The 288,358-nt window shown below is 45.0% G+C and overlaps 2 protein-coding genes across 2 annotated transcripts; both read left to right on the forward strand.

The window, feature by feature from the left end:
- The first annotated feature begins 14,775 nt into the window (after window positions 1-14,775).
- Window positions 14,776-132,644, forward strand: PRPS2 (phosphoribosyl pyrophosphate synthetase 2). The gene is made up of 7 exons (XM_069757668.1): window positions 14,776-15,352; window positions 58,076-58,259; window positions 112,606-112,704; window positions 120,619-120,743; window positions 121,620-121,793; window positions 122,866-123,025; window positions 129,690-132,644. Exons 1-7 carry the CDS (start codon window positions 15,231-15,233, stop codon window positions 129,780-129,782), a joined length of 957 nt encoding a protein of 318 aa, XP_069613769.1. The 5' UTR covers window positions 14,776-15,230; the 3' UTR covers window positions 129,783-132,644.
- Window positions 132,645-221,251: 88,607 nt separating this feature from the next.
- Window positions 221,252-275,601, forward strand: LOC138670395 (toll-like receptor 8). The gene is made up of 3 exons (XM_069757669.1): window positions 221,252-221,389; window positions 269,555-269,799; window positions 271,815-275,601. Exon 3 carries the CDS (start codon window positions 271,821-271,823, stop codon window positions 274,950-274,952), a length of 3,132 nt encoding a protein of 1,043 aa, XP_069613770.1. The 5' UTR covers window positions 221,252-221,389; window positions 269,555-269,799; window positions 271,815-271,820; the 3' UTR covers window positions 274,953-275,601.
- The last annotated feature ends 12,757 nt before the right edge of the window (window positions 275,602-288,358 follow it).

The following is a 288,358-nucleotide window of genomic DNA, read 5'->3' on the forward strand; positions in this document are numbered from 1 at the left end:
GATGTGGAGTTTTTTTATGAGTGGGCAGTGGGACTGAGGAAGGTTCAAGGGTTGGAGGCAGAGCTGGAGTGGAGCCTCAAAGGGGAAAGAAAATGTTGCCAGTTTGGGGCCCCCGAAATTCCTGGTGGCAGTCCTAAACGTAGCCTTCATCAGCCTTTGCTGCTTTGGGTTCTCGGACATTGATTCTTTAGCGGGAAATGGAGGGGGGTAGGGTTGTGCGCTGCTTGTGGTACATGGCACTTTTCTCAATATAAACGGAGCAGGGAAGAGGGGTGTCATTACTATTGTGTACAAGTCAAATTCCAGTAATCCAATGTTATGTGCCCATGTCAGCCATACTGGGAAGCAGCAAAATATACTGGGGTAAACGTCAAATGTTAACGTATAACAGCTGTGGTGAAGTATTGTAGAGAAGCATTCTGCAGCACATGTGGTGCGGTGAGGAGGCTACATGTCCGATTCCTCACACACAGTGCTCCATGACGCTGTTACCACCAGTCAGACAGAGACAGGTGGGAGATGGGAGGTCGACCCTGCACCGGAGCAAAATATGAGGCCGGCCCTGTACAGGAGCAGAGTTTGAGGATGGCCCTGTACCGAAGCAAAGTATGAGGAGGCCGGCCCTGCACCAGAGCAGAGTATGAGGGCGGCCCTGCATCGGAGCAGAGTAGGAGGAGGCCGGCCCTGCACCGAAGCAAAGTATGAGGAGGCCGGCCCTGCACCAGAGCAGAGTATGAGGGCGGCCCTGCACCGGAGCAGAGTAGGAGGAGGCCGGCCCTGCACCGAAGCAAAGTATGAGGAGGCCGGCTCTGCACCGGAGCAGAGCATGAACAGACCAGCCCTGTACCGGAGCAGTCAGGTGAATTGTGGTGGGATCTCCCTTTGTCTCATGGGTAAGCATGCACAATATAAAAAATTATTTTGCGCTTTATGGTCACTTTTCCGGGAATAGGGTAATGTGTTATTGATACTCTGCTGAGCTCTTTGCTATTCTCGGGACCTAATGATTTATGTATATTGTGTGCATTCTTTAGGGATGAATTCCTGCTAAAACCACATGTAACCTGATGTACCGTCATGTCTCCTTTGTCCCATCATCCTGTTTGATTTATACTGCATATAGCAGATATAAGTACATATGTCTTTGGTATTTATTTGTATTTGTATAATAAATTTTGGATTTGCTTTTTAAATTTGTTGTTTGGGACTGGTTTACTCCATTCCTTTCTGTTTCTGTACCGGAGCAGAGTATGAGGAGGTTGGCCCTATACTGGAGCAGAGTATGAGGAGGCCGGCACTGCACCGGAACGGAGTATGAGGAGGCCGGCCCTGCACCGGAGAAGAGTATGAGGAGGCCGCCCTGCAACGAAGCACAGTATGAGGAGGCCGCCCTGCAAAGAAGCACAGTATGAGGATGCTGGCCCTGAAACGAAGCAAAGTATGAAGAGGCCGGCCCTGCACCGGAGCAGAGTATGAGGAGGCCGGTCCTGCACCGGAGCAGAGTATGAGGAGGCCGGCCCTGCACCGAAACAAAGTATGAGGAGGCAGGCCCTACAACGAAGCACAGTATGAGGAGGCTGACCCTGCAATGAAGCAAAGTATGAGGAGGTTGGCCCTGCACCGGAGCAGAGTATAAGGAGGCCAGCCCTGCATTGAAGCAAAGTATGAGGAGGCCAGCCCTGCACCGGAGCAGAGCATGAAGGGGCCGGCCCTGTACCGGAGCAGGAGTATGAGGAGGTTGGCCCTGCACCAAAGCAAAGTATGAGGAGGCAGCCCTGCACTGGAGCAGAGTATGAGGAGGCCGGCCCTGCAACGAAGCAAAGTATAAGGTCGGACCTGCACCAAAGCAAAGTATGAGGAGGCCGGCCCTGCACCGAAACAGAGTATGAGGAGGCTGGCACTGTACTGGAGCAGAGTATGACGAGCAGTACTGGAGCAGTTATAACATAAATCTGATACAGGCAAACCATGTCGACAGATCCAGGAGTACGTAAAATAACAGTATCAGCAGCACTGACTCAAACACATGGGCTCTATAACCCCTTAAGGCCGGTTTCACACTGTTCTGACTATTTCTCGCCTCCCGCTGCCAGAGAAATTTTCTGGAGATAGCAAATCTTGTAGGGGTTTTGTGAGCCAGTGCTCTATACATCTCGAGCTTCTGTCCGCACGCTTCCCCATAGAGCAGACAAAGGTGGGATTCATAGTGTCTCTCCTGTCGGACAGGGCGTTGGAGTGAGCACTCTGAAACAGGTCTTTTTAGGACCTAGAGTCACCCATGATACGGCACTCCAACTGTTGGCATTGACTCAGGGCTCGTCCTCGGTCAGCCATTTTGCCGTCCACTTCCGTACTCTAGCATCTGAGTTGGAGTGGTCAGATAAAGCCCTTAGCCCAATATTTTGGAGGGGGCTGGCTGACCACGTGAAGGACGTTCTGGCCACTAGGGAGATTCCCGCCTCACTGGAGGAGTTAATAGCTGTGTCCACTCGTATTGACCTCTGTTTTTATGAGCGGAGGTTAGAACGAGCCCAGTGTAGGCAGAGGTTTCGTCTGGCTCCCACCTTCGCCAAACCTTTGGAATCTCCGGTCCTGGTCCCTGAGTCACATGAGGTGTCACGAGTGTGATCTAAGTCCCGGACCGCTCGTACACTCAAGGTCTGTCATGTTTGCCAGCAGTCAGGACATCTTGCCACCAGAGGTTGAGGAAACGCCAGCGTCTAGTGGTAGTAGGTGGAGGTACATTAGACACGGCAATGTTTGCCTCCAAATTGTCCTTTAAGGGGACAATTACTATAGGCTCATTCTTCCACTCGGTAGAGCTCTGAGTGGATTCTGAGGCGGAGGGCAATTTTATGTCTTCTGCCTTTGCCCAACGTCACGCAATATCCCTGGTAATGCTAGCTCAACCAGTTACGAGTGGTGAATGGGTCGACACTGCCCTCACAGATTACACACAAGACCATCCCTTTCACTCTGTCCATGTCGCCATCTCATCAGGAGATTATATCTCTGCTCGTCTGTCACGCTGTGACTGTCCTGGTGTGACACGACCTGACTGGTGGTCGGTCACAAAACGATGCAACACACAAGGGTACACCGGGGACACTTTAACAACGGTGGGCCCTGTCGGTAGGGAATGGGGAATGGGCACCTCCTGCACTCACCTGAGGCTGTGCCCTGATCTTGCTACCGTCCCTATACGGGTTCTTTCAACCCGTCGCCGACCAGGATACCTAGTCCCTCACTTGCCCTGCTCTAATCCCTATGTAGGGAACTGGCAGGTGAGAGCACTGGTCCCATCGCTGCACTAATACAACACTGGGAAAGTTACAAACAACAAAGGGACAAAGAAACCATAACACCACACTTAGCTTTCTCTGCTGCAATGCACCGCACAGCAGAGTAAGGCACCAGGAATAAGTATTCAGCTGTAGAACAACAGCACTCAGCAAGCTCCTATTCCAGCAAGGTTGGTATCCAAAAGACCTGTATAACCAACAGTCAGCTGATGAACCAGGTGACCTTTTAAAGGAAGGTGGGAGTGGTCACCACCCACATCAGCAGAACAAGCTGCAAATCAATTACACCAGCGGCCACCCGGGAAAAACTGCATTAACCCCCGATGACCTGAAAGGAAAAAAGGTTTTAATCTGAAGGAAACCAGATTTGCCACAGATCCAAACATGGATCGTGACATCGTCATTCCTGAGGGAATTGATGAGGTCCTGTTAGGGATACCTTGGCTACGGTACAATACTCCTCATACTGAGTGGTCCACAGGCCGAATTTTGGGATGGGGTGAATCTTGTGGGGGTAGATGTCAGAGGCAATGCGTTCAGGTTGCTACTACTGAGGTACCCGCAGATCTATCCTCTCTCCCCAAGCAATATTGGCCCTATACGGACGTGTTCTCCAAAAGGGCTGCGGAGACTCTTCCGCCTCACCACCTATATGACTGTCCTATTGACCTCTTGCCTGATGCTGAGCCTCCCCGGGGTCAAGTCTATCCGTTATCTCTCCCGGAGACAGAGGCAATGTCACAGTACATCCAGGAAAATCTGGCAAGGGGATTCATTAAGAAGTCAGTGTCACCAGCAGGGGCCGGGTTCTTCTTCGTTCAGAAGAACGGGGGAACTACGTCCATGTATAGACTATAAGGATCTTAACGCCATCACCGTTAAGAATAAATATCCCCTGCCCCTGATATCTGAGCTCTTTGATAGGCTTCGGGGAGCAAGGGTATTTACTAAATTAGATCTGTGGAGTGCTTACAACCTGATTTGCATTCGTGAGGGGGACGAATGGAAGACGGCTTTTAACACCAGGGATGGGCACTATGAATATCTAGTGATGCCCTTTGGGCTCTGTAATGTCCCAGCCCGTTTTCCAAGACTTTGTAAATGATATCTTCCGGGATATGCTCTCCACCTCGGTTGTAGTCTATCTGGATGATATTCTCATCTACTCTCCAGATATTGAGGCCCACCGGAGAGATGTTTGCAAGTCTTCGACCTCTTACGAGCTAATTCCCTCTACGCCAAGTTGGAGAAATGTGTGTTTGAGCAGGAGTCCTTACCTTTCCTGGTCTATATCATCCCCGCCCAGGGATTGGCTGTGGATCCTGCCAAACTACAGGCTGTGATGGACTGGCAAGAACCCCATTCTCTTAAAGCGGTGCAGCGCTTTATGGTGTTCATTAACTATTATCGCCAGTTCATTCCTCATTTCTCAACTTTGGTAGCTCCCTTGGTAGCCCTTGCCAAGAAGGGAGCAAACCCAAATTGTGGTCTGAGGAGGTCTCCAAGGTCTTCATTTCTATTAAGTCCCATTTTGCTAGCGCTCCCATCCTACATCTTCCCGATGTACATAAGCCGTTTATCATGGACGTGGATGCCTCTTCTGTTGGTGCTGGAGCAGTCCTCTTTCAAAAGGATGCTCAAGGTCGGAAGCATCCTTGCTGCTTCTTTTCCAAGACCTTCACACCAGCGGAGAGGAATTATTCCATCAGGGACAGGGAGTTGCTAGCAATGAAGATGGCCTTCTCTGAGTGGAGACATCTTTTGGAGGGGGCTCGCTTTCCTTTCCAAGTATTCACAGACCACAAGAATTTTGTTTACCTACAGACCGCCCAGCGGTTAAATTCTCACCAGGCCAGATGGTCCTTGTTCTTCTCCCGGTTCCATTTCACCCTCCATTTCCTTTCCGGGGAGAAGAACATTCGTGCCGACGCTCTCTCTCGCTTCGTTGTATCATCTGAGGAGGAAGAGCCTCGGCTTATTGTCCCTACCGAGAGTCTGAGAACTGTAGCCCTTGTTTCGCTAGAGTCTGTACTTCCGGGCAAGACTTTTGTACCATCCAGTCTGCGTCCGGAGGTTCTCTCTTGGGCTCCAAAAGGACATCTGAGCTACTGGCGAGGACATACTGGTGGCCGCATATGGTCGTGACATCCCAGACTATGTTTGGGCGTGTCTCCTGCACCAAGAACGAGCCTCCTCGTCAACGGCCAGTTGAGTTACTTTACTCCCTGCCGGTGGCGGACAGGCCCTGGGAGATGGTCGGGATGGATTTTGTGGTGGGCTTACCCAAGTCTCGTAGCTGCAAAATTATTTGGGTGATCACCAACCATTTTTCCAAAATGGTGCACTTGGTGCCTCTTCCACGGCTACCTTCTGAACGGGAGCTGGCAGCGTTATTTATCAACGATATATTTCGCTTACACAGTATGCCAGACAAAATTGTCAGTGACTGGGGTCCCCAGTTTGTTTCTCGATTCTGGAGATAGCTTTGTCGTCTGCTCAGCATTGAGTTGAATCTTTCCTCGGCATATCGTCTCAAGACGAATGGGTTGGTAGAGAGGGCCAACCAGACTCTGGTCACATATCTTCGTCATTTTGTTTCTGCCAGGTAGGATGACTGGGCATCCTTGCTACCATAAGCGGAGTTTGCGCTTAACAACGCCGTAGCCGACTCCAGCGGTCAGACTCCATTCCTCCTTAATTAAGGCCAGCGTGTCTCTGTGCCCATTCCCGTGTCTTCCGCCGACTCCAGGGTGGCAGACTGGGCTGTGGAGGCATGGGACATTTGGGACCGCACTCAGGATGACATTCGGGCCTCCAAGGAGAGAATGAGGTCCTCCGGCCCCGCCCCTTGCTCCTGGTGACTTAGTGTGGCTCTCCACCCGTAACATCAGGCTGCATGTTGAGTCCACTAAGTTTGCACCTCGCTACTTGGGTCCCTTCAAGGTCCTCGAACAGGTTAACCCTGTGGTCTACCATCTGGCCCTTCCTCCGCGCCTAGGTATCACTGACACCTTTCATGCGTCCCTCTTGAAGCCTGTATACATGTCCCGGTTTTCCAAGTCATCTGCCGGCCAGGACATCGGGTTCGTTTACGGACGATTAAGAGGTGAATGCTATTTTGGGGTGCAAGGTGGTACGTGGCAAGAAATTTTATTTGGTGGACTGGAAGGGTTATGGCCCAGAGGACAGGTCTTGGGAGCATGCTGAGCACATTCGAGCTCCGCAGCTCATTGCGGCCTTCCAGCGTAGCGAGGTCCAAAGAGGGGGTAATGTTAGGGGTCGAGTTCCCACCTCTGCACAGGGGGAATCTCGAGCCATCTCTGCTGCGGTCTCCCATTCTTCTCCAGCCGCAGTGGAGCCTGCTCAGTGGAGACGTTGGTCCCAGCGTCTGGCTCGGCCTGATACGGTGCGGATGGTTACTGCTGCCTTTCCGGGCTCAGCCATTGTAGCCAGTACTGGTCAGCGGCGAGCAGACATCTCTGGGACTAAGTCCTGCTTTTCCCCTTCTGAGCATGCCCAGGTTAAGGCCTCTCATTTGATGTTGGGGGTCACATGCTCAGGTACTGCAGCAGCTGCCATTGGTTCTCTAGGAAGGTCCTTAGTTTGCTTAGATACTGTAGCAGCTCCCATTGGTCCTCTAGGAAGGTCCTGAAGTTGCTGCAGCTATAAAAGGTTCGCATGGCCATGCGCTAGTATCAACTAAGTTGTGTGTTCAGCGCCAGTGTGGTCTTATGTATGTGGTTTCAGGGTTTGGATGAAATAATCCCCTAGAACAGGGGTCCCCAACTCCAGTCCTCAAGGCCCACCAACAGGTCATGTTTTCAGGATTTCCTTTGCATTGCACAGGTGATGCAATTATTACCTGGGCAAGACTAAGGAAATCCTGAAAACATGACATGTTGGTGGGCCTTGAGGACTGGAGTTGGGGACCCCTGCCCTAGAATACCGGCACCTCCGGTGAGTTTTGTGTGATTCGGAGCCCTGAAATAAGCCCCTAGAATACCAGCACCTCCGCTGAGTTTTGCGTGTGCTATTCTGACTGCATGACCACTGTTCGCTCTTTATGGTAGCTGTGTTCCTCTGTGAGGTTAAAGGGAACCTGTCACCCCGTTTTTTCAGTAGGAGATAAAAATACTGTTAAATAGGGCCTGAGCTGTGCTTTACAATAGGGTATTTTTGGTCCCCTGATTCCCTACCTATGCTGCTGAAATACCTTACAAAAGTGGCCTTTTTCGCCTGTCAATCAGGCTGGTCTGGTCAGATCGGCGTGGTCACAGCGCTGTTTCTCCCCCACATCTTGCTCATGTTCCCGTTGGTGGCGTAGTGCTTCTCGCATGCGCAAGTGCCGAATGCACTGCACAGCTGTAGAAAAAGAGCGCGCTCGCCGCTATTCAGCGGTTTCTCGGTGGGCGCGGCCATCTTCCTGAGGCCCCGCGTGCGCAGATGGAGTCTCCTGCTTCCCGGGGCTTTAGGAAAAAGGGCCGCGGGATGCCGCGCGTGCGCAGATGGACATCGCGGCGGCCATTTTCCTGAAGCCGAGATTCGAACTCGGCTTCAGGAAAATGTCCGCCGCGATGTCCATCTGTGCATGCGCGGCATCCCGCGGCCATTTTCCTGAAGCCCCGGGAAGCAGGAGACTCCATCTGCGCACGCGGGGCCTCAGGAAGATGGCCGCGCCCACCGAGAAACCGCTGAATAGCAGCGAGCGCGCTCTTTTTCTACAGCTGCGCAGTGCATTCGGCACTTGCGCATGCGAGAAGCACTACGCCACCAACGGGAACATGAGCAAGATGTGGGGGAGAAACAGCGCTGTGACCACGCCCATCTGACCAGACCAGCCTGATTGACAGGCGAAAAAGGCCACTTTTGTAAGGTATTTCGGCAGCATAGGTAGGGAATCAGGGGACCAAAAATACCCTATTGTAAAGCACAGCTCAGGCCCTATTTAACCCCTTCATGACCCAGCCTATTTTGACCTTAAAGACCTTACCGTTTTTTGCAATTCTGACCAGTGTCCCTTTATGAGGTAATAACTCAGGAACGCTTCAATGGATCCTAGCGGTTCTGAGATTGTTTTTTCGTGACATATTGGGATTCATGTTAGTGGTAAATTTAGGTCAATAAATTCTGTGTTTATTTGTGATAAAAACGGAAATTTGGCGAAAATTTTGAAAATTTCGCAATTTTCACATTTTGAATTTTTATTCTGTTAAACCAGAGAGTTATGTGACACAAAATAGTTGATAAATAACATTTCCCACATGTCTACTTTACATCAGCACAATTTTGGAAACAAAATTTTTTTTTGCTAGGAAGTTATAAGGGTTAAAATTTGACCAGCGATTTCTCATTTTTACAACGAAATTTACAAAACCATTTGTTTTAGGGACCACCTCACATTTGAAGTCAGTTTGAGGGGTCTATATGGCTGAAAATACCCAAAAGTGACACCATTCTAAAAACTGCACCCCTCAAGGTGCACAAAACCACATTCAAGAAGTTTATTAACCCTTCAGGTGCTTCACAGCAGCAGAAGCAACATGGAAGGAAAAAATGAACATTTAACTTTTTAGTCACAAAAATGATTTTTCAGCAACAATTTTTTTATTTTCCCAATGGTAAAAGGAGAAACTGAACCACGAAAGTTGTTGTCCAATTTGTCCTGAGTACGCTGATAACTCATATGTGGGGGTAAACCACTGTTTGGGCGCACGGCAGGGCTTGGAAGGGAAGGAGCGCCATTTGACTTTTTGAATGAAAAATTGGCTGCACTCTTTAGCGGACACCATGTCACGTTTGGAGAGCCCCCGTGTGCCTAAAAATTGGAGCTCCCCCACAAGTGACCCCATTTTGGAAACTAGACGCCCCAAGGAACTTATCTACATGCATAGTGAGCCCTTTAAACCCCCAGGTGCTTCACAAATTGATCCGTAAAAATGAAAAAGTACTTTTTTTTCACAAAAAAATTCTTTTAGCCTCAATTTTTTCATTTTCACATGGACAACAGGATAAAATGGATCCTAAAATTTGTTGGGCAATTTCTCCTGAGTACATTGATACCTCACATGTGGAGGTAAACCACTGTTTGGGCACATGGTAAGGCTCGGAAGGGAAGGAGCGCCATTTGACTTTTTGAATGAAAAATTATCTCCATCGTTAGCGGACACCATGTCGCATTTGGAGAGACCCTGTGTGCCTAAACATTGGAGCTCCCCCACAAGTGACCCCATTTTGGAAACTGGACCCCCCAAGGAACTTATGTAGATGCCTAGTGAGCACTTTAAACCCTCAGGTGCTTCACAAATTGATCCGTAAAAATGAAAAAGTACTTTTTTTTCACAAAAAATTTATTTTCGCCTCAATTTTTTTATTTTCACATGGGCAATAGGATAAAATGGATCCTAAAATTTGTTGAGCAATTTCTCCCGAGTACGCCGATACCTCATATGTGGGGGTAAACCACTGTTTGGGCACACGGCAGAGCTCGGAAGGGAAGGCGCGCCTTTTGACTTTTTGAATGGAAAATTAGCTCTAATTGTTAGCGGACACCATGTCGCGTTTGGAGAGCCCATGTGTGCCTAAACATTGGAGATCCCCCACAAATGACCCCATTTTGGAAACTAGACCCCCAAAGGAACTTATCTAGATGCATACTGAGCACTTTAAACCCCCAGGTGCTTCACAGAAGTTAATAATGCAGAGCCATGAAAATAAAAAATAATTTTTCTTTTCTCAAAAATAATTTTTTAGCCTGGAATTTCCTATTTTGCCAATGGTAATAGGAGAAATTGGACCACAAATGTTGTTGTCCAGTTTGTCCTGAGTACGCAGATACCCCATATGTGGGGGTAAACCACTGTTTGGGCGCACGGCAGGGCTCAGAAGGGAAGGCACGCCATTTGGCTTTTTAAATGGAAAATTAGCTCCAATCATTAGCGGACACCATGTCGCGTTTGGAGAGCCCCTGTGTGCCTAAACATTGGAGATCCCCCACAAATGACCCCATTTTGGAAACTAGACCCCCAAAGGAACTAATCTAGATGTGTGGTGAGCACTTTGAACCCTCAAGTGCTTCACACAAGTTTATAACGCAGAGCCATGAAAATTTAAAAAAAAAATTCTTTTCTCAAAAATGATTTTTTAGCCCGCTATTTTTTATTTTCCCAAGGGTAACAGGAGAAATTTGACCCCAAAAGCTGTTGTCCAGTTTCTCCTGAGTACGCTGATACCCCATATGTGGGGGTAAATCACTGTTTAGGCACATGCTGGGGCTCGGAAGTGAAGTAATGACGTTTTGAAATGCAGACTTTGATGGAATGCTCTGCGGGCGTCACGTTGCGTTTGCAGAGCCCCTGATGTGGCTAAACAGTAGAAACCCCCCACAAATGACCCCATTTTGGAAATTAGACCCCGAAAGGAACTTATCTAGATGTGAGGTGAGCACTTTAAACCCCCAAGTGCTTCACAGAAGTTTATAACAAAGAGCCGTGAAAATAATAAATACGTTTTCTTTCCTCAAAAATAATTTTTTAGCCCAGAATTTTTTATTTTCCCAAGGGTTACAGGAGAAATTGGACCACAAAAGTTGTTGTCCAGTTTGTCCTGAGTACGCTGATACCCCATGTGTGGGGGTAAACCACTGTTTGGGCACACGTCGGGGCTCCGAAGGGAAGTAGTGACTTTTGAAATGCAGACTTTGATGGAATGGTCTGCGGGCGTCACGTTGCGTTTGCAGAGCCCCTGGTGTGCCTAAACAGTAGAAACCCCCCACAAGTGACCCCATTTTGGAAACTAGACCCCGCAAGGAACTTATCTAGATATGTGGTGAGCACTTTCAACCCCCAAGTGCTTTACAGAAGTTTATAACACAGAGCAGTGAAAATAATAAATACGTTTTCTTTCCTCAAAAATAATTATTTAGCCCAGAATTTTTTATTTTCCCAAGGGTTACAGGAGAAATTGGACCACAAAAGTTGTTGTCCAGTTTCTCCTGAGTACGCTGATACCCCATGTGTGGGGGTAAACCACTGTTTGGGCACACGTCGGGGCTCAGAAGGGAAGTAGTGACTTTTGAAATGCAGACTTTGATGGAATGGTCTGCGGACGTCACGTTGCGTTTGCAGAGCCCCTGGTGTGCCTAAACAGTAGAAACCCCCCACAAGTGACCCCATTTTAGAAACTAGACCCCGCAAGGAACTTATCTAGATATGTGGTGAGCACTTTGAACTCCCAAGTGTTTCACAGACGTTTACAACGCAGAGCCGTGAAAATAAAAAATAATTTTTCTTTCCTCAAAAATGATGTTTTAGCAAGCATTTTTTTATTTTCACAAGGGTAACAGGAGAAATTGGACCCCAGTAATTGTTGCGCAGTTTGTCCTGAGTATGCCGGTACCCCATATGTGGGGGTAAACCACTGTTTGGGCACACGTCGGGGCTCGGAATTGAGGGAGCACCATTTGACTTTATGAATACAAGATTGGCTGGAATCAATGGTGGCGCCATGTTGCGTTTGGAGACCCCTGATGTGCCTAAACAGTGGAAACCCCTCAATTCTAACTCCAACACTAACCCCAACACACCCCTAACCCTAATCCCAACTGTAGCCATAACCCTAATCACACCCCTAACCACAACCCTAATTCCAACCCTAACCCTAAGGCTATGTGCCCACATTGCGGATTCGTGTGAGATTTTTCAGCATCATTTTTGAAAAATCCGCGGGTAAAGGGCACTGCGTTTTACCTGCGGATTTACCGTGGATTTCCAGTGTTTTTTGTGCGGATTTCACCTGTGGATTCCTATTGAGGAACAGGTGTAAAAAAAAGAATTGACATGCTGCGGAAAATACAACGCAGCATTTCCGCGTGGTATTTTCCGCACCATGGGCACAGCGGATTTGGTTTTCCATATGTTTACATGGAACTGCAAACCTGATGGAACACTGCTGCGGATCCGCAGCAAAATCCGCACCGTGTGCACATAGCCTAATTCTAAAGGTATGTGCACACGCTGCGGAAAACGCTGCAGATCCGCAGCAGTTTCCCATGAGTTTACAGTTCAATGTAAACCTATGGGAAACAAAAATCGCTGTGCACATGCTGCGGAAAAACTGCACGGAAACGCAGCGGTTTACATTCCATAGCATGTCACTTCTTTCTGGGGATTCCGCAGCGGTTTTACAACTGCTCCAATAGAAAATCGCAGTTGTAAAACCGCAGTGAAATGCGCAGAAAAACCGCGATAAATCCACAGCACAGCGGTTTAGCACTGCGGATTTATCAAATCCGCAGCGGAAAAATCCGCAGAGGAACAGAATACGTGTGCACATACCGAAACCCTAACCCTACCCCTAACCCTAGCCCTACCCCTACCCCTAACCCTACCCCTACCCCTAACCCTATTCTAACCTTAGTGTAAAAAAAAAAAAATTCTTTATTTTTTTATTGTCCCTACCTATGGGGGTGACAAAGGGGGGGGGGGTCATTTACTGTTTTTTTTTTATTTTGATCACTGAGAGGTTATATCTCAGTGATCAAAACTCACTTTGGAACGAATCTGCCGGCTGGCAGATTCGGCGGGCGCACTGCACATGCGCCCGCCATTTTTGAAGATGGCGGCGCCCAGGAAAGAAGACGGACGGATCCCGGGAGGTAAGTATAAGGGGGGGGGGGGAGATCAGGGCACGGGGGGAGCGTCGGAGCACGGGGGGGTGGATCGGAGCATGTGGGGGTGGATCGGAACACGGGGGGGGTGGATTGGAGCACGGGGTGGGGGATCGCTGTGCAGGGGGGTGGATCGGAGCACGGGGGGGGGGGGAATCGGAGCACGGGGGGGTGGGATCGCTGTGCGGGGGGGGTGATCGGAGTTCGGGGGGGTTTGATTGGAGCACGGGGGGTGTGATTGGAGCACGGGGGGAGCGGACAGGAGGACGGGGGAGCGGAGCACAGGACGGAGGGGAGCGGACCACAGATCGGGGGGCGATCGGTGGGGTGGGGTGGGTGCACATAAGTGTTTCCAGCCATGGCCGATGATATTGCAGCATCGGCCATGGCTGGATTGTAATATTTCACCAGTTTTTTAGGTGAAATATTACAAATCGCTCTGATTGGCAGTTTCACTTTCAACAGCCAATCAGAGCGATCGTAGCCACGGGGGGGGGGGGGGGGGGGTGAAGCCACCCCCCCTGGACTAAACTACCACTCCCCCTGTCCCTGCAGGCCGGGTGAAATTGGAGTTAACCCTTTCACCCGGCCTGCAGGGACGCAATCTTTCTGTGACACAGCATATGCGTCACAGGTCGGATTGGCACCGACTTTCATGACGCATACGCTGTGTCACAGGTCGGGAAGGGGTTAACAGTATTTTTATCTCCTACTGAAAAAACGGGGTGACAGGTTTCCTTTTAGGCTATATTCACACTTTGCGGATTTTGCTGCGGATCCGCAGCGGATTTGACCGCTGCGGATCCGCAGCAGTTTCCCATGAATTTACATTTCAATGTAAACCTATGGGAAACAAAAAACGCTGTGCACATGCTGCAGAAAAATCCGCGCGGAAACGCTGCGGATTACATTCCGCAGCATGTCACTTCTTTTCTGCGGATTTTCAGCTGCTCCAATAGAAAACTGCAGTTGAAAATCCGCAGAAGAAAACGCAGTAAAAACCGCGATAAATCCGCAGTAAAAACCGCGATGGGTTTTCACTGCGGATTTTGCAATTCCGCTGCGGAAAAATCCGCAGTGGAATCTGCAAAGTGTGCACATAGCATAACAGGGCACAGCGTTCTCTTGTCTTAAGTGCCTCTGTGAAGTAACAGACTTCACTTATACCGTCATATTGTACCGTCAGTCACTAGCAGCAGGTTTTACTCCTGCACGGTGGACCCCGGGTTGTGAACGCACCTATTACTTCATAAATATTTGGTGCGTTCCGCCAAACCCTAACACCCAGCTCTGCTGCAAGAGCAGTCGAGAGCATTACAGGGGGGACAATTAGAACAGGCGAGTATATGGATTTTAGAAAATACCACAAGTCAGCACCACAGACTAGAAGTGAGGTCCTGGTCCCAGGGCTACAGTCTGAAAACATGGCAATGCTAAAAAGCCTTCACTAGACTCCTGCACGGCTGTATAATGAGGCGCAGGCTTTATAGCTGAGGGACTGGAGTGATATAGGTAGAAAAGGTAGCACTATGTGCTGGAAGGGCCGTTTTAGAGCCAAAAAAGCGGAGCCGAGTGAGGAGGCCGGCACTATACCGGAGCAGGCAGGAGCAGAGCACGTGGAGGCCGACCCTGTACGGTAATAGGAGGGAGATGAAGTTACCAGAGGAGGAGGCCGGCCCTGCAAGGGAACAGGCGGGAGAAGGAGGGCCCTGCAAGGGAACAGGCGGGAGAAGGAGGGCCCTGCAAGGGAACAGGCGGGAGAAGGAGGGCCCTGCAAGGGAACAGGCGGGAGAAGGAGGGCCCTGCAAGGGAACAGGCGGGAGAAGGAGGGCCCTGCAAGGGAACAGGCGGGAGAAGGAGGGCCCTGCAAGGGAACAGGCGGGAGAAGGAGGGCCCTGCAAGGGAACAGGCGGGAGAAGGAGGGCCCTGCAAGGGAACAGGCGGGAGAAGGAGGGCCCTGCAAGGGAACAGGCGGGAGAAGGAGGGCCCTGCAAGGGAACAGGCGGGAGAAGGAGGGCCCTGCAAGGGAACAGGCGGGAGAGGTGCGGGAGGAGGCCGGCCCTGCACGGGAGGACGCACCGCCATCACTTCCTCTCCGGCTCCCCTCCCCCTGCTTCCACAGTAGCCACATGACACCGAGCCCTGCACCCTGGTAGCAGAGGGGTAGAGCGGACACCTCAGTGCGAGCCCCGCGTTCAGCCGCAGCCTCGTCCCTTCTGCTGTGGCTCGGCATTCATCTTGCAGTGTCTCTGCGCACAAGTACCATGCCGAACATCGTACTGTTCAGCGGCAGCTCTCACCAGGATCTCTCCCAGAAAGTGGCAGACCGGCTGGGGCTGGAGCTGGGCAAGGTGGTCACCAAGAAGTTCAGCAACCAGGAGACCAGGTGAGCGGGGTCCCCACAGCCGTGATAGCATGGCCGTGCTGAGCCCGGGAGTCCCGGTGTCCGGCCCAGGCTCATTCATTACTGCTGTGCTGCTGCTGCACACCACACTGCCCTCCATGGAGACCTGCCGATCGGTCACCGATCTGATGAGTTAGCATCGGCCATCTGAGTGCTGGTGGTAAGGTGCCCCATGCTGGTAAGGTGCCCCATGCTGGTAAGGTGCCCCATGCTGGTAAGGTGCCCCATGCTGGTAAGGCGCATCCATGCTGGTAAGGCGCATCCATGCTGGTAAGGCGCATCCATGCTGGTAAGGCGCATCCATGCTGGTAAGGCGCATCCATGCTGGTAAGGTGCCCCATGCTGGTAAGGCGCCTCCATGCTGGTAAGGCGCATCCATGGTGGTAAGGCGCATCCATGGTGGTAAGGCGCATCCATGGTGGTAAGGCGCATCCATGGTGGTAAGGCGCATCCATGGTGGTAAGGCGCATCCATGGTGGTAAGGCGCATCCATGGTGGTAAGGCGCATCCATGGTGGTAAGGCGCATCCATGGTGGTAAGGCGCATCCATGGTGGTAAGGCGCATCCATGGTGGTAAGGCGCATCCATGGTGGTAAGGTGCATCCCTGGTGGTAAGGTGCACACCATGCGTCCTATGTTTGGCTCCTGATTAGCGCTGGCTAATGCCGGAATCTGGTCACCTCCCCCAAGGGGATACAGAAGGAGATGCTGCACTATTATAGGGTAACTGCTGGGGAACGCAAGTCACCTGTCCAGCCACAAGTGAACACATACTGTGTGTGTATATTTCTATTATGGTAAAAAGGAAAAACCTAACTAACGAGTGCTGTGAGATAATACAATCTGTGCTGTATGCAGAATCCGCACAAGTAGGTAAGTAGAAGGAATTTCGGCACATCCACCTGTAGATAAAGAATCCTTTACTTTATTAGTGGTCCATTCAAAATACAAAATAAAAAAACAAACTAAGCAATAACCAATAATCCGTCCTTAGTCATAGGCTAATGAAAATGGCACCAGCAGAAGGTTTAAATAGAAACCTAGGTCCAGTTGTAAACATATTTATATAAAGTTCTTATCAACAAAAACAGATCCATCAAAAATATTGAATGTATATAAATCTACTGAAAACTGAGTAAATCAACAGATTGATGTGCCGAAATTCCTTGCACTTACCTATGAAGAGGGACACTTGTCGCCTGCACTGTAAAATAATTTGTCACCCACATCCATAGTGAAGCTGTCTGTGTTTTCTCAGTGTAATTTCTCATTAATTATTGGCCTCCATACAGTACGATGCGCACATAGTGTGATGGTGGCATAGTGCCCTGTACCCGGTGCAGCAGGTGCAATGTAGTCACATCAGCGTGGAGTAGAGCGAATGTTCTACCACTATATTAAACAGGCTATATACTGTACTTGTCCTCTTGGTTATGTTGTCCTGTCTGAGCCCAGCATGGAGTAGTGACGCACACCCTGATTTTTAGAGATTTTCAAAGTCTGTAGTTTGAGACAATACTTTTTTAAATTGTTTTTTTGAGTTTTAAGGTGGTTGTCCAGGAATAACATTTGTGACCTATCCAGTGGTTAATTCATCAAAATGTGTTTCTATCAATGGTACCCCCTCCTATCAGTTGTTCTTTGCTCAGTGTCCATTCCTGGGTATTGTAACGTAATGCCCATTCACCTCAGTGAGACTAGTCAATATACAGGTCCTTCTCAAAAAATTAGCATATAGTGTTAAATTTCATTATTTACCATAATGTAATGATTACAATTAAACTTTCATATATTATAGATTCATTATCCACCAACTGAAATTTGTCAGGTCTTTTATTGTTTTAATACTGATGATTTTGGCATACAACTCCTGATAATCCAAAAAACCTGTCTCAATAAATTAGCATATTTCACCCATCCAATCAAATAAAAGTGTTTTTTAATAACAAACAAAAAAACCAACAAATAATAATGTTCAGTTATGCACTCAATACTTGGTCGGGAATCCTTTGGCAGAAATGACTGCTTCAATGCGGCGTGGCATGGAGGCAATCAGCCTGTGACACTGCTGAGATGTTATGGAGGCCCAGGATGCTTCAATAGCGGCCTTAAGCTCATCCAGAGTGTTGGGTCTTGCGTCTCTCAACTTTCTCTTCACAATATCCCACAGATTCTCTATGGGGTTCAGGTCAGGAGAGTTGGCAGGCCAATTGAGCACAGTAATACCATGGTCAGTAAACCATTTACCAGTGGTTTTGGCACTGTGAGCAGGTGCCAGGTCGTGCTGAAAAATGAAATCTTCATCTCCATAAAGCATTTCAGCCGATGGAAGCATGAAGTGCTCCAAAATCTCCTGATAGCTAGCTGCATTGACCCTGCCCTTGATGAAACACAGTGGACCAACACCAGCAGCTGACATGGCACCCCACACCATCACTGACTGTCGGTACTTGACACTGGACTTCAGGCATTTTGGCATTTCCTTCTCCCCAGTCTTCCTCCAGACTCTGGCACCTTGATTTCCGAATGACATGCAAAATTTGCTTTCATCAGAAAAAAGTACTTGGGACCACTTAGCAACAGTCCAGTGCTGCTTCTCTGTAGCTCAAAAGTGGCTTTACCTGGGGAATGCGGCACCTGTAGCCCATTTCCTGCACACGCCTGTGCACGGTGGCTCTGGATGTTTCCACATCAGACTCAGTCCACTGCTTCCTCAGGTTCCCCAAGGTCTGGAATCGGTCCTTCTCCACAATCTTCCTCAGGGTCCGGTCTCCTCTTCTCGTTGTACAGCGTTTTCTGCCACATTGTTTCCTTCCAACAGACTTACCATTGAGGTGCCTTGATACAGCACTCTGGGAACAGCCTATTTGTTGAGAAATTTCTTTCTGGGTCTTACCCTCTTGCTTGAGGGTGTCAATGATGGCCTTCTTGACATCTGTCAGGTCGCTAGTCTTACCCATGATGGGGGTTTTGAGTAATGAACCAGGCAGGGAGTTTATAAAAGCCTCAGGTATCTTTTGCGTGTGTTTAGAGTTAATTAGTTGATTCAGAAGATTAGGGTAATAGGTCGTTTAGAGAACCTTTTCTTGATATGCTAATTTATTGAGACAGGTTTTTTGGGTTATCAGGAGTTGTATGCCAAAATCATCATTATTAAAACAATAAAAGACCTGACCAATTTCAGTTGGTGGATAATGAATCTATAATATATGAAAGTTTAATTGTAATCATTACATTATGGTAAATAATGAAATTTAACACTATATGCTAATTTTTTGAGAAGGACCTGTACAGTGTACAGATCTGCGGTGTTCAGCTCTGGCCACCAGATTCAGTAGGAGTCCTTAGCAAGCCCTAAATATTTGCAGAGTGTGACTATCACTGGAGACTGCAGTGAAGACAGGTGTATTCCTGACCCATGGGCTTCCCTCTTCCTACAGCTGCTGATTGGCAGCTCTCCATCCCTATATCAGTGCATAGTGAGAGAGCTGACAGGTTCTCTTAAAGGGAACCTTCCAGCTGGATTTTGCTCCATAAATTACAGTGTGGGTATGTTCCGCGGTCAGGAATTGGCCGCGCTGTGGTTGCAGCACATGTCCGCTGCCGTCTATTGAACTTTGGTGATTCCATATGTGTTCACTGAACCGTGCGGAATCACCGCGTCCCAATACATCGTACGGGTGAAATTTATCTTGCAGGGACTCGCATCTCCACAAGATAAATAGACATGCTGGGATCTGAAAAGACGCACCTCATGTCCATCTCCGCAGGTGAGCCGCACACGTCAGTGCATACAAAGTGGGCATGGGACTTCTTGAAATCCCATCCACTATGGTGTAACAGTTGGACACTGAGCAAGTACGCAGCGTCCCACCCGCAGCGTTTTCTGATCGGGTGCACATACCCTGTCAAGTTGGTGCCCTTATACTGATTCAAATGATACCTGGTTGACGAACTCTGTCTTGTGGTTGTTGTTTAATCTTTATTTGTAGTTTTCAGTTAATGATATGCTCGTGTTTCGGGGTGGCCTGTGGGGGTGTTCATGTGGTGCTCTGATTACATATTTGTCAGTATGGCTTCTGAGAGGTCACTGATCCCTCATTGTCCTGCCCAATATTTTACATACTGCTTTGTTTAAATAAAAAAAATCATTGATCAGGTAGGTGCATGCATGATACAATGTATAGTATGCAAGTATTCATTTTATTTAGACATATAGTTTTGTTTTATTTTTTTTTTCCCATCTTAATCAAAATGTTGCCTGCGCAGTAGCATCTATCACATTCCAATAGATGCTACTGCGCAGGCGCCATTGCCATTTTGCAAGAAAAAAAAATGAGGCTCCATCAAGATGCAAAGTAGCATCTATTGGAACGCGATGAATTCTACTGCACAGGCGCCGCTTCCATCGCCATTTTAATTAAGATGAAGAAAAAAAACTATATGAATATTTGCATATTGTACATTGTCATGCTACGGCAGAGATGCCGGCGCCTGCCTGATGAATGTGAATTTTTTTTTTTTTAAAGGGAATCTGTCACCTAATTATTCGTATGTAAGCTGCGGCCACCGCTATTAGGGGCTTATCTTCATCATTCTGTAATGCTGTAGATAAGCCCCCCCCCCCCCCCCCCCCCCGATGTATCCTGAAAGATAAGAAAAACAAGTTAGATTATACTCACCCAGGGGCGGTCTGGGTCCGTCGCCTCCTATCTTCATGCGATGACGTTCTCTTCTTTGATTCTGTCACAGCTCCTGCGCAGGCGTACTGATTTGCCCTATTGAGGGCAGCGTAAAGTACAGCAGTGCGCAGGCGTGGGCCTCTCTGACCTTTCCTGGCGCCTGTGCACCACAGTACTTTGCTCTGCCCTCAACAGGGCAAATCAGTACGCCTGCGCAGGAGCCGTGACAGAAGCAAAGAGGAGAGCATCATCGTATGAAGAGGAGGCTCCGGACCACGACACCCCTTTATCGGACCGCATTGGACCGCCCCTGGGTGAGTATAATCTAACTTGTTTTTCTTATCTTTCAGGTTACAGCGGGCGGGGGGGGAATAACGCGGGCGGTTTATCTACAGCATTACAGAATCCTGTAGATAAGCCCCTGATGGTGGTGGCCGCAGTTTATAGGGACAAAATGAGGTGACAGATTCCCTTTAAAAAGTATTCAAAGCAGTATGTAACAAAGGGGGCAGATCACTGAGGGATCACTGATCTGCAATAAGGATTAATATCTAAGCCAAGCACCACATAAAGCCGCCCCCGAAGCATGAGAATCTCATTATCTGAAAACTGCGGAATATGTTAGCGCTATATAAAAAATAAAGATTAACTGCCAATAAAGATCAAACAACCACAAGATGGATTTTATCAACCAAGGTATAATTTTAATCAGTATAATGGTGCTGACCTGACACTGTCTGTAGGTTACTGTGCACAATCCTGCCGACAGGTTGCTTTTAACCCCTTACCGGCATCGGACGTACTATACCGTCCGATGCCGGCTCCCCTGCTTTGATGCAGGGCTCCGCGGTGAGCCCGCACCAAAGCCGGGACATGTCAGCTGTTTTGAACAGCTGACATGTGCCCGTAATAGGCGCGGGCAGAATCGCGATCTGCCCGCACCTATTAACTAGTTAAATGCCGCTGTCAAATGCAGACAGCGGCATTTAACTACCGCTTCCGGCCGGGCGGCCGGAAATGACGTCATCGCCGACCCCCGTCACATGATCGGGGGTCGGCGATGCTTGTGAATGGTAACCATAGAGGTCCTTGAGACCTCCTATGGTTACTGATTGCCCGTCGCTGTGAGCGCCACCCTCTGGTCGGCGCTCACAGCACACGTGCAATTCTGCTACATAGCAGCGATCAGCAGATCGCTGCTATGTAGCAGAGCCGATCGTGCTGTGCCTGCTTCTTGCCTCTCATGGAGGCTATTGAAGCATGGCAAAAGTTTAAAAAAAAAGTTTAAAAAAATGTGAAAAAAATAAAAAAAACATAAGTTTAAATCACCCCCCTTTCGCCCCAATCAAAATAAATCAATAAAAAAAATATCAAATCTACGCATATTTGGTATCGCCGCGCTCAGAACCCCGCTCTATCAATTAAAAAAAAGTATTAACCTGATCGCTAAACAGCGTAGCGGGAAAAAAATTCGAAACGCCAGAATTACGTTTTTTTGGTCGCCGCGACATTGCATTAAAATGCAATAACGGGCGATCAAAAGAACGTATCTGCACCTAAATGCTATCATTAAAAACGTCATCTCGGCACGCAAAAAATAAGCCCTCAACCGACCCCAGATGATAAAAAATGGAGACGCTACGAGTATCGGAAAATGGCGCAATCTTTTTTTTTTTTTTTTTTTTTTTTTTAGCAAAGTTTGGAATTTTTTTTCACCACTTAGATAAAAAATAACCTAGTCATGTTTGGTGTCTATGAACTCGTAATGACCTGGAGAATCATAATGGCTGGTCATTTTTAGCATTTAGTGAACCTAGCAAAAAAGCCAAACAAAAAACAAGTGTGGGATTGCACTTTTTTTGCAATTTCACCGCACTTGGAATTTTTTTCCCGTTTTCTAGTACACGACATGCTAAAACCAATGATGTCGTTCAAAAGTACAACTCGTCCCGCAAAAAATAAGCCCTCACATGGCCAAATTGACGGAAAAATAAAAAAGTTATGGCTCTGGGAAGGAGGGGAGCGAAAAACGAACACGGAAAAACGAAAAATCCCCCGGTCATGAAGGGGTTAAGTCTATCAAACAGCATACGGGAGGACCTTTAATTTGATGTAGATGTCATGCATACTGTGAATGAGAAAATGGATGTTCCAACACCTATAATGCTGAAAGTGCAGTTGGGGACCATCCAACTTAAAAAGAATGGATCCCATGTTTTGAATTATGAGAATTGACTGTTCCTGGACATAATAGATGAGCTGTGTTGCCAAGCTCCCATTACCCCCAGCCACAACACCACTGATTTTTGGCAAAACCAAATTTTACAACTTTTCCATGTTTTTTAAGCCAGTTTTCTGGCTTAATCTTTGGCGCCGATTCATCAAAGCTTTTATCAGTCAGTGATGGACGCCCATTACGACTGTACAGTACAGTTTTCTGAAGTGCCATCGTAAAAAGGCAGCAATTGGAAGAAGTCCCTAGAACAGTTCCTGTTAAAGTCCTTTACTTTGATTATAAAGGGGTTAGCTTTCCTACTAAGTTTTGTGCTTACCAACTTCTAGCATTATAATTTCTCTAGATTTGTACTATCTTACTGGTGGAGTAGAGGGTTCCAGAATTGAGCGCAGTGCTCCAGATGATCTCTACAAAGTGGTAAAATTTCCTTCATACAGATTAGGCCTCTTTCACACTTCCGTTTTTTGCAATCAGTAATTTTGGTAAAAAAAAAACGGATCCTGCAAATGTGCCCGCAGGATGCATTTTTTTGCCATAGACTCTTATTGACGACGGATTACGACGGATGGCCATACGTCGCATCCGTCCTGCAACGGATGCGTCGTGTTTTTGCAGACTGTCGTGATAAAAACGTTCAAGGGAACGTTTTTTTCGTCCGTTGGATCCGCCATTTCCGACCGCGCATGTGCGGCCGGAACTCCGCCCCCTCCTCCCCGGACTTCAGAATGGGTAGCGGATGCGTCGGAAAACTTCATCCGCTGCCCACCTTGTGCACAATTTTGCACAACGTCCGTCGGGCCGACTGTTTGCGACGGCCCCGCACCGACGGAAATGTGAAAGAGGCCTTAGACGGGTAGTGTGGCGAGCACGCTTGCTGAGATCCGAGGTGCTGTTGGCAGAGTTCACTGAACGTTGTAAAGGATATCCTGCTTGCAAAAGGACACCTGGGTAATGGGTAGGTCCGGCGCACCTGCGCCTTGGATTGTAGGCTGCAATGTCCTTTTGCAAGCAGGATATCCTTTAGGGTATGTGCACACGTTGCAGATTTGGCTGTGGAATTTTCTGTGCGTATTCTGCATCTCTTCGCTGAAAACGCAGGTTAAAATCTGCTTTTTTTTTGTTTGTTTGTTTGTTTGTTGCGGATTTGCTGCGGATTTTGTGCAGATTTCATTCGTTATTACCCCTGCGGATTTCTATTATGCAATGGGTGCAGAAACGCTGCAGATCCGCACAAAGAATTGTCATGCTCCTGCTTTTAATCGGCTGCAGATTCCGTCCGGAATTTTCTGCACCATTAGCATTATTTTTTTGCCATTGATTTACATTGTACTGTAAATCACTTGTGTTTCTGCACGGAAAAAAACCACTGCGGATCTGCAGGAAATCTGCAACGTGTACACACATCCTTACACCGCTCAGTGAACTTTGCCAACAGTGCCTATGAATAAGACCCTATGAGGGTCGAAATGTTATACTCTTGTCGCCTCACCATTTTCTCTATCCCTGCACCAATTCTTTATTCATGAATTGTTATCGCTGCATCTACATCTATATAATGTCTTCACAATCATCTATTGAGTGTGCGGTGATTGAAAATTACTCTTCATACAGATTATTTTGCAAGCGATACATATTATTCTACCAAATAACCGGATTGTTGCCATGTACATGGATAACTCAAAGCTACTTGATTATGGTCTCCTTTTACAGAGCAACTCCGCTTACTGGTCTGAGGGGTCCTGACTGAGTTCCATGTGTCCATAAGGGTATGTGTCCACGTTCAGGATTGCATCAGGATTTGGTCAGGATTTTTCATCAGTATTTGTAAGCCAAAACCAGGAGTGGAACAATTAGCGGAAAAGTATAATAGAAACATATGCACCAGTTCTGTATTTATCACCCACTCCTGGTTTGGGCTTACAAAAACTGATGGAAAATCCTGACCAAATCCTGATGCAATCCTGAACGTGGACACATACCCTAAGGGTTGTTGTCTTTAGGAGACAACCCACTTCTAAAAGTTATTCTGATCTTTCGAGACGTTTGGCATAGTATACGCCATAAATGTGTCTCGTAGATGTGGGTGCATAGTTCCTGACTTCTGTCATGGGCAGTGAGATGGTGGGTGGCTTTTGCATCCAGGAGAAGAATCAGGGTATGTGCACATGTAAATGGAACCTCTGCGGATTTTTCCTCACCTGTTTTGAGAAATCCGCAGGTAAAAAGCACTGCGTTTTACCTGTGGATTTACCGTGGATTTCCTGCGGTTTTTGTGCAGAATAAACGCTATGTTTCCGCGCGGTATTTTCCGCAGCATGTGCACTGCGGATTTTGTTTTTCATAGGTTTACATGGTACTGTCAACTCATGGAAAACAGCTGCGAATCCGCAGCGTCAAAACCGCTGCGGATCCGCAGCAAAATCTGCAATGTGTGCACATAGCCTCAATGGAAGAGGGCTGAAGAAGAGTGCTCAGCTGTCCCTGGGAATGGGACACGTGTACCACCCCATTATATTCTCCGCCTGGATGCTGCAGCCAGGGTTTGCCTCATCAGGCGTGGTGGGTTCACCTCCTGGATTTCCACTGTGTATATGTTGGAGGCCTCTTCTCAGAATAGCCTTTTAAATGAGATGATTACTTTTAGTATTTTTTTTTCCAGTAGCAAGTCAATAAGTACTTCCTTGGGTTTGTCCTTTTTCAACCATAGCCCTAGGCCACAAATCTCTGTGGTTATTGCAGTTGAAGTGGATGAAAACACACCCACGCATAATATACGACACAATTATTCTCTATGCCCCTGCTCCTATCTGCCGTATTTTACTGATCAGTATTATACGGCTTTCTACGGCCGTAGAAAATCGCAGCATGCTGCGTTTGTCACCGTACTGCGCAAGAAATACGCCAATGAAAGTCTATGGAAGCCCCAAAAATACGGATTACACACGGACCAGCAGTGTGACTTGCGAGGAATACGCAGCGGTGTTAGAGAGAAAAGCCGGCAATTCAGTGCGGTGTACAGTAAAATCACACTGACGGCTTACAGTAGAATACGTAGAATAAATGTGTACACATAGAGAATATATATATATATATATATATATATATATATATATATATATATATATATATATATATATATATATATAGTCAGTGAGACACATATATGTATATATATTAATATTTCATCCAGCGCGATATAGCAGAAAGCCGGTAATTCAATTGCCGGCTTTTGCTTTCTCCTTCCTAAACCCGACATGATATGAGCCCTGGTTTACATACAGTAAACCACCTCATATCACCATTTTTTTTGCATATTCCACACTACTAATGTTAGTAGTGTGTCTATGCAAAATTTGGCCGTTCTAGCTATTAAATTAAAGGGTTAAATTGCGGGAAAAATTGGCGTGGGCTCCCGCACAATTTTCTCCGCCAGAGTAGTAAAGCCAGTGACTGAGGGCAGATATTAATAGCCTGGAGAGGGTCCACGGTTATTGGCCCCCCCCTGGCTAAAAACACCTGCCCCCAGCCACCCCAGAAAAGGCACATCTGGAAGATGCGCCTATTCTGGCACTTGGCCACTCTCTTCCCATTCCCGTGTAGCGGTGGGATATGGGGTAATGAAGGGTTAATGCCACCTTGCTATTGTAAGGTGACATTAAGCCAAATTAATAATGGAGAGGCGTCAATTATGACACCTATCCATTATTAATCCAATAGTAGTAAAGGGTTAAAAAATACACATTATTAAAAATTATTTTAATGAAATAAAAACAAAGGTTGTTGTAGTAATTTATTCTACGCTCAATCCAATCACTGAAGACCCTCGATCTGTACCAAAAAAAAACAACAATATCCTTACCTTCCGAAGATCTGTAAAGTCCAACGATGTAAATCCATCTGAAGGGGTTAAAATATTTTGCAGCAAGGAGTTCTGCTAATGCAGCGCAGCTCCTTGCTGCAAACCCCCGGAGAATGAAGGTAAAGTAGGTCAATGACCTACAGTATATTTACCTTCATTTGCCGTGAGGCGCCCTCTGCTGGCTGTTCCTAGATCGTGGGAACTATCCTAGAAAGCTCCCAGGCTCGAGTTCATAAGATGTGTCCTCTGCTGGTTGTCTTCATATGAACTCGAGCCTGGGAGCTTTCTAGGAAAGTTCCCACCATCTAGGAACAGCCAGCAGAGGGCGCCTCACCGCAAATGAAGGTAAATGTAGGTCATTGACCTACTTTACCTTCATTCCCCCAGGGTTTTGCAGCAAGGAGCTGCGCTGCATTAGCAGAACTCCTTGCTGCAAAATATTTTAACCCCTTCAGATGGATTTACATCGTTGGACTTTACAGATCTTCGGAAGGTAAGGATATTGTTGGGTTTTTTTTTTGTTACAGATCGAGGGTCTTCAGTGATTGGATTGAGCGTAGAATAAATTATTACAACAACCTTTGTTTTTATTTCATTATAATAATTTTTAATAATGTTTGTGTATTTTTTAACCCTTTACTACTATTGGATTAATAATGGATAGGTGTCATAATTGACGCCTCTCCATTATTAATTTGGCTTAATGTCACTTTACAATAGCAAGGTGGCATTAACCCTTCATTACCCCATATCCCACCGCTACACGGGAATGGGAAGAGTGGCCAAGTGCCAGAATAGGCGCATCTTCCAGATGTGCCTTTTCTGGGGTGGCTGGGGGCAGGTGTTTTTAGCCAGGGGGGGGGCAATAACCGTGGACCCTCTCCAGGCTATTAATATCTGCCCTCAGTCACTGGCTTTACTACTCTGGCGGAGAAAATTATGCGGGAGCCCACGCCAATTTTTTCCGCAATTTAACCCTTTAATTTACTAGCTAGAACGGCCAAATTTTGCATATACACACTACTAACATTAGTAGTGTGGAATATGCAAAAAAAATGGTGATATGAGATGGTTTACTGTATGTAAACCATGCCTCATATGTCGGGTTTAGGAAGGAGATAGCAAAAGCCGGTAATTGAATTACCGGCTTTAAAGCTATCTAGCGCTGTATGAAGTAATAATATATATACATATATGTGTCTAATGAGGTAGAGATATATATATATATATCTATCTATCTATTTATTTATTTATTTATTTTATTTTTTTTACACATGGGTCCCTTGTATAGCCGTATGTCGGTTTTGCAAGCCTGCGAGAAAAACACACAGTACGGATGCCAAACGGATTACATACGGAGGATGCAATGCGCAAAAAACGCTGACACACCCTGCCTACGGAGGAGCTACGGACCACTATTTTGGGGACTTTTCAGCGTATTACGGCCGTAAAAAACGGACCGTATTTTCATACGCTGAGTGTGAAGCCGGCCTTAATGTGAGGGTACCTTTACAGATACTGAGGTAAAATACTGACCAAATACTGCTAGTGTGACAGCAGCCTAATTGGTGTGGTTTTGTTCACAATTAGCCAATTTAAACTTATGTTAAATAGTTGTCAGTACACAGATGCCATCATTTAAAGTGATTCTGACCAACACTATAATGTTTAAGAACAAATGAGGGCACTCACCGATCTTCATAGGATTCAAAACTTTATTACATCTTCACATAAAATGCATGACCGGAGCTGGCAGCGCCGCTGATGATGTGAGCAGGGGAGCAACTGAGACGACGGCCGTTTCGCGCTGTGCTAGCGCTTCTACGGGTCCACAAACTGGTCAGGTGAGACAGCGGAAATATAGTGCCGAATCAACTGCACCTCCCCTATTCAGCTGCCTGACCCTCCCGGTCGTTAAAGCAATACAGATAAAAAGCACAATTAAAAACATATTAGCACACTAAATATCCGACATTGCCCTGGCTGTGCTATACTATTGGCTCATTACAGATGTTACGAACTGTCTTAACCCATATAATTAATGAACCCACTGCCATTAATATACCACGAGATGTTAAGTTCTATATATACCTCATTATAAAAACACCGCCATATCTACCCTACCATTGAAGCCCAAGGGGCCCATGGCATTACTCCGCAAAATCCACCTTGCCTCACATTTCAACAGAAAACCGCCAAGGTCTCCCCCTCCGATAGGTAAATTAACCTTTTCAAGCCCAGCAAAAGTCATTAAATCTGCTCTTCCTTCATGATGTTCCTTCATATGGGTGATTAACCGTGGTACCCCCTTACCAGTTACCAAAGATCTACAGTGCTCACGAAAACGTATGTAGAGTGGTCTTATTGTTTTCCCCACATAGAAATATCTACATGGACACCAGATCACATACACTACATGATCTGTCCGGCATGTAATCAACTCATTGACCACCTGTTTCAATGCTCCTATTTGCAATACCCGATCCACAATATGCTGAGCGCAAAATGAGCAGTGTCCGCACTTATAATTCCCCTTCGGGGCTGTTGACATTAACCAATTGTGGCTCGGTTTCCTAATACGATTCTGGACTAACCTGTCTCTCAACCTTACACTCCATCTGTTCGCTATCAACGGACCTCTAGCCACTATGTCACTCAAATCCTTGTCTCTTCCTAAAATATGCCAATTCTTTTTGATCGCTAGTCTTATCTGTTGGTCCATATTATTAAAGGAAAAGCAAAAAGTGAATCTTTTTTCTGCTTTCTCCCTCTGTCTTTTTTGACGGGATAACGTATGAGTGACATCTGTCCTCCTCTCTTCTATCACTTGTTCCCTGGCTGATTGTAATAATTTATGTGGATAACCTCTCTGTTTAAATCTATGCAACATCTCATCAGATTGCCGTAAAAATCCTTCCTCCGTATTATTTACTTTGCTCACCCTCAAAAACTGACTGCGAGGCAATGCTCTTTTCACATGTCCCGGGTGAAAGCTCTCAAAATGCATCATGGTATTGGCAGCCACTGGCCTCCGATACAGAGAAGTACAGATTAAGTAAAACTTAATATGTCGTCGGGAATTTTTGTGTAAAGATTTTCTACATCAATCGAAGCTAGGGAGAAATTCTCCTGCCATTCAAAATTTTGGATACTCTCTAAAAAAGAATTCGTATCTTTCAGGTATGCCGGGACGTCCTGCAATAAAGGACGTAATAACCAATCCATATACTGGGAAAGGGGCTCAGTAACCGATCCTATCCCAGCAACGATCGGTCTACCCGGAGGATGGAGAACAGATTTGTGCACTTTAGGGATGTGGTACCATCTCTCAGCTTTCTTACGGGTGATAACTCCCTCTTCAACGTATTTCCTCAGAAATGATCTCAACTCCGTCTTAAATTTAACTAACGGATTACCAGTTAAATGCACGTATGTTTCTCGATTTGATAATTGTCTTTACACAAAAATTCCCCAGAAAATGGGTGTGGAGGCTATTGAACAGATTTTGTGCACAACCAATAAAGGGGATAAATTTAGGGAATTCGTATGTGGGAGTTTGAATTTCATCCTCACGCATAATGCATTTATGTTTATGGACGATTGGTATTTACAGAAGGTGGGTACCGCGATGGGTACTCCGGTAGCATGCACTTTCGCCAACTTGTTTTTGGCTTTGTTCGAAGAAAAGTATATTGATGCAGATAACAACAATTTCCGACGACATATTAAGTTTTACCAGAGGTACATTGATGATATAGTGGTGATCTGGGACGGGACAGAAGAGTCGTTCAATGCATTTGTACAGTATCTCAACGAGACCAATGAGATGAATATGACGTTCACGTCAGTATTTGGCGGTCATAAATTGGAATTTTTGGACGTATTGGTCGAGATCAGGAATGACACAATCTGTACTTCTCTGTATCGGAGGCCAGTGGCTGCCAATACCATGATGCATTTTGAGAGCTTTCACCCGGGACATGTGAAAAGAGCATTGCCTCGCAGTCAGTTTTTGAGGGTGAGCAAAGTAAATAATACGGAGGAAGGATTTTTACGGCAATCTGATGAGATGTTGCATAGATTTAAACAGAGAGGTTATCCACATAAATTATTACAATCAGCCAGGGAACAAGTGATAGAAGAGAGGAGGACAGATGTCACTCATACGTTATCCCGTCAAAAAAGACAGAGGGAGAAAGCAGAAAAAAGATTCACTTTTTGCTTTTCCTTTAATAATATGGACCAACAGATAAGACTAGCGATCAAAAAGAATTGGCATATTTTAGGAAGAGACAAGGATTTGAGTGACATAGTGGCTAGAGGTCCGTTGATAGCGAACAGACGGAGTGTAAGGTTGAGAGACAGGTTAGTCCAGAATCGTATTAGGAAACCGAGCCACAATTGGTTAATGTCAACAGCCCCGAAGGGGAATTATAAGTGCGGACACTGCTCATTTTGCGCTCAGCATATTGTGGATCGGGTATTGCAAATAGGAGCATTGAAACAGGTGGTCAATGAGTTGATTACATGCCGGACAGATCATGTAGTGTATGTGATCTGGTGTCCATGTAGATATTTCTATGTGGGGAAAACAATAAGACCACTCTACATACGTTTTCGTGAGCACTGTAGATCTTTGGTAACTGGTAAGGGGGTACCACGGTTAATCACCCATATGAAGGAACATCATGAAGGAAGAGCAGATTTAATGACTTTTGCTGGGCTTGAATAGGTTAATTTACCTATCGGAGGGGGAGACCTTGGCGGTTTTCTGTTGAAATGTGAGGCAAGGTGGATTTTGCGGAGTAATGCCATGGGCCCCTTGGGCTTCAATGGTAGGGTAGATATGGCGGTGTTTTTATAATGAGGTATATATAGAACTTAACATCTCGTGGTATATTAATGGCAGTGGGTTCATTAATTATATGGGTTAAGACAGTTCGTAACATCTGTAATGAGCCAATAGTATAGCACAGCCAGGGCAATGTCGGATATTTAGTGTGCTAATATGTTTTTAATTGTGCTTTTTATCTGTATTGCTTTAACGACCGGGAGGGTCAGGCAGCTGAATAGGGGAGGTGCAGTTGATTCGGCACTATATTTCCGCTGTCTCACCTGACCAGTTTGTGGACCCGTAGAAGCGCTAGCACAGCGCGAAACGGCCGTCGTCTCAGTTGCTCCCCTGCTCACATCATCAGCGGCGCTGCCAGCTCCGGTCATGCATTTTATGTGAAGATGTAATAAAGTTTTGAATCCTATGAAGATCGGTGAGTGCCCTCATTTGTTCTTACCTATGGACTCTAGTGTTTTCTGTTAAAGAGGTGCACCCGGGTCAGGATTCTCACAGCTGCAATTTCTATATCTGATATACACACAATTGAGACCTGTGGACATATCACTGGTTACCGTTTATGAGCAGTGCCACCCTTCTTTTTCTTTATATTTGGACTATAATGTTTAACTATTCTAAATGGATTTTCCTGACATTTTAATTGCTTTTTACAGCATGGTCCACAAACTGCTTGCAACACAGCAAAGGGATCTAATTTTTGAAAGTTCTCAGACGGGTACAAAAAAAATTTCAAGTCATTAGTTATAACAGGGAACCCTGTGATGATGGTCATCAGGAAGTGGCTTAAATTTGGTACAACATTGACATTACCTACTGGATGTCATGCTACATGCTAAAATAAAAGCATGTTAGAAAATGTATTATGGGCTGAGACTTAAGGTTGAAATTTTTGGACATAATCTCTAAAGGTATGTTTGGTTAAAGCCAACACTGCATATTGTGAAAAGAACACCATACCCACAGGTAAGCTTGATGGAGACAGCATTATGCTTTGGGGCTACTAGTTGGCCGCTGAAACAGTGGCTTCAGTCAAGATGGAAGGAATTTATAATCCGTTCCAAATATCAGCCACTTTTACAACAAGGCATGTGTGCTAAAAGGCGTAAGAAGAATTTTAGCATGACAACAACTTTAAGCATACCTCAGAGTCACTACTACAATGGCTTCACAAGATCAACGTTTTGAAATCAGCCAGATTTTAATATACCGTAATTGAAGTTCTGTGGGTTGGCCTGAAGATGACTATACACAGGAGATGAGGCATCTTTTAGATGCCATACTGATACTGATACTGCTACCCAAAAAGACTGAATGCTGTCACAAACTCAAAGGGTACTTCAACAAAGTATTATTGAAAGGATGGTTGTGATATTCTCTATCACGCACGCGACCTGACATTTTAACAGATGAGACAACCCCTTTAACCTGATAAACTTGCAAAGCTTAGCCCAATCTGCTGCTACACCGCACATTGATCCCCAGTAGAGTGACTGTAGACATGACAAAGCAGAATTCTGCACAGGATTGCCCCAGAGGCGAACGGAGTACTCGGCACTCTTCTAAACTGATAGTTATGTTGGCTCTTCTACTAACAGTAGCTGTTCTATTATGTCCCTCTGTTCTTCAACCACATTAAAAACCAATCCCTGACCTCAACACCTTGCTGGGGCTTCCACTCGCCCCAATAGTAGCTCCGCCTCTTGGGAACGGACGGATATACAGCACAGCACTCTACCCTCTTAAGAAGCTTTGCTCTGTACATAAAACATCCAATGGAGCATGAAGTAAGGAGACTGTATTATGTAGTTTCCAGGAGTATACTTGAGACTCTGTAAGTGTTATTATGCCAGCTTTTAATAATAGGAGAGAAGAAATTTGGTATAATGGTACCAGTCTCCAATAGACTTGTGTAGTTGTAAAACAGAGCAAATATTTAAGGGGTTGTCCTGTCCAAATCGATAAGCCTGCAGGAGGTTATGTATGTGTTATGCATACTCGCGGCCAGTGGGCGCGGCATCGCTCCCATACACTTATATGGTGCGAGGCCGTGCCCTCTAGTCGGTCACGTCCACTGGCGAGCTACGTCATTGGCCTCGCTCCATACAAGTGTATGGTAGCAAGGCTGTGCCCACTGGCCTTAGACATAACTCATACATACCCTCCAGTCCCAGGTCAGAACCCAGCGAATACCCATAGCGCCCAGCACGGGAGGGTGGGGGGAAATTCAACAGTCTGCAGTCACACTGGACCACCCCTTTTAATGGCTGCGATTTTTATTTATTTATTTTTTTTTCCCATTTTGATGCATTCTAATAAACTGATGATTTCAAAACAAAACTAATTTTCTAGTGAAAACTTTTAGCAGCGGTGGCTATAACCGTACCCCCGGCGCTGACTGATATCCGGCTCATCATGAGAGCGGTGTCTTAGCGCGATTAGCTTGCACATTGACCGCATATCTGCAGGTTAATAGTGTTATTTTACTTGGCAGGTTTCCTTTAAACTGTCATCAGGGCCCTCTGATACAGCAGACACATACCTTTCATTGCTGTAACAGCTATGTTATGGTTCCTGGAAAGCGGGAAGATGAAAACAAAAGCAGAAAAATAAAAACCCCTGTGCTTTCAATCATACCACCAGTTTGTGTATTAAGTTAGTTTCACAAATCCATGTTGGTAGTGTGCGCTTGGACTGCAATGCTTAAATTGGCCGCAAGACTCCTGATATGCACTCAGCAGTGTCATACCCTCCTCAAGGGTGAGGTCGCAAGGCCAAGAAGTCATGGAATTATGGAAATCACAGGATCAATAGACATGGTAATGATATGCAAATTATTTCTGTGAATGTTGCTCATACTTGATAATGAATTGATAGCTTTTGAAAACCTTGTTGCCATTTTGTATTTTTTTCTTTTTTTATAATTTGCATATCACGAACATGTCCATCCTGTGATTTCCATAATTCAATTGTTTTTCCATTCTGTGCAATCTTAGTGCTGAGGAGTGTATGCCTATGAGGCTGTAGAGTTTGGGGCCAGTCCATGCTTTGTTGGATGGACGTCGAAACCAAAGTGAACCCAACTTTACTCTGCTTTTCTAGTATACTGTTTGCAATCTTCACTTCGTATTGTTGTCATAACCAATGAACATGAAGTACATTTTCTAAAAGTGTCAGCTCTATGGTAATGACATAATACATGCTCATGTGCGTCCTAAAAATTGTCAAAGCCACCCATACCCAAATACCAAGATGGGCCGTGCAGTAATACAGTGATAAGCTATATCAGTGCCTTTCTTTGAAGCAAATTAATGGTATATGTGAACATGCATGTTACACTGTGCGGAAATAAATCTCTGTGGCTTCTACCAAAAAAAATGTATTATGATGCAAGAAAAACTCTGAAGCAAATCCGATATATTTTGATTACCGTATGTTGGGATATGTGCAGGCAATCTGGAATTGGCAGCGCTTTGGGCCCAGCACATGTTTACTGCATCCAAAGCACTGCCATCTATTGATTTCAGATGAATCCACATGTGTTCACTGACCCATGCAGATTCACTGTGTCCAATACATTCTATGGGTGACATTTTTCTCTGTCGCCCATGACGGCACCACGGAGAGAGAGGGGATCTGCCCACCAAGGACAGGAAACCTACAGATAAAAAGGCGGTACCACTCTCCCGCATCAGTTGGTTTCCTGTCCTTGATGGGAGACCTACGGACTTACCAAGATCAACGTGGAATTCCGGGGCCAGCCAGTCTGACTCGGGAAGCTGGGGTCCCTCTGCCTCGGCTGGGGTGGTTACCCGAAGCGCCACCGCTGGGGGCTAGTGGGCCTCTAGGGTGTGCGGGGGAGGTGACAAGGAGTTCGCGGTCACCTCCCCGGTAAGATGCAGCAGCGGCAACATCCAGGGGGGTCCCTCTGTGGTTGCAAGAGGAGCGGCGCGGCCCTCCCAGGAAATGCGTCAGACTGCACCGCCACCCGGCGTGCAGAGCCGTGCGTTAGGGGGCTGCATAGGACCGGGAGTCCCGGTGAGCGGCGCCATATCTGCATTCCCGGGCGCCATCTTGGAAGCACGGCGCAGGCCTGGGACTTGCTGGTCTCGCGATGCAGCGGGGTGCTTCAGCGCAGGCGCCGGCGGTAGGCAGCCGCGCGGGCGCCGAAGTTCAAGCATCTGCGCAGGCGCCGCCGAGGAGCTTGTCTGAGCAGGCATCGGCGTACGGCGCTCCTCGCCGTCGCTGGGAGGCTACTGCGCAGGCTCCAGTTCAAAAGGCGGCGGGAAATCCTTTAAATGAGGGTAGTTACAAACTCCCAGTGGCTCTGCAGTATTATCGCAGCAGGAGTCTCAGGCCGCAGCACCAGTCGCCCCAGCGCAGTGCGCATTATCAGGGCAGCAAACGACCGCAGACCAGCCGCAGTATGAGCAACCGGGCATCACACTTGCCAGAATCAACACCACCTATAGCATCACCGCAGCAGCAAAAACGGCAACAACAGAAAGGATACCAGGACACCACTGGTAGAGAACGCCAAAGGTCCCAACACAGTAAGGAGTCCAGTACGGCGTCAGGGAAAAAGCCAGAGGCAGAGCTTTCCCAACCGGTATTTATGGGTCCTTGAGGTGGTAAGTGATCTTCGTGAAAGTCAGACAGTAAGATTATTATTTGTCTCTTTTATAGGGGAGGAAAAGCTTAGGTAAAACTAAGCATAAAATCTGTGCCATTTGTAGAGAAGATCTTCCACCTGCCTGGGAGAAGAGACTATGTAATACTTGCGTACAGCAGACAGTATCTGAAAGTCTTCCCGGGTTTGCAGCCGATCTAGAAAACTTGGTTAAGGAGCAAGTGGAAGACACCTTTAGATCCCTAAAAAGTGGAAAAAAACGGAGAAAGACCAGACATAGGTCCCCGTCTCTGGCATCAAAAACTGACAGTGATAGTGCGAGTTCAGTATCCTCTAACTCCTCCTCCTCATCTTCATCATCCTCTTCTTCCTCGGGGGGGCACAACTGTTTCCCCTTAGAAGACACCGATGGCCTCATAAAAGCAGTGAGAAGTACTATGGGGCTGGTAGACTCCCACCCCAAAAAATCGGTGCAGGATATCATGTTCGGGGGTCTAGAACAAAAAAAGAGAAGGGCTTTTCCACTTAATGACGCGATAGCAGCACTAATTAAAAAAAAATGGAAAAAACCCATGAAAAAGACTCTGTTAACTCCAAAAAGAAAATACCCCTTCGAGGATGAGTCCTGCTTCTTTTGGGAGAAAGCCCCCAAGTTAGATGTCGCCATAGCTAAGGCATCAAAGAAATTCGCCCTCCCTTTTGAAGATATGGGGGTCCTAAAGGACCCTATGGACAAGAAGGCGGACGCCTTCCTCAAAGGCTCCTGGGAAGCAGCGGGAGGAGGTCTAAAACCGGCAGTGGCAGCCGCGTGTACATCCCGCTCCCTAATGATTTGGTTAAATCAACTAGAGGGTCAATTAAAAGGAAAATCTTCCCGGGACTCAATACTGAACACCTTACCAGTAATGAGGGGGGCAGCGGCTTTTCTGGCTGATGCTTCGGCTGACTCCATCAGATTAGCCGCTAGATCAGCAGTGTTCGCTAATGCGGCCAGGCGCGCCGTCTGGCTTAAAAACTGGCCAGGCGACTTGCAAACAAAAACAAAATTGTGTACCATCCCCTGCGAAGGAGAATTTTTGTTCGGGTCTACCTTAGACGACATCCTGGAAAAAGCAGGGGACAGCAAAAAGTCCTTTCCCTCCCTGGGTCTCCCCTCTTATCGGAAGCCCTTTCGGAAAGATTCCCTCATCCCTCTTTTACGATGACATCTACAAGGTCTTCAGCGGAAGAACAATTGGCACTAGAAAACGAAGTCATCGGGTTAGTAGAGAAGGGAGTACTCCTGGAAGTTCCCCCACAAGAAAGAGGGCAGGGGTACTATTCCCCTCTGTTCATGAGGAAAAAACCAGACTGTTCCTTCAGGACCATCATAAACTTGAAAAACCTAAACGATTACTTAGAGGTTCAAGCATTCAAGATGGAAACAATAAAGTCATCTATCAAAATGCTGTTTCCTCGATGCTTCATGGTGATCCTAGACTTGAAGGACGCGTATTATCACGTCCCAATACACAAGGATCACCAGAGATTCCTCAGGATGGCGGTTCACATCAGGGGAGTTTTAAGCCACTTCCAGTTCTTAGCTCTACCATTTGGTCTAACCATAGCCCCGAGAGTTTTCACAAAACTGATTGCGGAGGTAATGGCTCACCTCAGGGAAGAAAACACCATGATTGTACCATATCTGGACGACTTTTTGGTGATAGGCTCCTCCCCGCAACATTGCGAGAATCAGCTGGCAATAGTGATACATTCCTTAAAGGAGTTGGGTTGGCTAATAAACCTAAAAAAAATCCAGGCTAGTGCCTTCTCAGGTCCAGGAGTACCTAGGTCTCACCCTAGACTCCATTAAAATGGAATGTCGGCTCCCAGGGGACAAAATACAAAAACTAAAAAGTCTAGTATCGAGAATTCAATCTCTCCCCTCCATAACTCTCCGCCAAGCCATGTCCCTCTTAGGCTCCATGACTTCATGCATCCCCGCAGTCCAGTGGGCCCAGCTACATTCAAGAGATCTCCAATGGCAGATCTTGTCAGAACAGATCCATCTAGGGGGGTATTTAGAAGGGCGGTTAACACTATCTCCTCGCACCAATCACTCTCTAATATGGTGGACATCGCAGGAAAATCTTTCCCAGGGAGTTCCGTGGGTAATCCAAATCTCAAAGGTCCTGACTACGGACGCAAGTCCCACTGGGTGGAGGGCCCATCTGGGCGATCTAGTAGCCCAGGGTACTTGGTCTCCAACGCTAGCAAACAAAGCTAGCAAACAAATCTTCCAATATGAAGGAACTTCTTGCGGTCAAGTTTGCCCTTCAGGAGTTCTTGGGGGTCCTTCACTCTCACCACGTAAGGGTGATGTCGGACAACCGGGTGGTGGTATCTTACCTAAATCACCAAGGGGGTACTCGTTCAAAAAACCTAATGGAAGTGACCAAGTCAATCCTACAAGTAGCCGAGAGCAACCTTCTATCCCTGTCAAGCTTGCACATAAAGGGAGTAGACAATTACAAAGCAGACTTCCTCAGTTGTTCCAGCCTAAAACAGGGAGAATGGAAACTAAATCAGGCGATATTTACCCAGATCACAGAAAAATGGGGCGTACCCAAAATAGATCTCTTTGCAAGCCACCTAAACAAAAAAGTAGACTCCTTTTGCTCCCTATCTCCCCTGGGGAACCCAGTAGTAGTGGATGCATTCCTGATTTCTTGGGGGCACCAGCTGGTCTATGCCTTCCCTCCTCTTATTCTGATTCCGGCAGTGCTGAGGAAGATTCGGGAGGACGGGGCGCTTGTCATCTTAATAGCCCCGTTCTGGCTTGACCTTGGTTCTCTTGGATGAGGAAAATGTCAATATCCGACCCATGGGTATTGCCAGACCTCCAAGATCTACTGTCGCAGGGCACAGTTCATCATCCGCAGGTCAAGAACTTGCACTTGACAGCTTGGCTCTTGAAAGGAAACTATTAGAAAGCAGAGGGTTCTCTCCAGGGTTAATTTCAACTTTATTACAAAGTAGAAAGCCGGTTACAACGAAACAGTACGGAAATTTCTATCATCGTCAGGTGCGAAAATAGGGAAAGAAATTCCCCTTAATTCCATATTAGAATTTTTGCAAAACGGGTTGGAGATGGGTTTGGCCACAAGTACCCTAAGGCTATGTTCACACTTTGCGGATTTTGCTGCGGATCCGCAGCGGATTTGACCGCTGCGGATCCGCAGCAGTTTCCCATGAGTTTACATTACAATGTAAACCTATGGGAAACAAAAAACGCTGTGCACATGCTGCAGAAAAATCCGCGCGGAAACGCTGCGGATTACATTCCGCAGCATGTCACTTCTTTTCTGCGGATTTTCACCTGCTCCAATAGAAAACTGCAGATGAAAATCCGCAGAAGAAAACGCAGTAAAAACCGCGATAAATCCGCAGTAAAAACCGCGATGGGTTTTCACTGCGGATTTTGGAATTCTGCTGCGGAAAAATCCGCAGTGGAATCTGCAAAGTGTGAACATAGCCTAAAAGTTCACGTGGCAGCTTTGGGAGCCCTATTTAATTTTGATTTAGCTTCAAATAGGTGGGTTTCCAGGTTTATAAGAGCAGCGGGGAGATCAAGACCTCTTCCAGTAAAAGCTGTTCCTCAATGGGATTTAAACTTGGTCCTTAAAGCCCTTTCTAAACCTCCCTTTGAACCATTACACGAAATTTCAATAAAAAAACCTGTCTCTCAAAACCGCCCTGTTGATCGCCCTTACATCTGCCCGTAGGGTTAGTGACATACAGGCTCTTTCGGCTAACCCCCCTTATACACAGTTCTTAGAGGATAGGGTCATTTTAAAGATAGACCCAGCATATCTCCCGAAAGTGGCTTCCAAGTTTCACAGATCTCAAGAGATATCACTCCCCTCCTTCTGTCTCAATCCTAAAAATGAGGAACAAACATTACATACACTAGATGTCAGAAGATGCCTCTTACAATACTTAGAAGTCACTAGAGAGAGTAGGGAGGATCCCTCTCTGTTTGTGTGTTTCCAGGGTCCCCGGAAGGGGAAAAAAGCATCCAAGGCCACTATAGCAAGATAGATTACGGACGCCATCAGCCTGTGATACTCGGCAAGTGGGATATCCGTTCCGGGGGAGGTCAAGGCTCACTCGACAAGGGCAGTGGCAACTTCTTGGGTGGAGAAGGCTGGAGCTTCTATTGACCAGATATGTAGAGCTGCTACCTGGTCCTCACCATCCACATTCTATAGGCACTATAGAGTGGACCTAATCTCCTCTTCAGACCTTTCCTTCGGTAAAAGGGTTCTGGAGGCGGTGGTCCCTCCCTGAATGTACTGTCTATGCAAATCTCTCCGTGGTGCCGTCATGGGCGACAGAGAAAAATATAGTTCTTACTGATAACGGTATTTCTCTGAGCCCATGATGGCACCCGTACATTCCCTCCCTTCACTTGTGGGTGCACACATCAACATAGTGCCATAGTCTATTCATAGTATTTTTTTATATCAAGTCACGCGGTATCTTGTTTATGCTAAATAGTTAAAACTAACAAATGTTTTTAGTAGTCTCCCATCATTCTCTATGTAAAACAACTGATGCGGGAGAGTGGTACCGCCTTTTTATCTGTAGGTTTCCTGTCCTTGGTGGGCGGATTCCCTCTCTCTCCGTGGTGCCGTCATGGGCTCAGAGAAATACCGTTATCGGTAAGAACTATATTTTTCTTGCGGAGACTCTCTTCAAGAGAAACTGACAGTGCGGTCTGGAGCGCCACGGCGCACGTCCGTCTCCATGGGTGATCTGCAGGCGACTGGACGCATAGTGGGCATGTGATTTCTTAAAACCCCATCCACTATGCTGTAACAGCTGGACGCTGCGGGTTGGATGCACATACCCTTAAAGGGAACCTGTCAGCAGGATTGTGCTCAGTAACCTACAGTGTCAGGTCAGCGCCATTATACTGATTACAATGATGCCTTGGTATCATCCGTCTTGTGGTTGGCGTTTAATCTGTATTTGTAGTTTTCAGTTAATGATCTGCTCATGCCCCAGGGCGGCCTTTGGGGGTCTCAATGTGGTGCTCTGATTAGGTATTCATATTACAGACTGCCAGATCACTGATCCCCCAGTGACCTGCCTCCTATTTTACATACTGAATATAATATGTATTTAAAAAAAAAAATCACATTCAGCAGGCAGCGGATTCTGCGCTGCAGCATGATCACTTATATAATACGCATTTAATTATTTTATTTGCTAATCTACATTTATTCAGGAAAATAAAACAAAATCTCTCTCAAAATGACGCCGGTGGCGACAGAGCAGTAGCATTTATCGACGATCTTTGTGGATATTTTTTTTTTTTTTTTTGTTCTCTAGCAAGATGGCGCCTGACTTTCAACCTTTGTAGAGTAGAATACTACAGTTAGGCTGTGTGCACACGTTGCTGTTTTTTCGCGGTTTTTCTCGATTAAAAACGCTACAAAACCACAAAAAAACCCGCATCCCGTCATTTAGAATGAATTCTGCATGTTTTGTGCACATGATGCGCGGTAAAAAAGGCAGCATGTTCATTAATTTTGCGTTGTTTTTTTTTTTTTGCGGATTTCCCACTACAAAATGCATTGAGAAATGTCTGGAAAAAAACGCACCAAAAACGTGGCAAAAACGCATGCAGATTTCTTGCAGAAAATTTCAGGTTTTTCTCAGGAATTTTCTGCGAGAAATCCTGAACGTGTGCACATAGCCTAAAGGTACCTTCACACACAGCGACACTGCCCGGCGCTCACAGCCAGAGCAGAGAAGCAGAGCGCCGAGGGACAGACAGCGGAGGGTAAGTATGAAGTGTTTGTTTTTTTAACTTTTACGATGGTATCCAGGGTAAACATCGGGTTGCTAAGCGCGGCCCTGCGCTTAGTAACCCGATGTTTACACTGGTTACCAGCGAAGACATCGCTGAATCGGCGTCACAGACGCCGATTCAGCGATGTCAGCGGGAGAGCCAGCGACCAAATAAAGTTCTGGCCTTCTAGCCCCAACCAACGACATCACAGCAGGATCCTGATCGCTGCTGCGTGTCACACTGAACGATCTTGCTAGCCAGGACGCTGCAACGTTACGGATCGCTAGCGATATCGTTTAGTGTGAAGGTACCTTAACACCACTGAGCACTATATGGAGGCCCACGGCTCTGTAGTGAGGAGCTGCAGCGGAGCGTGTGCCTCAGTACAGGCGTCATGCACTCGGCTCGTCTACAATAGATGATGATGCTGAATACTTTCCTTGTATTTCAGCCTGTAAAATTATTGAAGTACACCCCTCTTCAGTTTGGAGTCTGCACACTGATCACTTATTACATATTTTGGCTACACCTACTCTCCAAATAATGATTTCGGCTAACTTGGTTTTAAAAATCTACATTCTGCTCCTTCACTGGTTGTTATTTTTAGGTCCTAAAACGGTTAGAAACGGCAGTTCTGGGCAAGTACACTCCAGCTCCTCCAAAGTAAAAGAAACCAAAATGAGTGCTCACATTTAAATGCATTGGTAATGAAAATGCGAAGGAATAATTTTGCCTCACAAAAAGTGAAGGAATGTGCAATCCCTGATTGTTGTGGGTCCAGCTGCTAGGTAGTACCCTACTGAGCTTGGAAATAAAAGGGCTTCATTACTTAAAGGTTATTTTGCACAGTAGTTCCACATGCTACAGTGCAGGTTAAAAAAAGTAAAGGGGTTATAGCATTAAACTGCTGTGGATTGGTGGAGTCGGAAGAAATATGCCGACCCCAGCTTTAAAAAATGAATTTATGTAATATATGGTGTTACTTATACCTTCTCGTATTTGGACATGTAAACTCCTGACCAAGACATTATGTACAGGCATGTAGCCTTGCAGCGCTAGGAACATGGGTAGAACGCTCAACAAATCTCACATCTCCAAAGAGTTTGTATTGTCTCCCCATGTTTGCACCATTTTTTTTTTTTTTTTTGGATACTCTGGTTCCCCCCCTCCCCCCACCCCTTTTTTTTTTTTTTTTTTTTTTTCTTTTCGAAGTCAGACTGATGGGGAATTTGAGTGTAAGCTCCAATGGGGACAATGATGATGTCTGTAACATCCAGTGGAAATAATGTAGCTATGTAAGCGAGTAAAATAAAAATAGATAGTATTTGTCTTCGTAAGCCTTTGCTGGACATAACCTCCGGCTGTGGCTGTAAAAGGAAAAAAAATGAACAGTAGTTTTTTCCCCCACCCCCACCTTTCTAAAATAAAATGCAATTAAAAGCAATCAAAACATTGCATATACCCCAGGCTGGTGTCAAGGTAAACACAAAAACACAAGCTTTCATTCTATAAATGGAATAATACAAGTGTTGTGGGTCTTTGAAAATGGCAACACAAAACAATATATTTTTATCCCATTTTTTTTTTAATCATTTTAAATGGCAAAAATACTTTTTGATATAGCCACATTTGTACGCACCTGGAGAATTCCGTTTCCAGGTAATTTTTACAGCACAGTGAAAGCCTTAACAGCAAAACTCCAAAACAATTGGAGAGTTGTATTTTTTTTTTCACGCACTTTGATCTTTTTCCCCATGGTGTCATTCAGAAGTACAACTTGTCCAACAGAAAAACATTCCCTCGAACATCTTTGCTTATCTATATACATAATTGTCTAAGGGTCACTTCCGTCTGTCTGTCCTTCTGTCACGGTTATTCGTTTGCTGATTGGTCTCGGCAGCTGCCTGTCATGGCTGCCGCGACCAATCAGCGACGCGCAGAGTCCGGAAGAAAATGGCCGCTCCTTACTTCCCGCACTGACTGCCTGGCGCCTGCATACACCCCTCCACTCACCGCTCACACAGGGTTAATGCCCGCGGTAACGGACCGTGTTATGCCACGGGTAACGCACTCCGTTACCGCTGCTATTAACCCTGTGTGACCAAGTTTTTTTTACTATTGACGCGGCCTATGCTGCGCCAATAGTAAAAAAATCTAATGTTAAAAATAATAATAAAAAAAAACGATTACATACTCACCTACGCTGCCTTTCCCGCTCCGCGCGATACAACCGCCACGTTCCGTTGCCACAGATCGTCTGTCAGAAGGACCTGCCATGATGTCACGGTCATGTGACCGCGACGTCATCACAGGCCCTGCGCGAGCAGGACCTGCTGTGACGTCACGGTCATGTGACTGCGATGTCATCATAGGCCCCGCGCGCCTGTACCTCGCACAGGCGGCAGAACTACAAGGGGCCTTCGGATCGGAAGGTGAGTTTGTGTATTTTTATTTATTTTTTTTTAACCGCTGACATACCTGGCTAGGCAATATCCTACGTGGCTCTGTGCTGTATACTACGTGGCTCTGTGCTGTATACTACGTGGCTCTGTGCTGTACACTACGTGGCTCTGTGCTGTATACTACGTGGACGTGCATATTCTAGAATACCCGATGCGTTAGAATCGGGCAACCATCTAGTCTACTATATAATTGACTAAGGGGTACTTCCGTCTTTCTGTCTGCAACTTCCGTCACGGAAATCCCACGTCGCTGATTGGTCTCGCCAGCTGCCTGTCCTGGCTGCCGCGACAAATCAGCGATGGGCACAGTCCGGCCGAGAATTAGTCCCTCCCTTCTCCCATCCAGTCAGCGCTCACACAGGGTTAATGGCTGCGTAACACCGCGGGTAGCGCACTCCGTTAACGCTGCTATTAACCCTGTGTGACCAACTTTTTACTATTGCTGTTGCCTATGCAGCATCAATAGTAAAAAGATCTAATGTTAAAAATAATAAAAAAATAAAAAAACCTGCTATTCTCACCATCCGTCGTTCGCGAAGGCGCGTTCGGCTGCCACCAGCTTCCGTTCCCAGAGATGCATTGCGAAATTACCCAATCGCACAATGATGGCCTATCCGAAGGGCAGATCATCCATGATATGGTAGTGGACAACCTCATCAGCTCATGTATTTTAGGTAAGATTTCATGCTTCTTCATCACAACAGGTATGTTTGTGCAATGTGCAAGCTCTTAACTGATGACTGTATATCAAGGTCATACCAACTGGAACGTTGCTGCAGAAAGTCTAGACTCGTTTTACAACATAGCGACCTGTGACTTTATTGCGTTGTGAGTTTACAATAGTACTGCGTTATGTAGACTTCATGGAAAGTGTATGTTTGACTTTCCTATGCTTTGTAAATAAACTGTATTTCATGTGTTAGCTTCACGTTTATGATTTACTTGCGCCGATGGGTGTACTTGCTGATTATGTACTGTATATAAAAAAACAAAAAGCAACGTTACATTTGTAGTATTTTAAGTGTTCTGTTTTCGTTAGGAGCTGTCTTCTCACATGATTGTTTGTTTAGGGAAAACTTGTATTTCCTATGAAATCACCATACTGAAGGAGCTACAATTGCATTTTGCAATGTGTAAAGATGGTGTCTGAAACGACTCTGTGGTTTTTACTAGGTGTTGGATTAGATTTTGTATGGCTTGTCCATATATATATACTATTTTTTTTTTTAAGAATCCATTTTGCTGGATTATACAGTACTTATAGAATTATTATACACTACTTCAAACAGATGCAATTGATACATGTAATGAGTGCAGAGTAGGAGGGCTTCTTAAAGGGACAAGAAAGAATATATGCGGTTAATCTGCAGTTTAATATCGTTAATATGCTGTCTGGTTCCCTTTAAAGGTAAACTAACAGGTCTGTGAGAGCCAGAATTCTTGCTGGTTGGTAGGTGATCAAATACGGTACTTACTTTATGCAATAAAATGCAATTTATTTAAAAATCAATTTTTTTTTTTTTTTTTTAAGATTCTGTCTCTCACAGTTGAAGTGTACCTACTATAAAAATTACAGACCTCTCCATTCTTTGTAGGTGGGAAAACTTGCAAAATTGTCACAATATGAAATACAACTTTTCCCCCACTGTATGTACTGTATGTCCTGTCAAATTTGCGTGTAGCCATTATAAGTAGGCTCCGTGCTCCTCTGACTTGTATTTCTTGTTTTGTTTCCCCACATTATTAGATCTGTGTTTGTGAACAGGTTTTGGGGTCTTTTTGTAGAACCTGTATGGCCATATTTACAGCAGCTTATCTACAATGGGCTGTATGTAATGCTCTGTTAGTAAGATGTAATGGTTAAAGTGCTTTACTGCGTGGATGAGGGTAATTTATTGTTATCTTGCAATGTTCTCTGCACATATTTGTACAGGCATATTACTGTAACATAGGGAGTCCAGTCCATAAGATCAGACTTAGAACATACTGTACTGATGCAATTAAGAGCTGTTGTGCCAGGGCCTATTCTATAGTATCAGAAGGTTTTTCTTTGACAAAATAATACCTCTGCAATTATTCTACTGTTTATGAAACGGGAAATAAAATCCCAAGCTAATAAAATAGATCCCTAACATTTCTCATAATAGTTCTTTGTTATATTACCTGTGTATTCTCCATATTGGCAATCACAACAATTGGACCAGAGATGAAAATGAAGTGGATCTGAGTGTGTGGGATCACGCAAGGACCTCATGCAGGACTGCAATGCAACATTTTCATTCGGGTTATTATACTTGGCTTTCACGATTGATTGCTTCTACTTTTTTCACAGGGAAAACGGTTATATTTCCTTCTCTTAGCACGTATACATATTCTAAAGTTATATTTTTGCTGAGTATTTGCAGCAAATGTTTCTGCACCAAAAGCCCAGAGTTGGCCTGGAAAATGCCACATAGAATATGCTCGTTTTTACATGTTAGATGTGTTTTTATCTCATTCGTTTGAGTTGGTGAATGACACTGCAAAAACTCTGAAAAAAATTAACATGCTTCTGATTTAAAAATAAAAAAGCTTTTAGTTCAAATCCATAAGGAAGAAAAAGGCAGCATATGCATGCGATTTCGGAAATCCCATTCAGTTTGCTGCTACGGTCATACGCTGCATTTTTTACTTTTGCAAATATACCATCTGAACAAACCCTTATACTTAAATTTCTTTTTTTTTTCTATTTATTTTCTTTAACCCCTTTCTGACATTAGACGTACTATCCCGTCGAGGTAGGGTGGGCCCCTATGACCACTGACGGGATAGTACGTCATATGCGATCAGCCGCGCTCACGGGGGGAGCGCGGCCGATCGCGGTCAGGTGTCAGCTGCCTATCGCAGCTGACATCCGGCACTATGTGCCAGGAGTGGTCACGGACCGCTCCCGGCACATTAACCCCCGGCACACCGCGATCAAACATGATCGCGATGTGCCGGCGGTATAGGGAAGCTTCCCGCAGGGAGAGGGCTCCCTGCGGGCTTCCCTGAGCCCCCCGCAGCAACGCGATGTGATCGCGTTGCTGCGAGGGTCTGCCTACCTCCCTCCCTGCTCCAGGCCCGGATCCAAGATGGCCACGGCATCCGGGTCCTGCGGGGAGGGAGGTGGCTTCACAGAGCCTGCTCAGAGCAGATCGGTGATCTGACAGAGTGCTGTGCAAACTGTCAGATCATCGATCTGTGATGTCCCCCCCCCCCCTGGGGCAAAGTAAAAAAGTAAAAAAAATAATAATTTCCAAATGTGTAAAAAAAAAAAAAAAAAAAATCCAATAAATACACTTCTTTATCTAAATACCGTAATAAAAAAAACAATAAAAGTACACATAATAATCTTTATTTTTATATAGCGCTAACATATTCCGCAGCGCTTTACAGTTTTGCACACATTATCATCACTGTCCCTGTGGGGGCTCACAATCTAGAATGCCTATCAGTATGTCTTTGGAATGTGGGAGGAAACCGGAGTGCCCGGAGGAAACCCATGCAAACATGGAGAGAACATACAAACTCTTTGCAGATGTTGTCCTGGGTGGGATTAGAACCCAGGACCCCAGCGCTGCAAGGCTGCAGTGCTAACCACTGCGCCACCGTGCTGCCCCCACATATTTAGTATCCGTAATGGCCCACTAGTTAACCCCTTCAGTAAACACCGTAAGGGAAAAAAAAAAAAAGCAAAAAACGCTTTATCATACCGCCGAACAAAAAGTGGAATAACAAGCGATCAAAAAGACGGATATAAATAACCATGGTACCACTGAAGACGTCATCTTGTCCCGCAAGAAACGAGCCGCCATACAGCATCATCAGCAAAAAAATAATAGTTATAGTCCTGAGAATAAAGCAATGCAAAAATAATTATTTTTTCTATAAAATAGTTTTTATCGTATAAAAGCGCCAAAACATAAAAAAAGATATAAATGAGGTATCGCTGTAATCGTACTGACCCGAAGAATAAAACTGCTTTATCAATTTTACCAAACGCGGAACTGTATAAATGCCTCCCCCAAAAGAAATTCATGAATAGCTGGTTTTTGGTCATTCTGCCTCACAAAAATCGGAATAAAAAGCGATCAAAAAATGTCACGTGCCCGAAAATGTTACCAATAAAAACGTCAACTCGTCCCGCAAAAAACAAGACTTTACATGACTCTGTGGACCAAAATATGGAAAAATTATAGCTCTCAAAATGTGGTAACGCAAAAAATATTTTTTTGCAATAAAAAGCGTCTTTCAGTGTGTGACGGCTGCCAATCATAAAAATCCGCTAAAAAACCCGCTATAAAAGTAAATGAAACCCCCCTTCATCACCCCCTTAGTTAGGGAAAAATTAGAAAAATGTATTTATTTCCATTTTCGGGTTAGGGCTGGGACTAGGGTTAAGGCTACAGTTAGGGTTGGGGCTAAAGTTAGGGTTAGGATTACATTTACAGTTGGGAATAGGGTTGGGATTAGGGTTAGAGGTGTGTCAGGGTTAGAGGTGTGGTTAGGGTTACCGTTGGGATTAGGGTTAAGGGGTGTTTGGATTAGGGTTTCAGTTATAATTGGGGGGTTTCCACTGTTTAGGCACATCAGGGGTCTCCAAACGCGACATGGCGTCCGATCTCAATTCCAGCCAATTCTGCGTTGAAAAAGTAAAACAGTGCTCCTTCCCTTCTGAGCTCTCCCGTGTGCCCAAACAGGGGTTTACCCCAACATATGGGGTATCAGCATACTCAGGACAAATAGGACAACAACCTTTGGGGTCGAATTTCTCCTGTTACCCATGGAAAAATACAAAACTGGGGGCTAAAAAATAATTTTTGTGGGAAAAAAAAGATTTTTTATTTTTACGGCTCTGTGTTATAAACTGTAGTGAAACACTTGGGGGTTCAAAGTTCTCACAACACATCTAGATAAGTTCCTTAGGGGGTCTACTTTCCAAAATGGTGTCATTTGTGGGGGGTTTCTACTGTTTAGGTACATTAGGGGCTCTGCAATCGCAATGTGACGCCTGCAGACCATTCCATCTAAGTCTGCATTCCAAATGGTGCTCCTTCCCTTCCGAGCTCTGCCATGTGCTCAAACGGTGGTTCCCCCCAACATATGGGGTATCAGCGCACTCAGGACAAATTGGACAACAACTTTTGGGGTCCAATTTCTTCTCTTACCCTTGGGAAAATAAAAAATTGGGGGCGAAAAGATAATTTTTGTGAAAAAATGATTTTTTATTTTCACGGTTCTGCATTATAAACTTCTGTGAAGCACTTGGTGAGTCAAAGTGCTCACCACACCTCTAGATAAGTTCCTTAGGGGGTCTACTTTCCAAAATGGTGTCACTTGTGGGGGGTTTGAATGTTTAGGCACATCAGTGGCTCTCCAAACGCAACATGGCGTCCCATCTCAATTCCTGTCAATTTTGCATTGAAAAGTCAAATGGCGCTCCTTCGCTTCCGAGCTCTGTCATGCGCCCAAACAGTTGTTTACCCCCACATATGGGGTATCAGCGTACTCAGGACAAATAGGACAACAACCTTTGGGGTCGAATTTCTCCTGTTACCCTTGGGAAAATACAAAACTGGGAGCTAAAAAATAATTTTTGTGGGAAAATTTTTTTTTTATTTTCACGGCTCTGCGTTATAAACTGTAGTGAAACACTTGGGGGTTCAAAGTTCTCACAACACATCTAGATGAGTTCCTTAGGGGGTCTACTTTCCAAAATGGGGTTACTTATGGGGGGTTTCTACTGTTTAGGTACATTAGGGGCTCTGCAAACGCAATGTGACGCCTGCAGACCATTCCATCTAAGTCTGCATTCCAAATGGCGCTCCTTCGCTTCCGAGCTCTGTCATGCGCCCAAACAGTGGTTTACCCCCACATATGGGGTATCAGCGTACTCAGGACAAATTGTACAACAACTTTTGGGGTCCATTTTATCCTGTTACCCTTGGTAAAATAAAACAAATTGGAGCTGAAGTAAATTTTTTGTGAAAAAAAGTTAAATGTTCATTTTTATTTAAACATTCCAAAAATTCCTGTGAAACCCCTGAAGGGTTAATAAACTTCTTGAATGTGGTTTTGAGCACCTTGAAGAGTGCAGTTTTTAGAATGGTGTCACACTTGGGTATTTTCTATCATATAGACCCCTCAAAATGACTTCAAATGAGATGTGGTCCCTAAAAAAAAAATGGTGTTGTAAAAATGAGAAATTGCTGGTCAACTTTTAACCCTTATAACTCCCTAACAAAAAAAAAATTTTGGTTCCAAAATTGTGCTGATGTAAAGTAGACATGTGGGAAATGTTACTTATTAAGTATTTTGTGTGACATATCTCTGTGATTTAATTGCATAAAAATTCAAAGTTGGAAAATTGCGAAATTTTCGCCAAATTTCCGTTTTCAGAAATAAACGCAGGTAATATCAAAGAAATGTTACCACTATCAGGAAGTACAATATGTCACGTGAAAACAATGTCAGAATCACTGGGATCCGTTGAAGCGTTCCAGAGTTATAACCTCATAAAGGGACAGTGGTCAGAATTGTAAAAATTGGCCCGGTCATTAACGTGCAAACCACCCTTGGGAGTAAAGGGGTTGAAATTAATCCTAATTGCGCGTTTTTTTTTTTTTTTTTTTTTTTGTAGTTAAATTGGTTTTAATAAAAAAAAAAAATTCTGCTATGAAATTACTTTGACTACCTGGACCTGCAGAAAATGCCATGGACATTAACATTTGCTGTGTATTTTTCTCACCAGCAATGTAAAATTTAAATATATTTAAGGATTGATGGGGATACAAACAAGTGTCTCATTTGGCTATACCCTGTCACCTGCGGCTTTTCTTCTGTACCTCTCACCCATGATCACTAGTGCCAGGGGGTCAAGAGTTTGTCGATCAGCAATCACGTATGCTGTGACTATTGCTTAACTTTTACTTGGCTTCTATAGGGCGGCAGCATGCATCCTTTACTGGTACATATCCGATAAATGAGTTTTCATCATCTGGTTTTTACGTATGAGTGCTATCTGATTTTAGTACTCACACCTACAACAGTCTATGGGTCTGGACTGAGTGGTTGGTGCAGAATCAGAGACTTTTTTGATATTCATCCTAGAGATGGTTCAAAATTGTTTTCAGGGACTCAAATTGCCACAATCTGACAGCAATCTGATGCCATCCATGTACTGTCCGTTTTGCTCTGATAGAAAGTGGTGCAACTTTTTTTTTCCTTTTTTCTGATTGATGAAATTTTGACCAAACCGATGGAAGTTGGTCTGTTTTTCTCATGTACAAAACGAAAAAACAAAAAAAACAAAAACAGGACAGTGGAGTCGGTAAGCCAAACCTCTGACTCCTCAATTTCCATGACACTGACGCCACCAAAATGGACTCCGACTCCACAGCCCTGAAAAATCCCCTGACCTCTGAATAAGGCATTAGGTAGGTGATAAATGTAAATACTTGTAATATTTACATATGTGTTAATAAGTTGCAATATATTTTATTTGGGGGTTACCAAACACTATTGCAGTCCAATATTTACTCTTAATTTTTCCGGTTGTCCGTGTTCTGACAGCGAGCATTGGTAGTGTTGAGTTGCCCACTGTGTATATTACACTGGTGCTTTAATCCCGTTGGATCACGGCTCTTTCCCTAGTATAAACTAAAGACTAATCCACTTGGGCCAGTGAACAGTTTTAGAATGTTTTTTTGCACATAAGCATTTCCTTTTGAAAAAGGAATTAGAACATCACGGATGCACTGAATGGGTTGATGGAATGCTGGCTGCGGCTCATACATGAGTAACATTTGCTGTGCCAACCCCAGAATGGGCTGTTTGCCTGGCAAAGCACGCTACTGGAAAGTAATGCAAGTGTAAATGGGAAGTATTTCTGACCAGCAGAATCCACGCATTCCTTTCCCGTAACATTGCTTTCCACCTATTACGCTCCAAAAGATGCTACCTGCTGTTTGTATTCCCTACTGCTGCATTTGTACTTTTGTGTGGCCTGTGTATATTATACCTTCCAGTTCGCTGGAGCGAATTGTAAGGCTTTGTCCCATCCAGTATACGTAGGTTGTTGCTTCACGTTAAAGGGATGAGCTCTAAAGAGGAAAAAAGTACATATCAAAAAATTCTGTTTAATGCACCAAATTGCTGCTTCAGACAAAAAAAAACAAACAGCGGGGGATGGGAGATCACATGCCAAGAATCCGTAATGAGACACTGCATTATTTATTTACTCGTCCACAAGTTGACCAGTATTTTGGAGATGTTTGGAAGAAGCTCGTCTTATGAAGGAACCAGCCAGTATGTACCAGAAGTTTATAATTGAGCAATCAGTTTTTCATGTTTTAAGCCTGTTGGGTCTGGATGTATCAGGTGTGTGCCATACAGTGGCTAGTGACAGCAATAGATTCACACCTGCAATAATGTCCATCCCAACAAATCAGAAAAATGTAAATATTGCAGGTAAAACAAACCGTACTCACCTAGCGTTTGCTATAGCCTTGACCTAATATAAGGCCAATTCAATTTTACATTTTGGATTTTAAAAAATGTATATTTTCTATCCTAATAAACATTTCAGTTGTATCCATCAGTTTGACTACACACACGCGTCAATATTTTCTTAACAATACATCTCTAAATACTAGACAGCTGGCGTAAGACATTTCCAATAGGATGTGAGCAGTTATTGGCCAATTAATCATTGAGGCCAGATTATTTACTGTATACAACAGCTTGTTTTCTGCACATCTTCCGCTGTCTCATTTAAGTAGAGGCATTTGTCTAACCTATAATAAGCTTGAGCATGACTAAGATGTATAATTGTAGAGAGTTAGGTTAGGAAAGGGGTTAATGCAAAGTGACATAACAGGAAGGAAGAAATTGATTTTTATCTCATAAATGTCGCTAACCTCTGAACATGCCACTGTAGTCGGCAGACTTTCAGGCCATTGCTTGGCCATGAATTGCTATGGCAAGCATCAGGACCACAAGATCTAGAACTCAGGATGCCGATGGGGTTGAAGAGGAAGCCCCCACAATTTGTTAACCATCTAGATGCTGTATTCATTATTGATCACAGCATTTAAGGGGTTAAACAACTATAGTCTGTGCCAGCACAAATCATGGCAGATGCAGCAAGTTGTTGGCTATATTGTACAGCTACAGGATTGTCACCCGTTGGGGGATGCTACCGTAGTCTCTTATAACGCAGGTCATTAAAAAGACGTCTTGGTGGTCACTAAGGGGTTAAACAGATTTTTCTCAAAAATTCACGTAGCCAGTTCAAATATTCTTTAACTGAGCTTCCTATTTATAATTTTGATTTCTATATCGCGAACATATTCCCCCAGCAATTTACAATTCAGAGGGGATATATGCAGACAATAAAGACCTAACAGAGTAACACATACCGTAATTTAGCATATGCCAAGGGGAGAGTGATGGCCCTGGATCCCAAGCCTGCAGTCTGAGCTTCAGTAGTCCAGGCAAGAATGAATCTGAGCAACGGTATGTGTTTTTGCATAGTCAGCACTAAGAAATTCTAGAGATTGAGGTGACATGAGGGAGCAAATGATCGGATATAGGGAGTGCAGGAATGATTGGAGTCAAATATAACACCAAGACGCCAAGCATTCTGCTTTGGAGTTATGGTAGAACCACGCATGGAGGTGATCATTTCTGTTTTAGGAAGTTTAAAGGAGGGGGAAACAAAAAGAAAAATTGTCTTTCACAGATTCCTTTTAATAGAGGAAGGACATGTTGGAGACAGTAGACAATTACTTTTTTTTTTTTTTTTTTTGTAGTAATGCGGGAGTGATGTCAGGAGAAGTCTATAATTGAGGGTCATCAGCATAGACATGCTGAATACCAAATCTACCAATGGTTTTTCCAATAAGGGTAGTGTATAGAGAGTTTTTTTGAAGGGTCCTATGGCTGAATCCTAAAGAACCCCTACAGGGGTAGAAGAGCCGACAATTGATACAGTGAAGGAGCTGTCAAAGATGTAGGAGGAGAATCGAGAGTACGGATACCTTAAGGTCGATTAAAGCTCAGAATACTGAGGAGGAGCTGGCAGGTCCAGGAGAATCGCCAGGGAGTAGTAACCATTAGATTTAGCTTAGATCATTAATGCACTGTAAGGAGCGGAAACTGGATTCTAAAGGGTCAACGAGAGATAGTGGATCAGAAATCAGAGTTCCATAGGTTTAGAGATAGCTATGTAGTTGGCAGTGAGGTTCTGGTGGAGGGATGGGTTTATGTTGGCCTGTTTGAGTGGGGAGGGAAAGAAAGGTTATATATGTTAGGTTCTTAGCAGAGGCGTAGCTAGGGTTTTGGTTCAGGTGGGGCGAAGCTTCTGAGTGGGCCCCTAACCAGGTAGCCTTGATAACAACTGGGTGACGCACCCTAAGGGCAGTCCCACACGTCCAGATAATTCCGGTACCGGAATTGTCCGTGTGCCAGTGCGTTTCTGTGGCACATCAGTGTGGCACACGTGTGCCCACTGGGTACCACATGCACCGTGCAGGAGACAGCGCTAAAGTTTAGCGCTGTCCCCTGCATCTGGTGCTGAAGCCGCCATTCATATCTTCCCTGCAGCAGCGTTTGCTGTAGAGAAGATATGAATAATCGTGTGTAAAATCAAGATCCACGGAGACATGGTCCGCAAAAAATCAATGACATCTGCACAGATGCATTGATTTCACGGTGTCTACATGTGTGTCAGTGGCTTCGGTACGTGAGGAAACTGTCACCTCACATACCGGAGCCACTGACGTGTGAAACCGGCCTAATAGTGGAGGAGAACCTCAGCAGATGACAGCTGTTTCTGAAAATAATCTCTATATAATGACAAACGTAGATATTACTGCCATATGGTCAGTGGTAGATACCAGCCCTACAGAACATATAAGAGATCACAGCACAGTTACAGATAATGTCTTACCGCTTACTTTCTTTCTGATGGAATCGTCTCTTTTCCCATCTTTTCCATCTGGCCCAGACCGACATGACAACTTTTTCCACCCAGGACTCGTCTACAGAGAATACAACAGACAAATTTCACTTCTCCTATTCCAGCCCCATCACCATCTGTTCCCAACCTGCACAAACTCCTCATCCTGCTGATACCCCAATACTGAGCCGCTGCTGCTGTATGTGTCCCTATTACTGCACCAGATACCCCCAATACTGAGCCGCTGCTGCCATGTGTCCCTATTACTGCACCTGCTGTGTGGTTCTGTGTACCCTCTAAATTCTAAAGCACCCCTCTATAATATAGTAATGCCAGGTGCAAGTGCACTAAAAAAGTGCCCATATTGTGCCCCCTAGAAAGTAATATTGTCCTGTGTGCCCCTTTGATAGTCACCGTAACCTGAGTTCCCCTATAACAATAAGTGCCCACTTTACATTTAATAATGTCCAGAGTCTCCCCCTGTGCAGCTCCTCTATACACAGTATAATGCCCTCTCACTGTATAGTACCATCCACACAGTATACTGACCCCTTAGTAGCCTCCAAACTGTTTGATGGCTCCAACGCTGTATAATGGCCCCATCACTGTAATCTCCACACTCTGATGGCCCCATAGATAACCTCCATATAGTATAATGTGCCAGATAGTCCTCAATATAATACAAGACAGCACCCCCCCCCCCCATAGGATATGCCAATCCTCTAGTATAAGACAGCACCCCCCTCCATAGGATAGGCAGATCCTGTAGTATAAGGGTACTGTCACACTAGACGATTTACCTACGATCACGACCAGCGATATGACCTGGCCGTGATCGTAGGTAAATCGTAGTGTGGTCGCTGGGGAGCTGTCACACAGACAGCTCTCCAGCGACCAACGATGCCGAGGTCCCTGGGTAACCAGGGTAAACATCGGGTAACTAAGCGCAGGACCGCGCTTAGTAACCCGATGTTTACCCTGGTTACAAGCGTAAAACTAAAAAAAAACAAACAGCACATACTTACATTCTGGTGTCCGTCAGGTCCCTTGCCGTCTGCTTTAGTCGGTTACATACAGTGGGGGAACATACATACGGTTACATACAGTGGGGGAAATAAGTATTTGATTCACTGCCGATTTTGCAAGTTTTGCCTCCTACACAGAATGTTAGCCCCCCAACCCCCCCATACCCCCCCCGCCCCACGGACAAAAAGAATAAAGCGGGGGTCTCATGTCCCCATAGACCACATATATTTATCTGTGGTGGTTTATACTGCCGAAGAAGGGGTTAAATTTGAGGAGCTATTTTTATGTAAAGCGGCTTAAACCAGTTTTTTCTGGTTTTCCGTGCTCAGAATTTTTATGAAAGTTGATTGGCCAGCTGCCTGTTTGGCGGTCTTTATTTGTTTATATAAACCCGGGTTCCTGTCAGCGACTGTCACTGCGCTGTCCCTTGAAGAAAGAAGAGCCCACCCTCCCTCCCTTTTTAATTGCATTGTTTCCTTGTCCTTTGGTTTTATTTGTGGGGTAAAAATCACCCTACTATTGGGTGGATTTGGCTACTGGTTGATTTTATAACATGGACTTTTAACTTATTGAGATTATTTATTGGTATTTATTCAAGCTGCTTATAACCAAAATAAAACCACACGGCCAATTTATTCCACCAGATTAGAGTGTTTGTCACTTATTTATGGGTGGGTCTTATGGGGACATGGAGAGGTCTGTAATTTTTATTGCAGGTACGCTTCAACTGAGAGACAGACTCTAAAAATAAAACACAGAAAATCACATACCGGTAATTAATTTACATTTAATTGCATAAAAAAAGTATTTTGTACAATAGAAAAACAGCTTAATATTTGGAACAGAAATCTTTGTTTGCAATTAGAGGTCAGACGTTTCCTGTAGTTCTTTGACAAAGTTTGCACACACTGCAGCAGGGATATTGGCCCACTCCTCCATAAAAATCTTTTTTAGGCCATGTTCACACAGTGCGTTTTTTACCGCGGAAACGCAGCGGTTTTGCCGCTGCGGTTCCGCGGCTGTTTTCCATGCAGGGTACAGTACACTGTACCCTATGGAAAACAGGACCCACTGTGCACATGGTCCTGAATTGAAAAAAAAAAACCGCACTGATTAGCTGCGGTAAAAAAGAAGTACCATGTCACTTCTTTTTGTAAAACAGCAGCGGTTCTGCACCCATAGACCTCCATTGTGAGGTCAAACCCGCAGTAAAACCCGCAGATCAAAAATAGATCTGCGGGTTTTATTGCGGTTCGTGGTGCAGAACCGCTGCAGCAGGAAGTGCGGGGAAGCGGGCGGAAGTGCGTGGGCGGAGTGTGGCTGCCCCGATACCACCCCCCCATGCTCCGATGCCCCTCCCCCGTGCTCCGATGTCACCCCCCCCCGTGCTCCGATGCCCCCCCCCCCCCCGTGCTCCGATGCCCCCCCCCCCCCCCGTGCTCCGATGCCCCCCCCGTGCCCTAATCTCCCCCCCTTATACTTACCCGGCCTCCCGGTGTCCGTCCGGCCGTCTTCTCCCTGGGCGCCGCCATCTTGCAAAATGGCGGGCGCATGCGCAGTGCGCCCGCCGAATCTGCCGGCCGGCAGATTCGTTACAAAGTGCATTTTGATCACTGAGATAGGTTATATCTCAGTGATCAAAATAAAAAAAATAGTAAATGACCCCCCCCCCCTTTGTCACCCCCATAGGTAGGGACAATAAAAAAAATAAAGAATTTTTTTTTTTTTTTTTTTCACTAAGGTTAGAATAGGGTTAGGGTTAGGGTTAGGGGTAGGGTTAGGGTATTTTCAGCCATTTTAACCCTAAAAAAAATTCCTAGAAAACACACAGACTCTGGCTAGAAAACTGCATCAAAAAACGCATCAAAAAAGGACCAAAAAAGGACCTGCGTTTTCTGCCAAGAGCTGCAGTTTTTTAAAAAACAGTCCTGAAAAAAAAAAAGGATGGAAATCAGGAACGTGTGAACATACCCTTAAGATCTCTCAGGTTTCTGGGCAAAATTGACCTCTCCATTCTTTGTAGGTGGGAAAACTCGCAAAATCGGCAGTGTATCCAATACTTGTATTCCCCTCTGTACTTGGAGATTTGTCACTTTAACATCTTTAAATCTGTGTTTCTAATGTTTTTTTTATTCTTGTAGTGTAGAGATTGGCGAGAGCGTGCGAGGAGAAGATGTCTATATCATACAGAGTGGCTGCGGTGAGATCAATGACAACCTTATGGAACTGCTCATCATGATTAATGCCTGCAAGATTGCATCTTCATCGCGAGTTACAGCTGTCATTCCATGTTTTCCATATGCTCGACAGGACAAAAAAGACAAGGTATTTGACTTTTCCACACATAGTCATTACTCCATACACATTAGGCTAAGTTCACATTAGCGTTGCGCCGCTGTTGCGTCGGCGACGCGCCCCTATGTTTAACATAGGGGACGCGTGCGTCTTTTTGTTTGCGTTTTTCGCCGTGTGCGTCGTTTCCGACGCTGGCGTCGGACGCACGAAAACGCTACAAGTTGCATTTTCTGTGCGTCCGATTTTGGTCAAAAACGACGCACGCGTCGCAAAACGCGCGCGTTTTTCGATGCGTCGCGCGTTGCGGCGCCGACGCAGGGCGGCGCAACGCTAGTGTGAACGTACCCTTAGACTAAAGTCAGTCTGTGTTCGGAGGCCTCTCAACTGTCCCCCCACATATCTCAGGAGAGAAGGCTTTTTGTACTTTTGAAGATAAGCAGTTGCCAGAGGAGTTATCTATCTAATGTGTGTAGGGGCCCTCTGGTAGGTTGGACCTTACTCAGCAAATGCATTGCGGAAAAAGGGGAAGATTATGGTGTTTCTTTTTCTCCTGCATATTCTTTTACGATCTTTTAGAGAAAACGTCCATATGACTGCTTATTAGTGGTCCAGTCCAACATGCTACACTAAACCACAGATGTGTATCAGTCATTGAAACATTGGATTGTGTAGCGTTATGGATTGTGTAGAGTTTTGTATTTCTTATTAATCTGTGTGCCAGGAGTGCTATATGTATGCGTATAAATGGATAGATCACCAATTTTCACTAACCCAGGGATGACCTCAGACGGAATCTGTCAGAAGCATCAACTCTTCTAAGCAGTCTGCATGGGTAGACTAGCTTAGGAAGCTGAATAAAATGCCTTGTATCTTTTGATCTGATGTCTTATTCCAGATATATCCACATTTTCTTTTTTGCAAATGAGTTGTTCAGGACTATGGGTCGGACATGGATCTCTCGGAGTATCTGCCTCCAGAGATTATTTTACATGAAAGGGGAAATTACCGGTGTGATGTGTAACTGCTGCGCCATAGTCCTGCATAGTAAAAGGATAAAAACCTCAAATGTGTCTTATCTGGGTATTATGGGTAGATATTTAATTGAAAGCTGCTCACCTCCTAGGGTTGTGTGCCCCACAAAACCACGATCATAGCCTAGTTGTCAGCCTCTGCAACGTCCACAGGATTGTATATAATTGAGAGCCAGAATATGGCTACTTTCACACTTGCGTCGTTTTAGATCTGTCGCAATGCGTCGTTTTGGGGGAAAAAAACGCATCCTGCAAATGTGCCTGCAGGATGCGTTTTTTTTTCCCATAGACTTTTATTGCTGACGGATCGCGACGTAAGGCCATACGTCACGTCCGTCGTGCACTGGATGCGTCGTGTTTTGGCGGACCGTCATCACGAAAAAACGTTCAAGGGAACGTTTTTTCTTACGTCGGGTCTGCCATTTCCTACCCGAGAATCTCTGCCCGACGCATTGCGACGGGGAGATTCCGACGCTAGTGTGAAAGTAGCCTTAGTTGTTCCCAGCATTGAGCTTTTCTAGACAGAGAGTTCAGATGTTGCTCCTGGGATCTGTTGTAGCCATTTTCTCAACTTAGGGGTCACTGCTCAAAGTGCTCCTATCACCACTGGAATCTCTGTTGCCTTCACCTTCCACATCTTCTTCAGTTCTCCTTTGAGGCCCCGGTATTTCTCCATCTTCTTATATTCCTTCTTTCTGATGTTGCTGTCACTTGGCACTGCCACATCTATTCATTGCTGTCTTCTGGTCCTTGTCTACTATCACAATGTCTGGTTAGTTAGCCAACACCTGCTTTTCTGTCTGGATTTTGAATTCCCACAGGATTTTAGCCCTTTCATTCTCCACCCCTTTTTCTGGGGTCTCCCACCTGGACTTAGAGGGACTTAACCCATATGCTGTGCAGGTGTTTCTGTATACAATTCCCGCTACTTGGCTGTGGCATTCGGTATATGCTGTTCCTGCTTGCATTTTGCATCCTGCCACTATGTGTTGGACTGTTTCTGAGGTTTCTTTGCATTGTCTGCCTCTTGGGTCTTGTGTGGTAGATTCCTGCTTCTATCCATTTGGTACTTGGTGCTTGCTCTTATGCAGCTATTAGTGCCTCTGCTGTCTGAGTCCAGCTTTCTCCAGCCATTGATAGGATTTCTCCATGTCAGCCACCTCCATTATCTGTTGATGGTACATCCCATGCAGTGGCTGGTCTTGCCATGGTGCTTCATGTTCCTGTTCTTCCATCCAGATCTGTTGTTGTTGCTGCCTTAGGCTTTCTCTCAGCATCTCATCTTTTGGTGGTATTTTTCTGATGTATTCTTTGATACTCCTTGTTTCATCCATGATGGTGGCTTGGATGCTTATCAAGCCTCGTCCACCCTCCTTTCTGTTGGTATATACAGTCTTTGGGTGTTAGACTTGGAAACCTCCAGGAATTGTGAGATTTCGTGTCTTCACATAGGCAGCTTCCATCTCTTCTTTTGGCCCGCACATAATGCCAGCAGAGTATCTGGCATATGTATTGATGTTGTGAATTTTATTATTGAGTGGGGCTTTTCAGGACCTGCCTTACCCTTTTATGGTATTTGAATGTTGCTGCTTTCATTGCCTCCTCATCTTGGTTACCGTATCCCTGTGGGATGCCTCGTTACTTGTAGCATGTCTGTACATCTGCTGTGTGCCCTGCTGGTAATTCCACTCAGTGTTGACTACCTTGCCTCTCTTTATTACAAAGCGGCCGCACTTCTTTAGTCCGAAGGACATCCTGATGTCTTCGCTGTAGATCCTTGTCAGGTGGATCAGTGAATTGATGTCTCGTTTGTTTTTAGCAAACATCTGGATGTTAAGGTACCTTCACACATAACGATATCGTTAACGATATTGTTGCAACGTCACGCTTTTTGTGACGTAGCAACGTCACGCTTTTTGTGACGTAGCAACGATCCCGCTAACGATCTCGTTATGTGTGACAGCGACCAATGATCAGGCCCCTGCTGGGAGATCGTTGGTCGTTGGGGAATGATCAGGACCTTTTTTTTGGTCGCTGATCACCCGCTGTCATGGCTGGATCGGCGTGTGTGATGCCGATCCAGCGATGTGTTCACTTGTAACCAGGGTAAATATCGGGTTACTAAGCGCAGGGCCGCGTTTAGTAACCCAATATTTACCCTGGTTACCACTGTAAAAGTAAAAAAACAAACAAAAAAAAAAAACAACACTACATACTCACATTCCGATGTCTGTCATGTCCCCCGCCGTCAGCTTCCCTGCACTGACTGTCAGCGCCGGCCGTAAAGCAGAGCACAGCGGTGACGTCACCGCTGTGCTCTGCTTTATGGCCGGCGCTGACAGTCAGTGCAGGAAGCTGACGGCGGGGGACGTGACAGACATCGGAATGTGCGTATGTAGTGTTTTTTTTTTTTTTTGTTTTACTTTTACAATGGTAACCAGGATAAATATCGGGTTACTAAGCGCGGTCCTGCACTTAGTAACCTGATGTTTACCCTGGTTACCCAGGGACTTCGGCATCGTTGAAGACAGTTTCAACGATGCCGAAGTCGTTCCCCTGATCGTTGGTCGCTGGAGTGAGCTGTCTGTGTGACAGCTCCCCAGCGACCACACAACGACTTACCAACGATCACGGCCAGGTTGTATCGCTGCTCGTGATCGTTGGTAAGTCGTTTAGTGTAACGGTACCTTTATCCATGTAGAGGAGGTGGCTGATGGTGCTTCCATTCTTGAACTTGTGTCCATAGACTTGAATCCCCTCCGTTGGATTATTACAGGCTAAGCAGAACAGCAATGGGGACAGTGCATCACCTTTGTATACGCCACACTTGATGGTCACTTGTGCTAGTTATCTTGAGTTGACTTCCAATATTGTTTTCCATAGCCCTATTGAGTTTCTAAGGAAGGGTCTTAAAGGGACTATGTCACCCCCTCCAGCCGTTAGAAACTAAAAGTGCCACCTTGTGCAGCAGTAATGCTGCATTATGACTAGGTGGCTCTTTTAGTTATTGGTGCAGTCAAAGCAGAAATAAAGCGTTTTATAATTTCGCAAAAATACGTCTTTAGTCGTGGAGGCAGGTCTTAACCCCCCTGCTGCACACGCCACACTGCCGTCACTCAAGGCTTCTTCGGCGCCGGGCGCTGTTTTCAAATCAAATCCGGCTCTTGCGCTGTTTTGTTCTGCCTGGGGCAGGCGCAGTGAGCGCTGCCCATCTGACCTCAGATGCAGTCTCTATATATAAGGGAGATGACAAACATGTATATACTGAGGGGAAAATGAGGTGTGAGGTGAAGAAGAGAGGTGTGAGGTGAAGAAGAGAGGTGTGAGGTGAAGAAGAGAGGTGTGAGGTGAAGAAGAGAGGTGTGAGGTGAAGAAGAGAGGTGTGAGGTGAAGAAGAGAGGTGTGAGGTGAAGAAGAGAGGTGTGAGGTGAAGAAGAGAGGTGTGAGGTGAAGAAGAGAGGTGTGAGGTGAAGAAGAGAGGTGTGAGGTGAAGAGAGGTGTGAGGTGAAGAGAGGTGTGAGGTGAAGAGAGGTGTGAGGTGAAGAAGAGAGGTGTGAGGTGAAGAAGAGAGGTGTGAGGTGAAGAAGAGAGGTGTGAGGTGAAGAAGAGAGGTGTGAGGTGAAGAAGAGAGGTGTGAGGTGAGAGAGAGAGAGAGGTGTGAGGTGAGGGAGAGAGGTGTGAGGTGGGAGAGAGAGGTGTGAGGTGGGAGAGAGAGAGGTGTGAGGTGGGAGAGAGAGAGGTGTGAGGTGGAAATGAAAAGTAGGCAGGGTCTGGCAAACGCAACATGCATTTTTGGAAGCATCAAAAATCTGACAAATATGCGCAGGCATGCGGATGAGTAAACAAAACGCATTACTGTCTATGGGAATGCATGCATACGCATGTCCTTGCGTACTCATGCGTTTGATTCGCTTGCGTACTTCAGACTACGCATGTCCAGGAACTGATTGAGACATGCTCATTGAGACACGCCTTCCTAGAAATATCGAACGCATGCGCATAAAAAACATAAACGCAGGCAAAATGCTCATACAAAAGCATGCACACGAAGCATTTTTTTTGCTGTCATGCGTAAGCTGATGCGGATAAACGCTGCATAAACATGCATTTGCTCATGCGGGTGATACACTGCCGACTCAAACGCTAATGTGAACCTAGCCTAACAACTGCAAAACATGCAGGCGCGAGGACGCAAACATGTCACTGGAGCCTCTGCGATACTCTGTGCATACCCAAGCATCGTAGGCAAACTCGAGTAACGACTAACGAGCAATTGCGCTTGGTGATTTTCTGCTAATCTATGGCAAAATTACTGTGCCCTTTCCACTTAATGTTGAAAAGGAAAGTCCAAAATCTGCAACAAACCCCAATTGTTGGTGATTTTTTTTTTCTGCAGATTGAGAGAGAGAGATGCTCCTATCCCTGTAGACTACGTTGATTGTTCACTTCTGTAACCTACAATGTGACACTTCTGACTTCTTGACTTACACTTTGACGATGTTCTGCAGCTGCTGCACTTTATTAAAAGTAATTAAACTATGCAGCGCTTGCATTCTGTTGGTCTCCCAACAAGTCTCTGCCACTGCGTCCGGTGTCTGGAATTGGCTGCCATCACATCGACAGCTAATCACTGAGCTCAATGGCTTTACCTGTCTAAACGGGATTCCACTTTCAGAGCCATTGAGCTCATTGATTGGTTGACACCGGGAGCAGTGGCGGACAATCGCCGGTGGAGAGGGTGGGTACAGCTGAGTTGTTACGTTTTTTTTTTTTTTTTTCTTTCTGTGGCATGCTGCGAAAGTTTTGCCACGTTGCGGCCATGCTAACCCTGCCTTCTGAGTTGGTGGAGGAGGTGCCCCATCTGCTCTGGCTATTTCCTCCTTCTCCGCATTGTTCTTTCACTGACACGTGAGAACGCAGTCTGTAGAGCCTCTACCAGCATGCGCTTGTATTCACGCATTTTGTGATCCCACTCCAGTGACAGTAGTAGTAATGGTACTTTGTCCTTGTAGCCAGGGATCTAGCTGGGTAGGTAGACAGAGATCTGTAGTGGTAACAATCCAGACAATTCACCAGTCGTTGTGCAAGCACAGCAGCATGTATTGGCTCATATGTGCCAGGCTGTCCTGAGGCAACAACAAGCTGTCCTCTGTATCCCCCCAGCCACACTCCAGTGATGCCAGTGAACTTCTTTGAGTGCCACCTGTGTGTTGAGAACATGGTTCCTCCTTCTAATCTTCCAAAACTGTTCTCTGACTGCACAGTTGTGTATCTGGTCACTGTTGGTAAAGAACCCACCCTTCAAGCCATGTGTGGACAACAGGCCTGATTGACGGTGTGAATGGTCCCTGTTTCTCCTGCTCCTGTGCCACCACCTCATTCATAAGAACTTGAAATCTTTTTTTCCAGCAGGCATAGAAGTGGTATATTAAGACTCATGATGGCGTTAACAGTGCTGGCCATGTTGGTGGAGTATTCGAAACCGCCCAACATGGCACACAAGTCCCACATGAAGGCCCACTCATTGGTGGTTAAGTGGTGTGCCGCAGAGTGACTCACCTGTACATGCTGCAGCTGAAACTCCCACTATTGCCTGCTGCTGCTTGCAGTATCTCTCCAGCATATGCAAGGTGGAGTTCCACCTTGTTGGTACATCTCATTTGAGGCAGGGAGGCAGAAGTGACACTTCAGCACAGAGGCAGGAAGCAGCAGGGTGAGAACGCTGACACACTGCCCACACTTTCTGAAGCAGCTGTGACGTATGTGGGTAATTTTTAAGAAGCTCTGCACTACCAAATTCAGCAGATGCACCAGGCAAGGCATTTGCGTCAAACCGGCTAGGCCCTGAGCTGCCTACAAGATTTTGTAATCTGTCATACCCCAGAGGCTGGGCTTGAGGTTCACTGGCACCAACCACTCATTGTGTCTATTTGATCAATGTCCACAGCTCCAGCGTGGCGTGGGATTTGTCCACCAAACAGAGGACTTTGAAAACAGCCTGCTGTCATTTCCTCCTGTCTGTGCTGAAGTTTTTGGTACAGGTCTTAGGGTACCGTCACACTATAACATTTCGATCGCTATGACGGTACGATTCGTGACGTTCCAGCGATATCGTTACGATATCGCTGTGTCTGACACGCAGCAGCGATCAGGGATCCTGCTGAGAATCGTACGTCGTAGCAGATCGTTTAGAACTTTCTTTCATCGCTGGATCTCCCGCTGTCATCGCTAGATCGGTGTGTGTGACACCGATCTAGCGATGCGATCCAGCGATGCGTTCGCTTGTAACCAGGGTAAACATCGGGTAACTAAGGGCAGAACCGCGCTTAGTTACCCGATGTTTACCCTGGTTACAAGTGTTAAACTAAAAAAAAACAAACAGCACATACTTACATTCTGGTGTCCGTCAGGTCCCTTGCCGTCTGCTTCCCGCACTGTGACTGCCGGCCGTAAAGTGAAAGCAGAGCACAGCGGCTGTGCTTTCACTTTCACTTTACGGCCGGCAGTCACTGAGTGCGGGAAGCAGACTGCAAGGGACCTGACGGACACCAGAATGTAAGTATGTGCTGTTTTTTTTTTTTTTTTAGTTTAACGCTTGTAACCAGGGTAAACATCGGGTAACTAAGCGCGGTCCTGCGCTTAGTTACCCGATGTTTACCCTGGTTACCCAGGGACCTCGGCATCGTTGGTCGCTGGAGAGCTGTCTGTGTGACAGCTCCCCAGCGACCTCACTACGATTTACCTACGATCACGGCCAGGTCGTATCGCTGGTCGTGATCGTAGGTAAATCGTATAGTGTGACGGTACCTTTACTGTGACCGGATAAGGAGGTGGCGGAGGAAAAGGCAACCTGGACAAAGAAACGTTTAGTAATCCTGGTGTTACGGAGAAGCGGGGTCAGTGGGTGCTCTCGTCCGCTGGCCCGGCTGTCTTTAGCAAGACTGCACGGACCACGGCTCCTACCACTGAACGCCCGCTCTATCTCCCAGTGGGCAATACACTACACAGACAACACAGGGTTAAGGTAAATCAGGGAGGCAATACTTTATTGAACCACAGCACACAATAGCAAACAGCATTCCCAACATGCCTGGAATTGTATGGGTACATGGGCGCATATAAAATATCACTGCGTCTCCACGTGTTTCCAGAAGGGCATTATGTCAGAGCTCCCAGGGTCGCTACTCCATCTGTGGATGAACGCACAGAGAAGGGGCAACGACAAGCATAGGGAGATGACCAAGAACTGTTCATAGAGTCCATACAAGGTCCAAAGCCAGTTGACACGAGAGTCACCACCTGTCTTATTGGACCATCTCCATGGAACCAGGCGACCAGCGGGTCCCAACCCTGGCTTTCTCCAAACATATCCATGGTGCAGTGATGGTCACTGGATCAGATCTGTGTCCTTCCAACCGGAGCCGAAAACTCCTAGGTTGTATCCTATAGAATCCTAGACTAGTGTCCCTCGTGATGGTGCCATGATGAATTGTCTGCAGTCCTTTCTGTAGCGTGGTTTGCAGAATGTCCGGCTGGTAGCTCTGTATTACTTCAGACTACCAGGATGTGATCTCTGAGTCAATTTATACCCAAGGCCTGTAAGCTATTTTTAGAATTACCCAGTGTCCTTTAGTTCAACATCAACAATGGTGATGGGATTAAGTAGCACTATTAGCATATAAGCACCCATCAATAAACAAAGCTTAACCCACTCAATGTACAGTCCCTATTACAGACTTAGGGTACCGTCACACTATACGATTTACCTACGATCACGACCAGCGATATGACCTGGCCGTGATCGTAGGTAAATCGTAGTGTGGTCGCTGGGGAGCTGTCACACAGACAGTAGGACCGCGCTTAGTTACCCAATGTTTACCCTGGTTACAAGCGTAAAACTAAAAAAAAAAAAAACAGCACATACTTACATTCTGATGTCCGTCAGGTCCCTTGCAGTCTCTGCTTCCCGCACTGTGACTGCCGGCCGTAAAGTGAAAGTGAAAGCACAGCCGCTGTGCTCTGCTTTCACTTTACGGCCGGCAGTCACAGTGCTGGAAGCAGACGGCAAGGGACCTGACGGACACCAGAATGTAAGTGTGGCACCCCTAGGGGTATTTGCCACAAAAATAGTTACTGACAGTAAATACAAATACTAAATTAGCAAGACTGCACTACCACCTCCGGCCAGAAGGGGGAGCTCCAGAGACTCCCCTTGATCCATTCTGGTCTGAGAGAAGAAATGGCAGTTGGGCCAAGGAGCTGAAAGTGAGAGGTCATACAGTTGAATCTCTAACAACCCTGTGACTGTTACCAGGCCTAAATCACCGGCCTGAGGAGAAGAGGGATAGAGAAAAAGGACATTGTGAGAACCGGGTAGCATTAATCACTACCCAGAACAGGCGCAAAGATGGATACCGGATCCGTGGCTGTATTCATTATATATAATACAGCAACCGGAAAAACGTGAGGTGATATCAGCTTCACTAGGGTCGGATGCAGCAACAGACAGAGTTCAGCGGTACTCCCAGAGGGGGTAAACCGATAAAAGGACTCGGGTTGCCCGTCGAACCAGGACCCGGAGGGGACAGATTGGGCCGGCAGCCAGTTCACATACAGCAGCAGGGCCACACAGAAATTGCGCACAATAAGAGGCGAAGACCCCGGCAGGGTCAAAGTAACTCAGAGTTCCCATACAGACTCCGGTGACAGGACTGGTTGCAAATCCTTTTATGTTAAAGTAAACTGGTTAAACGTTTCAGTGCCTTAGTCTTTCATTTGGACAATAGCCATCTATCCAGGATCGAGATCGTCACCGCTGGGAGAACCTGCTGCTGATCAAGTAAGTGCCTGTCCCCTCACGATACCCCTTACACTGTGCATTGCCTGAGGCCACAGCACCGGGTCAAGCCACCCGTGACATCCCCCTCAAGAGACAGACTCCATTGGTCCGGTGCTGGGTATCCCGGTCTCCTGGGCGTCACAATTGGCGTCACAAACAGGATCTAGCCAGCCCGTATACCGGGTATTGTGTGCCGTGATTGGAGCCCAAAACTGTGAAAACTGGGATGAAAAATCTTGAAAATTGACTTTATTAAAGAAAAATCCATTCCCCATTGAAAACTATTGAAAGTGACTTTTCCCCATTGGTTATAATGGAGTAAAGATGGCCGCCATCCCCTGAGGTAATCACTTCATAACCGTTAGGCACGAGACTGTTAATTGAGCTACGCCATCACCTGAGCCCCAGTCTAACTGAAAAACTTCAGAATCCGCCATTACAGAGCGCGGTGGGTGGGAGCAGCAGGGGGCGTGTCATTGTGGGCGGCACCAAGCTGAGCGCTCTGACATCAGAGCAAGGGGAAAATCGATCCTGCTGCACAGCGGAACGAATCTACACTATCCCGACGGAAGCGGAGGACCGGAAGGGTCCGGATTAACTAAGGGGGCACAGTATGTCGCAGCACGGAGACGCCGCAGCACTCGGCAACGCTAATGCAGCTGAAAGACAGAGTGTCAATAGAGAGTCCGGCAGCGCAGCGGTGCAAGGAGTGGCGCCCATCATGCCGGTGCTGATGCCATATACCCCGGGTGGCCCATGGCTTCCAATGTATGAAGGTGAGCCTAATACCCTTGACGATTTCAGAGAAAAGATGCTGGCCCATTTTGACATGTTCCCCGTGGGTGAAGTTCAGCGTGTTAGTCTCCTGATGATGCAGTTAAGTGGCCATGCTAAGCGAGAAGTCACAGCATGGGCAGCTGATCTAAAAGGCACTGTTGAACGCATATTTGCTGGATTAAAAGCTACATTTGAAACCACGGCCAGCAGCAAAGCTAAAATACGATTCTTTAGTTGCAAACAAAAAGCTAATGAGGGCGTGAGAGACTTTGCCTTAAACCTGCAGGAAGCCCTTAAATCACTTACACTGGCTGAACCCATTTTTAACACCGGAGCGGATAAACTGCTAAGAGATCAATTTATTGAGGGACTCTACACCCCTTCTCACCGGGGGCATGTGAGCATGCTTGTTTTTAAAAACCCTGAATTGACATTTGCCCAATTAAAGGAGAGCGCTATACGTCTCCAGCTGGCAGAGGCACCTCTGGATCAGGATCCTGCGCAACCCATGGCAGAGGCACCTCAACAACAGGGAGTGCCAGTGACATCAGCTATGTCTGGGGCCATTGCTAAGCCCCTGGGGCCCAGTACTAATGAGGCTCTTCAACAAAAGCTTGACTCTTTAGCTGATGTTGTTGCTTCAATGGCTAAAACCATGCAGGAGATGAGAGGACACAAGATGGAGTTGGCAAACTGTAGAGAGGATGTTCCATGGATGAGACCCCGGAGATACCCGACATGGAGAGGACGACCCCGCGACCGCTACCAACCGGATGGACAGTCCATTTGCCGCCGTTGCCAGCAGCCGGGCCACTTTGCACGAGATTGTGATTTAAACGGGAATCCCCTGGGAATGCGGGCCGCTTCGCAGGAATGCACTTTCAAGGCCCAACACCCTGGCACGACAGGTACATCGGAGGACGACCCATTATCCCTATCGTGCTGGACGGAATTCCCCTCAACGCTTTGCTGGACACAGGTTCCCAGATTTCATCTATACCGTATATCCTTTATAAGAGGTACTGGGCTGATGCAGATATTGATAAAGGGCCCTCTGATGTTGAACTAGATATATGGGCCAGTAATGGTAAGTTGGTACCGAAACTAGGATTCAGGGAGATGACCATAAAGATTGGTAAAGTAGAACTGAAGAAACAGGGTATAATTGTTGTTGATGTTGACCGGCGGAACTGTGAACCAACTGTATTGATAGGAATGAATGTGTTAGAGAACTGCTTTTCCGAAGTCATTTCTGTCTTACAGCAAATTGCTGAAACTGCCCAATCCTGCCAGCAGAGAGTTCTCCGGAGGGAAATAAAAGTATTGATGTTAAGGCAACAGGTAGAAGTTGCAGGTGGAGAAATCGGCAGTGTGAGGGTAAGTGATCCAACGTCTATTGTAATCCCACCAAAAACAGAAATGCTGGTATGGTGTAGAGCAGCCATTGGTACTAAGGGACGAGATTATCAAGCCTTAACCCCTTCCCGACCTTTGACGCCACGTAGGCGTCATGAAAGTCGGTGCCATTCCGACCCATGACGCCTATGCGGCGTCATGGAAAGATCGCGTCCCTGCAGATCGGGTGAAAGGGTTAACTCCCATTTCACTCGATCTGCAGGGACAGGGGGAGTGGTAGTTTAGCCCAGGGGGGGTGGCTTCACCCCCTCGTGGCTACGATCGCTCTGATTGGCTGTTGAAAGTGAAACTGCCAATCAGAGCGATTTGTAATATTTCACCCATTATAACGGGTGAAATATTACAATCCAGCCATGGCCGATGCTGAAATATCATCGGCCATGGCTGGAAATACTAGTGTGCCCCCAAGCCACCCCTCCGATCGCCCCCCCGGACCTCCGATCTGGCCGGTACACTGCTCCGGCTCCCCTCCGTCCAGTGCTCCGCTCCCCCCGTGCTCTTGTCCGCTCCCCCCGTGCTCCAATCACCCCCCCATGCACTCCGATCCACCCCCCCGGTGCTCCGTTCCAGCCCCCCCGTGCTCCATTCCAGCCCCCCCGTGCTCCGTTCCACGCCCCCCGTGCTCCGTTCCACCCCTCCCGCACTCCGATTCCCCCCCCCGTGCTCCGATCCCCCCCCCCCCCGTGGTCCCCCCCACCCCATCATACTTACCGATCCAGCCGGGGTCCCGTCCGTCTTCTCCCTGGGCGCCGCCATCTTCCAAAATGGCGGGCGCATGCGCAGTGCGCCCGCCGAATCTGCCGGCCGGCAGATTCGTTCCAAAGTGCATTTTGATCACTGAGATATAATCTATCTCAGTGATCAAAATAAAAAAAATAATAAATGACCCCCCCCCTTTGTCACCCCCATAGGTAGGGACAATAAAAAAATAAAGACATTTTTTTTTTTCCACTAATGTTAGAATAGGGGTAGGGTTAGGGGTAGGGTTAGGGGTAGGGTTAGGGTTAGGGGTAGGGTTAGGGCTAGGGGTAGGGTTAGGGGTAGGGTTAGGGTTAGGGCTAGGGGTAAGGTTAGGGTTAGGGCTAGGGTTAGGGTTTCGGTATGTGCACACGTATTCTGGTCCTCTGCGGATTTTTCCGCTGCGGATTTGATGAATCCGCAGTGCTAAACCGCTGCGGATTTATGGCGGATTTACCGCGGTTTTTCTCCGCATTTCACTGCGGTTTTACAACTGCGATTTTCTATTTGAGCAGTTGTAAAACCGCTGCGGAATCCGCACAAAGAAGTGACATGCTGCGGAATGTAAACCGCTGCGTTTCCGTGCAGTTTTTCCGCAGCATGGGCACAGCGATTTTTGTTTCCCGTAGGTTTACATTGAACTGTAAACTCATGGGAAACTGCTGCGGATCCGCAGCGTTTTCCGCAGCGTGTGCACATACCTTTAGAATTAGGCTATGTGCACACGGTGCGGATTTGGCTGCGGATTCGCAGCAGTGTTCCATCAGGTTTACAGTACCATGTAAACATATGGAAACCAAATCCGCTGTGCCCATGGTGCAGAAAATACCACGCGGAAACGCTGCGTTGTATTTTCCGCAGCATGTCAATTCTTTGTGCGGATTCCGCAGCGTTTTACACCTGTTCCTCAATAGGAATCCGCAGGTGAAATCCGCACAAAAAACACTGGAAATCCGCGGAAAATCCGCAGGTAAAACGCAGTGCCTTTTACCCGCGGATTTTTCAAAAATGGTGCGAAAATATCTCACACGAATCCGCAACGTGGGCACATAGCCTTAGGGTTAGGGTTGGAATTAGGGTTGTGGTTATGGTTAGGGGTGTGTTGGGGTTAGGGTTGTGGTTAGGGGTGTGTTGCGGTTAGGGTTGTGTTTAGGGTTATGGCTACAGTTGGGATTAGGGTTAGGGGTGTGTTGGGGTTAGTGTTGGAGGTAGAATTGAGGGGTTACCACTGTTTAGGCACATCAGGGGTCTCCAAACGCAACATGGCGCCACCATTGATTCCAGCCAATCTCGTATTCAAAAAGTCAAATGGTGCTCCCTCACTTCCGAGCCCTGACGTGTGCCCAAACAGTGGTTTACCCCCACATATGGGGTACCAGCATACTCAGGATAAACTGCGCAACAATTACTGGGGTCCAATTTCTCCTGTTACCCTTGTGAATCAAAAAAGATGCTTGCTAAAACATAATTTTTGAGGAAAGAAAAATGATTTTTTATTTTCACGGCTCTGCGTTGTAAACGTCTGTGAAGCACTTGGGGGTTCAAAGTGCTCACCACATATCTAGATAAGTTCCTTGGGGGGTCTAATTTCTAAAATGGGGTCACTTGTGGGGGTTTCTACTGTTTAGGCACACCAGGGGCTCTGCAAACGCAACGTGACACCCGCAGACCATTCCATCAAAGTCTGCATTTCAAAAGTCACTACTTGCCTTCTGAGCCCCGACGTGTGCCCAAACAGTGGTTTACCCCCACTCATGGGGTATCAGCGTACTCAGGAGAAACTGGACAACAACTTTTGGGGTCCAATTTCTCCTGTAACCCTTGGGAAAATAAAAAATTCTGGGCTAAATAATTATTTTTGAGGAAAGAAAACGTATTTATTATTTTCACGGCTCTGCATTATAAACTTCTATGAAGCACTTGGGGGTTCAAAGTGCTCACCACACATCTAGATAAGTTCCTTTCGGGGTCTAGTTTCCAAAATGGGGTCACTTGTGGGGGGTTTCTACTGTTTAGGCACATCAGGGGCTCTGCAAACGCAACGTGACGCCCGCAGAGCATTCCATCAAAGTCTGCATTTCAAAACGTCACTACTTCAATTCCAAGCCCCGGCATGTGCCCAAACAGTAGTTTACCCCCACATATGGGGTATCACCATACTCAGGAGAAACTGGACAACAAATATTGGGGTCAAATTTCTCCTTTTACCCTTGGGAAAATTAAAAAATTCTGGGCTAAATAATTATTTTTGAGGAAAGAAAACGTATTTATTATTTTCACGGCTCTGCATTATAAACTTCTATGAAGCGCTTGGGGGTTCAAAGTGCTCACCACACATCTAGATAAGTTCCTTTCGGGGTCTAGTTTCCAAAATGCGGTCACTTGTGGGGGGGTTTCTACTGGTAAGCCACATCAGGGGCTCTGCAAACGCAACGTGACGCCCACAGAGCATTCCATCAAAGTCTGCATTTCAAAACGTCACTACTTCACTTCCGAGCCTCGGCATGTGCCCAAACAGTGGTTTACCCCCACATATGGGGTATCGGCGTACTCAGGAGAAACTGGACAACAACTTTTGGGGTCCAGTTTCTTCTGTAACCCTTGGGAAAATAAAAAATTCTGGGCTAAATAATTATTTTTGAGGAAAGAAAACGTATTTATTATTTTCACGGCTCTGCATTATAAACTTCTATGAAGCACTTGGGGGTTCAAAGTGCTCACCACACATCTAGATAAGTTCCTTTCGGGGTCTAGTTTCCAAAATGGGGTCACTTGTGGGGGGTTTCTACTGTTTAGGCACATCAGGGGCTCTGCAAACGCAACGTGACGCCCGCAGAGCATTCCATCAAAGTCTGCATTTCAAAACGTCACTACTTCAATTCCAAGCCCCGGCATGTGCCCAAACAGTAGTTTACCCCCACATATGGGGTATCACCATACTCAGGAGAAACTGGACAACAAATATTGGGGTCAAATTTCTCCTTTTACCCTTGGGAAAATTAAAAAATTCTGGGCTAAATAATTATTTTTGAGGAAAGAAAACGTATTTATTATTTTCACGGCTCTGCATTATAAACTTCTATGAAGCGCTTGGGGGTTCAAAGTGCTCACCACACATCTAGATAAGTTCCTTTCGGGGTCTAGTTTCCAAAATGCGGTCACTTGTGGGGGGGTTTCTACTGGTAAGCCACATCAGGGGCTCTGCAAACGCAACGTGACGCCCACAGAGCATTCCATCAAAGTCTGCATTTCAAAACGTCACTACTTCACTTCCGAGCCTCGGCATGTGCCCAAACAGTGGTTTACCCCCACATATGGGGTATCGGCGTACTCAGGAGAAACTGGACAACAACTTTTGGGGTCAAATTTCTCCTGTTACCCTTGGGAAAATAAAAAATTGCAGGCTAAAAGATCATTTTTGAGAAAATAATTTTTTTTTTTTTTTCATGGCTCTGCGTTATAAACTTCTGTGAAGCACTTGGGGGTTCAAAGTCCTCACCACACATCTAGATTAGTTCCTTTGGGGGTCTAGTTTCCAAAATGGTGTCATTTCTGGGGGATCTCCAATGTTTAGGCACACAGGGGCTCTCCAAACGTGACATGGTGTCCGCTAATGATTGGAGCTAATTTTCCATTTAAAAAGCCAAATGGCGTGCCATCCCTTCCGAGCCCTGCCGTGCGCCCAAACAGTGGTTTACCCCCACATATTGGGTATCTGCGTACTCAGGACAAACAGGACAACAATATTTGGGGTCCAATTTCTCCTATTATCCTTGGCAAAATAGGAAATTCCAGGCTAAAAAATCATTTTTGAGGAAAGAAAAATTATTTTTTATTTTCATGGCTCTGCGTTATAAACTTCTGTGAAGCACCTGGGGGTTTAAAGTGCTCAATATGCATCTAGATAAGTTCCTTGGGGGGTCTAGTTTCCAAAATGGGGTCACTTGTGGGGGAGCTCCAATGTTTAGGCACACAGGGGCTCTCCAAACGCGACATGGTGTCCGCTAACAATTGGAGCTAATTTTCCATTCAAAAAGTCAAATGGCGCGCCTTCCCTTCCGAGCCCTGCCGAGTGCCCAAACAGTGGTTTACCCCCACATATGAGGTATCGACGTACTCGGGAGAAATTGCCCAACAAATTTTATGATCCATTTTACCCTACTGCCCATGTGAAAATGAAAAAATTGAGGTGAAAAGAATTTTTTTGTGAAAAAAAAAGTACTTTTTCATTTTTACGGATTAATTTGTGAAGCACCTGGGGGTTCAAAGTGCTCACTATGCATCTAGATAAGTTCCTTGGGGCGTCTAGTTTCCAAAATGGGGTCACTTGTGGGGGAGCTCCAATTTTTAGGCACACGGGGGCTCTCCAAACGTGACATGGTGTCCGCTAAAGAGTGGAGCCAATTTTTGATTCAAAAAGTCAAATGGCGCTCCTTCCCTTCCAAGCCCTGCCGTGCGCCCAAACAGTGGTTTACCCCCACATATGAGGTATCAGCGTACTCAGAACAAATTGGACAACAACTTTCATGGTTCAGTTTCTCCTTTTACCATTGGGAAAATAAAAAAATTGTTGCTAAAAGATAATTTTTGTGACTAAAAAGTTAAATGTTCATTTTTTCCTTCCATGTTGCTTCTGCTGCTGTGAAGCACCTGAAGGGTTAATAAACTTCTTGAATGTGGTTTTGAGTACCTTGAGGGGTGCAGTTTTTAGAATGGTGTCACTTTTGGGTATTTTCAGCCATATAGACCCCTCAAACTGACTTCAAATGTGAGGTGGTCCCTAAAAAAAAATGGTTTTGTAAATTTCGTTGTAAAAATGACAAATCGCTGGTCAAATTTTAACCCTTATAACTTCCTAACAAAAAAAAATTTTGTTTCCAAAATTGTGCTGATGTAAAGTAAACATGTGGGAAATGTTATTTATTAACTATTTTGTGTCACATATCTCTCTGGTTTAACAGAATAAAAATTCAAAATGTGAAAATTGCGAAATTTTCAAAATTTTCGCCAAATTTCCGTTTTTATCACAAATAAACGCAGAATTTATTGACCTAAATTTACCACTAACATGAAGCCCAATATGTCACGAAAAAACAATCTCAGAACCGCTAGGATCCGTTGAAGCGTTCCTGAGTTATTACCTCATAAAGGGACACTGGTCAGAATTGCAAAAAACGGCAAGGTCTTTAAGGTCAAAATAGGCTGGGTCATGAAGGGGTTAATAGAACCAGTGTACACCGACAGCAGGCCCACTATACTCACAGCACGAGGGATAGTCGAGGTACACCGGGGACGAGTGCCGGTACGACTTTTGAACTGTGGAGAGGAAGAGGTCACTTTGCCAAGGTATGCTACAATGGCAAAGCTATATACTGTTGACAACAATGCCATCACAACCATTGAGCCCTTAGAACCAACCTGTCAGGTGGAAGGCAATGGCTCAGATGGAGAAATGGAGGATTGGTGCCAACAGCTACACGTGGGCATAAATTCAACACCTACCCATCAAAAACAAGGGGTGTATAGGCTAGTGACGGAATATGAACAAGTCTTCAGTAAACACCCATTGGACTTCGGACGGATAGAAGGGGTAGAACACACAATCCCCACAGGTGACCATCCCCCAATAAAAGAAAGATATAGACCCATACCGCCCGCTCACTATCAATGTGCAAAAGATATGCTGAGGGAAATGAAACAGGCCGGGGTAATAAGAGACAGCTGTAGCCCCTGGGCGGCCCCTCTAGTGATTGTCAAAAAAAAGGACGGAACCATGAGAATGTGCGTAGACTACCGGAAGATTAATAACATCACCCATAAAGACGCCTACCCCTTGCCTAGGATAGAAGAGTCCTTAACTGCTTTGAAATCTGCTAATTATTTTTCCACCTTAGACTTAACAAGTGGGTATTGGCAAGTCCCTGTGGCTGAGAGAGATAAGGAAAAGACGGCATTCACCACACCAATGGGTCTATGTGAATTTAATCGCATGCCGTTCGGACTCTGCAACGCATCCGGTACCTTCCAGCGGCTGATGGAATGCTGCCTCGGACCCAAGAACTTCGAGACCGTCCTCCTGTACCTAGATGATGTGATCGTCTACTCAAAGACTTACGAACAACACTTAATAGACCTGGCAGAAGTGTTCAAAGCCTTATCCAGGTATGGCATGAAAGTCAAGCCATCCAAATGTCACCTTCTCAAGCCAAAGGTACAGTACCTGGGACACATCGTGAGTTCGGAGGGAGTAGCACCAGATCCCGAGAAAATAAGCGCCATAAGGGATTGGCCAAGACCTACCAGCGCAAAAGAAGTGAGACAATTCCTGGGATTGGTGGGTTACTATCGCAGATTTATAAAAGGATTTACCAAGTTGGCAGCACCCTTGCAAGACACCTTGGTAGGGCAGACGAAGAAACCTTCAAACCGAAACCCTCCTTTTCAGTGGAACGACGAAAGGGAAGACTCCTTTGAACAACTAAAGAAGGCACTAACCGGAGAAGAGGTTCTGGCATACCCAGATTACCATAAACCTTTCATCCTCTACACCGATGCCAGTAATGTGGGACTAGGAGCGGTGCTGTCACAAAAGCAAGAAGGTCGGGAGAAAGTCATCGCCTTTGCAAGTAGAAAGCTCCGGCCTACTGAAAGAAATTCAGAAAATTACAGCTCCTTCAAATTGGAACTACTGGCAGTAGTTTGGGCTGTGACGGAGCGTTTCAAACACTATCTGGCCGCTGCAGAATTTATTGTCTATACTGACAACAATCCGTTGACCCACCTGGACACAGCCAAATTAGGTGCGTTAGAACAGCGATGGATAGCCCGGTTATCTAATTACAACTTCATAATCAAGTATCGAGCAGGTCGCAAGAATGGAAATGCCGATGCCCTATCCCGGATGCCACACTTGAGAGATGTAGAAGAAGAAACGGGGGAGCTTGAAGAAATTGAACTACCAGCCTTCCATCGTCCCAAGGCAAAACATCATCAGTCAAGTACCTATCAGAAACAACAAGAGGTGAATTTTAATCCGTTAGCACACCATAGATGGGCTGACACCCAAGACAGCAATCCGGCTGTGAAGTTGGTGAAGGAACTGTTGACTGAGCAAAGTGCATATCCCTATGAGGATGCCCCAGAAGAGACGCATCAACTCTGGAAAGAGAGAGGCAAAATGTTCCTGTATCAAGGGAAGCTCTGTAGAAGATACACCAATCCGAAAACACATGAATTGGTTTGGCAGATTATCGTGCCTAAACAAGATGTGAAGATGGTCCTCGAAGCTTACCATAATGGTGCTGGTCACTTCGGTTGGAAAAAGTTAGAAGTACTTCTAAGAGAAAGATTTTATTGGGTCGGGATGAGAAAATCAATCGAACAGTGGTGCAGAAATTGTGGCCCGTGCAACCTCAGAAGAAACGATCAAAAGAACCAAAGAGCACCACTGCAGCCCATAATCACCAAACAACCACTTGAACTTGTAGCCATGGACCACGTGAAGTTGACACCAAGCCGGTCCGGCTATGTCTATGCCTTGACCATCGTGGACCATTATTCACGTTTCTTGGTAGTAGTACCCGTAAAAGATCTGACAGCAAAAACAGCAGCCAAAGCGTTCCAAACGTACTTTTGTAGACCCCATGGATATCCGGAACAGGTTCTCACCGACCAAGGTACAGCCTTTGAATCAGAGATCTTCAGAGAATTCTGTAATATGTATGGTTGCAAAAAGATCCGGACGACGGCCTATCATCCACAAACAAACGGCTTATGCGAGAAGATGAACCATATTGTAATAGACCTACTAAAGACTTTACCTGAGACAGAAAGGAATCAATGGCCAGAGAAATTGCCTGACTTGGTGGATCTGTATAATCATGTCCCGGTGAGCTCCACCAACTGCACCCCAGCTTACCTTATGCGTGCAAGACCCGGCCAATTACCAATCGATCTAGAAATGGGAATTCTGAAACCAGACGCAGAAGTTCAAGACTCCAATTGGGATATCATACGGCAAAAGCAGTATCGCCAAGTGCAAGAGAGTGTGGAAAGAAGCCTTCAGCAAACTAGAGAAAGACAAGAGCGAACTTTCAACCAGAATGCTCTAGCGACCCCATTAAGACCGGGTGACCAAGTGCTCAAGAGAAATCGTCGAACCAATAAACAGGACAATCAGTGGGAAGCCGTACCCTACACAGTTTTACCAACAAGAGTGGATAATCCTAAAATGTGTCTCATTAGCAAAAACGTAGGCTTAACATCTGTACTAGTGTCAAGAGACAATCTTAAATTATGTCCGGAAGCATTGAAAGAGCCAGACGTTGTCCAGCCAGAACCAGAAGTTATTCAACCCATACAGGTTCAACCAGTAAAGGAAAAAGAAGAGGAAGTGTATCACACCTGTATAGGAGACTTTCCCAAAACCCTACTAACATACCATGGTGCAGTAGTGGTTCCCATGGTGGCCTTTTACCCAACACCGAACCCAATACCAGAAGTCCCAAGACCGGAAGAGGCTGACCCCGTACTACAGGAGGTTCCAGGCCAGGAAGAACAGATTCCTGATCAGAGTAATCCCATTCACGGTGGAGTTGCCAACTCCATAGTTATGGAATTATCTTTAGCAGAGCGGGCAGATACTACATCCGCAGTAGACAGTAGTACTCCACATGAAGAGATACCGCTATTACGTAGATCACAGCGTAGTACCCAGGGTCAATTACCGGCCAGGTATGCAGATTACCAACTATAAATCTCATAATGTGAATTGTATATATGTTATGCCGTATATAGTTAAACAGAAAATGTAGTATAGTCATTGTTATCAGTCTGCAACGTTTAAGCCCAGTACCTACAGAGACTTGTCTGTATGAACTTCTTGCATATTCTTGAACTTGTTATCAGCCCGGAGGCACTAAATCAAAGCTCCGGAAAGACTGCTTTTTGAACTTTGCTTTTTGCTCTTTTTGAACTTTCTTTAGACTTTATATTGACAACTTCGTTGGAAAAATGGAACTAAATTCCTGGACACAAAGTGCAGTGCCTTTCCTAGTACCTTCAAGGATAGGACTGTATTAATGGACGCTATTTGAAGTGACTTTTTACAGAACTCTATTTTTGTTTCCTTGAGTGGTTTTTGTAACTTTTCATTTTTAAGACTCTGTACATATTAATTGTTATTTCAAAATGTTATCGTCCCACAGTCCCGGAGTACTGTTCTTAACTAAGGGGGAATGTGGCACCCCTAGGGGTATTTGCCACAAAAATAGTTACTGACAGTAAATACAAATACTAAATTAGCAAGACTGCACTACCACCTCCGGCCAGAAGGGGGAGCTCCAGAGACTCCCCTTGATCCATTCTGGTCTGAGAGAAGAAATGGCAGTTGGGCCAAGGAGCTGATAGTGAGAGGTCATACAGTTGAATCTCTAACAGCCCTGTGACTGTTACCAGGCCTAAATCACCGGCCTGAGGAGAAGAGGGATAGAGAAAAAGGACATTGTGAGAACCGGGTAGCATTAATCACTACCCAGAACAGGCGCAAAGACGGATACCGGATGCGTGGCTGTATTCATTATATATAATACAGCAACCGGAAAAACGTGAGGTGATATCAGCTTCACTAGGGTCGGATGCAGCAACAGACACAGAGTTCAGCGGTACTCCTGGAAGGGGTAAGCCGATAAAAGGACTCGGGTTGCCCGTCGAACCAGGACCCGGTGGGGACAGATTGGGCCGGCAGCCAGTTCACATACAGCAGCAGGGCCACACAGAAATTGCGCACAATAAGAGGCGAAGACCCCGGCAGGGTCAAAGTAACTCAGAGTTCCCATACAGACTCCGGTGACAGGACTGGTTGTAAATCCTTTTATGTTAAAGTAAACTGGTTAAACGTTTCAGTGCCTTAGTCTTTCATTTGGACAATAGCCATCTATCCAGGATCGAGATCGTCACCGCTGGGAGAACCTGCTGCTGATCAAGTAAGTGCCTGTCCCCTCACGATACCCCTTACACTGTGCATTGCCTGAGGCCACAGCACCGGGTCAAGCCACCCGTGACATCCCCCTCAAGAGACAGACTCCATTGGTCCGGTGCTGGGTATCCCGGTCTCCTGGGCGTCACAAAAGTATGTGCTGTTTGTTTTTTTTTAGTTTAACGCTTGTAACCAGGGTAAACATCGGGTAACTAAGCGCGGTCCTGCGCTTAGTTACCCGATGTTTACCCTGGTTACAAGCGAACGCATCGCTGGATCGCATCGCTAGATCGCTAGATCGGTGTCACACACACCGATCTAGCGATGACAGCGGGAGATCCAGCGATGAAAGAAAGTTCTAAACGATCTGCTACGACGTACGATTCTCAGCAGGATCCCTGATCGCTGCTGCGTGTCAGACACAGCGATATCGTAACGATATCGCTGGAACGTCACGAATCGTACCGTCGTAGCGATCGAAATGTTATAGTGTGACGGTACCCTTACACAGAATGTTAGATATTATATCAGTGGGCAGTCTGTCTTTTTGACCCACCAGACATAAACACTTAAATTCACAAGCCAATATACAGATAAAAAAACAGTTCTTTTGTTTATGCAAAAACGTAGCTGTCTGGGTAATTAAGATACAATCTGGTTTCTTCACACCTGGGTGGTAGGACATGGGCTAGAACTCCTTCCGCCTCTGTTCCAATGGGCAGTTGGGGAAATGTATCATCCTTGGCCATGCTTACTGGTCCATGTATTGATGGTTATGTGGACTTTGCCCCTGATGTTGTGCAGTGCACACCTGATTTGGTCCGCAATGCGTGTGAAGGGCAGTGATGGCACACCTGGAAAAGTAACAACGTACTGCAGGACAGCCACCAAGATCAGTTTTTTAAAACTGTCCATCTCCACCATCTGGAATGGCAGCATTTCAAAGACCAGGAATTTGGATATGATGTAATTCAGGGCCATGGCTTATGGGTGGATATGGAGGTATTTCCGCTTTCTTTTGAGGGATGCAGAGCTGAACACTTCAATGTGACGGTGTGGAGATGCTTGATGACACTTTTGTTGGTGCTGTCACATCCTTTTTGTAGGGAGGCAGGTGGCCCTGTTGATCGTGAGGGCGAGGAAGAGGCAGAGACCACAGCAGAAGAGGAAGCACTAGAAGGATTGAATCTGTCATGCTTTTCAAGGCGTCTACTCCAACTTTACCTTGTGCTTGAAATTCAGATGACTTGTCATGCAGAGGACCATGGTCCTCTGGTACCAACTCTGTGCTTTCTGCAGGGGACTGGTTGGAAGGCAATGCAAATGAACTGGAGGCACTCTCAGCCATGCAACATAACACCGCCTTGCCATTCGGCAAGCGGTATACAGACTTATGAAATGACGTACGTCCTGTCGCGTGCGTGTATCTGAAGATGTTGCACTTGGACCTCTCCCTGCATCAGCTACATCATCATCATCATCACCACCACTACCAGCACCACAACCATATTCCATATTTAATTCTCTCCTCATGTTTTGCCCCCTAAAAGAAATTCCCAATAGCGAACAGGCTGGATTAGATCATGCTTTACCCTGTGCCAGTAATTGCACTGGTTTCACATTCGCTACAGAATACAATACAAACTTCTCTCACCTGCAAAGCTCTCCACAGTTCTCCACCTCTTTATATCTTCTCCCTCTTCTCTATCACTCTTCCTGTGCTCTCTGTTCTGCAACTGATCGAAGGCTCTGTCTCTCAAGACTTCTCAAATGCTGTCAATTTTCTGGAATGCACTGCCCCAGACGATATGACTAATGCCCAACTCCCACGTTTTTAACCCCTCTGTGACCTTAGACGTACTATCCCGTCGAGGTGCCCTGGGCTTATCTGACCCTGGACGGGATAGTACGTCATAGCCGATCGGCCGCGCTCACGGGGGGAGCGCGGCCGATCGCGGCCGGGTGTCAGCTGCTTATCGCAGCTGACATCCGGCACTATGTGCCAGGAGCGGTCACGGACCGCCCCCGGCACATTAACCCCTGGCACACCGCGATCAAACATGATCGCGATGTGCCGGCGGTGCAGGGAAGCATCGCGCAGGGAGGGGGCTCCCTGCGGGCTTCCCTGAGACCCCCGGAGCGACGCGATGTGATCGCGTTGCTGCGAGGGTTTCACCTCCCTCCAGCCCCGGATCCAAGATGGCCGCGGATCCGGGTCCTGCAGGGAGGGAGGTGGCTTCACAGAGCCTGCTTAGAGCAGGCACTGTGAAGGCTGCAGCGCTGCATGTCAGATCAGTGATCTGACAGAGTGCTGTGCAAACTGTCAGATCACTGATCTGTTATGTCCCCCCCTGGGACAAAGTAAAAAAGTAAAAAAAAATTTTTCCAAATGTGTAAAAAAAAAATAAAAAAAAATATTCCAAAATAATGAAAAAAAAAAAATAATATTCCCATAAATACATTTCTTCATCTAAATAAAAAAAAAACCCAATAAAAGTACACATATTTAGTATCGCCGCGTCCGTAACGACCCGACCTATAAAACTGTCCCACTAGTTAACCCCTTCAGTAAACACCGTAAGAAAAAAAAAAAAAAAACAAGGCAAAAAACAACGCTTTATTATCATACCGCCAAACAAAAAGTGGAATAACACGCGATCAAAAAGACAGATATAAATAACCATGGTACCGCTGAAAGCGTCATACTGTCCCGCAAAAAACGAGCCGCCATACAGCATCATCAGCAAAAAAATAAAAAAGTTATAGTCCTGAGAATAAAGCGATGCAAAAATAATTATTTTTTCTGTAAAATAGTTTTTATCGTATAAAAGCGCCAAACCATAAAAAAATGATATAAATGAGGTATCGCTGTAATCGTACTGACCCGAAGAATAAAACTGATTTATCAATTTTACCAAACGCGGAACGGTATAAACGCCTCCCCCAATAGAAATTCATGAATAGCTGGTTTTTGGTCATTCTTCCTCACAAAAATCAGAATAAAAAGCGATCAAAAAATGTCACGTGCCCGAAAATGTTTTCAGTAAAAACGTCAACTCGTCCCGCAAAAAACAAGACCTCACATGACTCTGTGGACCAAAATATGGAAAAATTATAGCTCTCAAAATGTGGTATTGCAAAAAATATTTTTTGCAATAAAAAGCGTCTTTCAGTGTGTGACGGCTGCCAATCATAAAAATCCGCTAAAAAACTCACTATAAAAGTAAATCAAACCCCCCTTCATCACCCCCTTAGTTAGGGAAAAATAAAAAAAAAATGTATTTCCATTTTCCCATTAGGGTTAGGGCTAGGATTAGGGCTAGGATTAGGGTTAGGGTTAGGGTTGGGGCTACAGTTAGGGTTGGGGCTAAAGTTAGGGTTAGGGTTTAGATTACATTTACAGTTGGGAATAGGGTTGGGATTAGGGTTAGGGGTGTGTCAGGGTTAGGAGGTGTGGTTAGGGTTACCGTTGGAATTAGGGTTAGGGGTGTGTTTAGATTAGGGTTTCAGTTATAATTGGGGGGTTTCCACTGTTTCGGCACATCAGGGGCTCTCCAAACACGACATGGCGTCCGATCTCAATTCCAGCCAATTCTGCGTTGAAAAAGTAAAACAGTGCTCCTTCCCTTCCGAGCTCTCCCGTGCGCCCAAACAGGGGTTTACCCTCACATATGGGGTATCAGCGTACTCAGGACAAATTGGACAACAACTTTTGTGGACCAATTTCTCCTGTTGCCCTTGGGAAAATACAAAACTGGGGGCTAAAAATAATTTTTGTGGGAAAACAAAAAGATTTTTTATTTTCACGGCTCTGCGTTATAAACTGTAGTGAAACACTTGGGGGTTCAAAGTTCTCACAACACATCTAGATAAGTTCATTGAGGAGTCTAGTTTCCAATATGGGGTCACTTGTGGGGGGTTTCTACTGTTTAGGTACATTAGGGGCTCTGCAAACGCAATGTGACGCCTGCAGACCAATCCATCTAAGTCTGCATTCCAAATGATGCTCCTTCCCTTCCGAGCCCTCCCATGCGCCCAAACGGTGGTTCCCCCCCACATATCAGGTATCAGCGTACTCAGGACAAATTGGACAACAACTTTTAGGGTCCAATTTCTCCTGCTAACCTTGGAAAAATACAAAACTGGGGGCTAAAATATAATTTTTGTGGAAAAAAAAATATTTTTTATTTGCACGGCTCTGCGTTATAAACTGTAGTGAAATACTTGGGGGTTCAAAGCTCTCACAACACATCAAGATGAGTTCCTTAGGGGGTCTACTTTCCAAAATGGTGTCACTTGTGGGGGGTTTCTACTGTTTAGGTACATTAGGGGGTCTGCAAACGCAATGTGACGCCTGCAGACCATTCCATCTAAGTCTGCATTCCAAATGGCGCTCCTTCCCTTCCGAGCCCTCCCATGCGCCCAAACGGTGGTTCCCCCTCACATATGGGGTATCAGCGTACTCAGGACAAATTGGACAACAACTTTTGGGGTCCAATTTCTCCTGTTACCCTAGGGAAAATACAAAACTGGGGGCTAAAAAATAATTTTTGTGGGAAAAAATTTTTTTTATTTTTATGGCTCTGCATTATAAACTTCTGTGAAGCCCTTGGTGGGTCAAAGTGCTCACCACACATCCAGATAAGTTCCTTAGGGGGTCTACTTTCCAAAATGGTGTCACTTGTGGGGGGTTTCAATGTTTAGGCACATCAGTGGCTCTCCAAACGCAACATGGCGTCCCATCTCAATTCCTGTCAATTTTGCATTGAAAAGTCAAACGGCGCTCCTTCCCTTCCGAGCTCTCCCATGCGCCCAAACAGTGGTTTACTGCCACATATGGGGTATCAGCGTACTCAGGACAAATTGGACAACAACTTTTGGGGTCCATTTTCTCCTGTTACCCTTGGTAAAATAAAACAAATTGGAGCTGAAGTAAATTTTTTGTGTAAAAAAGTTAAATGTTCATTTTAATTTAAACATTCCAAAAATTCCTATTAAACACCTGAAGGGTTAATAAACTTCTTGAATGTGGTTTTGAGCACCTTGAGGGGTGCAGTTTTTAGAATGGTGTCACACTTGGGTATTTTCTATCATATAGACCCCTCAAAATGACTTCAAATGAGACGTGGTCCCTAAAAAAAAATGGTGTTGTAAAAATGAGAAATTGCTGGTCAACTTTTAACCCTTATTAACTCCCTAACAAAAAAAAATTTGGTTCCAAAATTATGCTGATGTAAAGGAGATATGTGGGAAATGTTACTTATTAAGTATTTTGTGTGACATATCTCTGTGATTTAATTGCATAAAAATTCAAAGTTTGAAAATTGCGAAATTTTCAAAGTTTTCGCCAAATTTCCGTTATTTTCACAAATAAACGCAGGTACTATCAAAGAAATTTTACCACTATCATGAAGTACAATATGTCACGAGAAAACAATGTCAGAATCACCAGGATCCGTTGAAGCGTTTCGGAGTTATAACCTCATAAAGGGACAGTGGTCAGAATTGTAAAAATTGGCCTGGTCATTGACGTGCAAACCACCCTTGGAGGTAAAGGGGTTAAGCATGCTTTAAAACACACATCTCTAGACAGGCTTATCTCACTTCACTAATCACACTTTTTGCCATTTCCTTTTTCTAAATTTTCCTCAAACTCTGGCCCTGCCTACTCATCTTTTTCCACATCTTCCATGCACCCAATAACACTTGAGAACATGGACAGATACTGGCAGAAATGCCCCATTTGTTATAATGATGGCTGGACCATACATGATGGACACTTGAAACCTTGCTAGCAAGGCCCTCATTCCTCCTGTAGCGTTGTTTGTCTGTACATGTTGCCCCTAAATTGTAAAATGCTGAGGCATTTATTGGCTGTATATAAATTACTGTATATACTCGAGTATTAGACGACCCGAGTATAAGCCGACCGCCAAAATTTTGCCACACAACACTGGGAAAACTTAATGACTCGAGTATAGACCGCTAAGTCTTCTGGGTAATTTCACAATGCATCGCTGGGAACGGAAGATGGCGGAAGGCGCGAGCGGCTCGGCGGACTACAGAGGGTGAGTATAGCAGGTTTTTTGTTATTAGTTTTAACATTACATTTTTTTACTATTGATGCCGCATAGGCAGCATCAATAGTAAAAAAGTTGGGGACACACAGGGTTAATAGCGGCGGTAACTGAGTGCATTACCCGTGGCATAACGCGGTCCGTTACCGCCGGCATTAACCCTGTGTGATCGGTGACGGGAGGGGAGTATGCGGGCGCTGGGCACTGACTTCGGGGAGTAAGGAGCGGTCATTTTCTTCCGGACTGTGCCCGTCGCTGATTGGTCGTGGCTGTTTTGCCGCGACCAATCAGCGACTTGGATTCCATGACAGACAGAGGCCGCGACCAATGAATATCCGTGACAGACAGAAAGACAGACAGACAGAAGGACAGAAAGATGGAAGTGACCCGTAGACAATTATATAGTACAGTAGATGCCCCATAAAATGCTCCATGCAGTACATTATGGCCGCATAAGATGCTCCATATACAAATATGCCCCATATAATGCTCCATACAGTTCATTATGGCCCCATAAAATGCTCCATGTACAAGTACTAGATGGTGGCCCGATTCTAACGCATCGGGTATTCTAGAACAGGGGTCCCCAACTCCAGTCCTCAAGGCCCACCAACATGTCATGTTTTCAGGATTTCCTTAGTCTTGCCCAGGTAATAATTGCATCACCTGTGCAATGCAAAGGAAATCCTGAAAACATGACCTGTTGGTGGGCCTTGAGGACTGGAGTTGGGGACCCCTGTTCTAGAATATGCATGTCCACGTAGTATATTGCCCAGCCACGTAGTATATTGCCCAGCCACGTAGTATATTGCTCAGCCACGTAGTATATTGCTCAGCCCCGTAGTATATTGCTCAGCCACGTAGTATATTGCCCAGCCACGTAGTATATTGCACAGCGACGGAATATACAGCACAGAGCCTTGTAGTATACAGACTTAAAATAAAAAATAAACATATACTTACCCTCCGTTGAAATCCTGGCCCTGTGTGCGGTGCACGCGGCAGCTTCCGGTCCCAGTGTTGGTATAGGCGCAGGACCTGTGATGACGTTGCGGTCACATGACCGTGACGTCATGGCAGGTCTTTCTCGCAGGACCTGTGATGACGTTGCGGTCACATGACCGTGACGTCATGGCAGGTCCTTGCCACATACCATCCTTGCCACCGGAACCTGCCGCTTGCATGCAGCGGTCACTGGAGCGTCGCGAGGAGCGGGAAAGGTCCCGGAATGTGAGTATATGATGATTTTTTATTATTTTTAACATTAGATCTATTTACTATTGAGGCTGCATAGGCAGCCTCAATAGTAAAAAAAAAGTTGGTCACACAGGGTTAATAGCAGCGTTAATAGAGTGCGTTACACGGCGGCATAACGTGGTCCATTAGCGCTGGCATTAACCCTGTGTGAGCGCTGACTGGAGGGGAGTACGGAGCAGGCACTGACTGAAGGAGCGGCCATGTTGCCGCCGGACTGCGCCCATCGTTGATTGGTCATGGCAAAACGTCCACGACCATTGCCACGACCAATCAGCGACTTGGATTTCCATGACAGACTGAGGCCGCGACCAATGAATATCCGTGACAGAAAGAAGGAAAGACAGAAGGACAGACAGAAAGACGGAAGTGACCCTTAGACAATTATATAGTAGATGCCCCATATAATGCTCCATACAGTTCATTATGACCCCATGAACGCTCCATATAACAATGTGCCACATATAATGCTGCTGCAATAAAAAAAAAAAATTACATACTCTCCTATCGTCGCTGATCCTCAGTGTCCCGTCTCTCCGCACTGACTGTTCAGGCAGAGGGCGGCACGCACATTAATACGTCATCGCGCCCTCTGATCTGAACAGTCACTGCAGAGGAAGCGGAAGACGGAGCGGCGCCGACGCTGGAACGAGGGACAGGTGAATATGAAATACTCACCTGCTCCCGGCGCGGTCCCTGGCAGCTTCTCCCAGACAGATGTTCTCCGGCGCCCTCAGCTTCTTCCTGTAGTGAGCGGTCATATGGTACCGCTCATTACAGTAATGAATATGTGGCACCACCCCTATGGGAGTGGAGTCCATATTCATTACTTTAATGAGCGGTACCACGTGACCGCTGAACAGGGGAAGAAGGTGCCGACGCCGGAGACCATGGGACATGCAGGGACCACGTCAGGAGCACCAGGAGCAGGTGAGTATGTGACAGTCGTCGCTCCCCCTCACCCGCCGACCATGACTCGAGTATAAGCCGAGAGGGGCACTTTCAGCCCATTTTTTTGGGCTGAAAATCTCGGCTTATAATAGAGTATATACGGTAAATGATTTATTACTGTTATTTCCAATCAAGGACAGCATCTGCAATGAGTTTGTATGTTTTCCCTTATTTGTGTGGGTTTCCTCCCACCCTCCAAAGGCCTACTTATAGGAAAATTTAGATTCTGAGCCCCAATGGGGGGCAGTTATGAAAATGTCTATAAAGCTCTGTGGAAATTAGTTTTGCCACATAAGCGAATAAGAGAAATAAAACACAGTGTGAGACAACCCAAGCTTAATCTTAATTCATTTTAATGTCAAGTATTTTATCATTATATATGGTCTTCATGCAATGCTGACACAAATTATGTAATCTTTCTCACTTCGTAATTTTGCATTAAAAAAATGCGTGAAGTGAACAGCTGAATGTCGAATAAGCTTCAGCGAGTTAAAGATTAATTTTGTTTCCTGCCAAATGAAGAGAGCTTGTGTAGGGGACCTTGACAGTAAATGCTCAAATTAAGAACTATAACCGCCTTTCACTGCATAAATTGGCATGCCCTGCTGTGTCTGGGTACACAGTGTTTTGGTCATAAGTCAATGCATGATTATAATCCATTTCTTTTATTTTAACCCCAGCTGTTCAGTCTGTAGCATTGATGACCAAGCAAAACTACTTGTTTGATTTTTACCAGTATTGCTATGGAGGGGACAATGAATAAAAGTAAATAAATTCCTGGATCAATTAAAGGGAATGTCGTCAGAAAATTACTTTTTTTGTATTAGTAAATATTGATTGTATAATCAATTGTTTTTAATATAAAATTAAATGTACTACTTTAATAGTTTTTTGTTTATTAACTTTTACTTCAGCCACTGGGGGCTGCCATTTGCATTTGGGGGTGTGTAAGTGTCTGAGCACAACACTTACCTCAAATACAGCAGCCCCCGGGCATAAGAGCCTGCGGTTGCCAACTGACTGCTTCTCCTGCCTCTAGCAGGACGTGGGCTCTCACTCTGGGCTGTCCAAGTCACAGCTGTAGGAGGAGATTGCAGCCATTTTGTTGAAGCTTGCAGCATTTGCTATGGGTTTCACTTTCCGTCTGTCATCGCACACACTGATCAGTGCGATGACAGCAGTTGCCAAGGTTTTCTGTGGCGGGAAGCAGTGATTGCAGCCTGTCATCGGTATCGGGGGCGGACACAGACAGCTTGGGGCCCCTGTGAAGGAAATGTGTCTGGGCCCCCTTCCTTTTAAGGTGACAAAGCTAAGGGACTGTGCTATACATAAGTGAGCACACTTTATACTAAGGGACTGTGTTAGACATAATCGATTAATAATGTCTTCCTCCACCTCCCCCTGTTCTTAAACCCATTATAAATCCCCCGCATCCCATTATTGCCCTCTTCACCACCTCCATTATTGCTTTCTCCCCAATCACCCCATATCATTGCCCATTCCACCACCTCCATCATTGTCTCCTCCCCACCACCCCCCATCATTGCCCTTTCCACTGCCACCATCATTTCCTCCTGCCCCACCACCCCGATCATTGCCCTCTCCATCAACCCAGTCACTGCCTTCGGCCCTATCACCCCCCATCATTGCCCTCTCCTGCACCTACAGACACACACAGCACCATTCACCTCTCTGCACACACACCTCACCTCTGCTAGCACGGTATCCTGAAGCCGTACCATTGCCGGCAGCTTCCTGTCTCGCACAGCCGCTGCGCTGAATGATAATGTCATTCAGCCGCTGCTGGCTGACTGGACGTGCAGGAAGGAAGCACGATGGATCCATTCCCTGCAGCTCCGCTCCGCTGCCTTTCTCTCTTGCAATCCCATGATGGCAATCTGTCCAGCACCTAAAACCCCCCCCCCCCGACCCCGGAGCCAGATAGACTGGCCAGTTTGCCCTCATTATTAGTCACCCTGCAGGCAGGGCCGATTTTAGGCAAAGTGGGGCCCTAGGCAAAGTTTAAAATGGGGCTTCAAATGCATCACACAGAAGCATTTCGGTTCTATTTACATTCCCTAAGTTCAGGCCGCTAAAGGAGTGTGATCGACAATATTGAAATCGTTCAACGCTTGTTTCGCAGTATCGGAGGATGTCTCCCCGCCCTAATAGGGGACAGGAAATAAAGAGGTTAAATTCCCCTTCCTGCAACCACCAGTGTTTTTTACCTGTCCCCTATGGGGCATGAAGAGGTTCTCTGATAGTGCTGCTACCTTGAGCGCTGTTACCTTGAAGCCGGGCAGTCGAGGTCGGGGGCTCCGCTCTCCTCCTTTAGACTGCTCCCATCTGTGTTCACCACGCGACTTGGGACCTTCACCCGCCCTACCCGTGCCTTTTTCGGGAGGCAAAGCAGGGCCGCAAAGCAGGAAAGGCATTATAGACTGCAAGTTTATTATGTACGGGGCTTGTTAAATTATTTATCTACAGGATGTTAATTCTATTACACCACTGCTCCCTTAGAAGTGGACAGAGCAGACCATTTCCAAGGGAGCAGCGGTGTAATCTGTGAACCGGCTCCGTCCACTTCTATGGGAGTAGTAATATAGTGGACAGAGCTAGGTCACATTAAACTACTGCTCCCGTAGAAATGGACGGAGCAAGGTCACACATTACACCAGTGCTCCCTTATAAGTGGACGGAGCGGTGTCGTACTTTGCTACTGCTCCCATAGAAGTGGGCAGAGCAGGGTCACATTTCTAAGGGACCAGTGGTGTAATGTGTGATACTGCTCCATCCACTTCTATGTGAGCAGTAGTGCAATGCGTGACCCTTATCTTAACCTATTGCAATCACCCAGAAGGGGGAGAAGAGGTGTGACCTCACACACGTGAGCACCTTAAGCCTACATTTAATGCAGGCATAATGTGAGCCAGTTGTACACTAGATTTTCAAGGCAAATTTCCACAGCTGCTCCCCTTAGTGTTTAAAAGTGGAAATGCCAAACCTTTTTTAATTGTTTTATATTTTACTTTATTAAAAAGAAATGACAATTTGAAAAAAGTGTTAATTATTAGTGTTTTCTTTTTTTGTAATCTTTGAAGAAAATTTTTTTTATGGCACCTTTTTCTTTAATGTTTAAAACTTTTTTTAAAACTATTTTTCCAGTTCACCACCTGACAGCACCATTGGAGGATGTCCTTCTTACCCTCAGTGGGACAGGAACAAGAAGCTGTTAAAAGGACCCTCCCCACTCCACCCACCAGTGTTTTTCCTGTCCCACTGTGGATAGGAACGGCAAGCTTTTCCTCCGACAGTGCTATGCAGATGGTGGGGATCGGGGGACCCAGCCTTTCCCTTCCCCACCGCAAGCTATCTGCCGCTGATACCTGCCATGGGGGGTCCCTCAGCTTTCCCAGTGTAGCACTGCTCCTGGGGTCGGATCCGCTTCCTCCGTACAGGGGGCTCTTGGTCCGGGCGCCTGTCTGCTGGGGGGTGAGTGCGGCGGTCACTCCCAGCTCGGCGACCGATTTCCCAGCATGCGGCCGCTTTCCCTCCGGACTCCGCTTCCATCAGCAGCCACTTCCGGGGCCAGCGGCCGTGTCACTTGCGGTGAGCGCGGGACGCCAGCGACAGCGCCTTCCTCGGCAGAGGCTTTGGAAGCACGGTCAGCTGCAGGCAAATCACTGGGTAGAGGGAAAAGATATTTTTTCTCGGCAGCAGATACAGATGAACTTCTTCATGCAGTTCGTAACACCATGCAGTTACAGGACACGCCAGAGGAAGCCTCAATTCAGGATGAAATGTTTGGTGGTTTACATTCTCAAGTTACAAAAGTGTTTCCAGTCAATAATCATATTCGTTTCATGATTTTGGAAGAATGGCAGGAAGCGGAGAAGAGACTGGTAGTGCCTAGAGACTTCAGACTCCGTTTGCCTTATAATCCGGACGATATTAAAGTTTGGGATGAAGTTCCCAAGATTGATGTTCCATTGGCAAAGGTGGCAAAAAAGACATCAATCCCATTTGAAGATTCCTCCGCTTTAAAGGATCCAATGGATCGCAAAGCAGATGGACTGCTCAGGAGAACTTGGGAATCCTCGGCGGCAATAATACGGTCAAATATAGCTGCAACATCTGTAGCCCGGTCCATGCACCTATGGGTGGATGATTTGGAAGAGCATCTCAAAGCTAAAACGCCCAGAGATGTTATTCTCAAATCCCTTCCATTACTTAAACTCACAACAGGATTTATGGTGGACGCTTCAGCAGAGTCTGTATAGTGTGGAATCCCATTCTCAGGGAGTAAAGTATTTGGGCCTATTCTAGATGACATTTTAGAAAAAGCCTCAGATAAAAAGAAAGGGTTCCCTGAGGAGAACACTTAATAACTCCAGCCCTTTCGTAGGCCCCGACCTAGTCAGAAGTCAGACTACAAAGGGAAGGGGAGGTGGTCTTATTCCCAGGGTGGAAAAGGTAGAGACTCCATCTTCCCAAGTACAGGTGCAGGAAAGCCGAACAAATGACATCAAGGTGGGAGGTCAGTTACGAAAATTTCTAGGGGGTTGGCAGAAAATATCCCAAAATCCTTGGATTCTGCAGGTAATTGCTCAGGGGTACAAACTAGAGTTCTCCAACCATCCCCCAGATGTTCTCTCTCAAACTCCCCTATGTGGATAAACATCCAGGAGTTGTTGGAGTTAAAGGCTCTCATCCAAGTTCCTCTTCTCGGAAAGAGGCAAGGGCCATTATTCTCACCTCTTCTCAATAAAAAAAACCTTCAGGAGACTCTCGAACGATTATAAATCTAAAACCCCTGAACAGGTGGATCAGATACAAAAGATTCAGGATGGAATATATAAGGTCCACAACGCCTCTCCTAGACAAAGACATGGTAATGTGCACCTTAGATCTAAGCAATGCATACTACCATGTCCCAATACACGCTTCCTACCACAAGTTTCTGAGATTCGCCCTGATGAACAAAAGAGTTATGTATCACTTCCAGTTCACGTGTCTCCCCTTCGGTCTTGTTTCGGCACCCAGAATTTTTACCAAACTGATGACAGAGGTGGTAGCCTATCTAAGGAACTAGAATATTGCCATAGCGCCATATCTGGACGACTTTCTGGTAATGGCGAGATCGGAGAAACTTCTCAGAATAGACTGCAGCTTCACACGCTCCATTCTTCAATATCTAGGGTGGATTGTGAATTGGAAAAAATCATGCCTAGACCCAAGTTCCAGAATAAAAATTTTGGGGGTCATATTAGACTCAAACGCCAGAACATCTTTTCTACCAGAAGACAGACAAGAGACCTTGATCAGGTGCATACACCAATTCAGGAAAAGTACTCCCTCCATAAGGGAAGCAATGAGGATCCTGGGCTTGATGACGGCATGTATACCCTGTGTGAAATGGAGCCAGTTCCACTCGCGAGGGTTACAAAAGGAGATTTTGAGATCTTGGAACAGGAAGCGGGAATCTCTAGAGAAGAAAATGATTTTCCCCGTCAGGAAAGAGATCCCTAATCTGGTGGACCACACCAGAGAGCCTAAAGGTGGGAGTTCCATGGGTCTTTGATCCCTGTGTCACCATTACCACAGACGCCAGTCAGTTCGGTTGGGGCGGACACATAGGAAGGACATACTACCAGGGGGAGTGGAGTCCTCAGATCTCTGCAAGATACTCAAATTTCAGGGAACTGTATGCTATCTGGAAGGTGCTATACGAAGCCCAATCACAGGTCCGAAACAGACACGTTAAAAATCTGTCCGACAATGTGACAGCAGTAGCATTTCTAAGGCATCAAGAAAGTCCGAGACATCCACTACTGGAACACCTAGCAGACCAGATCTTCAGATGGGCGGAGAGATCTGTCAAATCCATCTCGGCAGTTCATCTGGAAGGCGCCAAAAATCAAGTAGCAGACTTTTTGAGCAGAATGACTGTAGATCCCGGAGAATGGGAATTAAACCCAGAAATATTCAACTGTCTGTGTCGGTAGCGGGAAACACCTCAAATAGATCTGTTTGCCACCAGATCAAATGCAAAGACCAGAGTATTTTTTTCTTTCAATCCTCTAGGTGGAGCCACAGGAGTCGACGCTTTGTCCCAACATTGGGGAGAAGGTCTCCTGTACGCATTTCCACCTCTTCTTCTGATACCGAAGACACTCCGGAAGATACGGGACGAAAGGCCAACAGTAATCCTAGTAGTTCCCTTTTGGCCAAAAAGGAGCTGGTTCTCCCTACTATCCAGGATGTCATCAGAAAAACCAATCTTGCTACCGAAAAGGCAGGACCTTCTTCTACAAGGGCCAGTGTTCCACAGCAATCCAGACTCTCTGCATCTATCGGCTTGGATCCTGAACGGCGAACCCTAAGATCAAGAGGCCTGTCAGAGGATGTCATTACCACACTCCAGGCAAGCAGGAAGCCGGTAACGTCCGCAATCTTTAACAAAATCTGGAAGCGGTATTGTTCGTTCTTAAGGGAAGTTCCTGTAGATACTTCACAACCCGACGTTCCCAGAATCCTTGACTTCTTACAACTCTGCTTTGAAAAAAGCCTCCGGCCTAGTACTTTAAAAGTACAGATTGCAGCGCTTAGCGTTTTCTTTGATATGTCACTAGCGTCCCGTCCTTGGATAGAAAGATTCTCCAGGGCCACAGAGAGAATGAGACCACTTATAAGGAGATCAACCCCTCCTTGGGACCTGAACTTGGTCCTTAATGCCCTGTATAAAACCCCGTACTTGTTATCAGAAGATATGGACATAGCCAATCTCCTTTAAAACAGCCTTCCTAATTGCCATCACGTCAGCTAAAAGGCTAGGGGAGATGCAGGCTCTATCCATCCAAAATCCATATCTTCAGATCTTTGACGACAGAATAGTCTTAAGACTCAACCCAGCCTTCCTCCCCAAAGTAGTGTCCTCAACAAATATAAATTAGGAGATAATTCTCCCTCATTCTTCCAACACCCTAGAAACACTAAGGAAGGGGTCTACCATAACCTTGACATTAGAGAGACTGTTCTAAAATACCTGGGGGCGACGGAAGGTTGGAGACGGGACACTAACTTGTTCATACAGTACAGGGGTCCAAATAGAGGTTGTAAGGCAGCAAAATCAACCATTGCCAGGTGGATTAAAGCCATGATAAACCTAGCGTATACAGACCAAGGGAAAGATCCCCCAGATTTCCTTAGAGCCCACTCAACTCGAGCTATTGCTACATCATGGGCAGAGAAGGGGGCAGCCTCAGCAGAGCAGATTTGAAGGGCGGTGACTTGGACCAGTCTATCTACCTTTGCCAGACACTATAAATTAATGTCTCTTCGGATCAGTTAGCTTTTGGTAGAAAAGTATTACATGCAGTAGTCCCACCCTATTTCTCCATCCTTTGGTATTCCTCCAATGGTGCTGTCAGGTGGTGAACTGGAAAACTGTAATTAGACCTACCGGTAATTGTATTTCCAGGATTCCATCCTAACAGCACTACTAGTTCCCTCCCACTGCAAAGTTGTATTATAGACTAATGTGATGTAACACTGGTGTATGACTGTTAATAAACTTTTTTGCATCCATCCAGATGTGACTTAGAAAATCCCTTGGATGGTGGAGTGGGTAGGGTCCTTTTAACCACTTGTTGTTCCTGTCCCACTGAGGGTAAGAAGGACGTCCTCCAATGGTGCTGTCAGGATGGATTCCTGGAAATAAAATTACCGGTAGGTCTAATTACCGTTTTTGCGGGCCAACGAGACCATGATTTTCCTTTCATGAGGTTAATTTCTGTGTCCGATCCATGGATCCTGCTGGAGATCCCAGACCTTTTCACTCGGGGTCCAGTTTCCCTCTCAATTAAAATGCTTCCATCTTAAAAGCATGGAATTTGAGAGGGCACTATGGAGTCAAAAAGGTTCTCTCCAGGTTTTTTTTATCCACCTTACTGAAGAGTTGGAAACCGATAAACAATTTATGGCAGAACTTGAGGAAAGTTTTGAGATTTTTCAGGTGAGACATTAGGAGGTAAGGTTCCAATTAAACCCACTGTAAAATGTCTCCAAAGGGGTTTAGAGTTACTACTAATTGCCTTAAGGTTCAAATTTCAGCCTTGGGAGCATTCTATGATTTGTCTGGCAGCTAACAGGTGGATATCGAGACTTCTAAAATCCTGTGACAGATCTAAACCAGTCTGAATTCCAAATGTTCACCCATGGGACCTAAATTTAGTGCCCTTAACACGTAGGGGGGGGGGGGGGGGTTAGTGATGTTCAAGCCCTTTCAGTACACCCGCCTTATATTCAGATGTACGATGATAACACGTGATACGGCCTAACCTAATTCTATCTCCCCAAGGTAGCAATGAGTTTCCATCGAAGTCAGGAGATCATCCTACCTTCCTTTGGTACTAATCCTAAGAACTCAGGAGAAGAAAAATGTCATGGTCTCTGTCAAAAGATTGATAACCCCTTACTGCCATCGGACACACTGTTACGCCGATGGCAGTGTCCCCTGCTTTGATGTGGGCTCCGGCGGTGAGCCCACCTCAAGGCTTGGGACATGTCAGCTGTTTTGAACATCGGGGGTCATCGGTGCATCGGCATGACAACCAGAGATCTCCTTGACACCTCTATGGTTGTTGATGCTGGATTGCTAAGAGCGCCACCCTGTGGTCGGTGCTCATAGCAAGGCTTTAATTCTGCTACATAGCGGCGATCTGAGCATCGCCTCTATGTAACAGAGCCGATCAAGTTGTGGCAGCTTCTATTAAAGCATGCCAAAAGTGTATTTAAAAAAAAAAAAAAAAGTTTTTAAAAATATGAAAAAATATAGACGTTCAAATCACCCACTTTTGCCCCATTCAAAATAAAAAAAAAAAATCAATCCTACATATTTAATGTTGCCGCGTTCAGAACCGCCCGATCTATCAATGAAAAAAAGGATTAACCTGATGGCTAAATGGCAGAGCGATTTAAAAAAAAAAAAAAAAAAAAAGTCAAAACTCCAGAATTGATTTTTTTTTTTTTTGGGTCGCCGCAACATTGCATTAAAATGCAACGGGCGAGTAAAAGATCGTATCAGCACCAAAATGGTATCATTAAAAACGTCAGCTTGGCACGCAAAAAATAAGCCCTCACCCAACCCCAGGTCACGAAAAATTGTGCAAATTGTTTTTTTTTTTTTTTTTTTTTTAAGCAAAATTTGGAATTTTTTTCACCACTTAGATCAAAAAGAACCTAGACATGTTTGGTGTCTATGAACTTATAATTGCCTGGAGAATCATAATGGCCGGTCAGTTTTAGCATTTAGTGAACCTAGTTCACAAAACAAAAAACAAGTGTGGGATTGCACTTTTTTTTGTAATTTCACTGCAGTTGGAATTTTTTCCCGTTTTCTAGTACACAACATGGTAAAACCAATGGTGCCGTTCAAAAGTACAACTTGTCCTGCAAAACATAAGCCCTCACATGGCCATATTGACGGAAAAATAAAAAGGTTATGGCTTTGGTAAAAAAACAAAAGCGCAAAACCGAAAAAAGCTCCAAGGGGTTAATAGAAAACATTCTGTAACCAGTCAGTGAAGAAACACACAATCCTCATTTGTAGCCTTTCAGGGCAGCAGGAAAAGGTGTAAGGTATCAAAAAATACCAAAGCAAGGTGGATCAGGGAGGCTATTAGTTTAGCCTACTCCGCTAATGAGGTGCCGCTTCCAGGGAGCATCAAAGCTCATTCCAACAGTCATCGCATCCTCCTGGCAAGAAAAGTCGGAGGTATCTATTGAGCACATTTGTAAGGCCGCAACATGGTCCTCACATCCTACATTCTTTAAGCACCACAGACTAGATCCATCTTCCACTGCTGACCTAACCTTTTGATAGAAGGGTGCTGCAGGCGGTGGTCCCTCCCTAAGATGACTTGTTTCTCTGTAAATCTCTTGGGTGTGCTGTCATTGGTTAAAGGCATGACGAAGAGTGGTTATAAACTTTAGTCACGCATACACAACAGGTGCACATAGCCTCGACGGGTCTGTCAGAAAGACTGGCCCAGTGCACACGTTTCCACAATCTGCACAGGATCCGTCATTTCAACGTCTTGACGGATCCTGTGCAGATTTGGAAGACGGAAGTGTGAAAGAGGCCTTACAGCGGTGGATGATGTATGTAGTTGTCATCAGCATAAAAATGGTACTGAAAGCCAAATTTGCTGATGGTCTGTCCAGTTGGGGCCATGTAGAGAGTGAAGAGAAGAGAGCCAGGGACTGAACCCAGAGGGACCCCAATAGCGAGAGGAGGAGATTAAGTGGAGTGGAGGCGAGGCAGGTCCTGGCTGTAACACAAAACTATTACCGGCTGGGTATGAGGTGGGCTCACTCTGTGAGGCCGCTCCATCCAGCGTTGGACTGGAGCACCTTGGGCCCACCAGAGAAAATCATTCTTGGGCACACTATGTAGTTACATAGAAATGGATACAAGACCACCAATTGTGCTGTAAAAAGCGCTAATATCAGGATATAATATAAGGTAGTTCACGTCTTAATTATGTAGCAAGGGTTGGGGTAGCCCCCTCACAGAATATAATGCAGTCCCCTCTCATAGAATATAATGCAGCACCCCACAAAATATAATGCAACCCGCTCAGGTATAACGCAGTCCCCACCATAGATAATAATGTAGCACCCTCATAGGGTATAATGCAGCCCTCCTCATATAGTATAATGCAGCCCCCCCATAGAGTATACTGTAGGCCCCTCACAGGGCATAATGCTGCCCCCCTCATAGAGTATACTGTAGCCCTCTCATATAGTATAACTAGATGGTGGCCCAATTCTAACACATCGGGTATTCTAGAGTATGTATGCATATAGCAGCCACATAGTATATAGCACAGGCCACGTAGTATATAGGAGCCATGTAGTATATAACACAGGCCGCGCAGTGTGCAGCACAGGCCGCGCAGTGTGCAGCACAGGCCGCGCAGTGTGCAGCACAGGCCGCGCAGTGTGCAGCACAGGCCGCGCAGTGTGCAGCACAGGCCGCGCAGTGTGCAGCACAGGCCGCGCAGTGTGCAGCACAGGCCGCGCAGTGTGCAGCACAGGCCGCGCAGTGTGCAGCACAGGCCGCGCAGTGTGCAGCACAGGCCGCGCAGTGTGCAGCACAGGCCGCGCAGTGTGCAGCACAGGCCGCGCAGTGTGCAGCACAGGCCGCGCAGTGTGCAGCACAGGCCGCGCAGTGTGCAGCACAGGCCGCGCAGTGTGCAGCACAGGCCGCGCAGTGTGCAGCACAGGCCGCGCAGTGTGCAGCACAGGCCGCGCAGTGTGCAGCACAGGCCGCGCAGTGTGCAGCACAGGCCGCGCAGTGTGCAGCACAGGCCGCGCAGTGTGCAGCACAGGCCGCGCAGTGTGCAGCACAGGCCGCGCAGTGTGCAGCACAGGCCGCGCAGTGTGCAGCACAGGCCGCGCAGTGTGCAGCACAGGCCGCGCAGTGTGCAGCACAGGCCGCGCAGTGTGCAGCACAGGCCGCGCAGTGTGCAGCACAGGCCGCGCAGTGTGCAGCACAGGCCGCGCAGTGTGCAGCACAGGCCGCGCAGTGTGCAGCACAGGCCGCGCAGTGTGCAGCACAGGCCGCGCAGTGTGCAGCACAGGCCGCGCAGTGTGCAGCACAGGCCGCGCAGTGTGCAGCACAGGCCGCGCAGTGTGCAGCACAGGCCGCGCAGTGTGCAGCACAGGCCGCGCAGTGTGCAGCACAGGCCGCGCAGTGTGCAGCACAGGCCGCGCAGTGTGCAGCACAGGCCGCGCAGGTGGGATTTCCAGGACAGACAGACATAAGTACCCCTTAGACAATTTTTAGAGATAGATAGAGATAAATAGAGATGTAGCCCCCATAATATAACTTAGTCCCCTGAGAATAATGCAGTCCCCCACAGAATATAATGCAGCCCCCTCATAAAGTATAATGCAGTCCCTCTCCACCCTCATCATTGTCCTCATCACCACCTCTATCATTGCCTTCTCTCCCACCACCCCTATCATTCTCCCCACCACTGCCCATTCCAACACCTGCATCATTGCCTCCTCCCCCACCATCATTGTCCATTTCATCACCTCCATTGCCTCCCATCACCTCCGTCATTGCCTCCCCCACCACCATTATTGCCCATCACCTCCATCATTGTCTCCCCCACCATCATTGCCCATCACCTCCACCATCCACACACACACACACACACACACACACACACACACACACACACACACCTCACCGCAGCAGCAACCAGGCACGCACACAAACAGGCAGGCGCACAGCTCACCGCAGCAGCAGCTCATCCCAACAGCCTCTTCCACGCTGGAAGCTTTCTGTCTGAGACAGCACGCTGGATGATGACATCATCCATCTGTGCTGCCTCGGACAGGAAGCAGGACGCCGGGAGGTGAGCTGCTCTGTGAGTCTGTGTGCCTGCGTGTGTGTGTGTCTGCGGTGCTTTGTTCGTGTGTGGTGCGGTGGTGGGGCTTTACATGCGGGCAGTGTTGGCTGCGGCTAGCGCTGCCCGCTATTAAAGAGAAATGGTATTCACATTCACACCTCTCCACGCCCATAGGGGCATAGGGAAGCGGGACTATTCATTTTGCTTTAGCAGCTGGGACAGAGTTCTGTCTCCAGCTGCTCCTACTGGGACATGGCGGGCCCCCTTGACTCAGGGGCCCCATAGCCACTGGCTGGGGGCCCCTGGAGCAGTGGGGGCCCTAGGCAGCTGCTGGCCAGTATGTCAGCAGGTGTCAGTGCCTGGGCCCACCGAAGAATTCACCGGTGGACCAGTCCGAGCCTGGATCCATTTAACCGCTTCTGATTTGTACTGAACATGTATATTGCATGCCGTGAATGGGTAAAAATGATGCTGTACATGCTAGTCACATTTTGACTCTACTTTGATTCTAAACACTACTAAAACATCTGAATCCAGGAAAGATTTGACACAATATTTTAAGATCTCTTTAATGTCAGCAAGTTTTGTTTATGGGATGTTTACTAGTTTTAGTAGTATTTGCCCAAGTCTTTTACTGCTGGTTTAAGAAGCCAGATAGTCATTTTCAAGGTTTTTTTTTTTTTAAACAACGGTAAATATTGTTTCTATACTCTTATTCCAGAAACGTTTAAAGAACCCCAAGCGGTGAGAAAACGGTCTACAGGTCACTTCTCAGGCTGCGGGATTGTTTTATAGCAGTCTGCAGCTGTAGAATTTCCAGGAAACTCGCATGCTCCTCAAACCATTGCCATTTTCCCAGGTGTTTGTAGAGAATACTTTGGTTTACATACAATGTGATTAAAGATTAAATTTCTGTAAACTTTCCCATGCATGTCACATTCTAGTTTTGTATTGTCATGGACTTCCTCCAATGGCAAGAATGTTTGTATGTGATACATATCATTTGGGAAATTCTTCCAGAAGCTGCATTTGATAGAAAAATCTAAATATTTACGCGTAATTAATGTGGCTTCTAATGTGCTTGGTAATCTGTTGATGCTGGAACAAAAATACCACATTTTAAAGAGAATCAAGCTTTTACAGTATGGTTTGCCATGTGATTGCAGGGCTCTGACGCCACTACACCGCCTCACTACGGGGCATGTGCATAAAGTGCAACACAAACTCATCTCCATTAAAAGCCGAGATGCTTGGATCAGGAACAGAACAGACTTTCCATTTCATAACATTCCGAAATTTTTGTGAAAAAATGTACAACGCATCTTGTATTGTACTACTGTACCCAGTTTATTATGTATTGTCCATTTTATACCGACCATCAAAATGGACACAGACTCCACAGCTCTCTGTGATTTAAAACTAAAGTCAAAGTAAGCACAGAAAAATACCAAGGCCGAGGAAGGCTAGAGCCTTGCTCCCTAAATAAATGCATAAATGCAAAGAAATACATCAGCTAGTGTGATACGCCTTCGGTATAACACAGAGCACCAAAAGGTAAAATAAAACCAAAGAATAATTTGAGTCAAAAATACATACAGATAAGGCTAGCCAAATAATTTAGGCATCAAAGAAAAGAGGGGAATGAGTACAAGAGACATGCTGGCAGAGCAGGCGGACCAAACAGTACAGACAGTAGAATCGCCAGAGGTGGGAGAAACAATACCCCAATCAAGTGGATGCATGTGAAACAATGACCACCATAGTAGGTACAAACCAAGGGGCTACTAGTAAGTACCGTAAACTATGCCCCATAGAACAAGCCTCCAAAATCACACTTCCCCGAGGTTGTTTAACTCTCACCCATAGTAGCTGGCATAAAGTGTAGGTCCTCCCGCTGAGTCCCCTTGACGCGCGTTTCGCGTAGATGCTTCTTCTAGAAGGGGAATTCTGGCGATTCTACTAGAATACATGTATAGCAGTATTCTCTAAGCGCCCTGTGGCTGAAGACAGCCGGAAGGTGGTTATTACATTTTGTTGTGCAAACCTCTGAGGATCTGTATCGGGAAAACTAAGCTCTGTAGGCTATAAGTAAATATCTTTAGTTTTTTTGTTTTTTTTTTTTAAATGTATTCAAGGATGGACATTCTCTTTCAAAGGTATATTTCCTGTGTTGGGCTAAAAGTAATAAATTGTTAAAACAGTTAATTTTTCAACCAAGCCACAATATCCCAATAAATGTCACTTCCCTATATTTTTTCATTCGCACATGTAAGAACTTAACATTTCATCAGAATTTTCTGTACACCTATTGTAGGAAGAATAAATGGCAAATATTGGGATTTACTTGCCACATTGTGCACAGTTTGCCCAGCAGATGGCAATGTATGACAACAAAACTGCTTATTTGATGTATGATTGTAAGGTGTAGCAAGGACAAAATTAAAATGTTACCACTAGCTTGGTATATTTATATAAAAAAAAAAGGGATACTTCCCTATCTGCGCTTGTCTGTTTTCAGCACAGGCAGCTGTGTCATATAATGGCAGGACAGCTGTAGCCTGGGATCAGTTGTGATTGGTATGACATGCTGATATAGTAATCGGACAGTGGCTGCCAATCACAAGCCACAGTGGTCCTACGGCTGCTTTAGCAGTGTTTTTTCTCTTCCGATGTAAACCCAGACCATGTAGCAGCTTGCATTGGATAATTATTTTTCAATATACCAAGCCACTGATCAAATTTTTCTTTTGCTTACCTAAATCCTTTAATAGCTTTTCACCGTAATTTAATTCCAGCCTTCTCCATGATGTGTGTGTGTGTGTATGGCCATGTTACAGGACCTGTTGCACTATTTACGCTATAGTTTCTCAAGCACGGATAATGTTGCAAACACAAATTTTTCCTGTACTCATTTACAGTTCTCTATAGTTGTGACATCTGCTCTGCTTTTGTCCCATATGGCCCAGTGTAACCAGCTCATGCATCCCTCACTATAAGAATGTCCTTTAACGTTGGGCTTTAGACTGTTAACGCCTCCAGTTCCCCCCTCCCCCAACATTCCCATCACCACACGAGAAAGGAGATCTGCCAACAAGGACAGGAACCTACAGAATTAAAAGGGTAGAACCTCTCTCCAGCATCAGTTGGCTTCCTGTATTTAAGGGGGATCTATATGTGAAGATTGTGTGGAAGAAAAGCTTACCCATACCTTGCCCGGTCGCCTGGAAGAACAGCTCTGTCAGGTCCTGGAGGCGCTGTTGCAGGTCCAGTGGTGGCTTGAGCTTGTGTGCGGAAGCGAGTGGCAGAGACCTTCTATGTGTCTGCCTGCCCTGACGCATCATTGTCCCAGGTCTGTGGATGTGCAGAGCATGCTTGGAGAAAAAAGCCCCGATTAGTCTGTTGGTGACTTTTGACCCAGAGGTAGTAACTTCACTTCCAGGTGGCCAGGAGGATGCTTCCAGGTTGAGGGAGAAGCTTTTTCGCAAGTCCCTCATATAAATGGGGTTTTGAGTGACTGCACCACTAGAATGGCATTGGCATGGCAGGAGAGTATAGGCTTTTTTTTTTTTTTATTTTATTTTATCGAGGAGTTGTTCTAGAAGTGGACAACCGCTTTAAAGGGAACTGTCACCCCCAAAATCGCAGATAAGTAGCTGATGCCGATGGGCTTAGCTCATCTACAGCATTCTGGAATGCTGTAGATAAGCCCCCGATGTATCTTGAAAGATGAGAAAAAGGTTAGATTATACTCACCCAGGGGCGGTCCCGGTCCGGTTCTGGTCCGATTGGCGTCGCGGTCCGGTCCAGCGCCTCCCATCTTCTTACGATGACGTCCTCTTCTTGTCTTCACGCTGCGACTCTGGCGCAGATGTACTTTGTCTTCCCTGTTGAGGGCAGAGCAAAGTACTGCAGTGCGCAAGCGCCGAGCCTCTCTGACCTTTTCCTGCGCACTGCAGTACTTTGTCTGCCCTGTTGAGGGCAGAGCAAAGTACGCCTGTGTCGGAGCCGCAGCGTGAAGACAAGAAGAGGATGTCATCGTAAGAAGATAGGAGGCCCTGGACCGCAGTAGGACCGCCCCCGGGTGAGTATAATCTAACCTCTTTTTCTCATCTTTCAGGTTACATCGGGGGCTTATCTACAGCATTCCAGAATGCTGTAGATAAGCCCCTGATGCCGGTGGGATTAGCTCATCTGCTATTTTGGGGGTGACAGGTTCCCTTTAAAAATGTGTGTGTGCTTTGCAGGTATATGTTACCTAGCTCATGGCAGAAGAAACTCTGCTCAGGTTGTATCCAAAAGACTAGTGAGGAATACCTAGATTTTTGCCATGGTCTTTTTCATTTGGGCACAAGTTAAAGATTCCTTAAAACCCTGTCGCATCAAGAAGTTGATAAACTGGCCAAAAGAAAAACCAGGCAGTTTTCGCATTAATCAGTGAATTCAGACTGTGAATGTGGGTCTAATTCTTCTTTCTTCTTCTTTTTTTCTTCTTTTTTCTTTTTTTTCTTTTTTCGTCGCCTTCTTCTCCTTCTTCTCCTTCTCCTTCTTCTCCTTCTTCTCCTTCTTGTCCTTCTTCTCCTTCTTCTCCTTCTCCTTCTTTCTCTTAAACCTCCAAAACTATGTACAGGATATTATGTTTTTTGGGGGGTAGAGCAGCAGAAGTAGTGAGCCTTTCCAATAGATTAGAAAATTCAAGCTCTCATTAAAAAGGAACAGAAGGAACTGGAAAAGAAGTTTGCTAACCAAGTCTTCAAAAAGGAGGTACCCTTGTTGAGGTGAGAATCCTAAAAAATCCCTTAGATGAGAAGGCTTATGGATACCTAAGGCATATCTCTGAAACCTTGACAGGAGCCCTGAATCTGGTGATTTCAGCAACCTGTACAGCCAGATCCATAATGATCTTTATAGACCAACTAGATGATCAACTGAGGGATAATGGTCAAAGAGAAAAGATCCTGTCCAATCTATCACTAAAGCATGGAGCAACAGGCTTTATTGCAGATGCCTTGGCAAACTCTGTGAGGTTGGCGGTCAGATGCATGAGCCTTTCTAACACTGCCCGCAGGGCACTATGGCTTAAGTGCTGGCTGGGTGACTATGTTCCATCCCATGTAATGTAGAGTTGTTGTTTTGGTCAAGTGCTGCAAGATATCCTGGACAAAGCTGGAGATGGGAAGAAGGAATTTTTGAATTTGTCAATCCCAGAGTATGAATGGTCCTTTCGGAGGATGAGGTGCAGGCGAAAAAGGCCTCTTGTCAGACATTCGAACTTTGGTGGTTTACATCAACCATGAGGCGGACAAGATCTTGCTCCCTGATGGTTGCAACTGAGTAAATTCTCCAGATGGAAGAAAAACATCTCTTATTAATAGCGCTGCACGTAAAATGGAAAGAGAAAGGCAGACGTCCTAAGCCGCAATCGACTTGGACAAGGGGAGTGCACCCTGAATCCAGCAGTCTTCCAAGAAATTCTTGTTATGCTTTTTTATGACTCCTTCATATTCCACAGCACTTTACATACATTATCATCACTGTCCCCATTGGGGATAAACATCTAAATTCCCTATCAGCATGTCTTTGGCTGGTGGAAACCAGAGTACTTAGAAGAAACCAATACAAACATGGGGAAAACCTAAAAATGCCTTGCAGATGTTGTGCTTGGTCTGATGTTGGGACTTGAACCTAGGAGCACAGCACTGGAAAGCAATAGTGCCACCGCGCTGTGCATGTGGGTTATCTAGAGTATAGACCTGGTTACAACAAACTGATGGCATAGGAAGGTAAAGTTCTCATTAAATCTCAGGGAAAATCATAATTTAGTAGATGCCTTCCCAATTGCATGGGTCTTTAGTCTATGCCTTTCAACCAGTAATGCGGATTCCAGCAGTACGAAGGAAGATCAGGCGATAATAATCCTGATAGCCCCCTTCTGGCCCAAAAGACCTTCATTTTCATGGATGAGGCTGATGTGCATCATACTAGAGATACCAGATCTACTCATCCGAGGTCCAGTCTGCCATCCACAAATAGCTAGGCTTAACTTGAGAGCCTGGAATTTGAAATGTCACTTAATTCAGAGAGGGTTTTTTCCAAGTTTTGTATCCACTTAAGAGCAGGAAACTGATAAGTTATATAGTAGAACTTGGAAAAAGTTCCTAACTAGTTGGAGGAAAGACTGGTTGAGGGGAATCTGGTTAAATCTATCCTGAAATTTCTATAAAACTGATTAGAGCTAGGGATATCCACTAGCACTCTTAAAGAGCAGATTTCTGCCTTAGGGGCATTGTATTACTGACCTAGCTGGCAACAGATTGATAGATTTATTAAAGAATGTGATAGGTCAAGGCTCATGACCAATCCCTAGTCCAAAGATTCCACATTGGTATCTGAACCTAATGCTGGAGGTGTTAACCAACTCCCCCTTTGAACAGTTGGAGCTCTCGTCTGTTAAAAATCTTGCCTTGAAGACTTATTTTGGTAGCGCTTTCTTAAGCTCGCATAGTTGGTGATATCCAGGTCTTATCAGTTAGTACCCCTTTTTAACAGATTTCGGAAGGTAGTTATTTAGAGACCAGATCCAGCCTACTTTCCAAAAGTAGCCATTCCATAGGAGTCAGGAGATTATTCTTCCCTTCTTTTGCACTTATCCTAGGAACCTGAAGGAGTTTTGTTTCCTTCCAGGGCCCTAGGAAAGGCCTACAAGTCTCTAGAGGTTCCCTAGCTATATGGATTAGGGAAGCCATTAAGTTGGCCTACTCCTCTAGTGGTAGTTCAGTCATACACTGTGTTCCAAATTATTATGCACAAAGAGTTTAGGAGTGATAAGGTTAGAATTTTTTTGTCATTTAAACTCATTGATGGTGATGTGTGTCAGGGCTCTTTATATCATTGAAAGCAATTACAGATACCTGTGCAAATTAGTTTGGCAGGTGTGTCCAAATAAAGGCAAGACTACTTAAGAAGGCTGTTCCACATTATTAAGCAGCCTACATTTTTGGCCAAAATGGGAAAGAAAAAGGATGTCGGCTGCTGAGAAGCAACAAATTGTGGAGTATTTAGGTCAAGGCATGACTACAATCAGCATTGCCAAGACACTTCATCGTGATCATCGCACAATCAAGAACTATGTAGCTGATTCTCAGCACACACGTGTGCATGCTAAGGAAAAATTCAGGACTCTTTCCACTAGGCAATTGCGTAAGGTTAAAAGAGCAGCTGCAAAAATGCCTTGTCATAGCAGCAGACAAGTTTTTGAAGCTGCTGGTGCCTCCATCGCCCCCAGAACAACAAGATGCAGGGTCCTTCAGAGGTTTGCAGCTGTGCGTAAGCCATCCTGTCGACCTCCTCTATCCACTGCACACAAGCAGAAACGGCTCCAGTGGGCAAAACGATACATGAAGACTGACTTCCAAACTGTTTTGTTCACCGATGAGTGCCGTGCAACGCTCGATGGTCCAGATGGATGGAGTGGAGGATGGCTGGTTGATGGACACCCCATGAAAACACGGCTAAGGCGCCAACAAGGAGGAGGTGGAGTAATGTTTTGGGCTGGAATCATGGGGAGAGAGATTGTCGGCCCCTTTATGATCCCTGAAGGGGTAAAGATGAACTCCATAATCTGTGGAGTTTCTAAAACAACACTTCCTGCCATGGTTCAAGAGGAAGAACCGTGCTTTCCGCAGCAAGATCATTTTCATGCATGATAATGCACCGTCTCATGCTGCAAAAAACACATCTGCATCTCTGGCTGCTATGGGCATAAAAGAGGACAAACTTATGGTGTGGCCACCATCTTCCCCTGACCTCAACCCCATTGAGAACCTCTGGAGCATCATCAAAAGGAGTGTCTATGATGGCGGAAAGCAATTCACATCTAAACAACAGCTCTGGGAGGGGTATTCTGTCCACATGCAAAACAATTGAAGCAGAAACCATCCAAAAACTGACAAATTCAATGAACGAGAGAGTTCAGAAGCTTCTTTCGAACAAGGGCTCATCACCTAAAATAAAGTTTTCACTTGAAAACTGTTTGATTTCATTTTGTAATAAGCTGACAATGCTTATAACTTCACAATTGACCATTTTTTTTGTTCAAAATTAAATTAAAAAGGTTGAAAACTCTGCTGTGCATAATAATTTTTGGGACATGCATTTTGTGTTTATTTTTTTTTTTTTTAAAGATACTGTTTTCATAGGCAGTTTCTTCCAAAACATTGCAATTATACTAGAATAGTAGATTACTGGAAAATAACAATGACTGCAATTCAGATAGATAATTTACAGAAAATATGAGGAAGTATTATTTGCATAATAATTTGGAACACCGTGTAGAGCACTTTAAGAGCTCATTCTATTCTAGCTGTCGTGACTTGGCAGAGCAGGTGGAAGTGCCGATCGACCAGATATGTAAGGTGGCAACATGGTCCTCTCCTTCAACTTTCTATAAACACTATTGGCTGATCTGACCTCTTCTGCTGTTCTGTCTTTTGGGAGAAGGGTTCTGTGAGCAGTGGTCCTTCCCATAGGTGAATTTTTCTCTGTAAATCTCTTGGGTGGTGCGGTCATGGAGGAACAGGAAAAGACTAAATCAACGGCACCCTTATATTCCACTCACCCGCATTCCCCAGCACTGGTATGGGTATGCACTAATCGAATTCTAGGTGTACAGTTCAGGTGTTTGTTGCTTATGGTCTGATGAAGATATGTGCCTATAACTGTAAGGAGGGTCGTCCTCATGCTCTGTAACTCAACTGATGCGGGGGGGGGGGGGAGAGAGGTTCCACCCTTTTAGTTCAGTAGGCTCCTGTCCTTGATGGGCGGCTCACTTCGCTTGTGGTGCCGTCATGGGCTCTGGAAAATCCCATTACCACTAAGTAATTGCTTCTTACTGCAGCAGACTAGTAATTTCTAACTTACTGCAGCAGACGGCTGTGCCTGTGTAGTGAATGGGACTTGTAAGTACCGGTATTTACTTTTTGCAGTGTAATGTGGTCATTTGACAGTGTTTTTTTTTTTTTTCTTTTCTTTTTTTAGAGGAAAAAGATTTGTGTAAATGCTGTAGTTTTCCGTCAATTGAAACGAACCTGACACATGACTTAAATTATGTAGTGTAACTTTTTTTTCTTCTGTTCATGTATCTATTCCTGACCACACTATTACAGAATCTTGTCTATTCCTCATAACGTGTCCCCCTCTCCTCTGAATATACATAGACTTCTTAGCCAAGTGGGCATCGATAGCTGTTCTCCACAAAAGTAATCTGAACGGTTACCGTATATACTCGAGTATAAGCCGACCCCCCCCTAATTTTGCAACAAAAAACTGGGAAAACTTATTGACTCGAGTATAAGTCTAGGGTGGAAAATGCAGCAGCTACCGGTAAATGTCAAAAATAAAAATAGATACCAATAAAAATAAAATTAATTGAGACATCAGTAGGTTAAGTGTTTTTGAATATCCATATTGAATCAGGAGCCCCATATAATGCTCAATACAGTTCATTATGGCCCCAGAAGATGCTCCTTACAAAATAGGCCCCATATAATGCTCCATACAGTTCATTATGGCCCCATAAGATGCTCCATATACAAATATGCCCCATATAATGCTCCATGCAGTTCTTTATGGCCCCAAAGATGCCCCATAGATGCTCCATATAATGCTCCATGCAGTTCTTTATGGCCCCATAGATGCCCCATATAATGCTCCATTCTTTATGGCCCCATAGATGCCCCATATAATGCTCCATGCAGTTCTTTATGGCCCCATAGACGGTCCATATAATGCTCCACGCAGTTATGGCCCCATAGATGCCCCATATAATGCTCCATGCAGTTCTTTATGGCCCCATAGACCGTCCATATAATGCTCCATGCAGTTATGGCCCCATAGATGCCCCATATAATGCTCCATGCAGTTCTTTATGGCCCCATGGATGCTCCATATAGCATTGTGCCACATGTAATGCGGCTGCACTACAAAAAAAAAAAAGACATACTCACCTCTCGTCGCTGCTCCTCAGCGTCCCGTCTCTCCACACTGACTGTTCGGGCAAAGGGCGGCGCGCACACTAATAGGTCATCGCACCCTCTGACCTGAACAGTCACTGCAGAGGGCGCGGAAGAGGAGGCGCTCCTGGCGCGGTCCCCACATGTCCCACGTCTCCGGGAGCGGCAGCTTCTTCCTGTAGTGAGCGGTCACATGGCACCGCTCATTACAGTAATGAATATGTGGCTCCACCCGTATAGGAGTGGAGTCCATATTCATAACTTTAATGAGCGGTACCAGTGACCGCTGAACAGGGGAAGAAGCTGCTGCGCCCGAAGACCGTGGGACATGCGGAGACCGCGCTGGGAGCAGGTGAGTATTTGACAGGCATCGCTCCCCCTCACCCGCCGACCCCCAACCTTCCCCCGCCCTCCCGCCTTCCATGACTCAAGTATAAGCCGAGAGGGGCACTTTCAGCCCATTTTTGTGTGCTGAAAATCTCAGCTTATACTCGAGTATATACGGTATGTGCAGTTGGATAATAAGACTGAATCGAACTACAAGTGAATTTTATATACAGAAATGTGGTAGCCATATTTCTGTAATGGAATGGCGCGTGAACAAAAAATAAATCTTCATATTCAATAGAGCAGCAGCTTTTACATAAGGAAAAGACACATTTATGGCAAGTGATGGGTCCTGATTAAGTCAGGAGTCCGTTTTGGTATGTAGCACTGTCACACTTTACCATATGGAGGTTTTCTTACCGCCTTCTTAGTACAAACATAGTACTGTATCTATGTAGTTTAGAATGGGTATCTAAAGCCTCGATGGCATGGTCACCCTGATGTAAGTATTTAGTTATTTTGTCACATTGTTTATCACCTGTATCTTTATTCCAACAGAGCCGTGCCCCGATATCTGCCAAGCTGGTGGCAAACATGCTTTCTGTTGCTGGAGCGGATCACATCATCACCATGGATCTCCATGCCTCTCAGATACAGGTATATAATATAGAATAAATGTTGCAGTTCTGCTTCTTCTTGCTGCAGGTTTACGTGAACATAGTAATATGGGCCTGAAAGTTTGATTTGCTGCTACGTTGATTATTTGAAACTAAAAGCATATATACAGCAGTTGGGAAACTACTGGAAACCTAAATCCTTTTCAGTCCCCACCTTGTGTGGTTCCCAGAGATAGCAGATGGTGTGATGTGTATCTAAAAAGACACTTCCTGCGTGTGCCCACCAGAGCGAGCAGAAGTGACAGGGACATGTGACCAGTCATAGATGGAAACCCGCTTATGTAAGACCAGCCCTCTTTCTAGCCCCCTTATGCCTGCATATGCCGCACTATGTAGTAATGTCTAAATGTAGAGACTTCACATTTCATTCATTCTAAAGCCAGCTTTTACATTGTGCCTTCAATTGAAATAAGCCCACAATGAGAATTCCCTCATAATGAATGGAGGCTGCCTGGATATCACAAGTTTCTTAGCTTCGCAGCGCACATCTCCAAGTATATGTTGGGGAAAACAAAATTCTCCAATTTCCATTATGGTGGAGAAGAATTTTTCAGAATTTTATTTCTTTTAGATGTTTGCTTTGAACAAGATGGCATCCATATTATCCACAGGGAGAATTTGCTTGCATCACTCTGTAAACCATTGCATAACTCTCCTTATACAAACCTAGCAAACGCTTTGTTCATATATCAGATTTCATGTGAATTTCTGTGAAGATTTAGTTCCTAAATCCAGTTTTGATAGAAGTGATCATATGGTCTTCTCAATGGGTATAGTAATATATAGTTTATAACATCCGAGATGCGAACTCGGCTTCAGGAAAATGGCCGTCGAGATCGCCATCTGCGCACGCGCGGCATCCCGCGGCCATTTTCCTGAAACCCCGGGAAGCCGAGAAGAACCATCTGCGCACGCGCGGTTTCACAAAGATGGCCGCGCCCACCGATAAAGGGCTGAATAGCGCAGATCGCGCTATTTTCCTTGAAGCTGCGCAGTGGATTCGCCACTTGGACATGCGCACCCCACTACGCCACCAACGGAGATCTGGGGGAGAAACAGCGCTGTCACCACGCCCATATGACCTGACCAGCGTGAGTGACAGCCCAAAACGGCGACTTTACAAAGGTATTTCGGCATCATAGGTGGGGAATAAAGGCTCCAAAATACACTAATGTAAAGCCCAGCTCTGCCCCTATTTAACGCTATTTTTAGCTCTTCTTGAAAAAACGGGGTGACAGGTTCCCTTTAAGCTTACTGGCCTATAATTGCCGAGTTCAGTTTTTGTCCCCTTTTTTGAATATTGGCACCACATTTGCTATATGCCAGTCCTGTGGTACAGGCCTTGTTATTAAGGACTCTTTAAAGATTAAAAATAATGGTCTATCAATGACTGTACTTAATTCCTGCAGTACTCGGGGGTGTATCCCATCCGGGCCCGGAGATTTGTCAATTTTAGTGATTTTTAGACGCCGCCGCACTTTATTATTATTATTATTATTATTATTATTATTTATTGTTATAGCGCCATTTGTTCCATGGCGCTTTGCATGTGAGGAGGGGTATACATAATGGAAACAAGTACAATAATCTTAAACAATACAAGTCATAACTGGTACAGGAGGAATGAGGACCCTGCCCGCGAAGGCTCACAATCTACAAGTTCCTGCTGGGTTAAGCAGGTGACATTTAATGGCGAATTTTTGTTATCACTGATCATATTGTCTGCAATGGAATTTTCTTGTGTAAAAACTGATAAAAAAAGTCATTTAGCATATTGGCTTTTTCTTCATCCTCCTCCACCATTTTACCCAGACTATTTTTAAGCGGGCCAACACTATCATTTTTTTAGTTTCTTACTATTTACGTAATTAAAGAATATTTGGGGATTATTTTTACTCTCTCTGGCAATGAGTCTCTGTCTCAATGTTTGCTGCCTTGATTTGCTTTTTACAGAATTTATTTAATTTTCTGTATTTATTTAATTCCTCATCACTACCTACTTCCTTTAATTCTATAAATGCTTTCTTTTTGTCACTTATTGCACCCCTTACAGCTCTATTTAGCCATATTGGTTTCCTCCTATTTCTGGTATGTTTATTCTCATACGGTATATACTGTGCACAAGTCCTATCCAGGATGCTAATAAACTTCTCCCAATTTCTTTGTGTACTTTTATGTCTCAGGATATCGTCCCAGTTAATTGCACCAAGATCATCTCTCATTCGTTGGAAATTTGCCCTACTGAAGTTTAGTGTCCTTGTAACCCCTCTACTATACATCTTATTAAAGGATACATGAAAACTTACTATTTTGTGATCACTATTCCCCAAGTGACCCCCAACCCTTATATTTGATATGCGGTCTGGCCTGTTTGTTTAATATTAGGTCTAGCAGTGCCCCCTTCTTGTTGGGTCCTGAACCAGTTGTGAAAGGTAATTGTCTCTCATAGTTGTCAAAAACCGATTACCTTTGCTGCAGCTGCAAGTTTCTGTTCCCCAATGTATTTCAGGGTAGTTGAAGTCCCCCATAATAATGACTTCTCCTTGAGTCGCAGCTTCGTCTATTTGCTTTACGAGGATATTCTCCATTGCTTCCATTATTTTTGGAGACTTTTAACTAACCCCTATCAGTAATGTATTATTTTCCCCCCCCTCCCCTTATCTCCACCCACAGGGACTCTACATTTTCATTAGATTCACCTATATTATCACGCCGGATGGGTTTTAAGGATGATTTTACATATAGACACACCCCTCCCCCTCGCTTATCCTTTCGGACATTTCTGAACAGGCTATAGCCCTGCAAGTTAACAGCCCAGTCATGGCTCTCATCCAGCCATGTCTCAGATATCCCCACCATGTCATAATTATGCTCCAACAACATTAATTCTAATTCGTCCATTTTGTTGGCGAGGCTTCTGGCATTAGTATGCATGTGTTTTATGTTTCTCTCTGCACCCCTATTCTTTCTTAAATTATTAACTGTTCTAACCCCACCCCCCATGCCACCGCCACCCCCAACTTCCTTATTTGTACCCAGGTCTCTATCTGCACTATCTTCCCCTCCTATAAAATGAATACCCTCCCCCCAATCCCTAGTTTAAACACTCCTCCAACCTTCTAGCCATTTTCTCCCCCAGCACAGCTGCACCCTCCCCATTGAGGTGCAGCCCGTCCCTAGCATAGAGCCTGTAGCCAACTGAGAAGCCGGCCCAGTTCTGCAGGAACACAAACCCCTCCTTCCTACACCAATTCTTGAGCCACTTATTGCCTCTCTGGCGTGGCACGTGGTACAGGCAGTATTTTGGAAAATACCACGTTGGAGGTCCTTGCTTTCAGCTTGCAGCCTAATTCCCTGAAACCATCTTTAACCCCTTTACCCCCAAGGGTGGTTTGCACGTCAATGACCAGGCCAATTTTTACCATTCTGACCACTGTCCCTTTATGAGGTTATAACTCTGGAACGCTTCAACGGATCCTGGTGATTCTGACATTGTTTTCTCGTGACATATTGTACTTCATGATAGTGGTAAAATTTATTTGATATTACCCCTTTTTAATCCACAGCGCTTGGAACCGCCAAGCGTGCAATGCTGCAGATTAGTTTCTAAATTTACACAGCCAACCAATTTAGCCCAACTTGGGTCTCTCCCTAAGGTGGCTAGCATGTATGTATCGCTTGCTCACCGAGCCCCACTCCATACAGCCAACCAATTCCAGCCCTGTGCTGATGAGGGCCTAAAGCCCGAAACACGTGTCCACAGGTAGGAATTGGTTGGCTGTGTAAATTTAGAAACTAATCTGCAGCATTGCACGCTTGGCGGTTCCAAGCGCTGTGGATTAAACAGGGGTGGAAAGAGATGATTTGCATAGCTCCGCCTACTGCAAAGGATTCTGGGTAAACCTGCTATTCTTTGTATTATGCTGCTTGCAAGTACTTTCCGTTTCAGGAAAGCATCCACTATGTATTTCCTTTAAGTAGAGGGCTTTTCGGTCTCTTTCGTCCCGCTACATTTAGCCCAACTTGGGTCTCTCCCTAAGGTGGCTAGCATGTATGTATCGTTTGATATTACCTGCGTTTGTGAAAAAAATGGAAATTTGGCGAAAATTTGGAAAATTTTGCAATTTTCCAACTTTGAATTTTTATGCAATTAAATCACAGAGATATGTCACACAAAATACTTAATAAGTAACATATCGCACATGTCTTCTTTACATCAGCACAATTTTGGAACCCAAATTTTTTTTTTGTTAGGGAGTTATAAGGGTTAAAAGTTGACCAGCAATTTCTCATTTTTACAACACCATTTTTTTTTAAGGACCACTTCTCATTTGAAGTCATTTTGAGGGGTCTATATGATACAAAATACCCAAGTGTGACACCATTCTAAAAACTGCACCCCTCAAGGTGCTCAAAACCACATTCAAGAAGTTTATTAACCCTTCAGATGTTTCACAGGAATTTTTGGAATGTTTAAATAAAAATGAACATTTAACTTTTTTTCACAAAAAATTTACTTCAGCTCCAATTTGTTTTATTTTACCAAGGGTAACAGGAGAAAATGGACCCCAAACCTTGTTGTACAATATCTCCTGAGTACGCCGATACCCAATATGTGGGGGTAAACCACTGTTTGGGCGCATGACAGAGCTCGGAAGCAAAGGAGCGCAATTTGACTTTTCAATGCAAAATTGACAGGAATTGAGACGGGACGCCATGTTGCGTTTGGAGAGCCACTGATGTGCCTAAACATTGAAACCCCCCACAAGTGACACCATTTTGGAAAGTAGACCCCCTAAGGAACTTATCTAGAGGTGTGGTGAGCACTTTGACTCACCAAGGGCTTCACAGAAGTTTATAATGCAGAGCCGTAAAAATAAAACAAATTTTTTCCCACAAAAATTATTTTTTAGCCCCCAGTTTTGTATTTTCCCGAGGGTAACAGGAGAAATTGGACCCCAAAAGTTGTTGTCCAATTTGTTCTGAGTACGCTGCTACCCCATATGTGGGGGGGAACCACCGTTTGAGCGTATGGCAGTGCTCGTAAGAGAAGGAGCATCATTCGGAATGCAGACTTGGATGGATTGGTCTGCAGGCGTCGCATTGCGTTTGCAGATCCCCTAATGTACCTAAACAGTAGAAACCCCCCACAAGTGACCCCATATTGGAAACTAGACCTCCCAAGGAACTTATCTAGATGTGTTGTGAGAACTTTGAACCCCCAAGTGTTTCACTACAGTTTATAATGCAGAGCCGTGAAAATAAAAAATCTTTTTTTTCCCACAAAAATTATTTTTTAGCCCCCAGTTTTGTATTTTCCCAAGGGTAACAGGAAAAATTGGACCCCAAAAGTTGTTGTCCAATTTGTCCTGAGTACGCTGATACCCCATATGTTGGGGTAATCCCCTGTTTGGGCACATGGGAGAGCTCGGAAGGGAAGGAGCACTGTTTTACTTTTTCAACGCAGAATTGGCTGGAATTGAGATCGGACGCCATGTCGCGTTTGGAGAGCCCCTGATGTGCCTGAACAGTGGAAACCCCCCAATTATAACTGAAACCCTAATCCAAACACACCCCTAACCCTAATCCCAATGGTAACCCTAACCACACCCCTAACCCAGACACACCCCTAACCCTAATCCCAACCCTATTCCCAATCGTAAATGTTATCCTAAACCTAACTTTAGCCCCAACCCTAACCCTAACTGTAGCCCCAACCCTAACCGTAGCCCTAGCCCTAACCCTAACCCTAGCCCTAATGGGAAAATGGAAATAAATACATTTTTTTAATTTTTTTATTTTTCCCTAACTAAGGGGGTGATGAAGGGGGGTTTGGTTTACTTTTATAGCGGGTTTTTTAGCGGATTTTTATGATTGGCAGCCGTCACACACTGAAAGACGCTTTTTATTGCAAAAAATATTTTTTGCATTTCCACATTTTGAGAGCTATAATTTTTCCATATTTGAGTCCAGAGAGTCATGTGAGGTCTTGTTTTTTGCGGGACGAGTTGACATTTCTATTGGTAACATTTTCGGGCACGTGACATTTTTTGATTGCTTTTTATTCTCATTTTTTTGTGAGGCAGAAAGACCGAAAACCAGCTATTCATGAACTTCTTTTGGGGGAGGTGTTTATACCGTTCCGCGTTTGGTAAAATGGATAAAGCAGTTTTATTCTTCGGGTCAGTACGATTACAGCGATACCTCATTTATATCATTTTTTTAATGTTTTGTTGCTTTTATACGATAAAAACTATTTTACAGAAAAAATAATTATTTTTGCATCGCTTTATTCTGAGGACTATAACTTTTATTTTTTCGCTGATGATGCTGTGTGGTGGCTCGTTTTTTGCAGGACAAGATGACGTTTTCAGCGGTATCATGGTTATTTATATCCGTCTTTTTGATCACGTGTTCCACTTTTTGTTTGGCGGTATGAGAATAAAGCGTTTTTTTGCCTTTTTTTTTTTTTTTTACAGTGTTCACTGAAGGGGTTAACTAGTGATATAATTTTATAGGTGGGGTCGTTACGGACACGGCGATACTAAATATGTGTACTTTTATTGTTTGTTTTTTTATTCAGATAAAGAAATGTATTTATGGGAATAATTATTATTTTTTTTTTTTTCATTATTTAGGATTTTTTTTTACTTTTGGAAATTTTTTTTTTACTTTGTCCCAGGGGGGGACATCACAGATCGATGATCTGACAGTTTGCATAGCACTCTGTCAGATCACCGATCTGACTTACAGCTGTGCAGGTTTCACAGTGCCTGCTCTGAGCAGGCTCTGTGAAGCCACCTCCCTCCCTGCAGGACCCGAATGCTGCGGCCATCTTGGATCCGGGCCTGGAGCAGGGAGGGAGGTAGGTAGGGAGACCCTCGCAGCAACGCGATCACATCGCGTTGCTGCGGGGGTCTCAGGGAAGCCCGCAGGGAGCCCCCTCCCTGCACAACGCTTCCCTATACCGCTGGCACACCGCGATCATGTTTGATTGCGGTGTGCCAGGGGTTAAGGTGCGAGGGCGGTCCGTGACCGCTCCTGGTACATTGTGCCGGATGTCAGCTGCGATAGGCAGCTGACACCCATCCGCGATCGGCCGCGCTCCCCCCGTGAGCGCGGCTGATCGCTATGACGTACTATCCCGTCGAGGGTCAGATAGGCCCAGAGCACCTCGATGTGATAGTACGTCTAAGGTCAGAGAGGGGTTAAGGACCTTCCACCTACCTCTAACTTTGTCATTTGTGCCAATGTGCACCATGACCGCTGGGTCCTCACCAGCCCCTCACAGTAATCTGTCCACCCGATCAGCGATGTGTCGGACTCGAGCGCCAGGCACACCGTTCGACGATCCCTGTCTTTGTGACAGATTGCCCGATCTGTTCCCCTAATAATTGAGTCCCCCACTACCAGCACCTGTCACTCCTCCGGCTTTCAGCGGACATGCCTGGCTGGAAGGTTTTTTTTTGTATGATTTTTTTTTTTCTTTGAGCAAAAGAACCTTAGAACCTTTTTCTTTTTTTCTGCAAAATATGAAAAACACTGATAACTCCTCCCTCCTAAGCAGGTGGAATTGGGCATCATAATGAACTGTTAGGTGTTCGCTCTTACTCTAGGCATCCATTCGAAAACAGGTTCTCTTCTGTCTGATGGATGATTGTGTGTGGGGGGTTTCTTTATTTTGTCTTGTGGTTTTTTTTTTTTTTTTGTTTTTTTTTTTACCGACAGCATGTAAACTCAATAGTTTCTCTATTGTAGTAACGTTATCCAGTTTCATCAGATTTGAAAAGAAATGCCCAGATCGAGATCTATGGTGACAATAGCCTTGGAAGGAGTTCTGAAGAAATGTTTTCTTTCCAATATATGCTCTTCTAATTTGGTATTTATTTTTTAGGGTTTCTTTGACATTCCTGTAGATAACCTGTACGCTGAACCTGCAGTACTGCAGTGGGTTAGAGAGAATATCCCTGAATGGAAGAATAGTATCATCGTGTCTCCTGATGCTGGGGGTGCCAAGAGGTACTGTGATAAAGCATTTACTAATATGTAAAACACATGATGAGGTTGATGAACCTTAAATCTAGTACAGATCTTGCCTTCCTTACCTTTTCTGTGGGGTCAACGTACTCTCAAGTGTTTCAAGCTTGCCGTTTTTTCTAACGGAGTGGCCACTGAGTGGGTGTAATGTGACGTGCCACCTGTCAGGACTTTTGCTTGTATGTTGTCACTTTGTTTTGAATTTAAGGGCTAGGCTGATTTTTTTTTTCTGCCCTTCAGTAGCAAGAGGTGTCTGTATAATAAATACATGCTCACCAGTTGCTGTTTTCAGCGGTTTTCCGGCGTCATATGGTCGCGTTTGACCTGCCGAGTCGGTGCCTTGTGTAGTCCAGAGGTTACTTATCTCGATGCACGTCTAAGCGGTTCAGAGGCCATAGAGCCTCGTTCTGTGTCTCAAAGATTTGCATTGAGAAAATAATTGCCGCTCACCACAGCAAAGACTGTGTGGTCCTCCACGAAAGCAGTCACATGATGCTGGAGAGCCATTAACATAGACAGAAGAAGTCCACCAGTGATTACCACAAACATTATACATACTCATCATTGTTACTACTCAGAAGAAAAAAATTCACTTTTTTTTTTTTTAAATTAATGAGAAATTGGAGTCAATAAAAAGTTCGATAAAAGTCAAGTATGGACATATCTGTACTTTGAAAACCTCCAAAGAACAATTTACCATTTAGTGACCACTCTCTGCTGTAGCTCCTTTTTCTGTCCACCAGAGGTCGCCAGTTTCTGTCTTTCCTGCTTTATCTTCTGTTTTGTGATCTAGTAACCGTAATGCAAGATCTTTGGTTTCGTATATTTTACCCAGATTATGTCTTTATTGCTGTGCAGGGTAACTTCAATTGCTGACCGACTTAATGTTGAATTTGCACTAATCCACAAAGAACGGAAGAAAGCCAATGAGGTAGACAGGATGGTGTTGGTTGGAGATGTAAAAGACCGGATTGCTATTCTAGTGGATGATATGGCTGACACATGTGGCACGATATGCCATGCTGCTGACAAGTGAGTCTTGGTACATTTATAAAGCAAATTACTTTTAACCCAAAATGTAAGAGAAACTCTTCCAGCTTATGGGATTGATATTACTCTTGGCGCCAGCCATTTAGATGTAACAAGTGTATTGTTAACCTGGAGTTTATCAAGAACCGTTCAAGAAATGAATGAAATTGACTAAAAAAATAAAAATTAAACTATTTAATCTTAATGCAATGGATGCTGCATGTCACCATATGGTTAATATTTGCTATAAAATACCCTCTATTTCTGACCAAAAAGGTAGGAAACAACTCTTCACGCAAGTACATTAAAAGGGAATATCCATTTCTGGCAAAAAAAAAAATAATTAATTTATATGCGTAATATTTTTTTCCTCCTACATCATTCTCCTTAGTGCAGCTTCATCCAATGTGTAGGGGCTTCTGCCAGCTACTGCAGAGCGACTCCCATTTAATGTAACTTTTATTGAAACAAATGGCAGCTGGACTGCAGTACCTGGGCATTACATAGTGATTGGAGCTGGGCTTTGCACATCGATTTAAAGTGTTTTTATATAGAGAGTCTTATGGAATTTGAGCCTCTCAACAGTTTTGCTAGTCGGAATAAATCCAATATAAATGTCACATCCATGTGAAATGGCCTGTAAAAGCTGATGCGTGGATGTGCCAGGTGTCAGACCACCTCCAGTCCAATATCGGTTTAGTCACATGGATATATTGTGGCCAGACAGTTCCTCTTAAAACCTTGTAAATGGAATTCACATACAGTAGCACTGAAGTGCTGTACCCTGTTCTGCCTGATGGCAGGGACACCGAGGTTGTGCCAGATCAGCGGTGATTCTTGGCCACCTCTTATTCCACAACTTCAAACGGTTTATCACCTCAAATGTAATTGACCAAGACACTAAATAATACTTTAAACTTAAAGGTTTTTTTTTTTATTTTATACATTTTACATATATACACACACACTTTTAAACCTATCCGCTTCTAAGACGTAATATTTCAGCCACCTCTCTTTACATGAGAACATGTGTAATATATTTGGCAACTTAGCTGTGTTCTTTCCCTTTTCAAAGGTTACTTTCTGCTGGTGCCACAAAAGTTTATGCGATTTTAACACATGGCATATTCTCTGGACCTGCAATTTCTCGGATCAATAACGCAGCGTTTGAAGCTGTTGTCGTAACCAACACCATCCCACAAGAAGATAAAATGAAGCACTGCTCAAAGATCCAGGTACTGAAACCATCCTTATCCTTTAATTTAAAAGGTTGAACGGTGGCATTTTTTTTTTCATTATACCATCTGGTGCAGTGGATCACACCACCCTATATACACCCTTTTATATGTTAAACGGAGCCTGTCAGCAGGATTGTGCGCAGTAACATTCAGTCGGTGCCAGGTCGGCACCATGATACTGATTGAAATGATATCTTGGTTGATGAAATCCGTCTTGTGGTTTGTTTTAATCTGTATTTTGAGTTAATGATATGCTCATGGTGGTCTGTTGGGGGGGGGGAGGGGAGGTCTTCATGTGGTGCTCTGATTAGCTATTCATCAGTATGGCTTCTGACAGGTCACTGATTCCTCACTGACCTGCCCCCTAGTTTACATATTGAATATTATATATATTTTTATCCCCTTCTGCAGGCAGGCACCTGCACTGCCGTATGATTGCCTTCTATAATGTGTATTTATTTTCTTTGATGCTATGCATAAATTCTTTGAAAAAATTTTTTTAAAAGTTTGAAAACGGCGCCATCGTAAAGGAGAAATTTCTTTTTACTTGGACTCCCATGACAGCACGACGAGAGAGGGGATCCGCCCATTAGGAACAGGAAACCTACAGATACAAAAGGGCGGTACCTCTCCCTTGCCTCAGTTGGTTTCCTGTTCCTGAGGGGACGGGTGCCTACAGACAGAAGGCCCAGGCCGGCCGGCCGATTACGGTAGCGGGGGGGTCTCCTACCTCGGCCGGTGCGGAGGATTTCCTGCATCCATCAGCGTCGGCGCAGGTAAGTATTCCCATTGGTGGTGCGGCATGGCTGCGGGTGCCGGGCTCGGATGTGTGGGGAGCTCCGGAGCACTGCCGATCCGCCCCCGGCGTCCTGCACCGCTCTCAGCATGTGCTGGAGCGTTTCCGAGGTGCGGTGACGTGGGGGGGCGGAGTTTGGTAGCCGCTTCCGGGTCGCCGGACGTCTGCGCAGGCGATCCAAGATGGCGGCGCCCATCGCATCTGAACGCCGGTTCGTCCAACAGCCCTCTGCCCTCCTTGCTGTGTCCAGAACCAATAGGGATAGCGCTGGCCTATCTGCTGACCGGATCCAAGGGGGATATAAGCAGGTTACAATGGCAGAACCCTGCTTTTGGTCGTAATCCGTAATGGAGAGTGGTGGTGAGCAGCAGCAGCAGCTGTCAGACGAGATGCGTCAGAAGCCCAAAAAGGATAGAGGCGACCAACCCAGTCGAAAAAGCTCATCCGAACAGGGATCCAGAGCTTCGACTAGGAAAGAACCCCCTCGGATTCCGGTATTTGACTTGGGCGCACGGGTAAGTGACCTACGTGAAAGTTCACTCTGTGACGCGGGCCCCTTATACTTTATCTTTCCAGGGGAAGAAAAGTACGGAAAAATCCAAGCATAAGGAGTGTGCCCTCTGTGGAGTCCCCTTACCCGACTCTTGTACTAAAAAGTTATGTGCCCCCTGTATACAACAGACGGTGAGGTCTACAGGAGTGGTTGGGTGGAAGTGACCTTAGGTCAGATAGTGGTTATCACCTATATTGTCCTCCCCCAGGTAGCAGAAGAGTCCGTGAGTACGACAAATTTAAAAGAAATGATCTGGCTAGAAGTAAGGGAGTCATTACGATCCCTATCCCAAGCGGAAGGCCCGAAGCATAGGACCCCTCTGGACTCTAATTCGTCAGAAGAGGAAAGAGAAGAAAGTATCTATCTCTCTAGTCCTTTCTCCTCTTCATCAGATGAGGAGTCTGGACGATTTTGTCTACCCTTGGATAAGATTGACAAGGTAGTCAAATCAGTTAGAGGCACGATGGGTATAGAGGAACCCAAATCACAGCCCTCAAAACAGGAGTTAATGTTTAGTGGTTTAGATCGTAAGAAACATAGATCTTTTCCGGTAAATGAGAAGATCCAAGAATTGATACTCCGAGAATGGAAGAAACCGGAAAAAAAGGGGGCCTTACCCCCAGCTTTAAAACGCAGGTATCCCTTTGATGATCCAGTGGTGGAGACATGGGATAAAGCTCCGAGGTTGGACGCGGCAGTAGCAAAGGCGTCAAAGAAAGCCTCATTACCCTTTGAGGATATGGGGTCCCTCAAAGATCCCCTAGACAGAAAGGCGGATATCTTTCTAAAAGGTACCTGGGAGATGGCGGCTGGATCCCTCAGACCAGCAGTGGCCGCAACGTGCACAGCCAGGTCATTAATGGTCTGGCTAGATCAATTAGAGTCTCAGCTGAAGGATGGGGCATCCAGAGATTCTATTCTGAAAGCGCTTCCGACAATTCAGAATGCTGCAGCCTTCCTATCGGATGCTTCTGTGGACTCTGTCAGAATGGCGGCTAGAGCGGCAGGTCTATCTAACGCGGCTCGCAGGGCCCTATGGTTAAAGTGCTGGTCAGGTGACATCCAGTCCAGAACTAAGCTCTGCGTCATTCCGTGCGAGGGACAGTATCTCTTTGGTCCAACGCTGGACGAGTTGCTGGAAAAGGCAGGCGATGATAAAAAGAAGTTTCCAAGCCTGTACTCGGCATCCTACCGCCGACACTTCAGTCGAAGAAGATTTGGTCGTGGGAAGAAACGCGGGTCCTCTCCCACTAGAGAGAGTTTCAGATGGGAAGACAGACGCGGTAGAAGTACGGGATATATGTTTCGCCGTTCCTCAAAGGATCAGAAAAAACCAGACCAATGACTAGCAATCCCTGTGAGGGGTAGACTGTCAGCATTCTCCTCAGCATGGCTTGACATAAAGAACAGTAGATGGGTCAGAGGCATTGTTACTGAAGGTCTAAAGCTGGACTTCAATCATTGGCCTCGGGATAAATTCAAATTAACCCCTTATCGTTCCTCCCCCCTGGAGCAAGCAGCCCTAGAGGCTGAAGTCATGAACTTATGCGCCAAGAATGTATTGGTGGAAATTCCAGATTCAGAAAAAGGAAGGGGATTTTATTCTCCTCTTTTTCTGATCAAGAAGCCGGATGGATCGTTTAGAACGATCATTAATCTAAAGGGTCTTAATGAGTTCCTGGTTAATGAATCCTTCAAAATGGAAACGATTAATTCAGCAATAAAGATATTGTTTAATCACTGTTTCATGGTAGTTGTAGATCTTAAAGATGCATACTATCATGTTCCAATACATGAAGATTTCCAGAAGTTCCTGAGGGTAGCGGTGTCAATGGAGGGTAGCATTCGCCATTTCCAGTTCAGAGCTCTCCCCTTTGGCTTATCAGCGGCTCCTAGGGTGTTCACAAAACTAGTGGCTGAGGTCATGGCGCACTTGCGAGAGTCCGACATCCTGATCATTCCCTACTTGGATGACTTCCTTATAGTAGGGAGCTCAGCAGACCATTGCCTGTCCCAGCTAGAAACAGCCACATCCAGACTGGAGCGTCTGGCGTGGATCATAAATTATGAGAAATCTCGTTTACAGCCTCAAAAAATACAAAGATTCTTAGGACTGTCATTAAACTCAGAATCCCAACAGTGTTGTCTTCCACCCGACAAATCATTACATATCCAGCAACAGGTGTCTAAGGCAATTGACAAACCATCCATGACCCTTAGACAGGCTATGTCTCTATTGGGTTCCTTAACCTCTTGCATTCCCGCTGTCCGTTGGGCCCAATTCCACACCAGACCATTACAATCTGAGGTGCTGATTAATGACAAAATCTTACAGGGGTCCCTGCAGAGTCAGGTTACTTTAGGTCCAAAAGTACTCACATCTCTTAAGTGGTGGCTAGTCAGTGAAAATTTATCGGCGGGGGTTCCCTGGGTGTCTCAGGTAACACGTGTGGTAACAACTGATGCTAGCCCTGCGGGTTGGGGAGCACACATGGATGACATGATGGTTCAGGGTCTATGGCCCCCTCCCCTAATATCAGCCTCCTCCAACCAGAAAGAGTTAATGGCAGTAGAGCTTTCAGTGAAAAAATTCCTCTCATATCTGCAGGGTCATCATGTCAAGATCCTATCGGACAACCGGGTGACGGTCGCGTACATAAATCATCAGGGTGGAACTCATTCCGAGTCACTGATGAGAGTGGCGGATCGTCTGTTCCAGACAGCAGAGAATCACTTTTTATCCCTATCCGCTCTACACATAAGAGGAAAGGAAAACGTCAAAGCGGACTTTCTAAGCCGCAACACCTTGAAGCAAGGGGAGTGGTCCCTAAACAATCGTGTGTTCGATCAGATTGTCCACAAATGGGGACATCCAGATGTAGATCTATTTGCTACCAGGGACAACCGGAAGACAACAAAATTCTGTTCCCTAAATCCCAGGGAGAATCCTCTAGCCGTAGACGCTTTTCTGATCAATTGGGATTTTCAGCTGGCATATGCATTTCCTCCACTAGGCCTATTACCCTTAGTAGTCAGGAAGATAAGAGAAGATCGAGCCAGGGTTATATTGATTGCCCCATTCTGGCCCAGAAGGGCCTGGTTCACTTGGCTCAGGATCATGTCAGTGGAGGATCCCTGGGTGCTTCCGGAGATTCCGGATTTGCTCTACCAGGGTCCGATCAGTCATCCGCAAGTAAAGAACCTTCATTTAACGGCATGGATTTTGAAAGGGCGTTACTGAAAAACAAAGGGTTCTCCCCGAGTTTGATTGAAACCCTTATGCAAAGTAGTAAACAAATAACCACAACGATTTACGCTAGGACCTGGCGAAAGTTTCTGGCCTCTTCTGATTTCAATTTAGAAGAAGGAATACCTGTAAAACAGATTTTAGAATTCCTGCAAAAAGGCTTAGAGCTAGGTCTATCCACTAGTACTCTAAAGGTACAGGTCTCGGCCCTAGGGGCTCTATTCTCCTGTAACATCGCCAATAATTACTGGATCTCAAGGTTCATTAAGGCATCCAGTAGATCTAGACCCATTCAGAAAGATAGATCTATGCCTTTGGATCTCAACTTAGTCCTATCAGCATTGACTAAAGAGCCATTTGAACCTTTACAATCAGCTTCAATTAAGACCCTATCCCTTAAGACAGCGTTTCTGGTAGCAATTACATCTGCCCGTAGAATAGGAGACATACAAGCTCTCTCCAGGGTTTCCCTTTATACAGAGTTTCTACCAGACAGAGTAATCCTCAGACCGGACCCAGCCTATTTACCAAAAGTGTCATCACGGTTTCACAGGTCACAAGAGATAATTTTACCATCCTTCCTCCCTAATCCTGCTAACCCTAAGGAAGAACTACTCCATACATTAGACGTTAGGAGATGCCTGCTAGAATACATCTCTGTTACCGACACATGGAAGAAAGATGATGCATTATTTTTATCTTTCCAAAATCCTAGAAAGGGACTCAGGGTATCAAAATACACACTAGCAAAGTGGATTAGGGAGGCTATCTCTTTGGCTTATACTGCAGGTGGGGGTCCGGCTCCGCAGAATCTGAGGGCGCATTCCACCAGGGCCATGGCTACATCCTGGGCGGAAAAATCTGGAGTATCAATCAACCAGATATGTAAGGCGGCCACATGGTCATCCCTGTCCACCTTCTTTAAGCACTATAGGTTGGATTTGGGGGCTTCCTCTAATCTCACATTCGGGTTAAGGGTGCTACAAGCCATAGTCGCTCCCTAAGGTACCTTACATCTCTGTAATTCTCTCGTCGTGCTGTCATGGGAGTCCGAGTAAAGCATTAAGCTACTTACTGGTAGCGGCATTTCTCGGAGGCCCATGACAGCACCCTTAGTTCCCTCCCTATTCACGTGGGGGTTGCACTTCCTATAGATGTATATATCTCACACATGATACCAGTTCCAAATATATAGCTGGAAATTTGTATATAATCTGTATATAATTTGTATATAGTGTATATTTTTTGTGCCACTAACCGCGGTAGTCCTCTCAAGACTCTGAAATACAACTGAGGCAAGGGAGAGGTACCGCCCTTTTGTATCTTTAGGTTTCCTGTTCCTAATGGGCGGATCCCCTCTCTCGTCGTGCTGTCATGGGCCTCCGAGAAATGCCGCTACCAGTAAGTAGCTTAATGCTTTTCTTTTTTCTCTAGCAAGTAGTCGCTATAGTATCACCTCTACTGTGCAGGCGTGGCGGCACCATTTTCAAACTTTTTTTTTTTTTTTATGAATGTATGCATACTGTCAAAGAAAATAATCAAATACACATTCTAGAAGCAATCATGCTGCAGCGCAGGCGCCTGCCTGCGAAAGGTGATTATTATAAGGGATCAGTGACCTGTCAGAATCCATTCTGGTGAATACCATATCAGAGCACCACATGAAGACCCCCCATAGGCCGCTCCAGAGCATGAGCAGATCATTAACTCAAAACTGAAAATAAATATTAAACAACCACTAGACAGATTTCATCAACCAAGGTATCATTTTGATCACTATAATGATGCCGAACTGACACTGTGTAGGTTACTCAGCACAATCCTGCTGACAGGTTCCCTTTTTAAACATTTTTTTTAGTAGATGTACATAGAAGTGGGCAAGGTAATTTCTAGTAATTTTTGTCCTGTAGTCTAAACAACCCAATGATGCAGAGCTACAGTAAGAAGGTGAGGGATTATATGACATCATGACCACTTCCCAAGTGACACGACCGAAATGCCAGTAAAAGTCTTGCTGTTACAAGGAAATTTACTAACTTTATTTTTTTTTTCTCTCAATCCTTAGGTCATCGACATAGCCATGATTTTAGCAGAGGCGATTAGAAGGACTCATAATGGTGAATCTGTGTCATATCTCTTCAGCCATGTCCCATTATAAAAGATTTGTTCCTTGCATGCAACAATCCTCCTCTAAATTTTTTTTTAAAGCAAATTTAACCAAAAGCCAGATAATAAAATGCCTCTTGGCATTTTAAGGAAACTGTACCCTCCCCCACCCCCCATACTGGGAAGCGTGCAGCTTAGCAAACAGTATTTTGACCGCTTTCTCCATGTGTGCTGAAAGCAGCCCCTCGGGGTTCTAACTGGTTATCCCTTTTTTGTTTTCTATTTAATAAAACCTTTTGTGGATGTTTTGGATACATTTATGGCAGTGTACTCTTGCAGGATTTCCGGTGATTATTGCCGACTAGTTTTGACACTTTGAATGTTGACTTTTCCAGTGAACAGCTTTGGGGTTGTTTGGAAACAGTAGGGAAAATATTATAGGGCAATAAATCCTATTTTGTACATTATTCAGTTGTTAATATTAGCAGATATCTAGTTCCTAGATTGCCTCTACATGACTGTGGGGCTTTTTATAGTGTTCATGCAAAACTTTAAAGTGCTAAGTCCTTTTCATGCTAATTAAAAATAGAAGAAAAAAAAAAGTTAGGGAAATAGGAGCGATTTCTTAGCATATTACTTCTGCCCAAAATGTTGCTTTCCATAGGAAGACAGTTTGGGTAGGTCTTTTAAACCCATAGATCCACTGCAAAGATTTTAATGTTTCCTTATGCAGAAAGAGATTGTAATAAAAATAAAAAGAGTAAACCTTAAAACATCACAGGAAATCTAACCATATTGAAATAAAAATCGCCACAAAAATTATAGTGGAGCCTAATCTGACATCATACAGCGGTGTACCTAACCTGTGGCCCATGGTGCCATCTTGTGTGGACGCTAGCCCCCTTTGGCAAATATTTAATGACACCTCTCTGTTTAACAGTGCAGAGAGAAAGTGATGAGATGGCCCTTCTGACCCTGGGATAATCTTACAATGCTGGCACTCGGACCCAAAAAGGGGTTTGTTCCACTAATGTAAAGCTTCCCTATTTAGCAAATGGCAGCTTGTTAAAAGTATCCTGACAAGTTGTCTGTGGGGATCTGAGCCGAAGATCCCAATTGGTGGACCTGTGTGCTTCCATTAATCTACTGAGTACTGTGGTGTTCTTTCACTTTAACCTACACGCCAAGGGAAAGAACAGAAAAGTTTCCGGTCATCCATCTACATTTTACAGAGAGAGAGAAAGAACTATTGCAATAAAGCAGAGTGGTGGATGAGGTGAGAAGTTAAAGGCGTTTTCCACATGAAGGAAAACTGCCCGATGCCGCTTGGATCTTGATGTCTTTGCTTCAGCAGTGCCGTTAGAGCAGCAGTGCACATCGCCACTGTAGACAATCACTACGCTCCAGAGGATTGTTCCATCTACCGCAGCACAGCCGCTGAGCTTCATTAGTAGCTACAGTGGCGTTGCACGCTGTTGATACTTTACCTCTGAAGGTGTTCTACAGTGTTGGGGTTCACTTCCCTGGAAGTGGTAAACCTTTTTATCCCGCTCAAATTCATATTTCACTTTGTTATTCTTATTTTTTTGGTATTTGCCTAAAAGTTAAAACTGACATGTGGGTTTCTACATACCGTATTTTTCAAATAAGGAGGAAAATGATGGTGGTGGGAATTTAATGCATCAAATGAGTGGGTACGTGGTACATTCCAAATTTAGCTTATCGGCAAGGAAGTCTGGGTCACAGGAAGTGTTCGGAGGTGTGATGCTGTGGGGTCCCATCCCAGGCTGGTAGAAGGGCCTTTTCGGCTGCATTCGCCACTTCGGGTGCTCCGCCAACATTTTGTGAAAGCCAGGAACCCCTCGCACTTTCATTATTTCACGGTGCTGGACTCCGGGAAATAGGCTGCCGGAGGCGGAACATGTGCAGACCTCGAGCTCTGTGCCGAGATATCAATCTGCGCATTGCCGCCCCAAGCGGCTATTTTCCCCGGAGCCCACCACATTGAAACTATGGATGTGTAGGGGCTCTGGGCCTTAACAAAATGTTGACTGCGGAGCCCCCGCACCGCCTCGCACCTTCAAACACTCCCAGGTCCCTCATGGCCTGACTCTTGCTGCCATCCCCGGTAGGCTACATTTGGGCTATAAGACGCAACCCCATCCCCCCTCCCAAATTATAATTCTAGTCCGATAAATACGGTACATACCCACTAAACAATCTTATTTTCTCCGTGCCGTTGTGATTTTTATCGTCGATAGTCATTCTCTAACTATTAAAGATGGAATAGCCTTCTTTTAGATGCAATATATTCCTGTGTTCACTAAACAATTATTAGATAATGGTAGCACAACTACCCACAAGGGTCACTGAAAATTACCGCAATGACAAAAAAGGCAGAAATAATTATCTCTAAACTGCCTGCTCAAAATTAGACATGGTTTAGGTTTGGTATGTAATATTGTAGGCAGGCAGCAAATAATTGTTCTGTGCTGCCTTTGCTCCAGTATATAGAACTGCTGTCAACCACTTGGCTACCATGTGTTTTTGAAACACTGACCTACAATAAAATGTTTTCTTTATTGCGTCTTCTGCTGCTGAATTTTGCTCATTTATGAAAAGCAATATTTTCCTTGAATAAGATGCATTTTTCCTCTAAAGTGACAATTTGATGATATTTCTGTGTATTCTTCTGGAGACGAGCTGTAATCCTTTCATTGCTCATTCCGTTTATTAGAATATGTATTGTACCAAAGCGGTATCAAGTCAGAGCTGCACAATGCATTACCTCCATTTCTTGTGTTTGTAATCCTGTTTTTCTTTTTTTTTCCTTTATTATCCCAGTCTTTTCAGTTCATTTCAGAATAATATTTTTGCTTAAACATCAATAAATTGTAGGTTTTATGTCAAGCAATTTTATCGTTGGTTTTTTTTTTTTTGTTTTTTTTTTATATATTGTGATTTTACTTTTGCATCTCTTGGTTTAGTTAATGGCTTATATAGTGTTCAAACGTTTGCAAGAGATTTAATCCATTGTTCATGCCGGAGACGGTAATGCCGTGGATGTGGGGTTATGGAAACTTGGAGAGTGGTCGACCAGCGCTGATTTTGGAGCTCCAATTAATTTGCAGCTATGGGACCTCATGATTGCAATGTACGCCCCTGCCTCAAAGTATGAACATTGACATAACCAAATGTCACCAGTGCCCAAAGTACACACACACATTCACTACATACATGTAAGTGCAAACATGCAAAATGTACTCATATTTTCTATACACATGAATGCACAGATGAATGCATTTTTTGGGGGGTGTACTGTGTTAATTGCAGGCTTAGAAAAGTTGTATGTAGGGCTACACTCTGATATGTACATGTCAGCAACAGTGATGAACGACCGTGCTCGGTGATAATCTGATGTTACTCGAGTATCTGGGTGTTCTGATGTGCTCAGCACTCGTCAAGCATTGACTGGTGCACATTTTGAATGCTCGAAGCTCCGCCCTGCATGTTTGGCGCCTGTTACACGACCAATACATATGCGGGGATGGCCTGCGAGTCACTGTAAGGCTGTAGCAATCTTGGTAGTGGCGTTACTGTGATTGGCTGACCATATTACCTGATCCGAGGTTATAAAGGGACCCGGCACCCCTGCCACTCTCAGCACACTGACGCCATTGTATAGCTCAGGGTCAGTTCTTATTGGGAGTGTAGTTGTCCATGCCAGTGTGCACAATTTTAGGAATCGGAGTCCTCTACTGGTGATACTTTGCTGAACCATCATACTAAAAGTCCTTCGAAACAGCAAAACCCAAGGTTTGCCCTATGTGATACATTCTGCATTTAAAGCAGGGGTGTTAAACTGCATTCCTCGAGGGCCGCAAACAGGTCATGTTTTCAGGATTTCTTTGTATTGCACAGGTGATAATTTAATTACCTGCAGAGAATGATTCCAGCACCTTGTGTAATGCAAAGGAAATCTTGAAAACACGCATGGTCTGAGGCCCTCGAGGAATGCAGTTTGACACCCCTGATTTTAAAGGGAACCTGTCACCCCCAAAATGGAAGGTGAGCTAAGCCCACCGGCATCAGGGGCTTATCTACAGCATTCTGGAATGCTGTAGATAAGCCCCCGATGTATCCTGAAAGATGAGAAAAAGGTTAGATTATACTCGCCCAGGGGCGTTCCCTGCTGCGGTCCGGTTCGGGGCCTCCCATCTTCATAGGATGACGTCCTCTTCTTGTCTTCACGCTGCGGCTCCGGCGTACCTTGTCTGCCCTGTTGAGTACTGCAGTGCACAGGCGCCGGGCCTCTCTGACCTTTCCCGGCGCCTGCGCACTGCAGTAGGGCCGACAACAGGGCAGACAAAGTACGTCTGCGCCGGAGCTGTGGCGTGAAGACAAGAAGAGGACGTAATCGTAAGAAGATGGGAGGCCCTGGACCGCAACGCCCACTGCAGTGGGACCACCCCTGGGGGAGTATAATCTAACCTCTCTTTCTCATCTTTCAGGATACATCAGGGGCTTATCTACAGCATTCCAGAATGCTGTAGATAAGCCCCTGATGCCGGTGGGCTTAGCTCACCTTATATTTTGAGGGTGACAGGTTCCCTTTAACCTAGGGGGCTGCTGGAGCAGAGTGTAGCTGAATACAGCCTCTAAGCAGGGCCTAGAAGTCTGTTGCTAAATATATAGCTGCTACAGGTGACCACATTTTTTTTTTTTGTGTGAAAAAAATTGACTGTATTGTCTTTTATATAGTTTTACATGCTGTCTGTGAAATTACAGTGGTTTGGACACTTTAAAAACCTCTTGGCCTGCTACAGGTGACTACATTTTTTTATTTAAAAAAAAAATGTGGTTTCAATTAATCAAGGAAATTTGATTTCCAGAGATTTGGCAATTAGAAAATGTGTAGGGCGAGGGACCAGGAAGTGGAAGTGCTGATGATGGTGCACATGGGGACATGGGGCAGATATGACTGTGCCTGTTGCTGGAGCACAAGCAAAACGCCCATCCATTACACATAGTTTCTTGTCCCTTTTTGACAGGGAGGCATGAGACATCACTTATGAATCCACACCAGTGCGAACAGGTTTTGGTTGGATGGCAGATAATTCTTCCTGCATGCTTGCCAGCATCACCCACTCTTCCAGTCTCGTCTCCCTAGAGTCTGGATCATAGAATGTTAGAGTTGGAAGGGACCTGAAGGGTCGTATCCACCCCAAATGAGAATAAGGATGAACCCTCTACACTGTTATATATTTGATACATCATAATTACTTTTGATTTTGTCCATCATACCGAGATGATCTAATCTTTCTAAGCTGGAACACACAAGTGTTATGTCACAATGAGTGCTGACCTGCTTCGTCCCATTCCACTTCCGCTCATGTGCAATAACATACCATTGTGGAACACAACTGGAACGCATGACCTACTTCCGTTCATGCACACTGCTCCCGTAAGGCTGCGCACGGTACAGAGCGCCCAACTTCTGGAAATCGCAACGGAGGCTCCAAACTCAGATAACACTGGACTGTGTGTTTGATATATAAGGATGTCAAGTGTGCTCTTATGATCAGTAAACACAGGATAGGCTGTTTGCTGCTCTTAATTGTCAATCATGGTTCTGCTTTCATATGCTTTCTTCCAGTTACCCTACTAATATACCTAGTGTACGTACCCTTTATCTACATATAAGGCACAAAGCACTTTATTGAAAAAAGGGAATTGGTGTTTTATATTATTTTCATTGTAATCTGAGTCTAGTACAAGGTGTGTATCATCTAACTCAGTCCCCAATTAAACAGTGGTTCATTATTTTATTTTTTGCTGTCACAGGTCCATCACCAAGCCTATATCGACTACAGTGTATCATGTATGCGAATACTCTATACCTTGGTGGTTGCATGTGATGGGGTATAATATCATCATAGACCATTCATTTGCTATTCACTTTGTCTATAGTGTTATCTAGAAGTCATCCACCTGTGGCAATTGTTATACCTCATTCACTTCTAGCACAAAGCACTTTATTCAACACCTCCTATCATGCCAATTTTCATCTACTTGGGACAGAAGGATTAGCTGTCAAGGAGCGTGGGTACCTCTCGCCTTATCTAGGTTGCCAACCCCCGTCTTCAGGCAGTATAAGAATAGGGGTAAGTCTATCATAAACATGTCTACATACACAATCTGCCTACAGTAGACAAATGATTGGACCCTGATATTCAGATGATAATATATATCAAATATCTTATTTCATTCTTTCTGCCAACCTTTCTTTCCCTTGCTCCACGATAGGGCCAGCAGGGTGAACCGTTGACGTGCGGGGGCACCATTGCGCAGGATTTAGGGCAGGGGTGTCAAACTGCATTCCTCGAGGGCCGCAAACCATGCGTGTTTTCAAGATTTCCTTAGCTTTGCACAAGGTGCTGTAATCATTATGTGTGTAGGTGATTAAATTATCACCTGTGCAGTACAAGGAAATCCTGAAAACATGACCTGTTTGCAGCCCTTGAGGAATGCAGTTTGACACCCCTGATTTAGGGTAACCATCTCCGCTGTCAGGTGGGGTAACTACAGGATATCATAGGGATAGGTACCTTTTCTTCATTAAGTGACCTTGTACACTTCGGTGGTATTTGCATTAGTCATGTTGTTAGATATTTTTATTCTAAACTTTTAAAGGTTATATTTTAACATAGAAAATTAGAGTATTTTCGTTTTGGTGATTTTCATGCAGAGCAAAGACAGCAGTGCTGAAGGGGAAGGATCGACAGATGGGTGACCAGAGGGAGAAGGAGGGCAATTGTTCCAGAAAGTACAGACACTAGTGATGAGCAAATAGCATTGTTGCTCTGGTGATCTCCGAGTATTTTGGCCTGCTCGGAGATTTAGTTTTTGTTGCCTCAGCTGCATGATTTACGGCTGCTGGACAGCCCGAGTACATGTGGGAATTCCCTAACAGGCATTCCTCACAAGTATTCAGCCTGTGTAGCAGCTGTAAATCATGCAGCTGACGCGACGAAAACTAAATCTCTGAGCAGGCCAAAATACTCGATCACCCGAGCGACGAGTATACTCGCTCATCACTAACAGATTTACCTGAACTTCTCAGAGTTAGGTGTTCCCCAGTCTGAGACTTTTTTAAATAGAGTTCTGAGCCAAATAAGGTAATTTGCAACCTGTGCCATGCCAAGATCAGCAGGGGCCTGACCACTAGGAATTTATCCACCACCCGCATGATCAGGCACATGTCATCTAAGCACCAGACTCTGTTGTTTGCCTGGGACAACAATTTGTCAGTGGGGAACAGTACTGCCTCTTCACCCTGTACTAAGTGCTTGCCAATCCCTTGTCCATGACACTGGCAGAGGTGCCTCCTGCTGTGCACCTGTCCTTGCACATTCTAAGGCAGGGGTCCCCAACTCCAGTCCTCAAGGCCCACCAACATGTCATGTTTTCAGGATTTCCTTAGTCTTGCCCAGGTAATAATTGCATCACCTGTGCAATGCAAAGGAAATCCTGAAAACATGACCTGTTGGTGGGCCTTGAGGACTGGAGTTGGGGACCCCTGTTCTAAGGCACCATCAACAGGCACTTCCAAATCATTGTCCCAGCACAGCGTTCAGCTGTCCCTACCCCAGGCTTTGGAACTAAAAATAAACTTCCCTGCCACCGACCCAAGGCATCAGCTGGATGCTCTACAGCAGAGGTCCCCAACTCCAGTCCTCAAGGCCCACCAACAGGTCATGTTTTCAGGATTTCCTTTGCATTGCACAGGTGATGCAATTATTACCTGGGCAAGACTAAGGAAATCCTGAAAACATGACATGTTGGTGGGCCTTGAGGACTGGAGTTGGGGACCTCTGCTCTACAGCACTGCCTCAGTGAAGTGACAACAGGCTCTGCTGAAGCTAATTTGTCTAGGATACAAACTTCACACAGCAGTAGAGTTATTGAAAGGAATAACACCAGACAGGTCTATGGCTCTTGCCACTGAACCTCCAACAAAGCAGTGTCGTGTGTGATAATGGCCATAACCGGTGGCGACTGTGAAGCTTGGCAAGCTCATACACGTACCATGATTTGGCCCACGTGCTCAACTTGGTAGTTCAGCAGTTTCTGAAAACCTACCCAGATTTGCCAGAGCGTCTGGTCAAAGTATGCCGCGTTGGCACACATTTACGCAAGTCTGCTACAGCTGCCACTGCCCTGGCTGCAGCAGCACATGTAAGTGCCAGCTCACTGACTGGTGTGTGACATGACCACGCACTGGAACTTCACACTGTGCATGCTGGTCATCCTACACACATAAGAATTGAAGAGTGGGCATGGATGTCTGAAATTTAGGTGGTTCTCCAAGACTTTGAGGACTCCGCAAAAATGGTGAGTGTCAATGATTCCATAATCAGGTCAGCGATCCTGCATCTATGCCTACTTAAAAAAAAAAAACAGTTACTGCTCACAATTAACCCCTTTACCCCCAAGGGTGGTTTGCACGTTAATGACCGGGCCAATTTTTACAATTCTGACCACTGTCCCTTTATGAGGTTATAACTCTGGAACGCTTCAATGGATCTTGGTGATTCTGACATTGTTTTCTCGTGACATATTGTACTTCATGACAATGGTAAAAATTCTTTGATAGTACCTGCGTTTATTTGTGAAAAAAACGGAAATTTGGCGAAAATTATGAAAATTTCGCAATTTTCCAACTTTGAGTTTTTATGCAATTAAATCACAGAGATATGTCACACAAAATACTTAATAAGTAACATTTCCCACATGTCTACTTTACATCAACACAATTTTGGAACCAAAATTTTTTTTTGTTAGGGAGTTATAAGGGTTAAAAGTTGACCAGCAATTTCTCATTTCTACATCACCATTTTATTTTAGGGACCACATCTCATTTGAAGTCATTTTGAGGGGTCTATATGATAGAAAATACCCAAGTGTGACACCATTCTAAAAACTACACCCCTCAAGGTGCTCAAAACCATATTCAAGAAGTTTATTAACCCTTCTGGTGCTTCACAGGAATTTTTTGAATGTTTAAATAAAAATGAACATTTAACTTTTTTTCACAAAAAATTTAATTCAGCTCCAATTTGTTTTATTTTACCAAGGGTAACAGGAGAAAATGGACCCCAAACATTGTTGTACAATTTGTCCTGAGTATGCCAATACCCCACATGTGGGGGTAAACCACTGTTTGGGCGCATGGCAGAGCTCGGAAGCGAAGGAGTGCCATTTGACTTTTCAATGCAAAATTGACTGGAATTGAGATGGGACGCCATGTTGCGTTTGAAGAGCTACTGATGTGCCTAAACATTGAAACCCCCCACAAGTGACACCATTTTGGAAAGTAGACCCCCTAAGGAACTTATCTAGAGGTGTGGTGAGCAATTTGACCCACCAAGCGCTTCACAGAAGTTTATAATGTAGAACCGTAAAAATAAAAAATCATATTTTTTCACAAAAATTATCTTTTCGCCCCCAATTTTTTATTTTGCCAAGGGTAAGAGGACAAATTGTACAACAACTTTTGGGGTCCAATTTCTTCTGAGTACGCTGATACCCCATATGTGGGGGTAAACCACTGTTTGGGTGGATGGGAGAGCTCGGAAGGGAAGGAGCGCCGTTTGACTTTTCAAAGCAAAATTGACAGGAATTGAGATGGGACGCCATGTTGCGTTTGAAGAGCCACTGATGTGCCTAAACATTGAAACCCCCCACAAATGACACCATTTTGGAAAGTAGACCCCCTAAGGAACTTATCTAGAGGTGTGGTGAGCACTTTGACCCACCAAGTGCTTCACAGAAGTTTATAATGCAGAGCCGTAAAAATAAAACAAAATTTTTTTCCCACAAAAATTATTTTTTTAGCCCCCAGTTTTGTATTTTCCTGAGGGTAACAGGAGAAATTGGACCCCAAAATTTGTTGCCCAATTTGTCCTGAGTGCGATGATACACCATATGTGGGGGGGAACCACTGTTTGGGCGCATGGGAGGGCTCGGAAGGGAAGGAGCTCCATTTGGAATGAGGACTTATGTTGTGAATTCTGTGGCTGAGTTCACTTCTGTGGTCACAAGTGGTATTGCAGTCTCTGGGCTTCCTCCCTCAGGTGTTTTGGTGAGCTCGTTGGCTGCCTTGCTATTTAGCTCCACCTGAGTCTGTCTTCCTTGCTCCTTGTCAATGTTCCAGTGTTGGATCTGAGCTACTGCATCTTTCCTTGGGCCTGCTGCTCTGCTAGATAAGTGCTTCTAGTTTGTTTTTCTGTTTTTTTCTGTCCAGCTTGCTATTGTCTTTTGCTGGAAGCTCTGAGAAGCAGAGGGGTGCACCGCCGTGCTGTTAGTTCGGCACGGTGGGTCTTTTTGCCCCTTTGCGTGGTTTTCGTTTTAGGGTTTTTTGTAGACTGCATAGTTCTCTTTGCTATCCTCGCTCTGTCTAGAATATCGGGCCTCACTTTGCTGAATCTATTTCATTCCTACGTTTGTCTTTTCATCTTGCTAACAGTCATTATATGTGGGGGGCTGCCTATTCCTTTGGGGTATTTCTCTGAGGTAAGTCAGGCTTGTATTTCTATCTTCAGGCTAGTCAGCTCCTCAGGCAGTGCCGAGTTGCATAGGTAGTTGTTAGGCGCAATCCACTGCTGCTTATAGTTGTGTGAGGATAGATCAGGTACTGCAGTCTACAGAGATTCCACGTCTCAGAGCTCGTCCTATTGTTTTTGGTTATTGCCAGATCTCTGTATGTGCGCTGATTACTGCACGCTGTGTTGCCTGATTGCCAGCCATAACAGTACAAGGAGCCACACCAATGATTCCCAATAGAGGGAAAAAAGAAATCCTGACATCATTTTTTTTTCTTAGCTCTGTCTTCAGTCTTTTTTTTCCCCTAGACATTAGAGTGCTTCAGGACACAGCTGTGGACATGGATATTCAGGCTCTGTGCTCCTCAATGGATAATCTCGTTGTAAATGTACAAAAGATTCAAGATACTATTGATCAGAAATCGATGCTAGAACCAAGAATTCCGATTCCTGATTTGTTTTTTGGTGACAGAACTAAGTTCCTGAGCTTCAGAAATAATTGTAAGCTATTTTTGGCCTTGAAACCTCATTCTTCTGGTAATCCTATTCAACAGGTTTTGATTATTATTTCTTTTTTGCGCGGCGACCCACAGGACTGGGCGTTTTCTCTTGCACCAGGAGATTCTGCATTGAGTAATGTTGATGCATTTTTCCTGGCGCTCGGATTGCTTTACGATGAGCCTAATTCAGTGGATCAGGCTGAGAAAAATCTGCTGGCTTTATGCCAGGGTCAGGATGATGTAGAAGTATATTGTCAGAAATTTAGGAAATGGTCAGTACTCACTCTGTGGAATGAATCTGCACTAGCGGCTTTGTTCAGAAAGGGTCTCTCTGAAGCTCTTAAGGATGTAATGGTGGGATTTCCTATGCCTGCTGGTTTGAATGAGTCTATGTCCTTGGCCATTCAGATCGGTCGTCGCTTGCGCGAGCGTAAATCTGTGCACCATCTGGCGGTACTGCCTGAGAGTAAACCTGAGCCTATGCAGTGCGACAGGACTATGACTAAAGTAGAACGGCAAGAACACAGACGTCTGAACAGACTGTTTCTATTGTGGTGATTCTACTCATGCTATTTCTAATTGTCCTAAACGCACTAGGCGGTTCGATAGCTCTGCCGTTATTGGTACTGTACAGTCCAAATTCCTTTTGTCCATTACCTTAATGTGCTCTTTGTCATCGTATTCTGTCGTGGCGTTTGTGGATTCAGGCGCTGCCCTGAATCTGATGGATTTGGCTTATGCTAAACGTTGTGGATTTTTCTTGGAGCCTTTGCGGTGTCCTATTCCGTTGAGAGGAATTGATGCTACACCTTTGGCCAAGAATAAGCCTCAGTACTGGGCCCAGCTGACCATGTGCATGGCTCCTGCACATCAGGAAGTTATTCGCTTTCTGGTACTGCATAATTTGCATGATGTGGTCGTGTTGGGGTTGCCATGGCTACAAACCCATAATCCAGTATTGGATTGGAACTCTGTCGGTAACCAGCTGGGGTTGTCAGGGAGTACATGGTGATGTTCCATTTTTGTCTATTTCGTCATCCATTCCTTCTGACATCCCAGAGTTCTTGTCGGACTTTCAGGATGTATTTGAAGAGTCCAAGTCTGATGCCCTACCTCCGCATAGGAATTGTGATTGTGCTATCGATTTGATTCCTGGTAGTAAATTCCCTAAGGGTCGTTTATTTAATTTGTCCGTACCTGAACACACCGCTATGCGCAGTTATGTGAAGGAGTCCCTGGAGAAGGGACATATTCGCCCATCGTCGTCACCATTGGGAGCAGGGTTCTTTTTTGTAGCCAAGAAGGATGGTTCGCTAAGACCGTGTATTGATTACCGCCTTCTTAATAAGATCACTGTTAAGTTTCAATATCCCTTGCCATTGATTTCTGACTTGTTTGCTCGGATTAAGGGGGCTAGTTGGTTTACTAAGATTGATCTTCGTGGTGCGTATAATCTGGTGAGAATCAGGCAGGGAGATGAATGGAAAACGGCATTTAATACGCCCGAGGGTCATTTTGAGTATCTGGTGATGCCGTTCGGACTTGCCAATGCTCCATCTGTTTTTCAGTCTTTAATGCATGACATTTTCCGTGAGTATCTGGATAAATTCTTGATTGTTTACTTGGATGACATTTTGATCTTCTCAGATGATTGGGAGTCTCATGTGAAGCAAGTCAGAATGGTTTTCCAGGTACTGCGTGCTAATTCCTTGTTCGTGAAGGGATCAAAGTGTCTCTTCGGTGTGCAGAAAGTTTCATTTTTGGGGTTCATCTTTTCCCCTTCTACTATCGAGATGGATCCGGTTAAGGTTCAGGCCATCCAGGATTGGACTCAGCCGACATCTCTAAAAAGTCTGCAGAAATTCCTGGGCTTTGCTAATTTTTATCGTCGCTTCATCTGTAATTTTTCTAGCATTGCCAGACCATTGACCGATTTGACCAAGAAGGGTGCTGATTTGGTTAATTGGTCTTCTGCTGCCGTGGAAGCTTTTCAGGAGTTGAAGCGTCGTTTTTGCTGTGCCCCTGTGTTGTGTCAACCTGATGTTTCTCTTCCGTTCCAGGTCGAGGTTGATGCTTCTGAGATTGGTGCAGGGACGGTTTTGTCACAGAGAGGTTCTGGTTGCTCAGTGTTCAAACCATGTGCTTTCTTTTCCAGGAAATTTTCTGCTGCTGAGCGTAATTATGATGTGGGCAACCGAGAGTTGCTGGCCATGAAGTGGGCATTCGAGGAGTGGCGTCATTGGCTTGAGGGTGCTAAGCATCGCGTGGTGGTATTGACTGATCATAAGAACTTGACTTATCTCGAGTCTGCCAAGCGCTTGAATCCTAGACAGGCCCGTTGGTCGTTATTTTTTGCTCGTTTTGATTTTGTGATTTCATACCTTCCGGGCTCTAAAAATGTGAAGGCGGATGCTCTGTCTAGGAGTTTTGTGCCCGACTCTCCGGGGTTATCTGAGCCGGCGAGTATCCTCAAGGAAGGAGTCATTGTGTCTGCCATCTCCCCTGATTTGCGGAGAGTGTTGCAGAAATTTCAGGCTAATAAACCTGATCGTTGTCCGGCCGAGAAACTGTTCGTCCCTGATAGGTGGACTAGTAAAGTTATCTCTGAACTTCATTGTTCGGTGCTGGCCGGTCATCCAGGAATCTTTGGTACCAGGGAGTTGGTTGCTAGATCCTTCTGGTGGCCATCTCTGTCACGGGATGTGCGTGCTTTTGTGCAGTCCTGTGGAATTTGTGCTAGGGCTAAGCCCTGCTGTTCACGTGCCAGTGGGTTGCTTTTGCCCTTGCCGGTCCCGAAGAGGCCTTGGACACATATTTCGATGGATTTCATTTCTGACCTTCCCGTTTCTCGAAAAATGTCGGTCATTTGGGTGGTCTGTGATCGCTTTTCTAAAATGGTCCATCTGGTGCCCTTGGTTAAATTGCCTTCCTCCTCTGATTTGGTGCCTTTGTTCTTCCAGCATGTGGTTCGTTTACATGGCATTCCTGAGAATATTGTTTCTGACAGAGGTTCCCAGTTTGTCTCGAGGTTCTGGCGAGCCTTTTGTGGTAGGATGGGCATTGACCTATCTTTCTCCTCGGCCTTCCATCCTCAGACTAATGGCCAGACCGAACGAACCAATCAGACCTTGGAAACATATCTGAGATGTTTTGTTTCCGCTGACCAGGATGATTGGGTGTCATTTTTGCCGTTGGCTGAGTTCGCCCTTAATAATCGGGCCAGCTCGGCTACCTTGGTCTCTCCATTTTTCTGCAATTCTGGGTTCCATCCTCGTTTCTCTTCAGGACAGGTTGAGTCTTCGGACTGTCCTGGTGTGGATTCTGTGGTGGACAGGTTGCAGCAGATCTGGACTCAGGTAGTGGACAATTTGACCTTGTCCCAGGAGAAGGCTCAGCTTTTCGCTAATCGCAGACGCCGTGTGGGACCCCGACTTCGTGTTGGGGATTTGGTTTGGTTATCTTCTCGTCATATTCCTATGAAGGTTTCCTCTCCTAAATTTAAACCTCGTTTTATTGGTCCGTATAGGATTTCTGAGATTCTCAATCCGGTGTCTTTTCGTCTGACCCTCCCAGACTCCTTTTCCATACATAATGTATTCCATAGGTCGTTGTTGAGGAGATACGTGGCACCTATGGTTCCATCTGTGGAGCCTCCTGCCCCTGTTTTGGTGGAGGGGGAATTGGAGTATATTGTGGAGAAGATTTTGGATTCTCGTGTCTCTAGACGGAAACTCCAGTATCTGGTCAAATGGAAGGGTTATGCTCAGGAAGATAATTCCTGGGTTTTTGCCTCTGATGTCCATGCCCCAGATCTTGTTCGTGCCTTTCATGTGGCTCATCCTGGTCGGCCTGGGGGTTCTGGTGAGGGTTCGGTGACCCCTCCTCAAGGGGGGGGTACTGTTGTGAATTCTGTGGCTGAGTTCACTTCTGTGGACACAAGTGGTATTGCAGTCTCTGGGCTTCCTCCCTCAGGTGTTTTGGTGAGCTCGTTGGCTGCCTTGCTATTTAGCTCCACCTGAGTCTGTCTTCCTTGCTCCTTGTCAATGTTCCAGTGTTGGATCTGAGCTACTGCATCTTTCCTTGGGCCTGCTGCTCTGCTAGATAAGTGCTTCTAGTTTGTTTTTCTGTTTTTTTCTGTCCAGCTTGCTATTGTCTTTTGCTGGAAGCTCTGCGAAGCAGAGGGGTGCACCGCCGTGCTGTTAGTTCGGCACGGTGGGTCTTTTTGCCCCTTTGCGTGGTTTTCGTTTTAGGGTTTTTTGTAGACTGCATAGTTCTCTTTGCTATCCTCGCTCTGTCTAGAATATCGGGCCTCACTTTGCTGAATCTATTTCATTCCTACGTTTGTCTTTTCATCTTGCTAACAGTCATTATATGTGGGGGGCTGCCTATTCCTTTGGGGTATTTCTCTGAGGTAAGTCAGGCTTGTATTTCTATCTTCAGGCTAGTCAGCTCCTCAGGCAGTGCCGAGTTGCATAGGTAGTTGTTAGGCGCAATCCACTGCTGCTTATAGTTGTGTGAGGATAGATCAGGTACTGCAGTCTACAGAGATTCCACGTCTCAGAGCTCGTCCTATTGTTTTTGGTTATTGCCAGATCTCTGTATGTGCGCTGATTACTGCACGCTGTGTTGCCTGATTGCCAGCCATAACAGACTTAGATGGAATGGTCTGCAGGTGTCACATTGCATTTGCAGAGCCCCTAATGTACCTAAACAGTAGAAACCTCCCACAAGTGACACCATTTTGGAAACTAGACCCCCTAAGGAACTCATCTAGATGTGTTGTGATAGCTTTGAACCCCCAAGTGTTTCACTACAGTTTGTAACGCAGAGCCGTGAAAATTTAAAAAAAAAATCTTTCCCCCCAAAATTATTTTTTAGCCCCCAGTTTTGTATTTTCCCGAGGGTAAGAGGAGAAATTCGACCCCAAAAGTTGTTGTCCAATTTGTCCTGAGTACGCTGATACCCCGTATGTTGGGGGAAACCACCGTTTGAGCGCATGGCAGAGCTCGGAAGGAAAGGAGCGCCATTTGGAATGCAGACTTAGATGGAATGGTCTGCAGACGTCACATTGCGTTTGCAGAACCCCTAATGTACCTAAACAGTAGAAACCCCCCACAAGTGACCCCATATTGGAAACTAGACCCCCCAGGGAACTAATCTAGATGTGTTGTGAGAACTTTGAACCCCCAAGTGTTTCACTACAGTTTATAACGCAGAGCCGTGAAAATAAAAAATCTTTTTTTTCCCACAAAAAATGTTTTAGCCCCGAGTTTTGTATTTTCCCAAGGGTAACAGGAGAAATTGGACCCCAAAAGTTGTTGTCCTATTTGTCCTGAGTACGCTGATACCCCATATGTTGGGGTAAACCCCTGTTTGGGCACACGGGAGAGCTCGGAAGGGAAGAAGCACTGTTTTACTTTTTCAACGCAGAATTGGCTGGAATTGAGATCGGACGCCATATCGCGTTTGGAGAGCCCCTGGTGTGCCTAAACAGTGGAAACCCCCCAATTATAACTGAAACCCTAATCCAAACACACCCCTAACCCTAATCCCAACAGTAACCCTAACCACATCTCTAACCCAGACACACCCCTTACCCTAATCCCAAACCTATTCCCAACTGTAAATGTAATCTAAACCCTAACTGTAACTTTAGCCCCAACCCAAACTGTAGCCCTAATCCTAACCCTAGCCCTAATCCTAACCCTAACCCTAACCCTAGCCCTAGCCCTAACCCTAGCCCTAACCCTAGCCCTAGCCCTAATGGGAAAATGGAAATAAATCCATTTTTTTAATTTTTCCCTAAGTAAGGGGGTGATGAAGGGGGGTTTGATTTACTTTTATAGCGGGTTTTTTAGCGGATTTTTATGATTGGCAGCCGTCACACACTGAAAGACGCTTTTTATTGCAAAAAATATTTTTTGCGTTACCATATTTTGAGAGCTATAATTTTTCTATATTTTGGTCCACAGAGTCATGTGAGGTCTTGTTTTTTGCGGGACGAGTTGACGTTTTTATTGGTAACATTTTCGGGCACGTGACATTTTTTGATCGCTTTTTATTCCGATTTTTGAGAGGCAGAATGACCAAAAACCAGCTATTCATGAATTTCTTTTGGGGGAGGCGTTTATACCGTTCCGCGTTTGGTAAAATTGATGAAGCAGTTTTATTCTTCGGGTCAGTACGATTACAGCGATACCTCATTTATATCATTTTTTTATGTTTTGGCGCTTTTATACGATAAAAACTATTTTATAGAAAAAATAATTATTTTGGCATCGCTTTATTCTCAGGACTATAACTTTTTTATTTTTTTGCTGATGATGCTGTATGGGGGCTCGTTTTTTGCGGGACAAGATGACGTTTTCAGCGGTACCATGGTTATTTATATCTGTCTTTTTGATCGCGTGTTATTCCACTTTTTGTTCGGCGGTATGATAATAAAGCGTTGTTTTTTGCCTCGTTTTTTTTTTTTTTTTCTTACGGTGTTTACTGAAGGGGTTAACTAGTGGGCCAGTTTTATAGGTCGGGCCGTTACGGACGCGGCGATACTAAATATGTGTACTTTTATTGTTTTGTTTTTTTTATTTAGATAAAGAAATGTATTTATGGGAATAATATTTTTTTTTTTTTCATTATTTTGGAATATTTTTTTTTTTTTTTTTTTTTTACACGTTTGAAAATTTTTTTTTTTACTTTTTTACTTTGTCCCAGGGGGGGACATCACAGATCAGTGATCTGACAGTTTGCACAGCACTCTGTCAGATCACTGATCTGACATGCAGCGCTGCAGGCTTCACAGTGCCTGCTCTGAGCAGGCTCTGTGAAGCCACCTCCCTCCCTGCAGGACCCGGATCCGCGGCCATCTTGGATCCGGGGCTCGAGCAGGGAGGGAGGGAGGTAAGACCCTCGCAGCAACGCGATCACATCGCGTTGCTGCGGGGGGCTCAGGGAAGCCCGCAGGGAGCCCCCTCCCTGCGCGATGCTTCCCTGCACCGCCGGCACATCGCGATCATCTTTGATCGCGGTGTGCCAGGGGTTAATGTGCCGGGGGCGGTCCGTGACCGCTCCTGGCACATAGTGCCAGATGTCAGCTGCGATAGGCAGCTGACACCCGGCCGCGATCGGCGGCGCTCCCCCCGTGAGCGCCGCCGATCGCGCTGGACGTACTATCCCGTCCATGGTCATAGGGGCCCACCCCACATGGACGGGATAGTAGGTCCGATGTCAGAAAGGGGTTAAACATGAAGCTTTGCATGCACACCAGGGGGAGATGGAGGAAGACATGAGACGGATATACTACATGGCATCTCATCTGCTCAGCATGGATTGGGTAATGAGGTGGAAGGTGAGGAGGAGGAGCAGAAGCTGGTTGCTAGTGCAACAAAGGCTAGTACCAACACAAGCTTTGTCCAGTCTCTCCTACATTGATGGGCTAAGGAGGAAGAGGGGGAGGAGGAGGTAATCATCATGGAGTCGTTAACACCTTCATGACCCAGCCTATTTTGACCTTAAAGACCTTGCCGGTTTTTGCAATTCTGACCAGTGTCCCTTTATGAGGTAATAACTCAGGAACGCTTCAATGGATCCTAGCGGTTCTGAGATTGTTTTTTCGTGACATATTGGGCTTCATGTTAGTGGTAAATTTAGGTCAATAAATTCTGTGTTTATTTGTGATAAAAACGGAAATTTGGCAAAAATTTTGAAAATTTCACATTTTGAATTTTTATTCTGTTAAACCAGAGAGTTATGTGACACAAAATAGTTAATAAATAACATTTCCCACATGTCTACTTTACAACAGCACAATTTTGGAAACAAAATTTTTTTTTGCTAGGAAGTTATAAGGGTTAAAATTTGACCAGCGATTTCTCATTTTTACAACGAAATTTACAAAACCATTTTTTTAGGGACCACCTCACATTTGAAGTCAGTTTGAGGGGTCTATATGGCTGAAAATACCCAAAAGTGACACCATTCTAAAAACTGCACGCCTCAAGGTGCACAAAACCACATTCCAGAAGTTTATTAACCCTTCAGGTGCTTCACAGCAGCAGAATCAACATGGAAGGAAAAAATGAACATTTAACTTTTTAGTCACAAAAATGATCTTTCAGCAACAATTTTTTTTATTTTCCCAATGGTAAAAGGAGAAAATGAACTACGAAAGTTGTTGTCCAATTTGTCCTGAGTACGCTAATACCTCATATGTGGGGGTAAACCACTGTTTGGGCGCACGGCGGGGCTTGGAAGGGAAGGAGCACCATTTGACTTTTTGAATGAAAAATTGGCTGCACTCTTTAGCGGACACCATGTCACATTTGGAGAGCCCCCGTGTGCCTAAAAATTGGAGCTCCCCCACAAGTGACCCCATTTTGGAAACTAGACACCCCAAGGAACTTCTCTAGATGCATAGTGAGCACTTTAAACCCCCAGGTGCTTCACAAATTGATCCGTAAATATGAAAAAGTACTTTTTTTTTCACAAAAAAATTCTTTTAGCCTCAATTTTTTCATTTTCACATGGGCAACAGGATAAAATGGATACTAAAATTTGTTGGGCAATATCTCCTGAGTACACCGATACCTCAAATGTGGGGGTAAACCACTGTTTGGGCACATGGTAAGGCTCGGAAGGGAAGGAGTGCCATTTGACTTTTTGAATGAAAAATTATCTCCATCGTTAGCGGACACCATATCGCGTTTGGAGAGCCCCTGTGTGCCTATGCATTGGAGCTCCCCCACAAGTGACCCCATTTTGGAAACTAGACCCCCCAAGGAACTTATCTAGATGCATACTGAGCACTTTAAACCCCCAGGTGCTTCACAGAAGTTTATAACGCAGAGCCATGAAAATAAAAAATAATTTTTCTTTACTCAAAAATGATTTTTTTTAGCCTGGAATTTCCTATTTTGCCAATGGTAATAGGAGAAATTGGACCACAAATGTTGTTGTCCAGTTTGTCCTGAGTACGCAGATACCCCATATATGGCGGTAAACCACTGGGCGCACGGCAGGGCTCAGAAGGGAAGGCACGCCATTTGGCTTTTTAAATTTAAAATTGGCTCCAATAATTAGCGGACACCATGTCGCGTTTGGAGAGCCCCTGTGTGCCTAAACATTGGAGATCCCCCACAAATGACCCCATTTTGGAAACTAGACCCCCAAAGGAACTAATGTAGATGTGTGGTGAACACTTTGAACCCTCAAGTGCTTCACAGAAGTTTATAACGCAGAGCCATGAAAATAAAAAAAAAATTTCTTTTCTCAAAAATGATTTTTTAGCCCGCAATTTTTTATTTTTCCAAGGGTAACAGGAGAAATTTGACCCCAAAAGTTTTCCAGTTTCTCCTGAGTACGCTGATACCCCATATGTGGGGGTAAACCACTGTTTGGGCACATACTGGGGCTCAGAAGTGAAGTAGTGACGTTTTGAAATGCAGACTTTGATGGAATGCTCTGCGGGCGTCACGTTGCGTTTGCAGAGCCCCTGATGTGGCCAAACAGTAGAAACCCCCCACAAGTGACCCCATTTTGGAAACTAGACCCCGAAAGGAACTTATCTAGATGTGAGGTGAGCACTTTGAACCCCCAAGTGCTTCACAGAAGTTTATAAAACAGAGCAGTGAAAATAATGTTTTCTTTCCTCAAAAATAATTTTTTAGCCCAGAATTTTTTATTTTCCCAACGGTTACAGGAGAAATTGGACACCAAAAGTTGTTGTCCAGTTTCTCCTGAGTACGCTGATACCCCATGTGTGGGGGTAAACCTCTGTTTGGGCACACGTCGGGGCTCAAAAGGGAAGTAGTGACTTTTGAAATGCAGACTTTGATGGAATGGTCTGCGGACGTTACGTTGCGTTTGCAGAGCCCCTGGTGTGCCTAAACAGTAGAAACCCCCCACAAGTGACCCCATTTTGGAAACTAGACCCCCCAAGGAACTTATCTAGATATGTGGTGAGCACTTTGAACCCCCAAGTGCTTCACAGACGTTTACAACGCAGAGCCGTGAAAATAAAAAATCATTTTTCTTTCCTCAAAAATGATGTTTTAGCAAGCAATTTTTTATTTTCTCAAGGGTAACAGGAGAAATTGGACCCCAGTAATTGTTGCGCAGTTTGTCCTGAGTATGCTATTACCCCATATGTGGGGGTAAACCACTGTTTGGGCACACGTCGGGGCTCGGAAGTGAGGGAGCACCATTTGACTTTTTGAATACAAGATTGGCTGGAGTCAATGGTGGTGCCATGTTGCGTTTGGAGACCCCCTGATGTGCCTAAACAGTGGAAACCCCTCAATTCTAACTCCAACACACCCCTAACCCTTATCCCAACTGTAGCCGTAACCCTAATCACAACCCTAACCCCAACACACCCCTAACCACAACCCTAACCCTAAGGCTATGTGCCCACGTTGCGGATTCGTGTGAGATTTTTCAGCACCATTTTTGAAAAATCGGCGGGTAAAAGGCACTGCGTTTTACCTGCGGATTTACCGCGGATTGCCAGTGTTTTTTGTGCGGATTTCACCTGCGGATTCCTATTGAGGAACAGGTGTAAAACGCTGCGGAATCCGCACAAAGAATTGACATGCTGCAGAAAATACAACGCAGCGTTTCCGCGTGATATTTTCCGCACCATGGGCACAGCGGATTTGGTTTTCCATATGTTTACATGGTACTGTAAACCTGATGGAACACTGCTGTGAATCCGCAGCGGCCAATCCGCACCGTGTGCACATAGCCTAATTCTAAAGGTATGTGCACACGCTGCGGAAAATGCTGCGGATCTGCAGCAGTTTCCCATGAGTTTTACAGTTCAATGTAAACCTATGGGAAACAAAAATCGCTGTACACATGCTGCAGAAAAACTGCACGGAAACACAGCGGTTTACATTCCGCAGCATGTCACTTCTTTCTGCGGATTCCGCAGCGGTTTTACAACTGCTCCAATAGAAAATCGCAGTTGTAAAACCGCAGTGAAATGCGCAGAAAAACCGTGGTAAATCCGATAAATCCACAGCGGTTTAGCACTGCGGATTTATCAAATCCGCTGCGGAAAAATCCGCAGAGGACCTGAATATGTGTGCACATCCCTAACGCTAACCCTAGTTCTAACTCCAACCTTAGTGGGAAAAAAATAAAAATTCTTTATTTATTATTGTCCCTACCTATGGGGGTGACAAAGGGGGGGGTCATTTACTGTTTTTTTATTTTGATCACTGTGATAGGTTTTATCACAGTGATCAAAATTCACTCTGGAACGAATCTGCCGGCCGGCAGATTCGGCGGGCGCACTGCGCATGCGCCCGCCATTTTGGAAGATGGCGGCGCCCAGGAAAGAAGACGGATGGACCCCGGGAGGCTCGGTAAGTATAAGGGGGGGGGGAGATCAGGGCACGGGGGGGCGTTGGAGCACGGGGGGGTGGGGTGGATTGGAGCATGGGGGGGTGGATTGTAACACGGGTCATGGGATTGGAGCACGGGGAGAGCGGACAGGAGGACGGGGGAGCGGAGCACATGACGGAGGGGAGCCGACCACAGATCGGAGGGCTGGGGGGGGCGATCGGTGGGGTGGGGGCACATCAGTGTTTCCAGCCATGGCCGATGATATTGCAGCATCGGCCATGGCTGGATTGTAATATTTCACCAGTTTTTTAGGTGAAATATTACAAATCGCTCTGATTGGCTGTTGATAGTGAAACTGCCAATCAGAGCGATCGAAGCCACGGGGGGGTGAAGCCACCCCCCCCGGGCTAAACTACCACTCCCCCTGTCCCTGCAGATCGGGTGAAATGGGAGTACAAGCCGGGTGAAATTAGTTAACCCTTTCACCCGGCCTGCAGGAGCCCAATCCGGCCATGACGCATATGCTGTGTCACAGGTCGGATTGGCATGGGTTTTCATGACGCATACGGTGCGTCAAAGGTCGGGAAGGGGTTAATGATGGTGTAGACAGGAAAGTAGACTGTAGGGACCTTGGCATATATGGCCAACTTTGTGCACCGCTGTCTTTCCAGTGACCTCATGTCACGTTATATTCATCTTGGCCAAAAAGTACTGGTTGTTCACCATGCTAGACCCACTCTACAAGGTGGAGAGGTCTACTAAAATGGTGCTATACCAGGTGGCCTTTGTGGCAAATATGTTGAAAAAATTCCCATCAGACAATGCAAGCAGCATTGGGAAATCTTCCTTGCCCAACCAAGGCGGTGACTGAGACAGACCAAAGGTACAGCAAAGGCAGGGCTACACTGTTAGACTAATATGGGCAGCACGGTGGCTCAGTGGTTAGCAGTGCAGCCTTAGTGTTGGGGTCCTGGGTTCAATCCCACCAAGGACAACATCTGCAAGGAGTTTGTATGTTCTCCCCGTGTTTTTGTGGGTTTCCTCCGGGTTCTCCGGATTCCTCCCACACTCCAAAGACCTATTGATAGGGAATTTAGATTTTGAGCCCAATCAGGGACAGTAATGATGATGCTTGCCAACTGTAAAGCGCTGTGGAATATGTTAGCGCTATATAAAAAAATAAAGATTATTATTATTATGACACCCTCCCAGCACACAGGCACTGATGAGCGGGTATTTTTGTAAAGGAGGGAAAAGTTTTTAGCCCCTTCACAACCTTGCCATTTTCCATTCTTGCGTTGTTCCAGTTCTCGTTTTTTGCTCCCCTCCTTCCCAGAGCCATAACTTTTTTATTTTTCCGTCAATATGGCCAATATGAGGGCTTGTTTTTTGCGGGACAAGTTGCAATTTTGAACGACATCATTGGTTTTAGCATGTCGTGTACTAGAAAACGGGAAATAAATTCCAACTGTGGAATAACACACTTGTTTTTTGTTTGGCTTTTTTTGCTAGGTTTACTAAATGCTAAAACTGACCTACCATTTTGATTCTCCAGGTCATTATGAGTTCATAGACACCAAACATGTCTAGGTTACATTTTATCGAAGTGGTAAAAAAAATTCCAAACTTTGCTAAAAAAAAAAATTGTGCAACTTTCCAATACCTGTAGCGTCTCCATTTTTCGTGATCTGGGGTCAGGTGATGGCTTATTTTTTGCGTGCCGAGCTGGCATTTTTTAATGATACCATTTTGGTGCAGATACATTCTTATAATCGGCCGTTATTACATTTTAATGCAATGTCGCGGCACCAAAAAAACGTAATTATGGCGTTTAGAATTTTTTTCTCACTAGGCTGTTTAGCGATCAGGTTAATCCTTTTTTTTTTTTTTTTTACTTTTTTTTTTTTTTACTTTTGCCATGCTTCAATAGCTTCCATGGGGGGCTAGAAGCTGGCATAGCCTGATCGGCTCAGCTACATAGCAGCGATCATCAGATCACTCCTATGTAGCTGAATTGCCGGCTTGCTATGTGCGCTGACCACAGAGTGGCGCTCACAGCAATCGGCATCAGCAACCATAGAGGTCTCAAGGGGACCTCTGGTTGCTATGCCGATGCATCGCTGACCCCCGATCATGTGACGGGGGTCAGTGATGTGCTCACTTCCAGCCGTGCGGCCGAAAGCACCGGTTAAATGCAGCTGTCAGCATTTGACAGCGGAATTTAACTAGTTAATAGCGGCGGGTGAATCACGATTTCACCCACCGCTATTGCGGGCACATGTCAGCTGTTCAAAACAGCTGACATGTCCCGGCTTTGAAGTGGGCTCACCGCCGTAGCCCATATCAAAGCAGGGGTACCGACCTCCATAGTAATACAACCCCAGTCAAAAATTATGGAATCACCGCCTTGGAGGATGTTCAATCAGTTGTTTAATTTTGTAGAAAAAAAGATCACAGACATGGCACAAAACTAAAGTCATTTCAAGTGGCAACTTTCTGGATGTAAGAAGCACTAAAAGAAATCAAGAACAAAAAATATGGTGGTCAGTAATGGTTACTTTTTTTTTTAACCAAGCATAGCGAAAAAATTATGGAATCACTCTATTCTGAGGAAAAAATTATGGAATCATGAAAAACAAGCAAAAAAACACTCCAAAACATCACTAGTATTTTGTTGCACCACCTCTGGCTTTTATAATAGTTTGCAGTCAAACAGTGCTCTTCATCAATCTGGCTCTAACTTTCTCTGAATGCGGTTACCAGATCAGCTTTACAGGTTGGAGCCTTGTCATGGACCATTTTCTTCAACTTCCACCAAAGAGTTTCAATTGGATTGAGATCTGGACTATTTGCAGTCCATGACATTGATCTTATGTGTCTTTTTTCAAGGAATGTTTTCACAGTTTTTGCTCTGACATGATGCATTATCATCTTGAAAAATGATTTCATCATTTTCAAACATCCTTTCAATTGATGGGATAAGAAAAGTGTCCAAAATATCAACATAAACTTGTGCATTTATTGAAGATGTAATGACAGCCGTCTCCCCAGTGCCTTTACCTGGCATGCAGCCCCATATCATCAATGACTGTGGAAATTTGCATGTTCTCTTTAGGCAGTCATCTTTATAAGTCTCATTGGAACGGCACCAAACAAAAGTTTCAGCATCATCACCTTGCCCAATGCAGATTCGCGATTCATCACTGAATATGACTTTCATCCAGTCATCCACAGTCCAGGATTGCTTTTCCTTAGCCCATTGTAACCTTGTTTTTTACTGTTTAAGTGTTAATGATGGCTTTCGTTTAGCTTTTCTGTATGTAAATCCCATTTCCTTTAGGCTGTTTCTTACAGTTCGGTCACAGACGTTGACTCTAGTTTCCACCCATTCATTCCTCATTTGTTTTGTTGTGTATTTCCTGTTTTGGAGACATATTGCTTTAAGTTTCCGGTCTTGACGCTTTGATGTCTTCCTTGATCTACCAGTATGTTTGCCTTTAACAACCTTCCCATGTTGTTTGTATTTGGTCCAGATTTTAGACACAGCTGACTGTGAACAACCAACATCTTTTGCAACCTTCCGTGATGATTTACCCTCTTTTGAGTTTGATTTTCCTTTCCTTCAATTGACATCTCTCATGTTGGAGCCATGATTCTTGTCAGTCCACTTGATGCAACAGCTCTCCAAGGTGTGATCACTCCTTTTTAGATGCAGACTAACGAGCAGATCTAATTTGATGCAGGTATTATTTTTTTGTATGAAAATTTACAGGCTGATTCCATAATTTTTTCCTCAGAATTGAGTTATTCCATTTTTTTTTTCCCTATGCTTGGTTAAAAAAAAGTAACCATTACTGACTACCACATTTTTTGTTCTTGATTTCTTTTAGTGTTTCTTACAGTCAGAAAGTTGTCATTTGAAATTACTTTAGTTTTGTGCCATGTCTGTGATCTGCTTTTCTTCTACAAAATTAAACAACTGAATGAACATCCTCTAGGGCCGGTGATTCCATAATTTTTGCCGGGGGTTGTAGTACGGCGGAGGTCGGTAAGGGGTTAAAGATGGTCAAGCACTACCTGGCCGACCAAATTACCGTACTCCCCAATTCCTCTGCAACCTTCAACTATTGGGTCTCAAAGCTAAACACCTGGCATGAGCTGTCCCTCTATGCCTTGGAGATGTTGTGCTGTCCTGACGGTAGCAACTTGTCTAAGCCGGTTTTAGTCCCACCGGGGTGTCATAACAGACAGGTGGTTTTGTCCGTCAGCAAAAAATGCTGACAGGCTCTCTCCAAGCCTCAAAAACGGACGAGTGCAATCCGATTTTTTTTTTTTAATCGGATTGCACTCTGAGCAATGTCAGCTCAAATTAGACTGAGAATAAAAATTGCAACATGATGTGATTTGCAGCGTATCTCGGATGAGACTTGCCAATGCAAGTCAATGAATGCGAGAAAAAAAACACAGCACTCGTGCGATGCGAGTGCTGTCCGGGTTTTACGCACCGGTGTCCTTTTGAAAAGCTGGTCATGTGCGGTGTACAGTAAAATCACACTGACAGGTCACAATAGAATAGCCAGAATAGAAATATACACAATTCAGATGAAATACCAGGTTTCCTTCCATCTTTCTGTGCAATATAAATACATACAGCTATGGCAAAAATTAAGAGACCACCACATCAAAACCCTGTCATGGGCAGCCCCATCTCCAGACCTGAACCCCATTGAAAACCTCTGGAACGTAATCAAGAGGCTGATGGATAGTCACAAGCCATCAAACAAAGAAGAACTGCTTACATTTTTGTGCCAGGAGCAGTGTGAAAGACTGGTGGCAAGCATGCCAAGATGCATGAAAGCTGTGATTAAAAATCATGGTTATTCCACAAAATATTGATTTCTGAACTCTTCCTCAGTTAAAACATAAGTATTGTTGTTTCTAAATTATTATGAACTTGTTTTATTTGCATTATTTGAGGTCTGAAAGCACTGGATTTTTTTTTCCTATTTTGGCCATTTTTCTTTGTCAGAAAAAAAATATAAAATTCCTTGCTTGGAAATTCGGAGACATGTTGTCAGAAGTTTGTAGAATAAAAGAACAATTTACATTTTACTCAAAAATATACCTATAAAGAGAAAAATCAGACAAACTGAACATTTTGCAGTGGTCTCCTCTATCTATCATAAATGTGTGTTTTGACGAATATTTCCTTTGAAAACGATGTGTAAATGACCGAGAACTGTTGTATGTAAAAGCTCATGTTAAAATTGCATTGCAATCGGATAGCAATCGTAATGCACTTGGATGTAAATCGGATGCTAGGTGTGAAAATCGCATTGTACTGGCATGGCACTCACCCGTTTTTTTCAGCCCAGATTGCGGACCTTTTTTTTTTCTTTTATATGGGTACGTACCCTAATAAATAATGAACAAAACCTGGATTAGCCCCAACTTTTCCACACCACCATATGACAGCAGCACATAGTGTTTTTAATCTTCAATATTTGAATGAGGCCCTCCAGTTATTGCCTTCAAGTGTGTAAGGATGTATGAATTTGAATTTTTTCTGCCTTTGTACTGTGTGCAGAGTCTTTATGAATGTAGAAGCACCACAGCTACACTATTTGAATAACATCATACAGGGAGCAGGGAAAGGGAATAGTGGTGCCTCACCGGAATCCAAATGAACACAAGTGCCAGGAACAAGTGGCTGGATACCACTCAATAGCAACAGCAAAAAGGAAAGGAAAAAGTTCCAGCACCATGCGTCTCTTCATAAAATCTTCACTACTTTATTCTCATGTCAAGAAAAAAACATCATGTGGGGACGCAGCCCCTAAACGCCTGACGCGTTTCGAACAAATTTCTTAGTCATAGGCATACGAACAATACATAAAAACATCCTTATATACCCATTCCATTAAGTAAAACCATGTACACCTGTTGCTTGACATGATTGGTTTACATTCCTTGCAAAATCAAATGTGAGACAGCCTACCAGAAATCGCACTGAAATTTCCAGTTTTATTTATAAAAATTTCAATTTTGGCTTACTGAAATTTTTTTAAAATATTGTATAATTTTCTGTACAAGTCATTATACAGGGAAGTATGCTTCTTAACATTTTTTCCCTGTAAACTACAATTTATCTTTGATTTTTAATGTTTTGTTATCCGTCCTTAAAGTGGAGTAAAAGTGTGACACCATTGTTCTCAGCAGAGATGGGTGTCAGAGATGCTTCCTGGGGTCTCCCCCATGCTGTGCTTCCATTTAGCACTTTTTCTATCCATTTGAACATTTTCACTGATCTCCAGACCTCCTTGTATGTGACCAGTTTGATTTCAGAATTTTGATTTAAAAAAATTTCCACTCCTTTTTTTGTTTCTGAGATATAAATATCTTATATCTCACATGCTAGCACTTGCAGAGGAAGTATTGCTTTTGAGTGTTTTGAAATACCCACAACACATACATATAGAGAACTGACTTTGCTTCACTAAACTTTCATTTAATAGTGAAATGAAACTTAGCAATTCTCTACCCTTCCAGCAATATTATGTTAGGACCGTACCATAAGGAATGTGGGATTTGTCCTTGGAGAACTTTTTCAACACAACAAGCCGCATGTTGCTTCTGCTAGTGTAAGGAGAAGACAGGGCTGCGGGCACCTGTGTGCGGCCGGGTCCAGATCTGTCAAGGCTGTGTCCAGTGTTGCTGGGGGGGGAACGAATTGGGAACCGGACAGGACCCCTAACCTGGTGAGAGGGGGTTTGGTGAACAGAGGAAAGGGAGAGCAGTAAGCGCGTGAAGGGAGAGAAGTTTCCCGCCGGCAGAGCGAGAGGACAGGTTTGCACTGCGCTCGGCAGAGAGAAAGAGAGTGTGGAGCTGAGGCCAGAGAGAAGTGACATTTGGGCCCCGCAGGACCAGGGAGCATGCATAGCATCGGGCACACAGCCAGACAGTGTGTGGTGCTCGTATTGAGAAGCGAGTGCCAGGTGCCGGACCATGAGCACTATCCCCCCTTGTTGGTAGGCGTGCGTCTGAGCACACACCGGGTAGAGACTTCTATGGCATTACCCATTTCAGCTTTACAGATTGATGGACTAGGGGCTCAATGGGCAAAACCAGTGACCACACGTTGCCCCCAGAAGCCGGACCGTGTGTTGGTGGGCGACACCTGAAGACACTGTGCAGGCCGTTGTCGGTATTACAACCCTCATCAGACTGCATGCGATTGAGGAACAGAGGAGTCACGATAAGTGGAGTTTAATAATAAGACTGTTGTGTTAAACCATAATTCTATTGTTAACCACCTGTTGCCTCCCTGCGAGGAGTTCATGGTTATAAATTAAACTACATTATTGTTAACCCTTGCTCTGCATTACTGCAACTCTTCACCTGCTTACACTAGTGTAACCAGTCTTCGTGATAAATGGTTCCTGAGTCATTTTGGAAAACTGGCCTTACCACCTCAAGATCAGTGTAATACCGAGCTGTTCGTGCACCTGGATTGCAGACTAGAGGGGTTCGGCTACTGTACATTATGCCACCTCACATTATCATTCCAGGAGTAGTATCCGTGTGACATTCCCTCATGAAGGCGTCTACACGGCGTTGCCCAAACGGTCTTCAAAGGAAACTACAAGCAGCGTTCATCATGGCAGAACATACCTCAAAAGTGTTGGCAGAACATACCTCAGTCATGCCCCCAGAAGCACTAGTAAGTGTAAAATGGCCATCACTTGCATATGTATTGCAGTTCTTCATCTTGCCTGTAACTTTGCTTTTAACATGATGTAATGAAGAAGAGTTGTATCAGATTGGGAGAAGGCCCTTGGAAATTCATCATACTTGAAAATAAAGACACTAATAAATAGAGAATACAGTTTCATTACGGAGCATATGGTAAAATCTGTATTCAGAGATGAGAGAGTTTTTAAGTTCAATGACTGATCAGGCTAGACTAATTGCTTATATATACCATGCCAGAAAAATAAATCTTTACATTCAAATGTTCTATTGTGCACAGAATTATTAGCAAATTTTTATTTTTGATTAATTTTATTATTGAACAACTACAGTGTTGTATGTTAATCTAAAAGGTTAACCCCTTCATGACCCAGCCTGTTTTGACCTTAAAGACCTTGCCGTTTTTTGCAATTCTGACCAGTGTCCTTTTATGAGGTAATAACTCAGGAACGCTTCAATGGATCCTAGCGGTTCTGAGATTGTTTTTTCGTGACATATTGGGCTACGTGTTAGTGGTAAATTTAGGTCAATAAATTCTGTGTTTATTTGTGATAAAAACGGAAATTTGGCGAAAATTTTGAAAATTTCGCAATTTTCACATTTTGAATTTTTATTCTGTTAAACCAGAGAGTTTTGTGACACAAAATAGTTAATAAATAACATTTCCCACATGTATACTTTACATCAGCACAATTTTGGAAACAAAATTTTTTTTTGCTAGGAAGTTATAAGGGTTAAAATTTGACCAGCGATTTCTCATTTTTACAACGAAATTTACAAAACCATTTTTTTGAGGGACCACCTCACATTTGAAGTCAGTTTGAGGGGTCTATATGGCTGAAAATACCCAAAAGTGCCACCATTCTAAAAACTGCACCCCTCAAGGTGCACAAAACCACATTCTAGAAGTTAATTAACCCTTCAGGTGCTTCACAGCAGCAGAAGCAACATGGAAGGAAAAAATGAACATTTAACTTTTTAGTCACAAAAATGATTTTTCAGCAACAATTTTTTTATTTTCCCAATGGTAAAAGGAGAAACTGAACAACGAAAGTTGTTGTCCAATTTGTCCTGAGTACGCTGATACCGCATATGTGGGGGTAAACCACTGTTTGGGCGCACGGCAGGGCTTGGAAGGGAAGGAGCGCCATTTGACTTTTTGAATGAAAAATTGGCTGCACTCTTTAGCGGACACCATGTCAAGTTTGGAGAGACCCTGTGTGCCTAAACATTGGAGCTCCCCCACAAGTGACCCCATTTTGGAAACTAGACCCCCCAAGGAACTTATCTAGATGCATACTGAGCACTTTAAACCCCCAGGTGCTTCACAGAAGTTTATAATGCAGAGCCATGAAAATCAAAAATAATTTTTCTTTTCTCAAAAATGTTTCCTTAGCCTGGAAGTTCCTATTTTGCCAATGGTAATAGGAGAAATTGGACCACAAATGTTGTTGTCCAGTTTGTCCTGAGTACGCAGATACCCCATATGTGGGGGTAAACCACTGTTTGGGCGCACGGCAGGGCTCAGAAGGGAAGTCACCCCATTTGGCTTTTTAAATGGAAAATTAGCTCCAATCATTAGCGGACATCATGTCGCGTTTGGAGAGCCCCTGTGTGCCTAAACATTTGAGCTCCCCCACAAGTGACCCCATTTTGGAAACTAGACCCCCAAAGGAACTAATCTAGATGTGTGGTGAGGACTTTGAACCCTCAAGTGCTTCACAGAAGTTTATAACGCAGAGCCATGAAAATAAAAAAAAAAATTGTTTTCTCAAAAATGATTTTTTAGCCCGCAATTTTTTATTTTCCCAAGGGTAACAGGACAAATTTGACCCCAAAAGTTGTTGTCCAGGTTCTCCTGAGTACGCTGATACCCCATATGTGGGGGTAAACCACTGTTTAGGCACATGCTGGGGCTCGGAAGTGAAGTGACGTTTTGAAATGCAAACTTTGATGGAATGCTCTGCGGGCGTCACGTTGCGTTTGCAGAGCCCCTGATGTGGCTAAACAGTAGAAACCCCCCACAAGTGACCCCATTTTGGAAACTAGACCCCCCAAGGAACTTATCTAGATATGTGGTGAGCACTTTCAACCCCCAAGTGCTTTACAGAAGTTTATAACGCAGAGTCGTGAAAATAATAAATACGTTTTCTTTCCTCAAAAATAATTTTTTAGCCCAGATTTTTTTATTTTCCCAAGGGTTACAGGAGAAATTGGACCCCAAAAGTTGTTGTCCAGTTTCTCCTGAGTACGCTAATACCCCATGTGTGGGGGTAAACCACTGTTTGGGCACACGTCGGGGCTCAGAAGGGAAGTAGTGACTTTTGAAATGCAGCCTTTGATGGAATGGTCTGCGGGCGTCACGTTGCGTTTGCAGAGCCCCTGGTGTGCCTAAACAGTAGAAACCCCCCACAAGTGACCCCATTTTGGAAACTAGACCCCCAAAGGAACTTATCTAGATATGTGGTGAGCACTTTCAACCCCCAAGTGCTTTACAGAAGTTTATAACGCAGAGTCGTGAAAATAATAAATACGTTTTCTTTCCTCAAAAATAATTTTTTAGCCCAGAATTTTTTATTTTCCCAAGGGTTACAGGAGAAATTGGACCCCAAAAGTTGTTGTCCAGTTTCTCCTGAGTACGCTGATACCCCATGTGTGGGGGTAAACCACTGTTTGGGCACACGTCGGGGCTCAGAAGGGAAGTAGTGACTTTTGAAATGCAGACTTTGATGGAATGGTCTGCGGACGTCTTGTTGCGTTTGCAGAGCCCCTGGTGTGGCTAAACAGTAGAAACCCCCCACAAGTGACCCCATTTTGGAAACTAGACCCCCCAAGGAACTTATCTAGATATGTGGTGAGCACTTTGAACCCCCAAGTGCTTCACAGACGTTTACAACGCAGAGCCGTGAAAATAAAAAATCATTTTTCTTTCCTCAAAAATGATGTTTTAGCGAGCAATTTTTTATTTTCTCAAGGGTAACAGGAGAAATTGGACCCCATTAATTGTTGCGCAGTTTGTCCTGAGTATGCTGGTACCCCATATAGGGGGGTAAACCACTGTTTGGGCGCACGTCGGGGCTCGGAAGTGAGGGAGCACCATTTGACCTTTTGAATACAAGATTGGCTGGAATCAATGGTGGCGCCATGTTGCATTTGGAGACCCCCTGATGTGCCTAAACAGTGGAAACCCCTCAATTCTAACTCCAACACACCCCTAACCCTTATCCCAACTGTAGCCGTAACCCTAATCACAACCCTAACCCCAACACAACCCTAACCCCAACACACCCCTAACCCTAACCACAACCCTAATTCCAACCATAACCCTAAGGCTATGTGCCAACGTTGCGGATTCGTATGAGATTTTTCAGCACCATTTTTGAAAAATCCGCAGGTAAAAGGCACTGCGTTTTACCTGCGGATTTACCGCGGATTGCCAATGTTTTTTGTGCGGATTTCACCTGCGGATTCCTATTGAGGAACAGGTGTAAAACGCTGCGGAATCCGCACAAAGAATTGACATGCTGCGGAAAATACAACGCAGCGTTTCCGCGTGGTATTTTCCGCACCATGGGCACAGCGGATTTGGTTTTCCATATGTTTACATGGTACTGTAAACCTGATGGAACACTGCTGCGGATCCGCAGCCAAATCCGCACCGTGTGCACATAGCCTAATTCTAAAGGTATGTGCACACGCTGCGGAAAACGCTGTGGATCCGCAGCAGTTTCCCATGAGTTTACAGTTCAATGTAAACCTATGGGAAACAAAAATCGCTGTACACATGCTGCAGAAAAACTGCACGGAAACGCAGCGGTTTACATTCCGCAGCATGTCACTTCTTTCTGCGGATTCCGCAGCGGTTTTACAACTGCTCCAATAGAAAATCGCAGTTGTAAAACCGCAGTGAAATGCGCAGAAAAACCGCGGTAAATCTGCGATAAATCCACAGCGGTTTAGCACTGCGGATTTATCAAATCCTCTGCGGAAAAATCCGCAGAGGACCAGAATACATGTGGACATTCCTACCCCTAACCCTAACCCTACCCCTAACCCTAACCCTAGTTCTTACCCCAACATTAGTGGAACAAAAAAAAAATTCTTTATTTTTTTTTTATTGTCCCTACCTATGTGGGTGACAAAGGGGGGGGGGTCATTTACTATTTTTTTTATTTTGATCACTGAAATAGGTTATATCTCAGTGATCAAAACTCACTTTGGAACGAATCTGCCGGCCGGCAGATTCGGCGGGCGCACTGCACATGCGCCCGCCATTTTGGAAGATGGCGGCGCCCAGGAAAGAAGACGGATGGACCCCGGGAGGCTCGGTAAGTATAAGGGGGGGGAGATCAGGGCACGGGGGGGGGTGGATTGGAGCATGGGGGGGTGGATTGTAACACGGGGCATGGGATTGGAGCACGGGGAGAGCGGACAGGAGGACGGGGGAGCGGAGCACATGACGGAGGGGAGCGGACCACAGATCGGAGGGCTGGGGGGGGCGATCGGTGGGGTGGGTGCACATTAGTGTTTCCAGCCATGGCCGATGATATTGCAGCATCGGCCATGGCTGGATTGTAATATTTCACCAGCAAAGAAGACGGCGCCCAGCAAAGAAGACGGACGGACACCGGGAGGCGGGGTAAGTATAAGGGGGGAGATCAGGGCACGGGGGGGGGCGTCGGAGCACGGGGGGGTGGATCGGAACACGGGGGGGTGGATCGGAACACGGGGTGGGGGATCGCTGTGCGGGGGGTGGATCGGAGAACGGGGGGATCGCTGTGCCGGGGGGGGATCGGAGTGCGGGGGGGTTTGATTGGAGCACGGGTGGTGTGATTGGAGCACGGGGGGAGCGGACAGGAGGACGGGGGAGCGGAGCACAGGACGGAGGGGAGCGGACCACAGATCGGGGGGCTGGGAAGGCGATCGGTGGGGTGGGGTGGGTGCACATTAGTGTTTCCAGCCATGGCCGATGATATTGCAGCATCGGCCATGGCTGGATTGTAATATTTCACCAGTTTTTTTAGGTGAAATATTACAAATCGCTCTGATTGGCAGTTTCACTTTCAACAGCCAATCAGAGCGATCGTAGCCACGGGGGGGTGAAGCCACCCCCCCTGGGCTAAACTACCACTCCCCCTGTCCCTGCAGGCCGGGTGAAATGGGAGTTAACCCTTTCACCCGATCTGCAGGGACGCGATCTTTCTGTGACACAGCATATGCGTCACAGGTCGGATTGGCACCGACTTTCATGACGCATACGCTGTGTCACAGGTCGGGAAGGGGTTACTAAACCTGAATATTTAAGAACATAAAGCATCTTTATTGAGAGAATCTCAACGAGTGGGGTATTATTGGGCAACTAATAGTGTGCAGAATTATTGGGCAACCAAATGAAATATGTGAATTTCACCCCATTCTGAAATTGTCAGTTATAACACGTCCCTGCGCCATGGTATTTATTGACGCGGGACAAATTTTTGCATCCAGACGATCGTGTGCGCAGACAGGCTGTGCGCGATCGTGGCCGGGTGTTGGCTGATTCTGACAGATGACACCCGGCAATAAGTGACAGGAGCGGCTCCGCACCGCTTCCTGGCACTTCAACCCCCTAAATGCTGCGATTGAACTCGATCGCAGCATTCCGGGAGCCGGCAGAGAGATGATGGCCCCACTGCCCATGAATTAGAGATCCTGTGGCGTGACACGGGGACCCGATCGTTACCATGGTGACCCAGTGTCGTCATGATGACATCCGGGTCGCTAGAGCTAGAAAATTTACTAGATCATGTTCAGAGCATGATCAGCAACTTTATCTGTCAGTGCAGAGCTGACAGTTTGCATAGCACAGGGATGCTGTTGCATTCCCATGCTATACAAGCGATCAGCCTGAAAAAATTATAGTCCCATAGTGGGACAAAGTAAAAAAGTAAAACAATTTTTTTAAAATAATTGTAAAAAGATTTTTTTTTTAAATCAGGATATTGTACCCATAAATATTTTTATGATAAACATATAAACAATAAAAGTACACATATTTGGTATCGCCGCATCCAGAACGACCCGACCTATAAAACTGTCCCATTAGTTAACCACTTGAGTGAACACCTTAAAAAAAATTAATAAAAAACAAGGCAAAAAACAATGCTTTATCATCATACCGCCGAACAAAAAGTGGAATAAAATAAAAATTGTACAGATGAAATCGTCATCTTGACCCTCAAAAAACATTCTGCATCCCAAAAATCGAAATAGAAAGCGATCAGAAAATCTCATGTGTCTGAAAATGCTACCAATAAAAACATCTATTCGACCCTCAAAAAAAAGCCCTTACATGATTCTGTGGGCCAAAATATGGAAAAATTATAGCTCTCAAAATATGGTGATGCAAATAACTAGCTTTTACAATAAAAAGCGTTTTAGTGTGTGACAGCGGTCAAACATAATAACCCGATATAAATCTGTTATCACACCAAATCAAAAAATAAAGTCACCTAATCTTTTATACCGCATGAGGAACGGCATAAAAAATAACCAATTCTTCATCTGCTGTTGATCGCAGTAAGGCTCGGCGCACATTTATCCTGCACTGAGTGCTTACACTGGGGTTTCCGTGTAAATCTCTGAAATACGTGATTCAAACAGAACCGTCTATGGAAGATTCCCTTTAACCCCTTTCTGACCTTGGACGGGATAGTGCCATGTCTGTGATCTGCTTTTTTTCTACAAAATTAAACAACTGATTGAACATCCTCCAAGGCCGGTGATTCCATAATTTTTGCCAGGGGTTGTATTACTATGGAGGTCAGATCCCCTGCTTTGATGTGGGCTCCGGCGGTGAACCCACATCAAAGCCGCGACATGTCAGCTGTTTTGAACAGCTGACATGTGCACGCAAAAGCGACGAGTGGAATCGCGATCCACCTGCCGCTATTAACTAGTTAAATGCCGCTGTCAAACGCTGACAGCGACATTTAACTACCGCTTCCGGCCGCACGGCCAGAGATGCACGCATCGCCGACCCCGTCACATGATCGGGGGTCAGCAATGCGTCAGGATAGCAACCATAGAGGTCCTTGAGACCTCTATGGTTATTGATGCTGGTTTGCTGTGAGCGCCACCCTGTGGTCGGCGCTCATAGCAAGCCTGTAATTTAGCTGCATAGGAGCGATCTAATGTATGTAGCTGAGCCGATCCAGTTGTGCCAGCTTCTAGCCTCCCATGGAGGCTATTGAAGCATGGCAAAAGTAAAAAACAATGTTTAAAAAAATATGAAATAAATAAAAAAATATAAAAGTTTAAATCGCCCCCCTTTCGCCCCATTCAAAATAAAACAAAAATAAAATCAAATATACACATATTTGGTATCGCCGCGTTCAGAATCTCCCGATCTATCAATTAGAAAAAGGATTAACCTGATCACTAAACGGCGTAGTGAGAAAAAAATTTGAAACCCCAAAATTACGTTTTTTTGGTCACTGCGACATTGCATTAAAATGCAATAACGAGTGATGAAAAGAACGTATCTGCACCAAAATGGTATCACTACAAACGTCAGCTCGGCACGCAAAAAAGTAAGACCTCAACCGATCCCAGATCATGAAAAATGGAGATGCTACGGGTATCGGAAAATGGGGCAAATTTTTTTTTTTAGCGAAGTTTGGAATTTTTTTTCACCACTTAGATAAAAAATAACCTAGACATGTTTGGTGTCTATGAACTCGTACTGACCTGGAGAATCATAATGGTCAGTTTTAGTATTTAGTGAACCTAGCAAAAAAGCCAAACAAAAAACACGCTTGGGATTGCACTTTTTTTGCAATCTCACCGCACTTGGAATTTTTTTTCCATTTTCTAGTACACGTCATGGTAAAACAAATGATGTCTTTCAAAAGTACAACTCGTCCCTCAAAAAATAAGCCCTTACATGGCCATATTGACAGAAAAATAAACAAGATATGGCTCTGGGAAGGAGGAAAGTGAAAAACGAACACGGAAAAACAGAAAATCCCAAGGTCATGAAGGGGTTAATGATGCAGATGGAGGCACTGTGGACACCGTCTGACCTGTGATCCGGCAGTGTCCGTCTTTTTAGGATTGCATAAAAGTGCCATCGGCCAGTTTTGTGCACTTCTGAACACAGCTGAACAGAGGCCAGACAGAGTCCAGAGTAACTCTGCTGCCTCATTATAGTGAATGGATCCATTTGGAGTTTCATCTGATCCACGTGACTCAGAGATTTGAATGGAAACCCCAAAGTAAGTGCTCAGCGTAGAGCGCTGTATTACTGTGATCCCAAATGTTATGTAAAATATTCCCAATAAAAGCTTCAACTCAATCCACAAAAACAGCAAGTCCCCACTAAGATCTGTCATCTGTTAACAGAAATATAGGGGGCTTCCATGTTACTGGTAGTACAAAGGCTCTGGAAAAGCAAAATGGCTCCTCACACTCCTAAAGAAATGCAGTAAATTATCCGCTCCCAAATCCAAATGCCCCCTCCTTTCTGAGCCCCACAGTGTACCTAATCCACATAGAGTGTTCACATGTTTGGCATTTCTGAAGCAATGAAATCCCGCCTAACTTACGGGTGCCTGTCTCCAGAAGCACGGGCTGGACATAATGTACTGGTGACTGCAATTTACTGGTCACTACAACAATAGTTTGCAATTTTCACTTGGCAACATTCATTGCTGCTTGTTTCTGGAAAATACCCATGGAATCAAAATCGGCACTATACCTGCAGATAAATTCCCAAAGGGGTATAATTTCCAAAATGGGGTCACTTGTGGGGGATTTTGCTCTTCTAGCATTTAGGGGCTCTGTATATCAGGGGTGTCAATCTGCATTCCTCGAGGGCCTCAAACCATGCGTGTTTTCAAGATTTCCTTAGCATTGCACAAGGTGCTGGAATCATTCTCTGCAGGTGATTAAATTATCACCTGTGCAATGCAAGGAAATCCTGAAAACATGACCTGTTTGCAGCCCTCGAGGAATGCAGTTTGACACCCTTGCTGTATATGGAGGATTTTACCGGCATGCCACCGCTGGAGAAGATCGAGTCCTGGGAGCTGTCCTCCGAGCCCCCGATGCCTGCACCAGACCAGGTGGCCGCCCCTGAGGAACGGCGTGGAGCTGCCAGAGCCCCCACCTGTGAGCGAGCTCGGTACCCTGGCCGATCGGGGATTGGTGTTCCGCCGACGCATGACCCGACTACCGACGCGGTTGGTGGAGTTCCGGAGTCCGCATCATTCGACCCGGAAACGCATGAGTGGGACATGGGCTCCTTCCCCTGGGGGGATTATCGGAAGCACCTCATAGCTGAGTATGCCAGGGACGTGGAACGGGAGGCTCGCGGTGAGCTGCTGGATGGGTCATTGCCGAAATGGGAAGTGGTGATCGTTTACCAGCCCCAGGGAGGAAGAGGCTTTGTCCAGGAAATAGGATCGACAATAAGGGTCCATATCACCCGGGAGGTGGTGGAGGCTGGCCTGTGGGGCGACAGTAAGGGTCCCGTCCTGCTGCCGGGGATGCAGTAAGCTACCGCAGATACCAGAAGGGCCACGGCTGGTGGGGTCGGGATATCCAGCGCTGTACCTCCGTCCTGGTTGCTGCCAAGTCCTTGGAGGAAGAATTGGCTGAAGCAGCGGCAGCCGCTGCTGCTGTTCCTCGGATCATTCACTGGACTCCCGCACTGCCAGAAATAGACCGTAATTTAAGGCTTCCCAGACCCCCGAGGTCTGCCTGCCCGGTTCGGCCCTGGCAGAGGCCACCAGAGCAGAAATAAACCTCGAGGAACCGAGTATGTAAATAGTTAACTGCTTCCTGTCTTTGCTTTAAACCCGTCCAGGATTATTTCTTAAAGGGATCCCTTTGTTGACCCGGGATCCCTACTGTTTTACATTTCTCTTTTTATTTCCTTTTGCACAAGTTATCATTGTTTCCAAAGACTGCCGGATCATGAACAGTGAATGATTCCAAAACTGTTTTGTATATAGTTTGCACCTTCTAAAAGGTGCTCCCTACTGGTTTTACAAAAGAAAGAAGACTTTGCGAAGAGATTGTTTTTGGGCACGACACAGAAGGTCTTGCTTTCGTTGGACTTGCAGACGGAGAGAATCTGCACTACCTCATAGAGACTTGGTTCCCTCTTAAGGGGAATGTTCACCTGTTGCCTTAAGAAAAGTTAAAATGTTAATAATGTTGTGATTTAGGAAAGTTTGATAATGTTGTTAGAAATTGAGGACAAGAAAGGTTGAAAGTGAACCCGTAGGGGTTAGAGAGAGAGAGTCCTCCTGAGAACTGTAGACTGACAGAAAGACAATGACAGTAGGCCCAGCCAAGGAGCTAGGCGGTCCTGCATTGGTGAAGCTAGAAAGAAGAGTTGAGTTATCTTATAGTATTTTATAGTAGGCCTTTAGTGGGTTCAGCTTATACGCCCTTAAAGGAAAAGTTAAATTATTATTCAGAATTTGCACTTAGTAGAATACCCGGCAGGGTACTAGGAGTTATTTATAGTCATAATGTTATTTAAAAATATTTAATCTTGTTTTTGTTTGTAACGTTCAAGTGTCCTCACCTCCCATAAAGGGAAGCCTTGTTATATTTACTCGTTTCAAGCATTTCAAAATTTTGTATGTCTTTTGCTGATATGTATTGTTGTTCTTCTTCCCAGTCCAGGAGTACTGGATTTAACCGAGGGGGAGTGCAGTGCCCCAGAGATTTGGTCATTGCAGTATGACACTCTGCCGCTAAGGGGAGTGATGGTACGTCTGATGGCACTGAAGGAATTCTACTGACCAGGCATCACCAGCACACATTACACTTCACACTCCGTCCACTAGGGGGAGAAAAAGGCTTTATTTATTGGGCCACTCCTCACACTGGTAGAACTAGGGGTTGGATAGGAAGTTAGTCAGAAGCTGACTGGGTTGGATTCAGGCAACATCCCATGGCAGGGGGTGTTGCAGGGAGAAGACACAGGGGGGTCCCTGTCGGGCGTGGGAACCTGGCAGGTACCTAGCGAACAGAGCAGAACATTACGGAACCGCACCTGCACTACCTTGCGGCGGTATCCTAAGGAAGAGACACGAAGGGAAGGACATTGTGGAACAGTGAGAAACGAGATCAAGCACAAAGGAGAGCCAGTAGGAGTCTTGCCGTGAGACCGAGGCAACATCCTACTGAGGCGCGTTGCCGGTGGCCGGAATACCGCGGAAGTAACTGACTCTAGGCCTTACTTCAAACTCCTTAGGACAGTTAATTATAGGTTGGCTGTCTACCTTAAATTTCCTACAAAGACATAGGGGGCAACGCGTGGAGAGGGGCGTCTCTAGGGTCCCGGAAGAGCTCCGATCCTTCCCGTCATACGGGTGCGTCCTAGCCATAACATACCTGGGGGAAGAGAAACTAGTAACATCTGGAACACGAGAGAGAGAGAATTAGAGAGAACGAACGAACGAGAACAGAAGTTGTGAGGACTATTCCGAATGCTCAGCAGGGTAGCACTACAACACACAGGCGCTAGTGGTAGGCACTGATTTCCACCTGCAAAAGGAACTCTGGATGTGCCCATCGGACCGGCTGGTCTCAGAAAGCCCTGTTAATCGTGCTCTGGATTGAGGATCCTGAAGTCTTCAGTAAAGAGGTAAAGAGACTGCAACCTTGTGTCCTCGTTATTGCCTGCACCTCACATCATTACCATCCACCTTACTGGGAAGCCCTGGGGACACACTTCACCTGTGGGAAGGTATACCATCTAGCTGCCATTCCATCACCCCAGCAAACCCCACAGCAGCGTCGGTCACCCTGACCGAGTACCACAGGTGGCATCCCAAAACCTTGACAGACTCCTATCCCCTTTTATTGGACGCCCCTTAGCATGGTCACGGACCGGGTCTAGCCACCGTGACAGCCTCAGAACCGAAGCAGAGAGGCCCGGTACCGAGAACTCGTGGCCCTGTGTCTGGGGGCGATCCATCATTTCTGGTCCATCCTCCTCTTTAACCCCTTAATCCAATATGACGTACTATCCCATCAAGGTGACCTGGGACTTAAATCCCAGTGACGGGATAGTACGTCATATGCGATCGGCTGTACTCACGGGGGGAGCGCGGCCGATCGCGGCCGGGTGTCAGCTGACTATCGCTGCTGACATCCGGCACTATGTGCCAGGAGTGGTCACAAAATGCTCCCGGCACATTAACCCCCGGCACACTGCGATCAAACATGATCGCAGTGTTTCGGCGGTACAGGGAAGCATCGCGCAGGGAGGGGGCTCCCTGCGTGCTTCCCTGAGACGATCGGTACAAGGCGATGTGCTCACCTTGTACCGAGTGTCTCCTCCCTGCAGGCCCCGGATCCAAAATGGCCGTGGGGCTACTTCTGGGTCCTGCAGGGAGGTGGCTTACCAAGTGCCTGCTCAGAGCAGGCGCTGGTTAGCCAGGAGCAGGGCACGCCAGATCGCTGATCTGACACAGTGCTTTGCAAAGTGTTAGATCAGCGATCTGTCACTATACAGTGATGTCCCCCCTCGGACAAAGTAAAAAAGTTAAAAAAAAATTTTTTAAATGTGTAAAAAAAAAAAAAAAAAAAAAAAAAAAATCCTAAATAAAGAGAAAAAATATATATTGTTCCCATAAATACATTTCTTTAAATAAAAAAGAACAATAAAAGTGCACATATTTAGTATAGCCGCGTCTGTAACGACCCGACCTATAAAACTGGCCCACTAGTTAACCGCTTCAGTGAATACCGTTAAAGCGTTGTTTTTTGCCTCGTTTTTTTTTTTTTATTATCATACCGCCGAACAAAAAGTGGAATAACACACGGTCAAAAAGACGGATATAAATAACCATGGTACCACTGAAAACGTCATCTTGTCCTGCAAAAAACAAGCTGCCATACAGCATCATAAGCAAAAAAGTGAAAAAAGTTATACTCCTCAGAATAAAGCAATGCAAACATAATTATTTTTTCTATAAAATAGTTTTTATTGTATAAAAGCGCCAAAACATAAAAAATAATCTAAGTGAGGTATCGCTGTAATCGTACTGACCCGAAGAATAAAACTGCTTTATCCATTTTACCAAACGTGGAACGGTATAAATGCCCCCCCCCCCCCCCCAAAAGAAATTCATGAATAGCTGGTTTTTGGTCATTCTGCCTCACAAAAATCGGAATAAAAAGCGGTCAAAAAATGTCACACACCCAGAAATGGTACCAATAAAAACGTCAACTCGTCCAGCAAAAAACAAGACCTCACATGACTATGTGGACCAAAGTATGGAAAAATTATAGGTCTCAAAATGTGGTAACGCAAAAAATATTTTTTGCAATAAAAAGCGTCTTTTAGTGTGTGACAGCTGCCAATCATAAAAATCCGCTAAAAAACCCGCTATAAAAGTTAATCAATCCCCCTTCATCACCCCCTTAGTTAGGGAAAAACAAAAAAAATTAAAAACATGTATTAATTTCCGTTTTCCCGTTAGGGTTAGGGCTAGGGTTAGGGTTGAGGCTAGGGTTAGGGCAAGGGTTGGAGTTAGGGGTGGGGCTAGGATTAGGGTTGGGGCTAGGGTTAGGGCTACAGTTAGGGATAGGGCTACAGTTAGGGTTGTGGCTAAAGTTAGGGCTGGGGCTATAGTTAGGGTTAGGGCTAGTGCTAAAGATAGGGTTAGGGTTGGGGCTAAAGTTAAGGTTAGGGCTACAGTTAGGGTTGGGGCTAAAGTTAGGGTTAGGGTTGGGGCTAAAGTTAGGGTACGTTCACACAGGACTTTTTTGCTGCGTATTTTTGCTGCTTTTTTATGCAAATTTTCAGCTGCTTTTTACAGTACCAGCAAAGCCTATGAGATTTCAGAAATCTCATGCACACACATTGGGTTTTTGTTTGATCAGTATTTTCTGCTTTGCTGCGTTTTTTGGACATAGAGCATGTCACTTCTTTCAACATTTTTGCTGCGTTTTTGCAGCGTTTTTTCACCCATTGACTTGAATGGGTGATGGAAAAAACGCTGCAAAAACGCAGCAAAAAAGCATGTAGCATTATTTGCTGCGTTTTTGGTGCAGAAAATCATGGCCAGCAAGAAGTGATCTCACAGCCAAGAGCTTAGGGATGTGGTTAGTGAGGTGTCCATAGTGACAGTGAGCTATTGTGAGGTGTCCCAATTTTGATCTACTGTGAGGAAGTTTCTGGTAGTGAGGTGTGAAGAGCTATTGTGAGGTGTCCTGATTGTGATCTATTGGGAGGGAGTTTCTGGTAGTGAGGTTTGAAGAGCCATTGTGAGGTGTTGTGATCTATTGTGAGGGAGTTTCTGGTAGTGAGGTGTTAGCCATTTCTTGGTATAAGGAGGATGAGCAAGCAGCTGAAAATTAGCATTAAAATACGCAGCAAAAATGCGCAGCAAAAAAGTCCTGTGTGAACTTACCCAAAAAAACGCACCAAATACGCACCAAAAAACGCACCTAAATTAGCATAAAAAACGCAGCAAAAATATGCAGCAAAAAAGTCCTGTGTGAACTTACCCATAGAGTTAGGGTTGGGGCTAAAGTTACGGTTGGGGCTAAAGTTAGGGTTAGGGTTTGGATTACATTTACGGTTGGGATTAGGGTAAGGGGTGTGTCAGGGTTAGGGGTGTGGTTAGGGTTATGGTTGGGATTAGGGTTAGGGGTGTGTTTGGGATAGGGTTTCAGTTAGAATTGGGGGTTTCCACTGTTTAGGCACATCAGGGGTTCTCCAAACGCGACATGGCGTCCGATCTCAATTCCAGCCAATTCTGCGTTGAAAAAGTAAAACAGTGCTCCTTCCCTCCCGAGCTCTCCCGTGTGCCCAAACAGGGGTTTACCCCAACATATGGGGTATCAGCGTACTCAGGACAATTTGGACAACAACTATTGTGGTCCAATTTCTCTTGTTACCTTTGGGAAAATAAAAATGTGTGGGGGCTAAAAAAACATTTTTGTGAGAAAAAAATAATTTTTATTTTCACGACTGCGTTATAAACTGTAGTGAAACACTTGGGGGTTCAAAGTTCTCACAACACATCTAGATAAGTTCCTTGGGGGGTCTAGTTTCCAATATGGGGTCAAATGTGGGGGATTTCTACTGTTTAGGTGCATCAGAGGCTCTGCAAATGCAACTTGATGCCTGCAGACCAATCCATCTAAGTCTGCATTCCAAATGGCGCTCCTTCCCTTCCGAGCTCTGCCATGCGCCCAAACAGTGGTTTACCCCCACATATGGGGTATCGGCATACTCAGGACAAATGGTACAACAACTTTTGGGGTCCAATTTCTTCTTACCCTTGGGAAAATATAAAAATTGGGGGCAAAAAGATCGTATTTGTGAAAAAATATGATTTTTTATTTTGACGGCTCTGCATTATAAACTTCTGTGAAGCACTTGGTGGGTCAAAGTGCTCACCACACATCTAGATAAGTTCTTTAGGGGGACTACTTTCCAAAATGGTGTCACTTGTGGGGGGTTTCAATGTTTAGGCACATCAGGGGCTCTCCAAACGCAACATGGCATCCCATCTCAATTCCAGTCAATTTTGCATTGAAAAGTCAAACGGCGCTCCTTCCCTTCCGAGCTCTGCCATGCACCCAAACAGTGGTTTACCCCCACATGTGGGGTATCAGCATACTCAGAACAAATTGTTCAACAACTTTTGGGGTCCATTTTCTCCTGTTACCCTTGGTAAAATAAAACAAATTGGAGCTGAAGTAATTTTTTTGTGAAAAAAAGTTAAATGCTCATTTTTTTTTAAACATTCCAAAAATTCCTGTAAAACAGCTGAAGGGTTAATAAACTTCATGAATGTGATTTTGAGCACCTTGAGGGTTGCAGTTTTTAGAATGGTGTCACACTTGGTTATTTTCTATCATATAGACCCCTCAAAATGACTTCAAATATGATGCGGTCCCTAAAAAATATTGGTGTTATAAAAATGAGAAAATACTGGTCAACTTTTAACCTTTATAACTCCCTAACAAAAAAAAAGTTTGGTTCCAAAATTGTGCTGATGTAAAGTTGACAAGTGGAAAATGTTACTTATTAATTATTTTGTGTGACATATCTCTGTGATTTAAGGGCATAAAAATTCAAAGTTGGAAAATTGCAAAATGTTCTAAATTTTTGCCAAATTTCCGATTTTTTCACAAATAAACGCACGTTACATCTAAGAAATTTTACAACTATCATAAAGTACAATATGTCATGAGAAAACAATGTCAGAATCGCCAAGATCCGTTGAAGCGTTCCAGAGTTATAACCTCATAAAGGGACAGTGGTCAGAAATGTAAAAATTGGCCCGTCATTAACGTACAAACCACCCTTGGGGCTTAAAGGGTTAACATTTGTCCAACCCACACTCCATTGCACACACACAGATAGACAGATAATTATAAGAATTAATAACGAGTGTCCCATTACGATCTCCCCTATAGAACAATCACTGTTCTACACGGGAGATCGTCGTGGGACACTCGTTATTAACTGGAGTACGGCGGAAAGGTAAGTATGGGTTAGTTTATTATGTTATTTTTATTACAGAAGAATCAAGGGCTTTGGGGACTAGGTGGTTGGCGAGTATGTACTCTATGTTATGTGTTGTATGTTATGTGCATGTCCTGTATGTTATATGTTGCATGTTCTGCATGTTTTTTTTTTTTTTTTTTTTTAACTGCTGAACACAGCCATTGTCTGATGGGACTACTTTCCCATCATCGGCAATGCTGTCACTGTGAGCATTCATTGCCAGATGGGAGCAGTAATCCCAACAGACAATGGCTGCTTACATAGACCCGCACACACAGGGACACACGCATACACACAGAGACATACACACACGCATACATACAGACACACAGACCCACACACAGACACAGATTCACGCAGACACCGGCACACACACATGCACGCACATAGCTCCGGCCACACACTCCCTCCTCCCGATCTGCAGCGTTTCATTCACAGCAAAACCGCAGATCTTTTTTACATCTGCGGTTTTGCAACGGATTTGACTGACTCAATGGAAGTCAATGGGTGCAGAAACGCTGCAGATCAACAAAAAGAATTGACATGCTGCAGAAAATTAAACGCTGCGATCCTGCAACATGTCAGCACAGCATTTTTGTATTTCCCATTGATTAACATTGTGTGCACAACGCACTGCGGATTTGAAGCAATTCCGCGCATCCAAAATCGCTGCAGAAACGCATCAAATTTCCCAACGTGTGCTCTTATCCTAAATCTGGTATCGCTGTAACCGCCCCGACCTGAAGCATAACGTCACCTGATCACTTATACCACACGAGGAATGGTGTAAAAAATAAATAAAACCAATTCTTTACCTGCCTTTGATTTTTCTAATCAGCCTCCCAAAGATCGCAGTAAGTCTTGGCTGACATTTACTCCTGGGTTTTCGTGAAATTCTCTGAAATATGTGATTCAGACGGGACCCCCGACAGATGATTCCCTATAATGAGGCAGATGGAGGCACTGTGGATGCTGTCTGACCTGTGATCCGGCGGTGTCCAACTTTTTAGGAGTGCATAAAAAGGTGACCAGACGGAGTCCAGAGTAACTCTGCTGCCTTATTACAGTATAGTGAGTGGATCCCTCATGGGTTTCATTTGAGTCACATCACTTGGCGATTTAGATGGAAACCCCAAAGTTAGTGCTGCGCGTAAAGCGCTGGATAAATGTGGTCCCAAACGTTATGTAAAATGTTGCAATAGAAGTTTCAACTCAATCCACAAAAATAGCAAGTCTCCACTCAGGTCCGTCATCTGTCAATGGAAATATAGGGGGGTTCCACTCTAATGGTAGCACAAAGGTTCTGGAAAAGCGCTATGACTGGTCGCACCCCAAACGAAATCCAGCAAATTCTGCATTCCCAAATGCAAATGCCACTCTCCCTCCTTAGGGTACATGTCCACATTCAGGATGGCCGACGCTTTGGATGGAGCGGAAAACTCGCTCCGCCCAAAGCCCCGCCCCCTTCTGGAGATGCGATGATGCCGGATGTGTTCATTGCACACATCCGGAATCTTCGCACCCCACGCATAGGGCCCTGTGTTTTACCTTGCGGCAGCGCAGTGTCGCCGCAAGGTAAACGGACATTCTGCGATCTAAAAAGACGTGCCGCATGTCCGGAATCGCAGGGCCGCCGGATGCGTGTTACCATGCATAGCGGAGACGGGATTTCATAAAATCCCCTCCACTATGCTGTAACATCTGGACGCGGCGGATTGAACGCTACGGCTCCACGCATTGTTCAATCCGCAGCTAGTCCGGATGTAAAATGGCCCGTGAACACGTACCCTAAGCCTCACAGTGTGTCTAAACTAAATTTAGCGTCCACATGTTTGGCATTTCTGTAGCAATGACAGCCCGCCTAATTTACAGGTGTTTACCCATTTCTCCTAGAGGAAATGTAAAATCTGGGGCTAAAACTATTTTTTAATGGTAAAAATGTCATTTTTTTCTTCACAGCCCAATGGTATAAAATTATGCGACACACCTGTGGTGTCAATATGATTTTTTTGTAAAATGGGGTCACTTATGACGAGCTCTGGTGTCATGGCACCTGCAAGCCATAACAGTAAAATCTCCACTATAATCTGCGCTCCTTCCTTTCTGAGCTTTGCACTGTGCCTGAAAAGTATTTCCTGGATTTACCACGTCCAATACATTCTATTGGTAAGAATGTACATTCTGGAAAGACACGTCAGTCCCTGCGGTTGAACCACAGACATATGTGGACGCATAGTGGATATGGCATTTCTTGAAATCCCATCCACAATGTAACATCTGGCCTCTGCGGGTTGGACGCTTCATACGTATGCAGCGCCCAACCCGCAGCAACTCCGGATTGTATGCACAAACCTTTAGCCCTTAGAAAAACTAAAAACTTGGGGCTAAAACAACATTTTAGTGGTAAAAATTTAATTTTCCAGGACGTCCCTCCTGACTGCACCATCAGGAGGTTGTCCTTCATATCCTTGATAGGGACAGGAACACAGAAAAGGTTAAATAGCCCCTCCCCACCTCCACCCTTCAGTGTTTTTCCTGTCGCTATCAGGGACAGACGCATGAAGATAGAGTACCTGGATATGATGTCAGGAAGCAGAGGCTCCCGATGGCAGTCCTTTCCTCCTGGAGGGTGCTCTGGACCGTTAGGGTCCCGATGAAAGGGACTCATAAAGATGGCAGGATACCGACGGAGGTCCCTCCTGTAATGTAGGTAGAGCTCTGTGCTCCCATCAGCTGCCTCACCCCTTTGTAAAGGGCTCTGAGGCAGTAGCTGCTGCAGCCGGGTTCCCTGGTCTGCGCTCCACGTGGGCCAGTGCTGGCAGCATTTCCCCGACACTCCGGTGGTGGTGGCGCGTCCCTGGGACTTCCAGCGCCGGGGATATCTCCCACACATCCGGCGCTTTGCGCCGGAGAAGGCGCGCCAGTGACTGCTTCCGGGGGGCGTGGCCAGAGTCCAGATTCAGCAACGCTGATGGTTTCCGGTTTAATGGACACGGGCAGATCGCTGGATTAAAGCGGGGCATAACGGCGCTGAGAATAAGGTCCCAGGCTGGTCAGCATGCGTTCCAGATGACGCATGCACAGTACAGCTGGGACCTGTAATCACTGAAATCTGCAGCAGCTGAGCTCAGAAGGAGAACGTGTCAGATGGTTTGAAGCCAGGTGAGGCAGACTATTTAGACACGGACAGTTGAGAGCACACTTGACCCAGTAAACATGGAGGGAGCTAACCGTACACACGGACATACTCCTACAGGCTGTCAGAAACACCATGAGGGTGGAGGAAGCCACGGAACCTCTGTCAGTTCAAGACGAAATGTTTAGCGGGCTTAGAGCTCGCAGGAATAGGGTGTTTCCAGTAAACCACCATATAACAGAAATGATTCTGGAAGAATGGGAGGATGTCGGAAGGAAGCTCATAGTCCCAAGGGATTTTAAACACCGACTCCCATTTGATCCAGACGAAACTAAAATATGGGAATCCATGCCTAAGGTAGATATCCAAGTGGCTAAGGTCTCAAAAAAGACTGCCATACCATTTGAAAAATTCGTCTGGTCTCAAAGACCCTATGGACAAAAGATCAGAAGATCTCCTCAAAAAGGCCTGGGAGGCATCATCAGCCATCATGAAGGCTAACATTGTGGCAACCTCAGTGGCCAGATCAATGTCACTATGGGTAGAAAAACTAGAAGATCAGATTAACAATAAAAATTTCTAGAGAAGAGATCCTAAAATCATTACCATTGTTGAAGATGGCGACGGATTTTATGGCTGATGCTTCGGCAGTATCAGTTCGTTTTGCAGCAAGAAACAATGCTTTATCCAATGTGGCAAGATGGGCTCTATTGATTAGGTCATGGTCCGTGGATACACAATCGAAGAATAAACTCTGTTCAATACCCTTCTCTGGCATTCATGTATTCGGTCCAGTATTGGACGAGCTGCTTGAAAAAGCAGCAGACAAGAAAAAGGGCTTTCCTGAAGAGAAACTGAAAAACACGCTGCCCTTTCGTAGGACTCGTTCCCATCCCAGACAGGACTGTAGAGGGAAAGGTGGAAGGTGGAGCTACCCGAAAGGTGGTAGAGGTAGAGGTACCTTCCAGGATCAGAAATCAAGATCCAACAAACAATGACGCCAGAGCAGTGGGTGGAAGACTCCAGTACTTTTTAGAGAGCTGGCAAGAGATCACCCAGAATTCGTGGATCTTAAGTACAATAGAACAGGGGTACAGAATAGAATTCAGCCAGTTACCCTCCAAGAGATTTTGTCTGACTCAGACCCAGTCTCCGACAGTTCACCAGAGACTTCTAAAGGATATACAGGACCTTCTCCAGTTAAAGGCTATTATCCCGGTACCCCATTCTCAAAGATTCAGGGGACACTATTCAAGCCTATTGTCTATAAAGAAACCAGGCGGAGAATATTGTACAATCATAAATCTGAAACCACTAAACCAGTGGGTAAAATACAAACAGTTCAAGATGGAGTCCCTCAAATCTGTAATACCTCTAATCAGGAAAAACTCGGTAATGAGCACACTAGACCTAAAAAGTGCTTACTACCAGGTCCCCATCTACGCCTCCCATCAACAATATCTCAGATTTGCTATAAAAAAACGAGATCACATACAACACTTCCAGTTCAGGTGTCTACCATTCGGGCTCTCGTCTGCTCCCAGAATCTTCACCCAACTTATGGCAAAAGTGATGGCCTTTCTGAGAAAAAGAAATCCTGATCGATCCTTATCTGGACGACATTCTGCTTATAGCAGACTCCCCTCAACAAATGGAATAACATTTAACAACAACTGTGTCAGTCCTAAAGAGTCTAGGATGGCTAATAAATCTAAAAAAAATCAAATTTCAAACCAGAAACAAGGAAGTTGTTTCTCAGAGTGATTCTAGACTCAACTCAGGAACATTCGTATCTGCTGCAGCGCAAGCAGGAATCCATCAAAAAAGAAAATTCAGATATTACAGAGGCAAAAGCACATCTCCATAAGGAAAGCCATGCGGGTGCTGGGGTTAATGACATTGTGCATTCCCAGTGTTCGATGGAGCCAGTATCATTGAAGACCTCTGCAGTAGAAAGTTCTTTCACCATGGGATGGCAGAGACACATCTCTGGACAACAAGGTGCACCAATCCACGGAGACCAAAAGTTCACTGTCCTGGTGGACCAGGACAACAAACCTCGGAAAAGGAAGACCCTGGAGAACATCTCCATGCGTGAATATCACTACGGATGCAAGTCTCAGAGGCTGGGGAGCCCATATGGAGGAAAACTACTCCCAAGGAACCTGGCCCGTGTCAATACGCAACAGGTCTTCCAACTACAGAGAGCTCAAAGCAGTCTGGGAAGCCTTAAAGAGATATCAGGAAGAGCTAAAGGACCAACATGTCTGTGTCTTCTCAGACAATTCTACAACTGTAGCCTTCCTACTATACCAGGGAGGTCCAAAACATCGCCATTTACAGTATCTCTCAAACACAATATTCTCCTGGGCAGAACTCACAGTAAAATCAATAACAGCAGTTCACCTGAAAGGCACCAAAAATCAAGTAGCCGACTTCCTGAGCAGACAAAAGCTATGTCCCACGGACTGGTCTTTAAATCAGGAGATTTTCGTTCAGTTATCCCAACACTGGGGTATCCCGGAAGTAGATCTATTTGCTTCAAGGAAAAATTCAAAGACAGAAAGATTCTTCTCTCTAGATCCAGAAGACAGGCCATCAGGAATAGACGCCTTAGCCCAAAATTGGAATATGAATCTGGCTTATGCTTTTCCACCATTGGCGCTAATACCAAGGGTCTTAAGGAAGATTCAGGAGAGTCAGACAGCGGTAATCTTAATCGTGCCATTCTGGCCGAAAAGGAGCTGGTTTCCTCTACTAAAATGGATGTCCTTAGAAGATCCAGTCCATCTACCAGCAAGACCGGACCTTTAAGTTCAGGGCCCTCAAGGTTCATCAAAACCCGGGTCTGCTACAGTTAACAGCTTGGATCCTGAAAAGGAGATCCTGAGGTCTAGACATCTTTCAGATCCAGTCATTTCTACCATCCAGAACAATAGAAAGCTGGTGACTTCTGCAATATACAGGAAAATATGGACGAAGTTCTGTTCACAAAGTACAACTCCTGTATCGGTCTCTAAGAGCCCAGATATTCCTAGAATCCTAGACTTTCTTCAATCAGGCTTTGAGAAAGGGTTAAAACATAGTACATTAAAGGTACAAACTTCAGCTCTCAGTTCCTTCTATGACTTTCAGCTAGCCAGTCATCCCTGGGTAATGAGATTTGTCAAAGCCACCCAACGGCTTAGGCCCACAATACGTAGTACAGTACCTCCCTGGGATCTCAACCTAGTTTTGAATGGACTTTGTAAAGAACCATATGAACCACTAAATCAGGCATACTTAAGAGCAGTAACCCTTAAAGCCCTCTTCTTAGTGGAAATAACATCAGCGAGACATATCGGTGAGATTCAATCTTTCTCCATAAAAGACCCATACTTGAAAATCCAAGATGACGGCATCATCCTAAGGCTACTTTCACACTAGCGTCAGATTCGGCCCGTCGCATTGCGTCGGGCCGAGATTCCGACGCAAGCGTTTGATGCGCCGCATAACGGGTGCAGCGGATGCATTTCTTCGGCGCATCCGCTGCCCCATTGTGAGGTGTGGGGAGGTGGGGGCGGAGTTCCGGCCGCACATGCGCGGTCGGAAAAAGCAGTCCGTTGGCAGCAAAAAACGTTACATTTAACGTTTTTTGCTCCCGGCAGTCCGCCACAACACGGCGCAACCATCGCACGACGGTTGCGACATGTGACAATACGTCGCAATGCGTCGGTAATGTTACTCTATGGGGCAAAAACGCATCCTGCAAACAACTTTGCAGGATGCGTTTTTTCCCCTAAACGACGCATTGCGACGTATTAAAAAAAAACGCCAGTGTGAAAGTAGCCTAAGACTGGATCCCGCCTTTATTCTTAAAGTAGTTTCCGACTTCCACAGAAGTCAAAAGATTGTTCTACCTACCTTTTGCCAAGATTATAGTAATGATAAGGAGCGTTCACTTCACGCTTTAGATGTTAAAAGAACAATTTTCCACTATTTAGAAATCACAAACAGTTGGAGAGTGGACTCTAACCTCTTCTTCCAGATGGCCGGAAGAAACGGAGGGAAGAAGGCATCCAAAGCTAAACTAGCTAGATGGATTAAGTCAACTATCAGTGCAGCCTATGTCTCGGTGGGGAGATCCCCACCAGAAAGCCTCAAAGTGCACTCGTTGAGAGCAATCTCCGCTTCATGGGCAGAAAGCGCAGGGGCTTCTATGGACCAGATCTGCAGAGCTGCAACTTGATCTAGATCAAATACCTTCTGTAGGCATTATAAGTTGGATGTTATGGCAAACCTACAAACTACATTTGGGAGGAAAGTTCTCCAAGCTGTAATCCCGCCCTAAAATAGGAGTTATTTGGTATTTCTCCTGGTAGTGCTGTCAGGAGGGACATCCTGGAAATTAGGAATTAGTCCTACCGGTAATAATGTTTCCTGGAGTCCATCATGACAGCACCCCTTATATTCCCTCCATTGGATTTCCTGTCTGATATGTGATATGAACATGTGTAGAGAGGAAGTTCAATAAAATAGTGTTGCATGCATCCTGGTGTGGTACTTGGGAAAATCACTGAAGGGTGGAGCTGGGGAGGGGCTATTTAACCTCTTCTGTATTCCTGTCCCTATCAAGGATACGAAGGACAACCTCCTGGTGGTGCTGTCATGATGGACTCCTGGAAAAACTATTACCAGTAGGACTAATTCCTACTTTTCTTTTTTCCCTGCCCAATAGTATAAAAATCTGTTAGGCACATGTGGTGTCAGTATGGTCACTGCACTCCTGGATGAATTCATTGCAGAGTGCAGTTTGTAAAATGAGGTCATATATGGGGGGTCTGCTTTTCTGGCACATCAGGAGCTCTGCCAATGGGACATGGCACCCTCAAGCCATTCCAGCAAAATCTGAATTCCAATTTGGACTTCTTCCCTTCTGAACGCTGCACTGTAAGTCAAAAGTAGTTTCTAACAACATATGGGATATCATTGTACTTAGTTGAAATTGTACATGAAAATTTGGGGTCCATTTTCACCTGCTACCCTTGTGAAAATGAAATAATTTGGGACTAAAACAAAGGTTTTGTAGAAAAAAATGTTTTCTCATTTTCACAGATCAACATTGTAAAATTCTAGAAAGCACCTGGCCTTTCAAAGTGCTCACACACATCTAGATAAATTCCTTGAGAGGTACAGTTTCCAAAATGGGGTCACTGGTGGGGATTTTCCACTGTTTAGGCAAAGTCTGCATTCCAAAACATCACTCCTTCCTTTCTGAGCCCTGCCATGCACCCAAACAATAGTTTTCCCCCACATATGGGGTATCAACGTGCTCGCGAAAAATTGCACAACAAATTGAACGGTGCAATTTTTCCTGTTATTCTTATGAAAATGCATAATTTGGGGCTGAAAAACATTTTTGCGGGAAAATGTTTCTTTTTTATTTTCATGGCTCAATGTTATAAACTTTTGAGAAGCACCTTTGGTCTCAAGATGCTCCCCACATATCTGCATAAGTTCTCAGAGGGTTCTATCTTCTAAAATGGTGTCACTTATGGGGGGTTTCCACTGTTTAGGCACATCAAGGGCTCTCCAAACATGACACGGCAGCAGCTAATTATTCCAGAAAATTTTGCGTTCAAGAAGTCAAATGGCGCTCCTTCCCTTCTGAGCCCCGCCGTGTACCCAAACAGTGGTTTTCCCCCACATGTGGGATATAGGCATGCTCAGGAGAGATCGCACAACAAATTTTGGGGGTCCATTTTTTCCTGTTACCCTTGTGAAAATAAAAAAAATTTGCTCTATATTGAAATTTCTGTGAAAAAAAATTAAATGTTCATTTATTCTTTTCACATTCCAAATATTGGTGTGAAGTCATTTCAAATGTAATGTGGTCCTTTTATTTCCCACAAATAAACACAAGTCATATCGAAGAAATTTTACCACTATCATGAAGTACAATATGTCACAAAAATGCAATCTCCATACGTTCAAGAGTTATTAGCACATAAAGTGACACTGGTCAGAATTGTAAAATTTGGCCTGGTCATGAAGGTGCAAACAGGCTGGTTAAAACCAGGGTGCACTCAGAATTATGACTGTCAAAAGTCCACATAAGAGGCTCTTTTACTTTCTAGGGGCAAAATGTGAACACTAGTGTTGAGCGATACCTTCCGATACCCAGAAGTATCGGTATCGGATTGCATCGGCCGATATCCAAAAAATATGGGATATCGCAGATACCGATACCAATGCAAGTCAATGGGACACAAATATCGGAATGTAAATAAGCCTTTTCGGTCCTTAACCCCTTAGTGACAGAGCCAATTTGGTACTTAATGACCAGGCCAATTTTTGCAATTCTGACCACTGTCACTTTATGAGGTTATAACTCTGGAACGCTTCAACGGATCCCGCTGATTCTGAGATTGTTTTTTCGTGACATATTGTACTTCATGTTAGTGGTAACATTTCTTCGATATTACTTGCGATTATTTATGAAAAAAACGGAAATATGGCGAAAATTTTTAAAATTTTGCAATTTTCAAAATTTGTATTTTTATGCCCTTAAATCAGAGAGATATGTCATGAAAAATAGTTAATAAATAACATTTCCCACATGTCTACTTTACATCAGCACAATTTTGGAAACAAAATTTTTTTTTGTTAGGGAGTTATAAGGGTTAAAAGTTGACCAGCAATTTCTCATTTTTACAACACCATTTTTTTTAGGGACCACATCACATTTGAAGTCATTTTGAGGGGTTTATATGATAGAAAATAATGAAGTGTGACACCATTCTAAAAACTACACCCCTCAAGGTTCTCAAAACCACATTCAAGAAGTTTATTAACCCTTTACGTGCTTCACAGGAACTGAAACAATGTGGAAGGAAAAAATGAACATTTAACTTTTTTTTGCAAACATCTTAATTCAGAACCATTTTTTTTATTTTCACAAGTGTAAAAACAGAAATGTAACCATAAATTTTGTTATGCAATTTCTCCTGAATACGCCAATACCCCATATGTGGGGGTAAACCACTGTTAGGGCGCACCGCAGAACTTAGAAGTGAAGGAGCGCCGTTTGACTTTTTCAATGCAGAATTGGCTGGAATTGAGATCTGACACCATGTCACATTTAGAGAGCCCCTGATGTACCTAAACAGTGGAAACTCCCCACAAGTGACACCATTTTGGAAACTAGACCCCTTAAGGAACTTATCTAGATGTGTGGTGAGCACTTTGAACCTCCAAGTGCTTCACAGAAGTTTATAACGTAGAGCCGTGAAAATAAAAAATCGCTTTTGTTTACACAAAAATGATCTTTTCGCCCACAAATTCTTATTTTCACAAGGGTAACAGGAGAAATTAGACCACAAAAGTTGTTGTGCGATTTCTCCTGAATACGTCGATACCCCATATGTGAGGGTAAACCACTGTTTGTGCGCACCGCAGAGCTTGGAATTGAAGGAGCGCCGTTTTACTTTTTCAATGTTGAATTGGCTGGAATTGAGATTGGACGTCATGTCGCGTTTAGAGAGCCCCTGATGTGCCTAAACAGTGGAAACCCCCCCACAAGTGACCCCATTTTGGAAACTAGACCCCCATGGAACTTATCTAGATGTGTGGTGAGAACCTTGAATGCTCAATTGCTTCACAGAAGTTTATAATGCAGAGCCGTGAAAATAAAAAATATTTTTTTTTTCCACAAAAAAGATTTTTTAGCCACCAAATTTTTATTTTCACAAGGGTAACAAGAGAAATTGGACCACAAAAGTTGTTGTCCAATTTGTCCTGAGTATGCTGGTACCCCATATGTGGGGGTAAACCACTGTTTGGGCGCACGGCAGAGCTCGGAAGGAAGGAGCGCCGTTTTGGAATGCAGACTTTGATAGAATGGTCTGCGGGTATTATGTTGCGTTTGCAGAGCCCCTGATGTACCTAACCAGTAGAAACCCTCCACAAGTGACCCCATTTTGGAAACTAGACCCCCCAAGGAACTTATCTAGATGTGTGGTGAGAACTTTGAATGCCCAAGTGCTTCACAGAAGTTTAGAATGCAGAGTCGTGAAAATAAAAAATATTTTTTTTTTCACAAAAAAGATTTTGTAGCCCCCAAGTTTTTATTTTCACAAGGGTAACAAGAGAAATTGGACCCCAGAAGTTGTTGTCCAATTTATCCCGAGTACGCTGATGCCCCATATGTGGGGGTAACCCACTGTTTGGGCGCACGGCAGAGCTCAGAAGGGAGGGAGCACCATTTGACTTTTTGAGCGCAAAATTGGCTGTCGTGTTTGGAGACCTTCTGATGTACCTAAACAGTGGAAACCCCCCAATTCTAGCTCCAACCCTAACCCCAACACACCCCTAACCCTAATCCCAACCTCATCCATAATCCTAATCACTAACCCTAACCATAATCACAACCCTTACCCCAAAACAACCCTAATGTCAACCCTAACCATAACCCTAATCAAAACCCTAAATCCAACACACCCCTAATCCTAATCTCAACCCTAACCTCAAACCTAACCCTAATCCCAATACACCCCTAATCACAACCCTAACCTTAACCCTAATCCCAAACCTAACCCTAATCCCAAGCGTAACCCTAATGCCAACCCTAACCCTAATACCAACCCTAATCCAAACCCTAACCCTAATCCCAGTTCTAACCCTAACTTTAGCCCCAACCCTAGCCCTAACTTTAGCCCCAACCCTAGCCCTAACTTTAGCCCCAACCCTAACCCTAGCCCTAGGGCTACTTTCACACTTGCGTCGTTTGGCATTCCGTCGCAATCCGTCGTTTTGGACAAGAAACGGATCCTGCAAATGTGCCCGCAGGATGCGTTTTTTGCCCATAGACTTGTATTGCCGACGGATCGTGACGGATGGCCACACGTCGCGTCCGTCGTGCACTGGATCAGTTGTGTTTTGGCGGAGCGTCGGCACAAAAAAAGTTCAATAAAACGTTTTTTTGTACGTCGCATCCGCCATTTCTGACCGCGCATGCGTGGCCGTAACTCCGCCCCCTCCTCCCCAGGACATAGATTGGGCAGCGGATGTGTTGAAAAACTACAGCTGCTGCCCACGTTGTGCACAATTTTCACAACGTGCGTCGGTATGTCGGGCCGACGCATTGCGACGGCCCCGTACCGACGTAAGTGTGAAAGAAGCCTAACCCTAAATTTAGCCCCAACCCTAACCCTAAATTTAGCCCCAACCCTAACCCTAAATTTAGCCCCAACCCTAGCCCTAACCCTAACCCTACCCCTAACCCTACCCCTAACCCTACCCCTAACCCTACCCCTAACCCTACCCCTAACCCTACCCCTAACCCTACCCCTACCCCTAATTTTAGCCCCAACTGCTGTTCTCCTGCCGGCCGGCAGATGGAGACAGATGGCGGGCGCACTGGGCATGTGTCCGCCATGTTCTGCTGCCGGCGGCCAGGAGGAGCAGCAAGAGGATCCAGGGACCTAGGTGAGTATGCTAGGGTCCCCGAATCCCCCTATTTCTCTGTCCTCTGATGTGCGATCACATCAGAGGACAGAGAATTACACTTTACTTTTTTTTTTTTTCTTTTTTTTTTGCGGTCGCCGGTAAACAGTTAATTACCGGCGATCGCAAAACAGGGGTCGGTAATACCGACCCCGATCATGCTCTTTGGGGTCTCGGCTACCCCCGGCAGCCGAGACCCCAAAGATTCTCCCGGTGCCGGCCGGCGGGCGCACTGCGCATGCGCCCGCCATTTTGAAGATGGCGGCGCCCACCGGGAGACACGAGGAGCATCGGGGGAGCTAGGTGAGTATTGGGGGGCACCTGGGACCCCTTTTCTCTGTCCTCCGATGTGCGATCACATCGGAGGACAGAGAAATTAAAAAGAGATCGCTTTTTTTTTTTTTTTTTTTTTTTTTTGCGATCGCCGGTAAACGGTTAATTACCAGCGATCGCAAATGCGGGGTGGGTTAAAAACCCCCGAATCATGTTCTCTGGGGTCTCGGCTACACTCGGCAGCCGAGACCCCGGAGAAAATCGGCCTCTGGGGGGCGCTATGGACTTTTTCCACAGCGCCGTTAATTAACGGCGCTGTGGTTTAAGTACCCTTAGCGGCCGCCGTTAAAAGGCGTATCGGCGGTCGCTAAGGGGTTAAACATCCTGTTCCGGAGGGGGGAAGAGTGTGGGCGGTGCATGGGCAGACACTGTGAGTGTCTGTGCAGGCGGGGTCTGTGCGGGACTGCCAGGGATGTGTACCTGCCTACCGGGGCTCTCTGGGTTCTGTGCGGCATGCGGGGTGTCTCTGTGCGGCATGCGGGGTGTTTCTGCGGCGGGCAGGGTGTCTCTTGGGCGGGGTGTCTCTGTGGTGGGTGGGGTCTCTGTGCAGCGGTCGTGGTCTCTGTGCGGCGGGCGGGGTCTCTGCGTGGCGTGCGGGGTGTCTCTGCGGGGCGTTCGGGGTGTCTCTGCGGGGCATGCGGCGTGTCTCTGTGCGGGGTGTCTCAGTGCGGGCATCGTCCGATGGGACTACAACTCCCATCGGACGATGCCTACTACACTGACAGTGATTGACACATTACCCAATGATGGGACAGTAGTACTCCCATCATCCGGCTAATGTGTTGAATGAAAAAAAAAAAAAATCCACCATACGTACTCCATACATACTCCATACAGTACATTCATACATTACATACATGACATACAGTACATTAAACTGTATGTCATGTATGTAAAAAAAACGATCCGGTGGAAAAAAACGGATCCGGCAGAAAAAAAGATCCGGTGGAAAAAAACGGATCCTGCAAATGTGCTCGCAGGATGCGTTTTTTACCCATAGACTTGTATTAGCGACTGATCGCGATGGATGGCCACACGTCGCGTCCGTCGTGCAATGGATCTGTCGTGTTTTGGCGGACCGTCGGCACGAAAAAACATTCAAGTGAACGTTTTTTTGACCGTTGCGCCCGCCATTTTCTACCGCGCATGCGCCACAGAAATTCCGCCCCCTCCTCCCCAGTCTTCAGAATGGGCAGCGGATGCGTTGAAAAACTGCATCCGCTGTCCACGTCGTGCACAAATTTCACAATGTGTGTCGGTACGTCGGCCCGACGCATAGCGACGGACCCGTACCAACGCAAGAGTGAAAGAGGCCTTAATGAGCGTTGAATTTTAAAAAAAGAAAAGCGGAAAAAAACGGCGTGCACTCCCGCGCAATTTTCTGCGCCAGAGGGGGAAAGCCGACGGCTGGGGGCCAATATTTGTAGCCTGCTATGAATATCAGCCCGCAACTGTCTATGTAGCCTTTACTGGCTATTAAAATAGGGGGACCCCCCAAAAAATGACGTGGGGTCCCCCTATATTTTATAGCCAGAAAGGCTATGCAGACAGCTGCGGGCTGATATTCATAGCCTAGAGAGGGGCCATGGATATTGCCCCCCCCCCCTTCCCGACTACAAATACCAGTCCGCAGCCGCCCCAGACATGGCTCATCCGTAAGATGCGCCAATTCCGGCACTTAGCCCCTCTCTTCCCACTCCTGTGTAGCGATAGGATATGGGGTAATAAGGGGTTAATGTCACCATGCTATTGTAAGGTGACATTAAGCCGGGTTAATAACGGAGAGGCGTCAATAAGACGCCTATCCATTATTAATCCAATAGTAAGAAAGGGTTAATAAAACACGCACACATTCGGAAAAAAGTATTTTAATATTCTTCTTTTAACCATACTTACCATACTTCAGCGCCTGCAAAAAAACGTAAAATAATAAACCGTATACTACCTGTCCGCCGTAATCCAATTAATAACGAGTGTACCATGACGATCTCCCCTATAGAACAGTGACATCGGGTGATGTCACTGCTCTATAGGACCCTCAGTGACACACTGACAGGAGACAATGGCTCCTGCAGTGCATCACTGAGGTTACTAAAGTTCAAAGTCTTACTTTATGGCAATTGCTGCGTGGGGAAAATTTCTCATGCAGCAATGCCATAAGGCTACGGACTATTTTTTTTTACAGCGGCGCAGGAATCCCTTCCTCCCGTCATTGTGTTTCTGGAGCCCCTGGAGAGCGGTTGCAACAGCTGTTGCTGCCATTCTCCATGGAAGATCGTCATGGGATACTCGTGGATTTCTGAGTACAGGGAGTATATTGGTTGTTTGTTTTTTTTCACCTTTTTTACAGATGACACTGGCTTCGGGGATTAAAATGACAAGTAATGGTGAGTATGAACTCTGTTTAATGTACTGTATGTCATGTATGTAATGTATGAATGTACTGTATGGAGTATGCATGGAGTATGTATGGAGTATGTATGGAGTTTTTTTTTTTTCATTCAACACATTAGCCGGATGATGGGACTACTACTGTCCCATCCTTGGCTAATGTGTCAATCACTGTCAGTGTAGTAGGCATCATCCGATGGGACTTGTAGTCCCATCGGATGATGCCCGTACTGAGACACCCCGCACAGAGGCACGCCTCAGAGACCCCGCATGCCCCGCAGAGACACCCCGCACGCCCTGCAGAGACACCCCGCACGCCCCGCAGAGACACCCCGCACGCCCCGCAGTGACACCCCGCACGCATCGCAGAGACCCCGCCTGCCGCACAGAGACCACGCCTGCCGCACAGAGACCCCGCCCGCTGCAGAGACACCCCGCCCACCACACAGAGACCCCGCACGCCGCATAGAGCCCCGGCATACACGCAGAGAGCCCCACGGTCACGCACAGGCACCGCCCGCACACACACACCCAGTTTCCGCTCACGCACCACCCACACTTCATTATACTGCATAATTGCACTATAGGAACTTCCAATTCCGATTTCCGATATCACAAAAATATCGGAACTTGGTATCGGAATTCCGATACAGCGAATATCGGCCGATACCCGATATTTGCAGTATCGGAATGCTCAACACTAGTGAACACTAATTACTTTCTAGGACACTCATAGGGCTTTTTTATTATTTTCTATTGGGTATTGGGGTCTAAGGGGTATCGTTTCTCCTTATGGAGAGTGACATACCATCTCTGGCTTGTCAAGGTAAGGAGGCTTATTCGCCGTGCAATGCTCCTCTGGGAAATTAAATATGCAAATTGCCTCTTCTGAGAAAAAGAGGACTTAAACTCTATAGCGCCACCTGTTGGAAGTAGCGATCCTACAAGTCACAATCAACCCTTTAATGAGTCGTGCAATATGACTTAGGCCGGCGTCACACACAGCGTATGAAAATACGGTCCGTATATTACGGCCGTAATACGCTGAAAAGTCCCGAAAATAGTGGTCCGTAGCTCCTCCGAAGGCAGGGTGTTTCAGCGTTTTTTGCGCATGGCATCCTCCGTATGTAATCCGTATGTCATCCGTACTGCGTGTTTTTATCGCAGGCTTGCAAAACCGACATACGGCTATACAAGAGATCCATGTGTTAAAAAAAAAAAAAACATATATACTGTCTATATATGTATATATATATGTCAGTAGACACATATATGTATATATATTAATATTTCATCCAGCGCGATATAGCAGAAAGCCGGTAATTCAATTACCGTCTTTTGCTATCTCCTTCCTAAACCCGACATGATATGAGACCTGGTTTACATACAGTAAACCATCTCATATCACCATTTTTTTTGCATATTCCACACTACTAATGTTAGTAGTGTGTCTATGCAAAGTTTGGCCGTTCTAGCTAGTAAATTAAAGGGTTAAATGGCGGAAAAAATTGGCGTGGGCTCCCGCACAATTTTCTCCGCCAGAGTAGTAAAGCCAGTGACTGAGGGCAGATATTAATAGCCTGGAGAGGGTCCACGGTTATTGCCCCCCCCCCCCCCTGGCTAAAAACACCTGCCCCCAGCCACCCCAGAAAAGGCACATCTGGAAGATGCGCCTATTCTGGCACTTGGCCACTCTCTTCCCATTCCCGTGTAGCTGTGGGATATGGGGTAATGAAGGGTTAATGCCACCTTGCTATTGTAAGGTGACATTAAGCCAAATTAATAATGGAGAGGTGTCAATTAAGACACCTATCCATTATTAATCCAATAGTAGTAAAGGGTTAAAAAAAACACACACACATTATTAAAAATTAATTTAATGAAAAAAATCACAAAGGTTGTTGTATTAATTTATTCTACTCTCAATCCACTCACTGAAGACCCTCGATCTGTAAATAAAAAAAAAAAATAAACCAACAATATCCTTACCTTCCGAGGATCTGTCACGTCCAACGATGTAAATCCATCTGAAGGGGTTAAAATATTTTGCAGCCACGAGCTCCGCTAATGCAGCTGCTCATGTCTGCAAAACCCCGGAGAATGTAGGTAAAGTAGGTCATTGACCTATATTTACCTGCATTTGCGGTGAGGCGCCCTCTGCTGGCTGTTCCTAGATCGTGGGAACTTTCCTAGAAAGCTCCCAGGCTCGAGATCATAAGAGGGCGCCCTCTGCTGGTTGTCCTCATATGAACTCGAGCCAGGGAGCTTTCTAGGAAAGTTCCCACGATCTAGGAACAGCCAGCAGAGGGCGCCTCACCACAAAATGCAGGTAAATATAGGTCAATGACCTACTTTACCTACATTCTCCGGGGTTTTGCAGACATGAGCAGCTGCATTAGTGCAAAATATTTTAACCCCTTCAGATGGATTTACATCGTTGGACGTGACAGATCCTCGGAAGGTATGTATATTGTTGGTTTATTATTTTTATTTTATTTACAGATCGAGGGTCTTCAGTGAGTGGATTGAGAGTAGAATAAATTAATACAACAACCTTTGTGATTTTTTTCATTAAATTAATTTTTAATAATGTGTGTGTTTTTTTTTTAACCCTTTACTACTATTGGATTAATAATGGATAGGTGTCTTAATTGACACCTCTCCATTATTAATTTGGCTTAATGTCACCTTACAATAGCAAGGTGGCATTAACCCTTCATTACCCCATATCCCACCGCTACACGGGAATGGGAAGAGAGTGGCCAAGTGCCAGAATAGGCGCATCTTCCAGATGTGCCTTTTCTGGGTTGGCTGGGGGCAGGTGTTTTTAGCCAGGGGGGGGCCAATAACCGTGGACCCTCACCAGGCTATTAATATCTGCCCTCAGTCACTGGCTTTACTACTCTGGCGGAGAAAATTGTGCGGGAGCCCACGCCAATTTTTTCCGCCATTTAACCCTTTAATTTACTAGCTAGAACGGCCAAATTTTGCATAGACACTCTACTAACATTAGTAGTGTGGAATATGCAAAAAAATGGTGATATGAGATGGTTTACTGTATGTAAACCAGGTCTCATATCATGTCGGGTTTAGGAAGGAGAAAGCAAAAGTGGGTATTTCAATTACCGGCTTTCTGCTATATCGCGCTGGATGAAATAATAATATATATACATATACAGTTAGGGCCAGAAATATTTGGACAGTGACACAATTTTCGCGAGTTGGGCCCTGCATACCACCACATTGGATTTGAAATGAAACCTCTACAACAGAATTCAAGTGCAGATTGTAACGTTTAATTTGAAGGGTTGAACAAAAATATCTGATAGAAAATGTAGGAATTGTACACATTTCTTTACAAACACTCCACATTTTAGGAGGTCAAAAGTAATTGGACAAATAAACATAACCCAAACAAAATATTTTTATTTTCAATATTTTGTTGCAAATCCTTTGGAGGCAATCACTGCCTTAAGTCTGGAACCCATGGACATCACCAAACGCTGGGTTTCCTCCTTCTTAATGCTTTGCCAGGCCTTTACAGCCGCAGCCTTCACGTCTTGCTTGTTTGTGGGTCTTTCCGTCTTAAGTCTGGATTTGAGCAAGTGAAATGCATGCTCAATTGGGTTTAGATCTGGAGATTGACTTGGCCATTGCAGAATGTTCCACTTTTTGGCACTCATGAACTCCTGGGTAGCTTTGGATGTATGCTTGGGGTCATTGTCCGTCTGTACTATGAAGCGCCGTCCAATCAACTTTGCAGCATTTGGCTGAATCTGGGCTGAAAGTATATCCCGGTACACTTCAGAATTCATCCGGCTACTCTTGTCTGCTCTTATGTCATCAATAAACACAAGTGACCCAGTGCCATTGAAAGCCATGCATGCCCATGCCATCACGTTGCCTCCACCATGTTTTACAGAGGATGTGGTGTGCCTTGGATCATGTGCCGTTCCCTTTCTTCTCCAAACTTTTTTTCTTCCCATCATTCTGGTACAGGTTGATCTTTGTCTCATCTGTCCATAGAATACTTTTCCAGAACTGAGCTGGCTTCTTGAGCTGTTTTTCTGCAAATTTAACTCTGGCCTGTCTATTTTTTGTTATTGATGAATGGTTTGCATCTAGACGTGAACCCTTTGTATTTACTGTCATGGAGTTTTCTCTTTACTGTTGACTTAGAGACAGATACACCTACTTCACTGAGAGTGTTCTGGACTTCAGTTGATGTTGTGAACGGGTTCTTCTTCACCAAATTAAGTATGCGGCGATCATCCACCACTGTTGTCATCTGTGGACGCCCAGGCCTTTTTGAGTTCCCAAACTCACCAGTCAATTCCTTTTTTCTCAGAATGTACCCAACTGTTGATTTTGCTACTCCAAGCATGTCTGCTATCTCTCTGATGGATTTTTTCTTTTTTTTCAGCCTCAGGATGTTCTGCTTCACCTCAATTGAGAGTTCCTTTGACCGCATGTTGTCTGCTCACAGCAACAGCTTCCAAATGCAAAACCACACACCTGGAATCCACCCTTGACCTTTTAACTACTTCATTGATTACAGGTTAACGAGGGAGACGCCTTCAGAGTTAATTGCAGTCCTTAGAGTCCATTGTCCAATTACTTTTGGTCCCTTGAAAAAGAGGACGCTATGCATTACAGAGCTATGATTCCTAAACCCTTTCTCCGATTTGGATGTGGAAACTATCATATTGCAGCTGGGAGTGTGCACTTTCAGCCCATATTATATATATAATTGTATTTCTGAACATGTTTTTGTAAACAGCTAAAATAACAAAACTTGTGTCACTGTCCAAATATTTCTGGCCCTAACTGTATGTGTCTCACTGACATATATATATATATATATATATATATATATATATATATATATATATATATATATATATATATATATATATATATATATATAATATATATATATATATATATATATAATATATATATATATATATATATATATATATATTATATATATATATATACCTATTCTATGTGTACACATTTATTCTACCTATTCTACTGTAAGCTGTCAGTGTGATTTTACTGTACACCGCACTGAATTGCCGGCTTTTCTCTCTAACAGCGCTGCGTATTCCTCGCAAGTCACACTGCTGGTCCGTGTGTAATCCGTATTTTTGGGGCTTCCATAGACTTTCATTGACGTTTTATTTGCGCAATACGGTGACAAACGCAGCATGCTGCGATTTTCTACGGCCGTAGAAAGCCGTATAATACTAATCAGTTTAATACGGCAGATAGGAGCAAGGGCATAGAGAAAAATTGTGCCGTATGTTTTGCGAGTTTTACGGACGTAGTTTCTGCGCTCTTACGTCTGTAAAACTCGCAAGTGTGACGCCGGCCTTAGGATAAAAGCCAAATCAATATCTCAATTCACAGATACGGTGTTTCGGGCTGTTGGCCCTCGTCAGTGCGAAGCATGAGAACTGATTTGGCTAGGTGAGAGGCTCTGGACTGGGGTCTAAGGGGTATTGTTTCTCCTTATGGAGAGTGAAATACCATCTCTGGCTTGTCAAGGTAAGGAGGCTTATTCGCCGTGCAATGCTCCTCTGGGAAATATAATATGCAAATTGCCTCTTCTGAGAAAAAGAGGACTTAAACTCTATAGCGCCACCTGTTGGAAGTAGCGATCCTACAAGTCACAATCAACCCTTTAACGAGTCTTGCAATATGACTTAGGATAAAAGCCAAATCAATATCTCAATTCGCAGACACGGTGTTTCGGGCTGTTGGCCCTCGTCAGTGCGAAGCATGAGAACTGATTTGGCTAGGTGAGAGGCTCTGGACTGGGGTCTAAGGGGTATCGTTTCTCCTTATGGAGAGTGACATACCATCTCTGGCTTGTCAAGGTAAGGAGGCTTATTCGCCGTGCAATGCTCCTCTGGGAAATATAATATGCAAATTGCCTCTTCTGAGAAAAAGAGGACTTCAACTCTATAGCGCCACCTGTTGGAAGTAGCAATCCTACAAGTCACAATCAACCCTTTAACGAGTCGTGCAATACGTCTTAAGGTACCTTCACACTGAGCAACTATAGAATGATAACGATAGCGATCTGTGACGTTGCAGCGTCCTGGATAGCGATATCGTTGTGTTTGACACGCAGCAGCGATCAGGATCCTGCTGTGACATCGCTGGTCGGAGCTAGAAGGCCAGAACTTTATTTCGTCGCTGGATCACCCGCTGACATCGGGCCGCGCTTAGTAACCCGATATTTACCCTGGTTACCATTGTAAATGTAAAAAAAACAAACAATACATACTTACATTCCGGTGTCTGTCGCATCCCCCGGCGTCAGCTTCCTTGCACTGTGTCAGCGCCAGCCGGCCGTAAAGCAGAGCACAGCGGTGATGTCACCGCTTTGCTTTACGGCTGGCGCTTACACAGTGCAGGGAAGCTGACGCCGGGGGACGTGACAGACACCGGAATGTAAGTATGTAGTGTTTTTTTTTACATTTACAATGGTAACCAGGGTAAACATCGGGTTACTAAGCGCGGCCCTGCGCTTAGTAACCCAATGTTTACCCTGGTTACCCGGGGACTTCGGCATCGTTGGTCGCTGGAGAGCTGTCTGTGTGACAGCTCTCCAGCGACCACACAACGACTAAACAGCGATGCTGCAGCGATCGGCATCGTTGTCTATATCGCTGCAGCGTCGCTTAATGTGACGGTACCTTTAGGATAAAAGCCAAATCAATATCTCAATTCGCAGACACGGTATTGGGTATTAGCATTTAGAGGTCAGAGGAGGCATTATTATTTGGGGCAGTAAGAGAAGCATGCCACACAGCAGGTCCAGTTATAGGGCAGAATTTTTGCTTTCTTGGCCTTTTTTCAGAGAATATGAATGATAACACCAAAATTTTTCTCCACTCATGGTTAGTCATTGGGTGAAGCCATTTATTGTCAAACTACTGTGTTTTCTAATAGTACGCCGATGTCGGTCTCCCTCCCTTTGATGTGGGCTTCGGCGGTGAGCCTACATCTTTCCAGGGACATGTCAGCTGTTTTGAACAGCTGACATGTGCCCGCAATTGCCGCGGATTGAATCGCGATCCACCTGCGGCTATTAGCCAGTTAAATGCCACTGTCAAACTCTGAAAGCGGCATTTAAATCGCGCTTCCGGCAATCAGGGTGGAAATACGCACACCGGTGACCCCAGTCATGTGATCGCAGGTCGTCGGTGTGTTGGCATGACAACCTGAGGTCTCCTTGAGACCTCTATGGTTGTCAGTGCCGGATTGCTGTGAGCATCACCCAGTGGTCGGCGCTCATAGCAAGTCTGTAAATATGCCATATATAAAGGCGAAGTGAACATCATCTCTATATGGCAGAGCCGATCCTATGGAGACTATTGAAGCATACCAAATGTTTAAAAAAAGTTTTTAAAAATATTAAAAAAATAAAAAAAATATAAAAGTTCAAATCACCCACCTTTTACCCCATTCAAAATAAAACAATAAAAATAAAAACAACACATACACATATTTGGTATCGCCGTGTTCAGAATTGTCCGATCTATCAATAAGAAAAAGAATTAACCTGATCGCTAAATGGCGTAAAGAGAAAAAAGTCAAAACACCAAAACTACGTTTTTTTGATCACCGCGACATTTCATTAAAATGCAATAATGGGCGATCAAAAAATCATATCTGCACCAAAATGGTATAATTAAAAACATCAGATCAGCATGCAAAAAATAAGCCCTCACCCAACCCGAGATCTTGAAAAATTTAGACACTATGTGTATCGGAAAATGGCACATTTTTTTTTTAACAAAGTATGGAATTTTTTTCACCACTTAGATAAAAAAGAATCTAGACATGTTTGGTGTCTATGAACTTGCAATGACGTGGATAATCATAATGGCAGGTCAATTTTAGCATTTAGTGAACGTAGTAAAAAAAAGCCAAACAAAAAACTAGTGTGGGATTGCCCTTTTTTTGCAATTTCACCGCACTTGGAATTTTTTTCCCGTTTTCTAGTACATAACATAGTAAAACAAATGGAGTAGTTCAAAAGTACAACTCGTCCTGCAAAGAACAAGCCCTCACATGGCCATATTGACAGAAAAAAGTTATGGCTCTGGGTAGGAGGGGAGCGAAAAACGAAAACGCTAAATCGAAATAGCTCCGGGGGTTAAGGGGTGAAATCATAATGACAACCCAAAACATTCAAATGACCCTGATCAAAAGTTCACATACCCTGGTGATTTTGGCCTGATAACATGCACAGAAGTTGACACAATGGGTTTACTTTGAATGGCTACTAAAGGTAACAATTTCACCTATGACCTGTTTGCTTATAATCAGTGTGTGCATATGTTGGGCTTTGGGAAAATGACCACAGATTGAGATCTCAAAAGCCGAGATCTTGGCATCCCAAACTTCTCTGACATATCAACTGGAATATGGCATCACTCTTCTTTTGGAAACTGCTCAAGGTCGCTCATATTTGAAGGGTGCTTTGTCCCCACAGCAATTTTTAGATCTTTCCACATGTGTTCAATGAGATTTAGATCTGGACCCTATGTTGGCCTCTTCAGAACTCTCCAGCGCTTTGCTTCCATCCATTTCGGGGTGCTTGTTGAAGTATGGGATTATTGTCCTGCTGGAAGACCCGTGACCTAGGACACAACCCAGCTTTCTGACACTGGGCACTACATTGTGAACCACATTTTTTGGCAATCTACAGGTTTCATGATGCCTAGCACACACTGAAGGCACTCAGTGCTAGAGGCAGCAAAACAGTCCCAAAACCTATTTGACCCTCCACCATTATTGACTGTAGGTACTGTTTTCTTTTCTTTGTAGGCCTCATCCCATTTTCAGCAAACAGTAGAATGATGTGCTTTACAAAAAAAGCTCTATCTTAGTCTTATATTTCCACAAGATGCTCTCCCAGAAGGATTTTGGCTTACTCACATTCATTTTGAAAAATTGCAGTCTAGATTTTTATGTCTGTGTGTCAGCAGTAGTGTCCTACTTCTGTCATAGCCTTTCGTTATTTTCAAATGTCGACAGATATTTTTCGCTGATACTGATTCTGATGCTTCTTGAGCCTGTAGGACAGCTTAAATTTCTTTTGAACTTGATTGGGGCTGATTATCCACCATCTGGATTATCCTCCGTTGTAAACTTTCATCAATTTTTCTCTGCCGTACACGTCCAAGGAGGCTAGCTGCAGTGCCATGGGTTGTAAAGTTCTTGATTATGTTCTGCACAGTGAAAAATGAAACATCAAGATCTCTGGAGATAGACTTGTAACCTCAAGATTGATTATATTTTTTCAACAATTTTGGTTTCCAATTTCTCAAACAGTTCTCTTCTCCTTTTTCTGTTCATCGTGCTTAGTGTGGCGCACACAGACACACAATGGAAAGATTGAGTCAACTTCTCCCCTTTTTATCTGGTTTCAGGTGTGCTTTTCATATTGAGCATACCTGTTACTTGCCACGGGTGAGTTTGAACGATCATCACATAATTGAAACAAAGTTGGTTGCTCACAATTTTGGAAAGGTGCCAACAATTTTGTCTGGCCCATTTTGGGGATTTTATGTGAAATTATGTGCAATTTGCCTATTTTTTCTCTGTTTTTGGTTGTGTAATTGCAATGCATACAAAGGAAACAAACATGTATAACAAAACATGAGTAATTCCAATAATTTTCTGGAACGATTTCAAGGATGCCAACACTTTTGGCCACTGCATGTGTAGGATTCAGTTGAAGTATATTAATTATGTATTAGGAGATTTTTGGCCTAGGTGGTATACAACAGAAATAACTAGATAGATCACACCCACATATTAAGTTAACTATAGTTGAATGGGAACACATTTTGGTGGCTTATGTTATAGGACTATATTCCATATCTACCACTTTAGTTTCAAATTGTTGCTTATTCAACAATGTAGAATATTTAGTTTATTCTAACATCAATCTTTAAGTATTTTAGATATCAGGATATAGAAATGTGCCGTATTTGAGACTTCCAGAGCAGACCCTCATCAGTATGAATGAGTGAGATGATCAGGGGTGGGTTAAGGGTAGCCAGGGCTAGGCAAGGCACGGGGTGTTCAGACTCTGTGGGCCCCCGGTCATGTGACGGGGTCATGCGACGGGATCATCATATACCTGAACCAGATAATTCCAGAAAAATAGTTGCTGAGTGAAACTCCACTTCTCACCTATCACACATTAACAGTTCCCATCACCAGATCTTTCAAGCCGCCACCATAACACGGTAGACACTTTTGGCCAGGCCCTACTCTATTGTAACCTATTAAATATTTGTTAAAATATGCAATACAATTTAGGTATATTTTTACTTATTTTTCAATTTTTAAAATGACCAATAATATCACATACAAGGAACAAATACAACACCATGACCAGATGACATATTACCACCAGTGACCGAATAATATCACATACAAAGAACAAATACCACCGCACCATGACCAAACCACATATTACCACCACAAAGTGACCAAATAGCACATACAAGGAACAAATACCACAACACAATGTCCAGACCCCATATTACCACCACATAATGACCTAATACTGATCAATAATAAAAAAAAACACAATACTATCACCATAAGTGCCATTATACACAGGAGATCTGTACTTAGTATGCAGTGTCTGTGTAGAGGTTATACAGTGATCACTGGTGACATTATACACAGGAGCTCTGTATATAGTATACAGTGTATAGTGTCAGTGTATAGGTAACACACTGGCTCACCAGTGACATCTCTAGGTGAAGTCCTTCATCTTTCAACCAGCACAGACCGCCATCACGTCTTCCAGCCAGGGTTGTTTCTACAGGAAATAACACAGTTATCTTGAGCTCCGCTTGCAGAACAAATTGCTTAATTTTTCCCAACTTCTACATTACACCACATGAAGAAAAAGAGGCAACATAGTATCACTCTACACAGTAACAGGCCTGCCCCCTCATTTAAAACAGTGTACTCAAAAAATAAATACATCACTGCAGTAATAATATCCCTAAATTAGTCCCTATGGTAATAATATTCCCCATCTTGGCCTGTGTGTCTCATTCCTGGCTTCAGCCATATGTTCTCCCATCCTGCCCTCATGAGTATTCATTCTGCCCCATATGATCTCCCTATCCTGTCCCATCTGTCTCCATTGTATCCATCCTGCCCCATGATCCAATCCTGCCCCATGATCCTGCATGATCAGTCTCCAATCCTGCCCCTAGTGTCGCCAATCCTGCCCCGTATCTCCATTCTGCCCCCTATGTCTCCAGCATTTCTGCCCCCAGTGTCTCCAGCATTTCTGCCCCCAGTGTCTCCAGCATTTCTGCCCCCAGTGTCTCCAGCATTTCTGCCCCCAGTGTCTCCAGCATTTCTGCTCCAGTGTCTCCAGCATTTCTGCCCCCATAGTGTCCAGCATTTCTGCCCCCAGATTGTTCAGCATTTCTGCCCCCAGAGTGTCCAGCATTTCTGCCCTCAGTGTATCCAGCATTCAGCCCCCAGTGTGTCCAGCATTCAGCCCCCAGTGTGTCCAGCATTCAGCCCCCAGAGTGTCCAGCATTCAGACCCAGTGTGTCCAGCATTCTGCCCCCAGTGTGTCCAGCATTCTGCCCCCAGTGTGTCCAGCATTCTGCCCCCAGTGTGTCCTGCATTCTGCCCCCAGTGTGTCCAGCATTCTGCCCCCAGTGTGTCCAGCATTCAGCCCCCAGTGTGTCCAGCATCTGTGCTCCATCTGTGTCCAGCATCTCTGCCCCATCTGTGTCCAGCATCTCTGCCCCTATCTGTGTCCAGCATCTCTGCCCCATCTGTGTCCTGCATCTCTGCCCCATCTGTGTCCAGCATCTCTGCCCTCATCTGTGTCCAGCATCTCTGACCCCAGCATCTCCAGCATTCTGCCCTGGGCCCCCCGGATCGCTGCTCTCATTTAAAAAAAAAAGTTCTTCTCACCTGGCCGCGCTTCTGCGGCAAAGCTTGCTCCATGCAGCTGAAGCGCGCACTCGCCGGCGACTGACAATCACGTCAGACGCCAGCGACGTGCCCACTGTGGCTGAAGTCAGCTGCCAGCCTCCGATTGGCTGGCGGCTGTTAACTATTGACGTGCGGGCACGGGCCCACACGTCAATAGCGTTAAACTGCTGCAGCGCCGATAGGGGCCTGGTGAGCAGATGAGACGGGGCCCGATGCGGGCCCCCTCTGCCCACCGTGTCCCATACGCCAGTCAGGGCAGTAATGCCCTGATGGCGGCCGAGGTCAATCTCAGCGGTAGTCCAGGGCCCCCCCACACCATTGGGCCCTGAGCTACCACCCAGATTGACCTCATTATAATCTGCCACTGGGGATGATCATTGAATATCAGACCTTCAGAATCACCACTGTTCTGCAGAAGAATGCTGCTGAGGATCAGAGCCATGGGCCTCATTCAGGCATCTGTGAATCACATATGTGTTCTATCTGTGATTTTCACAGATAGTACTGTACATGTACCCATTAAAATCTGTGGTGCTTTTCACACTTCCCTTTTTCTAATTCTTGCAGGTGTCGGTGGGGAAGAAAAGACCCCAAGAAAGTATTATAATTGGCTAAAATCTTCATTAACTAAATTTGTCAGGAGACCTTTTTCATGACATGTATTGTTCATATATTTCTGTCACAATTAGGGCTAGCTCACAGCACTGTAGTTTCCGTCTGAGAGTGATCCGAGAACACATCAGATTTCACTCAGATGAATGTTGTTCTATGGGGCCACATAGATGTCCGATTTTTTTCTTTGGTCCAAACTTTGGACCAAAAATTGTAGAATGTTCAAATTTGATCCGATATTTGAATCACACTTGGCCACGGAAGTCAATGAGCTTTTGGAAATTATTGAATTACACTTGGATGATCTCTGTGTCTGATTTCTGCACAGTGACACAATGGAGAGAAATTTTGTTCTCCATCTTCTCCTCACAGTGTGCTGATTCTCTAATCCAAGAGAATCTAATCACACTATGCAGACACTCAGATCCAAATCTGATCAGACTGTGATTTGCATAATCGGCCTATTCTCTCGAGTGAGAAAATCTAGAGTGAACACTATAATTACTGTTAGATGCGGCAAAAGCAACGTTTTACTTACAAATGGAATAAAAGCTTATTTTAAGGAATCTGATAGTCTGTTAGCAAGGAATATGCTTTTAAGCTTTTTTTATCACCACATAGCTATTGCTGTTAGGGCTCTTTTCCACTTGCGGGAAAAACGGACGAGTGCAATCCAATAAAAAATCGGATTGCACTCGGACCAATGTTATTCAATGGGTGACATCTCATCTGCGATTTTTTTCTCAGCTGAAACCGGACTGAGAAAAAAATCGCAGCGTGCTGCGTATTGCTGCAATTCTCGGACGAGACTCGCCAATGTAAGTCAATGGGTGCGAGAAAAAAATCGCACAGCACTCGGACCACGCGAGTGCTCTCCGATTTTTACGCACCAGTGTCCTTTGAAAAGCCGTCAATTCAGCGCGGTGCACAGTAAAATCACACTGACAGGTTAGAATAGAATAGATATATACACAAAGAATAGATATATGGAGCGCCCCTAGACACAGGGCCGGGGGTACTCGGTACCGGTCCTCTCTGTTTCGGTGCTGGGGTTGTCACGGTGGCTGGACCCGGTCCGTGACCCTGCTAAGGGGCGTCCAATGAAAGGGTGATGTAGTTTGTCAAGGGTTCGTGACGCCACCTGTGGTATTCGGTCACGATGACCGACGCTGCTAGGGGTTCCACTGGGGTGATGGAATGGCAGCTAGATGGTGTACCTTCCCACAGGTGAAGTATATCCCCAGGGCTTCCCAGTAATGTAGGTGGCGATGATGTGAGGCGCAATTAATAATGAGGACACAGGGTCGCAGTCTCTTTACCTTTTACTGAAGACTTCGGGATCCGCAATCCAGAGCATTGCTAACAGGGCTGGCTGAGTCCGGCCGGTCCGAAGGCACATCCAGAGTTCCCTTTGCAGGTGGAAATCAGTGCCTACCAACTTGCGCCTGTGTGTTGTAGTTCTTCCCTGCTGAGCATTCGGGATAACCCTCGCAACTTTCATATCTGTTCTTTCTTTTGCTCTCCATCCCCCAAGTTATTGTGTGGATAGGATGCACCCGTTTGATAGGAAGGCTCGGAGCTATTCTGGGACCCTAGAGACGCCCCTCTCCAACTTTGCCCCCTATGTCTGCTTAGGTGATGTAAGGTAGACAGCCAACCTAAAATCAACTGTCCTGCCGCTGTTCGAAGTAATGCTTGGAGTCTGTCACTTCCTCGGCGTTCCGGCCACCGGCTACGCGCCTCAGTAGGATGTTGCCAATCTCGGGGCACGACTCCTACTGGATATCTCTTTGTGCTGCGATTTCGTTTCTCACTTCTCCACAATATCTTTCGCTTCGTGTCCTTCCTTAGGATGCCGCCACAAGGTAGTGCAGGCACGGCTCCGTAACGTTCTGTTCTTTCCGCTAGATACCTGCCAGGAACCCACCCCTGACAGGTCCTCCCTGGAGCTCTCCCAGGCTGCGTTCGGTTCTAACTTCCTATCCGACCCCTAGTTTTACCAGTGTGAGGAGTGGCCTAATACATAGTGCCTTTTGCTCCCCCTAGTGGCCGGAGTGTGAAGTGTAATGTGTGACTGTGATACCTGGTCAGGTGAACTCCTTTAGTGCAATCAGACATAACATCGCTCCCCTTAGTGGCAGAGCGACATTACTGCAACGACCAGGACTCTGGGGCGCTGCACTCCCCCCTCCCCCCCCCCCCCCCCGGTTAAATCGAGTACTCTCGGACTGGGAAAAGACGAACAACAATAGTTAGTAGAAAAGGACATACAAAATTTTGGAATGCTTTAAACAGTAAATATAACAATGCTTCCCTTTATCGGAGGTGAGACCACTTGAACATTACAAACAGAAACATTTTAAATAACATTCTAATCTGGTGACTATCAATAATTTCCTATTACCCAGCCGGGTATTCTACTAAGTGCAAATCGTTGAACAATAATTTAACTTTTCCTTTAAGGGCGTATAGGCTGAACCCACTAAAGGCTTACTATAAAACACTATGGTACAAAACTAACATTCTCTTTACTTCTTCTAACTTCACACAGATGCAGGATCGCCTGGCTATTTGTCCGGGCCTACTGCCTCTCTTCTTCTTAGTTCACAGCAACCATCTTTCTATGGTTCTCAGACTCACTAACCCCTATGGGTTCACTTCCTAGCCTTCTAGCTACATGGCTTCTATTATGCAAACATTATCACTATCTTACTACTTAAGGTAACATCATCAAGAGCACCAAGTAAACATTCCCTTTAAGAGGAAAAATCAGTATTTTCTGAGGTAGTGCAATCAATCAACAAGTCACTAATAAACTTTAAGACAAGAGAAACTTTCACGTCATCATCAGGAACAGTTTCTTCGCAAAGTCTTCTGCCTTTGTAAAACCAGTAGGGAGCACCTTTAAGAAGGTGCAAACTATTTACAACACAGTTTGTGAATCATTCACCGTCCATGATTCGGCAGTCTTTTAAACAGTAATGAACTTGCCCAAAAAGAAAAATGGAAACAATAGGGATCCCGGGTAAACGAAGGGACCCCTTTAAGAAATAACCCAAGATGGGTTTAAGGCAGCAAGAGCAGGAAACAGTTAACTATTTACATATGTCAGGGTTTCGAGGTTTTATTCCTGCTCCGGTGGTCTCCGCCAGGGCCTGACCGGGCAGGCAGGCCTCGGGGGTCTGGGAAGACTAAAGTCAAAGTCTATCTCCGACATCATGGGAGTCCAATGGGCGATCCGAGGGATGGCAGCAGCGGCTGCTGCCGCTTCAGCAAGCTCCTCCTCCAAGGACTTGGTAGCGACCAGTATGGAGGTACAGCGCTGGATGTCCTGAGCCCACCAGCCGTGGCATTTTTGGTATCGGCAGTAGCTTACCGCCTCCCCCGGCATCAGGACGGGACCTTTGCTGTCGCCACGCAGGCCAGCCTCCACCACCTCCTGGGTGATGTGGACCCTTATTGTCGATCCGATTTCTTGGACGAAGCCTTTTCCTCCCTGGGGCTGGTAAACAATTACCACTCCCCATTTCGGTAGGGACCCATCCAGCAGCTCACCGCGGGCCTCCCGCTCCACGTCTCTGGCACACTCGGCTATCAGATGCTTCCGATAATCCCCCCAGGGGAAGGGACCCATATCCCACTCACGCGTTTCTGGGTCGAATGATGCGGACTCCGGAGCTCTGCCAACCGCATTGACGGTCGGGTCAAAAGTCGACGGAACACTGATCCCCGGTCGGCCAGGACACCGAGCTCTCTCACAGGTAGGGGCTCGGTCGGCACCACGCCACCCTTCGGGGCTGCCACCAGATCTGGTGCAGGTAGCAGAGGCTCCGCAGGCAGCTCCCAGGGCTCGATCGGCACCAACGGCGGCATGTTGGTATAATCCACCGGTGACGAGGATCTAGACGGGGCCATCTTTTTCCGTAAGACTTCTCTGCTCTCCAGTTCCGCTCCTTCTGAGTCATAGTTTCGTTTCTTCGGCCTCCGCCCTCCATAGAGAATTAGGAGGTGGACCTCGGCTGCTGACGGACACGTCCTCAAGACACAGAAATATTTAGATTGGGCGGCCATTGTCGTTCGCGCCCTTCAGCTTGTTCATGCCCACTTCCACGCCCTTCTTCTTCTCCTGCGCCCCTCTTGGCGCTGTAATGGCGGCAGTTTTGGCGGGAACTTTTGGCGGTCTTTTGCAAGACACAGTCTTTAGGTCACAGTTCAAGCACAATTCAATCACAGTTCCAAGGCACACATGACCTGATTCTTCAGGCTTAAGTAGAATCCTGTTCGTGACGCCAAGTTGGAGCGCCCCCAGACACAGGGCCGTGGGGTACTCGGTACCGGTCCTCTCTGTTTCGGTGCTGGGGTTGTCACGGTGGCTGGACCCGGTCCGTGACCCTGCTAAGGGGCGTCCAATGAAAGGGTGATGTAGTTTGTCAAGGGTTTGTGACGCCACCTGTGGTATTCGGTCAGGATGACCGACGCTGCTAGGGGTTCCGCTGGGGTGATGGAATGGCAGCTAGATGGTGTACCTTCCCACAGGTGAAGTATATCCCCAGGGCTTTCCAGTAATGTAGGTGGCGATGATGTGAGGCGCAATTAATAATGAGGACACAGGGTCGCAGTCTCTTTACCTTTTACTGAAGACTTCGGGATCCGCAATCCAGAGCACTGCTAACAGGGCTGGCTGAGTCCGGCCGGTCCGAAGGCACATCCAGAGTTCCCTTTGCAGGTGGAAATCAGTGCCTACCAACTTGCGCCTGTATGTTCTAGTTCTTCCCTGCTGAGCATTCAGGATAGCCCTCGCAACTTTCGTATCTGTTCTTTCTCTTGCTCTCCATCCCCCAAGTTATTGTGTGGATACGACGCACCCGTTTGATGGGAAGGCTCGGAGCTATTCTGGGACCCTAGAGACGCCCCTCTCCAACTTTGCCCCCTATGTCTGCTTAGGTGATGTAAGGTAGACAGCCAACCTAAAATCAACTGTCCTGCCGCTGTTCGAAGTAATGCTTGGAGTCTGTCACTTCCTCGGCGTTCTGGCCACCGGCTACGCGCCTCAGTAGGATGTTGCCAATCTCGGGGCACGACTCCTACTGGATATCTCTTTGTGCTGCGATTTCGTTTCTCACTTCTCTACAATACCTTTCGCTTCGTGTCGTTCCTTAGGATGCCGCCACAAGGTAGTGCAGGCACGGCTCCGTAACGTTCTGTTCTTTCCGCTAGATACCTGCCAGGAACCCACCCCTGACAGGTCCTCCCTGGAGCTCTCCCAGGCTGCGTTCGGTTCTAACTTCCTATCCGACCCCTAGTTTTACCAGTGTGAGGAGTGGCCTAATACATAGTGCCTTTTGCTCCCCCTAGTGGCCGGAGTGTGAAGTGTAATGTGTGACTGTGATACCTGGTCAGGTGAACTCCTTTAGTGCAATCAGACATAACATCGCTCCCCTTAGTGGCAGAGCGACATTACTGCAACGACCAGGACTCTGGGGCGCTGCACTCCTCCCTTCCCCCCCCCACCGGTTAAATCGAGTACTCCCGGACTGGGAAAAGACGAACAACAATAGTTAGTAGAAAAGGACATACAAAATTTTGGAATGCTTTAACCCCTTCCCGACCTTTGACGCCACGTAGGCGTCATGAAAGTCGGTGCCAATCCGACCCATGACGCCTATGCGGCGTCATGGAAAGATCGCGTCCCTGCAGACCGGGTGAAAGGGTTAACTCCCATTTCACCCGATCTGCAGGGACAGGGGGAGTGGTAGTTTAGCCCAGGGGGGGTGGCTTCACCCCCTCGTGGCTACCATCGCTCTGATTGGCTGTTGAAAGTGAAACTGCCAATCAGAGCGATTTGTAATATTTCACCCATTATAACGGGTGAAATATTACAATCCAGCCATGGCCGATGCTGAAATATCATCGGCCATGGCTGGAAATACTAATGTGCCCCCACCCCACCCCTCCGATCGCCCCCCCACCCCCCCCGATCTGGCCGGTACACTGCTCCGGCTCCCCTCCGTCCAGTGCTCCGCTCCCCTCCGTGCTCGTGTCCGCTCCCCCGTGCTCCAATCACCCCCCCGTGCTCCAATCACCCCCCCTGCACTCCGATCCACCCCCCCCCGTGCTCCGTTCCAGCCCCCCGTGCTCCGTTCCAGCCCCCCCGTGCTCCGTTCCACGCCCCCCGCGCTCCGTTCCACCCCTCCCGCGCTCCGATTCCCCCCCCCCGTGCTCCGATCCCCCCCCCGTGGTCCCCCCCCACCCTATCATACTTACCGATCCAGCCGTGGTCCCGTCCGTCTTCTCCCGGGCGCCGCCATCTTCCAAAATGGCGGGCGCATGCGCAGTGCGCCCGCCGAATCTGCCGGCCGGCAGATTCGTTCCAAAGTGCATTTTGATCACTGAGATATAATCTATCTCAGTGATCAAAATAAAAAAAATAATAAATGACCCCCCCCCCCCCTTTGTCACCCCCATAGGTAGGGACAATAAAAAAATAAAGAAATTTTTTTTTTCCACTAATGTTAGAATAGGGTTAGGGGTAGGGTTAGGGTTAGGGGTAGGGTTAGGGGTAGGGCTAGGGTTAGGGTTAGGGTTAGGGGTAGGGTTAGGGGTAGGGGTAGGGTTAGGGTTAGGGTTAGGGCTAGGGTTAGGGCTAGGGTTAGGGTTAGGGTTAGGAATGTGCACACGTATTCTGGTCCTCTGCGGATTTTTCCGCTGCGGATTTGATAAATCCGCAGTGCTAAACCGCTGCGGATTTATGGCGGATTTACCGCGTTTTTTTCTGCGCATTTCACTGCGGTTTTACAATTGCGATTTTCTATTGGAGCAGTTGTAAAACCGCTGCGGAATCCGCACAAAGAAGTGACATGCTGCGGAATGTAAACCGCTGCGTTTCCGTGCAGTTTTTCCGCAGCATGTGCACAGCGATTTTTGTTTCCCATAGGTTTACATTGAACTGTACACTCATGGGAAACTGCTGCGGATCCGCAGCGTTTTCCGCAGCGTGTGCACATACCTTTAGAATTAGGCCATGTGCACACGGTGCTGATTTGGCTGCGGATTCGCAGCAGTGTTCCATCAGGTTTACAGTACCATGTAAACATATGAAAAACCAAATCCGCTGTGCCCATGGTGCGGAAAATACCGCGCGGGAACGCTGCGTTGTATTTTCCGCAGCATGTCAATTCTTTGTGCGGATTCCGCAGCGTTTTACACCTGTTCCTCAATAGGAATCCGCAGGTGAAATCCGCACAAAAAACACTGGAAAGCCGCGGAAAATCCGCAGGTAAAACACAGTGCCTTTTACCCGCAGATTTTTCAAAAATGGTGCGGAAATATCTCACACGAATCCGCAACGTGGGCACATAGCCTTAGGGTTAGGGTTGGAATTAGGGTTGTGGTTAGGGTTAGGGGTGTGTTGGGGTTAGTGTTGTGGTTAGGGGTGTGTTGGGGTTAGGGTTGTGATTAGGATTATGGCTACAGTTGGGATTAGGGTTAGGGGTGTGTTGGGGTTAGTGTTGGAGTTAGAATTGAGGGGTTACCACTGTTTAGGCACATCAGGGGTCTCCAAACGCAACATGGCGCCACCATTGATTCCAGCCAATCTCGTATTCAAAAAGTCAAATGGTGCTCCCTCACTTCCGAGCCCTGACGTGTGCCCAAACAGTGGTTTACCCCCACATATGGGGTACCAGCATACTCAGGACAAACTGCGCAACAATTACTGGGGTCCAATTTCTCCTGTTACCCTTGTGAATCTAAAAAAATGCTTGCTAAAACATAATTTTTGAGGAAAGAAAAATGATTTTTTATTTTCACGGCTCTGCGTTGTAAACGTCTGTGAAGCACTTGGGGGTTCAAAGTGCTCACCACATATCTAGATAAGTTCCTTGGGGGGTCTAGTTTCTAAAATGGGGTCACTTGTGGGGGGTTTCTACTGTTTAGGCACACCAGGGGCTCTGCAAACGCAACGTGACACCCGCAGACCATTCCATCAAAGTCTGCATTTCAAAAGTCACTACTTCCCTTCTGAGCCCCGACGTGTGCCCAAACAGTGGTTTACCCCCACACATGGGGTATCAGCGTACTCAGGAGAAACTGGACAACAACTTTTGGGGTCCAATTTCTCCTGTAACCCTTGGGAAAATAAAAAATTCTGGGCTAAATAATTATTTTTGAGGAAAGAAAACGTATTTATTATTTTCACGGCTCTGCATTATAAACTTCTATGAAGCACTTGGGGGTTCAAAGTGCTCACCACACATCTAGATAAGTTCCTTTCAGGGTCTAGTTTCCAAAATGGGGTCACTTGTGGGGGGTTTCTGCTGTTTAGGCACATCAGGGGCTCTGCAAACGCAACGTGACGCCCGCAGAGCATTCCATCAAAGTCTGCATTTCAAAACGTCACTACTTCAATTCCAAGCCCCGGCATGTGCCCAAACAGTAGTTTACCCCCACATATGGGGTATCACCGTACTCAGGAGAAACTGGACAACAAATATTGGGGTCAAATTTCTCCTGTTACCCTTGGGAAAATTAAAAAATTCTGGGCTAAATAATTATTTTTGAGGAAAGAAAACGTATTTATTATTTTCACGGCTCTGCATTATAAACTTCTGTGAAGCACCTGGGGGTTTAAAGTGCTCAATATGCATCTAGATAAGTTCCTTTGGGGGTCTAGTTTCCAAAATGGGGTCACTTGTGGGGGGTTTCTACTGTTAAGCCACATCAGGGGCTCTGCAAACGCAACGTGACGCCCACAGAGCATTCCATCAAAGTCTGCATTTCAAAACGTCACTACTTCACTTCCGAGCCCCGGCATGTGCCCAAACAGTGATTTACCCCCACATATGGGGTATCAGCATACTCAGGAGAAACTGGACAACAACTTTTGGGGTCAAATTTCTCCTGTTACCCTTGGGAAAATAAAAAATTGCAGGCTAAAAGATCATTTTTGAGAAAATAATTTTTTTTTTTATTTTCATGGCTCTGCGTTATAAACTTCTGTGAAGCACTTGGGGGTTCAAAGTCCTCACCACACATCTAGATTAGTTCCTTTGGGGGTCTAGTTTCTAAAATGGTGTCATTTCTGGGGGATCTCCAATGTTTAGGCACACAGGGGCTCTCCAAACGTGACATGGTGTCCGCTAATGATTGGAGCTAATTTTCCATTTAAAAAGCCAAATGGCGTGCCATCCCTTCCGAGCCCTGCCGTGCGCCCAAACAGTGGTTTACCCCCACATATGGGGTATCAGCGTACTCAGGACAAACTGGACAACAATATTTGGGGTCCAATTTCTCCTATTATCCTTGGCAAAATAGGAAATTCCAGGCTAAAAAATCATTTTTGAGGAAAGAAAAATTATTTTTTATTTTCATGGCTCTGCGTTATAAACTTCTGTGAAGCACCTGGGGGTTTAAAGTGCTCAATATGCATCTAGATAAGTTCCTTGGGGGGTCTAGTTTCCAAAATGGGGTCACTTGTGCGGGAGCTCCAATGTTTAGGCACACAGGGGCTCTCCAAACGCGACATGGTGTCCGCTAACAATTGGAGCTAATTTTCCATTCAAAAAGTCAAATGGCGCGCCTTCTCTTCCGAGCCCTGCCGAGTGCCCAAACAGTGGTTTACCCCCACATATGAGGTATCGGCGTACTCGGGAGAAATTGCCCAACAAATTTTATGATCCATTTTATCCTACTGCCCATGTGAAAATGAAAAAATTGAGGCGAAAAGAATTTTTTTGTGAAAAAAAATTACTTTTTCATTTTTACAGATCAATTTGTGAAGCACCTGAGGGTTTAAAGTGCTCACTAGGCATCTAAATTAGTTCCTTGGGGGGTCTAGTTTCCAAAATGGGGTCACTTGTGGGGGAGCGCCAATGTTTAGGCACACAGGAGCTATCCAAACGCGACATGGTGTCCGCTAACGATGGAAATAATTTTTCATTCAAAAAGTCAAATGGCGCTCCTTCCCTTCCGAGCCTTACCATGTGCCCAGACAGTGGTTTACCTCCACATGTGAGGTATTGGTGTACTCAGGAGAAATTGCCCAACACATTTTAGGATCCATTTTATCCTGTTGCCCATGTGAAAATGAAAAAATTGAGGCTAAAAGAATTTTTTGGTGAAAAAAAAGTACTTTTTCATTTTTACGGATCAATTTGTGAAGCACCTGGGGGTTCAAAGTGCTCACTATGCATCTAGATAAGTTCCTTGGGGCGTCTAGTTTCCAAAATGGGGTCACTTGTGGGGGAGCTCCAATTTTTAGGCACACGGGGGCTCTCCAAACGTGACATGGTGTCCGCTAAAGAGTGGAGCCAATTTTTGATTCAAAAAGTCAAATGGCGCTCCTTCCCTTCCAAGCCCTGCCGTGCGCCAAAACAGTGGTTTACCCCCACATATGAGGTATCAGCGTACTCAGGACAAATTGGACAACAACTTTCGTGGTTCAGTTTCTCCTTTTACCATTGGGAAAATAAAAAAATTGTTGCTAAAAGATAATTTTTGTGACTAAAAAGTTAAATGTTCATTTTTTCCTTCCATGTTGCTTCTGCTGCTGTGAAGCACCTGAAGGGTTAATAAACTTCTTGAATGTGGTTTTGAGTACCTTGAGGGGTGCAGTTTTTAGAATGGTGTCACTTTTGGGTATTTTCAGCCATATAGACCCCTCAAACTGACTTCAAATGTGAGGTGGTCCCTAAAAAAAATGGTTTTGTAAATTTCGTTGTAAAAATGACAAATCGCTGGTCGAATTTTAACCCTTATAACTTCCTAACAAAAAAAAATTTTGTTTCCAAAATTGTGCTGATGTAAAGTAAACATGTGGGAAATGTTATTTATTAACTATTTTGTGTCACATATCTCTCTGGTTTAACAGAATAAAAATTCAAAATGTGAAAATTGCGAAATTTTCCAAATTTTCGCCAAATTTCCGTGTTTATCACAAATAAATGCAGAATTTATTGACCTAAATTTACCACTAACATGAAGCCCAATATGTCACGAAAAAACAATCTCAGAACCGCTAGGATCCGTTGAAGCGTTCCTGAGTTATTACCTCATAAAGGGACACTGGTCAGAATTGCAAAAAACGGCAAGGTCTTTAAGGTCAAAATAGGCTGGGTCTTGAAGGGGTTAAACAGTAAATATAACAATGCTTCCCTTTATCGGAGGTGAGACCACTTGAACATTACAAACAGAAACATTTTAAATAACATTCTAATCCACTGACTATCAATAATTTCCTATTACCCAGCCGGGTATTCTACTAAGTGCAAATCGTTGAACAATAATTTAACTTTTCCTTTAAGGGCGTATAGGCTAAACCCACTAAAGGCTTACTATAAAACACTATGGTACAAAACTAACATTCTCTTTACTTCTTCTAACTTCACACAGATGCAGGATTGCCTGGCTATTTGTCCGGGCCTACTGCCTCTCTTCTTCTTAGTTCACAGCAACCATCTCTCTATGGTTCTCAGACTCACTAACCCCTATGGGTTCACTTCCTAGCCTTCTAGCTACATGGCTTCTATTATGCAAACATTATCACTATCTTACTACTTAAAGGTACCGTCACACATAGCGACGCTGCAGCGATACCGACAACGATCCGGATCGCTGCAGCGTCGCTGTTTGGTCGCTGGAGAGCTGTCACACAGACAGCTCTCCAGCGACCAACGATCCCGAGGTCCCCGGTAACCAGGGTAAACATCGGGTAACTAAGCGCAGGGCCGCGCTTAGTAACCCGATGTTTACCCTGGTTACCATCCTAAAAAGTAAAAAAACAAACGCTACATACTTACCTACCGCTGTCTGTCCTCGGCGCTCTGCTTCTCTGGTCTGGCTGTGAGCTCCGGGCAGCCAGAAAGCAGAGCGGTGACGTCACCGCTCTGCTTTCCGGCTGACCGACGCTCACAGCCAGAGCAGGAGGAGTGCAGAGCACAGCGCAGCGCTGGAGGACAGACGGCTGTAGGTAAGTATGTACTGTTTGTTTTTTTACTTTTAGGATGGTAACCAGGGTAAACATCGGGTTACTAAGCGCGGCCCTGCGCTTAGTTACCCGATGTTTACCCTGGTTACCAGCAAAGACATCGCTGAATCGGTGTCACACACGCCGATTCAGCGATGTCTACGGGGAGTCCAGCGACGAAATAAAGTTCTGGACTTTCTTCCCCGACCAGCGATCTCCCAGCAGGGGCCTGATCGCTGCTGCCTGTCACACTGGACGATATCGCTATTGAGGACGCTGCAACGTCACGGATCGCTAGCGATATCGTCTAGTGTGACGGTACCTTAAGGTAACATCATCAAGAGCAACAAGTAAACATTCCCTTTAAGAGGAAAAATCAGTCTTTTCTGAGGTAGTGCAATCAATCAACAAGTCACTAATAAACTTTAAGACAAGAGAAACTTTCACGTCGTCATCAGGAACAGTTTCTTCGCAAAGTCTTCTGCCTTTGTAAAACCAGTAGGGAGCACCTTTAAGAAGGTGCAAACTATTTACAACACAGTTTGTGAATCATTCACCGTCCATGATTTGGCAGTCTTTTAAACAGTAATGAACTTGCCCAAAAAGAAAAATGGAAACAATAGGGATCCCGGGTAAACGAAGAGACCCCTTTAAGAAATAACCCAAGATGGGTTTAAGGCAGCAAGAGCAGGAAACAGTTAACTATTTACATATGTCAGGGTTTCGAGGTTTTATTCCTGCTCCGGTGGTCTCCGCCAGGGCCTGACCGGGCAGGCAGGCCTCGGGGGTCTGGGAAGACTAAAGTCAAAGTCTATCTCCGACATCATGGGAGTCCAATGGGCGATCCGAGGCATGGCAGCAGCGGCTGCTGCCGCTTCAGCAAGCTCCTCCTCCAAGGACTTGGTAGCGACCAGTATGGAGGTACAGCGCTGGATGTCCCGAGCCCACCAGCCGTGGCATTTTTGGTATCGGCAGTAGCTTACCGCCTCCCCCGGCATCAGGACGGGACCTTTGCTGTCGCCACGCAGGCCAGCCTCCACCACCTCCTGGGTGATGTGGACCCTTATTGTCGATCCGATTTCTTGGACGAAGCCTTTTCCTCCCTGGGGCTGGTAAACAATTACCACTCCCCATTTCGGTAGGGACCCATCCAGCAGCTCACCGCGGGCCTCCCGCTCCACGTCTCTGGCACACTCGGCTATCAGATGCTTCCGATAATCCCCCCAGGGGAAGGGACCCATATCCCACTCACGCGTTTCTGGGTCGAATGATGCGGACTCCGGAGCTCTGCCAACCGCATTGATGGTCGGGTCAAAAGTCGACGGAACACTGATCCCCGGTCGGCCAGGACACCAAGCTCTCTCACAGGTAGGGCTCAGTCGGCACCACGCCACTCTTCGGGTCTGCCACCAGATCTGGTGCAGGTAGCAGAGGCTCCGCAGGCAGCTCCCAGGGCTCGATCGGCACCAACGGCGGCATGTTGGTATAATCCACCGGTGACGAGGATCTAGACGGGGCCATCTTTTTCCGTAAGACTTCTCTGCTCTCCAGTTCCGCTCCTTCTGAGTCATAGTTTCGTTTCTTCGGCCTCCGCCCTCCATAGAGAATTAGGAGGTGGACCTCGGCTGCTGACGGACACGTCCTCAAGACACAGAAATATTTAGACTGGGCGGCCATTGTCGTTCGCGCCCTTCAGCTTGTTCATGCCCACTTCCACGCCCTTCTTCTTCTCCTGCACCCCTCTTGGCGCTGTAATGGCGGCAGTTTTGGCGGGAACTTTTGGCGGTCTTTTGCAAGACACAGTCTTTAGGTCACAGTTCAAGCACAATTCAATCACAGTTCCAATGCACACATGACCTGATTCTTCAGGCTTAAGTAGAATCCTGTTCGTGACGCCAAGTTGGAGCGCCCCCAGACACAGGGCCGTGGGGTACTCGGTACCGGTCCTCTCTGTTTCGGTGCTGGGGTTGTCACGGTGGCTGGACCCGGTCCGTGACCCTGCTAAGGGGCGTCCAATGAAAGGGTGATGTAGTTTGTCAAGGGTTTGTGACGCCACCTGTGGTATTTGGTCAGGATGACCGACGCTGCTAGGGGTTCCGCTGGGGTGATGGAATGGCAGCTAGATGGTGTACCTTCCCACAGGTGAAGTATATCCCCAGGGCTTCCCAGTAATGTAGGTGGCGATGATGTGAGGCGCAATTAATAATGAGGACACAGGGTCGCAGTCTCTTTACCTTTTACTGAAGACTTCGGGATCCGCAATCCAGAGCACTGCTAACAGGGCTGGCTGAGTCCGGCCGGTCCGAAGGCACATCCAGAGTTCCCTTTGCAGGTGGAAATCAGTGCCTACCAACTTGCGCCTGTGTGTTCTAGTTCTTCCCTGCTGAGCATTCAGGATAGCCCTCGCAACTTTCGTATCTGTTCTTTCTCTTGCTCTCCATCCCCCAAGTTATTGTGTGGATACGACGCACCCGTTTGATGGGAAGGCTCGGAGCTATTCTGGGACCCTAGAGACGCCCCTCTCCAACTTTGCCCCCTATGTCTGCTTAGGTGATGTAAGGTAGACAGCCAACCTAAAATCAACTGTCCTGCCGCTGTTCAAAGTAATTCTTGGAGTCTGTCACTTCCTCGGCAGTCCGGCCACCGGCTACACGCCTCAGTAGGATGTTGCCGATCTCGGGGCACGACTCCTACTGGATATGTCCTTGTGCTGCAATTTCGTTTCTCACTTCTCCACAATATCTTTCGCTTTGTGTCCTTCCTTAGGATGCCGCCGCAAGGTAGTGCAGGCGCGGCTCCGTAACGTTCTGTTCTTTCCGCTAGATACCTGCCAGGAACCCACCCCAGACAGGTCCTCCCTGGAGCTCTCTCAGGCTGCGTTCTGTTCTAACTTCCTATCCGACCCCTAGTTTTACCAGTGTGAGGAGTGGCCTAATACATAGTGCCTTTTGCTCCCCCTAGTGGCCGGAGTGTGAAGTGTAATGTGTGACTGTGATACCTGGTCAGGTAAACTCCTTTAGAGCAATCAGACATAACATCGCTCCCCTTAGTGGCAGAGCGACATTACTGCAACGACCAGGACTCTGGGGCGCTGCATATATATACATATATATATATGTCAGTGAGACACCTATATATACAGTTAGGTCCATATATATTTGGACAGAGACAACATTTTTCTAATTTTGGTTATAGACATTACAACAATGAATTTTAAACAAAACAATTCAGATATAGTTGAAGTTCATACTTTCAGCTTTCATTTGAGGGTATCCACATTAAAATTGGATGAAGGGTTTAGGAGTTTCAGCACCTTAACATGTGCAACCCTGTTTTTAAAGGGACCAAAAGTAATTGGACAGATTCAATAATTTTAAATAAAATGTTCATTTTTAGTACTTGGTTGAAAACCCTTTGTTGGCAATGACTGCCTGAAGTCTTGAACTCATGGACATCACCAGACACTGTGTTTCCTCCTTTTTGATGCTCTGCCAGGCCTTCATTGCGGTGGTTTTCAGTTGCTGTTTGTTTGGGGCCTTTCTGTCTGAAGTTTAGTCTTTAACAAGTGAAATGCATGCTCTATTGGGTTGAGATCAGGTGACTGACTTGGCCATTCAAGAATATTCCACTGCCCCCAGCCACCCCAGAAATGCACATCTGTAAGATTCGCCTATTCTGGCACTTGGCCTCTCTCTTCCCACTCCCCTGGAGCGGTGGGATATGGGGTAATAAAGGGTTAATGCCACCTTGCTATTGTAAGGTGACATTAAGCCTGGTTAATAATGGAGAGATGTCAATAAGACACCTATCCATTATTAATCCAATACTAGTAAATGGTTAATAAAACACACACACATTAGGAAAAAAAGTATTTTAATGAAATAAAGACACATGGTGTTGTAATAGTTTATTATACTCTCAATCCAATTGAAGACCCTTGTCACGTGAAACAAAGTTAAAATAAAAAATCAACAATATCCCATACCTTCCATCGTTCAGTCTTGTCCCACGCTGTAAATCCATCTGAAGGGGTTAAATAATTTTAGAGCCAGGAGCCTGCTAATGCAGCTGAGCTCCTGCCTGTAAAAGCTGGGGAATGAATGGAAGCAGGGGAACGTAGCTACCTAGACTTGTAGTGCTGCGCCCACTGCTGGCATAACCTCATATGAACTCTAGCGTGGGAATTTTTCTGAATATTTTCTCATGCTAGAGTTCATATGAGTTTACACATGTCTGGACATTACTAATGCATGCCCATTTTTTGCTAATCCACATCAACATTTTTGAGTGCAATACAAAAAGTGTCTAAAACACATAATAATTGTGGCGGAAGGCATATACTGTGTATGACAAGTTTTTTTTTTACATCCAATTGCACAGATTCGTGAAACTCTCTAAAATTATTATTTTTTGCTTTTATCAACCAATCCTGTAGAATGTAAGCCCACAAGTGCAGGGTTCTCTCCCCTTTGTATCAATCTGTTATTGTTAGTCTGTTTACTGTAATTTGTACGTAACCCCTTCTCATGTACAGCACCATGGAATCAATGGTGCTATATAAATAAATAATAATAATAGCACATAATTCATTTTTATTGTGCTCTTGAGAAATAAAAGCTGTGCTGTGATTTGCTATGGGCAATAAAGTCAGCTTCTCTTTTCGAGAGTCTCATAAATCTGCCCCATTATGCCTGATTTACAGGGCTTTAATTATATCTAATACTGGCTGTGACTTAAAGTTATGAGTTAGTAAACTTCCTTTTTCAAACAAATGAAATGTTCAGCAAGTACATAACATCTGTCAGAGATACTACAATTTCCTGTTAAAGTACAAAGCCATGAGCACGCGATGCTGTTGTTAAGCCTTTTTGAGGAAGTATTCATAGTTCCTTCAACCAATGCGTCTCACTGTACAGTAGACAGCGGAGAAGTCTTTTTGAGGTACCGTATTTGAAATACTGGTTTGGACTCTACTGCAGCCCAGCGGAGCCTCGGTTATGGTAAGTCATTTCAAACTTCATATATCTATTTCTAAATGTGTGTATACCATGCTAACCCCTCTAACCCCTCATACTGTGACTATTCTAATTAAGGCGTAATTATGTGTTATATGAGATCTTAAAAATGTTCTACTGTCTGTTAAATGTGATATGAAAGATCTTCACATACTGTAGTTTCTTATAAATAACAGACTTCTTTTTATGTAATAATAAGTAATAGCATTTTTTTCTCGAGTATTTTGATTGTTCATTACGTAAAAAAAAAAACCCAAGCCATTGCCCTTGATTCAGCATTTCTTTTTTTCCCAGTATTCTGGTGTAATTTTCTCCCTTTTCATGGATATAACACATATACCTTTTTATGTATACTTTTTGTGCCACTTTTTAAGCGGTTTTTAGCTGTGCTTATCTTCATAAAATGCCATTTTTTACCAAAAGTCGCATTTTTGAGGGGCAGCTCATTCCAGAATTACCCCTGGAGTAAGGTTGCAGGAGGAGTTTATATCATTATCATATCATGTCATTTTTTATGACTTTTTAAATCATTTGCGACTTTTAGTGTTTAAAAGTAGCAAAAACAGGTTAAAGACACAAATAAAGAGCATTTTTGATTTGGGGGCAAATTCAAGGACCGCGTTCACTATTTTGGTGAGAAAAAAACATCAGCAAATACCAGAAAACAAAAAAAAGAAAAAAGTGTCTTCAATAAATTGCAAATGATTTGGGACAATTTTTTACATAGCTCAAAATGTTATAATATAAAATAATATCAAAACTATTCAAGTTTGGTGTCACCATATTTGTCCATTTTTATCAACCTATTATTGCCATAAAAGCAAATCGCAAAAAGCAATGGCAGATTGGCATTTTTTTTCACTATCCATTTCAACCAATTTGAATTCTTTTTCTCACTTTTCAGTACATTGTATAGTAAAATGAATGGTGACAATGTAGACTACAACTCATTGCACAAAAAACAAACCCTCATACATCTATATTTATGGAAGAATAAAAAGTTAGAAACACAGCAAGAGCTATAAATAAGCAAGCAATAAAAAAGGAATAACGGTTGTGCTACACTATGTTCTAGTGTCTATTCATCAATGTCGATCCAAGCCAGCTGTGTTCTGCTCATGCAAATTTAGAGTATGCGGAATGGAAAGAACTGTTAGACAGTGCATGACTTCTACCTATGGGGTGGACCCTCATTTATTAGCACATAACCCAAACTACATAACCCTATGAAACCCTATAAAATAAAATGCACAACATATTATTTTTGGTGTCAGAAAGGTCACAGCTTTTATTAAAGATCACATGAGTATAGTAAGAGTAAGGCGAAATGCTAGGCAAGTATATGCTGAAATTCACAGACACCATGAGCTGCCTGCCATACAGCAATCCAGGAGCGGCACCCTCTGACTTGCCACCAGTCCACATCAAGAGCTCCAATGACCCTACCAAAGATCCTTATTCCTGTGCTTAACAAATAAGCCACCCCTGGATGAAAATACCATTATCACATCCTTAAGGCCGGCTATCAAAGCTCAACCTATTCACAACCATGGTGTAACAGCTTCTATTAAATGAAAATTAGGCTATGTGCACACGTTGCGGATTAGCCTTAGGAATTTCTGGTGCAGATTCTGCATCTCTTGGCAGAAAACGCAGCTGCGGATTTGATGCATTTTTTGTGTGGATCTGCAGCGTTTTTGGTGCCGTTTTGCTGCGGATTTTTTTGCAAATTTTCACCGTTTTTTACCTCTGCGGCTTTCTATAATGTAGTGGGTACAAAAACGCTGCAGATCTGCAAAAAAGAAGTGACATGCTACTTCATTTAATCCACAGCGTTTCAGCACAGAATTTTCCGCACCATCTGCACAACGTTTTTTTTTCTCATTGATTTACGGTACATTGTACTGTAAATCAATTGCGGATCTGCAGCATTTCTGCACCGCAAAAAACGCTGCGGATCCACAGGAAATCCGCAACGTGTGCACATACCCTTACTCCGCCATAACTTGCTGCCCACTTCCATCTGACTGACCACCAGCTGTGACAATAATATACCAATCTGTTTTGATTTAAATCGTCTTTCATTCTGACTTTTATTTTATTTATTTATTTTTTATTTCTTAATAAAACTAGGCTAAACTTTATGAATATGCACGTAAAGAAGCTGCGGAGACACCATCACGTGTTTCTCGATGCAAGCAGTGAATAGCCAGGCCTTTCCCCGGGAAGGAACAACCACGGGAAGGGCAGCATCCTATGAAGGAAAGCCACCTATGCCAAGCATGGTATCCATCCACAGACAGCTGTTTCGGGGTTTTTGCCCCTCATCAGTGTGGAGTAGGAATCTGGCTATTAGGAGCAGTGCCTAGTAAAAAGGCTATAAAGGCACAGATGATTGGCCTCGGGGAGACCAAAACATCCAACACCGCGGAGACACCATCACGTGTTTCTCAACGCAGTGATTCCAGAACACTGCCCCCATCCCTTATGGGAAATATGCAGATGCATGTAAAGAAGCTGCGGAGACACCATCACGTGTTTCTCGATGCAAGCAGTGAATAGCCAGGCCTTTCCCCGGGAAGGAACAACCACGGGAAGGGCAGCATCCTATGAAGGAAAGCCACCTATGCCAAGCATGGTATCCATCCACAGACAGCTGTTTCGGGGTTTTTGCCCCTCATCAGTGTGGAGTAGGAATCTGGCTATATGCATCTGCATATTTCCCATAAGGGATGGGGGCAGTGTTCTGGAATCACTGCGTTGAGAAACACGTGATGGTGTCTCCGCGGTGTTGGATGTTTTGGTCTCCCCGAGGCCAATCATCTGTGCCTTTATAAACTTTATGAATAGACTCTAAGGCTGGGGTCACACTTGTGAGAAACTCACACGAGTGTCAATACCCTGCACTGCCACTGGCACTCGGACCGGAGTGTGTGGCTCCATGTATTTCTCTGCAGCTGAATGCTCCGGTCCGAGTGCCGGCGGCAGTGCTGGGTATTGAGATGCGAGACTCATGCGAGTTCCTCGCAAGTGTGGCCCCAGCCTAAACCTCCAACTCACAATAAGGTTTCCTTCAGCACTCATGAGAGGAAAAAACCCCAGTGTTGGAAACTTCTAGGGAACCATGGCTGAAGGATTGCCCTCCCTTGCGCTTAGAAGGTGAATGCCAAAAAGCTAATCAACATGTTTTTTTTTCAATTATATGATAACATGTACAAAGGAAGATTAAATATAATGAACGCAATAGTACATAAATTAACATAAAAAGGGTAAGCAGTCAAGTAATATGTCAAATTTACAGTTGCACAGAAAAACAAGAAAAAGGGAGCCGGTGGGTGGGAAAGTCTGCCATATCTTCTGGTAGAACGAGAAAGAGACAGTGAGAAAGGAAGTTATATTTTTTCATTAACTCCTCCCTCCCAAGAGTAGTACAAAACCAGGCACACAAATGGACTACTGGTTCTAAAATGGGAATCACCCAGCCTAATACTATCAGTATAACTATAGATGAATTGCAGGGTGCCCCCCTTCCTACAGTCATGTGTCTCCTTTGCCTAGTACTTCGGGGAGTTCATGACAGGAGCATTAGAGCAATACTTAGGCTTGGGTCACATGGCAGTCTATTCTCTCATGTGACAGGATTGGGCCGATTATGCTAATGTCTCTCTGATGTCACTCACATGACAGAATCATATCACAGGTGGGGAGAAGATGGAGAATTTAATTTCTCCATTCTCTGTGTCTGCCGTCATCACACTGCACTCGGATGACATCTGAGTGCAGTTTGATGTTTCACATGCATCCATAGACTTGTATGGGTGCGCGTAATCTGATCATAGGTTACAATCGCAGATCTGCACTGCACCATAAATTAACATTGGGCTCAATGCTATCCGATAAAACATTAGATACCACTTGGTTCTGTTATACAGCAGTGTGAGCATATCCTTAGGTATACAATTGTAATAGAAAAGCTGTGATAGAAGACTCGGAGGCTAGTGAGGACAGGAATTCTATGAAGATCCTTCTGGGATGTTTTGTGACGCTGTTTTAATTTTTTCAAGAAAACATGCAAAATACAGCTTGATTGCTTGTCCAAGCACCTGCATGTGCTCATGTGAAAAAGTAATAGATTAGGCTTCTTTCACACTTGCGTCAGTATGCGGCCGTCGCTAAGCATCGGACTGACGTACTGACGTATGTTGTGAAAATTCGGCACAATGTGGGCAGCGAATGCAGTTTTTCAACGCATCCGCTGCCCTTTCTAAAGTTCCGGGGAGGAGGGGGCAGAGTTTCGCCGCGCATGCGCGGTAGGAAATGGCGGATGCGACGTACGAAAAAACATTCCCTTGAACGTTTTTTCATGACGACGGTCCACCAAAACACGACGCATCCAGTGCACGACGGATGCGACGTATGGCCATACATCGTGATCCGTCGGCAATACAAGTCTATGGGAAATAAAACGCATCCTGCAGGCACATTTGCAGGATGCGTTTTTTTCCCCAAAACGACGCATTGCGACGGAGGCCAAACAATGCAAGTGTGAAAGAAGCCTTTGGCAGTCATTTGTCCTAATTTCATTTAATCTTGGCATATCCGTGACTGGGATAACTAATGGCACGGTTTAATTTAGGAGATCCGGTTTAGATACGATTTGTGTTGTATAAGAGAGAGGTCTTCTCACAGAGGTGGTCTTATGGGGATATTTCACTTTATAACTTTATAACATTCCCTGCAGTATAAAACAATTTACTGTTACTAATTATGGCAGATACTTTTTCACCGTCCTGTATTTTATATATCTGCTAAGTAATATTTATGTGGAGGGCACTAAAAGGATCATTCACTGCCAGCTACAACTCGATAGTCATAATTCTCTTGTGCCTCGGGTGATGTGTGATGTGACGTGTGTATGTGTGCGTGTGCGTATGTGAGTGTGTGCGCGCGAATATGTGTGTGTACACGAGCGAATATGTGTGTGTGTGCTTGGAATGCAATCAATGTGTGATTTATTATGGTTTATTACTAGTGTGGGAAAATGTGCAATGAAGATATAAGCTTCAAGCTGTTACCATGTAGAAATCACAGTGAAAAACACTATGATCAGAGAGCTTTTACAATGTGCAGTTAGAGAACACAGCATATGATAACCGACTAACACATTTTTCAAACCTTCATTATTAAGATCAATCAGATAAAAATGTAAGGAAAGGTTCAGACATACAAATACACTGCTACTGCTTCTAGTAAGTGTTCTCTCACCCCAATACTGTCCTCTATAATGTTGTGCTGCTTCAACCTGTGTATTTTAAATGCCCCATATGGTTCTAAACGATATGAGCCTTTTAATTTAGTGCTAATTTGGTGGTCTTTATTCAGCAGGCTTTGCTCACAGTGTAATTCTGCAGAGCAGCCAAAAGATATACCTCCAGAGAATTCTGTGAGCTATGCCCTCCTGGTTAAGACCATAGAAATTAGTACTAAATAAAAAGGTACTAAATGAAAAAAGATCCATATCAATAGTGGATATGTAGCATATCCATATGGTGGACTTAAAAGAAAAAAAAAGAACAGGAATAAAATAAGGCACAAAACTGGCCACTTTTGAGCTGATGACAAGTCTTCTTTAAAGGGAACCTGTCACCCCGTTTTTTGAGATTGAGATATAAATACTGTTAAATAGGGCCTGCGCTGTGCGTTACTATAGTGTATGTAGTGTACCCTGATTCCCCATGTATGCCGAGAAATACATTACCAAAGTCGGCGTTTTCGCCTGTCAATCAGGCTGGTCTGGTCAGGTGGGCGTGTTCACAGCGTTCTTTTCTTCCCCAGGTTTCCGTTGGTGGCGTAGTGGTGTGCGCATGTCCAAGGTCCGGATTCCCTGTGCCCACGTGAAGACACAGCGCGCGATCTGCGCTGTCATTCCTTTCATCGGTGCGGGCGGCCATCTTCCTGGGGCCGCGCGTGCGCAGATGTAGTGCTCTGCTGCACGGGGCTTCAGGAAAATGGCCGCGGGATGCCGCGCGTGCGCAGAAGAGATCGCGGCGGCCATTTTCCCAAAGCCGAGTTTGCATCTCGGCTTTGGGAAAATGGCCGCCGCGATCTCTTCTGCGCACGCGCGGCATCCCGCGGCCATTTTCCTGAAGCCCCGTGCAGCAGAGCACTACATCTGCGCACGCGCGGCCCCAGGAAGATGGCCGCCCGCACCGATGAAAGGAATGACAGCGCAGATCGCGCGCTGTGTCTTCACGTGGGCACAGGGAATCCGGACCTTGGACATGCGCACACCACTACGCCACCAACGGAAACCTGGGGAAGAAAAGAACGCTGTGAACACGCCCACCTGACCAGACCAGCCTGATTGACAGGCGAAAACGCCGACTTTGGTAATGTATTTCTCGGCATACATGGGGAATCAGGGTACACTACATACACCATAGTAACGCACAGCACAGGCCCTATTTAACAGTATTTATATCTCAATCTCAAAAAACGGGGTGACAGGTTCCCTTTAACTGGAATTTTCCTTCAGCAGAGAGAGAGCTTGTGATTAAAGTGTTAAAGGGGATTCCCGTTTGGTAAAAATGTCTAAAAAAAAAAAAAGTTACTCTTACCCATGTTACTTTTGGCCTAAAAACCATAAACTTCATTTTTTTTTATTTCCATGCAGTCTCTTTCAATCTTTGCTCATAACATCCTATTCCATCATGGATGGGACATTTTACTATTTTAGCAAAATGCTCTCAGTATCCACCCCCCTTCCAACCATCCTCATTCCTTGAATTTTATTTTCTTGTTTCTAATCTTTTGCTTTCTTTCTTAGGGCAGTCTCACACGTCCAGATATTTCCGGTACCGGAATTATCCGTGTCCGTGTGCCGGTGCGTTTCTGTGGCACATCAGTGTGGCACACGTGTGGCAGACGTGTGCCGCCCGTGTGCCCACTGGGTACCACACGCACCGTGCCGGAGACAGCGCTAAAGTTTAGCGCTGTCCCCGGCATCGTGCTGAAGCCCCATTCATATCTTCCCTGCAGCAGCGTTTGCTGTAGAGAAGATATGAATATTAGTGTGTAAAATCAATATCCAGGTCCCCACCCCCCTCACACCCCCTGTGCGCCCCCCTCCCCCCGCTGTGATTAAAATACTCACCTAGCTTCCGGATCCCTCGCAGAGTCCTGTCCTGGCCGCACCTTGTACTGTATGAGCGGTCACGTGGGGCCGCTCATTTACAGTAATGAATATGCAGCTCCACCCCTTTGGGAGGTGGAGCCGCATATTCATGATTGTAATCGGATATTGATTTTACACACTAATATTGATATTGATTTTACACACTAATATTTATATCTTCTCTACAGCAAACGCTGCTGCAGGGAAGATATGAATGGGGCTTCAGCACCAGTGGGGGGGGGGCAGCGCTTAATGTAGCTCTGTCTCCTGCACGGCACACGGACTGCACACGGACAACGTCCGTGTGCGGTACGTGTTTTACACGAACCCATTGACTTTAATGGGTCCGTGTAATAGGTGCGCTCCCACGAACACTGACATGTCTCCGTGTTTGGCACACGGAGACAGGGTCTGCAAAAAATCAATGACATCTGAAAAGATGCATTGATTTTAATGTGTCTACGTGTGTCAGTGGCTCCGGTACATGAGGAAACTGTCACCTCACATACCGGAGCCACTGACATGTGAAACCGGCCTTACAGGGATAGGGTAAAGGTAATCAAGGTAGGGCTGGTGGGGCCCCAGGCAAAAGTTTAAATTGGAGCCCAGAATGCTAACATACACCGTCACATAGAAATATTTAGGTTGTATTTAGGTGTGCAGAGTTCAGGCCATTAAACGAGCATGATCAACAATATTGACGTCGTCCGACGCTGGTTTCCCAGGATCGTTACACTGGCTGAGGAAGAATGATGGGGACAGAACAATCACTAATGTTCAATCTGTTCCCATACAGTATCATGCTATCAGCAGCACATCTGCAGTTTTCACTGGGTGATGTGCTGCTGAGATCAATGATTTATGTTCCAGCATAAATAATTAAATCACGTGATGAATAGGCACCCCATAGTCATCAACATAGTATAATGCACCACATAGTCCACCACATAGTATAATGCACCCCATAGTCATTCGTATTGCATAATGCACACCCCATAGTCCTTCATATATTATAATGCACAACATAGTCCTCCATATACTACAATGTGCCTCATAGTGATCCACATAGTATAATGTGTCCCATAGTCCTCCATATAGTATAGTAGACTCCCCATAGTCCTCCATATATTATATTACACTCCCAATTGTCCTCCATATAGTATAATGCACCCTATAGTCCTCTATACAGTATAATACACTCCCCATAGTCCTCCATAATGCACAGCCCATATCCTCCCTAAAGTATAATGCATTCCCCATAGTCTTCGATACAGTGTAATGCAGCTCCCATAAAGTACATACAGTATATTGCACTCCCCATTGTCCTTGATACAGTATAATGCAGCTCCACAGAGTATAATGCAGCTCCACAAACTATAATGCAGCCTTGCAAAGTATAATCCAGCCCCATAGAGTTTAATGCCACCCACATATAGTACATATAGTATAATGCACTTCTCATAGTCCTCAATAGAGCATAATGCAGCCCTCCTATAGTATAATGCAGCCCCATAGAGTATGATGCACTCCTTATAGACCTCGATAGAGTATAATTCGGCCCCCGTAAGGTATGACACAGCCCCCATAGAGTATAATGCAGCCCCGATATAGTATAATGCAGCCCCCAAAGAGTATAATGCAGCCCTCACACAGTACAATGCAGCCCTCGCACAGTACAATGCAGCCCCCACAGAGTACAATGCAGCAACAAAGAGCAAAATGCAGTCCCATAGAGTTTAATGCAGCCCCATAGTCCTCCAGTATTATGGCCACCACGTACTCACTGAGTTAAGAAAAAGCAAAACATATTTATGTCTCCTCCTCATTCCAATGCTGCTACGGTCTCTACAGTGCATCTACTCAGCAGCTCCACTGCCCGACACAGCGTGGAGCGCAATCATTGTGCTCGCTGACTCAGACGCAGAGGGGGAATGATGGGAGAGGCAGCATCACCTGATGTTCTCTCCTCCATCATTGATTTCAATGATTGAATTTCAATTGAGTCGGCATCTATGGGTTCATCCAACCATCCATGTCACCAAAATATGATGCAGTTCCCCCGGAAGAAGCTAAAAAAACGCAAAACGCGCGTTGGGGCTCAGGACTGCACGTGCAGGTTATGTATTGCCTCCATTTCCCTTCTACTTATATGCACTAAACGTGGGGTATGGCTTCTTGTGGAGCCTTTAATGCACTAGCATTTTCTGACTACTACTGACTGTTCTGTGGCTGCTACCTAGGATTGTTTACATAGCACTAAGCACTTTACTTGTCTCCATTTCTGAATCAATCCATGTGTACCAGATACTGGGTGTAGAAACCCCTGCAAAGAGTGATACTGAGTTCCATAGCATATATACGTATTTACCAGTTTTGGACTGGTCTTTAAATCGTAACTTGTATTACAATGTCTGTTGATCCACTTGAATGGTCATTTTTTACCCCTATGTATATTTAGTTTTTGTGGATACATATAATGGCATGTGATGCTTGATCTGCACTCTGCAGTTTATTTGCATGTGTGTTTCCATTGTGGACATAAAAATGAGATATTTTTTAAGAAAAATGGTTTTAATAATGATTCGATAAAGTTTCTTGTATTATTTATTCATGGCATTGGCTTCCGCTCTATTTTTTCGGGTTTTTCTATGGCTTTTGGAAGTGTCATATATATAGGCCAGGTTTAAGCTATATGCATCCATGTCACCAGTAGTGGCAGGTTTTCTTATTTGTGGATAATAAAGATGGCGGTCTAATGGTCTAAGGTCTAAGTCCATCTACTGACTATTGGGCACTTAACAATATTGCATAGAATCAGTATCCTCTGCCACTCATCCCTGATCTCTGTAACTCTCTCTGGGAGACCAAGCTTGATCTCAGGGGTGCATACAACTTTATCCGTACAAGAGAAGGAGATGATTGTAAGGCTACGTTCACATTAGCGTTACGCTAATGTGCGTCGCTGTTGCGTCGGCGACGCAGCGGCGACGCAGCGGCGACGCGCCCCTATGTTTAACATAGGGGACGCGTGCGTTTTTTTGGTCGCGTTTTTCGACACGTGCGTCGTTTCCGACGCTAGCGTCGGACGCAAGAAAATGCAACAAGTTGCATTTTTTGTGCGTCCGATTTTCGTCAAAAAACGACGCACGCGTCGCAAAACGCAGCGTTTTTGCGCGCGTTTTGCGCGCGTTTTTTGTGCGTCGTGCGTTGCGTGCGTTTGCGCAACGCAAATGTGAACGTAGCCTAAAACAGTATTTAATACACCGGAGGGTCATTATGAGTATCTGGTTATTCCTTTCGTTAATGATATTTTCATAGATATACTGTAAGTGGTCAATTTGTGATTGTCTATTCAGATGATATGTTGTTCTTTGTGTCTTACTATGAATCGCACACACATAATGTATGTTCTGCACTCAAAAAACTCAAAATTTCATAATTTGCTAAACCTTAAAAATGTGTTCTCCTAACCCTGGAGGTTTATCTCTTGGGATATATCTTGTCCGCTATAGGTTTCCATATGGATTCCTCTAAGGTCCAAGATATTAAGGACTGGTTGTATCCCAACTCTCTGAAGGCCTTTCACCATTTTCTTGGGTTTGCAAATTATTATTGAAGATTCATTACAAAATGTCCCAAGGTAGTTAAACCTTCAATTGATTTGACTAACTAGGGGGATGATGTGGTTAACTGGACATGTGAGACTGTTCAAGACTTCTAGGAGTTAAAGGAACAGTTTTCATCTGATCCATTATTAGTCCAGTCTGACCTAAAATGTCCTTTTGTGGTAGAGGTAGATGCCTCTGAAACAGCAGTTGGAGCAGTGTTGTAACAGGGTACACCATCTCTTACTATTCTCCGTCCATGTGCCTCCTTTAACAAAACATTTTCTTCTGCCAAAAAAATTATGATATTGGCAATTGTGAATTGTTTGCAATCAAACAGGCCTTCCAGGAAAGTGACTGTTATCACAGACCATAAAACATTATGTATCTTGAATAAAACACAAGACTATATCGTAGACAAGCCAATCAAGCCAATTAAGCTCCTGGGTGCAACACTGGTCCTTTTGTGTTACCCTCTGGACTTTTGAGTTTCCTCGGTGGGAACCGCCCCAACCCACCTGATGTATCGTCCCTGGGTGTGGCTACAGGGCACTCTGTTGGTGAGCCTGGTTTTCAGCCACACCGGCGGTTTATTTTCTAGGCCAAACCGGGGTAACTATGTAGAAGAAAAGGTCCTGACCACACATAGTCCTGTGGCCCAATTGTCCTTTACAGGTTATCATGCATGTTTAAAAGTTCATACAGTAGTCTCTGTAGGTACTCATGCTTTAACGGTTGCAAACTTATACATTTCAACTTATTTATATTAATATTACAGTGACATCTTAGTCCCTATACTGGGCTGGGACCTGACCTCTGGTACTACGGGTGGATCTGCGCAGTACAGGTATTGATAGTGTCCTAACCGGATTCAATATGGTTGCTACCACTGGTGTAGTGTGCTCACTATTGGCTATGCTACAGGTGATTTTACATGGCACAGGTATACCTGATCTCCTAGGACTACTCCTGCTCACTGTGGGCATGACAGATTCACCATTGGCAGGGGGTGGATTCTCTTGCTCCACTGCTGGTGTGGCATCTGTTGCTTGAGCCCACTGGTCTTCAGGTTGGTCTTGAGTCACTTCTCTTTCTGTCACAGCTAGCTGGTGAAAGGTCAAGACAGGTACTACAATGGCTTGGTTTACCTGTGACTGGGGAAAGTCTCCAAGAACAGTATGGATTTTCTTTTCCTCCTCTTCTATGGGTTGAGGGGCATCGTGGTCTTTCTATTCATTTCTCAGTTGGTCAGGGCATACCTTCAGATGATCTCTTGATATTGCTGTTGAGGTTTCTCCTCCATCTTGACTAATGAGGCACACCTTGATGATATCAAAGTTTGAGCACATGACGGTGTAGGGTTCAGCCTCCCACTGATAATCTAGTTTGTACATCCTCCTTTTTCTTTTGAGAACTTGTTCTCCAGGTACTAAAGGAATAGACAGAGTTTGTTGGTTGCAGCTTTTTTCTGTCTCTGCCTTGCTTGGGACAAACTTCTTTCCACGCATTCCTGTACTTTCCGGTATTGCTGCCGCTCTGTATCCCAGTCTGCATCTGGTGATGTTTCTGGTGTTAAGACTCCCATATCAAAGTCAATAGGTAACTTGCCAGGTTTCACTCTCATTAGGTAGGCTGGAGTGCAGTTGGTGGAGTTCACCGAGAAATGGTTGTATAGGTCTACCAAATCTGGCAACTTCTCTGGCCACTGGTTTCTCTCTTCCAGGGGCAAGGTCTTCAGTAGGTCAATTACCAGCTGGTTCATTTTCTCACACATGCCATTTGTCTGTGGATGATATGGCGCTGTCCTGATCTTCTTGCATCCGTACAGGTTACAGAACTCCAGGAACACTTCTGCCGCAAAGGCTGGGCCATGATTGGTGAGTACCTTTTCAGGGTAACCATGTGGTCAACAAAAGTTTTGTTGAAATGCCTTTGCTGCAGTCTTTGCTGTTTGGTCCTTGACAGGCACGACTACCAAGAACCTTGAGTAATGGTCCACTATGGTCAGGGCATAGATATAGCCTGAACGGCTTGGGGTCAGCTTTACATGGACCAGTTCAAGTGGTTGTTTGGTGACTATGGGCTGTAGGGAAGCCCTCTGGCTGTTACGGTCTTTCCTGCGCAGGTTACAGGGGCCACACTCTTGGCATCACTTCTCAATGGCTTTCCTCATGCCAATCCAGTAGAATCTTTCACTAAGTAGGACCTCCAACTTCCTCCATCTGAAGTGTCCTGCTCCATCATGGTACGCTTCCAAGACCATTGGTGCATCCCACCTCGAGACTACCACTTGCCAGACTAGTTCATGAGTGCGTAGGTTGATGTTCCTCCAACACAGCTTTACCTCAGAGATGAACAGCTTGCCCTTCTCCTACCACAACTGCTGCGCTTCCTGTGGAGCATCCGGATCAGGGTATGAGTCAGCTTGTGTCAGTAGCTCTTTACTAGGCAGACTGCTGGATCACTGCTGGGTTTAACGTAGTCTCTTGCACGATGCAGCGCTTGTTCCTCACCCCCTGGGAGCATTGGTCTACAACCGGGCAGTGGAAGGTCGGTAACTCAATTTCTTCAAGTTCTTCTGGATCCTCTCCCCCACCTGGTGAATTGGGCATCCTGAACAGCGCATCAGCATTAGCGTTCTAATGCCCCGCTAGGTACTTGATGGTAAACTAGTAGTTGGACAGCCGGGCCATCATTGCAGTTTCAATGCACCTAGCCTTGCGGTTTCCAGGTGGGTTAGTTGATTATTGTCCGTGTAGATGGTGAACTTTGCTGAAGCCAGGTAGTGTTTGAATTGCTCCTTTACTGCCCAGACTATGGAGAGGAACTCCAGTTTAAAAGAACTGTAGTTGTCAGGGTTCCTTTCAGTGGGACGAAGCTTCCTGCTTGCGTAGGCAATCACTCTCTCTCTCTCTGCCTTTCTGCACTTAGGACAGCACTGCTCCTAATCCAACATTGCTGGTGTCTGGGTAGAGTACAAACGGTTGGTCATAGTCAGGATAGGCCAGGACTTCATCTTCTGTGAGAGCCAACCTCAACCGAGTGATGGATCTTTCTAACCTGTCGTTCCACTCGAACAGAGGATTCTTGTTCTTGGCCTTCTTGGATTGGCCCACTAACAGGTCCTGCAAGGGTGTGGCTATCTTGTTGAAGTACTTGATGAATCTTCAGTAGTAGTCTACAAACCCAAGGAACTGCCGTGCTTCATGAATGGTGCAGGGTTTTGGCTAGTTCTTGATAACGTTGACTTTGTCAGGGTCTTTTGTCACACCTTCGGCGCTTACGAGACCTAGGTACTGCACCTTGGGCTTCAGCAGGTGGCATTTGGACGGCTTAACTTTTAGGCCACAGTTGGACAGGGTTTCAAACACCTTGGCCAGGTGCTTCAAGTGGTCTTCGTAGGTTTTGGAGAAGACGATGACGTCATCCAGGTACAACAGAACATTTTCAAAGTTCCTGTGCCCGAGGCAACACTTCATCATCCTCTGAAACGTCCCTGGTGCTTTGCAAAGCCCGAATGGTATGTAGTTGAACTCAGAGAGGCCCATTGGCATCGTGAAGGTGGTCTTCTCTTTATCTGCCTCTGCCATAGGAACCTGCCAATACCCACTGGTGAGATCTAAGGTGGAGAAATAATTAGCGGATTTCAGTGCAGCTAGTGATTCCTCAATTCTAGGTAGTGAGTAGGTGTCTTTGTGTGTAATGCTGTTAATTTGTCTGTAGTTAACACACATTTTCATGGTACCATCTTTCTTTCTAATGAGGACTAACGGAGCTGCCCAGGGGATACAACAGTCTCTGATCACCCCAGCCTCCTTCATCTCCTGTAACATATCTTTGGCACATTGATAGTGAGGCCGGTATCTCTATTTAATGGGTGGATTATCTCCAGTGGGGATATGATGTTGGACCCTTTTTACCTGCCCAAAGTCTAGTGGGTGCTTGCTGAATACCCGCTCATATTCTTGGACCACCCAGTAAGCCCCATGCTTTTGGTGCAAAGGAGTGGAGACAGTGCCTACGTGTAGCTATTGACACCAATCCTTCAGCTGTCCTGCAGAGCCTCTGCCCGGTCAGACGGGACCAAGGGTTCTGTTGCTTGTATTGCATTGTTACTGACAGTGAACAGTTTAGCAAGGGTGGCATATTGGGGTAAATGGACCTCTTTTTCCCCACAATTCAGGATGCGTATTGGTACTCTCCTCTTGTGGACATCGACACCCCCCAGGCTGTCAGGACAGTGGGCCTACTATCAGAGTACACTGGTTCTACCAGGGCCTGGTAATCTTGGCCTCTGAGGTCTATTGTTGCCCGACACCATATTAACATTTCACTCCTTGGGGGTACTGCAATGGGGAATGGATCACTCAATATGACACTGGCGACTTCTCCACTAGACAGCTCTACCTATTGTCTCTGCATCAGTGTTTTGATTTCCTTTTGTAGGACCCGCTGCTCACTGGAACCAGCAGTTTCGGAAACCTGTTGCAACAAAACAATAATTTCTGCAAGAAAATGTTCTATTACATTGATGCATAAAGTGATCATTGGGTTACATTCCCGTCGATCAATATCTACAATTACCAGACCTTGGCTTTCCACTCTACCCACTCCACCTTAATGGTCACATCCTTGTACCCCACTTGTGGCAAAAGCTGACCATTGCTGGAAACTATTGTCAGATCATTATCTGGGCCACGGGTAATATCTGAGACAGCCCAGTACCATTTGTAAAAAATATATGGCATAGTCGTCATCTGAGAGCCGGTGTCCAAAAAAGCGATCATCGGGATGCCGTCAATCACAATAGGGAGGACCGGTTGTCCTCTGATGTACTTGGCTCACCAGCTTTGTGGACCTTGTCATCCTACTCCTGGGGGTTGGCCCTCTGCCCCAGGGGTTGCCCATTTAAATTGCAGAATCTTGCAATGTGTCCCGCCTTGCTGCAGCGGTGACAAATGGGTTGTCCGTTCTGGTCATAGCGGTCTTGTCTCTCCCTCTGGTCGGTAGGATCCTCTTCTGCCGTCTCCACGGGATGTCATCTGGACTGGAGGCCAGCTGGATCTTCTCCTTTGGGACCTCTTGCATGGACTGCAAGGTTTTGGCTAGTGCAGCCACACTTTTGGTCAGTTCCTGGACCTGGAGGCACAGTCCTGCAGCAGGGTCATTATCTAGGGTCTGCATCAATGGGAGCCTGAGGAAAGGATGCTGTTTCCTGATGGTATGTAATTGCTGGGCCCTATGGGGCGCTGTGCAGCTGGAATTTGGTTCATGCAGCACCCGGATGGCCCTATCTTTAAAGGGTGCAAGTCCAGGTCAGGGTTTTGTAGGGCCAACATGCACAGCTGTGTCCTGTGGGTTCTGGACAGGAATTGCTCAATAAATTGCTCCTTTAACAATCTGTCCCCATCCCACATGCTCTCAGGGTCAATCTGCTTAATGGCCCATAGTGCCTCCTGGAGATTAAAGGCATAGTCCCTTATACTGTCCTGCACCCTTTGTTTGCACCCAAAGAATCTCATTTTAATCTCTGCTGCAGTGTGTGTCAAAGGTGTCATTCAGCCTGCCCAAAATTTGCTTAAAAGTCCTTTTATCTGTGTCCTGCCAGGACTTTACCTCCATCTGAGCTGCACCAGTTAACTGGCCAGTTAGGATGCTGATGTTTTGATTCTAAGACAGGGGGTACACTTCAAACAAACTGCAGAGTCTCTCCTTAAAATCACTAAGGGTGTGTGACTCCCCTGAATACTGCAGTAAAAAGGCTGCTCCCGGTATGTACGGCATCGATAGCGGCATTATGGAGGCCGTAGCTGCAGCTGGATCTGGCTGCATCACGGGGGCTGCAGCTGCGGCCACCGCTGAGTCTGGCGGTAACATGGGGGCTCCAGCTGCGGCCGCCGCTAAATCTCCACCCGGATTGGACATGTCCTTTCCCCCCCAGTGAACCTCAGCCAGGCTCTGGGTATCATTACCGGAGTGAGTGGCTGCTGCACCGGCGATCTGGACGATGCTCCTTCTGGTTCTCAAGTCCTGGGCCTCCTGCTTTTTCATCCGCGCACAGCAAAGCATGGAGTGTAGCTTACTTCGTGCTATTTCTCTTAGCTCAGCCCATGAAGGCACCTCCTTTGTGCTTCCCACGCACCATGTGGCGCTGTAATGGTGGCAATTACACAGTTCAATAAAGTCTTTGGCACACAGAACCCGGTGATGCCGAGGTACAAATCCTGTTCGTGATGCCAAAATGAAGCACCCGCTAGGGCCGTGGGGTACTCGGGCTTGGTCCGGTAGTACTTAGGGGTGGTCACAGTGGCAGTGACCCAGTCCATGGCCCTGGGTGTCCAGTTAAAGGGGATGAATGGAAGTATAGAATAAAGTCTATCAAGGATAATTCATGACTCCACCTGTGGTATTCGGCCAGGGATGGCTGACGCTGCTTAAAGGAGTCCACTGGGGAGGATGGAGTTGCAGCAGAGTTGGTATAGCTCTTCATAGGTAGAGCTTAGTCCCCAGGGCTACCGGTACTGTTGGTAAGAGGGATGATTGATGGTGGGGTACAGGACTAAGGGTGCAGGAAATAATTGAAGGACACAGGGATAGCAGTTTTCTTTACTTTTTACTGATGAACTGCAGGTACAGTCCAGGGTACAGGTAGCAGGTGGTGATGGGGTCCAGGCAGCCTGGAAACAGCTTGAGATCCACCTAGCTAGGTGGGTTTGGAGGCCTTCCTTCTGCGCTGTATACTATGACCCTTGCTGCCTGAAGCTCTGCACAAGTCCTTTCAGTGTCTGTACTCCCAACCTGTATTTCTGACAGCCTGAACCTTTCATGGGCACTGTTTTCTCACCGGCAGCCCCAGGCTCCTGACTTGCTGTGGTAGCTGTAGGTATTAGATGGGCCAGGAGACCTGCAATCTCCTGCCTTCTGGATTCAGTGGCTGGGTATGCAATTCCCACACCACCACAGACTCCGGTGTCTGGTCTCTTGGCGCTTTCCTCTGGGGTGAGTCCAATCGCAGCTCCAGACCCCAGTCTCTCTCCTCAAGTGCTTCCTTTCCTTTCAGTGTCTCACACTAAACTCCCTAACCCCGCCAGAACTTATAGGGAAGCTACCCTGAAACCGCGTTTAGAGCTCCTCATTCTGGTCTGGAGTTAGGAAGGTGTGGTATGTTTGTGTTACCTGCTAAGTGGATCCCTTCTTACCTCCAGGCATGACATCGCCCCCTCCTGTGAGGAAGGCAATGCCATTGTGGCAACTGGACTCCAGGGGTGCCACACTTCCATTCACTTTGCTACCACCACCTCCCTGTCTTCCACACGGTCAAGTCTCAGTAGCTGTGAGTCTGGACCACATATTCCTCACCTTGATCCTCCTTCCTCCCACCATGCCGACCGAGTGCCCAGAGACAACTGATCTCACACTTGGACACTCCGAAGAGCTGTTCACTTTTCCAATAATAGATTCAGGCCTCTCGCCTAGTTCACTTGAAGTGGGGCAAGAGGAGATCGCATGAAGTGTTGTCCAAATATTTGAGCAGCCACAGTCACATGAAGGTGATGGTGGTAAAGTATCACAAGAGGTGGACGATGATGAGACACAATTGCCAGAAAGTCAGGAGGAGGACCAGGGTGCGGAAGTGGAAGACAAGGTGGTGGATGATATAGTAACTGACCAAAGCTGGCAGGAGGACATGCAGAGCAAGGACAGCAGCACACAGGGGGAGGGAGGTGCAGCACCCCAATAGGCAGGAAGAAGCAGTCTGATGGCTGCAGACAGAAGGTGGGCTACCATTCCTCGAAACACCAACACGATGGAAGTTGCCAGTCCAAAAGCTCACCAACACAAAAAGAGGACTTAAAAATCCTCCAAAAAATTGAAAAAAGTCACAGAGAAAAATGCAGAGATGCTTACCTGCTGAGGCCTCCAACCAAATGCACTGCAGGGTGCAGCGGACCCGATTAATGATGGCGAACACACAAGTGCAAAAAATACAGATGAAGCAACCACTTTCAATCCAGTGTTGGCTGTTTGGCATTAGTGCACAAAAAGATAAGCGATAATAGTCTGCATGTGGCGTTGTTCACACAGGCAATGCAGAGCATCTGGTTTACAGCCTATTACTAACGCACATATATGCGGGCCGCCCAGTGCTACAAAATGCATGCTGTGCGAACAGAGGCCAACAGTTTACAGAGCCATCTTGGTCCGACTGCACCCTGCAAGATAAAGTCCCCCAAAAAATCACATATCAATGTATGTAAGGTATTGGTTTATATTGGGGCCTCAATACGTACTGGCAACCCGCGTCAAGGGTCCTTACATTTTGCCAGTCCTAACGCTAAACATAGAATAAAAGCTCACCGACACAAAAAGAGGACTTAAAAATCCTCCAAAAAATTGAAAAAAGTCACAGAGAAAAATGCAGAGATGTTTACTTGCTGAGGCCTTCAACCAAATGCACTGCAGGGTGCAGCAGACCCGATTAATGATGGCGAACACACAAGTGCAAAAAATACCGATGAAACAACCACTTTCAATCCAGTGTTGGCTGTTTGGCATTAATGCACAAAAAGATAAGTGATAATAGTCTGTATGTGGCGTTGTTTACACAGGCAATGCAGAGCATCTGGTTTACATCCTATTACTAACGCACATATATGTGGGCCGCCCAGTGCTACAAAATGCATGCTGTGCGAACAAATGCCAACTGTTTACAGAGCCATCTTGGTCCGACTGCACCCTGCAAGATAAAGAGCAAAAAATAAAACACATATCAATGTATGTAAGGTATTAGTTTATATTGGGGCCTCAATACGTAAGCTGGCAACCCACATCAAGGGTCCTTACATTTTGACAGTCCTAATGCTAAACATAGAATAAAAGCTCACCGAAACAAAATGAGGACTTAAAAATCCTCCAAAAAATTCAAAAAAAGTCACAGAGAAAAATGTAGAGATGTTTACCTGCTGAGGCCTCCAACCAAATGCACTGCAGGGTGCAGCGGACCCGATTAATGATGGCGAACACACAGGTGCAAAAAATACCGATAAAACAACCACTTTCAATCCAGTGTTGGCTGTTTCCCAACTGGGAGGTCTTCCCGAGTCTGGTCGTTTTTTAAAGACTCTGCCTATAACACCAAAAAGGTCATTTGCCCCACCTGCCATGCTAGCATCAGCAGGGGTAGCAAAACTACCAGCCTTACCACCACCAGCATGATCAGGCACATGGCAGCAAAGCACCCAACTTTGTGGGCCCGAAACCCCAAGGTCCAGGAACAGTGCCTGCGGGTGACACCACTGTTTCTTCCACTGTTGTGCGTGCAAGCCAATCCCCTGTCTATGGTGCATGCGACAAGGCCTCCTGCTCTACACCTATTGTTGCACACACTCAACTAGCACCATCAGCAAGCACGTCCATGTCCTTGTCCCAGCACAGCATTCAGTTGTTCATACCCCTGTCCTTGGAACGCAAGCGCAAATATGCAACCAACACCCTACAGGCCACACTACTGAATTCCCACATTTTGTGACTGTTTGCGCTCGAAATGTTGCCTTTTAGGGTCGTGGAGACAGAAGTTTTCCAAAACTGGATGGCGGCAGCCATCCCTCGGTACTTGGTCCCCAGCCGCCACTCTTTCTCCCGGTGTGCCCTTCCCGCATTACACAAGCACATGTCCCACAACATAAGCCGTTCCTTCAACAATGAAGTTACTGGGAAAGTCCATCTAACTATAAACGTGTGGACAAGTGCTTGTGGGGAAATACGGTACATATTGCTGATGGCACACTGGGTTAATATAGTGGAATCCAGGACCCAATCGGACCTTAGGAAGGAACACGTCCTCCCGAAACCAAGGATTGCGAACCCTAGGCCAATCAGGGTTACCCCCACACTCTTCAGCTCCTGCACATCATCCTCCTCCTATTCTTCAGCTTCCATCTCTGAAATGACCACATCAGTCACAAGCTGGAAGCACTGCCTCACTGCCTCAGCCAAGCGGCAACAGGCTGTGCTGAAGGTAATATGTTTAGGTGACAAACATCACAATGCTGATGAGTTGTGGACAGCTATGAAAGACCAGGTAGATCTGTGGTTGACACCGCTGAACCTACAGACAGGCATGGTCATGTGTTACAATGGCCGGAACCTGGTGGCGACTCCAAAGTGAGCTCACACACCTACCATGCCTGGCCATGTGCTTAACCTCTTGATTCAGCAGTTTCTCAAAACCTACCCGGAGCTGCTGGATCTGCTTGTCAATGTACGATGTCTGTGTGCACATTTTAGAACGTCAGCTACATTTTCCGCCACCCTTGTTGTACTTCAGCAGCGTTTGCAGTTTCCGGCTCACCGACTGGTGTGTGATGTCCCCACGTGTTGGAACTCTATACTGCAGATGTTGGAAAGGATTTGTGAGCAGAAGAGGGCAGTTGTTGAATACCAGCATCATCAAGTCCGTCAGTGTTCAGTTCAGGCTCCACACATAAGACATGAGGAGTGGACATGGATGTCAGACATATGTACAATCCTCCAAAACTTTGAGGACTCCACCAAGATGGTGAGACGTGATGATGCTATAATTAGCATCATCATCTCACTTCTCTGTGTTCTAAAACGCTCTCTGCTCACAATCAAAGAGGATGCATTGCAGGCGGTGCATGATGAGATGGAGCAAGGAACCATACAATGTGATTACACACAGCCCAGCCTCATCTCATCCCAACATGGATTGGGTGACAATGAGGAAGACGAGGAAGAACAGGATCTAGTTTCATGCGCTATTGACTGTACTACCTGCACAACTGTCATACCGTCTGGTCATATGTCCTGAGGATAGGGAAGAGGAGGAGGGGAGCATGGTCAGTCATCCTCTTGGTGAGGGCACGGAAGTCTTGCCTGTTAGCAGTCTGACATGCATGGCTGATTTTATGTTACGCTGCCTTTCCCGTGACCCTCACATTCTCAAAATTTTGGGTGACAATTTCTGATTGGTAACACTTTTAGTCCCATGCTACAAAGAGAACTTTCTATCTCTCATTCCATAAGCGAACAAGTCTCCTAAAATGTAGCAGTACCAAAAGGCCCATGTTCAGGAATTATTAAAAAAATCCCATCTGAAAATGTTGGCGGCAGAGGTCACAGTTCATTGGACAACCAAGGAGTACAGGCGAGAAAGATCCAACTTCAATCCATCAGAGACAGGGGAACACTGTCAAAGTTCTGGGAGAGTTTTCTCAGACCCTCCCATCGCCCTGGCCCTGAGGTGCAGGGTACGCTCACAAGGAATGCAAAGTTTGAGAAGATGCTGAGGGAGTACTTTGCTGACAGTACCAACATCCTCAGTGATTCCTCTGTGCCTTACAATTATTGGGTATCTAAGCTGGACACATGGAATGAACTGGCTCTCTATGCCTTGGAGGTCCTGACCTGCCCTGCCGCTAGTGCTTTGTCAGAATGGGTTTTTAGTGCCGCTGGTGGAATTATAGCTTATAAGCACATCTGCCTGTCAAATGAAAATGCTGACAGGCTGACTCTTATAGAAATGAACAAGGTCTGGATTGGGAGGGACTTCTCAACACCACCGAATGATAGCAGCATAACATAAACTCAAATCCAGTCTCTTTTTTTGGGAGGTCTATTCCCATGCACCTCTTCACACCCACACATGGGTATACCCTTCCTGATTTTGGCTATTTGCTGTTGTCCACCTCCTTCTCCTCATCCTCCACCAACATATCACCAGGGTGACAATGGTCTGTGATGCAACACCCACATAATTTTTTTTAAAGGGTGTTTATGATGCCTGTAAAAACAATTTGTTAGACAGTATGTTCATATATACCCCCAGGGGTAAATGTTTGTCAGCCCTGTGAGTCAGTGACTGGTGTGGTTGTGAATGGCCAGTATGTGTCGCAGGGGAGGAGGTCCTCTGCCTTGTAAACCTGAAATGTTGCTCTGGGACCTGAAGTACCACGAGCTTTCTTTAGCTTGTAGGGGGCTGGGCTTACAGGGTTGGCCAGAGAACTGGGTGGGTCTGGCCAACCACCCACCTCCCATCAAGGGGTGTGTCTCATGCAATATTATGAGACTGTGGTATGGTCACATGGTCTCTGTGTTGGAAGGTCCTGGGAGTGGGGACTTCCTGAAGAGCACATGGTGAGGCCATGTACCTGGATAGTCTATGTTGGAAGCTCCTGCGAGTGAAGACTTCCTGAATAGCATGTGGTGAGACCATGTACCTGCAGAGTCGGCTATCTGCATTGAGGAAGCTACCGACCTCCTGAGGGTCTGGAACTGTTCAGTTTGACGTGTTGAGCAAGGCATCATCCGGGACAGCTTTCCTGGAAAACAGGACTGACAAGGAGTGTGCATGTGGAGTGGAGCTCCTGAAAGGTAACCTCAGACAAGAGGGTTGCAAGAAGGCAGAGAGGTGTATCTGCTACATAAACAGACTGGTGTCTTATTATGTTTCGTGGATGTAACAGTACAGACTGTACTCTATCCAGTTTATGCTGCATTTAAATAAATTGGATGGTATGATTAAGTGAGAAACCGTTCCTGGGTGCATTAATCCTGTTGCCAAGTGAGTGTCCCCCAACACACTCAGGGAGCGCTATCTCACAGCCCATACACTTAGTGCATGGGCATTGCAAGTAAAGGAAACCTGCACCTTTCTAATGGGAAATTTTTTTTATGAAGCCCTCCTCCACACCTCTTTCAAGGGGCATTGGAGTGCCTCCAAACTTTTGGCAGCCCTAGCATTCACTGCATGGGCAAACACTATGGGAGACCCACTTCCTAATAATGGGAACATTTTTTCATGAGGCCCTCCTCTACGTCTCTTCAAAGGGGCATTGGAGTGCCTCTAAATTGTTGGCAGCCTTTGCATTCACTGTGTAGGCAAACACTATGGGAGACCCACTTCCTAATAATGGGAACATTTTTTCATGAGGCCCTCCTCTACGTCTCTTCAAAGGGGCATTGGAGTGCCTCTAAATTGTTGGCAGCCTTTGCATTCACTGTGTAGGCAAACACTAGGGGAGACCCACTTCCTAATAATGGGAACATTTTTTCATGAGGCCCTCTTCTACATCTCTTCAAAGGGTCATTGGAGTGCCTCCAAATTTTTTGGCAACCCTTGCATTCACTGCATAGGTAAACACTATGGGAGACCCACTTCCTAACAATGGGAACATTGTTTTCAGGAGGCCCTCCTGTACATCTCTTCAAAGAGTTATTGAGGTGCATTCAAATTTTGGGCAGTCCTGCCACACACTGCATATGTAATAGCAGTATAGGAGACCCACTGTTTAATAATGGAACAACAAAGCATAGCCGGCTGATAGCTCTCTAAGAATAGTGAGGGCCGAATGCTGGCCCTTTAAGAAAAGTAAAGGCCGCCTGATGGCCCTATAAATATAGGCTTTGTGAGAGTCCCTCCTTCATAAATAAAACAGGACGTGTCTGATGATGTGTCACACACCACATGGCCAGGTAAGGTTGTAAAATGTTAAAATGACATTTCCCAGTGAATGCCTTTGTATTGGTTGAAAGCAATGCTAAAGATCAGAAACGCATCACAAACGCTACGTGTGAACATACCCCAAGGTGTGGAGGAGCATTTTTGTTTTTGGTTATTTATTTTGCCTTGTATACAAGTCACTACCCTGGAAAGGATGTTCCTTAACCCCTTAACGACTGCTGATACACCTTTTAACGGCAGCAGTTAAGGGTACTTAAACAACAGCGCTGCTTTTTAACGGCGCTGAGGTTTAAGGTTATAGCGCTCCATAGCATCAGAATTCCTCCGGGATCTCGGCTGCCGGTGGTAGCCAAGACCCCAGAGAATATGATTCGGGTCGGTTTTTCCCGACCCCAGGGTTGCGATCGCCGTATAACAGTGACCACAAAAAAAAGTGCAATTTTCCATTTAATTTCTCTCTCCTCTGATGTGATCATCACACATCAGAGGAGAGATAAATAGTGTCCCCCAAGCTCCCCACAGTACCTTATGTATCGGATCATTGTCCCCCGGAGAGATAGACTACAGTTCAAGCGCTGCTCTGTCAGAATTATAAAAAATAATTTCTGAGTCTGAAAACGTTATAAAACGTTCAATTATCCACCCCCATTCTCCATAATCTCTGCATCCCCATTGTCAGGGGATTCATAAAAAATACATAATTTTTTTAAAATAATATTTCTATTTTCAAGTTTTTGAGGTTAGAGTTAGGGTTACATGTATTAGGGTTAGGGTTACACATTGTCATGTCCTATGACTTGAGAAATCATTTAATATTTGCATTGCTTGTGTTCGTTCCTTCTTTCTAGGCAGAAGTTTGCCTTTCCCTGTATTTTGTCCCAACTCTTTCACTGTAGTCCTGTGATGTATGCTTGTTCCCGCCCTTATTCTCCATTTTGTCATCATTCCTCCATCTGTATGCATCCTACTACATGTCATCTGTTGAATATTCCTTTTTACCTGCTACTTTCATCATAATACAAGAATTTCAGTTAAAGCAACCCTCTTTTCCTGGAGTCTTCTTACATGAGATCGTGGCTGAGTTAAGCTGTCTGATTAATCGGTATGAACGTGAGTACAGGTGAAAACGGAAGCGCCTAAAAAGAAAGGTCTATCCAGACACCACTACGTTCTACATATCCATGAGTCAGAATAGTAAAAAGGAATATCCTGCCTTCAGAGACAGTAACTCAAGGTCTGTGCTGAATCTCAGTGGAAAGGGACATTTCCCAGATAGATAGTAACCCAGTTCCCAGCCAGACCCCAGCGTGCATAGAAGCACACACTGCAGATAAACAGGAAGAAGTATAACCCTCATCCTCCACTCTTCCTGCCTGCAATCAAATCATGTCTGAAGCAAGGAATACAATGCCCCTACCAGACTTACAAACACAGGAAAGAGACCCAGATCCCCATCCACCAGCTAGTAAAAGGGGAAAACGTACAGTCAAACCTACATGGAAAGTCATGGAGAATTTAGAGACTGCAAAATGTGTCATATATAGTGAGGTGTCTTCACTGTGGGAGAAAGTGCTGAATCACATAGACACTGTATCAAGGCCTGCTTCTCATGAGTTACCACTTGAGGGAGCCCTAGAACAATTATGCACAGCATACCAAATGTATATGGACAAGACTGACCAATACATTATTCTCCTGAAAAAACTGAATCTGCCAGAGACTTTAATCGAATTGCAAAGTTTCCAGCAGCTTAATTCTGTAAGAGACTGCACCGTACGTGACATTAAAACCAAGTTAGAGGCTAAAATTGCACGGACACCAGATGCATCAACTCGCTCATCCAAATTGTCCAAGCACTCAAAACGCTCATCTAGGTCAAGTTCATCAAAATATTCCACTCTCAGCGAGCAGCTTATAAGAGCACGTGCTAAGGCTGAAACGTCTAAGATACAAGCTGCCTTTGCGCAAAGGAGAGCAGAAATGGATACAGCCACAGCACAAAAGAGCAGAAATGGATGCAGCCACAGCACAAAGGAGAGCAGAAATGGATGCAGCCGCAGCACAAAAGAGAGCAGAAATGGATGCGGATGCAGCACGCAAGGAAGCTCTGGAGAAGGAATGCGAGCACGCGACAGCCATGGCAGAGTTAAGGATCAGTGGGAGTCAAAGAGACAGCATCAGTTTGTGTGAAGTGGAGGCAGAAGACCCTATTGAACGCACAAGAGACTACGTGCTAAGCCAAAATGGCGAACCGCAGATCATTACTAACACTCCTGGTGGCGTTCATGCTTCTCCAGGGCACCAGGATGCCGATCCACTTACAGAACCCTGCATTCAAGGTCAGTACAATGCTCCCAAACTTGAACTTCCTTCGTATTCCAGTATGCGCCAAGACCCCGCATCTCACCAAACTCCACAGGCTATTATCTACACGCAACCCAATATGCCGGCAGGTCATTATACTCTCGACAACCGCGCAGTGCCAGCTCCGCATGTAGCAGAGACTATACCCACCAAACCGGTTGCTGGACTAAATGCATATGCCACTCCATACTTACCCACGTTTCAAGGCCAGGACGTCTCCACCCCTATGTACAACACTGCTCAGCCTACATTTGTGCATCCTAAGTCAGAAAGAACAGACATGTCCGACTTCACAAGGTACATGATTCGCCGCGAACTTACTAAAACCGGTCTCACAAGGTTTGACGACCAACCTGAAAATTACAGAGGTTGGAAAAATGCCTTTAGAACCGTAACTAGTGACCTCGGCATCACTGCTACCGAAGAGCTGGACCTGCTAATCAGATGGCTAGGACCACAATCCACAGAGCATGTCAAGAGACTCAGGTCTGTACATATCAGTAATCCAATGGCTGGTCTCATGGCTGCATGGGAAAGACTAGAGAAAAACTTTGGCAGTCCAGAAGCCATAGAGGATGCACTGTTCAAGCGATTACAGAGTTTTCCAAAGATATCAAGCAAATACAGTTCAAAGTTCCTAGAGCTCAGTGACTTGCTGTTAGAGCTCCAGCTGGCCAAGGCAGACACCCACCTACCTGGCCTCAGCTACCTGGACACTGCTCGTGGAGTAAATCCCATTATCTCCAAGCTACCGTACAATGTACAAGAAAAGTGGACTACACTAGGGTCAAAATACAAGAAAGACCATCAAGTGTCATTTCCTCCATTCTCCTACTTCTGTGAGTTTATAAAAGACGTGGCAGAGCGTAAGAACGACCCAAGCTTTTCCTACGAAGAATCCAGTGGTCCAGCTTCACTTCCTTCTAAGTACGTCAGCGCACGCTCGAATGACAGAAATCGCAGGGGTCCAGTGTCAGTGAAGAAGACGGATATTCTTCCCTCACCAACATCAGCCCCAGGCAAGAGCAACAAGGGTGAAAAGATAGAGAACCCAAATCATGAATGTCTCATCCACAAGAAGCCACATCCCTTAAAAAAGTGCATCGGCTTCAGGAAGAAACCGCTCCAAGAACGCAAGGAGCTTCTAAAGAAGTTCGGGGTATGCTACAGATGTTGTGCTTCTACTGAACACCTTGCTAAAGACTGTAAAACTACAATTAAGTGCATGGAGTGTGACAGTGAGGACCACGTACAAGCACTCCACCCATTCCGTCCTGACTCTACACTTACTCCTTCCCTCACCATGAGCCATGGCGGGGAGGACGCAGCTCAAACTGCAAGCCATACCACAATATCTTCTTCATGCACAGAAGTCTGCGGAGAAGACCTCTGGGACAAGTCCTGTGTGAAGATTTGCCTGGTGAACGTGTATCCCAACGGTCACCCAGAGAAAGCCGTGAAGGTGTATGTCCTTCTGGATGATCAGAGCAACCGATCACTTGCCAGGTCAGAACTCTTTGATATGTTTAACTTAGAGGGAATTGCTTACCCTTACACCTTAGGTACCTGCAGTGGTGTTACAGAGGTTTCTGGGAGAAGAGCCAGTGGTCTTACAGCGACATCTCTCGAGAACACCGTCGAGATACCGTTACCTACACTGGTCGAGTGCAACCAGATTCCATCCAATCGAGAAGAGATCCCAATGCCAGAGGCTGCTCTTCATCATCAACATCTCAAGAGGATAGCAAACAAGATACCAGCCCTCAACAACAAAGCAGATATCCTGATTCTGCTGGGCAGAGACATTCTCCGGCTGCACAAGGTACGTCAGCAAATTAACGGACCACACGATGCACCATTTGCCCAACGCTTAGATCTAGGCTGGGTAATCGTAGGCAATGTTTGCATACATAAGATGAAGAGACCTAACAACATCTCCTCTTACAAAACACACATCTTGTCAAATGGTCGCAGCACCCATTTCCAACCATGCCCACATCACTACTGGGTGAAAGAGAAAGTGAGCAACACCAAGTGGCAACAGGAATCCTTCAACAACATGAACACGCACCAGCCCTGGGATGAAAACCTCGGGTCATCAGTGTTCGATTCTACAAGTAGTGACAACAAGTTGGCACCTACAAGGGAAGATAAAGAATTCATAAAGGTTATGGATAAAGAATTTGCTCAAGATGACTCCAACAGTTGGGTAGCTCCTTTACCCTTTCGTTTCCCAAGAGTGAGGTTGCCGAACAACCTGCAGCAAGCTACTGCAAGGTTCTCATCCTTAAAGCGTACCCTAAAGAGGAATCCAGAGATGGAGAAGCATTTCATTGACTTTATGCAGAACATCTTTGACAGAGATCATGCTGAACCTGCGCCACCACTGAGGGAGGGAGAAGAATGTTGGTATCTTCCATCCTTTGGTGTCTATCACCCTCGCAAGCCTAATCAGATCAGAGTGGTGTTTGACTCCAGTGCTCAGTTTGAAGGCCTCTCTCTCAATAACCTGCTCCTAACTGGGCCCAACCTGAACAACAGCCTCCTTGGAGTATTGATCCGCTTCAGACAAGAACCTGTCGCCATAATGGCCGACATTCAGCAGATGTTTCATTGCTTCATCGTGAAAGAAGACAACAGAAACTATCTTAGGTTCCTATGGCACAAAGACAACAATGTCAACAATCAGGTCATAGACTACCAGATGAAGGTCCCTGTCTTCGGCAATAGTCCCTCACCTGCTGTGGCGATCTATGGTCTGAGACGGACAGCCCAGGAAGGTGAGAGAGAGTACGGATCCGATGCTCGGCAATTTGTAGAGAAGAACTTCTACGTGTACGATGGGCTCATGTCCTTGCCCACAAGTGAAGATGCAATCGACCTACTCTCCAGGACACAGGAAATGCTATCCACATCAAACCTCAGACTCCACAAGATTATCTCTAACAGTCAAGAGGTAATGAACGCGTTTCCATCTGAAGACCATGCCACAAACCTAAAAGACCTCGACTTGGGTTCTGATGTTCCTGCAACACAGCGCAGCCTTGGTCTACTGTGGGATATCAAACGGGACACCTTCACCTTCCAAGTGTCAGCCATAATAAATGCTAGACCTTTGGTTCCAGTATCATCCGACCCCGATGCTCCAACGATCCTTACTCCGGCTACACTTCTTACACAGAAGACTGGAGCTGCTACAGTTCCGCCTGGGAATTTCGATAACAAGGACATTTACAAACGTCAGTGGAGGCAAGTACAACATCTGGCTAACGTGCTTTGGCATCGCTGGAAGACCGAATATTTACACTTGCTTCAAAACCGTCACAAATGGCAGACGCCCAGTCCCAATCTCCAAGAAGGAGACCTTGTTCTCTTAAAGGACAAAGAGGCTCATCGTAATGACTGGCCAATGGGACTTATCGCCAAGGTCCTACCCAGTGAGGACGGAAAGACTCGTAAGGTAGAAGTTAAGGTGACAAAAGGGGGCTCTACCCGAACCTTCTTCGGCCCGGTCACTGAACTCGTGCTGCTTCTACGAAAGGAGGACATCACATGAACTGGACATGCTCCTGGACGTTGCTCACGGCGGGGAGCATTCCTCCTCGTCTCCCAGTTTATTGAATATTGACATTTTCCATTGGATTGAACTGTTAACATTCCCATTGGATTCTGGGTTGGTGGAAGAGTTGGCATGTTTGCGGCTTCCCCAATCTGAAGATGGGTTTAATATATTTGGACTTATCTTTCGGTGTGATCTACGGGTCGACACAACGAGTTTGGACTTTAAAATCTTTGATGTTTATTATTGCATGCATGTTTTCTTTCCTCTTGTTTTTTCAGGTTCGAATGACTTCGAAGAATTACGGACATCGTGAAATCCAAGGATTTCAGACGGGGAGTGTCATGTCTCACGACTTGAGAAATCATTTAATATTTGCATTGCTTGTGTTCGTTCCTTCTTTCTAGGCAGAAGTTTGCCTTTCCCTGTATTTTGTCCCAACTCTCTCACTGTAGTCTTGTGATGTATGTTTGTTCGCGCCCTTATTCTCCATTTTGTCATCATTCCTCCATCTGTATGCATCCTACTACATGTCCTCTGTTGAATATTCCTTTTTACCTGCTACTTTCATCATAATACAAGAATTTCAGTTAAAGCAACCCTCTTTTCCTGGAGTCTTCTTACATGAGATCGTGGCTGAGTTAAGCTGTCTGATTAATCGGTATGAACGTGAGTACAGGTGAATACGGAAGCGCCTAAAAAGAAAGGTCTATCCAGACACCACTACGTTCTACATATCTATGAGTCAGAATACATATAATAGGGTTAGGGTTAGCAGGAAAAAATACTATTGCTAGATTAGTTTTTCAATAGCCAGGCAAATAAAAAAATGGCCCGCAGAATATTCAGCGCAGAGCAAGCATACAGTCTGCTTTGCTCCGGCAGTGAAACAGAATCTGCCTATGAAGTAGAGCAGTTTTAAGGAAGTGACGACGATTCTTCTTCTTTATGAAGGTAGGGACCGCCAAATCAACCCCCCAAACTGCTCCCCGACAATTGGCATCCCTGACAAAATTGTCTGGGAGCTAATGATGCCCTTTCTCCATCAAGGGTACCCCATGTTTGCGTGGGTTTCCTCTGTTTACTACGGTTTCCGCCCACTTTCGAAAGACATACAGTACTGATAGGGAATTTAGATTGTGAGCTCCATCAGGGACAGCAATGATAATGTGTGCAAACTGTAACACACTGCAGAATATGTTAGTGCTATATAAAAATTATCATTATTAAGATTATCATTCACCTATACAAATCCCTCCATGCTGCAAATGCAGGGGCCTGTGGGATAGTCAGGAAAAACAGAGTGGGGTTTCCGTCACAGTTATTGTCCAGACGTTTGGAGAAGGGGGGCGTCATTCGCAATCACAAGTGACCAACTTCTTGCAGTGAAGTGGAATGACAGGAAGGACGTCTACATGCTGACCACACTGCATGTGGACACCACTGTGACGGTCAGAGACAGGGGTGCCACCAGGGCTGCATCACAGACTATAATAAATATATGGGAGGTGTTGACTTGTCAGACCAGGTTCTGCAACCATACCTGGTGAAGTGGAAGACCAGGGCTTGGTACAATAAGGTGGCAATCTACTTTATCCAAATTGCCACATACATCAGCTCTGTCCTGTATGAAAGTCCCAAGGATTACTTACATTCCTCCAATTTCAGGAAAAAATTGTAGAGGGCCTCATGTTTGAGTCGTTGGCACAGGGGAAAGCCTTCGACTCTGAGGATGCCTGGAGACTTGCATAACGTCATTTTCCTAACCCTGTCCCTGGCACACCCACTCAAAGGTATCCTCAAAAAAGAGGTTTGTAGGAAGCATGGCAGACGGAGTGATTCTCCGCACCATTGCCCCACATGCCCATTCCAACCAGGCCTTTGTATCTCCCGCTGTTTTGAGACCTAACACACCTCTTACAATTATTAGGTTGTTTTTTTCCAATTTTTATTTTCTGCCTAGTGGCCCCAGTAGAGTAATTTGGGACAAGTAATAGAGAATATATTCATTAGTAGATCCCATTTTACCTCATTTTACAATTAATTCCAGGACTTGATCAATCACATACCAAACTACTATTCCAACAAATTCTCATCCACGTACCCATGTCTGTATACTCCAGAGTGTGGACCCCACAAATGTTCTTAAAAAGTCAGGTCACCTGAAAATTAATTCTAGGACTTGATTACTCAAAAACATTTTTGACCATTTATCTAATTTTGATTGTTTTTACGACTGTCTTGCTACACAAAACTGGCTTCCATTTATATTAACCCCTTCAAGACCCAGCCTATTTTGACCTTAATGACCTGGCCGTTTTTTGCAATTCTGACCAGTGTCCATTTATGAGGTAATAACTCAGGAACGCTTCAACGGATCCTAGCGGTTCTGAGAATGTTTTTTCATGACATATTGGGCTTCATGTTAGTGGTAAATTTAGGTCAATAAATTCTGCGTTTATTTGTGATAAAAACAGAAATTTGGCGAAAATTTTGAAAATTTTGCAATTTTCACAATTTGAATTTTTATTCTGTTAAACCAGAGAGTTATATGACACAAAATAGTTAAGAAATAACATTTCCCACATGTATACTTTACATCAGCACAATTTTGGAAACAAATTTTTTTTTGCTAGGAAGTTATAAGGGTTAAAATTTGACCAGCAATTTCTCATTTTTACAACGAAATTTACAAAACCATTTTTTTTAGGGACCACCTCACATTTGAAGTCAGTTTGAGGGGTCTATATGGCTGAAAATACCAAAAAGTGACACCATTCTAAAAACTGCACCCCTCAAGGTGCACAAAACCACATTCAAGAAGTTTATTAACCCTTCAGGTGCTTCACAGCAGCAGAAGCAACATGGAAGGAAAAAATGAACATTTAACTTTTTAGTCACAAAAATGATCTTTTAGCAACAATTTTTTTATTTTCCCAATGGTAAAAGGAGAAACTGAACCACGAAAGTTGTTTTCCAATTTGTCCTGAGTATGCTGATACCTCATATGTGGGGGTAAACCACTGTTTGGGCTCACGGCGGGGCTTGGAAGGGAAGGAGCACCATTTGACTTTTTGAATGAAAAATTGGCTCCACTCTTTAGCGGACACCATGTCACGTTTGGAGAGCCCCCGTGTGCCTAAAAATTGGAGCTCCCCCACAAGTGACCCCATTTTGGAAACTAGACGCCCCAAGGAACTTATCTAGATGCATAGAGAGCACTTTAAACCCCCAGGTGCTTCACAAATTGATCCGTAAAAATGAAAAAGTACTTTTTTTTCAGAAAAAAAATTCTTTTAGCCTCAAATTTTTCATTTTCACATGGGCAACAGGATAAAATGGATCCTAAAATTTGTTGCGCAATTTCTCCTGAGTACACCGATACCTCACATGTGGGGGTAAACCACTGTGCACATGCTAAGGCTCGGAAGGGAAGGCGCGCCATTTGACTTTTTGAATGGAAAATTAGCTCCAATTGTTAGCGGACACCATGTCGCGTTTGGAGAGCCCATGTGTGCCTAAACATTGGAGCTCCCCCACAAGTGACCCCATTTTGGAAACTAGACCCCCCAAGAAACTTATCTAGATGCATATTGAGCACTTTAAACCCTCAGGTGCTTCACAGAAGTTTAAAACGCAGAGCCATGAAAATAAAAAATAATTTTTCTTTCCTCAAAAATGATTTTTAGCCTGGAATTTCCTATTTTGCCAAGGGTAATAGGAGAAATTGGACATCAAATGTTGTTGTCCAGTTTGTCCTGAGTACGCTGATACCCCATATGTGGGGGTAAACCACTGTTTGGGCGCACGGCAGGGCTCGGAAGGCACGCCATTTGGCTTTTTAAATGGAAAATTAGCTCCAATCATTAGCGGACACCATGTCACGTTTGGAGAGCCCCTGTGTGCCTAAACATTGGACATCCCCCACAAATGACCCCATTTTGGAAACTAGACCCCCAAAGGAACTAATCTAGATGTGTGGTGAGGACTTTGATCCCCCAAGTGTTTTCTTTTCTCAAAAATGATTTTTTAGCCTGCAATTTTTTATTTTCCCAAGGGTAACAGGAGAAATTTGACCCCAAAAGTTGTTGTCCAGTTTCTCCTGAGTACGCTGATACCCCATATGTGGGGGTAAACCACTGTTTGGGCACATGCCGGGGCTCGGAAGTGAAGTAGTGACGTTTTGAAATGCAGACTTTGATGGAATGCTCTGCGGACGTCACGTTGCGCTTGCAGAGCCATTGATGTGGCTAAACAGTAGAAACCCCCCACAAGTGACCCCATTTTGGAAACTAGACACCAAAAGGAACTTATCTAGATGTGTTGTGAGCACTTTGAACCCCCAAGTGCTTCACAGAAGTTTATAACGCAGAGCCGTGAAAATAATAAATACGTTTTCTTTCCTCAAAAATAATTATTTAGCCCAGAATTTTTTAATTTTCCCAAGAGTAACAGGAGAAATTTGACCCCAATATTTGTTGTCCAGTTTCTCCTGAGTATGGTGATACCCCATATGTGGGGGTAAACTACTGTTTGGGCACATGCTGGGGCTCGGAAGTGAAGTAGTGACGTTTTGAAATGCAGACTTTGATGGAATGCTCTGTGGGCGTCACGTTGCGTTTACAGATACCCTGATGTGGCTAAACAGTAGAAACCCCCCACAAGTGACCCCATTTTGGAAACTAGACCCCGAAAGGAACTTATCTAGATATGTGGTGAGCACTTTGAACCCCCAAGTGCTTCACAGAAGTTTATAACGCAGAGCCGTGAAAATAATAAATACGTTTTCTTTCCTCAAAAACAATTTTTTAGCCCAGAATTTTTTATTTTCCCAAGGGTTACAGGAGAAATTGGACCCCAAAAGTTGTTGTCCAGTTTCTCCTGAGTACGCTGATACCCCATGTGTGGGGGTAAACCACTGTTTGGGCACACGTCGGGGCTCAGAAGAGAAGTAGTGACTTTTGAAATGCAGACTTTGATGGAATGGCCTGCGGGTGTCACGTTGCGTTTCCAGAGCCCCTGGTGTGCCTAAACAGTAGAAACCCCCCACAAGTGACCCCATTTTAGAAACTTGACCCCCCAAGGAACTTATCTAGATATGTGGTGAGCACTTTGAACCCCCAACTGCTTCACAGACGTTTGCAAGGCAGAGCCGTGAAAATAAAAAATCATTTTTCTTTCCTCAAAAATGATGTTTTAGCAAGCAATTTTTTATTTTCACAAGGGTAACAGGAGAAATTGGACCCCAGTAATTGTTGCGCAGTTTATCCTGAGTATGCTGGTACCCCATATGTGGGGGTAAACCACTGTTTGGGCGCACGTCGGGGCTCGGAAGTGAGGGAGCACCATTTGACTATTTGAATACAAGATTGGCTGGAATCAATGGTGGCGCCATGTTGCGTTTGGAGACCCCTGATGTGCCTAAACAGTGGAAACCCCTCAATTCTACCTCCAACCCTAACCCCCCCACACCCCTAACCCTAATCCCAACTGTAGCCGTAACCCTAATCACAACCCTAACCACAACCCTAATTCCAAAACTAACCTCAGGGCCGGCGTAGGACCCGGCGCACCCGGGCAAGTGCCGGGGCCCTGACAAGACCGGGGGGCCCACTCACACAGTCATACATCCATTTGGCCACTTTAACCCTTTCTACCCTTTCAATTCGCCCTGCCTGGCACAAGCATCTTCTCAGTCAGGTCAGGGGCCAGGCACATAGGGGTTAAGGACACAGCCAGCGTGAGATTGTGGGCGGAGAGTTCTCCTGCTCTGCTCTCCTGGCTGTGTGCAGTGCTGAACTAATCAGGCACAGGCAGATTCCGGACTGGAGGAGCTGCTACCGGCACCTGAGTGAGTGCCATGCTATATCGCTGTATATTCTGACAGTCTGGGTGACCTGGGGGGGCGGCCATGGGCTGGGCGGCTGCAGCTGACATATATATATATATACTACAGCAGCCGCCCAGCCCAGGCCCCCAGCACAGCCTGTATAGATACAGTGTATATAATATATATACAGGACAGGTGCTGGGGGCCTGGGCTGGGCGGCTGTTGAAGTATATACACCGCACAGTACCTCTCCCCTGTATATATATACTGCACAGTACCTCTCCCCTGTATATATACACTGCACAGTATCATCACTCCCCTGTATATATACACTGCACAGTACCACTGCCCTGTATATATACACTGCACAGTACCTCTCCCCTGTATATATACACCGCACAGTACCTCTCCCCTGTATATATATACACTGCACAGTACCTCTCCCCTGTTTATATACACCGCACAGTACCTCTCCCCTGTATATATACACTGCACAGTACCTCTCCCCTGTATATATACACTGCACAGTACCTCTCCCCTGTATATATACACCGCACAGTACCTCTCCCCTGTATATATACACCGCACAGTACCTCTCCCCTGTATATATACACTGCACAGTACCTCTCCCCTGTATATATACACTGCACAGTACCTCTCCCCTGTATATATACACTGCACAGTACCTCTCCCCTGTATATATACACTGCACAGTACCTCTCCCCTGTATATATACACTGCACAGTACCTCTCCCCTGTGTATATACACCGCACAGTACCTCTCCCCTGTATATATACACTGCACAGTACCACTCCCCTCTATATATACACCGCACAGTACCTCTCCCCTGTATATATACACCGCACAGTACCTCTCCCCTGTATATATACACTGCACAGTACCTCTCCCCTGTATATATACACTGCACAGTACCACTCCCCTCTATATATACTCCGCACAGTACCACTCCTCCTGTCCTGTATATATACACCGCACGGTACCACTCCTCCTGTCCTGTATATATACACTGCACAGTACCACTCCCCTCTATATATACTCCGCACAGTACCACTCCTCCTGTCCTGTATATATACACCGCACAGTACCTCTCCCCTGTATATATACACTGCACAGTACCACTCCCCTCTATACAGGTCCTTCTCAAAAAATTAGCATATAGTGTTAAATTTCATTATTTACCATAATGTAATGATTACAATTAAACTTTCATATATTATAGATTCATTATCCACCAACTGAAATTTGTCAGGTCTTTTATTGTTTTAATACTGATGATTTTGGCATACAACTCCTGATAACCCAAAAAACCTGTCTCAATAAATTAGCATATCAAGAAAAGGTTCTCTAAACGACCTATTACCCTAATCTTCTGAATCAACTAATTAACTCTAAACACATGCAAAAGATACCTGAGGCTTTTATAAACTCCCTGCCTGGTTCATTACTCAAAACCCCCATCATGGGTAAAGGCCCCTTCACATTAAGCGACGCTGCAGCGATACCGACAACGATCCGGATCGCTGCAGCGTCGCTGTTTGGTCGCTGGAGAGCTGTCACACAGACCGCTCTCCAGCGACTAACGATGCCGGTAACCAGGGTAAACATCGGGTAACTAAGCGCAGGGCCGCGCTTAGTAACCCGATGTTTACCCTGGATACCATGCTAAAAGTAAAAAAAAAAAAACACTACATACTTACCTACCGCTGTCTGTCCTCCAGCGCTGCGCTCTGCTTCTCTGCTCTCCTCCTGTACTGTCTGTGAGCCGGAAAGCAGAGCGGTGACGTCACCGCTCTGCTTTCCGGCTCACAGCCAGTGCAGGAGGAGAGCAGAGCGCAGCGCTGGAGGACAGACAGCGGTAGGTAAGTATGTAGTGTTTGTTTTTTTTACTTTTAGCATGGTAACCAGGGTAAACATCGGGTTACTAAGCGCGGCCCTGCGCTTAGTTACCCGATGTTTACCCTGGTTACCAGTGAAGACATCGCTGGATCGGTGTCACACACGCCGATCCAGCGATGTCTCCAGGGAGTCCAGCGACGAAATAAAGTTCTGGACTTTATTCAGCGACCAACGATCTCCCAGCAGGGGCCTGATCGTTGGTCGCTGTCACACAGAACGATTTCATTAACGATATCGTTGCTACGTCACAAATAGCAACGATATCGTTAACGATATCGTTATGTGTGAAGGTACCTTAAGACTAGCGACCTGACAGATGTCAAGAAGGCCATCATTGACACCCTCAAGCAAGAGGGTAAGACCCAGAAAGAAATTTCTCAACAAATAGGCTGTTCCCAGAGTGCTGTATCAAGGCACCTCAATGGTAAGTCTGTTGGAAGGAAACAATGTGGCAGAAAACGCTGTACAACGAGAAGAGGAGACCGGACCCTGAGGAAGATTGTGGAGAAGGACCGATTCCAGACCTTGGGGAACCTGAGGAAGCAGTGGACTGAGTCTGGTGTGGAAACATCCAGAGCCACCGTGCACAGGCGTGTGCAGGAAATGGGCTACAGGTGCCGCATTCCCCAGGTAAAGCCACTTTTGAACCATAAACAGCGGCAGAGGCGCCTGACCTGGGCTACAGAGAAGCAGCACTGGACTGTTGCTAAGTGGTCCCAAGTACTTTTTTCTGATGAAAGCAAATTTTGCATGTCATTCGGAAATCAAGGTGCCAGAGTCTGGAGGAAGACTGGGGAGAAGGAAATGCCAAAATGCCTGAAGTCCAGTGTCAAGTACCCACAGTCAGTGATGGTGTGGGGTGCCATGTCAGCTGCTGGTGTTGGTCCACTGTGTTTCATCAAGGGCAGGGTCAATGCAGCTAGCTATCAGGAGATTTTGGAGCACTTCATGCTTCCATCGGCTGAAATGCTTTATGGAGATGAAGATTTCATTTTTCAGCACGACCTGGCACCTGCTCACAGTGCCAAAACCACTGGTAAATGGTTTACTGACCATGGTATTACTGTGCTCAATTGGCCTGCCAACTCTCCTGACCTGAACCCCATAGAGAATCTGTGGGATATTGTGAAGAGAAAGTTGAGAGACGCAAGACCCAACACTCTGGATGAGCTTAAGGCCGCTATTGAAGCATCCTGGGCCTCCATAACATCTCAGCAGTGTCACAGGCTGATTGCCTCCATGCCACGCCGCATTGAAGCAGTCATTTCTGCCAAAGGATTCCCGACCAAGTATTGAGTGCATAACTGAACATTATTATTTGTTGGTTTTTTTGTTTGTTATTAAAAAACACTTTTATTTGATTGGATGGGTGAAATATGCTAATTTATTGAGACAGGTTTTTTGGGTTATCAGGAGTTGTATGCCAAAATCATCAGTATTAAAACAATAAAAGACCTGACAAATTTCAGTTGGTGGATAATGAATCTATAATATATGAAAGTTTAATTGTAATCATTACATTATGGTAAATAATGAAATTTAACACTATATGCTAATTTTTTGAGAAGGACCTGTATATACTCCGCACAGTACCTCTCCCCTGTATATATACACCGCACAGTACCACTCCTCCTGTCCTGTATATATACACTGCAGAATTTACAATAGCTATAACTCATGTAAGAAGTGAATTATGGCATTGGACTAAACCTATATTTCTCTGCTATATCTGGGCATCATGAATCGTGGTATGTGTTAAAGGGGGGGGGCCCACTGAGACTCTTTCGCCCGGGGCCCTCAAAAACCTGAAGCCGGCCCTGCCTAACCTTAAGGCCATGTGCCCACGTTGCGGATTCGTGTGAGATTTTTCAGCACCATTTTTGAAAAATCCGCGGGTAAAAGGCACTGCGTTTTTCCTGCGGATTTACCACGGATTTCCAGTGTTTTTTGTGCGGATTTCACCTGCGGATTCCTATTGAGGAACAGGTGTAAAACGCTGCGGAATCCGCACAAAGAATTGACAGCATTTCCGCGCGGTATTTTCCGCACCATGGGCACAGCGGATTTGGTTTTCCATAGGTTTACATGGAACTGTAAACCTGATGGAACACTGCTGCGAATCCGCAGCGGCCAATCCGCTGCGGATCCGCAGCCAAATCCGCACCGTGTGCACATAGCCTAATTCTAAAGGTATGTGCACACGCTGCGGATCCGCAGCAGTTTCCCATGAGTTTACAGTTCAATGTAAACCTATGGGAAACAAAAATCGCTGTTCACATGCTGCAGAAAAACTGCACGGAAATGCAGCGGTTTACATTCCGCAGCATGTCACTTATTTCTGCGGATTCCGCAGTGGTTTTACACCTGCTCCAATAGAAAATCGCAGTTGTAAAACCGCAGTGAAATGCGCAGAAAAACCGCGGTAAATCCGCCATAAACCTTTGAACCTCATAGACTCTGCAATTATAACAATCTAATTCAAATAAAGCCAAAATTGTGACATTGTGCCCCTTTCTGTCCGAGCCCTGCCGTTTGTCCAAACAGAACTTTTTGACTACACATGAGATATCGCCATGCTCATAAGAAAGTGGATAACAAATTGTGGGGTCCTATTTTTGGTGTAATCTTTAACAAAAGTGAGAAATTCCGGTCTAAAACAAGATTTTGGTGAAAAAAATTAACTTTGTCAATATGATGACCTAATGTTATCAAATTCTGTGTCGTACTTGTGGGTTCACATTGCTCAAAATACCCCTAGATAAAATCTTTGAGGGGTGTAGTTTCCAAAATGGGGTCAGTTGTGGGGGGTTTCTGCTGTTTAGGCACATCTCCAAACCCAACATTGCATCCGCTCTCACAATTTTGAGATTAAAAAGTCAAACGGTGCTCCTTGCCTTCCGAGCTCTGCCGTGCACCCAAACAATGATTTACCTTCACATATGGGGTATCAGCGTACTCAGGACAAATTGCACAACAACTTTGATGTCTAATTTCTCCTGTTACCCTTGGGAAAATTTGGGGGCAAAAAGATAATTTTTGTGGAAAAAATATGATTTTTTCTTTTCACGGCTCTACGTTATAAACTTCTTTGAAGCACTTGTGGGTTCAAAGTGCTCACCACACATCTAGATAAGTTTCTTTGGAGGTCTAGTTTCCAAAATGGCATCACTTGTGGGGGGTTTCTACTGATTAGGCACTTCAGGGGCTCTGCAAACGTGACATGGTGTCCAATCTCAATTCCAACCAATTCTGCGTTGAAAAAGGACAAAATGAAAACACAGAAATTGGCTGCAATGGGAAAGGGTTAAGTCACTTAAGGTGACTAAAATATAAAGTAAACATTAAAAAAGTTTCAAAAAATATAAAAAAAATATCATCACCTACCTTTACCCTATTAAAAATAAAGAATTTAAAAAAAGTCAGCATGTTTGAGCTCAGTGGGTCTATAAAAGTCCAGGATATGAAAATATAAAATTGATTTACCTGTACAAATATATCAACCTGTGTTTTTGGTCACCACACTTTATAAAAAAATAAGATAAAATCAATTATAATGTTATATGTTCCCTAAAATGGTATATATGATAACAACAACTCATCATTCAAATATGTAGACCTCACACAGCTTCATTGATGGAATGGTGTTATGCAAGCCTACAACTTATTCCATAAAGAACCCTCATATGGTTACATTTCACTGACATAAAAATAAAAAGTTATTGAAAGGAGAGGAGGAAAAAAACGAAGGCACAAAAAATTGTCCGGTCTTGAAGAAGTTAAAGGGTGTATGTTATTAGAAAAATATTTTTATTTAGACCAAGTGCTTGTGTTATAGTTATAGTGATATAGGAGCAGAGGAGATGGATTGTTTAGAACATTCATGCTGATGGTTGAGTATTTTATGAGTTTTTAACTCTGTATTTTTAAGCCAAAACCAGGAGAGGAACAGTCAGAGTAAAGTATAATAGAAACACGCCACCATTTCTGAAATTTTTATCCACTCCAGGTTTTGGCTTACAAATGCTGAGGTAAAAAATTAATGAAATACTGACATGTGATAGTTGACTTCTTGGCATCTGCAACATATTCTGCAGTGCTTTACACGCATTATCATAAATCACTGTCATCATTGGGACTCCCTATCAGTATGACTTTAGACTGTGTGGTAAGAAACAAAGCGAATCAGAAGAAATATACTACATTTCTTTTTGGAGGTATTTGTAGGCATTTGCTATTATTATTATTATTATTATTATTATTATTATTATACCTGCTACATGTTAGGATAGGATTTTGGAGATGAGTATACCACTTTAAAGGGAGCCTGTCACAACCTCCCCCTCCCCGGCGTTTGTAGCTAAAAGAGCCACCTTGTGCAGCACTAATGTTGCATTCTGACACGGTGGCTCTTTTAGTTCTTGTTCCTGCCACTGCTGAAAGAATCGTTTATTAAATTTGTCCCTCAGGCGCCGCCTTTTCTTCCTTCTTTAGCATCCCCGGCGCTTGTGCTGTAAGTTCGAAGGGCAGTGCAACTGCGTTTTTTTTTTCGGGCATGCGCCATTGCGCTGCCCTTCGAACTTACAGCGCAGGCACGGGGACGCTAATGAAGAAAGAAGAGGCGGCGCCCGGCGTGCAGAGGCCCTGAGTGACGGCTGTGGTGCGTCTGTGTTAGGGGGGAAAGACCTGCCCCGTGGCGATTTCAAGATATGAGGGACAAATTTGATAAACGATTCTTTCAGCAGTGGCAGGAACAAGAACTAAAAGAGCCACCCTGTCAGAATGCAGCATTAGTGCTGTTCAAGGTGGCTCTTTTAGTTACAAACACCTGGGGGGGGTGACAGGTTCCCTTTAAGTGTTATAGCAGCAGAAGAGATGGATTGTTTAGAACAGTCAAGTTGATGGTGTCGTTGTAAGAGGTAACCTCATGCTGCTGTGATTGAGTCGAATGATGTGACATATATTCCTTTCCTTTAAACTAATACTCTTGCCAGAGGTAATGGAGGGGCCTGCGCAAAAGAAGAATGAAGACACTGCCCATAGAAGAGTGGATAAGGTACGGATAATAGCACGAGTGCAGAGCACAGGCGCGAGACTATGATGCCACAGCTGCACATCACATGGCAGTGTGATGTGTATGGCAAGGGGGTGGTATTATGATGAATACAGGAGGCAGAGATTCCTTCCAGGCTTAGGGGTGTGCGGTGCCATACAGCATATACCGTAAGTTAAATCATTAACTTAAAAGATTAAAACTCTGTTTCTCAACAACTAGATTGCAGCAATGACGCATACAGGTAAGACTATTTTAACCATTTTTGTACCTGTATGCCCATAGTAATAGTTTAAAAGCAACCCAGGGGAAGACAGATTACCTTTAAATAGATGTTCCAAAGCAGACCTGCACAGTTAAATGTCTTGAATTGGTGTAATATGTTTTTAAAACTTTTTGGATAAGCAAATTAATTCCTCCTTGCCCAATAAGACATCACAACAACAAATGCCAGAAGGCAGGTACACAGATTACAAATGTGGCAACAGACTGCAGATTACTTGTAGGGTCCAAAATACACTGCTCAAAAAAATAAAGGGAACACTAAAATCCCACATCCTACATATCACTGAAATAAATATTGCAGTTGTAAATCTTTATTCATTACATAGTGGAATGTGTTGAGAACAATAAAACCTAAAAATGATCAACGTAAATCACAACTAATATCCCACGGAGGTCTGGAGTTGAAATGATGCTCAAAATCAAAGTGGAAAATGAAGTTACAGGCTTATCCAACTTCAGTAGAAATGCCTCAAGACAAGGAAATTATGCTCAGTAGTATGTGTGGCCTCCACGTGCCTGTATGATCTCCCTACAACACCTGGGTATGCTCCTGAGGAGACGTGACTTTGGTGGATGGTACTAGACATGATGTCCCAGATGTGTTCAATCGGATTCAGGTCTGGGGAACAAGTGGGCCAGTCCATAGCTTCAATGTCTTCATCTTGCAGGAGCAGCTGACACACGCCAGCCACATAAGGTCTGGGCCAACTGCACCAGCATATGGTCTCACAAGGCATCTTAGGATCTCATCTCGGTACCTAATGGCAGTCAGGCTACCTCTTGCGAGCACCTGGAGGCCATGCAGCCCTCCGAAGAAATGCCACCCCACACCATTACTTACCCACTGCCAAATTGGTCATGCTAAAGGACGTTGCAGGCAGCAGATCACTCTCCATGACATCTCTAGACTGTCACGTCTGTCGCATGTGCTCAGTGTGAACCTCCTTTCATCTGTGAATAGCACAGGGTGCCAGTGGCAAATTTGCCAATCCTGGTGTTCTGTGGCAAATGGCAAACGTCCTGCACGGTGTTGGGCTGTGAGCACAACCCCCATGTCAGTTTCTAACTGTTTGTGCAGACACATGTACATTTGTGGCCTGCTGGAGATCATTTTGCAGGGCTCTGGCAGTGCTCCTCCTGTTCCTCCTGTATAATGGAAAAATGGAGGGCACCATCAAACAAAATAACAATAATGAAGGGATCAACCCAAAGTGTGACCTATGGTAGCTTCAACATGAACAAGAAAAAGGCGTCACACTATATATAATGGGGACCACCAAATAAATAGTATGTAAATCACTTTTAAATCCTTTATTTTGTCAGCCAAGAAAAACACAAAGCAGCACACCACACTTTAAAATTATTTAAAAACAGAATAAGACATCAAAAGGTTCCTAATAAGGAGCCTCCCCCTTGACATGTAGCGTAATAGGCATGATTAAGTATCAAATGTTGCTAATGGTATAGTTGCTAAAGATACACTATTGAATTTGCAATGAAGTCATGTATAATCTAGCTGGCTTATCGGAACAATAGATCAGTATATAGTCAAAAAAATCAACTTTATATCTGGCCCAGCTCGCAGCACTTGAGGGAAGTATATCTATGAGAACATGCACACACCTGCTACATTAATGAATAAACACCTAAAGATGTACGACCGGTATGATGGTGGTAGCAATAACAGGATGGAGAGAGTGTCAAATATCTCCTAGGTAAAAGTGGCTGTTCATAGTAAGTCCCCCAAATCATCAAATATAAAATAACAGACCGAAGGTGATCAGCCTTCAGCACTGAGATATAAAAATATAACAGATTAAATATTAAACCCTCAACTCTCTATGCAAAGATTGAGTAAAGTTCTCCCATTTTTTTGGTTTCAGGAGTGATTTTCATATTGCCAAAACCTGTGGTTTGCTATAGGTGAGCTTGAATAAGCATCACATTCTTGAAACAAAGTTTACCCACAATTTTGGAAAGGTGCAAACAATTTTCTCATCCTATTTTGGGGGTTTTGTGTGAAATTATGTCCAATTTGCCTTTATTTTTCTCTTTTTTTTGCCTTGTTCAAATATTGTTTAACATTAGAACACACCCGCCCCCAGCTTTGTAGGTTCATGTCTCAAAAGCAGGCAAAACTGTATTCAGGTGGCGTGTATGGGTGTAATATTGGATTACAAGTCTTCAAAACAGTTGTGTGGAGGCTATTGCTGCAGTGGTAGGATGCCTGTGGGGTGGTGTGACACCGAGTCATAGGTGCTTTGCCACATAGCATGATTTCTGTTCGGCACCAGGTCGCTCCCCCTGCTCGTGTGCTGATATTCTGGCAGAAGTTGTCATACTGTGCCATATTTTGTAGGCTAGGAATCCACGAAGAGGTTCACCATGATGTGGTAGTGGACTTTATTCAGACTGTTCAGAATGGTAAACTAAAAATCTCATGTTCAGTTTTTTAATTTTTGCCTGGTGGCATTAGATCAATGTATGATATTTGCATGTGTGGTCCATGTCTTTTTCTACAGCTACGATAAAGTTATTTTCTTCAGTTACAAAATTATGACTGAGTGACATAACGGGAATCTGTCACCTCATTTTTCATATATAAGCTTCGGCCACCACCATCAGGGGATTATTTACAGCATTTTATAATGCTGTAGAGAAGCCCCCGATGTAACCTGAAAGATAAGAAAAACAAGTTAGAATATACTCTCCTGGGGGGCGGTCCGGTGCGGTCCGGTCCGATGGGCGACGCGATCCGGGTCTGGCGCCTCCCATCTTCATGGGATGACGTCCTCTACCTTGCCTCTGTCATGGCTCCTGTGCAGGCGTATTTTATCCTCCCTGTTGAGGGCAATGTAAAGTCCTGCAGTGCGCAGGCGCTGGGCTTCTTGGACCTTTCCCGGTGCCTGTGCACTGCGGTAATTTGCTCTGAAATCAACAGGGCAGATAAAGTATGCCTGCGCAGGAGCCGCGACAGAAGCAAGGAAGAGGGCATCATAGTATGAAGATGAGAGGCGCCGGACAAGGACCTGGGATGCACCTTGAACCCGGACCTCACCGGACCGCCCCCCCAGGTGAGTATAATCCAACTTGCTTTTCTTATCTTTCAGGTTACATCGGGGGCTTATCTACAGCATCATAGAATGCTGTAGAAAAGCCCCTGATGGCGGTGGCCGAAGCTTATATATGAAAAATGAGGTGACAGATTCCCTTTAATCTTTTCTTTGTAGTGCACAAAGATTGAAATAAAAATGGTGTTATTAAGGTGCTGCACTGAAGCGTATCATGCATTAATCAACTCCCATTCACATTGACTCTGCAGGTACAGCACATCCCTAGCATTAGTATTCCATTACTGTTATTTAGGGACTGAGACTACTAGTTCCTTTCTCTAAGTTCTTTAACCCTTGAATTATTACACTGCACTTTAAATTAGGCCTTACTATCCATATCTGTAATAAAGAGCTGTGCTCCCAGACCTTCTCTCCCTAGGCTGTAAAATGGCCCCTGCTTTCCCCGACAACATATTTTCAAGAGCCCGTGACTGTCCCACCTGATTGTCTGTGCTAGACCATAGATGTGATGGCTGAAAGGCATTATGGGGAAGCCCACATGGCTGCTTCTGAAGTCATGTGATCCTTCATTCTTCAACAATGTGTGAAATGGTCCAGGGCATTTTATTTCCATCAGTCTGAATGGAATAACACATTTTTTAATAAGATATAGATAAATAACATTTTTTGCAACATGCTTTATTATTATTATTGATTACTCTGCTGGTTTTGTGAGCATTTGCTCTTTTTTACTGCCTTATATAGATATTATTGCCCATTATTGACTACTGGGATAATATCCCCATTTTATGCAGTACTGTTTCCTGCTGATGGTATAGCCTTATTATTTATTTATTGATCCTCCTTTTCTAGTTAGCGCGGTGTTTTTATTTATCTATATCTTTTTACTGCGGTTCTTGACAGATTTAGCACAGTAACTGTCTAAAACACCTGCAGCTTTCTAGTAGATATCCCCTCTGGGAGCGCCAGTGTGTTTTTTTCTTTTTTATATATCCACATTTTTTAATAAGCTGGGGACTGCAAGTTTCAAGTAATTTGACTCTAAGTCAATTTGTAAAATATTTATTCAGTTATCTCTAACTAAGACTCTAAAGTCTTAAATATACGATTAGTTTTTGCAAAGACATATTGAAAGTAACAACACACATGACAGTTATCGCTTTTACAAATGTGCTATCAAAACTGAATCAAAATATATCAATTTTCATCTCAAAACTTTGTGTTATTTTTAAATCACCATTAATCATGATTGGATTTTGAGACTGCAATAATGTGCCCGACTAACCTAAAGATGTGCTTGTTATAAATGACAATTGATGGCACTATACAACTACAAATAAACAACTTGTTTGCTGATCGGCAGTCAGTAATTGCCTGTTTACATAGGCAGGCCATGCTTTAGATATGTACTGAGTGATATGCAATAAATTGTTCAGTGTGCATAGGTTATCGGCAGCGCAAGTCCTGTTTACACAGGACAATGAGCAGCCAAGAACGATGATCATTTTTGCAACTCACTAGATCATTTTACCTGGTGAACAAGAATTTTGCTTGTTCGTCTTGAAATCAGCAATGTGCTTAGACTACATGGATATTATAAAATAATGCTTCTTAGGAACGCTCAATTCATGATAATCCTGCAGTGCAAGTGGACCTTAAGTCTCATCTTCACTTTTGTAAGGTGTTTTAGGGGTCCTGAGACATTTGTGTAATAAAATTACTCATAAAAATATTATTGTAATTTATGTAATTAATATGATTAATGAAGGCTTTAGCAATAATAATAATAATATTTATTTGTTCCCCAGCTTCTAAGGCAGATTATTCCTGATTAAATCAACAATGCCACTGCTATAAAGTCTTGCTAGATGTGAGTGTCATCTACAATACAGCTCATATTACTTCTAATGGAAGACTAAAGCCAATGTTCATTCACTGAGGACTAACTTCTTACGTGGAATTCTAAAGCACAAGCACTGGACACAGGAGCTTTATCACCTTTCTTTGGACTTTTCTCTATGTACAGTGAAGGATTTGAGTGACATATTTCATTGTAAGTATTTTTTGTCTTTTTGAACCATAAAATAATTCACATTTTAATTTATTCACAGCTTTAATTTATTGATACATAGAAGACCTCCACAACATCACTAAAGGTGTCCTCTGGTATCTAGCATTAACACTTAGCAGCACATCTTTTAATTCCTGGAATTTATAAGGTGGGACTTTCATGGATCAGAACATCCCACAGATGCTGTTAGATTAAAATCTGCGACTTGATTTTGAGCTGTGTGGAAGTTCTATAACTCCACATAAAAGCATACGGAACCACTCTACAAGCATGGAAACATAAAATGTTGCAGTGGTTAGCATGGATGAGCAGATAAGGTAAAATGTGAGTTTGCCAGATGCAGCAGATTTTCCTAGGAAATGTAATTGGTATCAAAGTTATTCTTTGTGATTTGAATGTTCCTTACTGTGCTCTTGGTTTTCTGAAGACTCCAGAGCATAATAAACATATTATGTAAAAAAAAGAATCAAAGTTCTCATACTCATCTTAACGTTCAACTTTCCCATCCCACCACTTCTCACTGCCATCCATCTCAACATCATCGCATCTTCTTATCACTTCCGTCAGCGCCAAAATGCCATGCTTCTGGGCCAGAACTTCCAGCTTTGATGTGGCCAAGGGCAATTCATCATGACGTGGTGATCTTGCGTGCACATGTACAGATCCAGGATTTGAGCGCTGGCAGCAACAGTGAGTAGATGCGAAGAGGAGTAGATGGGGATGGTGAGTAGCATAAGGGCTAAGGAGCTAAAAAGTAAGGTGATTATAAGTATTTTTTATTTTTAACCTTTTGAAGACGCTTATCAGTTCAGCAAAATTGTGTACAGCTGGCTGTGACTATGCTAAATATGAGTAGAAACAAATTACAATAAAATCTGGATTTTGGCAAATGTGGATTTTTATACAATTTGAATAGGATTCAATCTCACTACAATAATTTCTCTCATCTCTTGTGCTTGGTGCTAAAAAACATATGATCCGATTAGGCGTGCTGATTTCAACCTGTTATCGAACTCCTCGACAGTATCATGTCACTGGCAGCACATATTCGATTTACGGAGGTTACTGTGCTGCTGATAATACTGAGTTCTAAGCCTACATAAAGCGTTTTATACCGTGTAATTGACGACATGTGTAAACAAGCCAATGAGTGCTCATTTGCTGATTGTTGGCTCATTTGAATGCATTTTTTGTAAATGATAAGAATTATTATGGGTGGGTTTACACTAACCGATGTTGACTGTCCATCAGCTACATGTTTGTCAACTGGCAAAAGCAAATCTTGACAGGCTGACATCACTTTCCATACACACAGAATGATTGGCAATCATTCTGTGTGTATATACTTCCATTGTTATCCTCCATGTGTCCTGTAATTCCGGACAATTTACTGCCAAGATCGATATTTTTAAGCAAACTTAAAATCACTTCTCCTGTCAAACAAGCATTTTGCTCATTACTCAGATGATGGCAGCCTGTTTTCATAGGGACGGTCATTCATAGTTATCATCCTATCTGAATGGATTAAAAGAAGCACTAATCTTTTTTTTTATATAGCGCTAACATATTCCGTAGCGCTTTACAGTTTGCACACATTATCATCGCTGTCCACGATGGGGCTCACAATCTAAATTCCAAATCAGTATATCTTTGGAATGTGGGAGGAAACCAGAGTACCTAGAGGAAATCCACACAAACACGGGGAGAACTTATAAACTCCTTGCAGATGTTGTCCTTGGTGGGATTTGAACCCAGGACTCCAGCGCTGCAAGGCTGCAGTGCTAACCACTGAGCCACCGTGCTGCTCAAAGTGCTGTAACTAGCAAATAGAAATTGAGACAATAGTTATAGATTTTGCATTGGGATGTAGGTGGTAAAAAATAATCTTGCTCATTTTTTTCCATATTTTTGATTTATCTGTTTTAAGTAATCTAAACATTGTATGTTTAACTATTTTTACTACCTTAGTCTAACATATATTAATGTTTTTTTTTCAGGATAAAATGTTAACCCATCTGTCAAATGTATACTTCATATTGGGGATAATGTCTTTTTTCCTTGGATTCTCCAATGCAACCGTAACCAACAAGACCATTCCATGTTCCATTACAGAACAGAATAACAGTGTTGTCTTTGACTGCAGTGCACGTAGTCTGAAAACAGTGCCATCACCTAGTGACTATGCATCATCTTCTGTTGAACTTTTATTAAAACAAAATCTAATCCAGATCATAGATAAATCATCTTTTCAACAATGGCGGAATCTTACAATAATAGACATGAGCTTCAATCACTATCCAAAGTCAAGACTTGACAATCCAAATGTCTGCAAAAGAGGCCTTGAAATAAGGGAGGGGACATTTTCCAACCTGACAAAACTGGAACAGTTAATCATAGACCATAATTACTTATGTGAAATTCCTCCTGGATTGCCAGACAGTACAACAATGTTGAGTTTACAGTATAATAGCATTTTCTCAGTCAACAGGACAAATTTCTCTAGCATTAGGCATCTGAGAAAACTATTTTTGGGACATAACTGCTATTATGGTAATAAGTGTACTGCTGCGTTGGAGATTAAAAACGGAACATTTTTGGACCTGACAGAACTGAATGTGCTTAATCTGTCATTTAACAATTTAACCAGTGTGCCCCCAGATTTGCCTTCATCGTTGAAGCAACTTTACTTAAGCAATAATAGGATAAAAGTAATTAACAAAGATGACTTTAAAAATCTAGTTAACTTGGAAATTCTTTTTCTGAGTGGGAACTGCCCACGATGTTATAATGCTCCATATCCATGTGAACCATGCCCCGGAAAATCTTCTATTGAAATACATGAGCTTGCTTTTCAACATCTTGTAAACCTTAGCATGCTTCATTTAGGTAGCACATCTCTGAGCTCCATCTCAAAAACATGGTTTCAGAACACAACCAATTTGAAAGTCTTAGACCTTGCATTAAATTACTTAGTGACTGAAATTTCAACAGGACAATTCTTTCATTATTTACCTTCTTTAGAAATACTTGATTTATCCTTTAATTACAACTTCAGATCGTATCCAAATAATATTAACATTTCTGAGAACTTTTCAAAATTAGTATCTCTTAGAGAATTGTATATAAGAGGTTATGTATTTAAAGATATTACTGCTAAGAACATTGCCCCACTCACACAGCTAAAAAACTTGATTATCCTAGACTTTGGAGTGAATTTCATTAGGAATGTTTATTTTAAAGTATTTAACAAGCTCTCCAATCTATCAATCATTTATTTATCTGAGAATCGAATATCTCCGTTTTCTGAAACCAGTAACAGAAGCAATGCCCAGGAGAAATTTTCAAATAGTCTGTCAAAACCAATACAGTCACATTTGTCTCTTAATTTAGGATATGAAACCAGAATTGTTCCAGAATTTCTTACTCCATTATATAAACTTGTTAAACCCCAGTGTAGTGAATATGGTAAAGCATTAGATTTAAGCTTAAATAGCATTTTCTTCATTGACCCAGAAGAATTTACTTCATTTAAAGACATTGTTTGTTTAAATTTGTCTTCAAATGGAATTGGCCAGGATTTAAACGGAACGGAATTTATTTATTTTCCAAACCTAGCATATTTAGATTTGTCATACAATAAGCTAGATTTTGCTTCTTACAATGCTTTTACAGAATTAAAACAGTTGGAAGTCTTGGATGTGAGTTACAACAGGCATTATTTTATTGTAGAAGGTGTAACTCATCATCTGCATTTCATTGAAAATCTTCACAAGCTTACCATTCTAAACTTAAGCTGGAACGAGATCTCTACTTTGACTGAGGGCGAAATTAAAAGCAATTCTTTGAAAGAATTGAGGTTTGCAGGAAATCGCTTGGATGTCTTATGGAAACAGGGAGATTTACGCTACTTGGATATTTTTAAGCAATTTACCAATCTATCATTGCTTGACATTTCTTACAACAGACTTCGTGTAATGCCTAATGACGCCCTTCTTAGCCTACCTGCAAACCTTTCAGAGCTATATTTACACCATAATGGCTTAGAGTTTTTTGGCTGGAGGAATTTGAGATATTTTAATAACCTGAAGCTTCTTGACCTAAGTTATAATAAGCTAACAATGATAATGGCACACTTAAACAATTACACAAATTCCTTACAAACGCTTATAATCAATCACAACTCAATCCAAACTCTAGCAGAAGGCTTTCTTGTCAAAGCGATAAGTCTTACTCATCTCGATTTAGGTTTCAATCTTATTCAGTCCATTAATAAATCAATATTTTTGTCTGGAAATGATAATTTTCTGAAGGTTTTAAATCTGAAAGGCAACCCGTTTGATTGTACCTGTGAAATCATTGACCTTGTGCAGTGGATCATTAAAAATAATGTCACCATCCCGCGGTTGGCCACTGATGTTACTTGTGCAACACCTAATAACTGGAAGAAAAGGGGAATAGTATATTTTGACATGCATACCTGTAATCTGGACTTGATAGAAATGCTACTCTTTTTAATGTCCTCACTGTTAATTATTCCAATAACTGCATTACCAATTATGAAACATTTGTTTTATTGGGATGTGTGGCATATATTTCACTTGTGCAAGGCAAGGCTCAAACTTTCCAAAACCTGCTCTCCAGAAAACGTGTATGATGCTTTCATCACATATGATGAGACAGATTCAGCTGTTACAGACTGGGTTTATAATGAATTATGTGAAGAGATCGAGGAGAAGGGGAGCAAGAACATACTTCTCTGCCTAGAAGAAAGAGACTGGGAGCCAGGGAAGGCCGTCATTGACAACATTGCTCAAAGTATTAACCAAAGTAAAAAGACAATGTTTGTTCTCACAAAAAAATATGTAAGAAGTGGAAAGTTCCGGACAGCTTTTTATTTGGCTATGCAAAAACTGATGGATGAGAATATGGATGTAATTATCATTGTGCTTTTACAGCCTGTTCTACAAAACTCTCAGTACCTGAGACTCAGAAAGAAAATCTGTAAGAGTTCCATCTTGGAATGGCCCAAAAATCCTAAAGCAAAACCTTTATTTTGGCAAAAAATGAAAAACGTATTATTGACAGAAAACTATACCAGATACAATAATATGTATACTGATTATATTGCTATGTAAGCGTTAAATATCAATAAAATGTGCTATGTTGGAGGATGAAAAGTCCTGGCCAAATGAAATATCAGCTGATATTGGAGGAGACAGACCTGGATTGAACAGCTGATAGACAAAAAGGGTTATTTTAATGAAAGAATGCTCTTAATGAAACCCAACCTACTGATTTCCTTTTCAAATACTAACTTAATAAGACACTATTAATATTTTTGTCTATGTTTGCTGTTAAGCCTGATAATATTGGATTTTTTTTTTAATAATTACATTATTGTAAGTGTTGTTCTTCTTGTTTTACATGCTTTTACCATTATAACCTTCCTCAAATAGCAGAACTTATATATATTGAATGTCAGGTTAAGATTCATGTTCAACCGCTGGTCCAATAAAATCTCCCATGTGGAAGCAGCAACACTAACATACTTCCTTATTGCCTTGCATCTTCTCCTTTTTTATATACTGTAATCTGTAAGTGTATGTAGACATAGCTCTTTCCCAAAATATCCTGTTTAAATGGTTTCTTTACTTGTTTGTTATGAAACATTATTTCTTTGTTTTTTTTTTTTAGAAATGTATAACCTGATAATGTTTTATAATGGACATCTCTATGGAAAACTATGGGACAACATTAATAAATAAACTACTAGTGGTCATATTACAGTGACTGAAAAGTTTATATGATCTGTTCTTTCTGTAAATTTTCATTACTGGGCTGTTATTGGGCAACAGGTACTGTCTGCAGGCTTTTTCAAACCCCCCTCAAAAATGTGTCCAGATCCGCATCCTTGTACATGACAAGAAAATGCTCAGGGTTGGGTTGAAAGGTGTGAATATTATTAGACTCACAGCTCTGTAGGGTAGATTGCTCCTTCTAGAGTTAAGGTACCGTCACATTAAGCGACGCTGCAGCGATATAGACAACGATGCCGATCGCTGCAGCGTCGCTGTTTAGTCGTTGTGTGGTCGCTGGAGAGCTGTCACACAGACAGCTCTCCAGCGACCAACGATGCCGAAGTCCCCGGGTAACCAGGGTAAACATCGGGTTACTAAGCGCAGGGCCGCGCTTAGTAACCCAATGTTTACCCTGGTTCCCATTGTAAATGTAAAAAAAAAACACTTTATACTTACATTCCGGTGTCTGTCACGTCCCCGACGTCAGCTTCCCTGCACTGTGTAAGCACCGGCCGTAAAGCAGAGCGGTGACGTCACCGCTGTGCTCTGCTTTACGGCTGGCCAGCGCTGACAGAGTGCAGGGAAGCTGACGCCGGGGGACGCGACAGACACCGGAATGTAAGTATGTAGTGTTTTTTTTTTACATTTACAATGGTAACCAGGGTAAATATCGGGTTACTAAGGCTGGTTTCACACTTGTGTTTTGATCTGCAGCGTTTGTACCGCAAAAAACGCATGCATTTGTTTACCTATTTTTAACATTAAGAACGCATGCGTTTTTTTTACACGTGTTTGGTCGCGTTTAACGACGCATGCGTTTTTTGCTGCATGCGTTCATTTGCAGAAATGCAACATGTAGTAATTTTCAGAGGCGTTTTTTTGACGCATAAAAACGCATGCGTTTGTTTGCGTTTTTTGCGTCAAAAAATGCATTGGAGTCTATGGAAACGCATGCGCTTTTTACATACATGCGTTTGCATGCGTTTTTGAACGCATGCGTTTCAAATAAGATAAGCATGTCTAGACACTGATAAGCCACCCCCTAGCATCAAGGTGATAAAAGGGAGTTTGGGGGAAGTTTCAGGACACTTCTCATCAGACTCTCAAGAAGACAAGACACTGTCAGGCTGCATTTTGGAGGACAAGACCCAGATCAATGTGAGTATATCCTAACTAATGCCTTTATTTTCAAATTTTTGGCTCTACATGTCCTAATTTCTTCCATTTCTTTTTTCTACATGCATCAGAATGTCTTCTTCGGAGTCTTCATCTGGTGAGGAGTTTCAGCCACGTCAGTCGGAAGTGGAGCATGTCAGTGAGGTGAGTATTTGCCTCGTCAGCTTGGTAGGTATTCACTGTCACATCGACACATGTGACAATTTGATTTTTCCTTTCTTTTAGAGCACTTCTACTGAGGCAGAGACAGGGCAGGAGCAGCGGAGTCAAGGTCCGGTGGGAAGACGGCAGCGGGTATGTATACAAGGCTGACTGTCCTCATAGTAATATTCTTGAATCTTCCTTTCTTTAACCTTGAATTTCTTTAAATTTTTCTTCTGGAATCCTTCTGTATGTTGACTTTCATATTCATGCCATTTCTCATCATCTGTTATCTTTCTTTTCCTTATGTGATTGAGCAAACTTTAATGACTTTCTTTTAATTTTAGGTTTCACGACGGGACGATGACCGTATCGACAACGACCTCCTGATAACCCTGGTCCAGGAGTGAGTTCCGTTGTGGGACAGCCGGGATCCACTGCATTCAATGAACAGCACGCTCCGCCGTTTATGGAATGAGGTGGCCCAAGCGTTGTGGGATGGCTGGGACAATGCCCCGCCATGGGTCCGTAATGCATTTGGTAAGTATTGCACTGCAGTGTGAAGCAGCAGAGACCTTGGCCGTGCTCTTTTGACTGTGTGTGATGAAAGAAACTCTTCGGAGTTTCTTTCATCACACACAGTTGTCTTTGCACGGCAAAAAGTCCATTTACTGACCATAATTTTTTTTTTTTTAACAGTGGACAAAGTAAGAACACGTTGGCGTTCCATGAAGGACTGCTTCAACAAGGACCTGCGCTAAGAGAGTCGTGCTGCCAGTGGTTCAGAAGCAAGGATCAGACTGTACAAATACCATTGCCTGTCATTTTTAAGACCGGTCCTTCTCCAGAGAACGTAAGTTTTTCTCACATGCTTTCGGTTGTATTGCATTGACATAATATGTATTTTCAAATTCCACAGGATTTAGCGTCTGGTTAATTTTTGGTATTAATTTTCTGTTTCCTTTTTTCACAGCACACACAGCACGACTGTCGCCCCAGGTTCTGGAGCAGTGCTTCAGCCGGCAGCCACGGACCCATCCCAGCCATCTAGCAGCGCAGCAGCAGGTGGGCCTTCCACACTAACTGGAGACCAGGGAGCTGGCCCATCAGGTCTTCCCCTTTCGCAGTCCTCTTCCACTGCACCCTTTTTTTCGGGCTCATCCCGGCAGCGACAGAGGGCTTTGGACAGGTCACTCATGCCCGAGTTTTTGCACTTGAGCTCGGTTTTGCACAAAGCAATCAAGGCTTTAGGTGACCGAATGGATGTGTCTCATAACCTCTTGAATTGCCGTATCCAGGAGGTCACCAAAAGCCTTGATCAAGTGAAAGCCGACATCCAGCGGCCAGCTCATCATTTTTTCAACCAAATTGAGCAGGGCATGTCGGAACACCTTAGCCCTGATCTCCAGCTCAGTGTGATGCAGGCCTGCAATGCTGCTTTTGTGCAGGCTATGCAGCAGAGTCGGAATTTACAGCAGACAGTGGCGGCATATCCAACTGTGCCGTCACTGTCACGATTAACCTCCATGCCGACCTCTGCTGCATACCACTGCACGGCCACCTCAATTCCTTCCACAGGTGGACTCCACTACAGCGCCAACACTATGACGAGTGCAGTTGGACATCCCACCGCCACCACCGTGACAACCGCTGCTCTGGCTTGGACCTCCTCCACTGACACCACGATGCAGCAGGACCCTGGCGTGGCTTTTCAGACCGGCCCCACCCTGATGCAGCATGACCCAGGCATGGCTTTCCGGCCAGGACCCACCCTGATGCAGCAGGACCCAGGCATGGCTTATCGGACCGGCCCCCCCGATGCAGCAGAACCCAGGCATGGCTAATTGGACCGCCTTCCCCCGATGCAGCAGGACCCAGGCATGGCTTATCGGACCGGCCCCCCGATGCAGCCGGACACAGACATGGATCGGATCGCCCCTCCGATGCAGCAGGACCCAGGCATGGCTTATCGGACCACCCCCCCGATGCAGCAGGACCCAGGCATGGCTTATCGGACCAGCCCCCCCGATGCAGCAGGACCCTGGCAGGGCTTTATGTTCCCCCCAACGATGCAGCAGGACCCTGGCAGGGCTTTATGTTCCCCCACCACCACGACGCAGCAGGACTCTGGCGTGGCCGAACGCTCGACAAGCGCAATGGACTGTGAGACAGTGCAGCCGGACCCTGACGTGTCTCCCGCCACCACGCTACAGCATATGAGCCCACCAAGATGTCCCCTTACCAGGCAAAGCCAAACAAAAACTCAGAAAAAAAAAAAAACTCTTAGTATTCCTCCCCATCACCTACCGATGTGTCTGTATTGTCAGTTTTTTCTCACCCTTCCAGTGCGTCTCAAGCCTCTCATGTGTCAAGCCCCATCCCCGAACTTCCAGACCCTTCTAGTTTCATTGCCCCTTCTCCTGCCACCTCTGCATCGTCCACGGTTAGCCAGGCCTCAGTTCTTCACACCCCCCGTTTACATCACTCTACCCCAAGCCGTCGCGGTACAAGCCGTCGCGGTACCAAAAAATAAGTTTTACACTTTGTTAACTAAATAAAAAAAGTTTAATTTGCCACAATTATATTTGGTTCATTGTGTCTATCGCCGCCGGCAACATACACTGTGCGCCAAGAAACTTCGCCGCACACGTATTCTTTGGGCCACAACATATCTCCAGTAGTTAAAAATACAAGACTGCAGCTATATGTGTGTCTTTAGTATAGAGATATGAGGTGGCCCAAAAAATAAAACATTTATTTCCATACTCTCTTTTTGTATATGCCTAGTGTGACAGTACGAAGAGAAAATAGTGGAAATCCAGTTCAGTCCTCTACTGAACAGGTCAGGTGTCCAAAAACTCATGTTAGGACACCTGACCTGTTGAGTTGATAACTGCCTTGTATAACCACCATTTTCTCTTCTTTATACATAATCTATTACACACAAATTGAGGGAACAATGGTTGTCACACGCTACATATCTATGCTCACCTGCCCAGGTGTAAGAAATAGTGAATTCATGAGCCTGTATATGTTTATCATGAATTCATTAATTCTGACACTTGACTTGATGAGTATAGATAGCGTGACAGTGATTGTCTCTCCATTTTGTGTCCAATGGATATATGAGTATAGAGTCTTGACGCAATGACGTCAACAAGCTTACCAATAAATCAACATTGGTTGCCATTATTAGAAGTATGTGGCCAGTGTTTTATATCATTATTTGTAAACCAAAATAGGGAGTGTAACAATAAGAGGTCAATTATGATATTAACATAATAACTAGCACCTCTGCCTCTATCACCCACTCCTGGTTTTGGATTACAAAAAATGATATTAAATACTTATCTACTGCCCGTTTTTGGGCAACCTTGTTTTGGAGAGGAAAAAGATAGGAGACACGGTCAACACAACCAACACTAAAGTTTATTAATTTGAAATATTATTTTCATTGTAGAAACTTACAGGTACAGATAAAGATACAACTGGACATTTACACAACATTGTCCTGCCATGACACCCGTCCAATATCTGAATCAAAATAGGCCGCAAATTGGTCCCGCATGAGACCAACGGCTGCAGTTGACCGCAGCGGGTGATGCTGAAAATCAGGCAGTGGGTGTGCAACTGGTTCATCCAGTTCAATGTGGGGTCACTCCTTAGTAATTATGTAATTGTGGAAAACCACACAGGCTTTGACCACCTCGTCGACTGTTTCCACTTTTAGATTTATGGCTGTTGCAAGAATGCACCATTTAGCAACCAGAATGCCAAAGGTACACTCTACTGTTCTCCGGGCCCTGGTCAGTCTCTAGTTGAAGATCCTTCTAGTGTTGTCCAAGTCCCGACTGGAATATGGCTTCAGTAGATTTTCACACATCTGGAAGGCCTCATCCCCAACCATAACAAATGGCAGCAATGGGCCTTGAGTGTTTGGGAGAGGCTGTGGAGGGGGGAAATTAAAATTGTTGCCATACACACGCCGGCCCATATCCGAGCTCTTGAAAGTCTGGGAATCATTGCCACGGCCAAAAGCTCCAATGTCCATGTTGATGAAGCGACAGTCCGCATCAGCTATTGCCATGAGCACTACAGAAAAATATTTTTTGTAGTTGAAAAACTCCGATCCGGTTCTGGCAGGTTTGATAATGCGGATGTGCTTTCCATCCACCGCTCCTAAACAGTTGGGGAAATCACACACATTCTAAAATTTATCTGCAATTTCACGCCACATGTCCGTGGTGGGTACTGGTATAAACTCCTTACGGAGTACATTCCATAAAGCCCGACAGGTGTTCACAACTATTCCGGACAGGGTGGATATTCCAATCCGGTATTGGAAGTGGAGGGAAGATAAACTCTCCCCTGTGGCAAGAAATCTAGAAGAAAGACACAAACAAAAAACAACATTACTATCTACTCTTTTTATGGTGTGGTTAAAAAAAAAAGAAAAAAAAAAGAGGAAAACACCAAAAAACCATGTCAGAATAAACAAAATTGGGACTGTCATTGGTTTAGATTTTGAACGTACCTTAATGTCACCAGCAGACGTTCCTCGGGTGGAATCGCTCTACGGAGCTGGGTGTCCTGTTGCCGTATGGCTCCTTGGACACGAGACAGCAAATCCCGGAACGATTCTTGCGACATTCTCGTGTACTCCTGGAATTTCTCCGGGTTGGCATTCAGCTCGGCATAGAGCATGTGATAGGCTCCATGGCTCTCACGCACTTCTATTATGGGGTGCCTCCAAATACGCCTATGTTGTCTCCTTCTCCATCTTTCGCGGTTTCGGTCTTGCTCCCAAGCAAAAGCATAGGCCAGAAAAATCTTGAAGCTGAAATCCAGGTTGAAATAAAAGCTCTCCATGCGAAGATCCATCATGACTCAGGAAACAGTAGCAAGCTGTTCAAATTTCAGTACCCCTAGGGTCTATATATAGAGAGCCCATCATATACGCCCTCTCTATTCCCATTGGTGATGTCAGGTTATCTTTTTTTGGCTCCTGTTAAATTTTTGGACATGTGCACAAAAAAACGCAAACGCATGCAAAAACGCTTGTAAACGCAGCGTTGGCACGCGTTTACATGCGTTTTTTCATGCGTTTGCAAACGCGTTTAAAACGCTGCAGATCAAAACGCAAGTGTGAAACCAGCCAAGCGCGGCCCTGCGCTTAGTAACCCGATGTTTACCCTGGTTACAAGTGAACACATTGCTGGATCGGCGTCACACACACCAATTCAGCAATGTCAGCGGGTGATCCAGCGACAAAATAAAGTTCCAGACTTTCATCTCCGACCAGCGATGTCACAGCAGGATCCTGATCTCTGATGCGTGTCCAACACAACGATATCGCTATCCAGGACGCTGCAACGTCACGGATCGCTATCGTTATCGTTCTAAAGTTGCCCAGTGTGAAGGTACCTTTAGGCTAATGCCAGCTCGTGGCCTAGCTCGGCTTGGGCCTGTTACTCTGCTCTCTCAGCCTGTCACTCAGCAAATTCACACTGTCGTTCTTGGTATTGCTAAATAAGCCTTAACCACCCCTTACGATCATCTCTGCTGAATTGCTGGAATGCCATCTGCAGGTGGGGGTTCATGTTACACTTGTTGCTGCTGTGGCTTGCACCCATAGTTGGGACCCCGGTAGCAATCAACGCTGTCCAAGCCTCGGCTCACCTCCCCTTCATCAGGGCTCGGGTGAATGGCTTGCACCGAGTCAGATTGCAACAGTTCTGTAATCATTTTCTGTTTTTACCAGTGGAGTCAATCTGTTTCGTCATACAGTTGGCAGCAAGAACTTGTTTGGTCTGCTGTTTGTACCAGGCCTCCCCAATTGCATCCATAGTTGCCAAACAAAATATAGGACAGAAAAACAAGAGCATGGGAGAGGTGTACATGTACAGTAATGTCCCAAGTACAATTAAATACTGAGTTGGATCCTCAGATCTCTGGACAGAATCACTGCAGGGATCGTGCAAGTTTTTAGTGATAGGAATGATTGCTCGACCAAATCACTATGCTCTATAATCCCACCATTGTTACCAATTTGTCAAGGATATAGCAGGAGGAGTCATGCAGATCTCACCGCTACCACCAATTTGTTAAGGGAACAGCACTCTGCTCTTGTAATTGTCAGGACAATAAGAAATTGACAACAAATTGATAGATGAAGTGATGGTTGCTCTCACTACTAGGCCAATTATTGGGAAACTCACAGTGACTGTACAGTAAATACACCACTGATTCTAACACATGGAATATATATCCCCTGGTATGGTCACTGCCAGCTCCACAATAACCCAAGAAAACTATTAGCTCCCACCTCCAATTGCTTTACAGGCCAATTGAACACCCATTACATATAGCATATGGCTTCAGGGATGCGGTTTATAGAGAAAGAGGATCAAAGCTTTTTTTTAATAATTACATTATTGTAAGTGTTGTTTTTCTTGTTTTACATGCTTTTACCATTATAACCTTCCTCAAATAGCAGAACTTATATATATTGAATGTCAGGTTAAGATTCATGTTCAACCGCTGGTCCAATAAAAACTCCCGTGTGGAAGCAGCAGTACTAACATACTTCCTTATTGCCTTGCATCTTCTCCTTTTTCATATACTGTACTCTGTAAGTGTATGTAGACATAGCTCTTTCCCAAAATATCCTGTTTAAATGGTTTCTTTACTTGTTTGCTTTGAAACATTATTTCTTTGCTTTTTTTTAGAAATGTATAACCTGATAATGTTTTATAACGGACATCTCTATTGAAAACTATGGGACAATATTAATAAATATACTACTAGTGGTCATATTACAGTGACTGAAAAGTTTATATGATCTGTTCTTTTTGTGTAAATTTTCATTACTGGGCTGTAGACCACACTGGTTATCGGGCAACTGGTACTGTCTGCAGGCTTTTTCAAACCCCCCTCAAAAATGTGTCCAGATCCGTATCCTTGTACATGACAAGAAAATGCTCAGGATTGGGTTGAAAGGTGTGAATATTATTAGACTCACAGTTCAGTAGGGTAGATTGCTCCTTCTAGAGTTAGGCTAATGCCAGCTCGTGGCCTAGCTCGGCTTGGGCCTGTTACTCTGCTCTCTCAGCCTGTCACTCAGCAAACTCACACTGTAGTTCTTGGTATTGCTAAATAAGCCTTAACCACCCCTTGCGATCATCTCTGCTGAATTGCAGGAATGCCATCTGCAGGTGGGGGTTCATGTTAAACTTGTTGCTGCTGTGGCTTGCATCCATAAATGGGACATCGGTAGCAATCAACGCTGTCCAGGCCTCGGCTCACCTCCCCTTCATCAGGGCTCGGGTGAATGGCTTGCACCGATTCAGATTGCAACAGTTCTGTAATCATTTTCTGCCTGTTTTTACCGGTGGAGTCAATCTGTTTCGTCATACAGTTGGCAACAAGAACTTCTTTGGTCTGCTGTTTGTACCAGGCCTCCCCAACTGCACCCATAGTTGCCAAGCAAAATATAGGACAGAAAAACAAGAGCGTGGGAGAGGTGTACATGTACAGTAATGTCCCAGGTACAATTAAATACTGAGTTGGATCCTCACATCTCTGCACAGAATCACTGCAGGGATCGTGCAAGTTTATAGTGATAGGAATAATTGCTCGACCAAATCAATATGTTCTATAATCCCACTATTGTCACCAATTTGTAAAGCAGGAGGAGTCATGCAGATCTCACCGCTACCACCAATTTGTTAAGGGAACAGCACTCTGCTCTTGTAATCGTCAGGACAATAAGAAATTGACAACAAATTGATAGATAAAGTGATGGTTGCTTTCACTACTAGGCCAATTATTGAGAAACTCACAGTGATTGTACAGTAAATACACCACTGATTCTAACACATGGAATGTATATTCCCTGGTATGGTCACTGCCAGCTTCACAATAACCCAAGAAAGCTATTAGCTGCCACCAACAATTGCTTTACAGGCCAATTGAACACCCATTACATACAGCATATGGCTTCAGGAATGCAGTTTACAGAGAAAGAGGATCAAAGCTATTAAGTTTAATATGTTTAATCCTAAAAACATATGAAAAGACTGACCATCACTACTTCCTAAACAAAAAACAGGTGTGTACAGATGCTTACTAAGAGTAGCCTGCTTCACATACAACCAACAATATAGCATACAAACATAAAATATATGAAATTAGAATTGCATTACTGCTCTAGGAATTTAAAAAAATTGAGAATACTTAGGGCATAAATTGGCCAATTCATGTGTACTCGTCTGCCATGATAAGGCTGGCATCATGAAATCTGAAGATTACCAAAGGATTTTAGGTCATAATGCATGCCCAGTGTCAGTCAAAAAGCTGAGTTTGTGTCCTCGTCATGGATCTTCCAGCAGGATAAAGATGTAGGATGCTAGCCGGTGCGTAATATGCAGTGACACACAGGAGGAATAGGAAGGGTTAGCAGAGATTTTATGTAACAGAATAATAAATCAAGCAGGGGGTAGTATTGTAAAGGAAAACAACAGTTCAACTTATCAGTCTCTGTGCCTTGGTAGGAGGTAGCTGGAAGATCCCTCGGTGGCGCCGCAGGCGCATGAGAAGTCTCCAATCCGGTCCCGCAGAAAGGCGATGCACTGGCTTCTTGTGTTGATGAATCCTCTGGGTTCTTCAGCACGTGATCTCCTGGTCCGGGCATGAAATGTCATAGAGGTGTTGGTCCGCGGCACGACGGACGTAGCAAACAGTTCAGCAGACAATGCCGCAGGAGTAATATGCAGTCAAGTGGTCATGGCCACAGGAGCAGGCAGGCACTCAGTTGGCACCACAAGGAAAGGACTCAGCTGGGACTATGCTGTGGTGAGCGGAACGATGTTCTACGTAGAGGGCAGAGAGTATTCCGGCAGTTGTCCTCTGCTTGTAAGCAGCGCATGACGTCACTGCAATGCGCTGCTTATGAGCACAAACCAGCTGCTGGCATCAAAACAAGGTGCTGTAAAGGAGCGCAGGATAGTAAGTAGGATGGTTTATGCACACCAGGATAGGGATGAGGTGGCCATACATACCAGAATAGGGATGAGGAGGCCATGCAAACCAGGATAGGGATGATGAGGCCATATATACCAAGATAGGGATGAGGAGCCATGCCTACCAGGATAGGGATGATGAGCCATGCCTACAAGGATGGGGATGATGAGACCATGCATACCGGGATAAGGATGAGGACACCATGCATACCAGGATAGGGATGAGGTGGCCATGCACACCAGGATAGGAATGAGGGGGCCATACATACCAGGATGAGGAGCCAAGTATACTAAGATAGGGATGAGGGGGCCAAGAAAACCAGGATAGTGATGAGGGTGCCATGCATACCAAGATGGGGATGAGGAGGCCATACATACCATGATGGGATGAAGGAACAATGTATACCAGGCTTGTACTTGAGTCAATACGTTTTCCAATTTTTTGTGATAAAATTAGGTGCCTTGGCTTATATTCAGGTCAGCATATACTCGAGTATGTACGGTAAGTATAAATGCTCACATACAGTGTACACAATAAACACATACCCGATAAATATACACACAGAAAATCTTACTTTAAAGCTGAGTTGCAGAGTGTAGGTAAAAAGGCTCCACTCAGTGTAGCTATAACCTGCTGATCATCTGAACCTGCCATTACAGCAAAGATGTCAGAAATGTGTGTGTGAGGGGTAACAAAAGAAGGAGGCGTTAAGGTGGCACAAGGAGTTTTATTAAGGTAGTACTACAGAATTCCATGTAGATGCAATTACTTCATGAAATGATGCTCCAGACTTCAGCAAAAGTGAATCTTCTCAAAAGGGAGATGACCGACTGGAGGTTCCACCAATGCTCTTCTGGGCCAGTCTGACACTGGATAAATTCATTGAAAACCTACTTTGGCTTAGAGTTAGTCATACTTCTACTGTTTTTATTACAAGAATATGTAGAGAGTAAACGCTTACAAAATTCGAAATGAGCGAACATTTCAATGTTCGGTTTGGATTATGATCACAGAATTTGCAATATTCGCTGATTTATTAGTAGAATATTCGCCGAACATAACTGAACGCTATTCACATCAATGGGAGGCAAAAACAAATGCATGCACAACACATTATAACAGCACCAGGAAAGTGGCCTGAATTAAGGAGACCCAGCCAGGAATGTTCACATTTTCATAAATTATTAGCAGACACCACCAAAGTGGCATCAATTTCACCACAGTAGAAATAGTGTAATAGGGACCGAGAGTTCTTCCACTGCACCCAATCCAGCAGATAAGATCAAATATAGAATGCTAAAATAATTTTTTATTGAAATATATGATAAAAAATTAGATATAGATATGTAAAACAGCTGAAATCAATGGAGCCTGTTTGACAATTATTACAATATAACCTCCAAGTGGAATAATTATGCCACAAATAATAGTAAAGAAAAAAAACATATCTAATATATAATTGCCTAGAATACTACTTCCTGCAATTTGTGCCAACTTCCGTGGCTTTGTCCGGAGCTAATGTCCAGAGCTAATGTCCGGAGCTAATGTGCGGAGATAATGTCCGGAGCTAATGTCCGGAGCTAATGTCCGGAGCTAATGTCCGGAGATAAGTGACGTCAACAGTGTCCAGTGTCTGATTGGTTGCCGCCTGCTGCGAGCGACCAATCAGAAACGTGCCGTACTGTGACACACTCCGCCCGCCATTTTGGTGTGATTTTTGAATTTTTACCTCACAGCAAGTTTCTACTGCGTGGAGGCGGGCCCAGTAACGTTGCTCTTCAAGCTCCTGCCGAATTTCGTCAAAAAAATGATAATACCATTTACCAAAACTATATATATTTAGTTGTGAAGTGGTTCAGTGACATTTTCACACCAATTTTGAACTTTTGTTTGGTGTTTTCTCCATATACTGCCTATTATTTTTGTTCTTTCTTACTATTATTTATTAATTGTATTATTCTTACATTTGAATAAATAAAGTATATATGGATTCTAGACTCCCGATTCTTTAGAATCGGGCTGCCATCTAGTAATAAATAAACAAGCACCTCAATAAATGAACCACAAACTGGAAACTAATGAACACAATATGCATGCAAAATGTAAAAAAAAAAGTGTGACATTTTTTGTGTGTAAAATAGATTGCAATAAAATGTCAAAGTGCTAAAAAAAATTAATCCAACATGGTATATAAAATGAATATAAATATGTGTGCAAACACAATCAAAATTCTTTAGGCAAGGTGCAACAGTGCAAAGTGCTACAGTGCATCAATGCTGCAGTGCACAGTGCTACAGTGCTAAGGGCCAAGACACTAATGGGGCAATCAAAACTGCTTAGGCAAGGTGCAACAGTGTAAAATGCTGCAGTGCATCAATGTTAAAGTGAAAAGTGTTACACTGCCA

The sequence above is a fragment of the Ranitomeya imitator genome, chromosome 3 (genome assembly GCF_032444005.1).
Source record: "Ranitomeya imitator isolate aRanImi1 chromosome 3, aRanImi1.pri, whole genome shotgun sequence".
Taxonomy (NCBI): domain Eukaryota; kingdom Metazoa; phylum Chordata; class Amphibia; order Anura; family Dendrobatidae; genus Ranitomeya; species Ranitomeya imitator.

What these genes read in the sequence shown, in the direction of transcription:
- PRPS2 (XM_069757668.1), top strand. Translation starts at nt 15,231, where the DNA reads ATGCCGAACATCGTACTGTTCAGCGGCAGCTCTCACCAGGATCTCTCC. An exon ending in GACAGGACAAAAAAGACAAG is followed by an intron (nt 58,260 to 112,605) that starts GTATTTGACTTT and finishes TTATTCCAACAG; the next exon opens with AGCCGTGCCCCGATATCTGC. An exon ending in TCCATGCCTCTCAGATACAG is followed by an intron (nt 112,705 to 120,618) that starts GTATATAATATA and finishes TTTATTTTTTAG; the next exon opens with GGTTTCTTTGACATTCCTGT.
- LOC138670395 (XM_069757669.1), top strand. Translation starts at nt 271,821, where the DNA reads ATGTTAACCCATCTGTCAAATGTATACTTCATATTGGGGATAATGTCT.